The sequence below is a fragment of the Crocodylus siamensis genome, chromosome 7 (assembly GCF_052110815.1).
Source record: "Crocodylus siamensis isolate JL-2025a chromosome 7, ASM5211081v1, whole genome shotgun sequence".
NCBI lineage: Eukaryota > Metazoa > Chordata > Crocodylia > Crocodylidae > Crocodylus > Crocodylus siamensis.
The window spans coordinates 9,393,896-9,682,253 of NC_143401.1; the positions used below are offsets into that span (position 1 = coordinate 9,393,896).

At 45.6% G+C, this 288,358-nt stretch overlaps 4 protein-coding genes across 8 annotated transcripts; 2 read left to right on the forward strand and 2 right to left on the reverse strand.

The window, feature by feature from the left end:
* Positions 1-5,027: 5,027 nt before the first annotated feature.
* Positions 5,028-32,242, forward strand: ZMPSTE24 (zinc metallopeptidase STE24). Its single transcript, XM_090057833.1, has 10 exons — positions 5,028-5,223; positions 8,436-8,582; positions 11,709-11,795; positions 14,701-14,817; positions 15,216-15,368; positions 17,458-17,599; positions 19,304-19,467; positions 22,259-22,363; positions 24,229-24,372; positions 25,754-32,242. Exons 1-10 carry the CDS (start codon positions 5,101-5,103, stop codon positions 25,976-25,978), a joined length of 1,407 nt encoding a protein of 468 aa, XP_089913959.1. The 5' UTR covers positions 5,028-5,100; the 3' UTR covers positions 25,979-32,242.
* A 4,236-nt stretch (positions 32,243-36,478) lies between these two features.
* KDM1A (lysine demethylase 1A) lies at positions 36,479-89,623 on the forward strand. Of its 2 annotated transcripts, XM_090058383.1 has the most exons (20): positions 36,479-36,833; positions 42,831-42,996; positions 59,720-59,779; positions 64,170-64,303; positions 65,961-66,039; positions 66,804-66,896; positions 69,388-69,494; positions 72,803-72,884; positions 73,700-73,794; positions 74,498-74,640; positions 74,757-74,847; positions 76,286-76,420; positions 79,262-79,335; positions 81,685-81,796; positions 82,173-82,305; positions 84,192-84,379; positions 84,794-84,908; positions 86,778-86,905; positions 87,350-87,496; positions 88,940-89,623. In XM_090058383.1, the coding sequence occupies exons 1-20, from the start codon at positions 36,537-36,539 to the stop codon at positions 89,123-89,125; spliced, it is 2,565 nt and encodes an 854-aa protein (XP_089914509.1). In that variant the 5' UTR covers positions 36,479-36,536; the 3' UTR covers positions 89,126-89,623. The 2 variants fall into 2 exon arrangements, with proteins under 2 accessions (XP_089914509.1, XP_089914510.1); XM_090058384.1 differs by lacking the exon at positions 59,720-59,779.
* A 5,705-nt stretch (positions 89,624-95,328) lies between these two features.
* On the reverse strand, positions 95,329-174,460 carry LUZP1 (leucine zipper protein 1). Of its 3 annotated transcripts, XM_090058382.1 has the most exons (4): positions 173,354-173,793; positions 123,482-126,763; positions 105,485-105,646; positions 95,329-101,518 (listed from the first exon to the last, which is right to left on the reverse strand). In XM_090058382.1, exons 2-4 carry the CDS (start codon positions 126,656-126,658, stop codon positions 101,480-101,482), a joined length of 3,378 nt encoding a protein of 1,125 aa, XP_089914508.1. In that variant the 5' UTR covers positions 126,659-126,763; positions 173,354-173,793; the 3' UTR covers positions 95,329-101,479. The 3 variants fall into 3 exon arrangements, with proteins under 3 accessions (XP_089914508.1, XP_089914507.1, XP_089914506.1); XM_090058381.1 differs by lacking the exons at positions 95,329-101,518; positions 173,354-173,793 and adding an exon at positions 173,858-174,460 and having other exon boundaries at positions 101,525-105,646; XM_090058380.1 differs by lacking the exon at positions 95,329-101,518 and having other exon boundaries at positions 101,525-105,646; positions 173,354-173,795.
* Positions 174,461-186,007: 11,547 nt separating this feature from the next.
* On the reverse strand, positions 186,008-210,380 carry HTR1D (5-hydroxytryptamine receptor 1D). 2 transcript variants are annotated; one of them, XM_090057094.1, is made up of 2 exons: positions 210,329-210,380; positions 186,008-188,498 (listed from the first exon to the last, which is right to left on the reverse strand). In XM_090057094.1, exon 2 carries the CDS (start codon positions 187,874-187,876, stop codon positions 186,743-186,745), a length of 1,134 nt encoding a protein of 377 aa, XP_089913220.1. In that variant the 5' UTR covers positions 187,877-188,498; positions 210,329-210,380; the 3' UTR covers positions 186,008-186,742. The 2 variants fall into 2 exon arrangements, with proteins under 2 accessions (XP_089913220.1, XP_089913219.1); XM_090057093.1 differs by lacking the exon at positions 210,329-210,380 and adding an exon at positions 208,152-209,563.
* Positions 210,381-288,358: the final 77,978 nt, after the last annotated feature.

Genomic DNA, 288,358 nt, shown 5'->3' on the forward strand with positions numbered 1-288,358 from the left:
ACACTGCAGGAAGCACAGAAGACTCTGCCTCCATCTGCTTGCAAGGTCTCTGCAGAATATTGTCTTGCAAGGTTGAGTGCTGAAACATATTTGATTGCCTTGGAGGATTTCTTAGCTTTCATCCCTGTTCTTTCTCAGGTGGGAGCATGCATGCTGTAGCAGCAGCAGCATGTGCTTGTGAGCGCTTCAAAAGCCAGCACTAAAACCCTCCCACTTGCCCGACTGGCTTGGATGTGGCTCCTGAACTGAACTGTCAGGAGCTCAGCAGCTGATTTGCTCCCTCTTCCCCCCCATCTCCCTCTCTCTCTGCTTCAGGATGCCAGGGCTTCCCATCCTTTTCGTTCTGGCAGCTTTTTTTTTGCATTCCCTTTCTCCCCCTCCCCTAAATGAGCCTGCATGTTTTTGGAGTCAGTACTTTTTCACAGAGCCTCACTGAAATCAAGGTTTCTATGAAAATCATATAACTGTGACTTTGGTAGGTTCCCAAGTACATGTTGCTAATGAACAAAAGAACATAGGTACTTTTTTTCAAGTTCTCCCAAATAGCAAGAGACTTTCTTTTCAAGTACAGCAGGATGCTCAAACCCTGGCCTGCAGGTGAAATCTAGCCTGTGCAGCATAGCATCCAGCCCATGAGGCTCCCTATGGGTCAGAAAATTAGATGGCGGAGAACTAATACCACCGCTTGCCCCACTGCCAAATTTTCAAGCCTTATGTGGCTTGATAAGCCATAAGCTGGATCTGGGCCACTGCTGTTACTACTGGCAAACCAGGACCACTGCTGCTGCTAGTCAGATCAGCGCTGAGCCAGGCAGGTCTGCTGCCATGTGGCTGGATCAGGCCCTAGTTGTGCCCACTCCTGGTGGGTGGTGTGAATCGAGGTGAGCGCCCTGGGTCCTATACTTTGTGGGGCCTCACAGACAGTGCCGTACAGGCCCCGCCACTGTGTACCATCAGCTCCACACTCCTGCTGCTCACCACCTCCCCTATCCCCCCCAACTCTGGCTGCCTGCCACACCCCTAGGAATGGCTCTGCCCCCCTCATGCACCAGTTTAGGCCCACCAGGTGGATGTGGTGTGTGGGTGGAGCTGGCACTGTCTGTCTGGCTTGCAGAGAAAAAAGCTTGGGGCATCCCTGCTTTATAGGACTTTGACTAGGAAGGAAGTATTCTGAAGAAACAATGTACTAAGCGTGGTTGACTGGAGGATGGTTGTTCAAGAGTCTAGCTGCATGCCTGCCTGTCAGCGGCTGATGCCATATTCTATTTCCAAAAGTTAAATAGCAACAGTACATTTATGGAACAACTTTTAACTCTTCTTTGTCCACCAGCCTGAGTTAATGAGTGTTATGTGCAGGATTTTTCTGTGCTAAGTATGTATAATGATTATTTTTAGAATTTCTGAGGGTTTGGTTTCTGGAACATTAAATGTCCAGCAGGCATCTTCCATTTGAAGCATTTATAACATTGATTTTCTTCCAACATATTACAGATCTGTCATGCTGTACTCAAGCAAGATCCAATTGTCTGTGGCAGGTGCACAATAGCACTTTAGTTTTACTAGTCAGAACTTTTTATATCAGTAAACATTCAAGGTCCTATGACTGTAAGTTATCTATGCATCTGTAACAGCTGCTAATGTATCTTTGATGTGAAGTATCACTCCCCTGACCCATTCTGTCCTTACAGAGCAAGTTTTTAACCATTGATTTAATGTTGCAGCCATATGCTCCATCTCATCAAGTTTGTCATAGCAATCCTTTAATTTCTTTTTTCCATGTGCATTTTCAGCTCCTAGTTGATGCTCCTAGCAAAAGCATAGAGACCGTTCAAAACATGTTTTTCATGTGCCCCTTAGTGCTTAGATTCATCATGTGGCTGGCACCCTGAAACTAGTTTACATATTTGAGTGCCTGTACCATGAATGCGCTGTTACCACGTTCCTCGTTCAAGGTAGGTGGAAAGCCCTCCTGCCACCTTAGTTAATCTGCCACCCAGGAGACTTGTTTCCCTACAGCTAAGATGGAAGCCATCAGAATCATATAGTACCCTTTCTCCATAGCAGGTATTCCAACATCTCATAAAATTAGAACCTGGTCCTTATGCTACTTAACCAGCACTTTACTCCCAGTATTTTCTGCTTCCTTCCTGAAAGCACGGTGGGCTTCTGAGAAGATAATCTAGCTATTCATCTCTTGTTCAGTTCCTTAATCGCCACACAAGCAGTCTCTTCAGTTAACCTCAGAATCTTATTAGATTCCCTTCCTCTTGCGCTTCCGAGGGAATGTCCTGTCCACTCGTAGTATGGAAGCCTGTCGTTTTTTTCCGTTTTGTGGATACTCTGTTTATTCTGTCTGCATTCTGATCAACTGAAGCTGAGCAGCAGTTCACCTCTCTCCAATATGGGGCGGGGCGGAGAGTCAGCCCATCTGAACTCACTCCCACCCCCCACACTGTGATTTAGGGGAGAGGGGGGGACTGACTCCCCAAACCCAGTGAAAGTCAAAACAGCACTGAAACAGCCTTTAAGTTTTGACAGAAGGGAACAGAACAGCTGTTTCAAATCAAAATGAAATTTGAAACAGAACGCTGTTCCACTGAACCGTCAAAACTGAAGGTGAAACGGAACAGTGCCGTTTTGTGCAGCCCTAGTGGGCAGTACACAATAGGATGCAGTTCAACAGGGACAAGTGCAGTGCTGCATGTAGGGCACAGAAATATCCAGCACACCTAGTGGCTGGGAAGTGACCTTTTCAGCAACACAGAGGCGGAAAGGATCTCGGAGTCATAGTGGACTCCAAGACGAACATAAGTCGTCAGTGTGATGAAATCATCGGCAAAGCTAACCGCACTTTGTCATGCATGAGTGGATGAATGACAGATAGATCCAAGGAGGTGATACTTACTCTCTGTGTGGCACTGGTCAGACCACAGTTGGAGTACTGTGTCCAGTTTTGGGTGTTGTACTTCAAGAAGGATGTTGATAGACTTGAGAGGGTCCAGAGGAGGCCACTCATATGGTTAGGGGCTTACAGGACAAGCCCTATGAGGAGAAACTGAGGGACCTGGACCTCTTCAGCCTCCGCAAGAGAAGGCTGAGAGGTGATCTTGTGGCTGCCTACAAATGTATTAGGGGAACGCAGCAAGGGATCCAAGATGCTTTGTTCACCAGGGCGCCTCTTGGGGTAACAAGGAACAATGGTCAGAAACTGACAGAGAGCAGATTTAGGCTAGATATCAGGAAAAACTTCTTCATGGTAAGAGTGGCCAAAATCTGGAATGGGCTTCCGAGGGAGGTGGTGCTCTCCCCTGCCTTGGGGGTCTTTAAGAGAAGGCTGGATAGGCATCTGGCTGGGGTCATCTGACCCAGCACTCTTTCCTGCCTAGGCAGGGGGTTGGACTTGATCTGTTGAGGTCCCTTCTGACCCTAGCATCTATGAACTCTATGAATATGCTTTGGATCTCCTTTCTTCCAGCTGGCTTTCAGGCTGTTTTCATCAGATGTCTCCCTTAGCATCTTAATGTGACTTGACACTTCCAGCAGAGAAAATAATAAATATCCTTTAAGGTTCTCCTGCCTATGGTGACAACAAATTTCCATGCTTTGTTTCTTTGTCCACTCTTATCACTTGACTATTGTCTCCCTCTGCCAGATGAGCAGAGGGATTGTATTGATCAGATCTGAGTATCTGATCAGAATAGTTGGGGGAAGATATTGGGTGAGCTGTTGGATGCAAAGTGCCATTTCTCCAATCTAGAAGCACAGTTTCCAGACCTGAAGAAGGGCACTTTGTGTCCAATACCATACCACAAAAGGCTTGCTTATTGTAGCTCTGATCCAGGGAACATTCAACCCCCTCCCCCAAGCCTCTAGGGCCTGTAACTGCTTTACTTTAGCAGCCTGTCTCCTCCTATCTCATGCAATCTCCTTCCACTTTAGTGCATCTGTCTTCCAGATCAGTTTTTCCATTACCCTGCCTTGATCTCTTTTGAGGTCTGATACCCTCCAGCTCAGCTTCTAAAATCTGCCTCCCACCCTACTACAATCTAGAAACTTGTTCGCTCCTTCGTGGTGCTGCTTAGCCAGCATTTAAGTCCCTTAGAAACCACAAGGTTTTGCACTGAGTTTGGGGGCAGCTTAAGTCAAGGCTTTGCAGTGATATGCGGAAGGAGTATGGCACATGGAAGCCAATGGGAGGGGCCCGGTGTGGGGAAGGTGGTGGGGGCACGGGGTGGAAGCAGTGTAGGTAAGGGGTTTTGCTACAAGCAGGGCCGGGGGGAACAAACAGAGACAAGGGCTTTGTGGTAGCACAAGGGGGAGCTGGGCCCAGGAACAACTTTCCCGAGACAGGTTAGAAACTGGGCACCGCCATGCTTTAGCAGCAGGGTTTGGCCACAGAAGCATTAATGGTTGCACTAGGCAGGTAACACCTGGCTCCAGGCTGGGCATGGGGCAGCATTGCCAGGTCTCAAATACAAAATGATCATAGTGGAAGCTCAAAATTAATCACATTTACTGAAAAACTATACTACACTGAAAAAATATGTCCTCTATATGCAAATAAGTAATCTTATTTACTTTATATAGCTCATCGGTGACCCACATCTCACATTGGGGAGAGTTGCAAAGCTGAAGCATTTCTTTATTTGGAGGCAAGTGTCAGGAAAGAGCCCTGGCAGCAGGTACAGAAGTTGGTTAAGACTTCCTGAGTTCTGGGGGTTGTAAAACCCACCCCCACACTTGGGTTTTCCATATACATATGCTGCATCAATTATCTGCCTTAAGCAATTTTACATATACTGCATCAATTACCTGCCTCAAAAACGACCGTGCGTTTTGAACCCTGTGCCTAGCATTGAATGTAAAGTTGCAGTGATCCTACGAACACGGTCACAATCGTGCCGTGGCGCGGGGAAGCGTTTGGATGCAACACCCCCCCGGAAGTGGGGCGAGGACGGGGAGCCGGTTCGCAATGACACGGGCCGGAAGTGGTGGCTGTGGCGCTAAGGCTGACGCGGGGTCGAGCGAGTGCGGCCGGACTGGTGTGAGGGGTGCACCGCGGGCGGAAGCCGGAAGCGGCGCCGGCTGCGCGGGTAAGCCATGGCGCTGCCGTTGCCGTGGGAGCTGTGGGCCGAGCTGCCGGTGGAGAAGCGGATCTTCTGCTCCGTGCTGCTCTTCTCCTGGGCCGTCTACCTGTGGGAGGCCTTCCTGGCGCACCGGCAGGTCAGTGAGGGCCCGGGCCCGGGGGGGCGGCGGCGGCGGGACTCGCTCCTTCGGCCTCACGTGCCTTCTCCTGCCAAGCCTGGGGGCGGCCCGGGCCGCTCGTCCGCGCCGAGGGAGCTGCGTGGTGCAGCCCAGTCTCGTTGGGCTCCCCTCCAACCGCCAGCAGGGCCCCGCCGGCACTTGGAAGTGCTGCGGAGCCTGCTGGAAACCCCACTCCACTGCCGGGAGAGGCGGAGCCCAGCTCTCCTCCCTGGGACGCTCCACTGTTGTCACGTGGCTTTTTAAAAAATTCAAATATGAGGGTAATGAGTCACACTCACGTGTGGCCTTTATTGCAGTTCATCAGCCGCCCTTCTTGTTTCTGGCCTGGCTGGAGCATCAGTCGGTATATATGTAGCAGACATACTGGGGGTACAAAGGCCATGTGCAGGTAGCCTCAGACTTGAAAACCGCATCAAGTCCAAACGTCATGAGTTGGGACCAGTTTTCCCACAGGAGCAGCGTTACGAACGGGAGATTGGTTCCTTTAAGATGCTGGATGCAGCAGCCTGCAGCTGGTGTGTCTGGTTGTGTTGTGGGGGAAGTGGAGGGGGAAGGGAAGGTGCAAGGGGGGGCAGATCAGCGCTCCCCATGGTGAGGGAGGGACTGTAGTAAGAAGTGCTGCCCAGCCAGGGCCGGGCAGGCACAAGGAGGTAGAGGCAAAGATTCCTGCTGCAGCGAGCTGCTTGTGTGACTTCTCCACCGGCAGTTCATGCCGTTGCTCTTGCTGCTGGTGCAGGAGGACATGGGGAGGCTTGTGCCTTCAATCTGTGTGGGGTGGGGCGGGGCAGGAGGGCTAGGCTGCACTGGGCTACACTCCAGGCAGATGGCAAATTTTCAGGTGGCTGCAGCCTCCCTGTGCCCCCTCTCCGCAGGCACACAACCCTCCCCATGACCTGCCGCTGCCTGCCCAGCTAGGGCAGGACAGGCATGAAGTGGAGCTGCTGTGCTGCCTGCAGAAAAGCGGCCCCCACCTCCCCACAGCTTTGTCCAGTGCCCAGTCTGGCCTGGTTGGGCAGGCAGCAGCAGTGCATTGCAGGAGGGTGAGCAGGCAGCGGAGCGGGGGCCATGGGGAGGCTGCAGCCACCTGAAAACTTGCCATCCTCCCAGTGAAGACACTGCTGCTTGACCATGCAGCCCAGTGAAGCCCATCCTGCCTGCCCAGGGCCAATCCTGGGGGCAGTGAATTAGTGTGGCTACCCTGGGCCCTGCGTTTTGAGGGGCCCTGTGGAGCTGGGCAGAGCAGCTGAGGCGACTCCATGCTGCCACTACTTGCTTCACATCCGGGCATTTGCTTCCCATTCACCCCCCTGCTACAAATGGCAGTGGCAGCTTCTTCAGGTCTGGGGCACGTGGGTTCAGAACAGGGACAGTGCCCCACACTCTGCTTGGGTCAGCTCTGCGCCCACCTCACCCCACACAGATCCGAAGGCACATGCCCTGCCAGACCAGCAGTGAGAACAGCAGCACGAATCGCTGTTTGAGCAGCCACACAAGCAGCTCGCAGCAGCAGGAGCCTCCGCCCCACCTCTCCTTGCGCCCACCCGGCCTCAGCTGGGAATTTGCCACATAAGTGAAATGAAAGCCTGGTTTATGATATTTGAGCAAGCCATGCCCACACTTGCCCTGCCCCTGTAAGAGCCCTGTGAGCCAGATGGCTCCTTGGGGCAAACCAGGCCTGTGGGCTGCATCCTTGATACCCCTGCCTGCTCCATATTAATAGACTTTAGAAGTGGCCTTAAAAAAGGTTTCAGAGGATGTGTGTGTGTGTATGTGTGTGTGTGTGTGTGTGGGTAGTGGTGGTTGTTTGCTTGTTGAGTTTCCCCCGCCTCTGGGAAGCTAGTATTTGACATCAGATGTAGCAAGCAAGTATTTCTGGTAGGTCCCATAGGGATTTTTTATTACACTTAATGCTACTTCAGTATCTTTAGCCAATGATAAGGAAGAAAATATAAAGTCTTTGGCAGCACAGTTGAAGAAGCTGCATATATTGCCAGTGTAGTAGGTAACAGGATTCAAGCTTTGATCCCTGTAATGTCTCTTCCTTATTTATTATCTGGCAAACAATCTCAAAACCAAAAAGCACATAAAATGAAAAACTCTGAGGAGTGTTATCTTGTCATTTCCATTTGATCCACTCTGATCCATCTCCCCCCTTTAAAATTCTTCTCAGAGCAACCACCTAACAATTCCCTGTTGTCCCTTGCCAGCTCTGGTACCTTTGCTTTGTTGTTGTTATAAAGACGGTTCATTTTTTTTGTACTCATCTGTATTGTTTGGGAATGTGACCTTCTTCGAGCCTTAAGTGTTTTATTAAGGCCACATGCCTTCTTTGTTCCTTGATGAATGACATGGCAAGTCATACGTGAAGACTGGGGGACCATATTGTGGAAAGCATGACTTTGATTCCAAAATGTGACTCACTGGCTGAACATGCATACCAGCTGGAAGTGGTTGAAAGAGAACATCATAAGTAAGGGACTATTAAGGTGAAAGCAGAAAGCATTGTTGTTGCTGATGGCATTAGCAAGCCTTTTACTAGGCACTGTCTTCAGTTCTAGTTTTCACGCTTGCACGAAAGTTTGGTAGGAGCTGCCTGTCACTTGTCTCTAGGGAGGTATGCAGTGAAAGACAGGACAGTTGAGGTCTCCTTAGCCTAGTAGACAACTGTAAACATACTTGTGTTCTTATAGATTCAAATACATCATTAAAGAACGGGGGGGAAATTCTGTTTCCCATAAGTGAAATGAAAGCCCTGGTTTATGATATTTGAGCCATACTTCTGCACTTGACGTTCTCAGCAAAGTCATTGGGAGTCCCACACGTGCATCAGAAGGGAAAATTAAAATTCCCTTTGATTGGCATTCTACATTGTTACAGTTCCAGAACTCATGTTCTGGACTGGAAGCTATTTCTGTGATATTTATAGAAAATTATTTTTGTGTATATTTTTAAAGGCTAGGAATGAATATAAACACATCTGTCAGTTCTTGGTCTGAAATTGCATTTGTGGTTTGATGGAGAATTAGTCAGTCAAGAACAGACTGTTACCTTGATAGACTTACATGATGACCTGTGCATAAAAGTGTTCTGGATTTTGCAATTTGACTATTGAAATACAAGTAAATAATCTGATATAAAATTTTATTAAGTCATCTCCCTTGCTATTTCAGAGGAGGGTGTACAGAACAACAACCCATGTACCATGGGAATTAGGACAGATTATGGATTCGGAAACATTTGAGAAATCTCGTCTGTATCAATTGGATAAAAGTACTTTCAGTTTTTGGTCAGGACTGTATTCGGAGGTGGAAGGCACTGTAAGTACCTGAACTGCTTTCAGATTTATACAATGCTTATCTTTGTAACTTGTATATGAATATAAAACATCTGACTTTTAATGTTACTATGGAGTTCTAGGGCCAGTGCTCTCACCAATTCAGTATAGAAGTGCAGCATTTAGCTAAAATTGAGAAATTTTACTATAACTCTATTATTACTAGCTGTCTTGCTGTATTAAACGCAACTTGTTTAGCCAACACAAAAATGGTCACACCATCCTCCTCTTCACAACCCACCCCCTGCCGCCAAATACGAAGACACCCATAACCGCAATCTACTTATTTATGCGTTACCTCCCGTATTTCCCTCCTAGAAGGTAGAATACAAACAGAAACATATTTTGACCAAGTAGTAATGCATTATCAATGGAGCTTGCAAGTTTGCTAGGCTTGTTCTGTGCCTCACCTTCCTGCGCCCCTCCACACCAGCAGTATGTGTGCATTTGTATTGAATTTTTACTTTAAAAAACACAAGGCATGCAAAGGTTGATTATACAGTTTTAACTGTCCTCTTCCAGGTATAACTTAAGTTAGGCCTGTAATTACATTATTACATATCGTTTCTTAAATAAAATAATATGTAGCATCTTAAAGTGTTATAGTGGAGAAAAAAGTGAATTTTGTGACAATAAAACTGCACAGTAAAATGTAATCAATGAACTGTGACTTATAAGGAAGTATACATTGTCAGTTGCCATATTAAATTAGCTGTATAAAAATAGCTTAATATTTATGTATAATTGTGCCTGCTTGATATCACTTACTGCATTTCCATTATGTTATGTCATTTAAAATATCCCTTTGTAATATTATCTTAGGTTTTTACATTTTTATGTCTTTGTGGAGGTGGGGAAGGGTTATTTTTAGGTTAGGTTAACTTAAAGATAGAAAGGTAATCATGTTAGAAGATAGTTGCATCCAGTGTTTTGGGACATTTATTGTTTGAGATCTTTAAGAATAAGTTGCATAAACATTTCATAATTATATAAAACTAAATGTGAAATAAAATATTGTTAAACTATATTGCTGTAAATTACTCTGTACAGAGATTCTTTTGAAAAATATTATTTTACGTGTGCAAAAATAATATTTTTACCTGTTGCCCTCTAGAAGTGTGGCTCCCAAAGTAACAACTAAATTATATTATAAATCTGTTATTAAAATAATAGCGTAAAACATTTATTTTTATAAGGATGCAGAAATAATTATAAAACAAGATGGGAAATAGTGTTCTTGTGAAACCGTGTAGCATCAAAGACTTTTGCAATACACTATAGAACATAAGGTAACACAGTTAATTTCTTGATTTCTCCATTTTGAATGTTTTACATGAATTTTATGGCAAATTTTGGAGCATGGCTACCCAGAGGCTGTGGATTCTCCATCCTTAGAGGATTTTAAGACCCAGAGAGACAAGCTCTCAGCTGGAATGATCTAGTTGGGGATGGTCCTGCTTTGAGCAGGTGGTTGGACTAGATGTGACCTCCTGAGGTCCCTTCCAACCCTCATTTTCTGTGGTTCTGTGAATTGTGTGACCTATATGTTTATAGTTCTTGGTATATACTGATGTTCATGAGTATCTCTGACGTTTTTGGTAAAATGAGACTTGTACTACTTTTCTCTTGTCATGCAACAGTGAATAGTGGTATTATTAATGGACAGATAGTATCATGGTACCACTCCCAAAAAACCAAAAAAGCGAATAAGTTCTGCAAACTGATATAGATATCAAGTGCTCAAACAGCCACTCTCTGGTTTTCATAGCGATATACATAGGATTGGAAAGAACATTGTGGATCATTGAATCTAGTCCCCTGTTATCTTAAGCAAATAAATAATATCATTAATCCCCTTCATAAACTTTTAAAGTTGGAAATTAGGGCTTGCAGATCTAAAGCCAAGGGTCTCATTTGGAGCTTGCCAATGAGATTGTGAATTTGTGTTCAGAAGGATGCTAGCTTGTTTTGCTCTTTCAGTGCTCTGAACAAGGGGTGGATGTTGCCAGCTCATTTGGATGCTATGAACCCCTTCAAAAGTGCCTTTGTGTTTAGCTATCTCATGCCCTTGAAATAGGGAGTTAGGCACTGTTTCATTGGGAACACTGACAGCCACGGAGAACTGCCTCAGCCTGCAGTTCTGTTCACAGCCTATGTGATTTTGTAGCACCTTTTCTTCCTCTTCAGGTTTCACAGCCAGGGCCAGCCCTGCAAAGTTCTGCTTTGGTTCATAATTATTCAGACTTTTCTTGTGCCTTTTTTGCCTATCCCAGTACTCTCTGCTGGATCTGCCCCTCACCTAGTGCTGGGGGTGATGAGACTAGAAGTTCTCTGCTATCACTAGCCCTGTTTATTACCTTTTCTTTGGTACATTCTTTTCTGTGTAGTTCTCTCTTCTATATGGCCTCCAGAAGGCTGCTGGCTGTGGTGCTTCCCTAACCTTGCCCTCTAGATTGGAAAAACCATGGTGCAAGGGTTTAAGATTTGGGTTTGAAATTACTGCACTCAGATGTTCAAATCCCAGATCAAAATCAGTTGATGTGGGAGAAATTGAGCATTGTACAGTTTGACTTGAGTCTTTCAGAGGAGGTATAAATTATGGGAGATCTCCAAGGCTTGCCCCTTTTTGTTTGCTCCTGTATGTTTTGGATAACCTGCTCTCAGGATGCAAAAGGGTCTTGAAGATGGACAATTCTGTGATCTCCCAGCAGGATAATGCAATAATGGCATTCATTTGAACCTTAAGGGGTCTGACTCCAGAATCCTTTTAGGACAGGAGATTATATTGGGTGGATGTTGTTTCAAGCTTTATTCTAATAATCCTTGAGAATCTAAAAAGTTAGAAGCTGAACTATCCGGCCAAAATGTTTCAGATGAGATGACCTAATTGGGACCCATATTTGCGATCTGAATTTTAAGAAGTGTAGAGTACACAACCTCCCTCCCCCCACACACACATACTAAAGTCAGATTGCAGAGCCTCAGAAAACCAGTTGTGACTATAAGACTTTTCCAAGTTGCCTTTAAAATACTTACCTGGTCAACATGATTTTGTACTCTGAGATAATACCTGCTTTTATATTGTGTTTCTATGTATTTGCTCTTATAGTTGATTCTCCTCTGTGGAGGAATTCCTTTCCTTTGGAATGTGTCTGAAAAAATATCTGGTCGTGCTGGGTTTGGACCTGAATATGAGGTAGGCAACTGTGCTCTTGAAAACAATGGGTTGTGAAACTATGGGTGCTTAAAAAAATAAGTTGATCCTGTTCTCATTTACTTTAATAAAAGCAGGATTGGGGGGTCCAGTGATTGTGTGATAAAAGTACTAGATATTTCTTCTGAGGATTGATGACAAGATGAAATCTCAGTTTGTTATCTAAAATCCAACCTAGTGTCTTACAGAGGAGAGAATTGTCGTCCACCATGTCTTTGATGTCTAAAGTCAACTAAGCTGGTGCTGTCAGTTTTTTCTATGGCACCCTTTTGCAGTCTCAGAATGGACACAGGAAGGCCTTCAAAAACAGAAAAATTCTGAAAATATGTATATTAAGCTTGAAAACATTGTCTTCCTTCAGGGTCTTGCCTTTGAATTTTAACATGGCAGTCACTTGCCATGGTGATTACATATCCCAACATCGTTCTTCCATAGTTCTAGGATTCCTTCTGCTAAAATCTACCTTTTGTTGAATAGCCCTAGGTATAGGGCTGAGTTAACACCAGCAAAGTTGGTAGAAAGATTCTGGTGACTTCTGTGGACTATGGTTCAGGCTGGTAATTAAGTTCTACTTCATTTTGAGTCATTCAGTAAGAACTTACTTGTGTGGTATACAGTGAGTGGAGAACTGGCTTAGACCCTCCTTTGCCTCTGAAAGAGACCATGTTAATATTATTGAGACTGAATGTAAGAATTGCTATACAGGATTAAACAACGATTTTATCTAATCCGTTATCCATGCTGACAGTAAACAGCACCAGCTACTTTAGGGGAAGGGGTAGGATACTTGCAGCTATGGGATAACCAGTCAAAAAAGAGAACTTTTTCCCTAACCCCGCTTAGACATTAACACCTGCCTTGTTACAAGAAGCAGCATATTTCTTTTTGGTCACTGCCTGCTAAAGACTGAATGACTGATGTTCCATTCAGTTTTGAGTCAGGCCTACTTCCTCCTCCTTTCATCTAGAGAAGGATTTGGCAGTCTTTGGCTGGGTCAGAGCCTTTGACCTGGCCCTCTGTCATGGGCCACAACTCTGAACATGCCAGAGCACTCAAGCCACCTATGTTTACCCTCCCCACAAGTGCTTGGCCACTCTGCATCAAGGGTAAACACAGGCACAGGAGAGCAGCAGAGAGGAGAGTGCTGTGAAGGATACAGGTGGCTTGGCACAGCTGTATTTTGCCTGATCCCCTGGGCCACGTCAGACCTTTGTAGGCTTGGAGTCAACTTCTTTGCAGGCTGGATGTGGTCCATGGGCTGTAGGTTGCTGACTCCTGATCTAAAGGAGCTGAATCCTTTCCTTTCAGCAGTAGAAAGAGATGGCCTTCAAGAACATTGGAGGAAGAGTTGTCATTCTTCTTTCCCAAGGAGACTGGCACTCATCTTGACTTAAGGAACGCTCATTGCCACAAGGCAAATCCCTTCAGATTCCTCAGGTTCTTTATGGGACACAAGTAATTCAAGTACAGAAAATGCTCCTTTAGCCTATGTGTAGATATAAGGTTCTTCAGAGGATGCCTCACTGCCTGCTACAGATGCTAGGGCATGTGTCACTGTACCTAGATGACTAGTTGGAAAGCCCAGGTTACAACAGGACCAGGGAAAAGCTGTATTCAAAATCTGTAAGCTGCTGAACACAAATATGAATCATTTAAGAGAAATGTGCTTTGGCCCTTACCAGCAGATCTCATTTTTGAGGGCACTGTTTGGGTTGGTCTGAGCTTGAACAATATGCTGTGCTTTCAGTAAACCCCTACCTACTCTCAGAGCACACTGGTCACTGTTTCCTAAGGGCCCTGCTACATGTTCAAGTTAAAGCTGGATAGAAACCAGCTATAGAGTTGCACATTTTCAAGCACTAACATTTGTAGCTGGTTGGCTCTTTCCATAGCTGGATAATCATTTTCATGGTGTGATAATTACTTAGTGTGTGTTGCTGGTCTAAATTTATTGCATGGTTAACCATTTAAATGCATAACATGTGTGATGTAGCAGGGGCCTATGACTCATGGGTCTTATGGTATCTTTAACCTGTCACTTTTATGCCTGCTTGTTTATTAGATCTGTGGTGCACAACCTTTTGTCCCTGTGAGCTGGATAAGTGGTGCAAGGCCAGACTGAGGGTTGAATCCTTCGGGTGTGATGGTCTTTGGCTCTGATACAGTGTAGGGCTGGTGTGCAGGGTTAGCTTATCAGTGCAGGTTAGCTTATCAGTGCAATAGGGCCCTTAGGATCTAGTTGCTGCCCAGCCCCAGGCACCACAGTGGTCCAGTGCAGGGGTCTGTGTCATTAGGCCTGCAGGGCTCCCCACAGGTCCAGAACTTTGGTGCCAGGGAAGCAGCAGTAACATTAATTGCCACAGCTCTAGAAGCCAGATTTCCAGACCCGTGGGGAGCATTTTGGGCTGATGGTGCAGCCCCTTTCAGTTTCAGTCTACAGGCCAGAGCTTGAGCACCATTGTATTAGATCATACTAGCACTGGGTTGCTCAGTGACATAACTCTGATGTAGATAAACTTCCACAGATATCTTGCTATCCCTCCACAAGTCCTGTGCCATCTTTCTAGGAAGGGGAATCCAAGGTCATAGTTCTCAGCAAAAGTGCCCCTTACCCTTTCTGTCCTCACAGCCATGATAAATGCTTCCCCCACCAGGTCCTCTCCAAATTTACATATCTCTAAGAGGCCTTCCAGTGGTACAAAAAATAAATAATAATTGCCTTATATTTAGCTTGCATTTCTCTCTGTCTTTAACAACTAGCCAGTTCCATTTACACTATTTCCATTACATCCACTATGGGTGGTAAGAGCAGTATTACTATTGGTAGTAAGAGGAATAACACTGATGTAGAAGATTTACAAGTAGGAATTCTCTTTCTTGCATTTAGATTGTTCAGTCATTGGTGTTTTTGCTGCTTGCTACGCTCTTCAGTGCAGTGACGGGCCTACCATGGAGTCTGTATAATACATTCGTTATAGAGGAAAAACATGGCTTCAATCAGCAGGTATTGTAGAATATACTTGTATTGAAATAACTCTCTTGAACACTACCAAATCAGTTTTAGTGATGTTGTAGGCATGATGGTCAAGGAAATATGCAAGAGCTGAGGATTTTTGTGGGTGGTACCTTTTACTGGAGCCAACTACATGGTTGGGATAGACTATAAAAACAACCTTTCTGCATTGCATCAGTATTTTACTGAAAATGCCAGGTGGACAGATCTGTAACTGCCTTGGTTTGGGACCTGGAGATTCCTTCTGCCTGATCTCAGAGTATTTCCCATTATGTATTGATGCAATCTACTTATAGCCTATGGTAGTTTCTGAACATGAGGCAGCCATCCAATTCGTTAACTTGCTGTAGTACAGTAATACTTACAATATGAATATCCTTTCTTTACAGACACTGGGATTCTTTTTTAAGGATGCCATCAAGAAGTTTGTTGTGACACAGTGTATTCTATTACCGGTGACATCTCTTCTGCTTTACATTATTAAAATAGGGGGAGACTACTTCTTCATTTATGCCTGGCTTTTCACATTGGTTGTTTCTTTGGTGAGTGTGGAGATACATTTTTTTGTCTTTCAAATCCTAGTTTCTTTGCAGAATACAGTACACAGAAGAAACATTCAAAACTCTCAATCTTTATTATAATGCAGTTGTGTATCAGTTGAATTTTTTTTTTTTTTTTAACATTTTGGTTTAGAAAGTAAGGCAGTTTAATTCTCCAGTTTATACATCCAGATGTTGCATTTGCTGTGTCATCCACCACATAAACTCCTAGGAAACTAGGATTTAGAGTACAGTTGGCTTTTATCATGACTGTTAAGTTCAAGTTTTCCAGGACGCATTTCTTGTGTCTTATCATAAGTGTGATCTCTGTTCTTTGCTCCTAGATGCATGACCTTGCATTTGGCTATATCAAAGCCCAAGTAATTCTAATGATTTTTTTTCTAGATCACTGCTCAAGTTATTGAATAGCAAAGCTTAGTGATTTTTTTTTTGAGGGGTATAGTTGTTAAAAAATGCAAATTCATTGAAATAAGTTTTTCATAAAAATACTAAAGCATTTTGATAAGGCATTAAGTGAGAAGGATTTATGAGTCTAATGGGATTTCTAAAGTGGCCTACTCCAGCCGAGAGCAGAGTGGTTGAGGTATTTGTTCCAGAATATGAGAAAGGTAGGCCAGTGGGCTGTTGGCTCTTTTGGGGTGGGTTTCTTGTGTGTTTGTGCGGATGTCAGAATATCTCATTTTTATTCCGATGCAAATTGAAAACAAATTTGGGGGCTATGAAGTTTTATATAAATAAGTAAATTAAATGGCTACCATCTTTGTGCCTTTAAACACCATTGCCTGTTGAGTTGTTCGTACTGATCTCTTTCTGAATGGTTAGTTAATTTAGAACCCATTATTAGGTGAATAATTCAAATGGTTCCCCTCTGTGTTTACTGCTGTGCAATTACAGAAACTGAATTTCAGTATTCATTGCTTTGTGGGCAGGCAAAGTCCAGCCCATTGGCCAGATCAGGCCTGCAGCAGACTCCATTTCCCAGCGGCCCCTACGCGCATTTCTGCAGCCAGTTTCCATGGAGACATCTGGAGACTGGGTGGGGCCAGGGTTTCCATGGAGACTGGCCCCAGCAGTACTGGCAGGGAGCTGCTCTGGGGCTGGGATCTTGCAGCAGTGACTGGAGCTGGGGCAGAGCTGCGATTTGCTGCCCATACACCCCAGGTGGGTGGGGCGTGGAATTACTTATGAATTACTTATATTTGGTTTCTCTCTAACCTACTTTTAAAGATTTCTGGGAATGGAGATATTACAACTATTCTCGGTAGCTTGTTCCAATGTTTGACAACCCACATAGTCAGAAAGCTGCTTCTAATCTCTAGCCAAAATTCTCCTGATAACCCCTTGATAACAAACCTTAAATGATGCGAGGGTATGTAGCCTGTTTAAAAAAAAAAAAAAGAGGGTATATTCCAGTTTTAATCAAGTTTCACAAGTTGGGTTGTGATGCCCTCTTCCTCCTCCCCCCACCACTACTGCAAGGCAGGCAGGGGGACTCTGTGTGGTGCTGGAGGGGGACTCTTCCCCTTCCTCATCCCTTGCTGCGGGGAGGGGGGCTCTGTGGTGATACCCAGCCCCAGAGAGGGATTCTTCCTCCTCCTCCCCCACCCCCTCACCACAGAGTCCTGCAGCTGCCTACCACAGGGGCTCACTGTAGACACGCAAGCTCCCACTGTGCCTCCGAGCCAGCCTGGGTAGCCTGCTGCCTGGCTAGCCATCGCCTGCATGTGCCAGGCCAGGTTGCGCTCATGGAGGGGGCTCAGCTCCCCTGTCACCGAGTGGCAGCCGCTGGGGCCTAGGTTGGCTCTGCGATGCAGCTGCTTCAGCCTGGGCAATGGGGGCAGGGTCCTCACCAGTGGCTGCGGCTCAGCAACAGCCGGCCCCCTCACCCAGGCTAGGCCAAGCCAGGCAGCTCCGCACAGCACGCCCCCCTCCCCACCCTCACGTGTATTAGAAGAACTAAATGTAGAAATATTCTCAAATTTTAAGATTTAATTTTGCTAATGAGCAACTGCAATTTAGTTCACCCAGGATTTTTCTGTGCCTTGTTTTAACACCTGTGTTTGCTTTGTAGGTCCTTGTTACAATCTATGCGGACTACATCGCCCCTTTGTTTGATAAATTCATTCCACTTCCTGAGGGAGAGCTCAAACAAGAAATTGAAGTCATGGCAAAGAGTATTGACTTCCCTTTGACTAAGGTCTATGTTGTAGAAGGTGAGGCTCTTAAGTTGTTATTTGGAGGCCACAGATAGCTAACCTTTTTAAATATTCTTTTAGCAGTTCATTCAACAGAACAAACTGGTACATTCTGTCCAGGCACGTGGGATCCCTTTTCTATGAGATTGCTGTCAACATCCTTGAAGGTGTATTATAACACTTTGTACCTTAGTGACAATTTAAATATAGTCCAGTAATATGATTGTACATTCTTGATTCGGTTTTCTTATATGTAAGCATTATCATGATCTTGCCCACCATTATTTAAGAAATAATTGGCAGAGCCAGGAATAAAACCAGGTCTCCTAGGTCTCACTTTAGGACCTTAAACAAGAAAGTATACCGTGTTCTTTAGAGGTGCACTGATGCATCAATCCGACTCAGATCAGTACTGATGCAAAGAAAATTTGGTGTATCGGATACCAGCGCCATGGAGCTGATAATTTGGCTGATAAATGCCTGTGCTGCACACAGCTGCAGCACAGCATGTAGGCAGCAAAGAGCATGGCCCAGCAGCATGGAGAGCTGCCTCCAGCTGGTCAGTCCATTGTGGTGGGAAGGAAGGGGCTGGGGTGGGGTGCAGATCAATACTCCCCTGCAATGTGGGAGAGGGCTGCCCATCTGGGGGGGAGGGGTATGGTGGGGGACAGCTCCTGCTGCTGCTTGCACCCTGGGAGGGCAAGCAGGGGTGGGGGGGAGGGGCCGATTGCCCCTGGATCCACATGGGCCGGGGGTGGGGGCTGCTGCATGCAGCCCTGCTCAATGCCCTGCCTCCACCCATGAGCTGGGAAGAGCCAGAGCTGCACCAGGCAGCTGGCGGCAGTGCTGAGAGTGGAATGGTGGTGAAATTTGGGGTGGCTGCAGTCCCCTTGCAGTGCTGTTGGTGCCCACTTTGAGTCCCACCACCACCGAGAAGAGCCGCACGGAGCACCAGCTCCAGCCGGCAGCTGCAGCCTGCCTGCTCTGCACAGATCCAGGGTACATGCTTCCCTCCCACCCTGTGCCTTCCCAAGGTGCAAGCAGCAGTGGGAGCCACCCTGCACAACAAGCCGCAGCACTGTCTTGGGTTCCCCCTCACCTGCCCCACTGGACAGTGCCTGCCCCTTCCCCCCCTTACCATGGGGGGCATTGATCTGCCCAGCCCCCCACCCATGCCCCTTCACTCCCCCCGATTGGTATAATTAACTCTGCTTATAATGTTCTTTGATATAGTGCCAACTTAGTAACTAATCAAAAGCCTGCTGTGGGAGTCTTTCCACCGAACTCATAGTGCTTTGGACCAGCTTTTATGGGTGGCGTTAGTATTGTAGTTCCAAATGGTACGAAAAGTTACTCCACGTAATAATGAAATACAGGTGTTTTTTAACAGGTTTTTTTCCCCCAAAATATACCAAGGATTTAGTCTTTAGTAAGTACTTTCCAACAAAAAGGAAAATATTTATTTGCATTGTCCAGCAGAAAAAAATGTCTTAAATAATTGTCTTGGAATTGACAAAGAATGAAGGAGGCAGGTTCAGAGCAAAAGGAGGGTTATAAGTTATCCAGCGAGAGAGTTCTTCTGTGTTCTGCGTATGCAATCTAACTTTTGCAATGAATCCATGCCAGTTTATGTAATGAGAGGACTCCCCTGAGAGGTCTAGTGAATAGGAGGTAGCACAAAGTGTTTTGACCCTTGTTTTTAATGTAAATTTCCTCCACTAGGCTCGAAGCGCTCTTCCCATAGCAATGCTTATTTTTATGGCTTCTTCAAGAATAAGCGGATAGTGCTGTTTGACACCCTTCTAGAAGATTACTCTGCACTGAACAAAGAACCATCAGAAGGAAGTGAAGATGCTGAAGATGAAGAGACAAAGTCCAAAGTTAAAGTGAGCTTAATTTTTATTCCCTTTTCATGTTGTTTTTCATAATTCCCCAGAGAACTCTCCCTTTTGTCTTTTGCATGTTTTATTATAGGTCTGAATAAACTTTAAAAACAAAACCAGAATTGCACTTAAAACAAAACCAGATGATTTAATTACAGAAGCATCTTTGAAATAACGGGTTTGCTGGGGTTGTGCATGGGTATGACACCAGCAAGTCAAGCACCTTATCCTGAGATTCCTAATAACCCCTTGAGAACTCTGTTGGTGTTTTTCTACCTCTCGAGGTTCTGAATGGTATGATTCTATGCCATTTCTTCCTTCAGTAAGCCCAAGTTCATCACCTGTTTTCCGCTGGAGGCCTCAAAACCTGCTTTTTTCCCTTTCCAACGTCTTTTCTTGGCAATCAGTGCCATAGTCTTCCTGTCTAAAGTCTTCAGGGACTGGGAAAGAGATTCCTCATTTCAATTCAGGAAGAACTTCCCTGTGCCTGTCCCATTACAGTTTAGCTGTGGGACAGGAAGCAAACCTGTTCTGTCTGACTAAAGCCTGAATTTATTATCATGGTGCCCTGTAACCAGTGGGGTCCCTCAAGGCTCTGTCCTGGGACCCATACTGTTCAACGTCTTCATTAATGATGTGGACATTGGAGTTAGGAGTGGACTGGCCAAGTTTGCTGATGACACCAAACTTTGGGGCAAAGCATCCACGCCAGAAGATAGGCAGGTGATCCAGGCTGACCTGGACAAGCTCAGCAAATGGGCAGACAAGAACCTCATGGTGTTTAACACCGAAAAATGCAAGGTTCTCCACCTTGGGAGGAAAAACCTGCAGCACCCTTATAGGCTCGGCAGTGCTACGTTGGTTAGCACTACAGAAGAAAAAGACTTGGGGGTCATCATTGACCACAAGATGAACATGAGCCTGCAATGCGATGCTGCGGCTAGTAAAGCGACCAAAATGCTGGCGTGCATCCATAGATGCTTCTCGAGCAAATCCCGGGACGTCATTCTCCCCTTGTACTCGGCCTTGGTGAGGCCGCAGCTGAAGTACTGCGTCCAGTTTTGGGCTCCACAATTCAAAAAGGATGTGGAGAAGCTTGAGAGAGTCCAGAGGAGAGCCACGCGCATGATCAGAGGTCAGGAAAACAGATCTTACGATGACAGGCTGAGAGCCATGGGACTCTTTAGCCTGGAAAAGCACAGGCTCAGGGGTGATCTGATGGCCACCTATAAGTTTATCAGGGGTGACCACCAGTATCTGGGGGAACGTCTGTTCACCAGAGTGCCCCAAGGGATGACGAGGTCAAACGGTCACAAACTCCTGCAAGACCATTTCAGGCTGGACATAAGGAAGAATTTCTTTACTGTCCGAGCCCCCAAGGTCTGGAACAGTCTGCCAGCGGAGGTGGTTCAAGCACCTACATTGAACACCTTCAAGAGTAAATTGGATGCTTATCTTGCTGGGATCCTATGACCCCAGCTAACTTCCTGCCCTTTGGGCAGGGGGCTGGACTCGATGATCTCCCGAGGTCCCTTCCAGCCCTAATGTCTATGAAATCTATGAAATTAAACCCATTTGAAATAAAATGGCGGGTTTCACTTAACCCTGGATTTACCTATTATAAAGGTTTTCGGGAATTCACTCAGACTTGGACTTAGCATCTTGCAAATGATGTTTTTCAATTAAGCTTGCCTCTTCTGCAAAAACAGCATAAAGGAGAAAGCTGGGTCAGCGAAACAGACCTTTCGCTTATCTGAAAAATAGCTCTCCCTTGGTCTCTCCCCTTTCCATGGAGCTCCCAGGGCGAGGTGGCCCATTGCTCATTACCCTGCTTCCTTTGAGGAAACAGCCCCTGGCTTCCACTTTGTTTTTTCTTTGCCTCAAGACCAAAATTTTGATCTTATTGGACCATGTCTGAGCTGGAAAGCTAATGGTGAAAGTGTTTAACAACACAGATATTTCCCAAATTTTCTTTTCACCAACAGAAGGAAAGGACTAAAAATCTCTCAAAGTAGGAAAATCAGTTTATTGATTAGTACTTTCAGAGATAAGCAAATTGATTTTCCCATTAGGGAATTTAGAAGAATTCTGCCTATGATTGGTTTACACACGCTCGTGCACACGCAAATCACTATCTAGACCAGGGGTTGGTAACTTTTTATGAATGCAGATCACTGCTTAGAACCCATCCGATGCTGTCTGTGGGCTCTACCTCTGCTGCCACACCAGGTGCGTTTAGTGGATGCCTTCCTAATGGAGCTTCTTGGCTTATGTGCTACACCAACACCAAGTGGAATCAGCACGGCTGTGGTGGGAATCAACAGATTTGGTGTTGAGGATGTCAGTAAAGAGCCCTCAGCACAGAGCAAAGGGAGCTGGGACAGTAGCAGGTAGCTTGGGAATGCAGAACATGGCCCCTCTAAATTGAACTTCTGGGGCTTGTTCATTTTTTCTCTAAGTGTCACCAATTCTCTATCTTCTACCTGCCTCCCACCACAGGCTGGATCCAGGTTCTGCATGGGTTGAATCTGGGTCCAGTTGCTGTGGTTTGCCAACCCCTCATCTATATAACATTGTTCTAAAGCTTCTAAGTACAACAGAGTTATGCATTGTAGATGGCCGTATGAATCTATATAAAAAAAGAGATAAAATCAGACTATTAACTTTTTTGTTTTCCTCTGTCGCTAGGAGGAAAATAACCTCACTTTGGGATGGGAAAAGCAAATTAACAGTTAAGATACTCTAGATAATGGTGATACTAAGATTTTTTTCTCCCTTTTTTTGCTGTATGCAGAATAAGAAGCAAGGTTGTAAAAATGAAGAGGTTTTGGCTGTGCTTGGCCATGAACTGGGTCACTGGAAGCTAGGTCACACCATAAAAAATATCGTCATCAGCCAGGTAAATACTCGAGGAGTGTCTTTGAGTATCATCTTAATTATTGTATTTTGTAATGCAGAATTGTCTTACTACTTCTTGCGTGTCAGACTTATTCATTATGCTTGTTAATCATGCTGTCAACTGCAAAATGGCCATCTCTCAGGCAGAAGCCTTGGGAGTGCTGTGGGCCATTCAGCTCTGTCGGTTTTTTGTCTGGTTTGGGAGGGGGTATTGCAGCTCCTTGACCACCTTGGTTCTCCATTCCTTCTCTACTCCCTGAATTTTGGGGCAAAGATTTTGGCTCTGAAATTACCTCAGCCGTTTTCTTGAGTTGCTCTAGTTTGCATCCACACCAGCCTGGCTGACTTGAAAACAACCAGCTGCTTTAAGTCATTTCTAACATATTCTGCCACTTCAGAATAATTAGGCCAGCTTCTATCTAGGCTGTCATCTAGTAGATGACCTTATTTGTGAAGACTGAAGTAGAAAAAAAAGGCAAATACTTCAGCTTTCTCTGCATCATTATTGGACTGCATGCTGCATTCAGTTAGGGACTTACACTGTCTCTGGTCTTCCTCTTACTTGTGACTTGTATGCTTTCTTGTTTTGTTCTGTTTATAGTTTCATGGTTTCATAGTTTCTAGGGTCGGAAGGGACCTGAGCAGATCATCTAGTCCGACCCCCTGCCATGGCAGGAAAGAATACTGGGGTCAAACGACCCCAGCAAGATGTTCATCTAACCTCCTCTTAAAAACCCCCAGGGTAGGAGCCTGCACCACCTCTCTTGGAAGTTGGTTCCAGATCCTAGCCGCCCTGACCGTGAAGTAGCGCTTCCTGATATCTAGCCTAAACCTGCCCTTTGCCAGCTTGTGACCGTTATTCCTGGTCACTCCTGGCAGTGCACAGGGGAATAGTGTCAAAAGCGCTCTGGAAGTCCAGGAAGACTATATCCACTGCTACCCCTGCATCTAACGATCTGGTGCTCTGATCGTAAAAGGCCACCAGGTTGGTCTGACAGGACCTGCCACTGATGAACCCGTGTTGGTTGCCCCTAAGCATGCAGTCCCCTGCTGGCCCCTCCTGGATGTGTGCCAGCATAATTTTCTCAAACAGCTTGCCTAGGATCGAGGTAAGACTAACCGGCCTATAGTTTCCCGGGTCCTCCTTCCTGCCTTTTTTGAAGATGGAAACCACGTTGGCCCTCTTCCAGTCCTTCAGTACCTCACCAGAGCACCACCAGTGCTCGTAAAGCCGTGCCAGGGGACTTGCAATGACCTCGGCCAGTTCCTTTAGAACTCTAGGGTGGAGATCATGTGGACCGGCTGACTGAATACATCCAACCCCTCCAGAAGCTCCCTAACTAAATCCTCGCTAACCCGTGGCCCAGGTGTGCCTCCCCTGGGGCCCGAGGGGGGCCCAGCAGGGAGGTGGCTGTTCCGGTCCCTACTTAGGAAGACGGAGGCAAAGAAATCGTTAAACATGTTAGCTTTGCCGTCCAGTGTTTAATCTGTGACCTGACCCTCCTGATTTCTTTCTACTTGCCCATACAATTTTTTTATAGTCCACCCGAGTAATATGGCAGTTTCCATTTTTTGTAAGACTCCTTTTTGCTTAATGGACACTAACTTTATAATTATGTTGTAGAGCTACAACATGAAAGCTGGAAAGTCAAGGACTTGAGAATTGGGAAATTCAGTTAAGATTGACTGCAGTCTTAAGTCAGCCACTTTGTATGCATTATAAGAGGTTTTTAATTGCCTAATGACATGCTTTTTCCCCCAAAAAATACATTTATTTCAGATTATAACTGTAACGTAAGAATTTTAATCAATAATTGTATGCTAAACTAAAAGACCCATTTTAATGGGAATATTGTTTCTTTCTAGATGAACTCCTTTCTCTGTTTCTTCTTGTTTGCTGTATTAATTGGACGGAAGGAACTCTTTGCTGCATTTGGTTTCTATGAGACCCAACCTACCCTGATAGGCCTGATGATTATCTTCCAGTTCATTTTTTCACCTTATAATGAGGTAAATAACAACTTTTATGAAAAATAATCTCTTTAAAAGAGAGAGAGTTGAATATCAGACTGCTTAGGTAGTAACTTAATCATTTTTCCTGGTATTATTATTACAAGGAATTGTTTGGAATTTCTGGTGGCAGTATTATGTAAGCACTTCACCTTAATTGTTATGGTTAGTGGTCTGGAAATCCTATTATAATTTACTGCAACAATCTCTGAGTGGTGTGAGTAGGCAAGATCATAACACAAAAATATAGGTTATTTATTTATGTGTTAGATTTATATGCGGCCCTTTCCAGCAAAAGCTCACAGTGGTTTACAGTAAGAAACAGCACATAAAAGAGCAAATGAAATATTAAAGTAAAAAATGAAATATGATTCAGTTCAAGAAAGGCAGGCAGATAATGCATTTTAGAAACAGTTTCAGGCCATGATTGTATCCTGCACTATAACCTCTATTTTGCTGTAGAAATCATTTTAAAACTATGTAAAAATCAAATAATAAAAGGCCATTTTAAAACAGCTTCCTGGAGGAGTGTCAGTAGAATGTATTGAGAATCATTGAATTTATGACACATGACACAACTGCTGTTTTTCTGATTTTAGTTTTTTAAAACATGGAGGCTTCCATGCAAAAGTGTTTTATAAAATATATTTTAGGTTTGATTTTTTTTTTTTTTGTTAGTCTCATCTCTTGTGGTTTGTAGGAATGATATTCCAGCCTAATTAACACAAGAAATGACTGCATGAACAAATAATCATGACATGAGGTATATACCTTGGCTTTCTAACATTGGTAAGCTATGTCATGGTAACGGCTCATGTACATGCTTTTACCAAGCAGTAACGGTGACGTAGCTCATGTTAAGTGAAGTGTAAGCTACCTTCCAGTTTACTGTTGAGGGAGGAACATGGTTGGACAGGGACAATGAAGTAGCTGAAATACTATAAGTCCACACCCTAACTAGCCTTAACAGTAGCTTGTTTGCATGTCCAAACCAAAAACAGTTTCAGTGGAAAAGGTAGGGAAACACTTTTGCTTTTTTGATTTTTTGCTATGCCAGAGTGTCCTGTCCCCAGAGTATGCTTTGACCTCCGAGCTTCCACCCTCCATGTCATGGAGCTCAGTTGCTTTCCTCCTGAATTTTTTGTTGCAAGGAGTTACCTTTTCCTCTTGGACTATGCTCCTAAAGCTCAGTTAATTTCATGGTCTGTAAGAAAAAGAACCCAAGGTGGTGGTTGTTCTGAAGAAGTTGCAAGGTTCTGTCAATGCTCTCGGGCTTGATTGCTGACAGATTGCATGTTCTTACCAGATGACTTTCCAGCCCTCTAAGAAAATTGCAGATTGCTGAGATTTTATGTCATTTTGATATATTTTCCCCCCACAGGTTCTCTCCTTCTGTTTGACTGTACTAAGCCGCCGATTTGAATTTCAAGCAGATGCATTTGCCAAGGAGCTTGGGAAGGCTGAAGACCTGTATTCTGCTTTGATCAAACTAAACAAAGATAATTTAGGATTCCCTGTTTCTGATTGGATATTTTCAATGTGGCATTATTCCCATCCTCCTCTGTTAGAAAGACTTCAAGCCTTGAAGGACTCAAAGCAAGACTAACTGGAATCATGATTGGTTCAGAGACGGTGCTTCCAGCTCAGAAACAAAATTCAGAGCTGCTTGGGGTTTGTTTGGGTTTTTGTATTAGTATTTTTTCCAATTTAAGTGCGCCATTACCAGTAGTACCATGTCCTTGTCTTGAATGTAGTTACTCCCTGAAATGGTTATTAAATTTAAGTGAATTTTAAAAGAAAATAACCTGTGGGTCTGATTTTGGAGAATGGACTTATCTGAAGGCCTTTCTCCACGAAATGTGATTTTTGGATTGTAGAGCAGACTTTGGGGAAATTAACACTCATTGCTCCTGAAGTGCCCACCTCTTAAGATTGTGCAAAGCTTGAATGTGGCTTTTGATCCTTTCACAGTATCTTTTGGTAAACCCAGCTGTAGCTTTCCACCCAGCTGTAGCTTTCCTCCCAAGTCAACGCGAATGGCGGTGCCTCAGTCCTGTACTAGCTGTTGTCAGGGAAGATGAATTGGGTGATTTGACTTCTGCGAAAATAGTTTACCCTAGCCAATCACTGTTCAAATGTTTAAACAAGTGAGCAAGTTGGAATGAAGATGTGAGCTCTTTTCCCTGGATTAAGATCCGTGTCTTCAGTGGATGAAAATGCTACTTTCAGAGATGTAATAAAACTGCCTCCTTCGCTGAATGGGAAATTGAAATGAATTCCAGCTGCAAAAATGTGTGATCTTGTTCTCAATAAAATCATCACTCGTGCACCGTAACCAGCAGACTGGTAGCAGGGCTCTGAGTCAAGCTCCAAGGACTGCTCATTCCCCTTCCTAGTCTGTGGACCATTGAAGTGTTAATAGAGAAGCACCAGTGAGATCTATAGAAGAGGAGCAGAGTGAGGGAAAGTTGCCAACTTCTTGCCCTTCCCTTACCTTTTGTAAAAAAAAACAACAGAAGCAACAGCTTTACATTCATTAGCCCTTGTATTTCCTTCTCACACTCCCATAATTTCCTCATCAGCTACACAAGTAAGACATACAAGAGGGCAGTTCACCCATTCCAGAGAAAAGGGAGTTAGCAGGTGCATGTAGGACCAAATTTGGAAAAAAAGTGGCAGAGCTGCCCACTGCTAGAGCATCAGCAGAGATCTGAAAATGATGGTTTAGGCAAGTGGCTGAAGGGGTATGTGTGATGGAGGGACAGTTTCAGGATGTGTAAAAGCCCAATGTGGATCTTTGAGAGTTCTTGCTCCCCTCGCCCCCCAGCCCTGATGGAACATTGGACAATGTATTATTTCTCAGTATAGTTGTATCATGTAAAAGACAACCAGGCTGCAATATCCAGAATACACACTGTGGTATTATTTACTTCAGTGAATTGGATGTGCCTAACATAGGTTTAAATGGAGTGAAGAAGAATCAAGTGGCTAATCCAGAAATGACATTGTACAAAGCAGTCACCTGCTTTTCCAAATGAAATGTTTGTGAAATCGGGGAATTCTCTTGCCACCTGTTGTAATTTCTTTTTTCTAATTTAAACTACTTGCTGAGAGAGAAAAGGGGGAAATGTTTCCAATTAACTAAAACCAGGACTTGTGTGTGAAGTTCCACATGTGCAAATCAAAATTGAACACCGTAAATGCTCTATATAAAAGTATTGTTTGTCTCTACCAGATTCAGTAGATGTGGTAACTTGTTTGGCATATTCTCAAAAGTACAAACAGCTCCATGGTAAGTGAGAAAACTGACTTGAAGGAGCAAATTCTGATGCTGTTGTGTGCCTGATCTCTCAGTTGGTTCTAGCTGCTGTTTTGCTATAAAAAAAAAATGTGTTTGTGTCTTTGAATATGTCATGCTTCTCTTCAGCACACAATACATTTATTTTTTAAGCAAGGAAGTTAAACTAAGTTTAAGAATGGTGTGTGTTGTGATTAATATGTTTTAACTTTTTAACATTGCGTTTTTTTCTTCACTTGCTTTGAGGTTTTTAGTTTCTGTGATGATTGTTTTGGTTCAATGAAAAAAAAGCATTTAAAGCCCAAACAAGAAGTGTAATGTGTTAAACTTGAAAATTACACTGGTAAAGCAGACTTTGGTACTGAAACAATATTCTGGGTGGCTTTCTTGCTAACAGAACCCTGGCTTTATTCACAGGATGCTTTTGCACTAAGTATAAGTCGAGTGAGAAGCTAAAGCTATGTCCGCAGAACATGACAGCACTCTTGTAATGTTATTGTTTTAGTTCTTGTAATGTTCTTTTGGTTTTAAATGCCTTGTTTTGTGTTTTGTGCTTGTGAAGCAACATGATGCTAGTGTTGTGCATTAGTCTCATGTTGAGTTAAATGACCACAATAACTGTGTTGTCCTCAAGAAAGCTGGTCATGAAAATTGCCTTTTTACTTTTGCAGCGTTAATGTAGTTAAATGGATTGCGAATGCAAAAGTGGTGTCAGAGAACATCAGCCTGTTGCTCCTAAAAAGGAGGCAAAGTGCTTGGATGAAAAATCTGTAAGGACTAAATTCTCCAGATCAGTGAATTAAATCACTTGTGCATAGAATATCCATGGCTTGTGCAGATGTGCAGCCTTAAGTGCATATAGCAAAAAAGGAGAAGGTGTTTTTCCACTCCCCATTTTTTTAACCTCTTGCAGTTATACAGCCAAATATTTAAGACCTTACATGTTCAAAAACATCTCATCCATGTAAATAACTAGTCTGGGTATGTTGTAGCTATAGCTTAAATAAATTAGTCATTAGTTTAACATGTGGAAAGCCTGACTAAGGTCTCTGGTACCTTAGTTTTATCAATAGAACTGGAATTCTCCTGACATGTTTGTGCATGTCCACACACACAGTGGCTGAAAACTAGAAATAAATATTGTCAAATGAAGCAGATCAGCTGTGCCCAGCTGGTCCACTTCGTTGGACAAAACGCATGTTATCCACTGTCGTGCAGCATTAATGGGTGGGATAATGGGCAACATGTTCTCTTGGGGTTTGAGGGGCCCTATCCTGCACATCCTGGGAATTCCTGTGCAGCATCAGGTCCCTTAAGCCCTGGGAGTACCTGGGCAGTTTGTCCCTCTGGGGCTTTCTTCAGGCAGGAAACCCTGACTTTCTCCAGTTGGGGAGATGTACTCCAGAGATTCCTGGGGACAAGTCTCTGAGAGAGGGGAAGGCTGGCAAGCACTCCCAGGGCTTCATGGGCCCAATCCTGAATGGGAATTCCTGGGATGCACAGGATCAGGCTCCTGAAGCACCTGCCCAGGGTGACTGGGGAATGCAGACAGCTCCAGGCTGCCCTGGCTCTCGCTTCACAAAGCAAATGGATGTCTACTGCTAAATAGCAAAAAATGGATACTACTTTTGTCACAACCACAAATGTTTGGCATTTGTGATGCAACAAGGGGCATAGATGTCTGTTCACTTGGTGGCGAAAGGAGATGCCTATTCCCCCCCCCAAACAAACCTTAATGTCTGTGTCAGTGGACTAACACCACCTCTGCAAGCAATAATAAACCCTAAGCCAACAATGTAAAGCTAGTGTTGGATTCAGCTTTGCTTCTGTCAGTCAAAGCAGTCCTTTAGCACCAATCCTATACTGCTTTTTGGTAGTTGCTCTGGCAAGTTTTGGACTCTGTTGCCTGCTACCAAGAAGCCTGCTCTACCCTATTTTAAGCTCTCAGTTTATTTTGGACACAGCCTCTTTTTCTGTTCAGATATATTTAGAGTGGACAAAGATGGCTTTTGTGCAAAGGGAGATATGTCCCAAGGCCACAATGCTCCAGGGTGAAAGGAGCAGGAAGGAGGTACTGGTCCTTCTCCCCTTTCAGGAAAAGGCTGCAAAAGCCCAACTCTGCAGAAATTGTAAGAACACAGATGTGTACGAAGCAGTCGCAGAAATGGGCAAGCCAAGGGGTACAGGTATGGTGAGAAACAATGCCAGGCCAAGGTGAGGGATCTCTGGTAGATGTACTAAGGGGTGATCCTGCGGGGCAGTAAGTTTGGATGCACCATAGTAACTTTCCCTTCTTATAAGGACCTCTGTGCCATTTTTGGTGATCTCCCCAGCACCCTGGTTGTCCTTCTGGAAGCCTTGCAGGAGCTTGAAGAATCTTCCAAGGTCCATGGCAAGAAGGACAGATGTGAGGGCAGACTGCACCTTGTCATGCATCCATAGATGCATCATGAGCAGGTTCAAGGAGGTGATCCTCCCCTTCTGCGACACTGGTCAGGCCGCAGCTGGAGTACTGCGTCCAGTTCAGGGTCCCGCACTTCAAGAGGGATGTGGCCAACACGGAGAGGGTCCAGAGGAGGGCCACTCACATGATCTGGGGGCACCAAGGCCAGCCCTACGAGGAGAGGCTAAGGGACCTGAACCTGTTCAGCCTCCACAAGAGAAGGCTGAGAGGGGATCTGGTGGCTGCCTGTAAACTTGCCGAGGGAGACCAGCAGGCAATGGGAGAGTCCCTGTTCCCCCAAGCACTACCGGGAGTAATAAGGAGCAATGGCCATAAGTTGAAAGAGAGTAGGTTCAGGCTGGACATCAGGAGGTGCTACTTCACGGTCAGGGCGGCTAGGAGCTGGAATTAACTTCCAAGCGAAGTGTTGCTCACTCCTACCTTTGGGGTCTTCAAAAGGAAGGCTAGACAATCACCTAGCCAGGGCCATTTGGGCACAGCATCCTTTCCTGCCATGGCAGGGGGTCGGACTTGATGATCTGCTCAGGTCCCTTCCGACCCTACCAACTATGAAACTATAACCCTGAACTTCTGTTGGACGACCCAACAGGAGCCCATTCCAATGGACAGCATAGTGAAGGGATCTCTGGTGATGGGAGCAGTCTTTCTTTCCCTTAGTATGTGCTTTCCTTCTCAGCATGTCACCTGCTGTTTTGAAAACAGTATGCTTCCCTACATGCAGAGAACAAAGGGATGCTGGGCAGTAAAGTGCCAGTTTTTCTAATGAAGACCTGCCAGGCAGACAAGAGTAAAGCTTTAGAGATCTCAGCTCTGTATAGCACCCACTAATGTTTCAGTTGTGCAGCACTACATTTGTTCAGAAAACATGGCTAGTATGCAGCTTAGAATCCAGGTCAGCGCATCACTGGGTATGGAAAATGGCTTGCAGGCACACTGCATGATCTGGTGGGCCTGGCCCCAGACACTTCCCTCGTGTGCTGTGCCGAGGGAGATCCAGTGCTCAATTCCAACCTGTGGCTAGGCGGTCTGGCCAGTTTGCAGAGAGTCTTGCTTCCTTGCACCTGGGACAGCAGCAAGAAAGTGATCTAGGAGGGAACTGCTTTATTCTTTGCTTGAGGTTTGCTTGAGACTCTTGTCTGCAGCAGGTGCTTTCTCTGAGTCTTGGTCATTTGTTAGTGAAATACCAGCCAAACCCCCAAGGGACTGCAGCGATCATTTTTTATCTGGTCTTGGCAGCCCTTTGTGTGCTCTCCCACATGCCCTCCTCCCCACTCTGACTTGTACATCCTCTTGAACTTTTATGGGCCATACAAGACTCACGGTGCCAGCAGCCACTGTGAATGCTTCTAACAGTAGCTTCCCACTCATTCTTCATTCGCTTTGTCTCTTTGAACTTTGTAGCAGAAATTATTCCAGTTCTTTCTTCCTATGTGCCGCTTTAGTAAATCTAACAAGCCCCACCAGCCTCTTCGGCCCTTAAGAGGGACACATTCAATGGCGGCAGCCAGGTTGGCTGAAATAAGGGAATGCTCTTCAGTGGGGATATAAGTGAAGCATGGATGATGTTGAGTGACAGTGGGCCAAAAATGAAAGGACAATTTGTTTAGGAAAGCAATGGGAGAGGAAGACATTTGAGAATAAATTGAAGCTCCAAAAAGAGAAGGTAGAGATGGTGTGGGAAACAGGTAAGCATTGTGGCCAGAGGCCTGCACCTATCTACTCCATTTTCACCATTTCATGGTGTGGAAAATCCATTTACAAGGAGTCAGACACCACCACATCCCACGTGCAAAACAGCACCACCCTCTTCCCATGCACCTACTATTTGGCACCCACAGAGAACAAGGAGAGCTGAGTTTGTACACACAAGCACTTGCATGATGTACTAACACGCATGTTGCACTTCTTTTGCCTCCTTCACCAGTGTGTTTGCTTTTCCTTATGTTTACAATATTAATAGGTGTTTTGCCATGTCCAGTGTTTTTTTGGCAGGTTTTTTTTTTGTGATTTGGTTCTACATTTGCCTGATCTGTCTGGTCTCGCTGAATTGTAGCACTGGGCTTCTGTAACTTTCTACTTCTAATAAATGTGTTGGTTCAAGAATTTCATTCTGAGCTCTCCAAATTTGTAGTCCCATACATGCAAAGGCGGAGAAGCACCAGGTCCCTCCATCTTTGACTAGATAATCCTACCTTTTGCAAAAAAATATACCTAATTCAAGATACAGCCCTAAAGTGCTCTCTTAAGGCCGCCTTCAGCCAAAAAGCATCTCAATGGGCTTTAGTAGCTGAGATTACCTCTGGCTGTTCAAAGTCAGTGCATACTCTGTTCACCTTCTTTTGCCACCCTTGTGGCAGGAGCTCTTCTTTAGTCTTGCAAGTGTTGTTTCACTGTGTTGTGTTGCAACTAGGGGTGCACCGATTGAGATTTTGGGGTTTGAGACCGATGGCCAATTTTTTTTTTAAGGTTCTATGTTGGCCAATAGCAATCTGATTCTGATATGCAGTCGGGCAGCTCAGAAACCAGCATCTGACTGGTAAGTCTGGTGTGGGGGGTCAGAAGGGGGCCCCCATGGTGAGGGAGGGAATGGGGCAGAAGCAGATGCTGCCCAGCCAGGCAGGGCAAAGCATGGGATGGAGCTGTGAGCAGCTTGTCTGGGAGGTGTGGGGGGTAGCGGCTCCTGCCACTGCACACACCCTAGGAGGACAAGTGCCCCCAGATCTGCACATGGGGCAAGGCAGGCTGCCATTGCAGGCTAGGGCCAGGGCAGCACTGAGCTCTTCTGGTGCGGGGCTGGGCTGCACTGGAGCAGGCAGTGGTGGCACTGGGAGGGGACTATGGTGGGGCTGTAGCCACCCCAAAATTTGCTATAGCCTCCCATTGGCACTGTCACCTGCCCCGAGCACGGCCTGGCCCAACACTCCCACTGGGAAGAGCCCAGCCCCAGCCTGCAGTGGCAGCCTGCCCCATACACAGACCCAGGGGCACCGCCCCCATGCCCTCCTAGTATGTGCGCAGTGGCAGGAGCTGACGATGCCCTCCCCCCACCGGACAAGCCGCTTGCAGCTCCGTCCCGTGCCCTGTCCTGGCTGAGCACAGCACCTGCTCCAGCACCACTCCCTCCCTCACCACAGGGGCCTCGATCTGCCCCCGACGCCCCTTCCCTCCTCACACAACAGACTTACCAGCCAATGTTGCTCTCCAAGCCACCGAGCCGTGTTCCTAGTTGCATGCATGTGCAGCTGGGCACATGCACGGGGCATTTTTGGCCACATCAGGCAAAAAAAGCTGATTTCCAATACTGTCAATTTTCCCTCTATCAGTGCTGATCTGATATGGGACCAATGTATCGGTGCACTGCTAGCTGCAACATAGCCATGAAGATATTTGGCTTGCTGGAGTTGAGTCATGAGACCTCTCCAGTGCATTTCAAATGGTCAGAGGTTTGCACACGCTGCCAAGCCTATAAGTATGCTGTGGGTCCGTCCCTCCCCATCCTCCCCTCCCTCCCCCCCAAGGTGTAGTATCTTGCATTTTTTCGTATTGAACATCATCACTGATCAGGTTTCCATCTGCCCACTTACTAAGCTTATCCATGTCAGCCTGGATCACTAGCCTATCCTCAGGTGTGGATGCTATGCCCCAAAGTTTAGTGTCATTGGCAAACTTGGCCAGTGTGCTTCTGACACCAATCATTTATAAAGATGTTAAAGAGAACTGGTCCAAGGACAGAGCCTTGGGGGACATCACTGGTCACGGAGCCCCAGGATGATTTGCTTCTATCAACCACTACTCTCTGGGTCTAACCTCGGAGCCAATTTCCCAGCCACCAGACTGTGATGTAGCTGAAGGCATAGTTGTCCAATTTTTCTATGAGGAGACCATGAGACACCAGATCAAGGGCTGTTTTTAAAGTCCAGAGATATGATGTCAATCTCTTCTCCCTTGTCCAGGTGATAGGTCACCTGGTCATAAAGGGAGATGATCTTGGTCAGGAAAAACCTACCCATGACAAACCCATGCTGGCTGTCCCTCAGGATGCTACCCTCAGCCAGCTTATCCAGAAGGGTCTCCTTGATAATTTTCTCCAGAATCTTACCGGAGATTTAGGTCAAGCTGATTGGCCTGTAATTCTTGGGATCTACTTTCTGCCCTTTCTTGAAAATGGGTACCACATTGGCCTTCTTCCTGTCTTCAGGTACTTCACCTGAGCACCATGAGTTTTCATATATTTTTGCCAATAGTGGGCTATAACAACTGCCAGCTCCTTGAGTACTCTAGGGTATAATCTGTCAGGACCAGCTGACTTGAAGATGTCCAGCCTCTCAAGGTGTTCCTTTACAAGGTCTACACCAATGCTGGGTATAAACACATCCTGCAAGGTAGGACAGTCCCTTTGGGTTGATGAAAGATGGATGCGAAGTACCCATTAGGCAGGTTGGCTTTTTCCTGGGAGTCGGTTATCAGTTGTCCCATTTGGTCCACAAGGGGTCCAATGTTACCCTTGCTTTTTTCCATCTCCCTACATCTCTGAAAAAGGACTTTTTGTTATCCTTGATATGTGAAGCCAGATGGAGTTTGGTTGCAGCCTTGGCTTTCCTGGTCCGTTCCCTGCCGGCACGGTCCAGCACTAAGTACTCCTCCTCAGGTTATTCCAGCCTTCCACCCTTTATAAGTCTCTCGTTTTAGGTGTAGGAGGTCCTCAAGTTCCCTGCTGAGCCAAGGTGGCTGCTGTGCCCTTTTGCCACCCTTCCTCTGAGGTGGGATGGACAACTGTGCTGTCAGGATTGCTCCCTTGAGGAACAACCACTCCTCTTCCTGCCGAATCGTGGTCCCTTAGGGCCTCAGAAACGAGCCTCCTGAGCTTGTCAAACTCACCTTTCCTAAAGTCAAGGACTTCTGCATTGCTGACTGACTTGCCAGCTTTGTGATGGATAGTAAAGGTGATCAGCTCATGGAAAGCTGGGTGACAGTGACCATCTATTCTTAGGTCACTGACTAGGTCATCCCCTTTGGCCAGTACCAGGTCCAGCAACGCTTTACCTCTTGTTGGCCCATAGACTTCTTGAGTCAGGTAGAGCTCATCCATGCACATGAGAGAGCTTTGCGACCAATCAGATTTGACTGAGTGCTCTTCCCATGAGATGTCTGGGTAGTTAAAGTCTCCCATGACAACCATGCACCAAGAGTGTGCAGCCTCAGCCAGTTCCCTGGGGAATTCCTGGTCCAGGTCTTGTTTCAGGTTAGGTCTGTAGTAGACTCCTACCATGGTGCCCCGTGTGCCACATTCCCCATGTATTTTAACCCAGAGGGACCCCACTCGTCCTCCCTGAGTGCAAATGTCAATTTACAGGGACATGTAACTTCCCTCGACATAGAAAGCTGCACCCACACCCCTTTTATCTGCATGATTTCTCCTTAGCCATTTATACCCATGGCCCAGTCGTAGGTGGAGTCCCACCAGGTCTCTGTTATCCCTATGAGATTGTAGTCTTCCTTGCTTAGAATTTAGCAGTGTACATTGCCAAAGAGCCACAGTCGTACGTAATGATGCGACGTGATGGCTCTAGAAGCTGGTCGCCGTGGGCTCGTGCAGTGATTCAAGGAGACGCACGTTCACTTTTCAAGAGCTGCATGTGGCCCCAGAGCTGCTGGTTGGCCATCCCTGCTTTAAACTGTCCAGCGTAAGAGCCCCATATGATAAACAATCCACAAAAATGGATTTTCATGAAATTTGAAGAGGAATTATTATTTCTGCACAAATTTATGAACCCAATATGAAAAATATCTGTGGAGCCATAGAGGGGCAGATTTGGGTCATATTAGAATGAAAATGTCCAGTGTTTTTTTATTATTATTATTTAGAGGCTCCTCATAGTGTGAGGCCCTAAACTGGAGCTTAAGTGGCTTAAGTCTAAATCTGGCACAGCCTGCTCTAGAACCTGCCCTGGACTCTGCCAGCTGGTTCTAGACCCCAACCCAATTCTAGGAGCTGCCCAAGAACCCCAGGGGAGGTGCCCTAGAGCCCCTGGCTGCTCTATGCCCCCGCACTAGAAACCCTGTCTGCTCTATGCCCCCACTCTAGAACCCCCGACTCTGCTCTACCCCTGCTCTAAAACCCCAGTTTCTTAAAGCCTGACCTGCTCTAGACCCCCAGCAGCCCTACACCCCCTGCTCTAGACCCCGGGCTGCTCTACGCCCCCCGCGCTCTAGAACCCAGCGCCTCCGAGGGCGGCGCCCTGCTCTAGAACACGGGGGAAAGGGGGCGGAGGCGACGCGGTCCCGCCCCGCGCTCGTCACGTGCGTGGTGCGCGGGGTGACGTGACGTGACGTGACGCGGCGGGGCAGGGCGGGGCGGCGCTGGCTCCTTTGTCCGGGCGGCGCGGGGCGCGGGCGCGGGCGATGCTGTCAGGGGGCAAGAAGGCCGCGGAGGCGGCGGCGGGCGGCGCGGAGAGCGGTCCCGAGGCGCCGGCGCCGCCGGCCGCGCTGCCGGGGGCGCTGGGCGGCGGGGCGGAGGGCGGCGCGGCGGGCGCCGGCGGCCTGGAACGGACGCCCCGCAAGAAGGAGCCGCCGCGGGCCTCGCCGCCGGGCCTGGCCGAGTCGCCGGCCGGGGGGGGCGGCTCTGCGCCGGGCGCCGAGACCACGGGCATCGCCGAGACCCCCGAGGGCCGCCGCACGAGCCGCCGCAAGCGCGCCAAGGTGGGCGCGGGCCGGGCCGGGGCCCCCCACCTCCCCCCGGGGCCTGCCGCAGCTGCTGCCTCAGGCCTGGGGGGGGGGGGGTGCACGCACCCTACTTTCTCATGACGTGCACACACATAAAACATGAGAGAGGGTGTGCGCACATGCATGTGCGTGTTTATGTGTGTGTATTGACAGACATATCTATAGGTAAGATATACATATATAGACAGAGCGATAGAGATAGATCATATGAGAGAGTGTTTGTACGTGTGTGTACACAGGCATGACAAAGTAGGGTGTGTGTGGCATAAGAAAGCAGTGGGTTGCATGAGTTTAGCGTGCACTTTCATGACCCAAAATTCGTGCTGTTGGATCTTTATTCATACATCCCAGAGTGCGGCCTTTGGAGAGCCTTGTAGCTTTGCAAATCGCCTTTCTTCAGTGAATAAAACCATGCGACGACCACCCCTTGGACTGGAGCAAATCCAGAAGTGAGGTTAGGAATCGCTCTGTGGTTAGAGAAGGAAAAGGTTGGGGTAGAAACTCAGAAGCTTGTTGCCTTGGGGAGAGGGGCTGGGGAAATGAATTAGTTCATGGGTTGGGACATTTAGCTGTCAGTGATTGGTTGATGGGGTGAAGTTCCTGTTTAAGAGTTTTCCTGGCTTTCCAAAATCTCAAAGTTTGACTCCACAATGCCTGAATCTCTTTTTTGTCTCAGGGGTGTGAACAAATGACTTTTCAAGAAAAAGCTCAACATGCTCATCCTCTGATCCGAGAGAGAGACAACGGGCTGTGTGTGGGCTGTTGCTCCCCTGCCTTACCTGTGGCATATTAGGGTGTTGTGCCTTGTGGTTGCGTGTCAGGGGTGACTGTAGTTTTACTAATAGGTTAGACATGGATTTCTGTAGGTGGCTTGGATGGTGATGATCCTGCCTTGAGTCCCTGCTTGAGGACTGGACTAGATGAACTCTAGGGTTGCTTTCAACCTTGCATTTCTGTGGTTCTGTGAATGCTTATAGGGAATTATCCCCAGTAACAGGGGCATCTTACATGTGTGAGAGGGGAACAGGACTTTGGTCCATCTGCCTTTTGGTTTGGAGCCCAAACGGAGCGTATTTTTGCTGTGGCGGTGCTTTTTTGTGTCTATTCTACACACAGGCTAATAAGACTGACTAGTGTGAGCGTGTTTGAGGATCAGTTTCGCGGCACTGGAGTTAACAATAAATCACCCAGCGTCCTAGCTGGGCACATCTATCATGAGTCACATGAGGCTTGGAGTAGTGTTGTAGCAATGATGGTCCTGGAAATATCACCAAAACAGCCCTTGTTCCTGGCATATCTTCTGTTGGGGCAACTATATAATTGGGAAGGTTTTAGACATGCTCTGGGCTGGCCCAGGTTTAAAGAAGGGGGCCTTGTGCCTGAAAAGCTCGTCTAACATCTTTCCCAACTGTACAGTTGTTCCAGATAAATCATCAACCTCTCCCCCTTGCAAAACCTTGCTTGTGTGAGTCACAAGTCAGATGTCAGTAAAGTTGCATAGTGCACTTTAGTACAATGGTGCTGACTTGTATGGGAACCTGTATTGCGGCTTGTGACTTTCTGGCAGTTGAAGTAAATGGAAATTCTTGATATGGATCAAGTCTGCCATCCAGTCCTAAATCCAGGATAACAGTTTGTGGGTCCTAGCAAAGGACTGTTTGGACAGTGTTGTAAATATTCTTTTTACTTGTCACTAAATGCTGTGAAATGCCAAAGAAAGCAGACTGTCTAGTGACTTAAGTTGAGTCCTTGTGATGGATGACCTTCAAATAATAGAGTTTGTGCAGCACTTCCCTTTAGAATTGAACTTAAGCCAGTGCGTGATGATAACAGGTGTGTCCTGCGTAGAGACTTCATATACCCAGAACGTGCTGTTTGAAGAAGTTACCCCAGAGAATGATGCTGAAAGGTGGCATAAGCTAGTAAGATGATCCTCCAGCATAGGAGTCTACCACTTGAACAAAAAACTATTTTTCTTGTTCTTCTGGTACCCAGCTGATTATTATAGCATGGGCATCCGTGTCCAGACTTCAGATGACCTGTAGTCAGGCATGACCTGTATATCCAACCACCAGTATCTCTAGTAGAAATGGACCAAGTTCAGGAGAAGCCATCATGATTCTAGTAAACCTGTACTGACAGAGAGAAATCTACAGTTCTCACCCTTGTTGAAGAATTGATTAGTATGTTGAATCTATTTGCATGTCTGACATCAGAGGATTATTTAGCCGGCCCCTCTCCTAGTCGAAATCATCTTTTTCACAGCATGGACTGGAACTGTAGAGACCAGGAGTATAGTGGCTCTGAGCAAGTATCTAAAAAGACATTCCAGGTTCAAGTTGCCTTTCCTTCATCTCAAAAAGAACATAGCCCAATCAAAGTTTTTTACAATATTAACGTAAAAATCTTGTATTCACAGTTATATAAGACAATGAATGTCAACTTTTTATGACGCTAGAAATTCTTAGATTCCTCTGAAGAAGCTGACATTTATATCTTTGTAAATGGAAGACTTGCAGTATGGTACAGATAGCGAGGTCTACAGGTAAATCTCCTTATTTGTTTAGCTAAGGTTTCTCTTGCTTCATATACAGCTTGAGTAGAAGTTGATGCATTTTAAAGCTCCCTGCATTATGGTATACTTGCGTAGATCTGATATAACAAATGAAATTACCTTTTAAGTCATCATCTGCACACTTTAGATTTTTATGTGCAAAGTTATACCTGTGTTTACAATGATTTCTACTCAGTAAGCTGTCTTTGGTGACTGATTCACCTTGTATCAGATTTTATAGGGATGAAACGATGCTTATAGTGGTATCCTAAATTCAGTGTTCTCTTTTTTTAATGTTAATTTTGTATCACTGCATCTGAGCAAAAAGGTGGTTAAACATCCTGTCAAAATTTATTTGCATGGTTGCATACCCCTACCATTAAAGTCCTCTTCTCAACATGATTGTCAAAGACTTCTTTGAAGAGTCTTCCAGGTGTTATTCACTGACATAGTTACAAAGTGCTCATTTTTTCTCTTCAGGTATTTCTGTAAGCAAAGCCTTTCAACATCCAAGAATGGGTATCTTTACATGTTATATATTAATTGAATACAAGCTACTTTAAAAAAAATATCTCCTAGTTCTTAACTTGCCCAGCTGAATTTGGGGCTTTTGTTTTCTGAGACTCTCTCTCATTGCAGGTTTCTAATAAATTTGTTAGCTTTAGAAAAAAGTCATGTGCTATAACGTTATATTATCTTCACACTCTAAAGCAGTGGTTTTCAACCTCGTTAGACTTGGGGCACGCCTATTATATTCAAGGCACCCCTTGGAAAATGCCAGCTCATAGCTTTCACTTGTTTCTTGACTATGGAAAAATAATAGTTATTCTGTTGCAAAGAAATTGGGAAGATCATAGTGGGTCTGATGTGTTTCTGACGCTATGGATTCCTGTTTGAAATCTGCTAATATCATGGGGCATCCCATAGTGCCCTTACAAGGATCTTTCAGCACCCTAGTTCAGAATCACTGAAGAAATGGAAAACACTTCTGAAAAGGTCTACAGGTGTCTAGCACATGTAATGACATTTGTACTCAGCTACCATTGTCTCACTGAGGACCAAAAGTTTCCAGGAAGTCAATTATCTTCTGCTATACTATGAGATGCAATGGAGAGGGTTTTCAGAGGCTACTGAATGGAAGACTAACAATGATTTCTTAAACTGGTTTTTCATGGGTGACTTTGATCACAGTTAAAATGTTCAATCTTGGAGATCAAGAAGAGGAACGATAAAGTGGTAATTGCAAAAAATCAAGTTGAGCAAGACCTTGAAAAAGGGTATTAAAGCAAATAGCAAAAGCTTTTTTCAATTGTATATAAAAAAGAGGACAAGGGAAAAAGTGAAGCCAGTGAGAATGGGGTGTAGATTAACAATCTAAGCAAAGCTCAAAAACTAAGTGAAAACTTCAGATCTGATCACAGTAAAAGTCATGATGTTGATCATAAAGACAAGGAAAGAAAAGATAATCTTGGATAATACAAGCCACAGAACATTAAAACAGAGTACAAAGAGTTCATTGCAGGTTGGGATGGAAATCCTGGTGTCTCCAGAAGTTGGCATGTGAAATTTCAGATCAGGCAACTGGAATTTTTAATAAACTTATTGGTTTGGAGATGGTACGTATGTTTAACAAATGAAGATATTGATGAGGACAATGACAGGCCTGGTAATCTAGACTTCAGTAGTAATTAGTGTTTTAGAACACACTGTAAAGGAAGAAAATTATGCATGGAAGCAAATGGAAAATGGGATAAAATTCAGCTTGGATTTGCTAGAAGTTTATCATGTCAAACTAATCTGATACCCAGAGCTGACCAGAGCAGGGTGTGGGGTCTGGGACAAATCAGCCCATGCAGGGCCCTGCCCCTGCCCCTGCTCCTACTCTGATCGCACAGGCCCTGGACCCGAAGAAGCTGCAGTGGAGGGGGTGGGTAATGAGCAGCTGGACTTGAAGCTGCTGCTCCACCCAGCTCTGTGCCGCCACTTCTGCCCTCTGCGGGCCCCCCACAAAGCATGGGGCCGGGAGTGGTTGCCCCAATTTTCCCCCTGCCTCAGGGACGGCCTTGCTGATACCTATCTTTGAGATGATTGATTTTATAGACAAGGGTGATGGTGCAGTAGCTCTCACAGTGAAGAAATATACTGTGCCACGTGGGAAATTATTGGTGAGGCTGAAGAAGATAAGGATTAGTAGAGAAATGTTAAGGCAGGACTGGGGACATGGCAACGAGTGAATTGAAAGGGGAGGCATGGGGCTGGAGGGGGAAAGTAATAGTGGACTTGGTCCACCCAAGGATTGATCTTGGGACTGATCTGTAATATTTTAATGACCTGGGTATAAAAAGTAGGAGTGTTTTGAAGAAACTTGCTGATGTTTGAGAGGGGCAGAGAACAATGCACAGGAGGCTCAAAATATCATACAGCAAGAACTAGATGACCTTAAACTGCAGTAACAGAAATGAGATGGAATTCAGTTGTACGAAAGGCAGGGCTGTGCATTTATGCACTAATAGCAAGAAATTGTTCGGTAAGGGGCCTTGGTAGGGGACAGAACAGGAAGTAACTAGCTTAAATTGCAATCAAGGAGACTAGAAAGAGCTTCTTTACCAAGAAAGTAGTTCAGTGCTAGAACTGTTATTTAGAAAGGTTATGGAAGCTTTTTAAAAGTAGTTAAGCAAACTTTTGTCTGGGATGGCTTGAGCAGGGTGGGAGGAGGGATCTTGCCTTCGGTGGGGAGTTGGGGTAGATGCCATTTTGGGGTTGCTTGCAGCTCTGTTTTCTTTGTTCCAAGTTGGGAGTTCAAAGGTTGGAAATAAGTGAGGAAGAGAAGGGCATGTGTTGTTCACAGAATGATTGAGCTGCCAGTGTGATGCAGCCCTAAAAAGGCAAATGTGATCTATCAGTTGGTGCATTTGCAATAGAGATAAGGCAGTATAACTGCTGTATTAAAGGCACTGCAAAATAATGTGGAAATACTGTATGATTCTAGTTTATCATTCAGGAAAGTTAGATCATTCATTCTAACTGGAATGCATGTGCAGAACAATTGATTATAAGGTAACTGATAGGCTAGTCTGTCACTTCAGAGGAGACTAAAAAAGTTTGGATATACTTGCTTTCTATAGATACATTACAGAAGTAAATATTAGGCAGGGAGAAAAGTAATTTAAGTTATAGGATAAAATTGGTACAAGTACTAAAGCATATAGAATGGGCATAAGTAAATTAAAGCTTGAAATTAGAATGCCCTTGACCTTTAAAGGTTGTGGAGTCTTCATAACTGGTAGCAGGGGGCTGGGCTTGGTGATCCAGTGGGTCCTCTCCTGTACCAACAACTTCCTTGTTTGCAACACACATTTTAGTAGCAGAGCATGTTGCCTGGTTCAGGATTAGTTATCCTGTGATTGTGCTGCTTGCAGGTCGAGTACAGGGAGATGGATGAAAGTCTTGCAAACCTCTCTGAAGATGAATATTACTCTGAGGAGGAAAGAAATGCTAAAGCTGAGAAAGAAAAAAAGCTGCCGCCACCACCACCACCACCACCTCCAGAGGAAGAGAATGAGAGTGAGCCAGAAGAGCCATCTGGTGAGTGAAGAGAACTCTTGACAGGGTAGCAATTACACTGTCAGTCGTTCAGAAGTGGCATCATGACCTTGAGGTTCAGATCAGGTTGGATAGAGGAGTTTGCCCTGTGAAACTGTCTTTGGTTCATATGTAGAAAGAGGCTAAAGAAATGCACAAGAATAGCTTAATATAAGACTAGAAGCAAGTAGTTGTGGGTGCAATAAAATTGCAAACTGAAAAGAATCTTAACACTAGGATATTTTCTATCCTAACAGGCTTGCCTGTATAAAAAAAATCTCTGCTAAAATAGCTGCTGTTTCCTGTAGCACTTAGACTGGCTCATATGCAGATGTCTACTTTGTCTTCAGTGGGAAAAGATGCCAGGAATTATTGGGTGAATTTTATGACCTGTACTGTATAAGAGGCCAGACTATTTTAATAGTGGTTCCTAATGCCTTACTTGTGACTCTGTTTTCTTATCTCTGGCCCACTTTAGGAAGCAAAAATTGGGATAGGTGTACACTTCAGTTTTGTATTTGTGAGAGTATGTAGTTGCTTTATGTACCCTCTGTCATTCTGAACTCTCAGAAAATTGCTCTATAGCCTTTTCTATTTTTTGTGGTGGTATTGGTATTCTACATGATTCGCATCCCTTGTCTATGCACCAGAGCAATTTTGTGTTGCTATATATAACTTCAGAAAACTTGCATGGGCTCCACGTACAGAAGAGATAATGGCCTTAGATGTGTAGTTGCTCTTGGTTTTAAATTTCAGCTTTGTTTTACTTTACTTTATATCATGGCAGTTAATTGCTAGGACAAAAAATACTTTGTTTCCCACTTGTATTGCTCTTAATCTGCTTCCCTTTGGACAGGACTGAGCATGTGTACCAGTGAGGTTTCAATTTAACATTTTCAGTTTGACACTAGTTTGCTGGAGAATATTGGCTTTCGACATTTACTGAAGCTGTAGGTATAATTTTGTGTGCCTCGTCTAGCAGAGCCTGAACCCTGAAAACTTTCTTTTGTGTCATTAGAACGTGCCCATTCTTGATGCATGATACAAGAATTTTTTACCCTCATATTATATGTAAGTTACTGGTGAAGAGTTTTAAAATGACAGAGCCCTTGCTTCTTTCATTAGAGCCAATCTCTGCCAAAAGTGATGCTTTAAAATGAGTATTTAAGCCGCTACCTTGAGCACAGTGCATGGATATATTAAATTAATACATTTCACATGGTTGATTGTTATTCTTGGACACGTGGCTTAGATGTATATGGCTTGTGGATACTTTTGGGGCAACAACTAGAGTAGTACTCACAATTTTCATATAATACAGAACCAAGAACACTGAAAGTTGTCAGTTAAACTGAGATAAACCCACCTATAGATAAATCTCTTAAGTGAATTAAATGCTGGGCTCTTGGCATTGTATTCTGCCAAGATCTGTCCATCATGTTTTAAAAATGCTGGATTCTAGGCTGTTTTGTCCTTCCTCCTTTATCAAACTTCTGCAGTATGAAAGAAAAAGACATGCTGTGCATATGAAAAATGGCTGTTTGTAATTTGAAGGGTTCTTTCCAAATTTTGGGCTTTGTCTTCTCTTAAATTTCTGAAATAAGCCATACACTGGTGAGCGCATATCCCTTTCTCTGTTTGCTGAAGTATAGCCATCAGATCGGAAGCTAATCTGTAATTGATCTGTTAGGCTAGACTTAAATTTTCATCCAAGCAATTTTACCAGCAGAAGCACAAGCTCCACTTCATGTTCTACTAATGTTTTTTCAATATAGAGGCACCCCATGACAATGAATTTTGCCTCTCACCTGATTCTTTTTATTGAAAATATGAATTTCAAAATTAAATTAGGAATGTTGTAAAAACTAGCAGCGGTGCTGATGGAAATTACAGCACTCTGAGGGTAAGATTGCACATCTAAACTCAGACAAGGGAAGCTAATTTCTGCATTGCTATAAACTTGGCTATATTGGGTGCCCTGCATTTTATCTTGCTTAAAAATATTTTAAGTTGTCAACACTGCATGTAGCATGGAAGAGACTAGAAAATATGAGAGATGTGAAGTTGGTGAGTTTGTTGCAAAGAAGTTTGAATTTTTTTTATAATTCTTAGACCCTAACAATTGTTTTTGTTTAATAATGGAGACTACTTTGCATTCTTAGCTCCTGTGCAGTAGCAGCTGTTCTTTTGAATCTACCTTCCCATGAACAAAGTCAGCTAATATTCTCCATCAAATAATAACACAACTTACAAGGTAGCAAAAATTTGTGTCTTCTGGGTTGATTTGGATATGCTGAACAAGGAGACTTTTTGAAGGTTCTGATTGTCTAGCCTGGTATAGCACTCCAGAGTTGCACGGTTTACTAGACAAGACTTAGTGTTGCAAAAGAGCTTTCAGGGGTATATTATTAATATATTTTAAAATTTATTTGAATTATGAAATATGAAGTTTAATGTTAAGTTCCCTCCAGAGTAGGGAAACCTGTTCTGTCTTCCTTTCCAGTTAGAAAGAACCCTCTAGGACACCACTTCCCTCCTTCCACTCCAGTTATTGCTCTTTAATTAAATTTAAGTTCATGGCTACCAACGTCTCCTTATAAATTAAGCAGCTAGCCTCTCTCCTAAGAATTTTTTAATGCATTCACCAACTTGTATTTTAATACTACTATGCCATTTTCTGAAGCCATTCCTGTAGCCCCATCCTTTTGTGTAATTTTCTTCCGTCCTTGGTTTGTGATTAGCAGTGCTATTTCTTACTGGACCAAGGTTAACCTCATGCCTCCTCAGAAATCAGTGAATTGATATGCTAACACCAACTTATCATGGGAGCCCTCTGTTTCATTTGATTTATCTCCTTTTAAAATTTAGCCCTAAGGTTTAGTCATCTTGTACTACTATTCCACTGCCTTTACTTTGAAGCATTGGGGGACTGGTACCTTTGCTGGTATTTCTCTGGTGTTGAATGGTAACAAAATTAAGTGGATTTTTTATCTTTTGACTTTCTCCTAACTACAGTTCAGTGTCAGGTGTGTAATTACAGTCTGACCAATAGTACTACAAACATACAGGATAAAACATCAGCTTGGATATGTGGCTTTACATGCAAGACCCCTTATGATGAAGTTTTACAGTTGGTTGCTATGAAGTACTATCCATCCACACTGTAGGTTAGTCTGGCCAATCATATTTGATGCTTGGTAAATTGCACTGTGTATGATGCAGGGGAAGCCAGCTTATCTGTCTCATTGGCAGTGGCAATGGCTAGTCTGCATACTGGAAGTGTTGAGTAGATGGATGGATGTAAAAAGTACTTTCAGTTCTTCCTTAGAGTGTTTTTAATTGCTACTTTATCAATAGCCTATAGGTGCATAATCTCTGATTTTGCTGGAGCTGATGCTATTATACTGCTGTACCAGTAGGTTTTCATGAGGAGGGATCCCAGTGTCTTCCTCATCCATGATTCTCTGGAGTCTTTTGAGGACTGTGGAGATTTATGGGTATTTGGTCCTTAGGTTTCTGGCCTGTGTTTCCCAAGATTGTCAGGAAGGTTAGTTAGTTAAGTGTCCATAGCATGTGTAGGGGGAGCAGAGGCCAGATTTCTTTCATTTAATCTCCTCAGTCATTGGGTGTGAGCCTCATGCATGCTGTCAGCCTCATAGCAGATAGTTCTGACCTTGCTTGAACATGCCTGTCAACTCATGTGCTGCAGCTAGGGAGTCATGACCCTGGTGTTGGAAAAGCACTTACTAGAGCTGTGTTCCATGTTGGATGAGTCCACGGGCAAAATGCCAAAGGAGGAAGATATAAGAGAGTCCATGGAGGGTGGCCTTCTCTGAGATTGCTTGCAGGCTGTTTACTGTGACTTCTGGGTCAGAGACATGGGAGTGAACTGGTGAGAGCAGATGATGCTGAGGACCTGGAATAACTAGCAGCGGCAGCAAAATGTCTGACTGGCCAGGTAGACAAGACATTCACTGAGATCTGTGCTAAACTGGTCCAGTGGCAGAACTCTAACATGAGGCCCATGAGCAGGTGAGAATAGACGCATGGAAACTTTAGGCTTTGATTGGTGACAAAACAAAGGTTTTCGCTTCAATACAGCCAAATTTATGGCTGGATCAGCCATCTGGAAGGTATTTTGCACCATCCAGAGGGTGTTGTTGTGAAGCTTTAACTTTGCATTGCTGTATTTCTGTGTATGAGGCTTTTGAATTGGGTTAGGGTTGCATGCACATCTCTATCCTGTGCCCAGCATGTCATGGCACAAAATACCTTAATTGCAAGTCTTACTTTTCCATTTGCTGCATAGTATGGTAGACAAGCAGGGAGATTCACACATTTGACTAGCAGGTGATCAGGAAGGGTCCTGGACACTAGGGTCTTCTAAAACTCTTACTCTGGGATCTAGCCTATCTTTTCCTCCCATGGCTTGTGAAGCCACCAGGGGTGCATCCAGATAAGTGCAGACATTTGTTTCCCTGGGGACAAGTAGCAGCAGGCCTTGTGCCACTGCTACTTGTCCCCGGGGAACACCCATGTGCTCTGGCACGCACCAGGTTACCCCGGGTAGGGCAGGGGAGGCTGGGGCCAGCCACTTTCCTGGCTCCAGAAGCCTTACCTGGGGTTCTGGGGGCCTCCGGGAGCCAGAGTGTGGCTCCGGCTTGCTAGGCTCCAGTTTTGGGCAACTTACACTGCCGCCACATGTGCCACCCTGCTTTTTTTTTTTGGCATGCACTTTTTTGACTGGGATCTCTCAGGGTCAAGCCCCCTCCCCTTCCCGCACACTGCAACATAGTAGCATGGGGAATGCCTGCATGTGCAGTGTTTTCCATGTCCATACTTGTCTGGTTACGCCCCAGGATGCCAGAAAGGTGTTCAAATGGCAGATGTTTAGCCAGTAAATGACAGTTACATCTTTGGGCACCTCGAGGGCTGATGGGGGGCACTGAATTCCCCATGTATTTGGGGGGAGGGTTGTTGGGTTTGTTTGTTTTTTAACTTTGTACAACATAGGCAAGGACAAATCCTTCCTGGAAGTCTTTTTAGTGGAAGAACAGAGGCTTGGCAGTTGCTATCATGCCCCAGCGACTGAGCCTTTTACAATCCACAGCCATCAGGCTGTGAGGGAAGCCCTGGGAAACCATGTTCATTGGTGTCAGGCTGTGGAGTTAGGAGGATACCTGTGTGAATTCAAGATTAAATTCACAGATGACTTTGTTCTAACCAAAAAAAAAAATTTTATTTAATAAACGTGGAAACAAATGAATGTGCAGTACTGTATTGTCAAAGGGTCTAGTAAAAGGTAGGAGGCAGTTTCTTAACTCTATATGGGGAGGAGTGCGCTGAAAGTGGGCATCTGGCTTTGTCCGGCAAGGCCCAAGTTCACTGCACACCAGTGGATGGGGAAGGGTCTTTGAAAGTTGTGACAGGGCAGTATCCTTCTGTGTGCAGAGAGGTTGAACATGCTAGAGTCAGACACCCTGCTACTTGCCTTGGGTAAGAACTGGCAGCGCCCTGTGAGATTCACGTTCTGTCTCTCCATCCTTTCGTTCCTTAATTAGTTCTTTCCTGCACCAGGAAAAGTTGTCTCAGGTCTCTGGGGTGAGCATTGATTTGGGATTTTGGGGCATCTCCATAACCTGTCTTGCCATGCTGACAGCCTCCCTGCTGGCATTGTTTTGACATGTTTAGAAAATTGCTGAATGCCTGGCCTGGGCTATTCCCTTCCTGGTCAAGTCAGCACAGTGGTCTTGACAGTGTGCCTGCATGGTGTTCCATGCTTCTGCAGCCACTGCTGTCTTTGCAGACTGCTAGAACCGCCAGCATCTCTTTCTTACTTTTTCCTCTGTTTCAGTCTTGCTGCCCACTGAGCTCCTGTCTCAGCTGGTGACCCTAGGGATTACAACAGCAGTAAGAACAGCACTAAGTGCAGGTGTCAGCCTCCAAGACTGAAATTAGCAACGCATCATTTGTTCAATTGATGTGACTTGATAATTCATCAACTCCCTTCAGGTTTTCGTATGCTGTCTCACTTTGGTCAGGCTCCTGAGATTCTGGGTGGAATCTGTATCAGGTTGTCATGCCCCTTTCCCCCTCCTTCCTCCCTGCTCCCTCCTTGCACTTGGGATGTGTTGGGCCCTTGAGGTGTGGCATCTACTTGTAAAGGGTGCCTCTTACTTGAACTTATAATACTTGCCCCCATAGTTTTTAGTTAATGTAACAGTGATTTGGGGAACCCACCTTAGCACCTACCTCTTGATGCTCCCAATCTTCTTTTGCATTCCTGTAGGCTTCCCCCTCCAGGATGTAACTCTTCACTGTATGCAAGCAACAGAACAAATGTTTCCTGTTTATTGCTTTGCCTTCACTATTCTGCAGCATGAGAAAAATGGTCCTGCCAGAGGACCTCAAGCAATACCAGGGATGCATCAGTTATGGGGGTGTCCAGAAGAAGCTTGGATTTCTGGTTGGCTTCAGCCAGAGAGCAGAAATCTCTCAGAAAATTGAGCACCTTGCCCCTGAAGCCTGGGCACTAATAAGGTCAATGATAGACTCCTGGAATAAGCCAGCTTTTCTGCTGTGCTAAGTGAATATGAGGCTTGTTTTGGAGGTGGGAATGAGGAGGAGGAATGCTTTGTATGCCCTTCAGCTGTGCCCCTGTTGACATCAAGTTGGAGTGTTGTAGTTGTGATGGTTCAGGAGAAGTACTAAAGGCAAAGATTTCGTTACCGTGTGGTTGGTCCAGTAACAGATACAGAAAGCCTTTGCCACTCCCAGGTTGAAAGAAATTTCTTGCTGTCACAAACTTCCTGCTGTTTATTACCTACTGAAGCCCTTCTTGCTTGTGCCTTGCTCGAAAGCAACTGACTACTTTGTCTGGTCTGTTTACAAATCTTACCCATAGTATCAGCAGCATATGCCCGGTTCTGCCTGGCAGCCACTGCGTGCACACCTGCACAAAAGCATTGTGTGCTCCTTTCCCAGTCTGTTCATAATGCCATTAGCATTTTTCCTGGTTAAGTGCATTGTTTGCATTTCCAAGGAGACCACAGGTTATATTCTGAAGACTGCTGTTATGAGGGATTTGTAAAAGATTACAGTTCTGCAGTGCATTTATTAAGTCTTAAGCTTGTCTGGCTTTGTTCTGCTTTTAGTTGTGCTCTGCTGGTGTGGTTGGGGGAAGGGAAAGAAACTGTTTTATGCTTGTATATAAAGGAGGGAAGACTTGCAGGGCACTATCCTGCTTCGAGCTGGAGGGAACCAGACCATTGATCTTGTGCATGGCTCTTTGTTTTCTTCTCAAGATGTATGGTAGTGTTTTGTTTTGGGGAGTGGGAGTGAGAATCTGGGATACTAAACCATTCCATCACATCTAGGTGTCCAGAGAGGTATTTCATAGATTTCATACACATTAGGGCTGGAAGGGACCTGTAAGATCTTCAGGTCCAGCCCCCTGGCCAATGGGCAGGAAGTTAGCTAGGATCAAAAAATGCCAGCAAGATAAGCATGCAAATGTTTTTTGAAAGTGTCCAGAGCAGGTGCTTGCACTTCTTCTGCAGGAGGTCTGTTTGGACAGTAAAGAAAGTTTTTCCTTATGTCCAGTCTAAAATGGTCTTGCAGGAGTTTGTGACCGTTGGACCTTGTCATCCCCTAGGGTACTCTGGTGAACAGACATTCCCCCAGTTCCTGATGCACACCCCTTATGTACTTATAGGCTGCCACCATGTCACCCCTGAGCCTGCGCTTCTCCAGGCTGAAGAGTCCCATAGCTCGCAGCCTTTCTTCATAAGGCCTGTTCTCTTGCCCTCTGATCATGCGCGTGGCTCTCCTCTGGACTCTTGCAAGCTTCTCCATGTCCTTCCTAAATGTTGGATGCAGTACTCCAGCTGCGGCCTCACCAAGGCCAAGTACAGCAGGAGAATGACATCCAGGGTCTTGCTTGAGATGCATTGGTAGATGCAAACCTAAGCTGAGTGCAGTAGATGCAGCAAATAGGCTTCTTTACCCTTTTCCTCCAAACCAGCTGACTGAACCTGACATTGAAATCCTGAAACAGATTTCTGGGATCTACTTTCCTCCTCCCTCCCCCACCCTTCCGGTTTCTAAATTCTCCAGGCTGGTCACCAGGAACCCTTTCCCCCCGCTTTGCCCAGCCTTTGGGCTCACCCTCTTTGGAGTGCTATAAAACCAGAGATCTGCAAATACACATTTGCAGGTGTTGCCATGCAGACCTTATTGAAGAGGGAGAGACATGCACTCACCTTGGCTTGTCTCCCTCCCCCAAAGAAAAAACTCTATGAGCCCCCTACCAGAGGACTCCCAAAATTTCATTTACCAGATCAGCCCCACCATCTTACAGGTTAATATCCACTAGCTGTGTCATCAGCATTGCACATGCTGAGCCTAGTATGTAGCAAGCTTTTGGGTATCTGTGGCTTGCTGGATGGGTGGGGTCAACAATGCTGACAGCTTCAGAGTATTACTACTGGCAGGGCTGACTCATGTCCCAATGTCTAGGAATTCCCTCCAGGCCAGTAATTAGGGCTTTTTTGTTCCTTATTACTGCTCTCCTCCTCTACCTTTAGATGTGGGGTCAGCAACCCCCGGCACGTGTGCCAGCATGGCATGCAAGGCCATTTTGCTCAGCACGTCACCACCAGCCCGGGCTCTAAGCAGCTGCTGCCAGCCATGGAGCCCAGGCTGCTCCCAGTTGGCGGCTGGGAGGCTGCAAGCCCTGGGCTTTGTGGCTGGCAGCAGCTACACAGAGCCTGGGCTCGCTGCAGCCAGGAGGCTGCAAACAGCTGCTCCAGGCTCCGAAGCCCTGGCATCAGCTCCGTACTGCTGGCAGGTGGACACGTGCCTCGGAGCAGGCGGTGGGGATGAGGCCTGAGGCAGCACAAGCCTGGCCTCTCCCCCACTGTCCGGTGTCCCGGTGCCTCTCTGGAGCCCGGTGCAGCTGCTTGTAGCCTGCCTGCTGCAGCTACCCAGAGCCCAGGCCAGATACAAATAGCTGGTCCGGGCTCCAGAACCCCAGTATCAGCCCTGTACTGGCAGTGACTGCACGCGTGCCTCAGAGCAGACAGTGGGGCAGGGGCCAGGGTTGCACTGCCTCAGGCCACTCCCCTACTGTCAACTGAGGCGCGTGTGCACCCACTGGTATAGAGCTGATGCCTGGGCCCTGGAGCAGGGGCCACACTGGCCACCTTCCGGTGTGGGGGCTGGGCTGAGAGGCTTCGGCCCTTCCAGGGCTGCCACCGCTGCCCACTCGCCCCACACAGCTGAGCCCATCCCACGCCCAGCCACACTACCAGGAGGAGGCTGGCACTGCCCCGGCTGGGAGCGCCATACCTCTTCAGGGTGGGTGGGCAGTGGTGGTGCTGGGAGGGGTGGCTATTTTGGGGGGCTAACATGAATTTTAGGGTGGCTATATCTTCCCCAAAGCCCCCCTTAGAGCTGCCTCTGCTGACGGCTGGGGCCTCAGTGGGCTGCAATGCAGCCCAGGGGTGAGCTCCCCGGGAAAGCACAGGGGCTGCAGTGGGCCCAGGGCATTGCTGGGTTGGACTTTGTCCTGTGGCCCAGCAGCCTGGCTCTGTGTGTGTCTGGTTCTCTGTGTCTTTGTGCACACATGCACACGTGTCTGGTTCTGGGGGGCGGGTGTGCATGTGTCTGTTCTGTGTGTTTTTGCATGTGTCTGGTTCTCTGTATTTGCACATGTGTAGTTCTGTGTGCGTCTGGCTCTCTGTGCATGTGTGTCTTGTTCTCTTTCTCTTCTCTCCTTTTCTCCTCTTCTTTTTTCTTTCTCTTCTTTGTTTCCTTTCTCTGTCCCTCTTTCTCTTTTTCTCTCTCCTTTTTCTCTTCTTTCTCTCTCATCACATCATGCCTAACAAAAAAAAAAATACACAACAACAAAGGTAGTATATGAAGTTTTATTTATTGTCCCCAGTTTTCAAATTTTTAGAAAACTTTTTTTTTAACAGTAAAAACAAGGGGCAACATTTATGACTATTAACTATATTAATATGCAGCACACCTTGCCATGTATACCCGACCTGTTTTTTTTTCCTTTGGCATGCTGGTACTCTGGCACTGTACAAAGTAGATATTGCAGTTTTTTGGCACTCTGGCCAAAAACGTTGCCTACCTCTGGGGCCTTGGATCAACTGCTCAGTTAAGGCCACCTAGTGCCCTTTTTCTGGGAGGGGGATCTGAGCAGTTTAAATCTCTGGCAGACATGTAACCCATAATTTTCAGCCATTGCTTCCAAGGCTTTCATCTTAATTTAGTGGCTTAATAGTCATTGCTTCTAAGACTTTCCTCTCTAATGGCCATAAAGATTAGGGGTGATTTCTAATACAGATCCTATCCTGACTCTGATTATTTTCCACAGTGTTTTTGTAGTCTAATTTCTACCTGTCCAGAGGGGTAGCTTATAAGGAATGTGATATTTTTATTCTTTTTCATAATTACCAAGATTGTTTGAGCATCTATCCTACAAAAGCGAATACCATATCAGAATTTATTAACTAGGGGCATTTCTCACTTGGAGAACTCCTGCTCTACCAACCTTTCTGCTGAGTTAGTGTCCAAAGGAGCTTCCTGCCTTCCACTTCTTGGTGAAGAAGTTACGATTGGAAATTACTGCTTGTCTTGCTGTGCAAGTGGAGAGACCCAAAACACTCAATTTGCAGCCTGGAACAGGGTCTGTAAGGTCTCTCCTACTGCAAAGCATCTTTCTCTTTCCTGGGCTCCAGGTTGTTATAGTCATAGGTCGTGCAGTGTTGAATGTATTCTCTTGTTGATATACTCCTAGCCACCATCCAACACCTGCGCTGCATGTTCCATAGTCCATTTGCCCCAACTGTTGTGACATTACTCAATTGAGTTCTACTCTACAATATTCAGGGACCATTCAGAGCCTGCCTGCCGTCCAGGATTCACTGACTTGCGTCATAGTTTTAACTGTGTCATCCTGGTATGAGCTACAGCTTCTAGCAGCTTTCTTCAGTGGAACTAATATCTTGTTAGTGGTTTGTGGCAGAATGCATGCAGTTCCATCTGTGAAATTATGCTACTGGCACTACCATCTGTTCTCTTTTTTTGAAGCAGCCTTTCTGCCACTTTATTTGCTTTAGTATTCTGAGTTTTCCCTTTTTAGGGAGTTTAACTTTTCTATGTAAATTACTTCTTGTTTTTACTCAGCCAGATGAGATGATAAATGATAAAGTACATGACAAATTGATAAAGCCAGAACTTTTTCTCCTCTTTCATTAATGCAGTCATAGCATTAAGGAATCGGAGACCAGTGTGATTCAGAATAAATTTAATATTTTGTCAGCTGGTTGCAGCTTAGTTGTATACTGTGCTGGGTAGGATATTTTGTCAGCCCACATCCGTACCAGTTTTGAGGTCCACTAAACCTAAAATTATCTAGGAGGACACACTTATAAACCAGCACTGCCAAGCAGCAAGCATTCACATGTGCCTCACCTGGAATAGTCCTAGTCTACAAAGTAAGTCTTCCTGAGCTACTCTTCCAGCTTCCAGTAAGCGGGCTTTTCACTAGGGCATGGGGCATTAATAGCACAATGTTTCCATTCTACTTTCCTGCAAATTAACTGTGTAAAACAAAGTAAATGATACATCATCACTTTAAAACAACAGCAACTCATAACTCATGAATAACCTTTGCATAAAATTGAGGAGTCAAAAATGTATGCATGCTTTTATATTTTAAAGACCATTTTTGTTAACTTGCGGAAAATACAGCTGATTGTGATTGATGATTGTGATCTAACAATAGTAACAGTACTAATATTTTCAATTTATAAGTATATTTAACATCATTATGTCCATAACATTGATGTTTGTTGCAACCAATTACAAAGTAAACCAGTTACGTAACTATTATCATGTTCTAGCTGTCATGTATCACATGACATACAATATATGTATAGAGCAAAAATAATAAAGAAGATCCGCATGGTCCCAACTGTTATACCAAATGAAGTAATTTTTCCCCTTCTTTTGCAGGAGCCCTAAAAAATGGAGAAATTGAGGCGAAGTTAGGTTAAAGAGAAAACTATTTAAAACCTATCTTGACATGCATGATTTTAAGAGCATTTCTTAGGTAGGGCCTTAGTTCATTGCATTAATGAGATTCAAGATTATTCTTGGATTCTTAAAGGTTAATGAAGGCTGGTAGTTTTGTATTACTAGCCAACCATTATTTAGTCCACTAACAGGCAAAGGTTTGCCAAGATGCATATGTTAAGTTTCCATTTTTGTTTATACTTCTGCCTTTCAGGTTTTTTTGCAGGTTGTAAGTTTTAAGACAACGGAATGTATCTAGCTTCAGCTGTAAATTCCTTGCTTGCTGTTAAATTTAACCCCTTTTTAACTTGCAGGTCTGCTTAACCAAACTTTGTTGACTTCCCCTGAAAAATCCTTCCAGTACCATTTTCATGTGGCCCCTGAGGACGGACTTATGAGCGTTCTTTTTTTTAATACTCTGATCCCCGTATGTCTAAAAAGGTTTTCTTGAGTTCCCCTGTGGTAGCAATACCAGTGGTACCTCTGCCTGTCTAGAGTTATGGGGAATTTGTTACATGGTAGGTTGTGGCTTGTTTTCCCTCGCCTCTTTCCCCACCATTATACAAATTCTTCTCCTCCCCATATAAAGGGATGAAAGTGTTCACAGGTTGTACAGCATCAACTTCTTTAAGCTTTTTAGCCTTTTTACCAATTCTCCCCATTGGGATCTGTTCATAGTCATCATTTAGGGAAAATTTGTCTTATCCTTATTGGCTAAATCATTTATCTGCAGCACAGCACAAATCATGCCTATCCTTAAACTCAGTTGCTTTCTCTCTCTCTCTCTCTCTTTTCACCCTCCTTGAAACTAATAACTACCGTAATATGGGCTCTTAAAGTAGCTTTTAAATCTTTCTGGGTCCCCCGGAATTTTTTGTTTTTAGAATCACTGGAGCAGTTTCTGCCTCTGCATTTTTCTCCTTTCCTCATTTAATTCTTCCATAGTCATACCATCAAGTAATTTCTGGGCTTTTAGTATTGTAGGTTCCACTCATTCAGCTTAGATACCTCATCCTTCTATTTGTCCTTCTACTTCTAACACTCCTTTTTAAAGTGTTCTGCTTAGTGTTTTTAAAATCAGACTACGCATGTGCATGTTTTGCTCACATGCTGCTTTTATGGTTTGATCCTTCATTTTGTTATTGTTTAGGACTGTTTTCTTAAAATGCCTCTTTCGCTTTCTTCTAAAGCTCTTTTTCCTGAAACCTGTTGGGCTTCTAAACTTTCTCCTTGTTACAATATATGGTAGAGATAGTAAGACATGTTAGTCTGAAGTCAAATAGAAGGCAGGGACATTAGTCATATAGGCCGTTTATAGACTTTACGTTTTTCTAGGTTTGATCCTGACTACAACTGTTACTATACATATGTGGACGTCTGTAGTCTGAATGAAAATTATCTATAAATCCAAATTAAGTAATCTTCGGTGAATGAGGATTAAAGTTAATGTAGACTAGGGCAGCCCACACTAGTCAATTTAAGCTGTATTAATTAACCTGTATACATGGCAGGTATCTAAGGGCTTGCTGTTGCTTGCGCTCACCACCAGATGTAGCACGTGAGTACAGTTTTGTGGCCCTGAGTGGTGTTTTTCCTAGTGGTGTCTTCCGGCCTCTGCCGTCTCTGCTGCAGAAGTACAGAAATGCACAAAGACCTCCCTGGTGGTCAGTGATCGTCTGTTAACCCTTCATTCAAACTGAAATTTGATTTGGACTGTGTGATGCAAAACAGTTAACGCTGTTTAGAAAACGGTGAGCATGTCTACAAATGGCCCATATGATTGTCCCTCTGACCACTATTTAGGTATGGCAATCTGTTCCCAGTCCTACCTGGTCAGTCCTCCTATACTGTCTTTAGAGTACCTTACAGTTGTTCTTACATTGCAACCCCTGTCCTGGTTAGTATCAGCTGCTTTTGGGGTGTGTTACCTCTAAATCATATGGTCATATCCAAGGATGCTAATTGTTGACCGTGATTTTCTGCAAACTGTTGCATGTTGACTGTTACCATCAAATATGGCAAGGGATTTAAGGATGACCCCTGAACTTGTTAAAGCCCTTTTTATCAATAGCAGTGCACATGCACGTAAACTTCTAAATACAAACAAGTAGTACAGTTACTGCTGAAATATGAGTATTACCAGTGCTACAGGGGAGAGCCAGGAATAGTCTTTTTGTTCTTGTTTTTTTTTTGCGGCCCTTTTCATAGTTGTTGGCATCTTTTGTTTTTACTCTGCTAAATCTCCATTTATGTAGTCCAGGATCTTTAGAGGTAGTAGAGCAGGCTTTGGATCTTTCCCCTACTCGGTCAATTTAATCATTTTTTTTTTTTCTTTGAGATTCTGAGCAGCCAGTATGAACTGGTTCGCCGGTGGTCTTAGAAGGTGTTAATTAAACAAGATTTCTGTCTGCTGTTAAAATGCCTTTCCTGGAAGGAAGCATCTCTTATCTCCTTCTCTATCTGTCCTGGCACAGACTTGTGAATGCTTATTTCCTTTTCTTATCCTATGTTCTTCATTGTCACGCAGGCAAAATTGAAAAGATCATTTTAACACTTCAGCCTTTTTTTTCTTTTTTGGTCTACACTTGATTCAGGCTTCTTTTTATGAGTTACCACTACCTAGCAACACACAAGTAGAGTCATAGTTTGTTGATTATCAGTATAGTTAAAGTTATAGTGTGCACACTTGTATGTCATGTACAATTTAGATTTTCTGTAAAGGATACAGTATTAGCAATCTGTGTAAATGTTTAGGCCTAAAATTCTGTAGGAGACCTTTGTGCTTGCTTAGCTTGCAGCCCTCCCCAGCAACCCCTTTTTAGGTAAATTTAGTATGAAGTGCAACAGTTGGAAATCAAGGAAATGAATTTCTCTTAACAGTAGCCCACTTGCATAGCACAAAATATCACTCCTCCACCATGGATAAATTTAAAATGGGGATCTGCAACGCCACATGCAGCATGTATATTAGTACTGTTATTTGGGAGTGGACTGGCACCATCTCTGGAGGAAACAGAGATAACTAATACTTTTCCTGGGCATCTCCTTCTTGGGTCATGCATGTCAAGTGCGCTAAAGCAGCTTCTGTGAGATTCTTTGGCGTGTTATTTCTCAAATTGTTAGTTTACATTTCTTTGATTTGTCTGTTTCCTGCTGTCTAATTTTATTTTCCTTGTGAACTTGGGAGTTCTAAGCACATGAGTAGTATGCGAAAGGATACAAATATCTTTCATTTTACTATTAAGAGATTAGATTTGGAGTGGGAATTGCATTCTTAATTGAACTAGGATTAAAAAGCTAATTTAATAACTTCAAATTGTATCCTAGCTACAGCAAAAAGACCCATCAAACCCTAACAAAGAATTTGAACCATTATGAACCTCTGACTGAGGATGTCAGAGCAGTCTGATTGAGGATGTCACCTTGAACCCTCAGGACCTAGGAAAAGGCTGCTGTCCCATCCAGCTACCTTGAGCCCTGTAACTCTGGTCCACTCGATACATGAGATGTTTGCACTGAAGGAGGAGTTGCTTGGTCTGCTGGGTGTCAGGACATTCCCTTGAAACACTCTGCTTTGAAGGAGCCTTGACATGGGTCTAGACTTCCAAATAGTGTTGAAGTGTTTCCAAAGCATCCCACTATTTCCTGGGTTTATTTGGGCTGAGAAGATAGCAACATCTAATCATAGAAACACATCTCCTCTGAGCTAACCTCTGATATAGTTTCTCCTCCGAAGGTTAGTGATGAAGTAGGTGACACCTCCCAGCTTGTTCCTGTGTGCATTATAGATGCACTTTCCCTGTTCTTAGGTTTACTCAGTTTACAAATAATATTTCAGTCCAGGCAGGTCTATTGTATAGAACCTGTTGGCAGGCTGGGGTAATTTTAGACCCTTTTATATCTCTCAGCTGGATGTTTTGCATTTCCTCATGCCTCCAGCTTGGAATATATTGAAACTGTTCAGTAAATAAATGCCTTACAGCACGGGGGTTATAGATGTCCATGTTCATGATCTGTGCATCATCAGTATTGAAGCATTCAACTTCAAAGGTTGTCTTGGTGTTCTGATGAATTGTAGGTGAACCAGGGGCAGTGAAGCAGATAATGTTGTCCTGAACCTTTCATAGGATTCACGGTTCTTCTCCCAAGGTTCGAGGAAAGGTTGGCGGAAGAGAAGGAAGAGGCTTTACAGAACGGTTCACACTGTCCTCTTTCAGTTAGGGAACTGCAGGAATATCCAGAGCAAGATTGTCCCAGCGTTTGCAGCTTCAGACCCAGAGGTTCTGGCTGTATCCATCCACCCAATCTTCAGACTGGTAGTAAGACTTGTAATCTTATTATTCCACTCCCAGCTGTTAATAAAGCTGATAATAAGTATTTAGCCATCAGGAATACTACATGCTATGTACTTCTAAGTTTCCCCACAAGAACCTGATGTAAAAGGCTTCAGTAACGAGGAGAAAGCTGTAGAAGACTAGAGTTTGGTGCCCCGGATAGATTCCAGAAGATAAATTTCTCAGAAAATGGTTTTAGTTGGTGAAGCTTAATACTTGAATCGCCAGCTGCTGGGCCTTTATGTCCATTATGATTTAACTTATGGAGTAAGGTCCCTGAGTTCTCCTCTTTCCTTCCACAGGGCAAGCAGGAGGACTTCAAGACGACAATTCTGGAGGGTTTGGAGACGGCCAAGCATCAGGTGAGGGTGGCGTTTGATGCTTGCCACTTAGTAGCAAGAGCCGCCAAGTTAGGGATTGATGCTTGCAAGTGCGCATGGGTGTGGGTGTCCAGATCCTAGCAAGATGTTCAGGAGAAGTTTATACTCACCTGTTGAGAAAGGGAGGGATCTTTTCAAAATGCAATTGAAGGCTATAGCATCTAAGGAAACAGAAACTAAAGCTACACCGAAATCCCTCAGGCCGATCTCTCAGCCCTCCACTCCTCTCCATGTTTGGAGGAGTTCAAATGTGAGAACTGGTATTTCTTGCCTAGCTGGCTTTTACCCATTAGACTGGTATCGAGAGCCCCAGGCTTAGGAACTCTGGGTCCTTTTTGAAGAAGCTTGTAGATTTTTGAGAGGATTGAATTCCTGAGCAGTGTCCTGGTGTTTAGCCCTGAAGACTTACCTTACTAGGTAGATTAGCTTTCTTTTTTAAGAGACTTGGGTCATAAATTATATCTAATAGATGATCCAAATTATTGAGATCTGGGGTGTACATTAAAATTGATTCTTAAGTACTTTCACAGTGCTACCAAAACAGTAGCAGTAACCAAAATGGCCATCTTCCTGCCACTTTGTCTGTGCTATCTGAAGAGTGAGAGATTTAATTTAATGAAAGGAGTTATGGGTTCTAAGAACCATTCTGGACTTTGAAGAAGTAAACCTCTTTGAAGGAAACAGAATTCAGGATATCATCCCAGGAATGCATCATCACCATACTTAAATGAAGGAGTCTGGTTACATTTTGGACATCAGTACCAGTACATACTGAGTTGCCTTTAAATATTACAGACTTCAGGCTGACAGAAAGGACACAGCCCTTTTTTTCATTTTTAAATACATTTTCAAATTTGATATTGCATCAGTAGTGAGCCATTTCTAGGGATGTGCTTTACCCACTTGGATTAGTGGAGCGACTGCTAATTAATTCTTGGAAGGTGTTGAGAGCAAAATAATTTGCCCTCAAATGAAAAATTCCTCCAGTGCTCTGAAAAGGCCCCAGAAAGACTTTGAAATGGGGCAGCATGTAACAGAATCTTTTGGCATGAGTCGTATGAGAAAGAAGACTACTAAGCCATGAGCTAGATTGAATCCTTAAGAATTGTTGATAGTTGGAATAGGGAGCTGGCAAATCTGTGTGTGTATGTGTGTGCAAGAGAGAGAGAAAGAACAGGAGAATCTCTAAATGCATCCTTGCGGCAATCAAAGAGGTTGCCTGTCTTCTATGCAAGATAATGTGTATTGAACAGTGGGTTGAGACTCCTTCCATCCCTTGTTCAGATTCCTTTTAGAAACCATAGTTCCTGAAATGGTGAATGCTAAATGATTTCACCTACCTGAAAGCAATCTCATATGTGGGGGTTTTTTTGCAAAGAATCTGCTTAGAAAGGCTTTAGTTTTAAATGAGGTCTTCTGATTGAGCCATATTGAAACATCTTATATTTGCCTGTCAACTGTATTATACATCTATTTCATACTAGTTCCCAGGTCCTCTCTCTTAGTATCTGCTGAATCTAAACAGTCTGTTTGGACCATACCTCCAGACCTTTTATGGGAATGGAAGGTGCTTTCCCCATGGTTCTTTCTGGCCGCAGGAGTTCTGGCTGTTAGGATTCATAAAATACAAACGTTGAGTAAGCTACTTTCTAGTTTACCAAGGAACATGGGGCTTGGCTTATCTCCAAATTCTTTCCAAGTTTTATTGGGAGTTTTTTAGTACTTGTTTGGCCAGTAGGTTTGTTTCAGTGTGGCTTTTTCTTTTCTTTTCACAAAAAAGCTCCAGAAGGTCCAGAAAGGCTCATAAAACAGTCTAGTTCAGCTTTTGCTTTTTTTTTTTTTTTTTTTAATTTTTTTAAAATTCTGCTTGGTTGGCCTGTCTGAGAATTGCTTTATTGCTTTTTTTTTTTGTTTTTGTTTTTGTTTTTGTTTAACTCTTACTTGATATCAAGGGCACTTTTATTTTTGTTAGTTATACTAAAAGTACTGTAGAGAATTTGTATCTTGAGCTTGCAGCTGACAGTATTTGTTAGTGTAGCTGTGTGTTTTTTGCATACATGGTTATTCACACATTGAAGCTCAGTCTTAGTTCAGAGGTTGGCAACCTTTCACCTCTGGCAACCCAGCCTGAGCAGCAGGCTGCAAATCTCTGCCCCCTGGAATGCCCAAGGACATTGGGGATGGGCAGATTCTGCAGTGAGGGTCAACACGGGTGCAAGAGAGCGCAAGGGAGGGCTGTGGGCAGATGGGTGGCATGACACAGCTTTGTGCCACCAATCCCCCAAGCTGGATCAGACCTTCATGATCTGGCCCAATGATTATAAGATGCTGACCCCTGTCGTAGATCAATGGAAAAGAGCTATAGATTAGACAATGCCTTGGGCAACCAGTCTTGGGGAGTGACATTATACTCTCTGTAACAGAAAGTTACTTTATGGCTTAATAGATGTTGCAGTCAGGAAATTGGATATTTGGCATAACTTTGCCTATTCTTCATTTGTTTTATTCCCAGATAACCGTCTAGATCCACACGGACAGTTTTTTGGGTTTGGGTTTTTTTGGTTTGTTTGTTTTTTTACATCCTAAGTTGTTTTCACCTTAGTTGTCCCTGTAGGCAGTCTACTGATAATTGGTTATCTTTTCACATAAATCAATATCTGTCCCATAATAGTTGTTTTTAAACTGCTTCTAATTATCTTCAGTTTTGTGATATAAGACTGCTCAAAACTTAGTGGTATGCCATAAGAATAATTTTACTAGGGCTGTACAGAGAAGATAATCCCTCTGTCTTCCTTTCAGATAATGCCCGACATTTTATACAGTTGTCTTTTTCCATAATACACTAGAAGCTTACATTTCATTTGATGCTTACTGTCACCTTGTGGGTGCTGATAGTAGTTCCAGCATCAATACTTACTCATTTTTCTTTTATTATATGTATGTGGCACTTATTCTTTGAATATGTTGGCATGTTTTGTTTTTTCCCAGGTTGAATCTCCTCTTTTCTTACCCAAGTTTCTTACCTACTTAGGTTATATTCCATATCAAAATCTAAAGATTTTTATACTCGTCTCACTTGGGTTCACATCTACGTGTACTTGTTTTGCTTTTTGTCATAGTCAGATGCACGTTTCAAGTGAAATCCAGCTATGCTCCTTATGCAGAGACATCTTTGTGTACTATTATTTGTGCATAGCTAGTTTGCATTCTACCAAACTTGAGAGAGATCATCTGGATATTTTTTATAATTCTCTTCTCCCCCCAAGTTGATTTTCATCTGTTCTAAGCATATTAAATGTGCAAGTGTCTTTGAAGAGTCTTCCCATATTGAGAATTGGATCCTAATTTGTCCAGTCTTTTAGGTTTTAACTTAGAGTTCCTGAAGAAGCGATAGAAAGACTTTCCTTTTATTTCACTCAGGAAAATACAACAAAGACATTTGTAGAGAACCACATTTTACCACTGCTTATGCTGTGGCTGTGTGGATTAGATTAAAGGAACAGATGGTATATGGATTTTTCTAGATTTAGGAGAAAAAAGCCAAGGTTAAATCGGGCTTAATGTAGGTAAAACCTGTGAAGTTAGAGAAAAGGTGACAGGAAGCTATACACTGTCCTTAAGCCAAGAGAACTGTAAGCCTAGGAGGAGCACCCAAACATTTGTAAAGCTTGAATATTTGGTGGAAGAAATTGGAAACCATATACTCAAAATGACTAAATCAGTTGTTTCTTTTAAACACTTCATTTTTTTTCTTTTTCTTTTTCTTTTTTTTTGTGCTTAATTTTTTTAGATGCTTTTTTCCTTCTGCTGTAGTTCTTGCACACAGTAGAGCTCAATTCACATTTGTAATTCAAACTCCTGACACAGGATTAAGTGGGGTACGTGATAGCGGCTTTTAATTTTTGACAGGGTGCCATAAAGAGGAGGGAAAACAGTTCTCTTTTGCCATAGGGGCCAGGATGCAAAGCAGTGATTTTAAGGTACAACCGAGTAGATTTTCATAAGACCACAGGAAAAATTTCCTTACTGTTAGCAGAGTAAAGCAGTGGAATAGACTGTCCAGGGAAGTCATAGAATTTCCTTCTTTGGAAGTTCTCAAGAGGAGTCTGGATGAGGATTTGTCTGGGTGGGATCATCTAGGAATAGACTTCCTGCATTCGTACTGGGATTTGGAGGTCTCGTCCAATTCTATGACTAATTGAGAGACCGCTGGCTTGCAGAAATAAGTAAAAGGAACTGGTGAATATGTGAGATGCAATCATCTGGCACATGCTAGGATATTTGTATGCAGCGTACCTTAGTAGAAAGGGGCGCCTTTGTACATACTGGTTACTTTTGCATTACTTGTAGACAATCTTTCTTTTTATTGTAGGTGTGGAAGGGGCAGCTTTCCAGAGCAGACTTCCACATGATCGTATGACATCTCAAGAAGCTGCCTGTTTCCCAGACATAATCAGTGGCCCACAGCAGACTCAGAAGGTGTTTTTATATATCAGAAACCGCACAGTAAGTGTCAAGTTGTTGGGAAAACTGATGAGAAGTATAAGAATTTCTTATCTAATAACTTCCTGAGAGTGACTCCCACGTCTGGTAGTTACAATCTGATGGTGGTTTGATAAGTTAGTGGTCTTGTTCCATTTCAGAAACCCCATCACACTGGTCATTAAACTAGTTTTTATCTAGCTCTGGGTTGAGGCAATGTAGGGTAATCCTTAACTGGTGTTGCCTTTGAATTGTAGATGCCATGAATGCTCTAAAGTTTGATGCAGTTCTATTGCTAGATTTTTTGGGGGGGGTTTTAACTTCTAGAAAATGTTATTTAGTGTAGAAACTTTATTCAATCTCAAGCTAAAATTGAGTTTCTTAATGAGGCTTGAAAAATACCATTGAATGCTGTTGCTTGAGAACGATAAAACATTTTTCACTTTTTTGGAAAAAAAGGGCTTATGCATTCCCAACTGAAGCACCTTTGCAACCTGGAAAGTCTGAAAAGCGAGTCATCCCAAGAATTGTTCCTTAGACCTCCTGAGTTCCAAAAATGTCCTCTTCCCCTTGTTGAGTCTGCTTCTCTGTTACCCTACATTTTGGGTATTTTAGTCTCTCTCATTAGGTAAAGTGGGTGGGGAGGATTTTGCCCCTTTATACCCATGTAAAAGGCTGCAGATGGTATAGAGCAACATGCTTAGAGCCTTGGGGCACAAGCTTTCCAACAGCCTGTAATTCTTTAGGCTTTTAAGTCTTGCACAAATGAGGGCACTAAGACAATGTGTGTTAAGTTTTATTTAATAGACTTTTCTAGCAGCACAGAGGTTTTGTGGCAACACTGGGAATAGAACTCTATGGGTAGGGCCTGATTCGCCAGGGAGAAATGCCTTCAGAAAATGCATGAGAGAGGTAAAGAACAGGCTCTCTCAGACAATTGGTATATAAATGGGGCTAATAGCAAGACAAAACCCACAAGGTTGCTATGTAGTCTGCAGCACAGTCCTTTTTGAAGGATCCTTCTGAGCATATAGTAATCAACTCCTCTTGTTGCAGTGGCAGGGGACTGAAAGTGCTGCCCTCTCTTCTGCTTGTTATAGGGTTAGAAGCATGTTAGTATTTTAGCTGTTGTGTAGCTGTATGTAAAGACATGACGTGGTAATTAGGGGGATTCTTGGGGTAAATGATTGCTTGTAAATGCAGGGGACTGGACTCAATAACCCAGGAGGTCCATTCTGACCTCTGTTCCTCTATTGCAGCCTATTAGATAGGTAATACCTCTAGCTTGTATGGGGAAACTACTTGGGAAGAACACTTAAGTCGGAAATCCAAACACCAGAACTTAGGAAATGCTGAAAGTAACTGATTTTTTTTTTTTCCGTGCACGAACAAGCTCAGTTAAGATTGCATGGTATTCTGATATGTCCATTTAGTAACCTTAAAGTGTATGCTGGGGGCATCATTTTCTCTTTATTTCGGTTGGCGTGTAAAAATAAATCAGTGAATTCTGCTGTCTAAGAAAAATGAAAAAGGATAGCTTAGAAATGTTTCAGTAAAGGGTGAGCTTTTTGATTTATAAATTGAAACTCAGTTGCAGTGTTTTATAAGGTCAAGGTGTACTTTCAGCCTGTGAATCTCTCCATGTAAACATATCACATATACTGGTTTTGTTTAAATACAGTTACAGCTTTGGTTGGACAACCCAAAGATTCAGCTGACATTTGAAGCAACTCTCCAACAATTAGAAGCACCTTATAACAGTAAGTCAACTCTTTCTTGATACAAGCTCAGGATTTTTGTTGTTTACTTTTTTCCCCTGCATTGCTGTTGCTCGTCAATCTTGCTGATTTGGTAGGGAGTTGGGGTTGCGTACTCATGGCATGTGTGAGTGATTTGTTATTTTTTGTAAGGCTGAGCTTCATCCTTTGAGTAATGAGTTCTCTTATATATTTACTAGTTTCTAATACAAATCCTGTAAATTATTAAAAGGACATATTACTGTCATCTTACTGGTCTCAGAGGTCATTTTTATACATGCATGTGCTGCACTACTGGGCGTTTTGAAAAGCACCTGGTGCTGCAACGTATGCAGCTGTATAAGTGGTGAAATGTGTGTCAGCACACAGAAAATGGCAGTGGTCCACTTTTAAACTAAAATACATCAAAGGTGTTTTAGTTCTAAAGCGGGCCGCCGCCATTTCCTTTGTGCTGACTTGCCTCTCACACTTGTACAACTACAAGCGACAGCTTGGCGTGCGTAAGCTCATATGCAGAGCAGACTCAAATTGAGTCTGCTCAGACATGCCATATTGTTGATGCGTTGCAGCGTGAAAAAGTACATGTATAAATGCCCAAAGCGTTTCCTATCCTGCCATTAATCTGCGTGGAACATGGTGACCATTTTCAGACTGGGACTGTTATACTCCAAATATTCCTCTCACAAAGCAGTCCCATATGAGTGTGCAAGTATGAATTGTTTGTACAAAGTAATTGCATACATAATTTAATGTTTTTTATTCTGCAGGTGACACCGTGCTAGTTCACAGAGTACACAGCTATCTGGAGCGGCATGGTCTGATCAACTTCGGCATCTACAAAAGGGTAAAGCCCCTTCCAAGTAAGCAGCTCGTAAACTTATTGCAGATTAAATAATTATGTTTTCCTGGGATTTAAATCACATTTTGGGCTTTATTTTTTTATATCTGGGTAACAAAGGCACTTTGTTTAATGGCTGATTTGGTTCTCAAATTTTCCTTTTTTGGGTAAATAAAATGTAGTTCCAGGAAAATTGCTTGAAAAATTTGAAGGTATTTTGTGTATTTGAATTCCTTTGTCACTCCTCATCATGAGTGCTTCCTGTCTATATTCATTTAATACAAGATGGGAAGATTTTACATGCTGAATTTTTTTCTTACTTTCTTTTTTTGGCGGCTTTACATATCGAGTGTTATACACACTTGCAATGTGCTTAACTCAAATGAAGTAACTAATAAATGACCATTTTGTTGTGCAAAAACAATATATTTTCCTTGCTTAATAAACAGATTGAGGTAAAACCTTTTTTTTTCAAATTTTATACAGATGTTAGTTGTGATAAGTGAAAAAAACAACAAAAATTTCCTTTGAATGATTGTTCATGTGTACTTTCCACTGTGAGATGTGCATGTGCTTCACACATTTTGAGATCAAAGCCTTTGCTTAGCAGTATTCATCTGGTGTGCTGGAGCCGTGCTTCGCCTTGTGCTTTGCATGCCTTCTGCTTTTCATTTCCCCTCGACCATTACCTGGCTCAAGATGGAGTGTTCCTGATGTCCTTGGAGGTTGCAGTTTTTTGCCTCAAAGACAGATTTCTATCTGTTTAAGTATGGCTCTTTGACAGATTTTCTTTGGAAGCATGCCAGCTATCATTTTTGCATTCATTCTCCAGAGCCAAAGAAAAGACAGTTTCCCTAAGGCCAAATAGCCTTTTCCAACATGCTTGTTGACCCGCTAGTCCCTAAGCCTGAAGCCTCCTTCCAGTATAAACTGTGGTCTAGCTTTCTGGTCTTCATCTTTGATCCTTCAGGAACTGTTTGGGTCCAGATTGCCACAGACTAGTGCGTCCTGAATACATCATCTGGGTACACTTTCTGCCTAATCACAATCCTTGTTCTATGTCCTCTTTGGTAACCTCTCTTCTAGACCATGATTTGAGGCAGTTTCCATGAAAAGCAGCGTTCCCTGTGATTTTTGGCAGAATTTCCAGGAGAAAAAAAAATACTGAAAATTAAAATGCTAGCTTGCTAGTGGGAGCCAGCAGTATTCACAACCACTGGCACATGCAGGGAGCCAAGATGATGGTTGCCCCCTCCTCTCTTTGATGCTGATTGACTGAGTGGGCTGCCTGTCATGTAGCCTTGCCCTTCTCTACCAATCAGCATCAAGGAGCAGAACCACATGAATGGCAGCCCTCTCAGCCAATCAGTGGTGTGTGGCGGGGCTGCCATCCTTGGCCAGTCATCAGCTTGGGGGGGGTCTTGTTGCAAAAAAACATGAAAACGGCAACGGTGATCATTGCACAAAATCTCCTGCCTGCTGCCTTGATTTATTACTGATATTTAAAGCAGTGCATTCTGTGTATACAAACCCTTAGACCATGCCCCTGTCTCCTGAGTTTGAGGATTGTGCTCTAAGGCTTGTTTGCAATTTTTCCATTTTTTCCCCTTGCAGTGTTTTATTTAGCATTTTAATAACAGTTCAGTGACAGCATGAAAGTTTCCACAGTTGACAATCGGTAAATGATTGGTTGGTGGGGTGGGTAGTATTGTAGAAATTTAGCTCCCCCAACACTACCTCAGAACATTATAAATCTTAGCGTACGCTTTATTAAGGAGCAGACTTAATCACATTCATGCAAGGCCAGATGGTCAAGTACTTGTGGAGCATTTGGCCTTTCGTGAACGTGCAGTGTAGAAGCCCTGTTCATGTAGCTGCTGTTAACTTTCTCCATGGTTTATCTGAAATTCCCAGTTAACTTCTGCTGCTTACTGAGGGTGCAGACATATGATGCATGCTACATAGTAAATTGGCTTTACTGTGTAATGAAAGTGGGAGTGGACACATGAAGCACAATTCTGTTACATAATAAATCACATGTTCTGGGTAAAATTGCGCCTTGAAAAAACAGGAAGTGAGGGCAGTGTAGTGCAGGAATGCTACTATCTAGAATGTATAGTGTCTGCTGCCATGATCAATTTTATTTTTTCCCAGTATCTGTTTGCTCAACACAGACTGGCTTCTCTGCAACCTAGGATGCTGGCAGGTGTAGGTGTAATAGTGCCTACTGCAGACAGGTAGCTTGGAAGAGCTGATCATGTATCCCCTCTTTAATACAGAGTAAATTTATTAGAGTGAAATCTGAGGCAAATTACTCAGTAACAATCACTTTGGGTATACCTGCGTTCCAAGTGCTGAGTATTACATAGTTACAAGAATGTTATACCTAGCAATTAAGAAATTAAAGTAGCAGATTTCTTACTTGAGAACTTCAGGGCTCTATTTGAATTTAGACTCTTGGGCCTGTAACAATGCGTGTTTGCCCTTTTTAATTTTTGCTTTCTTCTCTCTAGCCAAGAAGACTGGAAAAGTGATTATTATAGGATCTGGAGTGTCTGGCTTGGCAGCTGCTCGTCAGTTGCAGAGCTTTGGGATGGATGTCACCGTTCTGGAAGCCAGGGTATGGACTTGCTGTTCAAAGAGAATTCAGTTAAATTTAGCCAGTAACCAGAACTAATTACACATTTATATGGGGAGCACCCTGAAGGAACTGTTAAAACCATATGAATGGCCAATGGTGATCTAGATGGGCTGGCATGTGGCTAGATTCCCTTTACCTCAGAAGCAGGAATATATATATTTTTTTCCACTTAGGCCGTCAGCCCCTGCCTCTTAAGGTTATGCTGCTGCCATTCTTCTGGCCTTTTGTAGCAGGGCTACAGCCTATGCTGTCTTCTGTTTGACCAGGCACAAGAATATGATTAGGAAAGTCCTTAACAGCTTCCCCCTTTCTCCATGGTCATGAGAGGCAAGTCTTTGGCAGTTGGATGCATTTTTTCATTAAAAGAGTTTTGTCTCAGAGCCCAGTGACTCTGGACATCTTGTTTTATTCCTTTGTTTTCCAGCAATCTGTATAGAATAAAACAGTTACATGCTGTGGTTATATAGAACTATCAGGCCAATACTAAAAGTCCCATACTGTGAAAAGAGAGAGTTTATGCTATGGTGAAGAAAATTTAGTCTTCCATGTAACTTTAGCTAGATAAGCTTGGGTTAGGATGGCTTTCTCTCAGAAAGAAAACCCTGGATCCAGCAATTTGGTCATATCCTTTGTGAAATTCAGCTTAAGTGAGCCAGTTTCATTCTTGCTTCAGTAAAAGGTAGTTCTGTGCCACCAGACCCAGGTATGTGGAATGAGCATGTTCTACTTCCCTTCATTTTGTCTAAGCTGCCAATACTTTCATTTCCCTCTCCCACTGAGGTTGGACCACAAAAAACGATGGATTTTGTGAAAGTCATCCCTGGTTACCAGTGGTGAACCTGTGTTCATATCCTTCCCTTCTTCAGGGACCTTTTTTGGTGTAAGGCTTGGCCTTTTACCTGAGCCCATTATGTGCCATTTTAACAGCATGGAGTGTGACAATTATTTTCACATGGTAAGACTGTCTAATATGCACTTACGCTTAATCTGCACTCAAGCCAGCTGGTTTGATGCGTTTCCTGTTAGTTTGAACTTCAGTCTGATGGTGCTTCGTAGGAACACATCTCACTCACTGAACCAAAAACTCCATCTAACACCATCCTCTCATCCTTTTAAATTCAGATTTTTTGCCCTCACCACTTTGCTTGGAAGTCCATTCTAAAATTAATTTGTCTGATATAGTAAAATCCCTGTTATCCAGCATTCTGCTAGCTGGAATACTCTATTAACCAGCACCACACCGTCGCTATCCATTACCCTGTGCCGCTGCGGTGTGCGATCAATGCGCACCACTTCTGCGTGCAACCACCCTGCCCTGCTACTGCTGCCACTGTGTGCAGCCCCCTTTCCCCCAGTCCGGAAATTTTAGATATCCTGTATTTTTACATAACCAGCACCCAGCATTCCCCAGTCTTGCCAGATAACGGAGATTTTACTATTGTTAGAAATCTTTTTTTCCCCCCTACTTTTCTGTCTTTTCTGAACATGGAACTGGCCAAGATCAAACAAAAACATGTTCAATTAGTAGCCATTTCTTTGTTATATGTTCATCTCTTCTTGCTGGTTCTTGCTACTTCATTGATGAATAGCCCTTACGGTCATTTGAAAACATTTAAAATCCTGTTAATGCAACTGATGGAATTTTACTCAGTGATTCATTCACGTATTCCAATTTGTGAACCAGGGTGCATCTCTTTAAAAAAGAGAGAGATGGATATGATTCATAAAACCATAAATTCCTGCTAATAAAAAGCAAACCCTGATAAATGTTATAAGTTGATTTCACTCACTGCACATATTAAATCTTTTTTCCAGTTTAAACTTTGACTTCTGGCTTTCAGCTGTTGCCTCTTGTTATGCCTTTGCTAGGTTAATGCCCGTAAGTAGGTATTTAACATTATCAAATAATCTCTTAAACGTTTATGCTAAGCTTAATGCACTGAGCTCTTTAGACCATGAATCACTTCCTTGTAGTTTATCTGAAGTTTGTCCAATTTTAACAGCAGAAGTACTGTTATCTTACTTAATATTTCATGTTTTTATGTATTCAAGGATAATGTTCTTGTCACTTTCCCACTGGGATGTCCTCTTCACTTGACTTACAATAACTCATGAGTCTCTCTTGAGTCACATTCTCCAAACTGTTCTCCAGTTCTGGGTGACCACCATTTTCCCCCCACCCCCAACATGAATGGTTTTGCAGTTGGATTTTGTCCAGTTTTACTTTATCAGTGATCTGTCTTTATTATCCACTATCCTTTGCTATCTGCAGGTTATCACTAGTAACTACATATTTTCTTCCAAATCACTGATTAAATATTGCAGACGTTTATTTACAGGAATGTACTGGATTTGGTATGGGGATGGTTTGCAACTCAAATTTGTGAAGAATTAAGCAGCTCTCTGCTGCTTGCTGTGGTGTTTACTTCAAAGGGTGCTGCTTCTCTGATCAGTGGGAGTAGAGCCAGATCCCTGTGCGTCTGACTGGGAAGGTGGTGTCCTTTGCCCAAAAAGTCTGATTAGGCAGCTGGGAGACCTCTGGTCCAGCACACATTTTTGTTGTGGTGATCTACACCTCAGCTAGTTCACATATCATCAGTGGGCTTAGGGATCCAACTCTCTGAAGTATCAGGTCTACTATAGTCATCTTTTTATATTGATAGTTATCTCACCTATGAGATGACCTATTAATAGATATAAAATTTGTTTATTTTTAGTGGTTAAAGCCCTTTGTGGGGGGGTAAAAGTGCTTTAACCATTGAAAATAAGACCAATTTTGTATCTATTAATAGGTCCTCTCATAATTATCTGTGCAGAAAACTGCTGTGGTATGCATGTGTAGACACACATGCATTTGCACACAATATTTTATTTTGTGTATAATATCTTTTGGTTGTACCAGCTTCATTCTGAAACATAACCTTTAAAATAGCAATTTAGTTCTTGAAATTTGAAATGGGAGTCTAGCCCAATCCACATCATTGGAGGATTGTTCTTTTCTGTATTGTGTTCTAGTCTAGATGCATGTTTGCCCTATGCCCATAAAATTTTTTTTTTTTAATGAGATTGAGATGCTTGTTTTCATAAACTCATGACTGGGTTAAGAACTTGTGAGTTCATATAATGAAGACTTGCTCAGAAACTTACAGTAGAGCTTCACTGTAGCTGTGATAGCCCTCTTTGTACTTTGGCTTTTCAGAATAATGATTTTCAGAGCAGTTTTGTTGTTACGGTATCTTATCACTTATCTGAACTGAATAAAAATAGCTGATTATATATTTTAACAGGATCGTGTAGGAGGAAGAGTTGCTACATTTCGCAAAGGCAATTATGTTGCTGATCTAGGAGCCATGGTGGTAACAGGTCTGGGTGAGTTTTTCTAATTTTAAAAAATAAAAGAATGAACAAACAAACACATGATGATGAAGGATAGTGATGATGCCCTGATGAAGGATAAGTAGTCTTCATTGTAGTTGGAGTCAATTCACTGGAAATGTAGATGTGATCTAGATAGAAGACTTTTTTTCTTTTTCTGATCTCATTCTGTTCAGACTCTTAAATCATGTTGACCAGTGCTTGCTTGACCCATAGGTTTTCAGCAATGTGGTATTCACAGCACCAGGAAACAAAGTGTGAATCTGAGGTTGATAGAGAGCAAGTGACGTTGCTTGTAGTACATTATAATTGGTCAGTATTTTTGATCCAGAGCCAGAAAATAGTAACTACCAAAATCGTTGTGGTGGTTTGAATTGTTCATTTGTTCTAGTTCTGGGATTTGTTTCTCTTCTCGGCACACTGACTAAATGTACCAAGTTTTCTGCCATATAACCAACTGTATTATAAGCTGTAACTTCCCTCTGTCCTTCAGGGTTTTTTTGCACTGCTCTTTAATCTCTGCATCCCTGAGACCATCAACTTGCAAGTCTGCCCTGCTTGTTGCTGCCATCTCAGAGATGATTTTTTTCCTTGTCAGGTTTTCCTACCTGTAGTTCTTCCCTTGAATGCTAGGAAGAGGTGCCATGAGAAAATCTTCTCAACATTTAAATGTTTTTACTTCTTTATTGAAAGACATTCTGCTTTAATATAAAGGTGCATTGGATTTGTTATTGGCTTTGGAATTTGGTTTTGTGAACAGCTTTTTACTTTTTGCATTCATACTGGATCTAACACCAGACCTTTTCCAGGAGGGAATCCAATGGCTGTGGTCAGCAAACAAGTGAACATGGAACTGGCCAAGATCAAACAAAAATGTCCACTTTATGAAGCTAATGGACAAGCTGTAAGTCTCTAGACATTTTTCCCCTTGGAATTTTTTTAAAGGGATTGTCACTTTTGGCCTGAGGAGTCCAAATGACCTTGTTACCACAAAAGGCAGGGATGGTAAGATAGGGGAAATATAATAGTTGAACTCTTATGTGGGTGGAAAGGAGGAAGGAGAGTAGTCCCACTGGAGACTATTTTCAGGAAGCTTCAGTGGGTTGATTGAATCTCACAAATGAGGATGAACAGTAGCTCATCCTGCAGAGCTGGCATTATCTGTTCTGAAAAGTGTGACACAGTTGATCGATCATACCTCTCCTCATCTTAGCCATGTGTGTAGCCCACAAAAACTTTCAAACAAAGTATCACCCTAGATCAAGATAGTAATGTCTTTGTGAACATTAGCATGTGGATCTGCTCCCTGCCTTATTTATTGCTAGGTAGCACTGATGACTTGAAGAGAAGGTATTGAGGCAGCTGGTTTTATTTTGATTAAGCCTATGTAGTAATGATACTGACTCAACAATAGAAGATAAAATCGAAGTAGCATTGCTCTGACTTTTTTTTAGGATTTCAGTTCTAACAAACCTAGTTGCATACCTGCTAGGTTCCACCTTAACGCTTTCATAATTTGGAGCTTTAGTGCACTCTGCTTTTTTTTTTTTTTTTTTTTTTTTTTTTAACTCTGCAAAGACAAATCCATTACCTTTTTTGACTTTTAGGTTCCTAAAGAGAAAGATGAAATGGTGGAACAGGAGTTCAATCGGTTACTTGAAGCCACCTCCTATCTCAGTCATCAGTTGGACTTCAATGTTCTTAATAACAAGCCTGTCTCCTTAGGTCAGGCTTTGGAGGTTGTCATACAGTAGGTGTCCTTACTCTTCACTGATAGAGATTCTAACTCAGATGGGATGGCTATTTTCTTCTGGTAATACTGGGATTTTCCAGTGAGAGTCATTGATTTCTATTTCTGTTTTCCAGATTGCAAGAGAAGCATGTGAAGGATGAACAGATTGAACACTGGAAGAAAATAGTAAAAACTCAGGAGGAGTTAAAAGATCTTCTTAACAAGGTCAGGTCTTATCCCTTCCTGGTGTACATGAATCAAATATTATTCGCGTCCTTTTCTTAACTTTTGGTAGTGCCTTCCTAAGAACTTTCAGGAAAAACTAGTATCAGGAATTGCCCTTAATAATTGTATTTAAATTGTCTGGGGGCGGGGGGTGGAAACTGGATTTGAAACATAAAATTACCAGAACTATTCTGTTCTATTTTAAAGTGATATTGGCTCACATTGACACTCAGTATTGTGGCAGGCAAGGCCTGGGAAAACTACTGTTCTCTTGTTGAGCAGGGGCTTTCCAAACATTTGAGAGAGACTTTTAGTTCCCACTTCTCTTCCACCCCCTCAGCCCTGCTCCCTGTTACTGGGTTCTTTCAGACAAGTAAACAATGTTTAGAAGAAGTGGCTACTTGATATAGCTGTATTGGAAAGCAAGCTGGCATGAGTGATTCTTCAAGAGCAGGGGCAGGCAATTATTTCGGGTAGAGGGCTGCTTAACGGGGTTTGGTGAGCTTTCCAGGGCTGCATGGGTAGCCCTGCCCCTCAACAGTTGCCCCACCCCCTGGTGGGGCAGAATTCCTTGGGATCAGAAGTCCCACCCCTAACCTTTGCCACCAGCAGTCCCTCCCCTTGTCCTCTGGAAATACTCCTTTTGGGAGGGGGCTTGCCATTTTAGAACCAGAGAAAAACCGAATCGTACACTAAAAGTCAAACTTTTACTACAACGTAGTTTAATTTTATTACAAAAAGTATTATTGCCATGACTTGTGTTTGCATACTGTATGTAGAGGGGATTGCATAACTACTCAAAAATAAATTCTTAGTCTTGTATATTGTGTGTGAGGATGGTTGGGGGGGGCTTGTGAAGGGCTGTGGCTCTGTGGGGGGGCATAGGGTATGTAGCGGGGGGTTGTGGGGACAGGGTGTGTGTTTGTGGGGTGTGGGGGAGGGTGGAGGGGTATGGGGACTGCTGCAGTCCCCCCCGTGGTGCAGCAGCAGGTGGGGCACTCAGGGCGCTCATGCCCGATACTGGTGTCTGGCAGTGTGGCATCGGCCAACACTGCACATCGCAGCGAGTGGAGGCTCTTCCTCCCGTGAAGCTGGGAATGAGGCACAGTAGGGTATGTTGGGGGGGTGGGGGGGGGGGAGGGGGGTGTATGCATGGATGGCTTGCTCCCATGCTCATGGACAGAAGGGCTGGGTGGGAGGCAGTTCATTGGGGGGCACCGCAGGGCTGGATGAAAGTGCCTGGCAGGTCAGGTCTGGCCTGTGGGCCGTATTTTGCTGCCCCTGTTCAAGTGGGATTTCAATGGAGTAAAGATTTCATATCTTCCTTAACAGAAAGGAAGTGTCAGCAATATCCCGAGATGCAGCTGTTATGAAGTGAATTTTCATTTGTACATTAAATGACATGAAAGATTTTCCCCCTTCCCCTGCCCAACTTTAGATGGTGAATTTAAAAGAGAAGATTAGAGAGCTCCATCAACAGTACAAGGAGGCATCTGAAGTAAAACCACCTCGGGATATTACTGCGGAGTTCCTTGTGAAGAGCAAGCACAGAGATCTCACTGCACTTTGCAAGGTACAGGATGCCAGAACTAAATAGCTTTCTGCCCACAAACTACTTCTCCCTACAAGCTGAACAAGCAACTGATTTTATTTTATTTTGTTTTCAAATTATGCTTTGAAATATACATACCTATGGTGATGTTGGGTTAGAGCCTTCTGCAAAGTAGTAATAGAAGAGCCTCAGCCCTAGGGGTGTGCGAAGCAGGCCCTATTTGATTGGGATTGGGCATTTGGCCCAAATCAGGGACCGATTTAGATTTGTTGATTCGGATCACTGTCCCTGATTCGATTCGGCCAAATCCGAATCTGAAGATTTGATGCTGATTCAGATGTAGCAGTAATTTGGACATGGGCACAGTTTAAATGTTTTCTCTACACACCCTGAGGTAGCAGGCACAGCTTGTGATGCTGGGGCGCATGGAGCATCCCACAGGAGTGGGGGGCAGTGGGGGCTCCACATGCTCAGCAGCGAACCCAGAAGTGGACCAGAAGTACTTCCAGTCCACTTCTGGGTCTGCCGGGGAGTATGCTGGGGGCCCCCTGTGCTTCCCCAGCTTGGCAGTCAAGCATGGGGGGGACCCCAGGTGTCCCCCCACTTCCCCCCGACCCAGAAGGCACCGGTCACCAAGCTGGGCATGGGGTGCCCCCCAGCATGCTCCTTGATGGACCTTCAAGTGAACTGGAAGTGCTTCTGGTCCACTTCCAAGTCTGCTGCCAAGCACGCTGGGGAGCCCCCCATGCTTCTGTAGGACACTCCGTGCACCCCAGCAGTGCAGCATTCACGATCCCCTGTTGCCTAGAGGTATGTAGAAAAGCATTTAAAGCTGTCTCTATGTCCGAATCTTTCCAAATCTCTCCGAATCAATTTGGAGGGTTCCAGTTTGATTTGGAGTGATTAAAGGGTCCTCTGATTTCGATTCAGAGAATCGGGCCAAATCTCCACTGAGTTGAATCCGGGGCCGAAGCTTCGCACAGCCCTAATGGGCACCCTCTCCTCACTTCAGGATCTGGAATTTCAGGCTGTGGGGACAGACATAGTAAATAGGGGTGTGCAAAGCGGGCAGTATTTGATACGGATTCGACCCGATTCAGGGGGTAATGATTCGATTTGCTGATTCGGATCAGTCCCAGTTTGATTCAGCCAAATCTGAAGCTTCAATTCTTATTCGGAGAATCAGCGAATTGGGCATAGACACAACTTTATATGTTTTTTCTACATATCTCAAGGTACCAGGCGCAGCTTGTGAACGCTGTGATGCTGGGGCGGATGGAGCATCCCATGGGAGTGTGGGGAGGGTCCCCTGCATGCTTGGTAGTGGACCCCCCCAGCTCAGCAGTCACCCATGGGGGGACCCCCAAGTGCCCCCCAGACCCAGGGGGCACCAGTTGCCGAGCCGGGGGTGTGTGGGGTCCTCCACACACTCTCCGGCAGACCTGGAAGTGGTTTGGGTCTATTTCCAGGTCCACTGCTGAGCATGTGGAGGACTCCCCACGCTCCTGTGGGATGCTCCATCCACCCCAGCATCTCGCTCTTCACAAGCCACGCCTGGTACCTCAAGGTACATGGAAAAAACATGTAAAGCTGAGTCTATAGCCGAATTGTCGAATCTCTCCAAATCTATTCAGAGGCTTCCAATTCGATTCGGAGAGATTAATGGGTCTCCTGATTTGATTTGGAGATTTGGCTGCTGAATCTCCTTGAAATTGAATCAGCGACTGAAGCTTCGCATAGCCTTAATAGCAAAGCATTGAGCTAAGAGCTTTTTGTGATATCTTTTCTTAGACCAGCTGGATAGTTGGGAAGAGGTATCAGATAGGCTTTGGGGCACAAAATGTCATTATTAGTTTAGATTACAGTTCAGCTTTGGCACTGGATCATACTACTAGACGATGAGATGATTTTCTGGAAAAAGTATGGTTTTATGGAGAGGTGCCTATCCTGTGATTGAACAACGTATATGAAACTTGTGGTTATGAAGACATCATCTGCCCCCAACAGAGCTCTGTTTATGGCAACTTTGTTCTTCAGTTGGATGAGTAGTTTCTTTTGATAGTGCTTTTGGTGTTACCTGCTTGGGTTGGTTGCCTTGATTCCTAGACCCAATTCTGTTCCTTGGCAGAATCCAAAGGCTCCTGAAGTCATCTACTTCTCATATCTAATCACTCGAGTCCTTCTGGCTCTTTGTTTTATGATTCTACAGGTTCTCCAACAGAGACTGTTTACTAATATGCTAGGAGGCTAGCACTATATTATTTGGTTAAAGTACTTCCCATGCAAAATTGTCCAGTTCCAATAGCTAGGAGAACCGTATACTATCTCACTCCACAAAGTCTGAAAGAGAATCTCTGACATTCTCTGATTTTTATTTATGGGTTTTGGGGTTTTTTTGATTGTTTGATATGCTGACATTCCAGGAATGTAAACATTTCTATATTGGTCTGTGTGTTTTGCTGCATAAATGGGTATTGCAGATGTGAAACATCCCTTTTAGTCTTTCTGCTGGCTTCATTAGGAATTGGCTCAAACCTTATTCTGATTAATGTTTTAAGGTCCTATATTATAAGTAATAATGGGCAGTACTATAATATAAAATTTTAATAAATTTTAATTTTCCCAACTTGGGAGTTTTAAAATTTTTTTTTATGTTACGTTAAAATATAGTGGGGGGTTTTTGGTTCAGTTTTATGCGTGGGATAACATACCCAGAACATACCTCTGTCATTGAGCTATTGCGAAAGTGACCTTTTGTAATGCAACAAGTTTACAGTATAAATTTCAGTTATTGCTTGTTATCATACTTGGAAGAAAAAATCGTGACTAATATCTGTTCTGGATCTGCCTAATTTTTTTTAGGAGTATGATGAATTAGCTGAAACGCAGGGCAAGCTGGAAGAGAAACTCCAAGAACTTGAGGCTAATCCACCAAGGTAAAAAAACAAAAACTCAGCTGGTGGGGGGATGGGTAATTTTGGTTTTACTAGATTGAGAAGATTCAGGAAAGATGGTAACTTTCATTTAGGTTGCACCTTTTTGGCAAAAATACTATTTAGTGGTCTTGTATTATACTTTGTTAGCTGGATGCAGTTGCATGATGGTTGAGTGTCCTCAGTTTCAGAAAATCAGCCAATTTTACCGGTGACTTATAAAACATTAGAAGCTTTTCTCTAGAGGGGGGGCCAATTGATATGGCTACCTCAGCTGTAACTAGTGGCCTGACTTAAACCTTGGAATAAAAATCCTTGAAATACCCATTAACGAAAATTTCCAAATATTGGTACATGTGGATATTTTTTGGCATCACGCTGTACAGATTCCTCAGTTTTTCTCCTAAAACGCTACAAATTATAAAAGTGCCTCTTGAATTGTGTATAAAAGCTGGATGTAGTATCCAGCAACAGTCACAAGTCCAAGGTGCATATGTAATATAACTGCATTCATCCTACTTGATATCTTCTTCATGTATCCCTTTTGATTATCCACTGTGAGCCTGCATCTCTATCTCCTTTTCCTTCCAGTATCACTATTTCCTAGGATAATCCCCCACATGGTAAACATGGCCTTTATTCTTTGTAGATTATATATTACTACTACTTTGGGCCATATTAAGCAAACAGTATGCGATATGGGTCTAATTTACCCACTGGTTTGGATTGCTCTTGCATCAGTTACCCATTCTTTTCATTCTTTTCTACTTCTCTAGTCTTTTGTCATTTGCAAACTTTTATCAGTAGTTTTAATTAAGTTTTCTTTGGGTTGTTTAAATAGTATAGGACCAAGAGCCAATCCCTGCCGAGCCCATCTAGTGCATCTGCTCAATGATGATTTCGTTTATGGTCACATTTTGAAGCGCTGAACAGACAGAGAAATGAAAGAACTTAGGCTCCGGTCCTTAAAGTTGCTGTTCATGTACATAAGTCTTCAGCAATGGCAAGCACCTAAAAACCTTTGAGCATCTGGATCTTACCTTCTATGGTCCTGAATTAAAACTGTTTCATATCTCATATGTATTTTGTATATGAAGACTTTTTATATCACTGCAGATAAGTAAAATGAACTAAAATAACTTACTTTTCTCCTATAGAAGCTGAAAAATATTGAGTGCAGTCTGAATGGAATTGCAACTCTTCTTTAAATAGCAGACCTCTCTTGTTGTTCTTTATAGGACTAAGGTCCTAAGTATGTGTTTGGAGAAGCATATATGTTTGCACACAGAGATACAGACTGTATTGGTAGATTGGCTAGGCTGCAGTACTGCAGAAGGACCTGGGGGTCACAGTGGACCATAAGCTGAATGTGAATGAATGGTGTGCACCTGAGAACTGTTCTAAAAGCTTTTATTTTTAAGATTTTAGGCAAAACCTTTCAATTGTGAACAAATTTTTATTGCCGTTAATCTCATAACTTACGTTGTTCTGGATCTGCTCTGTAAAGAGGAGAGAAGGAATAATCAGGATGCGAAGGGAGTTAGAAGGAGGCAGACCCGCCCCTTAATGGTGCAACAGAAAGGAATAAAACACAAATCAGGACCAGGAACACTAAAACGTTGCAAGCTTTAATTGTGTGGAAATGATATGCTGTTGTTATAGGACATGATCCAGGTTATTAGGCTTCTGAAAATGTGCATGTTTTCCCTCAATAGGTTTGAATTTTAGTTTAGATTTAAATATGAACATTATCTGTACTTCCAGTTCTTAGTTTAGTATCCCTGTGTTAGTAATTTCAGATAAATATGATTTATAGTCTCTATCTTTTCCTCCATTTCCAAGTATTTTGCCTGGGAATACAAAGAAGTTTATAGCTTTAGTTTGAAAACATATTGTAGACAAATAGTTCCAAAAATGTTTGGATCAATGCACCCTGTTCTCTCTTTGAAAAATATATTATCGACAACTACGCACCTTTATCAGATGTACAATTTAAAACATTAGAAAGATGCACAGGATCTTGAACCATTTTTAGTGTGTACAAAAGTTAGTTTGGCTGTTGTTCCTAGACTGGAATTAAAGTAATGTGTGTAACTATTTATCACAGAGGGAATGTCTGCTGTGGCTGCAGTTTTAACTGAAGATTTATTATATTTTTTTTGTCTACTCTTACATTGGTTAAATAGCTTGATATTCATCCTTGTTTCACCATACTTATTTCCAGAAGTGCTGCTTTCAGGTAGAAAGTCAGGATCGTTGGAAATAGGATCCACCTGCATCCTTTGAGAGAAAAATGTTTGCAGAATTTCAGTCACTACAAAGTAAAACTTTCTCTTACTTTTTGTTTTCTAGTGATGTGTATCTATCCTCAAGGGACAGGCAGATACTTGACTGGCATTTTGCTAATCTAGAATTTGCTAATGCAACACCTCTGTCTACACTCTCACTGAAGCACTGGGACCAGGTAGCCAATTCATAAGTTCTGTTTCTGTGTGATATGAGTCATTTCTAAGTTTTAAATATGATGCACCTCAGCTTTATCCCTTCACCTCTTTTCCAGCATGTTTTTTGAGAATTACAGAGGTCTGTACATTTTTATTGATGGTGTTTCATACAGCTCAATTAATATACACGTGGGCTTTACGTAGTTAATATTTTTTTATTCGCTGTAGGGAAATAGTCCATACTGATTTTTACCTGTTCATATAATTAATTAGGTACATCACTTTTACCTGAAAAAGTTCTGGTATTTATTCCAAACGGGTTACTGTGCCCATTAATTTATCCCTTCTTGGATTGATATGACTTGGTTATAATTACTTTTTATATTTTCATTTCAGGATGATGACTTTGAATTCACAGGCAGTCATTTGACTGTGAGGAATGGATATTCTTGTGTGCCTGTAGCCTTAGCAGAAGGGTTGGACATTAAGTTAAACACAGCAGTTCGACAGGTTCGCTACACAGCTTCAGGTAAACGAAACCTAACCTCAGAAATTGCTCCGCAGAGTAACATTATCATCTGACAGTTGCTAGGTAACAGGTTTCATGTGCTTTTTGCACTGAGTACAGTCACCCAGAAAAGCAATGCCTGGTAAGATCATCTGATGATCTCACCATCATACATCCTAACCTTGAAGCCAGGTTAAAGAAGGGTTAGCACAAATGCTTATTTGTGCTCCAGAGGCTTCAAGGATATTATTCCTGTATCTCTGGATCTGGGGTGCCTTTGGGGCTGATGGAACAAGTAATGGAGGAAAGGAGCCCAAAGTTTGCACTGGTGCAGAATCAGTGCTACTTCTTTGTCAAGATGGACAGTGTCTAATCCGTCTTTATCAGTATTCTGTTCCTTGAGGGAGGGCGAATCCTGTAGTTTCAAAGTCTTTGATATGGCAGTTGTATTAAATGATCTGTGAAAACCCATCTGTGTGTAGCTTTTGGATCATCTTCCAAATGGATACATTCTCTTGATGAAACTCCTTGGCCTGCTCTAGTTCTTTGGGGATGCTCTTAGGAGATTTGCTTTTCGTGTGGATTGTTTGCCCTTTTGATCAGTGTGGCCCTTCTGGTAACTACAGTCACCTGCATTTTACTGCTTGAAGGTGTTAGTTGATTGCAAAAAACTGGTACCTGTCAACTCTTCTACTAGAAATAAGATCTCTTCATCTAACCCATTTCTACCTTGTGAGCCTTAAGCCATCATCAGTGTTCTCGGCTGGTATTAATGATTGTGTGTCAAATACCAGTTGGAAAGGACATGATGATGCAGCGCAGTTTACCAAGCGTAAAGTTGGCCCATTATGTTCTACGTGTTAGACCCAATGGGACAAGAAGAGAGTCAGTCTAATGTGTCATTAAAAAACTGTTTAGTTTAGTTTGGGATTGTAGACGCTAAAATGACTTGCTTATCTTGTTATGTCATGGTGTTGCTATACCCTAAAATTGGGGTTGTTTGGATTCTTTAACGGAACAGTTTTTAAAATTAAAGTTTAATTGACTTTCTTGGATTTAAAATGCATGGTTTTGAGCCATCTCTATAATGCATTTTGCCTTGAATTACTGATTTTGCTACAACCTTAATGCTCTCTTTCCAAAGCTTGTGTTTGGAAATAGAATGGCACCACAGTGTATCTGGGAGAAAAAGCATGACAGGATCATTCAGTGTTTGTATAGCATCCAGCACAAAGGAATCTTGACCCAAGGCTGAAGCTGATGAGTGCTGCAATAATACAAAAAATGACTAATTAAGGAGAAAAAAATAGAAGAATCTTGTGATTTCCTTCAGAGCTCAGTATAAGTTACCATGAAAACATTTTCATAGGAAGAGATGGCAACCAGAAAGCAAGCTAATTGGAGAGAATTAAAGGAAACCAGGATAGCTGTATTCTGGAAGCTTCTTGTCTGAATATTTTGGCAAGCTAATGCTGTTCTCCTGCATTTTGCATTGTCCAATCAACACAAAAAGTTAGTGAAATATCTTCCTGTGTCATGGTGCTACACAAGCTATTCCCTGCCTTCAGTTTCCTTTGGCTTCCTGTCACCTTTTCTAGTAAGATGAAACAAGTTTGCCTGGACTGGCAAACTCTGGGGCAAAGAATTTCATGAAGAGTATTTGCATAGTGTCAGTAGGCACGGTCCTGGAGGGTATTACCAGCATTCTAATTTTGGTCAATGAGGTTATGTTGTGAATTCAAGTACTTAAAAGTTAAAATAATGGTGGAGTTGATGTTGTCTATGCAGCCTGTTCTGGTTCCCGTTAAGGGTCTGCATTATGTTTTTCTTCATTGCAAGATCATACACTGTTTCTCTCACAGGACTAGTAAGTGAATGAACCTCTATTTTTCCCCCTCCTTTTCCAGGATGTGAAGTGATAGCCGTGAACACCCGCTCTACTAGTCAGACTTTTATTTATAAATGTGATGCTGTCCTGTGCACTCTTCCCTTGGGAGTGCTGAAACAACAGCCACCTGCTGTACAGTTTGTGCCTCCTCTTCCTGAGTGGAAAACGTCTGCAGTGCAGAGGATGGGATTTGGCAACCTGAACAAGGTGACTTGGCACAGAAGGAGGAAACGCAAGAGTACAATAAACAGGTTCTGAAAAGTGTTGCATTAGGGAGAAACAGTCTACTTCCATTTCCTTTTCTTCCTAGGTCCTTACTCAGAGAAATATGCAGAGAGCTATTTGAACAAAGAACTGAAATAAGGAGCTCTCCATACCCCATCCCAGCTAGTGTGTGGTAGTGGTGGACTGTTCTACAATTGCCATGTTTTAGCAGTGGATGAACTAACCTGTCTATGTAGTGAATTTTCAGACTGCCTTGGGGTGCTTCCATATGACACGCAGTGTATACAAAGTGTTTTGTAAAAGCTGAGTTTTAAATTCCCTGCTGAAATTTGTGTAGAGGATACTTGCATTCTGTTATGAGTCTTCCTAATGCTTGAGCCTTCACCTTATTTCTAGGTGGTGTTGTGTTTTGACCGTGTCTTCTGGGATCCAAGTGTCAATTTGTTCGGACATGTAGGCAGCACTACTGCCAGCAGAGGAGAACTTTTCCTTTTCTGGAATCTCTACAAAGGTAACTATGTTGGCTGTTAAGTTTTATCATGTTCACTTCTACACAGGAGCAGAACTTGAAAGTATCACTTTATAAATGCTACTTTCTTATCTGTCAATTACAGAAGATTGCTATTTCCATGTTATAAATGAGCAGTCTCCAGTAGAAAGGAGCAGTGACTTGCCAACAGTCACAAGTCAGGAACAGAGCTGGATATAGAATACAGGTCAACCGAATCCTTCCTTCCTTTTAAATCTAGACACCAGAACAGGACATATTTTGCATAGCTTTAGTGAAACTGATAGAGGTTGAATCACTGCTGTAATCCTTCCCAATATTTCCATTTATACATAAAGGATCACGTTAGCTCTTTTTGTCATAGCATTGCTCTAGAAGCTTAGCTGTTGAATTGCTTTTTCTCTATGGCCATTAGTTTTGGAGTCGCTTCTTTTTAGGACACAGTTCTACATTTTGTATTTTACTGTACTAATAAAATTGAGCTCCAGTACACTGATGATGCTGTAATGTACTGTCACTTGGAAGCAGACCTTCACGCAATTGTCAGCATTTTTACCAAGGCCTGCAAGAAAATGGGACTTGTGCTTAGCGTTCAGAAAACTAAGGTCCTCCACCAACAAGCTCTTAATGAGCAATCCCCAGCTCCTGTAATTCAGATTCACAGTGAGATTCTTGAGAGTGTTCCATATTTCCTGTACCTCAGAAGCCATTTCTCGTGGAAGCCGTCTCTCGTCATTGTAATGATGCCAAAATAAATCCAGCGTCACCTCAAATGTGCAAGTGCAGCCTTCAGACACCTGAGGAAATAGGTGTTGAAAGATCACGACATCTGATCTGAAACCAAGATCATGGTTTATCAAGCAGTTGTGATCCCCACTTTACTGTATGGAGCTGAGACATGGATAACATACAGGAGACACTTCAAGTTGTTGAAGTGCCATCAACGCTGCCTGTGAACAACCCTTCAAATCAAGTGGGAAGACAGATGCACCAACATTAGCATCCTCTCGCAAACGGACACCACGAGCATCGAGGCAATGATCATCCCAAATGAACTTTTCAGCACTGACCACATCATCTGGATGTCTGGCTTCAGAAGTCTGGAGTAAGTTTTATTCTCCAAGCTCAGTCAAGGCCTATGCTCTGGAGGAGGGGCAGAGAAAGCACTTCAAGGATGTCCTTACCGCCTGCTTGAAAAGATGTAACATTGATAAAATCATGGGAGACTATCACCCAGGACTGCCTTGAATGGAGGAAGAATCTGCTGCAAGGATCTCAGTGCTTTGAAACCTTATGATGACAACAGGAAACAGAAAAGCGGGAGCGGCAGAAACAGCATGTTGCAGACCGAAATGAGAATCCAGAGCCACCACCTGGCACAGAAACACGTGCTTGAGTTGCAGCAGACTCTGCCGGCCCTGAATTGGTCTTGTCAGCCATGTTTGGATCTACAGATAAGGCAGTCACGGAAGACTACTGTCCTCCACTGTGAAGAAGACTTAATAAAAGACTCTTGGACCTAGCTTACCAAGTAATTACAGAATGCTTTGTCTATCTGTCATCCTCAAATTTTATCAAGTATTTTCCAGCCTAATGCTATTCCTTGTGAAATCCTAATAGAAACATCCTTATTTGATCAGTCCTACTGAACAGATAATACATGATGATTTTAGTAATCCAATCCTGCAAACTGCCCCAACTGAGAAGTGTCCGTAAAGTGTCCATTTTTATTCAAACTTTTTTCTTTTTTCAAGTGAAGTATTTGCCTTATGATGATATACATTACTGAATTAACGCTCTACTACCCCTTCCCAATACTACTGTATTATTACCAATATGTTGCGTATTGATGCCTTGTTCTTTTCTCCTTAGCTCCAATTCTTTTAGCATTAGTGGCTGGAGAAGCAGCTGGAATCATGGAAAACATCAGTGATGACGTCATTGTTGGACGCTGTCTGGCAATTCTGAAAGGCATATTTGGCAGTAGTGCTGTCCCACAGGTAGTATGCCTATCCATATCCTTCTTTGCTTTTTTAAAACATCAGTCTGTATTAAGCGGTAACATTATCTGTCTGAGTGTGGTGCTTACACCATGGTTGTCATGATGCTTTGCCTCCAAGGAATCCAAGAGTGCCAGCTCTTGTTGTATCAAATTAATTTAGGGAATGCACCTATCAAAGCAATGGTAGTCCTGCGAAATGACAGGGAGACTAGGGCTCATGCCTATCTATAGTGGAGTGTACTTATGAACAACATATTTCAAAAAACTGCATTTCCTTCCATTTAATTTCTTTTTATTTGTGAGTATTTCTTAATGTAGAGAAAATAAACAACTCTTAGGGGGTCTCATGCTTTTCCCCCCCCCCTTCGTAATCTGCTGTTCATAAATTTGGTATCATAAATTATTTCAGTGTCATCTGTAATGGAACTTTTTCTTGTTTCAGCCCAAAGAGACTGTGGTGTCCCGCTGGCGTGCTGACCCATGGGCCCGAGGGTCCTATTCCTATGTAGCAGCTGGATCTTCTGGAAATGATTATGATTTGATGGCTCAGCCAATTACTCCTGGTCCAGCCATTCCAGGTGCTCCCCAGGTGAGGCTGTAAAAATTCTATTAGGATTGACTTGCATGAGATTATAAGAGACTATGCTTTTTAAAAGGTATTTGGGCAATGGGAGTATTAAATCATTATCTCCAGATAATGCCTAGAACTGGTTGGAAAATGGAATTTGTCCCACAGGAAATCCCAGCACCTAAAAACATCTTTTTGTTCCAAATTGCAACAAACATTGAAAATTTCAGACTTTATTCTTGAAAGAGACTTTGACTCAGAAATGCCAAGATATTTCATTTTGATAATGTAAAAATAGGTTTAGCATTTTACTGTGTTTTTTTATATAGTAAATATAAGTCTAAATGGAATATCTTAGTGAAATGATTGGAATTGATTTGTTTCAATAATTTCTTCTGTTGCAGACTTCAGCAAAACTGCATAAACCTCCATTTTGACTGGGAAATACTGTCAAAATATTTTGCTGTTTGATTCTGTTAACACTATTACAGTATAAAACAGGGGATTTGTGTTTCCAAATCTTCCATTTAAACAGAAGTCTCTGACTGATCCTGTAAAGCACTGATTCTCAACCAAGGTGCTATGAATTCCTTTTAAGGGTACTGCTCAATATTAGCACTGTTAAATGTGCCGACAACATACATTTCAAGTGGGAAGTCAGTGTCAAAAACATTCTTACCTGTTTTGTTGTTTCTGAGTTCTTTGCAACAGAAGATTAGTTCTGTTATTTGTTTCTGTGGTCATATCTGTACAGTGAGGAAGCATATGCAGTACTGTTGTTTGAAAATATTCTCCTATGGACCTAACCTGAATGGGGGGGAAAATGCTATTTATGACAGGGGTCAGCAACATTTTTGGGCAAACTGCCAAAAACACCCGCAACCTCAACTTGTGAGATGTTGGCGGGTCAGGGGTGCATGTTGGGGGAGCTGCAAAGGGGCTTATCCTTGTTGTGGCAGCACAGCCCCAGCACCTTCCCTGCCGTCCGTGTCGAGGTGCATGTGCCAAACAAAATGCCTTTGCGTGCCATACTCTGGCACCTGGGCTGGGGGTTGCCTACCCCTGGTTTATGATATTATAGAAATGTTCGAACAGCTTTTCAAAATGGCATTCTCTGTTCCCTCTCCTGCCCAATTTTTGGCTCTAAAAGTTTTCAGTAATAATCTTTCTCTTTGAACTCGTGCCCAGCTATCTCGAACTAGCAAGAAAGTTTTCCCATACTGAGAGACACATTTTGAGAGTGTTTGTGGGTTTGAAGATGCATGAGGATTTCTCTTTGGGGAAATGGTGTTTGTTGCAGGAAAGCTTAAAACTTCTGATAGGTAGAGATAATAAATTGTGCCTTAAACAGCCTCTAGCTATATAGAGATGTTTATTTTAAGCTGGTTCTGCAGGGGGGAAAAAAGTATTTCTGGAAAAACCTGTACAAATTTTAACACAATGTGTTTTCTTTTTCCTTCCTAGCCAATTCCTCGCCTGTTCTTTGCAGGAGAACATACCATTCGTAACTACCCTGCAACTGTCCATGGCGCTCTTCTGAGTGGACTGAGAGAAGCAGGTCGCATTGCAGACCAGTTTCTTGGGGCAATGTATACTTTGCCTCGGCAAGCTACACCTGGGGTGCCCACGCAACAGGCTGCTAGCATGTAAGGAAGATTGCAAGCTGCCAGGATACGAGAGCAATGAGATCATAGGTGCGTTTGTGGTGGTGTTGTTTCTGGGACCAAGATATCTTTGTAGTCTGTAGCAGTAGACACTGAAAGGACTGAGCCAGAAGCCACTTTAAGGGCGTCACCTTTCCCCTTCCCTCCTCATGGCCCACTTGGAAGAGACACCTATTCTCTTCACTTATTCACAGATCCCATTCTCCCTCTTTGCCCCAGTGCTTATGTCTACAGAGCCTCTTACTGCCAAGCCAGTCAGGAATTCCTGTGACTGCAAATCCATTTGGAAATTAGGTCCTGGGTCTGTATAGGTATTTCTTTTAGCACAAGAGGAACTTACCCAAGTGTTTGCAAGTCAAGAATTGCAGAAAAGGTTTAGACTCTCAAGCAGCCAGTTACTCTCTGTAACAACCAGTGTAGAATTTGTCTTTATGTGGATTTTTTTGTGTATTTTGTTTTGGAAAAAAAAATATTTTTGATCAAGTTTCATTTCTTTTTCTTTTTCATTTGAGAATGAAATTAGTGCATCTGTTTCTTCACCAGTAACAGCAGCGCTTCAAATAACACTGATCACAACACCCTTCCCAAATAGCTCTTCAGCCACTGCATAATCATTGGACAGTCTGTAGGAAGGAGATTGGGATTCATACAAAAGTCTCTGTGGCTATATGGACCTTTCTTGATAGTCCACAGAGCACCATTTTGAGAATCACATTTTAACAGAAATACCAAACTAGTTCATGATATATAGAAACAATATGATGCTCCTGGATATATGTTGAGTATTTGATAATGGATTCAACTTAACTGAAGTGCAAGTCGTTTGAATAGGAGCAGTAGCAGACTTGACCACTGTCCAGGGAAGTAGAAATTAAGATAATATAATTACAAGAAGTGTCTAATGAAGAGGGCTTGTTATAAGGATTGTCCTTTTTACTCCAATTACTACCCTGGAAAAAATGTGAACAGAGTATGTGTGAATCTCAGGTAGGTCTGAGAAATGATGAATGGAGCTAAAGCAGTAATAATCATAGTGGGAACAGTATTCAGTGAGAATGTGTTTGAAAAATTTCAGCACTCGCTGTCTCTGTCCTGGAGAAATCTAGACCCTGGTAACTCACTCTTAAAGAATACCTTCCCAGCAGCCTCCCTACCCTGATGGGTATCTGGGGTAACTAATCTCAAATCACTTTGTATAAGTGCATCTTAAATACTGGAAGCTCATTGCAAGACCATGCACACACAAGTACTGGCCTGATGTGCACATTTGTGACAAGGGAATTGCAACCTTCTGTAGCTTCACCTTTGAAATGGTCCCAAGGAGAAATCATTGTAGCACTCTGACCTTGAGGTGGCAGTGTTACGGCTAATTATGCATCAGTACAAACTTTCGTGTATCTTGCTGGACATGGATAGAAAAGCACTCCGTTGGCCACGACAACTGCCAGGGCACCCAGGAGCAGCCCTGGATCTAACACCCAAAAATTACATTTGTGTTATACATATAGTATGCCCACTGCTTGTGTAAGTTCTGCCCCCCTTGCTGGCAGCCAGTGACCAGGTCTCTGTCTTGTTTTTGTCCCACAGCTTATTCAGTTCCAGTGTAATGGATAGCTTTTAGCAGTTAAAATTTAGCCTATTGTGTACAATCCTCCCAATGTCAACCATGCAGAGTAGTTGTGCTATGATGGAAACAGTTTTCTTTGCTTCTGTGTTGCCTTGGGTTGGACTGGGTAGGGTTAGCCCTTTGCTGTCTGTGCTCCAGCAAACTCCCTTCTCGCTCGGTGTGTCACAGGTCATCTGCAGACCTTGTTGACCTCTGAAGACAAAGGTGGTAGACAGTATTTAGGGAAGATAAAACAGTTGGGTAGTAAAAATCAAAACATAATCCTGCCAAGCTCTTAATGGAATCACCCATCAGAACATCCACTCAGCAACTTGCTGGTAGAGATTGGCTTCTGAAAATCAGCCCGTCTTCATAAGTTGCTTCTGCCATCAAGACGGATGCAGCTGGATCCCAACCAGAGGGGAAAATGGTCAGGTTATGACAGAGAAGTAATAGCCATCCCTCGTTTGAATCTGAGCCCCTGGTTTGACTAGCAGATCCAGAGTGTGTGCATCCCCATGAGTCAGAGCCTGCCACCATCTCGGCAGTGCCAGGGTAGTTGTGGCAGAAAAAAATATTAATGGGGTGATGTAAAAAAGTTGTGATCTCTGTAGATGGTGAAGTAGTGCGACACTCCATCTGGGCTCCAGTGCTACTGCAATAAAGAACGTGATCTTTTTAGGAGTTTCTGCTCAATGGGGCATCCTATATACTAAAATCTGTCTTCTCCTCCCAGGACATGTGTGAGGATGGGGCATTTGTGTTTAATTGTGGTTTAGAGAACTGCGTATATATGAGGGAATAGTGACTAATCTCTGTTGCCATTTGTTTCATACTAAACTATATCTCAGTTGGAATCAGGTGCACTCACAATAGTGCTACAACGCTATCCAGCATCTCACAGATGCAATCAAGGGCTACCTCATTTAAGTAAAAAATGGTTGGTATTCATTTTTCCTTTCTGCTACAGTGAGTTTTAATCTCATGTTTGCTGGCTCCGGTTCTATGCTACTTCCACAGTAGTTGAATGGTGATGGCATTGAATAAAATTTTCTTACATGGTGAGTTTGCCAGAAACTTTCTTGTAAAGCACCAGTGTGACATTAATAAGATCCAAAGTGGTGTTTTTAGTGGACAGGAAAGAAACAGAAAGGTAAAGAAATCAGTCAGACTGCAGATTGCTTTGTGAATTACAGACAGAATTCTTTAAGGTCAAAGTACTTGCTTCCAAATGCCATCTACTTTCACTTTCTCCCCTTAATGCGAAATTCCCCTGCAGTCTTGTTGACACGGTCTTATTTTCATCACTGCCAGAGTTGGGGCCATATTAAGGAAAGGTGAGAGAGCACTGTGCAAATATAATCATAGAGCAGCCCTGTGCAAAAGGTTTCTGAGAACCATGGAAACCAAGACAAATCTATTCTGGCAGAGAGGTGGGGCTTTGAAATGGGGATGTTTTATCTGTGCTCACCTGGTCGGAAGTAGTAGGTTAGCTCGGGCTAATTCTGCAGCGGACACATTCTCTTGAAGGAAAGCTTCAAATGAACACTGTTCTCTGATGACCGTTTCATTTGATCTCTGTGTAGGTTTGCGAGGTAACAGATTAGCCATGCAAGATGCCACCCTCCCTGTTAGCAGACTTGGTGAGGAGGGTGTTGCTGTGAACAGAATGAGCTGAGGTGCAAAGAATCGGAGGGGAATACTTCAAAAAGCTTGCCTGCCAGGGCTAGGAGGCTGGGTAATGAGAAGAACTCGAAAGTCTCATTAAGGAGGAAGGTAGGGATGCAACTGCAGTTTGAGGCTGCCTTAACAGGAGCATTGTATGCAAGGCAGGCGGTGATAGTACTGCTATCCTCAGTACTACTGTACTCGGCAGTGGTTAGACTTCAGTTAGTATCATGTGCTGTTCTGGGCCCTGCAATTTAAGATGGGTGTGGAGAAACTGGAGAGGATCCAGAAGTGAGTGACAAAGCTGATAAAGAGGCTGAAATGCAAGCTGAGAGGAATGGTTGAGAGAGAGAGGTGCATTTAGCTTGGTGAAAAGGCGATTAAGTGGGTATATAACAGGCTTTTCAAACATTTGAACAGCTGCTGTAAAGAAGAGGAAAGAACAACTCTTCTTCCTTGTCACAGAGGACAGAACACAAAGCAGTGGGTTTAAACTGCATTCAAGCAGATTTTGATTATATAGCAGAAAAACCTTTTTACTGTCCAAGCACTAGGACAGTGGAGCAGGCTACCCGGGGGAGTTGTTGAATGTCCTTTGGAGGCCTTCAAGAAAAGGCTGGATAGACATTTAGGATGGTACAAGAATAGCACATTTTGCATTCGTGCGGGGGCTTGAGCTAGGTGACCCTGGAGGTCCTTTGCAAAACTATGATTTCGATTCATAGGATTTGAAATCTGAAATAGGCTCTTTAGGAAGGATTGCTCATGTGGGAGTTTGTTAACACTGAAAAGACTAGTTATTTAAGGGCACAGGCAAACTATCAAATTTGAGAGAGCTAACAGGAGAAAAGGTTACCACAGAACACCTTGTGTCTGGTAATTGTGCACTTCCAATTTCTCTCTGGTGAGTGAAAGGTAAACCAGAGCAATATAGGGCTGATTTTTCACTACCTGCGTAACTGTAGGTACACAAGTTGCTGGATATCCGCTCACCTATTGTAGGTCCTTGCCCTTAAAACACTTTTCAGTTTGATTGCTTGTTTATACCCTTACATTATTGGTAACGTAGAACATAGGCCCTTGGAAATATGTAGATCACTGTACAAATGGAGTCTATGTGTTGGAGGTCTCTTGCAAATAGCCAGCTCCGAGTGGGGAACAGGATAAATTGCATTTTGAGCGCTGTTGTAATACTTCTTTCATTCTGGGGACTTGAGTTGAGGGTCATATCCTGGGGTCGCGTGCAACCAGTAACAATATCATTAGTTTACAAAATGTATAATTTTCCATATGGAAAGTTACTACAAGACAAGGTAACTCGGATCTTTTTATAAAGGAAAAAGATGTATTCATGATTCTGACGACGTCGGTTGCTTAAAAGCATTAATTCTGGACAAACACAAGGTAGAACACCAGGTTAGTATTTTATTATTTGCAGACTGATTTCCCAAAGATGAGATGTTTACAAGAGGTAATATTTAGGACGAAAACCTTAAAGAGATAATAATTAAAATTGCTTGCTCTTGAAGAAGAGTTCATTTGATAGATGAAGCCGCAAAACCTACCCGTTAGCAGCATTTTTCTTCTTTTTTTTTTTTTTAAGTTGATATGTTATGAATGGGGTGAGTGGGGGTGGGGAACAGTGGTTAGCAGTCTGTGTTTGAAGCTACGAAGTGGATTGCTAGCAGAGGGAAATCAGTACCCAGTAAGACAGAGGAAACAGAGTTCACCTCTTAGGCACAGATATAATCCAAACAATGGGATAGGTCTGTTACAGAATGAAAGTACTAAAAAGTGCTGGTGATGCAAAACCTGTAGTAGTTTATAGTTTTGTTTTGTATTTGAAGGGAAGCGAGATGACTTTTTTGGGCCATCCTTATGTGATACCCTCCAGTTGTTAGTAGCAGGAAAGGATGTTCTGTGTTTCAAATCCATAGGCCTCTAGCATTTGGCTGGCAAAAGCTGAAAGGTGTCGAGGGTCTTTAGATACTGATAGGATGGGGGTAGGGGGGTTGTGCATGCCAGTGGCTTCTAAATGTTGGGCGTAGGCAATTAAAGGATTATTTAGGGTACCTCATTTGGCTTTGTGACTCTGACCCCACAATCTAGGCCCTACCTACAGAATGGGAGACCCTACCCTGGAGGCATTGACTCAGAAGGGTTTAGGGATTATACTAGACATGCATTTCAACATCAGTATGATGCCCTGACAAAAAGAGTTCACAGTTTTGGGTGTGTAAAATCAGCAGTGGTGAGGACAGGAAGGGGAGATGATTTTACCTCTGTAAATAGCATTGTTGAGATTGATACTGGAATTTTGTATCTATTTCTTTTGACTTGAGTGTTCAAGGAGGTAGCCTGGCCCTGGTCTGTCGGAGTTCTTCAGAAGTGGATGGGCCTATTAAGTGCTTGGGAATGTCTGGGTCATCGAGCGCACTCTTCAAAGGCACATGTATGAGCAACGGGCTTTACTCTTGGCCTCCTGCCTAGTCAGCCTCCTGGGGCTGTCTGTATTACTGCATCTCTCAGTACATCTTGGCTGGACTAGGCAGTCCTATGCATAAATGTCTTTCCTGGGAGACCCACCCCCCCAACCCATTTTCAAATGTCCATGCATGCTAAGGGTTGTGGTGAGGCAGTTAAGTGTGCATTACCTGAAGTTGTCTCCATATATTCAACTTTATTATTGATCTAGGCATAGGAGTAGGGCTTGAGACTTGCCTTCATCATATATTCAGCCAGACAGTAGTACAGTCATTGGCTAATGAGTACAAACAGTGCCTAATTCAGTGCTCTGAGCACCTTGGATGAGGCCATATTAACTTCCAGTATAATTAAACTAAACACCTGTTGAGTCCAGAGACTAGGGCAAGAGATCTGCTACATCCTCAAATAACACACACCCCACAGACATGTACAAAGGGATAGTTTTATTGGTTACATACTGCAGAGCTGACAGCGTTCAAGTCAGGAGATACATGCAGACAGACAGTTTACTTTTGCCATGCAGATTAGGAGCACTGTAACGATGGGAGAGCACCATTTGTATCCAGTGTATGGGCAGCTTGGGGAGGAAAGAGTAGGTTTCCCCTACTAAACATGCTTAGATAGGGAGCTCTTTGTTTGGGTCAGGGACTGTTCTGGTAGCTCTCGTGGTTTATCTAGAGCAGAGTTTGGTTTAGGGGCACAGGAAATCCTAGAACCTCAGAATTATCTTGAATTGGACTTGCAGTAAAAGGAAGGTGTGTAAGTAAATGAAGCTAAGAGACTTGTTTATTATCTGCCTGTACGCGGTGGCTGGACACAGCTCCTCCAGCCCAATCAAGTATCTGCAAATACAAAAAATATACTTTTGTTTCTTAAAAATACATTCCACTCAATCTGGAGTGCTTAAGTGCTGAATGGCAGGAAAGCAGAGGGGCCTTCCTAATGCAGACAGCTGCACTACATGCTGGAGAACCAAGGAAGGCTTAGATGATCCCTTTGGTCCTTGATGCAGGGACCCTGCAGACCCCTGTAAAGCAGCATCTTCACACTTTACCTTCTCTAGGGTAATACAGCGGAGGCTGAAACTGGAGTAGTAAGTGGTCTTTTCTCTGTTGGTGCACGTGGGGGCTGAATGTGGGGTTTACTATAGTAAAGGTGGCACCAGTGTGTAGTTTTCTTCATTTGGATATACCGGGGGGGGGGGGGGGGTGTCAATTATGCATACAAACTTGTGGAAATCACTGTAGAAACTTATCCCATGCTCTGTGTTTCCCTCTTCTCTAATGAGACGTTCTGCAGCACCAGAGACCACCTCTCTTGGTTGTCAAATGCACTGCAAACTGAGAGTTTTTGGTGCTGAGATACTGTGGCAGGGACTGATGTGGACATTGTGAATATGGACCATTTGTCCAAGCTGTTGAAGGAGGACCACATCCTGCTCACTGTTTCCCAGGGTTACTCCAGTTTCACTTTCAAAGATGAGGGAAGCTGAAGAGGGCAGCTTCTGAATCCTGTAGTCCAACTGTCCTGCTTTAGGTACCAGACCTGGGCATTCATGGCAGGACAAACGTTCCCCAGGTAAGTACTAGTTTTGCAAAAAGGTTGGAAGGCATTGTCTATGTACAAAGGACCCAGTCTGTCTTCAAGTGTTTTTCTTGGGAGAAGAGACAAAGCAGTTACATGCTCCCACAATCAGCACATACATTTACAGCTTTGGAGTTATCTGAATGTCTCATGCACAGATTCTCAGCATTATCAAATCTATGGAAACCCCGTCATATTTATATCCTAGAATTACAAACGTAATTTCCCCTATGATGACAATATTTACAAATATACTCTATTTTACAGCTGTTCTAAAAAGTGTGCAATTTGAGTAAAATACAGTATATTTCCTGAAATCCTTAATATTAGTTTAATAATACAATCAGCTCCTATTGCACTCAGGGTCAGGGGTCATGGCCCCTTTAGGATTTTTAGGAGGGTTTATCTGGGATGTAATCTCACATGTGTTAATAAGATAACCCACAGCCTACCATTGAAGATGGATATCAACATTCATTATTTACAACCAGTGAATGGTAATGATAGTGTTGCTGTATAATAGGAATCCAGAGCATGTGCTGTAACATAGCCAGAATAACCGAAGGCAAGGTCATTCCTGCTCATCTCTTCCAGTGCCAAGACAGCCGCAAAGCCAGTGTGGGCTTCTGCAGGTTTCTTTTGTGGGAAGCCCCTGCCCTGTTTGGGGAGGACATCAGTACTCTTGGTCCTCCCAGGTGTATAGCTGAAAGGCTGCTGATGCTGGCTATGAACAGGTTCCAGTAACGACTGTGCCACTATTTCGAGTAACAAAGAGGCTCACTGCATTTGCTCTGGGGGCTTGCACTGTTTTACTGCCTAACGTCAGATATGTTTGCGGTGTGCCGGGAGGCTGTCGGGCCTGGGCGATGATGATAAGCTTGTGTGAGGCTACAGGGCAGACCTGTACACAAGCAGAGCCTGGTGACTACAAAGTCCAAGCTTCCCCAGTAAGGAATGAAACGAATTCTCTTGGGAAGAGCTGTGCTACTGGCATACTAGGCTCAGACTGCTGGAAAGGAAGAAAGGAGTGAAAAGAGCCAGGGAGCCTGTGCCTGGGTATTTGGCCCTAAACAGGAAGACGTGGAATGACAGTTCAGGGGCTCTGCTCAGTGCCACAAGTACAGACCCAGCCCATCCCAATGACCTGCTAGTAGGTGAAAGCCACTCAGTAGCTAGGGGACCGATTCCACTCCTTTCCTGTGGGAATGGCAGCATAGCAGAAGGCTGGATCTTCAAAGGGATGCGAGTATTTCTGTGTTCAGGGACCATCCCCTAGGTGTCTTAGCAGCCAACTATTGGATGCCTGAACCCAAAGTTAAACTCCAGGCTCCCCATAAAATATGCAAGAGGTAGGTGCCTAAGGAAGCGATCCTTAGAAATACACTGTGGGGTCTGCAGGTATCTAACTTTGTCTTCAGCCGGAAGCACCAGGCACCACATTTCTGTGGCCAAACAAGTGCCAGCCCTGCTCAGGCTCCTCAGCCAGGAGCCCCTCCTGAAATCACGAGTCAGCTGCTTAGGAAGCGCATGTTCATTTCTTGATGTAACACTAAAAAATACAGATACCCAGCTAGTCTTCACTGGGCATACACGGACAGCCAGGTTCATATTCCTCCTTGCCTGATTTGATTAAACCCGAGTTTGCCATGTCACAGGGAAGTACCCGAAGGCCCAGCCCATGTAGCATCCTGAGCTGAGGAACCCATACTTGTATATTCATGGAGTGAGCTACAGGCTCATCCAGGACATGGGAGATGAGGGTTCAACTCGCTACTGTCATACATCTTTACTTCCTTTTCTGGCTGTGTTTTGGGCAAGTGCTATACTGTCCTTCCAGCTTTCGGTACCCTGCAGTTTGTCATGCTTGGAGCATTTGGATGGCATTGGGTCCCACTGGCAAGATAGAGCGGGAATAATCACAGAACTGGAAGGCACCTGTAAGATCATCAAGTCCGGTCCCCTGCCGTGGGCAGGAAGTTACTGGGCTCAGATGAGCTCAACAAGGTACCTGTCCAGCCCCACCTTGAACACCTCCGAGGAGGGTGACCGCACCACCTCTGCTGGGAGTGTCCCCCAGATTCTGGTGACCCTTACAGAGAAAAAGTCCTTTCTTACATCTAGCCTGCATTTACTCTCTTTTAGCTTATGCCCATTGGTCCTCATCCTCCCTTGAAATGCCTTCCTGAAGAGCTGCTCCCCTAGATCCTGGTGTTCACCTCTGACATACTTGTAGGCCGCTATCAAGTCACCTAACATTGAAATATACTGTCTTCGGCTTCTGCTAATGCTCTACACAGCCTTTGTTGTGCAGCATCAACACATAGAAAGCATTGCCTAGGCCACCAAAAATATAGACGCTTTTGGGGGTTAGGCACCAGCCAGATGGGGAGAACATCAATGGCATGTACAAAGATGGAATCGGACATTGAAAGGTGCCCAACAGGCTTTGATGATCTGGCCCTGAGCATTTAGAGTAGGAACACCCAGCAGCTGTTGCATCAAACAGGGAAGGTCCTGCCTGCAGAGAGAGATGGGTCAGGAGCTCCAACGTGGCTCATAGCCTAGTAAGGTTACTCAGCTGCTGCAGATGGCACCACTGCTGATGTTAAAATAATTCCTTACAGTCAAGCCACAACTATGTAGCTGGGAGTCAAGAGCCCAGAACCTACCACGTGGGACCTGCCAAGTAAGAGCTGTGTCAGGCTATGAGAGCCCATCCACATTAGCTCTGTGGAAGTGGGGTGAGATACAAGGGGATGCAATCTTACTGGTAAGCAGTAGGCAAACTGCAGGAGGTGAAGGAGGTAGTCGAACAGCTGCTGGTCCCTATGGCAGCCAGGCCTGTGTCTGAGCACTAAACTGCCCCATGTGCCAAGCTTTACTATTCATTTCATCCAGGAGGAGCGCACACAAACTGCAGAGGATTCCTCAGCCTGGCGAAGGGTTTTTCAATCCAAAAGCTTGCTAAAAATTTTTTTCCAACTATTTAAGTTGGTTTAATAAATGATACCAGTTTCACCCAAATAACCTTGTCTGCCTATGTCCTTAGACCAACACGGCTAGAACCTGCACCCCTGTCACAGGAAAGCCTTAAGTTACTTAGCCAGAAGTTTGTAGCAGCTCACCCCCCCCCCGCCCAGCCCTGGCCATGATGACTTGAGGCTCAGACCCCTTTTGAAAGCAGGCCCTGCCATCCTTATTGGGCCAGGCTGAACAGGGGCAAGAAGACAAGCGTGCCTTCTCCACTACGGTGCTAAGGAGAAACTCATCAGGAACGTTCCTGTGCTGGGTGAGCGGCGACAGTCCCGGACATGTCAGGCTGTGGGCTCAGAGGAAAACTAAACCATATCTGGCTGCCACCAGGCCAAGCTACTCCATGTCTCCTAGGACAGTGCATGGCAATTAGGTGGATCCAAAAGGGATGGGTTTTGTCCTATTCTTACTTCCCTGCTGTGTCTTGATACCCTGAGGCTGCAGGACCCTCAAGTGACCTTCTACAGGGGCAGCAGCTATGCCTGACAGGCAAAAAGTGTTGGGACAGGAATGGGGGGTACGTGGATGGGGAGGAGGAGTAGCTCTCCTGTTCCCATAGGCCAACCTATGATTCCCTATCTATCACTTTCCCCAAAACGAGCAGAACCAGCCTGCACTGCTGCAGGTAACAGGGCTTTGCAGGAGAAGTTTGCTCCTTGTTGCGCTGGCAGCTTTGCACAGGCCCCACCATTAGCACAGTCCTGGAGGAAGTCTGTCTTGACCGGGCTTTGATGGACTTTGTGCTCCTACCCCCGACCAGTGCAGTGGATTCCCTTCTTCTTCCCTGGCCCGCTGAAGACATAGACCACAGAGAGCCATGGGAGAGGGGTTGTAAGGGGGGGTGCAGGTTTGCCCCAGAGCAGCCTGAGCATTATGGATCCAAGTTAAGCACAGGATTCAGCTCCGCTGTGCATTTCACTCACCTTTTTGAAGGGAAAAAAAAAAAAAAAAAAACCTTTATGGGAGGGGTGGTGAGCAGAGTTGTGTAGCCCCCTGAGGGTAGGATGTTAAATGCAGTGTTCAGGAGCTGAAGCTGGGAGGCAGAACTGGTGACTCTTGGGGGTGGGAGAACACAGACCTCTGGCCAAAAGGCACCCAGGTCCAACCCAGCATAACATTGCATTGGTATGAGTATTGCTGTCTTGTTTGGCTCAAACAAATGGTCCCATATTGTAAAACCAGGCCAATGAAATGTGGATCTTGAGTTATGCAGTGACTGTCGCAGCAGGTGCAGGAGGGATCAGGAAGAAGCTACTTTTAAGCAATATTCTTCTTGCTCCTGCCCAGCACAGCAGTTTACAACGTTTGAGTGATGTGATCTGGGGAAAAGTGTTTCCTTCTAAATATCAATTAAGAGGACTGGGAGTTCACATGCTTTTCTGGTGCAAGGTCTGACTGTAGCCCAGTCTCATGTCTTGGCTTCACTGTACTCTGTCCTTGGAGAGGTGGAGCAACAGCAAAGGCAGATCACAAATAATGCAAACGCCAACTCTTGCACACCTGGAGGAAGCCGAGATTTGTAGAAATCCAGATGTGTTGCGCTGCTGTGAAGAGCAGCTACACTGTGGTTGCTGGGGTGGTTCTGGCATCTTTTTCTAAATAAAAGTGGTTAAGGAGGGTTTGCTTGAGTTCCTGCAAGTACCACAGCTTGGTGTAGAAGCAATGGTTATTCACCCAAAAGGGTTTCCCTATGGAGACAGGGCTGTAGTCCCACAGAGACAATTCCAGTCTTGGGCACAGAGACAAAGTGGGATTCCCCTGAGTGAAGTCTCTGTAGCATCCTCCCTGGCAGCAGAGGAAATTTCGCTGGTAAAACTTCTGTCCCGCACAAATCACATTAGAAAACAGGTTCCAGGCTCACTGTGAGGAGTCTACAGGCCAGGAATGACATCCATGCAGCTGGTAACATCCTGTTTCTCGTCCCACGAAATGGAGTGGTTGTTTGGTGGAAAGAAATGAAGTTCATCTCCTAGAGGTCATCCGGCAGGAGCGAGAAATACCCTACAAGAGAGAACCCCAGTGTCACCGACTGGGCAGGTCAGAGGGCTACCTCCTCCCACCCCAAGCAAAAGCATGCACAAACATCACAGCCAAAACCACTGCATTTTCTCAGTCCTTTCCATTCCCCTCTCAGGGAAATGAAAATGTCTCAGCCTATGCACTAGCCAGAGGAGCTGGGGGGGTGCAGGCAAGTCAGATTTGACAGTTGGAAAACTGCTGTGGCCTACTGAAACAAGCCATTTCTGTGTGTGCCCAAGGAATGCGTCGGCACCAACACGGGGATGCGGCAGAGCCCACAGCAGTACGTGGGCAGCCGGCCTGCATGCCAACCGAGCGTTTCCATTACCACTTGCCTGACAGTGAGGGCACGTGTTGGCCTGCAGAGCTGCAGGGGCCGGTTGTGAGGCATGGGATGAAAAGGACCCAGTGTCCCCTTTGGGCCCTACGCTGAGCTTGTGGCACTGGCAGGTACAAAACATTTTTGCTTAAAGACTGGTCGAATCAGATGGAAACAGTGACCGTGCCATTTGAGACGTGTGTTTCGGAGTAAAATCAAAAGCGTGTTTAATTTGCCAACAACGTGCGCTGATTGAGCATGCTCGTGACGGACATTTTACGCTCCGCGTGTCTAAGTGCTCATGCAGCTGCGTGCTGCAGGGACAAAAGCCGAGCGTCAGACAGTTCACCACTTTACCCGTGTCTAGCCAGCGAACTCAAGCTTGGTCAGGAGGTGCTCGGTCAGACCTGGGGAAATCCCATGGCAGCTTGCTGAGCAGGGAGCAACGTGCCATAAGAAAACCCTCAGCAGCTGCAGCTCCCGACACCAACAAAAACTGTTTGGCAGAATTCAAAGATAAATGCACCCCCAACCAAAGAGAAACGAGTGCCAGCAGCCCCAGCCTGCCAGACTAAACCGTTTGGACGGTTCAGTGCGACTGAAAACACAGGCCTCAAAAGGGCCTGTGCAGCCTCTACATTCGCAGGTAATCATCCGGGTTTTCCATTCGTCACAGAAAAATGTGGTAAAACCTGGATTTTCTCATTTTAAGCAGCGAAGCCCAGATTTTCTCCTTTAAAGGAGAAAAATGCAGGGAATGGTGGGTTTCCCCTTGCAGGCTGGCAGAGCTGCAGCCTGCCAGGGGCTGGGGGGAGTGGGAGGAGGGTGGCCAGGCAGGGGGTGCCATGTGCGTGTGCACATGTACACACGCACATGGACGCCAGGCAGCCTGCAGAGCAGCTCCTGCAGATAAGTCTGGCAGCGGGGGAAGGGGGTCCTAGCTTAGCTGTGGCAACATCCTAATGCCACAGAGGCACGTGGGGGGAAGAAAAGCCCCCAGAAACCAGTAACATTGATGAGGTGAAAAAAAAAATTCTTCCTTGCCCCAGTGGCAGCCAGCCTGAGGTGTGTGCGTGCATACACGTGCACACATGCACACACACACCATCTTCACCTTCCATCCCTTGCATAAACTTAGCCAGTCCAATCTTAAACTAACGCAGGGTTTTCACCCCTTGCATGACTTTGCTTGAAAGACCATTCAGACGTCACTCCTCTGGCTAGCGCTCTTCTTCTAACCCAACCCTGCTCCCGCCCCTGCCGCAACAGCTCATCAAAACTACCTAAGTGGCCCTCCAGCCCAAATCACAGCCTGCCTCTGACATACACTATTATAAATGGAGTCTCACAAATGCCTTGGTGCAATGATACTGGGATCGTCTCACCTATACTGAATATACTTTACTTAATGCATCCTAATATGGCATTAAACTTTTTCACAGCTGTATCATACTGGCAAGCTAATGGTCATCCTTTGATCAACCAGTCACCAAGGTCACTCTCTTCCTCGGATGTCACCAGGCCATGTATGCCTAACTTATTTATAAAATCCTTGTTATTGGTTACTTAAGTGCATGACTGCACACTTTATACTATTAAACTTCATTCAATATCCTATGCTTAATATCACAAGGATTAGCTAAATCTTTTTGTATAATAATCCTCTTCTCCAAACACTAGTTTAGCGTCATCTGCAGATTTCATGAGGACACATCTAACCCCAGTACCAACGTCATCATTAATAAATGTTAATCCTTAAGCCAATCTGTGAGGAACAGCACTGGGACCTGTTCTCCAAAGGAATGGACGGTAAGATAAATAAAAAACTGGCTGAATCATCAGGCTCAACGGGTAGTAATCAATGACTTGATGTCTAGTTGGCAGCTGGTATCAAGTGGAGTCCCCAGGGGTTGGTCCCCTGGGGCTGGTTTTGTTCAATCTCTTCATTAACGATATGGAAGATGGGATGGAGTGAACCCTCAGCAAGTTTGTGGACGACACCAAGATGGGAGGAACAGTAAATATGGCTGAAGGGTAGGGCTAGGATTCAGAGTGACCTAGACAAATTGGAGGAGTGGAAGGGACCTCAGGAGGCCCCTGCTCAAGGCAGGACTATCCCCAGATATATCATCCCAGCCAAGGCTTTGTCTAGCAGGGTCTTAAAAAGCTCCAAGGATGGAGCTTCCACCACTTCTCTGGGTAACCTGCTCCAGTGTTTTACTACCCGCTCAATGAGAAAGTTCGTCCTAATATCCAACCTAAACTTCCCTTGCGGTAGCTTGAGCTCATTGCTCCTTGTTCTGTCATCTGCCACCACTGAGAACAGTCCAGCGCCATCTTCTTCGGAACCACAATTCAAACAGCTGAAGGATGCAATTAAATCCCCTCTCTGTCGTTTCTTTCACGAACTAAAGCGTGGCTCCCTCAGCCTCTCCTAACTCATGTTCCCCAGCCTCCTAACCATAGTTGCTGCCCTCCACTGGACTCTCTCCAATCTGTCCACATCATTTCTAAAGCCAAACAACAATGAACGCACACTGAAAATATATCAAAGACAAGAACACCCAACTATGTGTGGGGGCACACCTCTCGGAGGACAATCACTCCCTCTCCAATCTCTCGTTCTAATCCTCAAAGGGAATTTACAAAACACTTTTCATAGACAAGCCTACAGACTTCACTTCATAAACCCACAGAATACTAAAAATCAGGGACTCAATATAGACACTGGTTTTATGACACATGACAACCTGCCTAACATCTGATTCACCAGGTACTTACCTGCCTGACCTGACCTCTTACACTCTCCTTCCCCCTCCACCTTTTTATCTCTTCCCTCTCCTACTTTTCTGCCCTTTGTCTCCCTGATTTCCTACTATCACCGGCTTCTTTGAGAGCCTCTTTCTTAACCTGTATTATCTCTGTGATGTTTCCCTCTGGCCTTCCCCTGCCCCCAGCTTTCTTCGCCTCCCTTCCTTTATTCTCCTTTCTGCTTATTCATAGTTTCACTACATCCTCTCACACTTTAAGCTTCTCTCATGCCTGTTTTCCTGATCTCTATTTTCTTTTCACTGACATCCTCTTTTCCACCTTGTATTCTATCACTGTAGTATCTCCCTTTAGCCTTGTTTTCCCCTGTTCCCTTCCCCCTCCCCTCACTTCTTTACCTCTCTGCTTTACCTTTTGTCTTTCCAAATCCTACCTATTTAACATTCTCACTGAGATCCTGCCACACGTTTAGCTTCTCTCATTCCTTGGAGTCTCAGACCAGCAGAGACTCCCTATGCCTGAAGCAGGGTGACTGCACCCGAAAGCTTGCTAAGAAATTTTCCAACTACTCGGTTTAATAAAAAATATCACAGCTACTCAGTAGTAGAAGGTGAAATTCTACCATTTAAAATCAGAAATAAAATGCATGTTTTACAAAGGTGAGGATAACTGATCACTGAAACAACTTACCAATGGTTGTGATGGATTCTTCATTTCATATTAAGACTTTTTTTTTTTTTAACTATGCCATAGGTCAAACAAGAATTGATCCAAGGCCTGTGTTACACAGACCATCAGACTGGCTGGCCTTCTGATCTATTTATTGAATTTTCTTCAGAGCAGCCTTTGGCTTCACCTACCTGTTCCTCTGTCTTACTGCCTGTCTGTGCTTGAAGATCCGCATCCTGTTGCAGATCTGTCTTGGAAGCTGGCCGTCTCCCTGGAGCATCAGCTTGAGACAGCTGCTCAGATGACCCATATTGTTTTCCTCTGGAACTGCGTATAAGATCTTTATTCTCCTCCTGTGCAACAAGAGTAAAAGCGGTGAGGAATCATGTGCAGTCATTCCAGTGACAAAGGCATTCACTTGGGAAGAGTGGAGATCTGGGTCCTGCTTTCTGCTCCAAGGGCTGTCTCGATAATATTATACATTCATTAGATAAAATACAGAGATCTCAGCTGTGTTCCAGCTACTGAACTAGGGAATCACATTTACTCCCCTGGGTATTGAACCCAGGTTTCCTGCACACGAGGTGAGTGGCCTACCCATTGAATATTGTGTTGTATCCATAGCCATTGTTTTATACACGTTCATTCCCATGGGGGTGTAGGCCAAATGGGCGTACATGCCCAGCGCATACCCAGTGGATCAGGATCATCATTGGACTTGGCAGAAGAATGCTGAGTTTGTGAATCACAACTGAACTTACATGCAAGCTAGGGCCATACTGCTCAGCCCTGACAACGTGGCAGCAGGTCTGGACACGCAAAGAAGCAGAACTTGATGTGCTTGGGAACCCACGGGCCTAAGGAATTCAGGACTTTTGGACTCAGGCCGTGTCTACACGAGATGCTTACTGCGCAGTGGCATCGCATGGCACGAACTGTGATGGGACGCTATTGTGCAGTAGTAATGAGCACTGTGCAGTCAGCGTCACCAGGAAGCCATGCAGGAATGCTACTGAGAAGTAACATCGATTACTGCGCCATCATTTAGTACTTGAGTATGCAAGTAACAACTGCGCAGTCAGTGTCTCACGTAGATGTGGCCGTAGACACCTAAATCCTGCCTTGTCCCACTTCTGGCACCTAAGTGCTTTTGTGAATCTGGACCCTGGTATTTCATTTTCTGAGGTGACCAACACCTTAAGCTCCAGTTAGCCGTAAATGAAAGCTTAGCAGAGTTTAACACATGAAAATATGGTCCTCAGCTACTTAAACCAGGAAGGCAGGATATTTAAAAAAAATACACCTGTGTAATGCAGCAGATTATATGCTGCTGCTGGAAGTAACATCTGTCTTTTCCAGACATTGTGGTTGTGTTTGTTATAACCATTGTGACATGTGAATGAAACTTTTTTTCATAACACCTTGCCGTTTTGGGAATTAATTCTCTGACTGGGGGCTCTTGTTTTTTCCAGTGAGTTGTTCTCAACAGCTTTCAATAAGAGTAGTAACACCAGCCTCAAGAGATGAAAAATCAGGGGAATACAAAAAATTGTGCCTTTGGGGATGTTTGGTGATTTAACATCCCCAATTTCTCTACTAATGGTGCGATCACAGAAGGTTGAAAAGTCTACTTTTGTTGTACGTAGAAATACATACTTCACACACTTCTTTTTGGCTGCTCAAACGGAGGTTCCACTTACACAGAGGAACTGCTATTCGTTTCCTATTACTGCCTTGACTCTCTCCCACCTTATTTTCCAACCTGACCCCAATTTTCTCCTACATTACTAGGGCTATAAAATGCAGCTGTAAATTAATATCTGAGACACAACACACTCCTATGTATCAAGTTTTCCTATTGCATTTCAGTAAAGATTAATGTGAGCTGCAGATCTTTACACATTAGAATTTCTTTATATCAACCAGTCTGCCAACTGCTGGAAAAATCCTACCCCCCCCTTCCCCCCCAGCAGACATTTCTAATCAGGAGCCCTTAAGCAATAACTATTAAAAAATAGACAATTTTCTCATGGTCAAAAACTTTCAATGTATTCTGCTTTCTGTTCATAATGTTGATCAGCTACAAAAACATACCAATATTTGTATCTCTAGCTACACACATTTAAGACTTATAATAGTTTAATTTTTGTTTTTAAATCTCATTTTGATCATAATTAGTTGATCAAAAAGCTAGGGAAAAAAATCAATGATCCTTTTGTCCTGCTGGCCCAGGACTTCTCCTCAGCCCAGAACCTAGCAGGACCTTTGTCCTGTTCTTCGCTTCCTACCATCCGAGTCCTCTGTTTGCTACTAGTGAGATAAAGCCAATCGAGGCCTCGCCGGCAAGAACCATCACCCTGTGGACCCTGCAAACACTTCTTTCCACATGTCCGGTCCTGAAAAGTGCAGTAATGGCCAAACGTCTGATATTGTTGGGCAAATTCCTCCTGTAGGTGCCAAAATGTGAGGACTTACATTAAACTGGTGAGATGAAAATAATAGGAAGCTACTTTTTTTTTTTTTTATTATTATTATGACTATTCTGACTTCAAAATCCCAGAAATATTCCCACAGGACTTTGTGTTAATAAATAGTCAGTTATTTTGACTACTTGTATTTCAAGTACAATCTCACAACTGTCACGAGTGCCTCATGCATTGATTTCTATATTTCTCATTGTTCAATCCCTATATTTTTTTATCCTGAGAAATATGAGGCACCATATTTAAATAATACTGTAAAGGTTGCTTGTCTCACTCTAAACAGACTTCCTTATTTTGCATGTCAAATGCCATTCCTTCCGAATATCCAACTCTTTCCCTTGCCATATAATATAATGCCCATTTTTTTGTCATAAAAGCTGTCTGAAAAAAACAACACATTATATAAGGGGGTGTGTGTGTATATTTGCACATATTTTATTATATATAATAATGTATATTGCATATTTTTATATATTGTTTTATATTTATACTTTTATTTGTGTGTGCGCATGTGTGTGTGTATGTGTGTAATAGTTTATATTTGTTTCCTAATGAAACCTAAGCTATCATAGCTATCAGAATTAGCTCTCTGTATACAGCAACCATTCTAGCAAGTTGAGAAACACAAGGTATAACTATATGCCATTGAGAGGCAGGTAAAGTATCTCTCCATGACCTAGCTCAGGTACCAGAAGCAATACAGCTATGTTAGCTTGGCACTCCACCAAGGTTAATCAGCCCTGCTGAAATGCAGGACGTATTATCCCAAGCACAATGCTGCACTACTGCAGTCATTCAGATTCCCTACCTAGCCTGAGTAGCTTTGCACAGTAAGTTGCTGCACCACTCCATATAAATATGCTTACAAGCCCAGATGCTATTTTACTACTAAGGTACCCACGTTGTACTTAAGTGATTAAGTCACTAACTGTGATCCATCCTGAGGAAGCAACTAACCCATTTTTTGCCAGCAGCCTGAAGTTTAGGGAACTTCCCCAGGAAATGGGAGAGCTGGATGCTAGTTCCCTTCACTCAGAAGGGGCTTGAACATATACCTTCCACTTCCCCAGGAAGTATCCTACCCATCAGGCCACAGTTTAGGTAGGGCTGAGGGCACACTCCATTTGGCTGGTTGAGGCTGGACCACTGAGCAGGAGGAATGAAGGATTCCTGGTATTAGGACAGCAAGCAACATGCATACAGCCTGGGTGCAGCCCAGTGAGCGGGGTACTCTCCTAAGGGGCAGGGAGTCCTGGCTTCTGCTCCCAATGCTTCTGCTCCCTAATACTACAAAGGCACATACAGAAAAAGAAGGATGGAGAAGGGATTTTCAATTTGTTTCCAAGCTGTGTCACAAATCTGTAATAATGTTTTCACTGATTACATCCTCCTGCTCAGCACTTACACTCACTGAGCGGTAAGCAGTAAATGGTCACTGGATAAAATGCTACTAATACCATCAAGCCAAGGGTCCACCTAAGGCTAACCTGGTTATAGCACACAAGTGTTAGTAACCTGTGTCCCCACAGCTCCACAGCCTGCGGCATGACGCCAGAGTTGGGCTTGAACTCACATCTCAGGAGATGTAATTAGCCACACCCCCACCTCATCCTTTTTGATGTGTAAAGGCCATTTTCTCTTGAATGATTTCAGCATGCAGCTCTTAAGGCACTAGCTATATAATCTCACCAGCACAAGCTGTCCTGGTAGCAATGCCTGGGGCTGCCTGGCCAGTGCAAGCCGCTGAAGAAAATATTTTTAAATGTAAGTAGGTGGAAAGCCCACCCCAGGCAAAGCAAGGACCTGAAAGAAACAAGTCTGGGAAAACTGGCTTCCACGCACCCTGCCCTTGCATATGCCCTCCTCCCATTCAGCTGATCCACACAACCTTGGATGATTTTAATAATTTTATAATGAAGTTTTAAAAACATCTCTCTCTCCCCTCCCTCCACCTTCCCAGTGAACATTTTATTTTATACAAAATGGAACAGCTTCAACAGGAGAGACTGCAAGTGCACCACTGCAGCATATGCTAGCACCCACAGCATAGGGCAGTCCGTCTCAGTCAGGGTGCTATAACACTCTGGGGTGCTAAGAGACACTTTTAAGGATGCCATGGGATGCTATGTAATGCTACGTGTGATTCACAGATAAATCACAAAGATTTCCAATAGGGACCCACCATGCCAATGCCATTGTGACCTGCTGTGGGCTTTCTGAGTTCTTTGCAACAGAACTGCTTTATTATTTTTCCCACTGTCAAAAAACAAGTGAAAGCTAAGGTTTTCCGAGGAGGAAGCTGGAGTCTAATGAGAGATGCCTTGAGTCTAAGCACCACTGGATTAGAAACTGTGTAAAGTAAGGATTCAAATCCTGGCTCTGTATTAGATCAAGGCAGGTTTTGAAGCTGAGGCTCTCACACTCAGAGGGGCAGTGTTCTCCCCACTGGTCTATGGGGCTAGGCTGGCAGCAGTGCCACCTCCCTCTGGCTGTATGTAGGGTGAGGTGGGCAGCCAGGCTTAGCTGGCTAAATCCATGAGCGTCCCTGGCTTTGAAACCTGAGCAGGCTCCGGCTCCCCCCTGCATACCAGAGTTTAGTATCAAGCACTCTGAGAAGGGAAACTTAAACCACACGTTCTTCCTGACATGTCTTCTGGTTAAATCAGCGGGTGAAATGCCTACTAGACTGCCCCCCCTCCCCTACATGCGAGACAGATGCCAAGGGGAAGGGGCACTATGCACATCCCTGTGAGGCTTATGTAGAAGATAGGCACTGAGCATCTTGGTTACAGTTCAGTTTTGTGCATGACTTAAGGCAGTAATTTAGGGATCAATGGGGTTTTCAGGGAGGAAGCATAGGCATTTCCAGGCTTGGGGGGGGAGGGGGGGCATCTACATTTGGGATATAGATACGGAAAGTGGCAGTGTCCCTGGGTTTTTTTTAATTTTTTTTTTTGTAAAAGCATTTTCTGCTTAGATTAGCGTCCTCTCCTCCCAGCATTCCCTTTTCCATGTGGGTCAGCAGCTCCCTATTTTGGGGCTCAAGACTACTTCAGGACTTATGATCCCTAACAAATCCACTTTGCATGCCCACTCAACTCTTCCAAGTGCATTTGGTGGTATTCCCCCCACCCTGCCAAGCTCCCCCCACAAACAGCTATTCATGAACCCTGACTGAATCACCTCAATATCTGCACTCTTACATGCACTCGTTGCCAGAAGAAAGGTAATACTGAAAAATGGAATGGGCGATCATCTGTCTTGTTGAGCCAAGAAAAGCTGAAGAGTATCCAATGCTTTTCCAAGCTTCAACTGTCTTAACAGGTGCCATGCCTCCACTGGCATTGGCCAATACCTTTCAAGCTCACTAATTATTAGGGAAAAAAATCCATGGTGCTCTAGTATGCACAGACGTTTGGAAATAACTAGTTACACATTAACACATGGTGAATTAGCACAAGTGTTTTATGTGCAATTCAATAAGACTCTGATGGGGCTTCAGGGCATTGACCTATGGGATCATAGTGATGATCTGTCCCACTGACTACTTATCCAATTTCACAATATCTAATTTTCCTCTCCCTGAATACTAAAATCAGGTGTGCCATTTTGTACATCTGTTGTAACCTTCTCTGCCAAGCTCTTAATTTTTAAGCTCTTCTGATCAGCCCAGCCAGCATCAAGGCCAGAAGGCTGTTTTCTTAAGTACTCAGATGCCGTTTATTCCTCAAGAGCCCTCTTTCTGTAAATGCCTCCTAATGGTTGGTTGTAAGAGGCAAGGATTTTTGTGGGTGATATCTTTTATTGGACTAGCTGCATAGCTGGGAGAGACTTAGAGACGAGCTTTCAGGCACAAACTGCCCTTCCTCAAGTCTGTGAAAGCAGCAGACACACCTTGAACTAAGTAGCAGCTAGAACAATGGCCTGTGTAAAATTCCCTATGTAAATAGAAAGAGTCTCCTTAGAGGAATGGAGCAGGGCTGTAAAACAGGACAAAACAGACATCGCCGTGAGTAGCTAACAGACAAGAGGAATGCAGTAGAAAGGATAACCTGATAAGTGGAAGAGCAAGGCCATTCAAGAAGGAAGAAGGCTGTTATCATTTATGGAGTACAGAGAGATTAGCAGGGATAGCAGGTAGATTACAATGAGCCATTAAGTCAATGTCTGTGTTTAGTCCCTGGTTTTTAGTGTCCGCTGAGCCTATGAACATTTCTTTCCAGGCCTGTCTTCTGAAGGCATTTTGTAAAATTCCCTTGAGCACAAGGATGGTGAGGTCAGAAGGGGAGTGGTTGTTCTGTGAAATGTATTCTTTTTCCTGCCCGTCTTTGCCTGTTTCTATCCTTAATCTTTTTTCCTGCGATCACTCATCCTGGTGTGTAGTTTTTGTCTACATGGTTTTCATAAGGCCATGGTGAGATGAGATATGCCCCATTCTAGGGCAGACGTGTAGGATCCATGGATTTTGATGGTCTTGCTCTTGGGGCAGCTGACTGTTGTGGCAATGGAAATGGGTTGGCAGCGTTGTGTCCAATTTGGTGTTTGTTGATCAGCAGGGAGCTTACTTCTCATGAGAAGCTGTGCAAGGTTGGGGGGTTGTGTGACAGTCAAGGTGGGTTGGGGGCCTGAACTATTTCTCTCACCGTCTGATCCTTTTCTTTTACAGGCTGTAATGGTCTGATGTTCCTTATTGGTTCGAGTATGGGATGGTAGGTGACAACCAAGAGCATGCAGTCAGGTGGAGAAAGGGGGTTCTTTTTGCATTGCAGTAGGTTATTGGGGGTAGTAATTTGGGTGCCGTTTTTATAAGATATGGCTCATTTCTCTGCTGCAGTGTCCTTGCTGGGGAAAGGTAGTTTTCAGGCTGGTGTCATAAGTATGACCCTCAAAGCAGACGTGGTGGTACCTGAGGACCTGCCTGTAGATTGCAACATTTGTGGTATGCTTGGGATGACTGCTGGGTTTGTGAACATAACTGCGGGGGTTCATGGGGGGGAGTTGTATGTAGTGATTTGTAGGTTGCCATCCCACACATGGATCAGTGTATCTAGGTAGCTGATGTTCATGCAGGAGTATTCCAGAGAGAATCTGAGCACAGGACAGTAGCCGTTGAACCTGTTGTGGAAGTCAACGAGCAAGTCCAGGTATTCAGTCCAGATGATGAGAGCATCTATGTAACCCAGTTACAGTGCATGTTTGGTGGTGCAGATAACTAACATTTAAAAAAGCCTCCTTTATATCACCAGTCCCTGAACCATCTGTGGATCTTCACTAACCTTCTGTGCTCCTTCTCAAGGGAATAGAAGAATATCGGTGAAGTTCATCTGAGCCTCTGCTTCCTTGAACAGATTTTCCAGCTTAGCGTAGTCATCGTTGATCTGTTACAAAATCTCTACTCCTTGATCTTCTATTTTTTCTTCTACCTACAGATCATCCTATCCTCTTCTTTCACAGTCTTCTGTGTTTTCTCCCTCTTTCTCCTTGGACTCCAGTCCCTATCTATCTTAACTGTCTCTGTTTCTCTCCTTTTGAGGCTAGCTATCTTTTTTCTTGCCATAGTATCCTGTTTCTACATACTTCTCCCCTAAGTTCTCCATACAACCGTTCCTTAAATCTATTTCTTTTCCTCTTGCTAGTCAATTCCTTCACTTATTTCTGATCATGGTCATGGCCTCCCCCAAGCAGCCTGCTCTCCTAATCATCTTGTTAAGCAGGTATCTGCCTATCTTCATTTGTATATACAGCCTCTTCTCTCTTCTCCTTCTTCATAGCCTCAAATTCCTTTCTGAACACCAGCATTGTCTGCCTCTATAGACCTCAAATTTCATCTGTGAACTCAAAAGGCAACACTTCATGCCTGCCTAGCTTTCCTCAAAGACTTACTCACTGATGGCATCCATCCTGCAGCTTCTGCGTCCAGTCACACTAGTAGAAAAATGTCTTCCTTTCTCTTCCACAGCTGCTTCAGTGACCGTTCTCACATTCCCTTGCTTTTCCTTGGTTTTAAGTGTGTCCCCCACCACCCAAACCTTGCTGTCCCCATTTGCTGGTTCCACCGATTGCTTGGTTCTTGCTTGGCACTGGCCGCTTGCTCTCTACAGCTGTCTGTGGAAGTCAGCCTTGCCCTTTGTTTAGCCTCAGCTGTGATCAAGGGGAAAAATCAATCCCTCAGCTGTTCACCTGCAAGTCCTCTGTACTACTTACAACATGCTGTCTCTAAACAGACCCCACAAATTACAAACTGCAATCAAAAACCCCCCACTAAGGCACAGATACCAGGGTTCACTGTCCCCTAATAAATAAGGAACAGTCCATTCCTAGCATCAGATGAGGAAGATTGTCGTCTACAAAAGCCCTTGCCCCTCTGAACCAGTCAGTCTCTAAAGTGGCATCCTGCCCTGCCTGCTGCCTCACTTTAGACTAACACAGCCAACGGCCAGGGACAATTTCCAGACAAATTCCCTAGCTGGCTGCCCAACACTTAAGTCCCAAATGAAGCTTCCTTCTCAGACCAAAGCTAGAGCCTGGGATGGATTTACTTCACTGGAAAAGCAGCAAGACCCTCAGGGAGTTTTTGCTAATGCCAGAAGGATGTAGTTATGCAAGTCGCATTGATGTCACTAGATTTAATGTGACCTGCAGCCTTAGGGGCTTTGGAAAGCCTCCCACTCATTCACAGTTCTGCATATCACACACTTTATTCTCTCCTTTTGCTTTGTCTTTCTGGATCACAGATCTGCTACCCCCAACACTGACACTGATGAAGATACCACACTTCTATGATTTGAATCCTGTACATCGCCTTTCCATCTGTTGTTAGCTGCTCCCCACATAGTTCAAAGCTTTCAGGCACTGCCCTGCTCTGGGGTGCCGGCCCAACAAGGCTGTGAGTTTGCTGGTGGCTGACAAGGATCTCCTCTCCTCTACCTTTCAGCTTTGCTCTCATTTGGTTGCCAGCCCCAACCCTTGCTCCTGCTGGGAAAGTGGATGGTTAATGATTAGAACAGCTCTCAAGAGTGAGCAAAAAATGGCTCATCTCTGAAAATGGCTCCATGATCAGAAGTCTCATGAGCGGTGAGGCCACACTCCCCATAGTCTCTCTGCTTTCTAGATGCCTTTTAAGATGTCTTGTACTTGTCATTCTTCTGCTTTGTATGTTACTCTATTCTCTTACTGTAAACCGTCCTAAGCCTTTGTTGGGAAAGGTGGCACATAAATTGAACTGAATTGATTAATTAAAGGAAGTTTCAAATCATTGATGGTGGCATTGACTCTATGTAAATCCTGGCTTTATTATTCCACTGGCTCATTTGGTTTTGGAGGGGTTGCTGGGTGATTTGTCTGTATTAGTACAAACTGATTTCCATGTACTTATGTTTATTCTTCCAGAGAATGCAAAAAACCCCAAAAATTTGCCTTGTGGTGTATTGTTGCTCTCTCAAGAAGCTGTTTCTGAAGAGCAGGGGCTCTTTACAGCTGATTATTTCTACTGGGGGTTTGCCATTGCTCTTCTCAAGGGATTCAGAAGGTTTTGTTGTCATCTGTTTCTCTAGGCAGATGAAGTGAAGGAGTCTTGGCTGCAGGTTTTCCTGGAGTCTTGCATGCTTTCTTAAAGAAAGTGTCCAAGTAAGTTTGGACAGATGTTCTCCAGGGAGATGAGCGACGCAGCGAACTTGTTCACTGGCCTGGCATTGCGTTGGATCAAGCATCGTAAAGTCAAAACTGACATCAGGAAGTCGAAACAGGGTTTATTTATAATTTACAAACGTCGTTAAGTGCCGTTCACCGTAACTCAAAATATCTTAAGTCGAGGACTGCCTGTACTTGTAATCTGAGCAGCTCAAGACTTTCTGGCTGTAACCACCAGAGGGAGCGATCTAGCCCATGCTGTCCGCAGTTAGATAGTTTGCGGCTGTCTGTACCACAGGTATTGGTCCCACAGATCAGTGCTTCCCATGGCGCTTGCACTGAGGAGGCTGCAGTCCAAAAGCCTTTCACTTTCTTGCATGTGTGATACTTATTTACATCACAAGTGAAGCTTCCTGTAGTTCAGGTTATGGATTACCATTGCATGCAGAATGACCCTGCACCTCCATGAGTGATTTCAGTGCACATCCCAGGCTAAGAATCTCAGGCATCCTGCTAGATGCATGCTGATGCAAGATGCAGTGGAAACCTGGTGCAGAGAAATGGCAGGGAGTGGCAGCAACTCCAGGCCTTCCTAGATTCCTCCCTTGCTGTATAGATCAGGGTGAGACAACGTGAACAATTCTGGAAAGGAAGGGAAGGAGGAGGCACGTGTGTACTCTTTCCCCCTTCACAAGCAACAACCTTCTTCCCACCCCTTCCTGGTGGTGGGATCTGTACACACATTGTGTGGTGTAGCAGGGACCAGGGGCTGGGATAAGGAGAAAGAGAAGAAGGACTGGGGAAATATATTCCCTCTGTTAGCCAGCAGAAGGGGTTGGGGAATGACTGGTTTGTGTGTTGAATCATGAAATGCACAGGTCCGTGTTAAGTTCAAAAACCAGGAAATACAACACAGATGTTGTTTTTAAAAAGTGTAATCTTTAAGCCAATGTCATGATTCTGGGTGTAAGGCTACCTCATTAATTCTGAGCTCGCAGATTTGGTAACGATGTTGCCCTGAACCACTGGCCTACCTAAAGGTCCAACATCTCGTGCTCTGCTGAGGTTAAAGATGGGTGCTACCTACCAACGAGAAGCAGAGTTATAGGCCAACCATGGCAGGCTCCCCATCAACCGGGGCAGGCAATTATTTTAGGCAGAGGGCTTACTTGGTTTCAGCAAGCTATCGAGGGCTGCAAAACATGCAGCCCAGGGCAGATTAATATTAATTTTCTAAATTTGTTAGCGGCCCTGCGGGCTGGATAGAATGGCCTGGCGGGCCGCATCCGGCCCCGGGCTGCATTTTGCCCACCCCTGCTATATATAGATCTTCAGGCCAAAAAACCCTGGAAAACTGCAAATGTTAGCTATTTTAGGTAATTTTCTAAGATTTCTCAAACGTATAATTTCCAATATTGCCAATTCCTGTAATTAAATTGCAAGTCTGGCATCATTTGCAATTTTTCTCAAAGACCCTGCTCCAGTAGTTTTATTATTGCATGAGAATCTCAACTCTCATTAAAAAAAAAGTTTCCATGTAACCAAGAGGGTTGGAAAGTCTCACACACAAACCAGTCATGATTTTCTGGGGCCTAAAAGGAATCAGAGAAAATTAGGCTTGGAAGGGACCTCAGGAGGTCACATCTAGTCTAACCTCTTGCTCAAAGCAAGACCAGTCCAGACAAGGCTTTGTTTTGCTGGGTCTTCAAAACCAGGACTATGCAAAATTTCACCGAGTGTTTTGTTTTGAAGCTGTTTTGACTCATTTCAAGCTTGAAACAGCAAAACTGAAATGAAACGAAACATTTTGAAACGTTTTCAGTGCCCTCATTTCATTTCAAAGCCATTTCAAAGCATTTTTAAGTTTCAAAACCTCCTCCGGTGGTAGGAGGCAGGGGACAGCCAGGGCTGCGCTCCGACCGGCTCTGCCAGCCCCTTGGAGCTCAACCTGCCCTCCCTGTGCTGCCAGACCCCTCCCGGGGACACAGGCCCCCTTAGCTGCGTGCCGGACGACAGGAGGCTGCCGCTGCCGGCAAGTACCACGAGGTGTGCTTTGAAGAGTCTGAGGTGCAGTTTCCCAGAAACCCCTGCACCTATCTCCTTGAAACTTGGCAGGCTTCATGCCCTCAGAAGAGGCTATCAACCCTGCAATTTGCATCTGAATCAGGCAAGCAATGACAAAGTTTTAAGCATTTTCATGATTCCCCCATTATAGCCTATGGGCAAAATGGCGAAACACATCAAAACAGTGAAACAAAATGGAACAGAGCTTCGAAATGAAACGAAACAAAACAACAAAATGAAATACTGTCCCTTCAAAACGATGGTGTTTTGCACAGCCCTATTAAAAATCTCCGAGGATGGAGACTCCACCACCTCTCTGGGTAACCTGTACCAGTGCTTTACTACCCTCCTAATATCTAACCTAAACTTCCTTTGCTGCAACTTGAGACCATTGCTCCTTGTTCTGTCATCTGTCTCCACTGAGGACAGTGCAGCTTCATCCACCTTGTAACCATCCGTCAGGTAGCTGAAGGCTGCTATTAAATCCCCTCTGAGTCTTCTCTTCTGTAGACTAAATAAGCCCCGTTCCCCCAGTCTCTCCTCATCAGTCATGTCCCCCAGCCCCTGAACCATTTTTGCTGCTCTTACTGGACTCTCTCCAATTTGTCCAAATCCCTTCTGTAACGGGGGCCCAAAACTGAACACAGTACTCCAGATGTGGCCTCTCCAGTGCTGAACAGAGGGGAATAATCACTTCCCTTGATCTGCTGTCAAATCATGATCTTGACATTGGCTGTATGGATTAGTTTCCTATGCCTGAACAGTCGGCATCCAGCTATTAAGGGGACATGTGCAATATAGAGATTACTCAAGTATGTGAAGTAGGGAAAAGCTTCACTGGGCTATGCTCTGGCATCCACATATTATGTGTGGTTCCAAATGGAAACAAATAAATCTTTTATTCTCAGGTATCCTTTATTTGTCTGTGTCCACATCTCTCGTCTCTGGGCCCTTGCTGCTCGTAGTTTCACTTTGTCTTTCCCTCTCCAGGACAACCTCATGTGTCCCCACTTTTGAGTTAAAACATCTACACTTCTTAAGTAACAGCTGAGAGGCTTCCAAGCTTGTCTACATTATGAGCCTTTCCCAGCAGACAGCCATTGCCATATAGAAGCTGCCAGACTACATCCCTGTATGTGCAACTTCAGAAAGATCTGCATGGCTACACTACAACAGGGTGCCGGCAGGGTAAGTAATGCCCTTGGAAAGCACAGGCTGTTAAAAGGTTGCCAGAAGAAAGCATAGGCATATCTGCACATACTTCCTGGTAATTTCCTAGTGATTCCAAAGAGTTGCCAATATACAAGGAAGCAGGTACTGGAGTCTCATGAGGCAAACATGGACTGTAGGACCATTCTGCCAATTGCAGCATCAGCCCTTGAGGTTTCTGTGATAGTATTCATGCTTTGTGCAGGTATGGATGGAGCTCCAGGTGCCTGCCCTGCAGGCATCACCTCTGGGAACATCATGCGGGGATGCTACAACTAGCCCAGCTCTAGTGGAATCCACCTATATCCTGGATGGCAGGTCCACCTGAGTGGTCTCAAAGTCTTATGCAGTTCAAGATCCAATTAGGCAACTGATGGCCAATGTCTTGGCTATCAAGACAAAGAGGTCTAGAGATGTTATAAATGGCTTAAAAGTAAAGGCTAAGGCTCTCTTCATTTCTAGTGAATGGAAAGTCTCTGCCCCTGAGGAATGAGGCTTTGAAACGAACACTGGAAAACGGATCTAAAATCCCAAAGGAAAGTCATTAACAACTTTGTGCAGGGAGTTTGGGTGAACCCCCAGGGACACTATCAGAAGAAAAAAAGTGGTATTAGGAGGTTCTGACTGAGGGTTTGGATCTCATCCTCCTTGCCAATGTAATTGCAATTAGGAAGATTACTTTCAAGGAAAGATGCAGAAGGGAACATGTTACCATAGTCTCAAGTGGTGCTCTCTGCAATGTGAGGACCAGCGTAAGGTTGTGCTTTCAGACCAAAAGATACTCTATCTTTGGTACAGTAGATTTGGCTGGGTTGATGTTCCTCATCTTACACTAGGACAAAAACCTAGGTCATCTCACTAAGTAAGTAAATCTGGGTAGAGTCCTTTCTGTTGTGGATGAAAAGCTCTCTGACCTGGGTTGAACACCCTAGCTGTACCCAAGAAAGCCATCCAGCACTCGGGCTGCGAGGTGAAAGATCCCCCTCTGCTCTGTGTTAGCAAGTCTTGGACCAAAGGCAGCCTCATAGGATCCCTCACCAACAGCAATATCAAACCCAACTCATCCATGTGGGGTTACTGGTATCACCTGGGCCCTGCACATAAGCCTTATGAAGGCTCATGGGAGCAGAGGTGTGGGAATAAATACTTACAGGAGGTTCTTCAGCTATTCTTCATAAATGAATCCCAGAGAGAGCCTGGGCTAAAACCTCCATCCCAGAGCAAACCAACAGGCACTTCTTGTTGGTCTTGATTACTAAAACGTCTTTGGACAGAGGGCCCCATTTTGCAAATTTATCCCTGAGTACCAAGTTCTTGAACTCCTGCTCATGATGTAGGGAGGTGATTCTGCTTGGGCAATCTGCTACAGTGTTTTGAAGATCTGACAGGCACATGGCAGACAGGCGAACTCGATGACTTACCCACCAACAATAAAATAGTTTCTCTGTGTAGATGGGGCACCACCCTGGCTGTTGATGTAAAAACAACGTAGTGTATTGTCTATCATAATCTGGACGAGAGCTCTTGATGCAATGGAGGAAAGCTTTACAGGCTCTCTGCACTGCCCTCAGTTTTAGCATGTTAATATTCAGTCTCATTTTGTCCAGAGACCAGAAGTACCGAATTTGAAGGCTCCCTGAGTGAGCCTTTCACTGGAGAGGAAGAGACTGAGCACCTGGGCCTGAAGTCTTCTGAGATGAAGCCTGGCATGTGGCATCATGAATGAGCCATAGGCCTGACCAGAGATAGGCAAACACTTGCTTTCGTCTGTTGTAGTCCGGTGTTGCATGATCAGCAAGATAAACTCAGTTAGGCCATGACAGCAGTGCTGTGAAAGGTAAGCTCTGGCTGACACCGAGTTCAAGTAGGCTACAATGAACCTGATGGTCTGAGCAAGAGCCAGGTTTAACTCTTGATAGTCAATGAGGAGTTCCAGAGATTGGAAAAGGCTCATCATAGTGTGGATTTTTTAAAAATCTAATTGGACCAAAAAGCCTTTAGTAACCAGGTAGGTATAAACAGGAATCTGCCACTTGTAAGACACCTTAGTGAAGACTTGGAGTTGTTGGCAAACTAAACAGCAGATCCCTGTGCTGGTAGAGGTCTTGGTCCGCTATAAATCAGAGATTCTTTCCCCTGCACTGCCAGAAGTCAAGATAAGCAAATCAGTCTTCCTGACACAATGGGGGAATAATGGCCACTAGGGAAACCAGCTGGAGTGTGAAGATGTGTTGCGCTTTCTTAGTTCAAAGACTGGTCTCCAATCTCCCTTTCTCTTTAGAACTGGGAAATAACTAGAACCCTTTCCCCCTCAAAGACAGGGGGATTAGTCCCACAGTCCCTACCATCAGCAGGAATTGGACCTCTTCCCAGAGCAGACTCTGAAGAGAAGTCCTTCAAAGGTGCCGGGGAAGGGAGGGTGTGAGAAAATTGCAATTAAAACTGAACGGATGAACTACTGGGGACCACATCCAGGCCCCGTTACTCCAAGGAGATACGGGCCCATGGCAGGTACAAATGGGCCAATGTTGGTTTTGGAAGAGCAGGAAGGTGGCACAAAGTTTTCATCTTCTGAACCCACCATCGAATTCCCTGTTTCAGGGGAGAAAATCTGTAAGAGGAGGAGTAAGAGGCAGTGGAGTGCTTTTGTGGCACCTCTGCCACTTTCTAGGGGTTCCCTTGGTGGGAGACCAAGGGACAGTGACACAGACTGTTGCTGGGACAGTAGCAAAGGTATGGGACTGAATGCTTCCTAAGACTCCAGCTAGTAGGAAAAATGGCTCTGCCTCTAGCCAGGCAGCAAGGATTAATGGAAAAGTAGGTCTTGTACACTTTTTACCCCCTTGCCACAAGGGCATAAGGAGGTGAAGCTAAGGTGTACTCTTCAAACTGCTAAGGCAAAAAAGTGTCTGATCCAAGCACAAGGTGAGACATACCCACAAGTGAGAATATGGATGCTGGCAATTACCAGAAGAAAAACCCTTCCTTCTCACAACCATCCAGCACGGTTTGAGCTCTTCCATGCTACTTTGGGCATCTGCACGTGATTGAAAGTGTGGGCAGAAATTAATATGAGCTTTCCCTGCTGTTTGTTCAGTTTAGATCCTATGTAATAAGCAGCTACAGTGAGTAGAGCAGCAATTAAAATACGGTAATTATTTAGTATGGTAGGCAGGGACACTCCCTAGAAAATGAATAATGTTTTTAACTATGTCAGATTTCTCAAGCTTTCTTAGTGAACAGCACATTTGAACAGAGAAAATGCTGTAGGGTTTTCCCTCACATGAGTGCTGGTTTGGGACAGCTCTCCTCCCACAACAGCCAAATACCATCTTTCAAAGCACCAAAGAGAGATGGCTAGGAAAGTAGTCAGTGTGCTTTTAGAGCCAAATCCTAATACACATCTAAGAAGCATGTAAACAGCATTTAGAGGTCTAAATTACTACAGGACAAATCCTATTTCTCCTTGACATGTCTAAGTGATTCTTACATAGCTGCACAACTGCAATTATCCGGCACGTATGCACAGTGTTGGATTCTGTTTCCACCTGTGATGCAACAGGATTGGCCTACGTGCTTATCTGCTGGAAGCAATGTGGTAGCAAAAGGCACTCCCACTTCTTAACTCAATAACCGAGTAGCTATGCCATTTCCCTTGTAAACAGGCAACTCAGGTGCTTGACTTAGGGGAGAATTTGAACTGGTACCTTTGTACTTCCTAGCAAAGTGCTCTAGCCACCAGGCTAAAGCTGAGCCACTGCTGAGCCTGCTCTCCAGCCTTCCCCCTGAAGCTGTCCCACTGTCCCTTGCATTTACTATTAATTGGCTAAATTGATAAAAAGCAGTGGGTCTGTTCCTACCCCATTTGGAGAAGGGGCTGGGGCTGGAGGCTTGTTCCTTTCAAGGGCAGCACTGAGCAATTCTCACTGAACACCCTCTTATATCCTCCTAGCCCCTGTACCTCCCCTCTTGGTTGCCCAGTGGGCCAAGTTCAAGAGAAAGGCTGGAGAGTGCACTGGGCAATGCTTAGTCAGTGGCTCTAGTTACAGCACTGTGGGCTGGTAAGTAGAAGATGAAGCAAAACCCCTCTGGATGAGAGTGCCTAAACCCTGGGTCTCTAGGTTCCCGGGCAAGTGGCCAAGCCACTAAGCTAAAAGGTAGGAGGGCTGCCTTCTCTAAACATCCACTGGTTGTGGCTTTTTCTGCAATGAAACTTTCAGGACTTCCCCGATGAAGAATGCCTCATAATCTAAAGCTTGTCTACCTTGATCCCAACCATGCAAGAGGTTCAATACAAAGATATCACCCAAAAAAGTCCTCGCCCTTCACATAAATCCTGGACTATCATGGCTGCATCACTCCAACACTACCTGGACTTGCACCGAAATTCCGCTGGTTCCGCGGTGATTTTTTTCCACCCTGAAACCTAGGCAGCCAAACTGCAGCCTACTGAGCATGCTCAGTGGGGAAGTGCAGAGTGTAGCTCTGTGGAATCAAAATTGCATATATCCACCAACGTTTTTAGTTGTACGTCTGTGTCAATGCCATTTAGGCACATCAAGGTGGAATACATGCAAGCTTTCCGAGCTGCCGTTGAATTTGTCAATTGTGGGTGTCAAATTTTAGATACTCATCTAAAAATCAATGAGAGCCATGGATAGAGCATATCTGAACATCAAAACCATAAAACGGTTCACATCAAGCACCCTAGAGTGAGTTAGTGGGCACTCTGGAAATGTGTTAAGCAGGTGACAGAAAACGGAAGACGGTTGCAGGCAGGGAAGACAGGAAACAAGCCCTTACCGGTAATGCAGTAGGACTCCATGCTGTCATGGGATCAGTGATGTAGCTCCTGTGCGTGAGCAGCTCGGATGCACTTAAGCTACTTTTGGTCCTTCTAGAGCCTAACTCCGGAGTGCTCCAAGAATTACTAGTGGCGCTGGCCCTTCTCGAGTTCTGCTCAAATGAGTTTATCCTTTCGTTGGTCCCTTCCGTTTGAGAGAGGTCTGACGATGACTTGATTGTATTTGTAATAGTGGAAGTTATTCTCTTTTCCACTTTGGTTGGAGAGTCCTCAAAAGAATGGATGCCCTGCCTCGTCCTCCAGGCACTTCTCACAGTGACGTGCTTTGACTCTGGTGAAAGAGTTTCTAATGACCGGTGACTCTTCCAGCTGACTGTCTCGGCTGGTGGCTCGCTGTTGTTCTTCTCAATGGATTCAGAAGATCTTATCATAATGCTGCTTCTCGAAACGAGCGTTTCGGCTTTGTTTCTCAGAGCCGAGTCCCCCGTTCTGTCCGCCTCACATAATTTCAAAGCGATGTCGCTCTTACTGAGTGAGATCTCAAAAGGTGTGCTGATGTTATTTGTCACCGATGGCAGCTCGCTTGGAGCAACCCTAATATTGCTAGTAGAAGTATGTCTTTCCTTTGTTGCCTCATTTGTGGTGGCTTTTGGAGCGGCCAGCTCAGAGGGGAAGATGGTGATGCTACTTGTCATTTTATTTGTCACAGTTTTAAAGACAGGTTTCTGTTTTTCAGAGATTGTTTCAGCCCCAGCCCCTCCCATTACTTCTTTCATGTCCTTTTCAATGATTGCAGGCTTAATAACAGCTTTGGATCTCAGGGCTTCTCTAGGGCTGAATGACCTTCTGGATTTTGAACCGAGGCTGGTGGCATCTGAAGGTATTTTGATGGGTTTAGTGGATTCTTCTTCATTTCCAGTACTGTTATCATTTTCAAAGATAGATGGTCTAAATACTCGTCTGGAGCTCGGAAATTCTCGGGAATTAGGTCTTTTTCTTGGCTCTAGTTCTGACTGGCTGCTAGCTTTCATACTTTTGCCTATCTCCTCATTTGGATAAAGTTTCTCATCGCTTGTTGGTTTAACGGCTTTGGATCTCAAGGAGTCTGATTTCAGACCGATATTTGTGAGATCACTTATTGAGGCTGCGCTCTGGTCCGTTTCTTCTTTGTCCAGAGCTGTGAGATTCTGTATAATATCTTCCTGGCTTTTGGAGTTGTGCGAGTGCCTCATGAGAACTGAAGGCTTTGCATTTTCAAGTAAAGCGTCTGCAAATTCTTTTTCCTGGGAGCTGATTGTCCTTTTAGATTTCCCTTCCAAGTGCGGCCTGTGAGACAAAGCAGCGGGCACTGCTGCTTCTGCTTTCGAGCTACTGGGTTCATCTGCTGGCAGTTGGGGAGAAAGATGGCATCTACGTGAAAAACCTGTTCCATTGGGTGGTGCATGGTTACTTTTGGTAAAAACCGTCTCCACACAGTGATCAGATGTCTCCAACTGAGTTATTTTAATTTTTTCTGCCAAAAACACAGATGCTTCTCCTTTGTTGGGTTTTTCATTGAGCACATCAGAAGTACTGTGGCAAATATCGCTACCTGTTTGAGACAGTTTTTCAACCTTAGTCTTCAGCCCACTTTCATTCCCAGGTTTAGAAGACATCCTCCAAGCTTTCTGCTCATGCGCAGCAGGGGGGTATCGACTCAAGACAGAGGGCTGCTCTCTTGATTTCTTCCCTTCGCTTTGTGGAACATCTTTCTGCGTGGAGAAGTAGGTAGCAATTGTTGATCTGTCTTGTTGATCCACTCTTTTTGTTTCGGCGACCGCAGTGTCCAATAGAGCAGATTTACTAGATGCCTTTGTTGCTCTCATGCTGATTAAACTGGGACTGGAAACTTGCTTGCTGCTTTGCAAATAATTGTTATTATTGAAAGAGAAGTCCCTGTTCCGTGTCCTCTCACGTCTATGCTGCGGCGAAAGCTCCCGTGACTTGTGTTTTGCAACTGATAGCTCAGCTGGGATACCTCTGCATTTAGATTTGTCGTGTCGGACTCTGCCAGGGAAGCTTGTATCTTCATTTTCCACCTCACCGTTCTCCAGGTCTTTCTGTTTTTTGATTTGCATTTTAATTTCTTCTAATTGGTCAATTAAGAGCTTGTTTTTATTCTGTTCGCTCAGATAACTGTCTTGAAGGTCATTATTTTTGGCTTTCATTTTTTTAAGTTCCTCTTCTAAAGATTCAAAATGTTTAATTTGAGTTTTTAATTTCTCAATTTCTTGGTTCAGGTCCTTCACTTTATTGTCCTCTTGATTTTTATTCTTTTGATTTTCTGATTTATTCCGGGTTTCATTTTCAACATGCTTTCGGTAATCTAAGCTTCCCTTTCTTCTGGCTTCTTTGGAAGCCAATGAAGAAGTCAAGTCATCTTCAATTCTCAGGTCATTTCTATCCAGAAGACTGTTTGATGACCTTTCTAGCAAATTTGATGCATTTCTAGTTTGATCAGCTCTGTTTAGCTTGTTATTTTGTTCAAGCTTTTGCGTTAGTTCTTGAATTATTTTCTCATTCTGCTTTTCTCTTTCATTAAAGTGTTTTCTTTCGTTAACAAAGCTCAGGGCTAAAGATTTCAGTTTTTCTAACTCACTTACTAAACTCTGTTCAGTTTTATCTAACCTATCTTCAGAGGTTTCAAGTTCTTTTACTTTCACCCTAAACATTTCCAGTTCTGTAGAGATTTTTTTGGTCAAGTTCTTTTCTTCATTGAGACTCAAGCACAGCTGAGTACAGTCATTCTTACTCCTGCCAAAAGCTTCCTCTAGTTTTTCCAGCTCTGCCATTCGCTTCTGAAGTCGTTCAATTTCTGATTTAAGCTCACGGGTGAGACTTTCCTCCTCTTCTAGTTTTGCTTTCATCAGCCGACAGAGCTCTTCAGCTTTCTTGATTTCTTCATCCTTGCCTTCAATTTTCAGCACTCTTTTTCTCAGTGCTTCAACATCAGCCAACATGCTAGAATTGCTGCCTTCTACCTGGATAACTTTGTCCTGGAGATCCAGAATCTCATCCTCAGCTTTCTGGAGATTTTTCGTTGCTTCCTCTAGTTCATCAAGACGACGGCCAAGACTCTGCAACTTGAAGCGTAGATGGCGATTAGAAGTTTCCTTGTAGCCTGTAAATTCAGCCATCTTTACTCTTTGATCTTATTGGATTCAGTTTCTCCCAGTTGGGATCAAGGGAGCGATTTTAGAATTTTACTTTCCTACAGCTCCTTTGATGGAGGCGATCTGAGCCTGAAAAAAGAAATCATAAAATGAGTACAAGGGCTGCCAAGATTTTGGGGGCTGTTTTTTGCATAATCCTTCCTTGAATTAAACATATTGCCAGTCATTATTGTTAAGGACGTTAGAAAAGATCAACAATCAATTTAATCCAATTGATTTAGTTTGTATACTGTCCCCAGTGCTAGCCCACCACCGATGGGAGAAAAATAGGAAGACCCTCCTAGGCTGAGTGAGACAGGGAATGCATTTGTATCCACTGAATGACCCTCCAAGATTGTTTGAAGGAATGTATGGATGTATCTGCATGTGCATGGACACGTGTAGGCAGGCCCATCCATGTGCAAGTCCCTGTGTGTGGGTGGTCAATTCAACATATGTGCAAGATGCAGATTCCTACACAAAACTACCCATTAGAAGACATTCTGCTTCAAAGGAATATACAAATCTTAGCAAGGCTCTTGCAAGCTATAAAGCAGTGGCTCCCAACCTTTTTTAGACTCAAGGCACCCCTCAAAAGATGGTAACTCTTAGCTTTCATTCACTTCTTGACTGTAGAAAAATAACAGAGCAATTCTTCTGTGGGCACAACACGTCTGAGTGTTTCTGACACCATGGATTCCTGTTTGAAATTGCAGGACTTATCTTGTGAATCACGTGTAGGTGTTTGCACATTTAGCAGTACTAATATTACGTGGTACCCTTAAAAGCACCCTGGCTGAGAATTACTGGTATAGAGCCAGCAATCATAAACTAGACGCAGAAGTAAGATCCTGAGAGGCAATTCAGGTATCTAAAGCAGAACTTAAGTGACTGTAGGGGGAGAATTCAACTATCATTTGAGCACTTAAACAACATTTTTTCCAACTGTACAAGAGGCTTTTTGGCACTTATACATAATTTGTGATGCTGTTACCCTTTATTACCTGTGCAGGATAGACATGTAAGTGTACATGTGTATTCAGAGCATTCACAGCAGGCCAGGCATGGGCCGAGCAGCTACCCATGCCCCCATGTACAACATGCACAGGCCCCTAATCCTGGCCAGAGAGAACTCCATGATAAAAGGATAATTAGGAAAATTCCTGTGGCTCCCAGGCCGCAGGAATGCACCACAGCCTTGAAGGGCGTCCCAGCTGGGAGCTCATGGCTGGGAGAGCCAGCCCACTGATGGGGACTCCTAGGCCCAGGGGCGCACTAGTCACATGTTCAATTGAGGGCACAATGGGAACCAGCCACAAAATTATACATATTTTGTGTAATAACTTTGTGACTTATTCCCTGTGTTTTTGTGCCATTAACTGCATGAACATGTGGCTGGTTACTACTTAAGACGGGATTAACTGGTTAATCACATCTTAAGTGTAATGTTGCCAGGGGCCCTAGAGACCAGACTAGTCCACTTATTAGAAATCTCAGTGGATTTAAGCATCTAAATGCAATTTTAATCCATCCTGTTCAAATCCCTGAAAATCCATTAATGTGGCTACTTTTGCTACAAACCATAATCTGTCTCTTAAGACTGAGTCATAAAGAAGCAGCAATGGGGAGGAGGAACCATCCACCTACTGTATTTACTGCTGAGCAGGGTGGAATGGTATCATACTTAAGCACCTATGTCCACCTGGATGCCTAATAGGTGAACAGAATCTGGGCCCTAGGGGCACATCCAGATGTGCGTGGACATTTGGTTCCCTGGGGACAAGTAGCAGTGGTGCACATTGTGACGCTGCTACTTGACCCTAGGGAACGCCCATGCCACACGCACTTTGGCACGTGGCAAGTTGCTCTGGGTGGGGATGGGGAGGCTGGGCAAACTTACCCCAGGGCCTCCCAGGGCTGCCACTGCAGCATTTCTGCTGCACAGAGCCTGGCCATGAGCCGCAGCACAGCTCCAGGTGGCCCAGCTCCACTTTTCAGCAGCGTGCGCTGGCTGAGCATCGGTTGCAACCATGTTTTTCCCCCCATGGTTTGTTCTGACCCCTGGATATCGAGGGGTCAAAAAAAATGGAGGGGAAAAAACCTGGCACAGTGCATCCTTGGGCAGCATGCCCTTGCAGCATGGAGAACAGCAGACTGTGTGATATGTTGTGTTGCAAATGTGTTTGCAGCACCACATACCACACAACTACGCTTGTCTGGACACACTATAGGGCTGGATCCAGGTGTGCAGGCATGTGCAGTTTGTGGTGCCACAAACCTCTTTGCAGTGCCATAAAGTGCACACCTGGCATGTCAAAACGTGCCTCATGCTGCATATTTGCAGCACAGGGGCAAAATTTGCTATCAGAAAATCCTGGTAGCAAAAAAAACTGGTGCAGAAAAAAGTGGTGAGGTGCACAGTCCTCTCACATGCGCTGGCAGACAAAGGCTGGGTCCTTCCACTGCTTTAGTTGTCCCCTGGCTTCTCCAGCATGGGGGGAGCTGGGAGGAAAGGGGAACCTGCAGTTTCTCTGAAGAGGGGCATTGTGCCCCGCATCAAACTGCACATGCAGGAGCATGCACAGCAAAAAATCCCGCTACAATTTTTGTTGCAGCAAGCACGTCTCTTCACAAGGTGATGTTCCCTAGGTGTCTAAACTTAGGTGTCTGCATGGCTGGAGAAGCCAAGCGACTCACACTTGCCTAAGTCTGTTGTGATCTAGATAACGTGGCACCTAAACACTGACCTGTGAGGTCAACTCTGAGCATGGCAAAGGCACTCTGGCAGCACTGAGTTTTGTACAAAGGCATAGCCATGGCTGCTTTTATATGAGAGCAGTGGAAGTGCTTGCTCTTTGTGTGATCAACAGCCCAGTGGTAAGACCTCTCAGGGAAAATGGAAGTTGGGTTCCAAGCTCTCTTCAGCTATAGGGGATTCAAACCCACATCTCCACTGCACAGGAGCATGCTATGACCACAGGCGATAGGGCAGTCTGAAGGGGCACCCTCCTTTAGAGGATGCTGAATCACAGGGCAGCCTCCATAGCCTAGTAGTTCTGGCACTCTTCTGAGACTGCCTAATTGCACAAAGAGTTGTGGAAGCTGCAACCAAAACACAGATCTTCCCTTTTCACCTGGTGCCCTAATCACCAGGCTTCTTGCCTGTTTTCTGACCCCATGACTTTTGCATTTGCAATTGTCTAATAGCCTGGCTGTTTCAAAGGTCAGCAGATGACACATCCCCCACTCCAGATTATCCTACAGTTCAGTGGTTTGGATAGCCTTCGGAGAAGTAGGAGATGCAGCCTGGATTGTCTCAGGCTAAGGACAGCCTAGAATTTAGGTCTCCCAAATCCTGGGTGAATGCTCTAACCACTAGCCTATTATAAAGCACAGGTACTACTACTGCCTATTAGATACCTATCTGCAGAGGAGCACTTGGCATCCTGGATCCCAAGTAAATGAGGCATAAAAATATATGGCCCTAAGTTAGGGACTTGAGCTCCAAAGAGGATGATAGCGTGATGCACCCCAGTTCCTACTGGTTATCCATGTGTTGCTCCCTGCTCAGTTTGGGATTCATGAAATCATCCTACGGAGACAGAATTAATTGTAGAGGCAGCCTTGGGCCCAGTCCAGTTTCTTTGAATCACCCTCCTTTTTAGGGTGCTTAATTTTTAGCTATTGTGACCCTTGAGTGCCTCTTCTAGATCTCACCCAAAGCACATGAAGAGAAGAACAGTGCAACCAATGTGATACAGGAGAAACTACAATGGGACTTCTTAAACCAGCATTCAAAATTCAGGGCAGACATTTCTTCAGTTTATCAGGAATCCTACAATTCATTATGAAAATGCAATGCTTGAGTAGCATGCCTGGCCCTTGGAGAAAGACAAGGTGCTAGAGATGGCAATGCTTTGCAAAGCATCCTTTTGTAGATGAGGGGCTGACAAAGAGAGGTTACCCTCAAACGCAGGATGCAGCCCTATGTAGATAGGTCTATGAATGCCTGTGTAGGTAGGCATCTCTCTGCTGTCTTGAGGGGTAAACCCTAAATGGAATGAAAGCCCTATCCTGGGCAATGCATTGCAAAGCATCGTATATGTCTCTGGCCAGCAAATATCCTTTGACAACACCTACATAGTCTGCAGTGATAAACTCTGCCCCCTAAGCCAGAAGCATAACAGGGCAGTTCTGTGCCCAGGGCAGCAGCAGTGCACAGAGCAGCAGTGCCTCCTGGCTGGCATTTCTCCACTCCCCCTGCTTAGTTACACTGCTGTTCTGAGCACTCAGTGCCTTTGCATACAGTGTACGGCAAATCAGGAGGTCCTGAATCCCTCCTAAACCTGTCGAATAGTATCTGTGTGAATTGAAATCCTTACCAAATCCACCGTGTAAATGGGAAGGAAGATAGACCCAAGGTGAAAAAGAGGACAGTTTCTTATAGCCCATGTGAGTGGCTTGACGTGCCACAGCTGTACCTTGGGAAGACCTTCCTGGTTAGGATTTTCTAAATTTTCAACGGCCAGGAAATAGGAAAACTAAACATCCCAAGATGTGCCCTCATTCACACTGTAACCGAATGATCTGCAAAACTGCTGGCTGGCATGAGGGGCGTCTTGCCATCTACTGGGAACAGGAAACAAATGCAGAACAAGTCAGCCTGGAGCCATGGCATCCGTGATCCCCCTTCCTTCCTCTTCATATCAGTAGAAAGACTCAAAATCTTCCCCCTGGAGTATTAGAGGAGGATGTTTGAAAGCAGAAGGCAAACTCCCACCCTTCAAATGGAGCCTACATAATATGGGCAGTCTCTCTAAAACAGAGGTGTCAAACATACAGTCCACAAGCTGAATCCAGACAGAGCCCCGCCATCCTTCCCCCAGTGCTGCTCCTGGGTCTGATCACAGCCACACAGGGCATGACACAGGGTCAATCCGTGGTCCAGATCAGGCCCACAGACTCCCTCTGGGTCTCCTTTCCTCCTCTCCCTCTCCTAGCACACCTAGTCCAGTGCCTGCTCTAGTTGGTCTGGGACCCACACTGCGTGCATCACAGGTGCTGGACTGGCAGAAGTAGGTGCTGCATGCGGTGCCACCCTGGAGCTGCCAGGCCAGGTGCCATGTGCAACAAGGCTGCTGCCACGGCCAGACGGTGCTATATGCAGTGCCTGTTCCGGCCTCACTGGGATCCGTGCCTCACACAGCATGGGTCCCACACCAGTTGGAGCAGCTGCCATATCAGGTATACTTGGGAATGGAGGGGTGCCTGTGGGCTCAATCAGCCCACGGCCTGGTCCCATGCCACTCATTCAGCCCACAGGGCTGGATGAATTTAACACCCATGCTCTAAAGGTGACTTTTGTCAGACCTGGAAAGCCTGGATGCAGCCTCCTGGGAACCTAACGCCAGCTTATTCTCTAACTTGAATTGTTTTTTTTTACCTTCTTAGTAAAAAGAGAGATGCCAGCTCCTCTGCTGCAAAACTCACACAGGCTGAAAGCCCAGGAGAGGGGCACTCAACCGCTTGCTCTCATCTCTGGTACTTTCAGTAAAAACCACTCTTTAAATGGACAGTCAAGCTCTAGAGACCCCTGCTCCCCTCCAAAGTGTGTGCACTTCTGTGACCTGCAAGCGGGTTGGGCATGAAAGAAAAGGGTTGCCTGGTCTGAGAGACCAGAAGTTGCTTGTGTGTGCAGCGTGCGACACGGATATTGTAACGCAACATCCAGGTGGCCAGTGGGCCTTTGTACGTGTGCACAGCTGCATTTTTTGTAACGGGTTGAGGTTTTCTTTGTGGAGTGATACTCAGAGTGTAGATATATACAACCTCATATATATATATTTTTTTTTTACAAAAAAAAAAAAAGAATTCTGTGGAATTCTTTTAAGTGCCAGTGCTTCTTTTTTTAGTTTTGAAAGCAACTGCAGGCCCAGCCAGGCAGCTCAGACGCAGATGCCAAGCAGTGAATATGGGAAATGTGTAAGTGCTTCCTCTGTCGGCAGGAGAGCAGCAAGAAGAATGCTTCATACCAGCCCTTTCCACGCAACGAGTGAGACGGGGGTGCCGTTCAAAGGACCTGGAAGCCCCCTCCTCCTGTTGCATCAGCCCCTCCGTACTGCGGGCCTCATGGCAGCCTCCAGCTAAACAAACGGGAGAAGTGTAGAGGGGCTAACACAAAAAGCGTGGGCGGGGGGGGCACGTCAACTCCTTCCACCCAGCCTGGCTGTGCTGCAGCGGAGGGGCCTGGCCTGCAGAATTCCTGCTGGAGCTCCCTGCAGAGGAAGCACTTACGAGTTTCCTATTTCAGGGAGCCAAGAAGGGAAGAGCAGGATGTGGGGAGGAGACAGTGTTGCTAGAGGAGACTGCAGTGCCCTGACACGAAGACTTTGATTGGAGTTGACTCATTTCCTGTAGGGCAGAGGGGAGCTCAGTGCAAACACAGCCACCTGCGGAGTGCTCCCAGGCTTGCGAGAGCCTCCTTGGGAAGGGGCCTTTCCCAGGGTGGGGCTTCCACAGTAGGTTTCTGCTGCTGCACACACATGCGCCGAGAGACTGAAAGGAACAGTAGGAAACAAGATAATGGACCAGACTTGAAGTCATCTTATGACACACAGGAGTCTCTGCCCAAGCCAGACACCTTCAGTTCAGGCCCAGTCCTGTGTCGCTGTGCGTGTGACCTACCGATCGCTGCAGCTGGAATTCACACTGTGTCACCCTGACTATTGCCTGAGAAAGCTGATCATGCAGCTCAGCAAGAGCGACTGGGGCCTAGGCCAGGAGCAGGAGAGAAACCGTGCTGCACCAAGCAGGTGCTAGAGCCAGTCCGGGTGATCAGCTGCACAGGACGCACTGTGCTTGCCTGGCACAGGGTCACTCGCACACTGGCTCTTTGGGATGGGATGCTACTCAGCTCAGGCTGGTTATCATGGGAGAGGCCTCTTGCATTTCTGGCTGCAGATTCACAATTTCTGGTGCAGACAGTGTGGCCTTTCAGGCAGTTCTACATCAGTCAGGGTCAGCTTTGCAGCCTGCCTGTCTTTCTGTTCGAAAAAGTGTTGGATGCACGGGGCCATTGCTACTGGTGCAGCCAATGCACCTCCTGGAAGAGCAAACTTCTCCCTTCCACCTGCTTTCCAAAAGGCTAAAGCAAGGGGAGGCTGGAAGGCTGCTCTTACCCTCTCTGCTCTCCCTCCATACCCTTCGCATAGCCCTGCAGCATTAGGTTAAATCTAGCTTTAAATAGGAGCCCACACCAGATGTGCTCCTTTACCTGAGACATAACAGAACTGACTCTTAATAGGACCATGATATTGGCCCTGGAAGCCAAAAACCACATGTTCAGCCATGTGAGCAATGGAGCCAGAAAGATCAGTAGCACAAGGCATGGGGCTGTAGAAAGACGATGGTGGATGGCTCAGTCAAACACTCCTTTCTAAAACACATGGCTGGGGCCATAGCGCCGAGCAGCAAGGCAGGCTTGACTGTGTCTCCATCAAATTCCCCCTTGAGGAAGCGGTGAGTAGAGCATGGAACAGTGAGGGATACGGGAACACATCTCTGGGGAAGGGAACTGCTCTGGCTGAGGATATCAAACAGAGGCAGTCCTCAACTTAGCGTTTCAAGTTACGTTTTGCACTTACAACATTTATAAATTGACACCCTGTTTCAAATTTCTGACGCCAGTTTTGACTTTACAACGCTTGATCCAACACTACACCACACCAGCAAACAACTTCGCTGCATCGCCCATCTCCCTGGAGAACATCTGTCTAAACTTCCTTGGACACTTTCTTTAAGAAAGCAGACAAAACTCCAGAAAAACCTAGAGCCAAGACTCCTGAGGAGACTCCAGCCAGGAGCCCTTCAAAAAGTCCAGCAAAGTCACCTCAAAGAAGTCCTTCCAAATCAATACAATTTCTATTTACAATGTAGCTATAATACTCATCTATAATTAATCAAGTACGAAATTCTGGGGTATTTTTGGTGAAAATAGCATATCAGACCTTGGTTCAGGAACCAATCCCCCATTTATAGCACTGTTTCTTATGAGAAAATAGGTCCCGAGTGATAACGTTTCGACTTAAGATGTGGTTTTCAGGAACCAGTTGTGTCGTAAGTCCGAGGACTGCCTGTACCACTTATTTTCTTCTCTGGACCTTCTTTCCAAATGATTTCCGCAAGCCCAGTCTGAATTAAGGGCGTTTCAAAAACTTGTAGCTCATATCAGCCACTTCAGCAGAAGGGACAAATCTGGGGAGGTCTAAAATGATACCCAGTTCTGCATCCCCAAGGGCTCTTGGACCCAGCTCCCACACAGTCAAGGGAACAAAACTGTCGAGCTAACTCCCACTCCGGGCTCTCCAGCACCATTCCCTTCAGTCATGGAAATCAAGGGCTGAGTGGAGTCTCAGAAAAGATACCAGGGATGAAACACTACAATCACTGGTTGTGAAAGCAAGGGAGAGCCCGGGATTCTTCCGAGATCCTGTAATGAATGCAGCAGCAACAGCCCCTCCGACAGAGAATCTAGGAACAAACAGGAACGAGTGCGACTCCATGGAGGAGGTCATCTTCTGCCAAGACAAAAGAGTAATCTCCAGAACGGGTGCTCTTCCCAAGAAACCTCCTAAAGTCTGGAGAAGCGGGGCTATATAGGAGGAAGCAGATTAGCTGTCTTTGCATCCTGCTTCCTCTCCCCCTGCTCCGCACCATGTAGGTCTCCTCATTCTACTGCTCCCAAGCCCCTTGACTGGCCAAAACCTTCCACAGCATGTAGCTGGGGATACTTGCAGCTTTGATATCCTTCATCACCTTGCCCAGGGCTTACGCACAGCTAGGGGAGGCAGTGGCAAAGGCTGCGTTTGCTCAAGATCAGTACTCTTGTCCCATGGCACTCTCAGCTTGAATACACTGGCCACTCCTGACACCCATCCCACAGACACAGAGACATTATGCCACACACTGCTCAACACAACTGATGAGCAATGCTGGACACCCACCCACACCAGCTGTCAACACACAACTCCAGGATGCCTCCACAGGCACGTCCTGACCTACTCGGAGCTGCTCTATCCAGGTTGCACAGTGACCGTGGCATCCAGAGTATCCCAGGAGGGCTGGCATTACAGCACTGTCGTCTGATGGACTGACCTCTTTCTAGTCTCTTTTCTCAAACAGCCTAATTGACAGGCGGCTTTGACTTCCTCTTTCCCAAAGGCGGAGGTCCTGCATGTGGTCAGTAGTGGCAACTTGCTTCCTGTAGCACTGCCAAGGTTAGATACTTTGGGCTTCCAAAGCCTGTTACCCCAAAACGACCCCCAAAGCACTAGCCTCAACACATTTTCCCAGGGTCTGAGTCTCTGTCCTTGCACACACTATCCCTACAGAGGTGAAGCATGTTTCCTCCAAAACTCTGTGGCATATTCTAGCTACGCAGTAACTGTTCAGTTTGTTCTGAGAAACCAGATTAAGATTACTTATAAAATCTCAATGGGATAGATGAGGGATCACACTGGAGGCAATGACAGCATCTGTAAAGATCACCAAAAAAGAGGGTTGTATAGGATCATTTGATCCAACCCCCTGCACAAATTCAGGGATGCCACTCAAATCCTTCCTGAGCAAAGCTCACCCAACCTCTTCTTGAAATCTCCAATGAAGATTCCACAATTTCTCTCTTTTCTTCCACCACTTTACTAGTAAAAAAAAGAGGTCTCTTGATATCTACTCTAAACCTACTTTGCTGTAACTTAAAGCCATTGCTTCACTTTGTAGCCATGGAAGCAACAGAAGCTGTTCTCCCTTTTCTTTATGGTAGCCCTTCAGATAGGCAAAGACCATTCCCCCCTTATCTTCTCCGAGTGAGGTGTGCCTAGTTCCCTCAGCTCTGTATGGCTCAGCACCCAATTCCAGACTGTCCCTAGAATCTGCACATCCTTCTTAAAATCTACCCAATACTCCAGATGAGGTGTAACCAACACCAAGAGGAGCAGCATGATCCCTTCCTGTATTTTATACCCAACATATCCCGGCCTGAATTAGGACTGTCATGATTCAGCTGACTTCCCAAGGACTGTGAGAGGTTCAGATGAGACTAAGGACTTTAGCTGGGATGCTGAAGAGCTGTATTTGGTTCGTGAAACCACCGACTTAACTGCAAAGTTCTGCTGTATGACCAGCACAGGCCATAAGGTCTGCAGGAGCTTTGGGGACTTCTTTTGTCAACTCGCTGTGGTCCACGTGTGCAGGGAATCCGGCAAAATGTTTTAAACAGCTCTCAAGTACCATTCACTAGACCTGTGTACAGTAGCTAGTATTCGCTTTGGGTTTGGTCAGTTCGGGGGACAGTGATTCAATTCGGCTATTCGAATCACTGTCCCAAATCGATTTGGCTGAACCTCCGAAACAGCTGGGCCCATCCTCTGCCTGCTCTCCCAGCCCGGCAATGGCTGCCTTGCCGGCCCCAGCTCCTGGCTCCTGGGGGAAAAAAAAGAGCCCCGACTCAGCGGGTGCTGCTGGGCAGGGGCGGCAATCCCCACTGTCCCATGCTGCATGGGGGGGCTGTTCCACGAGCCCCCTGACCCCCCCCACTATCCCAACCTCCCCCTCCCCCCTATGGCTGCCCTGCCCACCCCAGCTCTGACCCCATAAGGAAAAAAATGGGGTCCTGCTGGTGGGGGGTGATCCCTACTGCCCCACACCACATGGGAGGCTCTACACAAGCCCCCCAAAGCCCCCAAGGCTGCCCCAGGAGTGGTGAGTCCAGGGTTTTTCTCAGTATTTATTTTCTTAAAGGGCCAGAGCTGGGGCGGGCAGGACAGCCATGGAGGGGACGGGGGAAAGAGGGGAGTGTCAGGGGGCTCAAGGCAGAGCCCCCCATGCAGAGCGGGGCAGTGGGGGCAGCAGGGATTGCCCCCCACCCAGCAGCACCTAGTGAGTGGGGGCTTTTTTTTAAAGCACTGGGAGCTGGGGCAGGTGGGGCAGCTGTGGTGGAGCTGGGGGAGTGGAAGGGATGGGGGGGCCCTACTTACCAGCATGGAGTTCGGCTCCAGCTCCCTTCTGCAGCCACCGGGGACTGCCCGAATCATCGAAGCTCTCCAAATCTTTTCTGAAGATTCAGAGAGCTTCGAATTGTTTCGGACCTTTTTACTGGTCCCCTGATTCGATTCAGGTTCAGAGATTCAGCCACCGGATCGGGTTGAATCTCCTCCGAATCCAGTTACCACCTGAAGCTTCACCAGCCCTACCATTCACACTAAAAGTTTTCTCAATTTTGCTCATAATTATTTACAGCTCTTGAAACTGGTCCTTTTAAAGCATCAAGTATACAGATTTCCCTCACAACCATGGGGGTTAGGTTCCTCAAAGTTCCCACAGTTGGCAAAACCAGCAAGGCTGGGGGGGCTGGGGGGGAATGAGAGGCACAAGCAGGGTCAGGAGGGCCGTGGGGGGTATTTGCTGACTGTACACCCCCACCCTGCTCTGAAGTGTGCATGCTCAAAACCATGGTTGGCAAAACCATGGTTGGCGAGGAAAACCTGTATATGCTTCAAACTGTGATTCTCTCCTGTTCGCATATGCAAAATAAAAAAGAAGTCATGGTTAGATACACCTAGGCACACAATGTTTAAATTGGAAATCTGATCATCTTTACGCAGCCAAATGCAATCTAATCTAGAATTGCTCCGTGTTGAATGCAATACTTTCTGTATTAGAAAATTGTCATTTTGAAATTTAGAAGCTTCTGGGATGTTTTGCTACCAGAAGCATGAGATCTCTGGCATATATCCCCAGACTGAAATCCCCCAGGATACCAAATCTCTTTCTCCGCATCCCAGGTGCTTAAGGGGTGACAGGTCCTCATTTCTGAACTGGTACAGACCCCAACGACTACTTGCTGTTCCTAGTTACAGGAGTTCCCCCTGCATGTTTAAACAGACACAGCTCGGGCACATCCTGAGGCCTCTCCGGCATCCAAGACAGGAACAATGCAAACGGTCACATATTTCCATATTCCCATTATGTCTCAGAAGCACATTTTATACTTTACCCACTTGGTTTATCTTCTTTTCTCATGCATGGATATCTGATCTGGAAAAGTGCTAGTGCTAGTGGAAGTGTGAGACCTCAGTAATGATGACATCGCCTTTTACTGCACCTTTCATCATAAAAAGGAAAGGGCCTTTTTCATTCATTAAGCCTCAGAGTGCTCAAAACCTTGACATGGAGGAGAATTACTAGCCACTACGGGGCAAAGCATTTGGTCGTTCAATTCCCCTTCCTCTCTTTCAGGATGTTTTTAGTGATTTTAAGGTCTCAGAAGAACAGCACTGACCATGTGTATGCGGCACAGCACGAGTCTCTTGATCAGGAAACCATGAGGAGGCAAGTAGTTAAAACATCATCAAACTTGCTATTGCAAAGTCAGGCTGGACTCAAACCTTAAGAAAAAAACCAAACACCCTACCAACTAGTAAAAGGGGTTTAATTCAACAGTAAGATAGCACATGTAAATGAGGAAATGTGAAACCTTAACCGACTACTCTCCTTTGCCCTACTGTGCAATGCTCAAATTTTGCAACATCACACCCTTTCCTATTTCTCCTGTAGCATCAGTTTATGAACATCTGTGCTCATGTGTTCCATGGCTGTCCTTTACTAAATATGCTGCAAAGGGAAAAAGTTAACATGTGGCATTCAAACCTAGCAGTGCCTGACTTCTGCCTGTTTTACAGTTCACCTGGAACATTAATAGGAGGTTTTCACTTGATTTCTTAGGAGGTCGGCATTGTTCATGTTTTTCCATGGTGAAGTCTGAGTGATATCCAACAATGCCAGAATCATCTTCACCATGCAGGGGCAGAGGAACTGCTAGCCTGGCTCGCAGAAGGGGTCCAGCTACCCCAGCCTTGTTCCTGATGGTGACCAGCACCAGAATAAGGAGCATGGATCCTTTAGTGCAGGGGTAAGCAACATGTCCTGGCAGTGGGCCAGAAGGACCCACCTAAGATCACGGGTGGGCAGGACTGTACTAGGACCCACCTGCAGCTGGCGCTTCTCCCCATAGCATCCCAGGGAGAGTGCTCGCAACCAAAGCCCCAAGTCACCAAGCGGGTGGGCTGTATCCAATGGCTCTGCAGGCCATAGCTTGCCCATGTCTGCTTCAGAAACTATTAGAGAATGACCTGACCACAAAGCAAGGCTCTGCTTAAATCTCTGTGGTTTGTTAGTGGCTGGTTTCTGCTCTGAAGCAGTGTTTCATAACCTTTCTAAAGATGGTCTGGGACTTTCCAAGTCTTTCTGTGGATGCTCTCATTAGCCACATTCTTGTGGACAAGGCAAACAATGAAAGCAAGTGCACCCAGCACCCAAAGCAAACACAGCAAGAATTCTTTCTCTCTCTGGTTTCACTCTGAACAGTGACCCTACAATAGAAAGCTAAGGATTTTTGGAGAGAAGGGATTTTGAAAGAGATGGTACTTCTTACAGCAGGTGCCCAGACACTTCACAATAGTTGAGGAACCAGCAGTAAGAAAACAGAAGCAAGCGAGCAAGCAAATTTGACATTTATTTTTATTTAACTTGGGCCTCCTGAAAGCTTTCTCCCCAGCACCTGTGGGACACATCCAAATGATAGGATCTGCTGGGGCTGGTCCCTTATCAGAAACTCAGAATCAGTTTAAAAAATATACAGTTCACAGTGGAGAGAGGTAAGTAGATTCGGTGGGGACACGTCTGTTTAATCTGAATAAAAAGGGGTGACATTTTGGCCCCACAGCAGTCACGGGAGATACTGTCACTGACTTCAGCAGGGTCAGAATTTTCTCCCGGGGGTTTTAGGGATGTACCAGTTACAAAGGGCTCCTGCATACCTTCACAGGCAAAATGCGACAGTTCAGAACAAGCCAAATAACCTGAAAAGGATTTGGACGGTGACAAAAAGTGCGGGGCTCTGGACACAAGAGCAAATGAGACAAGAGCTGAAAATAACCACAGCGACCACCGCATTGAAGGAGAAAAGCAAAGACACCGCAGAGCCGGGGGCTGATGTGAGAGCATGCAGCAGGCTTTGCAGATACAGAAGTGACTTTGGTACGTCACTGGCTCACTCTGGTTCTGAGCAGTATCTACAAGGCAACGCTTTGAATCCTTGGTCATGGCATTATAGGGAACCTTTCACAAAACAATGTTGGGGGAGGGCAGGGAGGGGGGACTGGCAGAGCCAACCTGATGACAAAGAGAGCAGAAAGCGATGCCCAGAAGGCAAGATTTAGCTGGTCCTCAGAATCAGGGAAACAAAACTGCTACTCTGCCATGCCCTGCACAGAAGCTGCTGTGTACAAAAACCAACATCCGCAGAAGTCACTGTCTGTCCCCTGCTCTCCCCTGTGTGCAAAGATGGCTTACTAATATCAGGGCAGAGTATTAGGCCATGACATCCATTCCTTCGTCTCCAGCAGTGACCAATGCATGATGCTATTCCTCAGCTGCTGAGCAATGCTGTGATGGGGGCAGGATATTTATCTCCTGAGCTGTGCAGCCAACACTAGAGCAGGATACCTTATTTTGGTGTATTTCTGATCATACTGTAGACTCTTCCTTTATGGATCTCTCTGTCCCACACAGCTGTGACCTCTGGCAGGCGGTTCTGCAACCTCTGCACACTGAATAAAATCTGCTTTTTTTTAAATACGTTCTAAATCTGCTCCACATTTGCATATAGTGACACTTGTATGTGTGTTAAAGGACTGCAAGAATACAATATTAGTTTACATTGCAAATGAATCCTAGCTTTTCAAATCGCAGAGTGAGAATGCGACCTGACAACCCTACGCTGCTGTAGCACCATCTTAGATGCCATCTCAGGACCATTTCAAGTTTAGTGTTTTTTGGTTGGGTTTGGGGGTTTTTTAACGTGAGATTTTCAAAACTGAACCAAACCCAAAAATAAAGCCACCCTTCTCCTTTAAAATGTCCTGTATTGTTCTGTGTAACCCTTCTCAACACCCCACAACCCACAAGCTGACTTCATCGTGACACTTGCTTTCACCATGCCCTGAGTAGGAATTTTCCTACTCCAAAAGCATTAAAACTGTTTGCATCTGCCCATATCACTATGCAGCAGCCACCAGCAGCCGCCCCCACAGATATCTCAGCCTGTGATAAGAGCAGTTCTAACAGGAATTGCCTTTGTGGCATTTTCATTAACATCAAGGGCAGCTGTATTTGCTCTAACTAGTCCCTCTTCACCTTTCTCCCCTCTCTCTTTCCATCATCCCAGGCTCGCTTCTCTCCATTTTCCAGATACTCCTCTTATCTCCAAAAGTCCCTGCTATGGTGAGAGCTCTCCCATTCCTGACCCACCGTCCACATTACCACGTCATCCTCCCATTCATGCTCATCCTCTTGGCCTCTACCCCTGCTGACGTGCTCGGGCACATCTCCCCTCGTCTCACTCCCATCCTGGATGTTGTGACAGTGACACCAGGTTCCTGTTCCTCTCGATGCTTTTAGCTTTTTCACTCCCTTTCCCCCACTCTTTCACACTTCCAGCGTTCATTTCCACCCAAAGCACTGGACTTTGTGCTGCCTCCTGGGCCAAGCTGAAGTCCACCATGCTAGGCAGCTGACAAGCATCACACACAACCATCTCAGTGCCACACATGGACCAGAGTATCCAACCACATAATACAAAGGGAACTGCTGGGGCATGAGGCAAGGAAGTGCAATGGCCTAGCTTTGACTCTACAATGTATCTGGGGGCTCAGCTACCATCCAGCAGCACCTACAGATCTACAAAGGATACAACTGTTAGCGTTACTCAGGCACTCACAGCTTTGCTCAAGATGCAGCATGTTCAAAATCAGAAGATGTTTAATATGAACCCTCAAGTTCCTTGGGTCTCCTGGCACCCCTTGGTGTACGGACACAGAGCAGCCAAATGTGGATGCAACTTGGGTGATGTGTATTTCCAGGGCTCCCCCTGCAACATGACATTTCCTCACTTGTCCTGGAACAGTTGTTATAGGAACGCCTCACCAATATCTCTGCAGAAGGTTTTCCAGCATGTCCATTTAGCTCTTGTGACTAAAGCCTTTTCTTTGCCTTTCCTGACTCCTCAAAATGGCCTTATCCAACTTAGAGTTGCCCAAGATGCTGAATGTAACCTCAGAGAAAATGGGAACTCCTCACCATAAATTATCCCAGCAACCAAGTCATGGGCCCACTGCAGGCCAGGTGCTCTGTTCTCCTGATTTCAGACTGTGGGAGACCTGGAACAAGGGACTGTAAGTGGTGAAAAGCACATTTCACCTCTTTTCAGCTTATTTTATGCAAATAGGAGAGACCATAGGGCATCTTTACACATGCTCCGGGTGTGGGACTGGGGGGGGGGCACTTTAAAGCTCCAAGAATGGAGACGGGGGTGCTTTAACTAAGCTTCTTCGACGAGCTTCAATTAAAGCGTCCCCATTGCCATTCGGAATCGCAAGGACACTAAATACATGAGACACAGAAGCTGCTGGAGCGTGCCAATTAGCACGATTAATCGAGTCTGCTCCGATGCAGTGTAATTACAGTTTATCAGGGCAACATCCCAGCAGTGCACATCTACAGACACCCATAGTTACTGGCTCCATAACAGGTTACTGTGGCTGCTGGAGTTACTTAACTATTCTCTGCCTTGGAAAAAAAACACAAGGCAAGCAGGTAGCTGGGCTACTGCCCTAACACCAGGTGAGTACCTGCAGCATCACAGCGCAGAAATCCAGCATGGACACAATCAGCAAATCCATGGCAAAGCCCAAAGGCTAGGACACATCAAAACTTTGCAGAAGGAAATCCACTGAACTCAGAAGCAGCTGCACAGAAAACCACAATGCATGTCTGTATTGTTACCTGGAAGCCAAAGCAGAGGTTTGCCAGAATGGGCCCATGCCAGGGGAAGGAGCAGGCAGCCAGCCCTGGAAACCACTGCCATAAGAATTGCAGCTTCTTGTTCAGTCTCCTTAGCACAGACCCCTGGGGGCCCTCGTCACCCCACCCCTCAATTCCAGCCACTGTCACTGTTCAGAGCGATGGCAGAATCATGAGAAAGGTGCTTGCGGCTGACACCTTGTGCACAACCGAGGCTCGGGGGTGAGAATTTCTGCCTGTAGTTGTTAGTTTTGGTTTTCTGGGTGTAGCAGGCTGGTTTCCCCCAAAGTTAATAAAATTCATTTTGGAATACATCTGAATTTTTGTTAGTTCTCTTAAATAAAGCAGGGCTCTAAAGCTTGCTGTTACTACTAAAGTAACTCTGAAAGTCATAACACCACACAGCAATTCAGCTGTGTCTTGCTCTGAATGCCCAAGCTCTGGGAGACACTCCACCTCCTGAAATGTGCCAAGACCCTCGACCTCCTGTGTTTGAACACCTACCTACAATTATTCAAGGAAGTTACTCTCTTTTTGTTGTCAATGGCTATGTTGATGTCCTGAGACATCTGAAGGTACAGTCTACCAGCAGGATTTCTCACTCTCCAGTATACTAGGAGACTAATATGAGAACTCATCTTGGCTCTCCACTTCAGTAAACTGGAATTTATCGTGATTCACACTGAAAGCAGACTTGCCCCGGAGGCGTTGGACATCCCTTAGATGTGGATATTCTAGTTTCTATAATTAGGACATGCTGAAGATGGAAGAAGTGATGCAAGGCACAGCATCCACATGTGAGCCTATCGGGATGAGTATCTATAAGCACTGCCACGCTGTGATTTCAGGGAGTGTCAAAAAACCCCATCATGGTACTACTAAAACAGTGGTTCCCAACCTTTTTTGCTATAACCCACTGCCAGGAGTGGAGTGCGGTGGGGCGGGGGAGCTCCCGGCACGCGGCGCGGCTCGTCTTTTGTGCGCAGCACCGGCACTGCCCCCACAACCTTCATTCAGGTCATGACCCAAGGTTGGGAACCACTGTATTAAAACTACCTTACCTCTGCCCTACTGTGACACCAAGTGGAGAAAAATGAATGCCTTTAAAGATCAGCTTAATCTTGCCCAAGATTGTGCCTTCGTCTTCATTGCCTGGTGACTGTATATATCATCAGAGCGACAGCTGTTTGGGGGCCTTAACTGTGCAGTTAATTTAAGATCTGTATTTCTTTTAAAGTGTAACCTGAATTTCCTGGGTTTGTGCTTGCTGTTGGAATAATTACACCACCCTAATACTACGAAGGGTAAGCAGGCCCAGCCGGCTGGAGGAATTCTCCTAAGAGGCTGCTAACAAATTGAAAACAAATTGAAAAATACCCCCAGTGCTGGCTGGTAAATGGAAATGCAGCTGCCTTTTGAGGTGCTGCTGTTAATTGCTGAAAAAGAAAAGACCGGGGAAGGCTGCTCCAAGGGGAAATCCCTAACACCGAGTGCTGATTCAGAGACTTAAAGGCTAGGAGAGATCATTATGGTCATCTAGTATAGCCTAGAGCAGAGGTTCCCAAACTTTTTCTTATTGCATACTCCTACCAGCACACCTTTTATATTTTAAAGCCTTAAATACTAATTATTATGATGAAAATTAAATCCACCATTAAACAAATTCTTCTGCATGCCTCCCAGAGATAGCCTGCATACCCCCCAGGGGTACATGTACCACAGTTTGGAAATCCCTGGCCTAGAGGACAGGCCAGCGAACCTCACCCAGTGAATCCTGCATCAACTCCGTAACTACAGCATCGCCATTAGATAGACATGCAGTCATGATTTAAAGTCTCCAAATGATAACGTATCCATGCTATCTCTAGTAAATGGTTAATCACTCACACAAGGAAGAAAATCTGCATCCTGTTTCTAGTACAATTTTGCCTGGCTTTAGCTTCCACCCACTGGATCTTTGCTTATGACCCTAAAGCAGTGGTTCTCATCCCTTTGAGACTCAAGGCACCCCTTGCCATAATTTTTCTGAATGCAACAGCACCCCATTTCAAAACAGACCATATTTATTACAATGCATGAAAAATAACGAGGCTGGAAACACATCTTAGATAATTTTTCACTAAAAGCAACACACTCAGGTTTGGAATAATGCTCATTTCTGTGCCAAGTAAAACCCACAGCTAGACAGCTTTTGTTGTACTGTCTCAGTTTACCTACATTCAGTCTCACTTTAAACACCCAGGCGTGCTTCAGAGTCATCCGTGGAATGGCTGCCAAGGGCTGTGCTCCCTTTTCAGGAACAAGCAGAAGGTGCAGTCTGCTGCTCAGCCAAAAGCTGCTGTGAATTCAGCAGTGCCTGTCACTGAGTCAAGTCGAGCTTTCGGCTAAGCAGGAAAGGGAGGGAAATGAATGCTGACAAGTAGATTCTGTACCTGCTCAAAGCAGCCAGAGTACAGCCATGATTGGAAAAATCTTTTCATTCCCCTTTCCAAAAAAAAAAAAAGGAAGGTACCTATGTTATTTTCCTGCATACCACATGCCCACAAATATGGTAATTAAAAAATCTAAGTCTTATTAATCACAACACAATACAAAGACAATTCACATAAGTGGAGGCTTGGTACTAATATAAACCAGTGGCAGGACATGGTACTTTGAGAAGAGCCGAGCTTAGCCAACCAGTCCTCAGTGGGTTGTCTGAAGATGTCAAAGCAACTCACTGGTGCTACTGCCTTCACTCACCAAAGTGGGAAATGCCTCCTCTTAGCTTTCACTCATTTTTTTAATTATGGAAAAAAACCTAGAGCAATTCTGTTGCAAAGAACTCAGGAAGCCCACAGCAGACCAGAATATTTTTGACCCTCTGAATTCCTATTTAAAATCTCTGGGTTTATCTTGTTAATCATGTGTAGGTGCTATGTAACAGTGCTAAAATTGCATGGCACCCCATGTACCCTTTAAAGGATCTCACAGCACCCCAGAGTGCCACGGTACGGTTAAAAGAAACCCCATGCACCCTAAAAGGATCTCACAGCACCCCAGAGTGCCACGGTACCTGGTTAAAAGAAACCACTGTTCTACAGAGTAGGCTACTGATGGCCTCTTTCATTAGGCCTAATGCAAAGCTAATACCGTCCCCTTTCTCAATATTCCTCGCTTATATCCACAGCCAGCTATGTTATGAGTCACAGGCAAAATCCATGTTCAGATGGTTTTCATCATAACCCCTAAAATCCCATTCCTAGACATAGTCCTCCCAGCTGTTAAGTGTGACCTACATTTTTTAGTTTTTAGCTATATGATCTTACATTTAGGTGTTGTCACATGTTACATACTGTTCCAATGGACTTAACTCACTGAACCTGCTGTCCAGCTTAAGAAAAACACCAAATTGTGCATACAAAGAGGATTTTACAATAGAAAAGGCCTATAAGGGTATCGACAGATTAAAACTCTATAGTGCTTTAAGTGGCATAGCAGAATTACAAAAAAATGAGCAAGCATAAAATGCAGTGCTAGTGTTACAAATCAACCTGAACCATGGCAAAAATGACCCTGGATGAAACAGGTATAATGCTAAAGTGTTTCAATGTGCAGTACTGCATGTTACATTTGTTCTTCCCACCAAAATACAACACGGAGTTAATCAGCCCACCGGCTTCCCATAATGCTTTGCTTCCCACTCCCCACTTTCCCAAGGTGACCTGTCTGTGACTAACTCCCAAGTCTACTGTCCCGGGGTCACAGACCCTGCCCTGCACATGACCTCGCATTTTAGAAGTTAGGCACAAAGGCATATTGTGCTTGCCCTTCTCTGGACTATTGCTCCACAAGTTTGGCTCGCCCCACCACATGTCCAGCACTGCTAGGGAACGTCTGTGCAATGATCCATCAAAGGGTGATGAGAGGAGATCCTGGCTCTCCTCTCCATGTGCAGCAAAGAGAGAACATGCCAGGCCCTGAAAAACAACGCTATTATGAACAGATTGCAGCAGAAATGACAGTTCCTGGGCATACCTGGAGCTGACATCAGCATCAGGCCACAGCAAAGGTCTGAAAGCGTGGTACTTGTGCATTTACTACAGGGAGCGCTCGAGGCTCTTTCATAGTTTCATAGTTTCTAGGGTCAGAAGGGACCTGAGCAGATCATCTAGTCTGACCCCCTGCCATGGCAGGAAAGAGTACTGGGGTCAAACGACCCCAGCAAGATGTTCATCTAACCTCCTCTTAGAAACCCCCAAGGTAGGAGCCTGCACCACTTCTCTTGGAAGTTGGTTCCAGACCCTAGCTGCCCTGACCATAAAGTAGCGCCTCCTAATATCTAACCTAAACCTACCCTCTGCCAGCTTGTGACCATTATTCCTGGTCACTCCTGGCGGTGCTTAGGGGAACAGGGACTCCCCCAATGCCTGCTGATCCCCCCTGACTAGTTTATAACAGGCCACAAGATCCCCCCTCAGCCTTCTCTTTTGGAGGCTGAACAGGTTCAGGTCCCGTAGCCTGTCCTCATAGGTCCTGCCCTGTTGTCCCCTGATCATACGAGTGGCCTCCTCTGGACCCTCTCCATGCTGTCGACACCCCTCTTGAAGTGTGGTGCCCAGAACTGGACGCAGTACTCCAGTGCCGCATAGCGGGGGAGGATCACCTCTTTGGACCTGCTCGAGGTGCATCTGTGGATGCATGCCAAGGTGCGGCTGGCCTTCCTAACTGCCTCCCCACACTGCTGGCCCATGTTCATCTTGGAGTCAATGATGACCCCAAGATCCTTTTCCGCCTCCGTGCTGACAAGAGGGGAGTTCCCTAACCTGTAGGGATGGTGCCGGTTGTTCCTCCCGAGGTGCATCACCTCGCACTTGTCTGTGTTGAAACTCATCCTATTCTCGTCCGCCCACCCTTGTAACCTGTCTAGGTCTGATTGTAGCCTGTTGCATCCTTCCAGTGTGCCCGCGTCCCCCCACATCTTAGTGTCATCAGCAAATTTGAACAGGGCGCTTTTTACCCCCTCGTCCAAATCACTGATGAAGATGTTGAACCCCACTGCCCACGTCCTTCCAGGTTGAGAAGGACCCATCCACTACCACCCTCTGGGTGCGGCCCTCCAGCCAGTTGGTGACCCATTTGACTGTGTGGGTGTCTACACCACAGCCCCCCAGTTTCTTAATGAGAACGGGGTGAGAGACAGTGTCAAAAGCCTTCCGGAAGTCCAGGAAGACTATATCCACTGCTACCCCTGCATCTAATGATCTGGTGATCTGATCGTAAAAGGCCACCAAGTTGGTCTGACATGACCTGCCACTGATGAACTCATGTTGGTTGCCCCTAAGCATGCAGTCCCCTGCTGGCCCCTCCTGGATGTGTGCCAGCATAATTTTCTCAAACAGCTTGCCTAGGATCGAGGTAAGACTAACCAGCCTATAGTTTCCCGGGTCCTCCTTCCTGCCTTTTTTGAAGATGGGAACCACGTTGGCCCTCTTCCAGTCCTCCGGTACCTCACCAGAGCACCATGAGTGCTCGTAAAGCCATGCCAGGGGACTTGCAATGACCTCAGCCAGTTCCTTTAGAACTCTAGGGTGGAGATCATGCGGACCGGCTGACTTGAATACATCCAACCCCACCAGAAGCTCCCTAACTAAATCCTCACTAACCCGTGGCCCAGGTGTGCCTCCCCCAGGGCCCGAGGGGGGCCCAGCAGGGAGGTGGCTGTTCTGGTCCCTGCTTAGGAAAACGGAGGCAAAGAAATCGTTAAACATGTTAGCTTTGCCGTCCGGTGTGACGACCAAATTTCCCAACGCGTCCTGCAAGGGCCCCACATTACCCGGGACCTTCTTTTTACCCCCTATGTATTTAAAAAAGGACTTCTTATTGTCCTTAATCTGGGAAGCTAGTCCCAGTTACATCTCTGCCTTGGCCTTCCTAACTAACCCCCCTATATCCCCGAGCAACTACAGAATAGTCCTCCCTGGTGATGACCCCTTCTTTCCATTGGGTGTAAGCCTGCTTTTTAGCAAGGAGACATTCCCAGATGCTTTTGGTGAGCCATGGAGGCTTGTGTGCTCTCCTGCTCCCTTTGATCCTCATTGGAATTACCTTCCTTTGGGCTTGGAGGATCGTCTCCTTAAGGAGCGACCACTCTCCTTGGACACCTGGCTCCCCTCCCCTCCCCTCCGGGACCTCAGCACTTCTCCAACTATCCTCCTTAGTTCGTTGAAGTTTGCACGCCTAAAATCTTTGCGGGGTTAAACTCCACTGAGCCCAGAGACATTCAACAACAGGGAAATCACAGTCCAGAAGAGGCTCCAACCCAAACTGGATTTCAGGACTGCCCAAGCCCCAGTTCAGGACCACCAAAAAGATATACCAGCTCTTGAGACAGGACAGCTGGGATGGTACCAACAATGTGGGGGAACAACCTACCGTCCTGCCATCATCCTCTCAAGGCCCAGGGCCCACCTATCTGGAAGAAATCTTTGAACAGCCAGATAGTGGCCCTGGAACCTGCTCACGCATTCTCTGGTGGCATTACCAACACTGCCTTCCTTCCCACCCTGCCTGTCTTCAGATGGTCACAGGTGCCAGGATGTTTATTATGCAGCAGCCCAAGGCAGGTCTGCAGTGCCTGCAGACGTGCATTTGCAAATTCATAGTTTCAGGGTACTTGGAGTAGAAAGGCAGAGCCGGTAGGTGAGGGAGACAGCAGTGGCATCCCTGAATGTGGGGCCTTCAAGGACATGGAAGTAGGGGGAAGCACTGTCATCTCTTGGGCCATCAGAAGAGCAGACTGCTGACACAACCTTTTGCATCTGCTGGTTGGGGCTTGACTGTCAATTTTAGCTGTAGGCCAATATAACTTCTCCAGGGCCATCTTCCTCCCCCCAGTGTAGAGCTTTCAGTTCATACAGGAAGGGCACATCCTCAAATGGTGGAGGCCTTCAAAACTGAACCGACTGTCTGGAGCACCAGGGTTTGGGTGATAAATAAGTCCCCCCTCCGAAAATTCAGGGTGAGTCTAATTGAGAAGAGCCCTCTTAAGGAAGAACTCACACCCTGGGACCACCAAAGACACCCTGAGTGCCTGGGAGCAATAGGTGGAGATCCCCATCCCAGAGCCTCAGGGCAGGTATACATAATCATCCTGGAGTTTATAACATCATCAGGTCACACAAGTTCATTATATATTGGCTTTTCAGGGTCATTTTATCCAATAACTCTTTACTCACACATGCATTACTTACACAGATGTAAATCTGGAGTAATGCAGTTCTAAGGATCTGCCCCAATGGGATCTGCCCCAATGAATTTTCATCAGTGCATGCATCTGGATCACCCAGTGGACAAGCTGCTCATCAATAATTAGCAGGCCTACTCCACTTCAATGTGTGGCGAGAGGTGTCACAGGAGAAGAGCGATTTCATGTGAAGAGAGTCAACTGGCATTCTCTAAGGTAGGGTGGGCTAGTGACAGAGCTGGAGGTTGACTACTGGGCACACAGGCTTTCTTTTTCTGAAAGGAAAGTCAGAGACCTTGAAGATTATTCCTAACAAACCACCAGGTTTTCTTTTCCTCTCCCATATACATGCACACGCTCCTTCCGCTTAAGAACTTTGAGTAACATCTTCCAACAGGTCTTTCCTGCACAAAGTGCTGAAATAAGGATTCTCATAAGATGGCTTTCCAAATAGGACAGTATATTCCCGCCCTAATGGCAGCGTGTTGCAAGCAGGTGGAGCAGCACATGGTGATGTCTGCTCTCTGCTCCCAATCGCTAAGTCGTTTACCCCAACAACTCTGTAATGCAAAACGCAGAAACAGAACTGGAAGCAAGGGCTCCCTGCACCCTTGCTAGGGCAATGCCCACCCCCAGGGGCCACAGTCAGTCTCCCCTTTGCTTGTTCCTTTGGCCATAGGACTCTTGCCCATTTGGCAGCCCAACTGTTTCGTTTCAACAAAAAGATGCTTCTAGCTGCACTTAGCCCATAGCCTGCTGATTAGGGTGCGGTTCTGTAATGTATGAAACCAGAGTTCAAATTCCCCTCAGGGAGGGATGGTGAGAGAGGAGAGCTTAGAGTACAGGTCACCCATGTCCCAAGCAGGTGTCTTCACTGCTGTGAAAAAGGTGGGTTAGACCATGAAGCGGTGCCAAACAGGTGCTGGTCATGGATGTTTGCTGGCTACAGTTTTAGGGACACTGCACAGCCAAACAGAATTAGAGCAGAGCATAAATGGAGTTGGACATCTTGATGGCTACTGAATCTCTTTTAGGCACATGGAGCAGGATCAAAATATAGCCACTTAGAAATGTAGACTCTTTAGTGAAGTCTACCAGACTTCAGGCCATTACATGTGGTGTAGCGGAAGGCACAAACTGACATTAAAATGATATTCAGTCCACTTAATGATAAAAGAGAATTGTGCCCTAAATCTTATGCTGGCAGGTCAGAAAGGTGCCATCTGGAGAACTGCCTGTTCAGAGAAAAACCACAAACAAATAATGCTCTGATCACTGGACTCAGCAATGAAATTACACACGTTTGCAGCTGTTTTATGCAGGTACAAGGAGACCCTTATGATGTGTGGAGCCCCATAAAAAAGATGGCCTTAGTTCACAGACAGAAAATGGAAGGCAGTGTTAGTGTAGTAAACACGAGCCATAGTCATGGACCAGAATCCCACTGTGCTAGAGATCCTAAGGAGAGGGAGCAACAGAAAAAATATAGTCCCTACCCCCCATGAAAGCTGAGCATCTAAGAGCGAGTTACTGTTCTCCCCAGTAATCAGACTCTGTTTCGGAAGAACTGAGGATCCATGTGTTAGGGCAGAGAGAATACCGAGGAGGGAATAGCAGATCCCTAGAACTAGGAAACATTCTGATCTCGTATCATGTGCCCACACTGTAACTTGTGCAGCTTGGTAACAAATTACACACAAATAATTTAACAGTCTGGTTTGCATATTTGCCAATAATTTGCATATAACTCCATCCTCTAAAAAGGTGTAGTGTTTTGCAGACCCAATGATTGAGGCTTTCTGATTTATCTACAGTGCTGCAGCAGGATAAGCTTCCAACACACACAGCCCTGCTAGAAAGTCTAAACCTTGGAAAAGGGGCTCAGAAAGATGGTCCATGCTATCCTCAGCCTTCCCACTGAGTTTGCTAATAAAATACAAACAGTGAGAATAACTGTGATACAGGAGCCACATCTTAGATCCAATACATTAATCAAACATTCATCAGATAGGAACAACGTTTAATCCTGCTAAACTGGGTAAGATTTAAACTGGTCACTTAGGTCAAATGGTAACTGATTATGTACTTAAGGGAAAAGTAGTGAACATGAAGTATCTTGACATTGGTAGGACTTCTGATGGTGTTCCACATGACATCTCAAAGTTTGCTATGGAAAAGAGGTCCAGATGAAATCACTACAAAGGTAGCTGGACAACTGGTCAAAACATGCATGCAGAACAAATGATCAATGGTCTGGTATCAAATTGTGGGGGGAGGGGGAAGGGGGAAAGATATTTCTAGTGGGTCTAGCTTGACATGTTATTTGCACTGTAGAGAATACAGTTATAAAATCTATGGGTGACTCCAGATTAAGAAACATTGTAAGCAATGAGTGAGCAAAAAATTCAAATCAAAAGGATGATTATAGCAGGCCCAGGCCCTAGGGTGGCTGTGATGCACCCTGGTGGCCACATAGATCCTGCCCCTACTCCGGCTCCCTGGGTCTCCTTCCTTTTCACTCGCCTGCCATACCTTGATGTATTTAGTTGGTTGGTGAAAAGGGAGGCTGCCCTAGGGCAGGGTTTCCCAACCAGTGTGCCACAGCACATTGGTAAGCCATCAGGCATGTTCAGGTGTGCCGCAGCATCCTATTCGGCTGGAACCACACCCCCTGCCTGTTGCTGCTGCAGACAGAGACAGATGGGGAGTGTGGCTCCAGCCCAAAATGCTGTTCATGTTGGTGTTTGGCTGACTGTACCCCCACTTCCCTCCCCTCCCCACTCTGCATCTGGTGTGCTACGGTACTTTTTTATTTAGGTAAGTGGGCAAAAAAAGTTTAGAAAACACTGCCTGAGGGTCCCAGAGTGAGTCTCTTGTTTGTCCTCTAGTCAGCAGGTCCCTCCCAGATCCCACTGTCTCAATCCTGCCCCTCAAGTATGGGCTGAGCCCTGCAAGCCTGTTTGGGCTCAGGGCACCTGTTGCCTAGAGGGCCATTCGTGGCCTCCCTTCTCCCACATCCATACCTTGCAGATGTTATTGGTTAATCACTCTCAGGCAAGGCCTCCTTAGCCCTTTACTCCTTTGCTGGGGACTCAGCTTTCCTGGCTTCCATCCCTCTACTCTCACTGGTCTTGTTGCCTAGGACCACTGCACTGGACCTGGCTTTTGGGTTCCAGTCCTTTGTCTTGCACTATTGGGCACTGGGCCCCACTTGACCCTGCTTCCACCCTGCTCTGGAACTGCTGGGACCTCCTTCATCCCTCAAAAGTCCCAACCCAGTCCACCAGTCTAAACTTCAGTGAAAACATGAGCATGCTGGGTATAACTAATGACTCTAAGCCAACTGGCTGTATAACAAACTTCTCCCCTGCATCATATTCCTCTGCAAGCCTTCAGCATCTTACTTGCATTCCCCAGACAGCCCAGGAGTCAGCCATGGACTCTCCAGCAGACTTCCTAACCAGGAGCTCTTCTCCCTGCAGCTTGCAGGGCCAGACTGCCTGCCCCCATTCAAGCCCTGGGCTTATATACCTCCTAAGCCCTGCCCCTTCTGATCAAGTAACTCCCCATCCACCCACAGGGGTTTCTCATTAGGGCCTGATGGCTGGTTTGCAATGCAGCTTATAAAGGCTGCTCTAGCAGCACCATTGCTGCCCAAGCTCGGTTCTGCCCTACTGTCCTACTGCACTCATTGCCTCTGGCCCCTGGCTGCCTACTCTCTTGCATCCAGCTCATCCTGGGCAGTGTTGTGTCCTCCCACACACCCCTGCCCCCCACCTGAAGAACTCCTTGCTGCTGCTTTCTCCTTAAAGTACCAGGATCCCCTGGCTCCTTGTTACACAGATCTACAATAGAAGACAAGTACAAAGTACAGCATTGAGGGAAAACGATTCAGATGCACAAACACAAAGTGGAGAATAACTAGCTATGCAACTGAATTGCAGCCTGGGAGTTATAGTAGATCACAAAGTAAGCATGAGTCAATGATGTAATGTTGTTGCAAAACAGGTAAATCTCACTCTGGAGTGTATTAACAGGAGTGTTGCTTGAAGACCCAGGAAATAATTATTCTTTCTCCATTTGGCTCTGGTGAGGTCTCATCTGGAATACAGTGACCAGCTTTGACCACCCTGCTTTAAGACACAAACAACTCGGACAGCATCCATAGGAAAGCAACAAGAATGATACGATATCATGATACAGGACCTAAGAGAAAAGTTTGAAAGAATCAGATTTGTTTAGTCTACAGAAGAGAAGATGGAGGGTAAAACATGATGATCTTCTAATATGTGTAAGGTTGTTCTTAAGACAGTGATCAACTAGTCTTCTTCTCATCCACTAGCAAGGGAACAAGAAGTAGTCAGCTTCATTTTCAGTAAAGAAGATTTTAGGTTAGACGTAAGGAAAAACCTCTACCCAACTGTAAGGATAGCCACAGGAAACCTAGGGAGGTTAATGGGACCTCCTGCACTGAGAATTTAAGTAGAGATTGGAAAAACATCTGGTAGGGATGGTCTGGTATACTTGGTCCTGCCTCAATAGGAAACTGGACTGTATGACTTGTTGAGGTCCGTTCCAGATGCACATTTCAGTGAAAGGCTCATTAGCAACACTAAGAGGCAGCTGACATCCAGACACGTCTAAAAGTTAAGTGTCACAGTTTAAGAATGAGGCTACTTTCTGGAAAGGTACATTTATTAAAACCAAGGAGTCTTTTGGTTTTTACTTATTTATTTTTTAAAGCTCACAGGCAAAAATCTCCCACATGCTCAGTCTCCGTCATGCAAACACTATAATATGGACCTCAATCTGGTCTGAAGGGACAGTTCTCATTAACAAACAGTGAAACACTAAATATAAAAGAGGAGGACACACTGGAACAGAGCATCCAAATCACTTCGAAAGAGAAGAGAACTGTGGGCTATCCTGGAGGAGGAGCTGCCACTGGGTAGCACACCTGGTTTGTGAACTGGGCAGACAAGGTTCTTTGAGTAAATCCAATATATTTTATTAGACCAACTCAAAAAGCTTGCCAAGAAGAATTTTTCCAACTTTTGGGCCCAAAAGCTCGAACGCTTCCTAAGGAGAATTTTTCCAACTATGTGAGTTGGTCTAATAAAAAAATATTGGATTTATCCAAAGAACCTTGTCTGCCCATGTCCTTAGACCAACACGGCTACACCCTACCCCCATTTGTGAGCTAGCACTAAGTATCAGCACGGATATAAAGACACCTGGGAAGTCCTCCTGGCTCCACAAGCAGAGCAGTGCTACGTGGTCAGGGATAGCACGAGGTGGATAACATTACCCGTGGTTTGTGCTCTTTGCAGACACCTTGGATCTGAAAGCATAAGCCAGCCGAGCTAATGAACAATGCTCATTAGCACGGCATCCAGAGCAAATTTCAAAGCCTCCTTTATATGATCTAGCCACTAGAGAAGACAGAGACTCCACACTGTGTTCAAGTGGTTTGGAAAAGCATGGCTTGGCTCATTTTTCCAAAAAGCAGAGTGGCTATGACTTGGCTCAGTTACGCTAAAAATCTAGCTTCTGTTCCCAGATTTGTCTACCACAATTCAAACTCTCAGCAGTAAAATTGCCAAAGTATAACTGCCTCACCTAAGACAGCTGGCTTGGGTAGGACATAGATACATTTAGAAAAGTGAGAAGAAGAGCTGGGTTTGTACCTTCCTTGGAGGAAGACCAAGGAAAACATAGGTCCCTTCTTGAATGCAAATGGCAGTCTAATAATGGACAACGGAAAGAAGACTGAAATTAAAAAGTAATTAAATCATTCTTCACAAATAAGGTTAACAACCAGATAACAAGCAGTTGGTAGGAGATGAGCAGTCTACAGAAGTGGAAAAACAGGTTAAGGATTATTAGAGAAGCTGGATACTTTCATGACAGCAGGGCTGGACAAGATGCACCCTCAAGTACTCAAAGAATTGGCTGAAACAATATCAGAGCCACTGGTTACCATCTCATTTCCTTCTGTGATAAGGGGATACTGTGTTGACACTGTTTCCCATAATATTCTTGTCAGTAAGCTAAGGAAATACAGGCTAGATGAAAATGGCATCCATGGTGCTCAAAGAGTAGACATCAACAGCTTGATGTCGAATTGGCAGAAAGCAACAAGTGGAGTTTCCCAGGGGTCTGTGCGGCATCTGGTACCGCTTACTGTCAGCACTGAATGGTTTGGAGAATGGAAGCAAAGTTACTGGTGGACCCGGAAGGTAAATAGTTATTGGTGACCTGCCCTTGGTTACCCATATGAATCTGAGTTGCAATATAGATACGACAGAAATAAAAAATATATGAAGTACAAGGAGCAACAGCTCGGTGCATATAAGAAATGCAAAGCAGTGATTCAGTGATGGGGCGCCTCAGATCTCAGGGGAGACCAAATTAATGAGCCCAGTGCAGGTCTGTGCCTTCAGAATGGCACAAAATGCTGATAAAAGCATTTTCAAGGCTGCTGGGCAATGCAGTTTACCTAAAGGAAACTGAAAATAGTTCAGCAGTGTAAAAAACACTTGGTGAGATTTTAAAGCAGGTAAATGTAAAGTGATTTAAACAAAGACTTCGCTTCTAAGACCACATTTTTGTATGTTTTTACAGCTTTGTCCCTTTACTATATGACTGACATTTTGACTTCCCTGTTCTCTGAGCTGCTGGTAGATGCCACGTTGCTGGCATTAGCTATTTAGAAACCCTTACATATCTGTGAGACTCCAAGAATTAAAGGTTGCATACCTCTATGGGATAAAGAAGCAGGATGCATCGCCCAAACTGGCACAGTACCACTGCATCTAAATCTTGCTGCTCTCCAGCAGCCCCCAAAAGAAATGCCTGACAGAAAAATGACAAAACCCATGGTATATGATCCCAGTGAAGACAATACCAAAAACCGCAGATAAACACAAGAGGTAAAAGGGAAAGGCCCCGCATACTACCTGCACTAATTGCATAGAAGCATTTCGAACAAATAGTCTGATAATATACATTAGAGACTATCAGAATTGCACATGCTATAGTTTAGCTGTATAGAGACAATGGCAGGTGACTTAATTATCGTAATTATGGGAAAGGTCTAATCAAACTACTGAGTTTTTGCACATATGAGTTAGACGGGGGAAAGTAGTAGTTCATGGACTGGTACCAAACTAATGGTCCAGGTACAGAGACAGGAATCCTGGGAACCAGAGCTTTTCTAGACTATTCAATCTTGTTTAACTGACCCTTTCCCAAGACAACTAAAGAACCAATTCAGTCTGGGGCTCTGAACCAACTTAATGCATGCTCCATCCCTTTTTTTTACCTCCCCTCTGCAATAGAGATGTTTGGTCCTCAACACTTACAAGATAGGCTGGATTGCTCTCTGCTGTGTGCTGACCACAGAGAGAAGGCAGAAAAAAAGAAACCTTTGCACTTCGGGTGGTTACCATGGTACCACAATTCTGCCTATGAGAAAGCGCCCCTCTTGCCAAACGTGTGTGATGTTTGCAAATGCTGTTTACCAACTAAGCTAGTGACGTCCCCTATAGTGACCACCAAGCCTCTGGAATGTGGCCGGGAGCCACATGTCATGGCTGCATAAATTTATAAGGTGCTACACACATCCAAGTTAAGAAGAAAATGACAAACCAGCCATAAAAATGCTGTATGTATAATTTAGAATACGTTTATGGTGGTTGATTTGCATGGCACCATAAAACTGAATCTGCGGCAGGGCTGGAGCTGACAATCAACTGATTATTGACTTTGGCCCCAGGACCACACTGGGGCCAGTTCAAGACCCTGGTACAGTTCTTTGGCCAGAGCTGACAGTTAACTAATTGTCAGCTCCAGCCCCTGCCCTGCAGGCACCCGGCTGTCAATGTGCCAGTGCAGGGGGAGCCTGGGATCATGGTCTGGGAAGTAGGAAGGGCATGACTGGGAGCAGATCCCCACTTGCAAAATCATGCTTCCTGCCATGCGTGTGGCATAGCACCATAAGAGGCATAATTGTTGGGACTGGGAATCAGATCCCACAGTGTCTTTAAATGAATGCGTGCCACAGGCCTAAGACTGGTCTTGGGTTTCGGACTAGAAAGGTGTTGCAGTAGTCCCACCATTCTGTTTTATTCACAGCCAAACTAATCTACCACTTTCTACCAAATCCAATTAGGGAAGAGAAGACGTCCAAAGCTATACCAAGGCCTAGCTCATCTCACAGAATGGATATTCTTCTCTCTTATGAGATGAGAGATGAAAATATCTCCTCCCTCACCTCTGGCCTCCATACCTAGCACTACACTCCCTCCTAATCAAGCTCACTTAGACTGCCATTACTGAGTGCCCCTCCATGCTTCTTTAGGACACAGGAACAGCACCTGAAAGGTTTCTAAGGTGCTCTTTTCTGCTTAATGTACTATGAGAAAATGAGTTCCTGCCTATCCTGGAAGGCTCGGTGGAGAACTGGATCGTTGCTGGTTAATGACAAAAGAGTCACAAAATGAAGCGCAAATGACAGATTCATGGGGATTTTTATCTAGACTTTTTAAAAATTAACTCAAATGCTCTGAAATCCCTAGGGAGAAAAAAACAGTCTGTTAAAATTCAACATCTTTACCACTTCACTTAAGGGCTGAAAGAGATTACAGGCTGCATTTCAGACATGCCCAGCAAGTCCTCCAAGAGGAATGCCTGGACCTACCAACCCTAAAGGTAAAGCAAAGAAACCAAACACCACCAAAAATCCTTACAGTGCATAAGGGTAAAGGAAAAAGGACCAATTTAAATTTTTCCTTTGCAGATCACTTTTAAAACCCATTCTCTATTTTATTCTATCACTGAAAGAAATGGGACTTTCACGTATAAGAACAGCAACACAAAACAAATGGAAATCCAAGCAGCAAAGAGCTTTTACCCCCAGGCCCCATGGAAAAATGTGCCTCCAAAAGGCAAAGTCACTTCCAATGTATACCATTGCCTTCCACAGCCCATCTTTCCCACCATGACCTTTCATTGCTTAGCCAACATGAAAAACACTGTCCTTTACTGGTGAGGAGGACTCAGCTGCAAACTGATACGAGTTCAGCAACATTTCAGAATCGCAGACTTCACTCGCAGCAGCATTTAACCAGTTTTTTTGCAATGGTGCTGAACTGTGTCCCAAATCCTATTTCCTGCCTAGGTATCCAAGGGCTGTCAAAAGACCAGGTCTTCCCACATGCTTGACACTTTGTGCCTCTACAGGGATTTTAGATCTTTCTTCCACCCGTGTAATAAGACTTGCCAACATGCTCAGAAGGAATCCACTATGACCACTACTAACTCCTCCTATGCTGTGTTAAAACCTACTCCCATCCAGCCTTTAGCGCAGTTGCTTAGCAGGGGTCAGCAACCTACAACCCGTGGATCAGGCCCAGCCCATAAAAAGATCAGGCCCAGCCCAGGGCAGCTTGGGAGGTTGGCAGCTCACTGTGACCCTGGCAGCAGAAGGGGTCCTACTGTCTACCTAACTCCATCTATTCCCTCCACAGCATCTGCTGCCCAGAACCACCTTACTCTGTCTCTACAACACCACTGAATTTAACGCTTGCCATTGCCACTGGCTACTTGAATCGGTGGCGAAGGTTAGCACAGGTGGCTATGAGCACTCCAGGGGGCAGAGATTTGTAGACTGCAGCAGGGTTCTGGGTTGCAAGCGGCACCAAAAGGTTGCTGTGCCCTGGCCTGGTGGTCAGGACACGCTAGGCACTTCAGTGGGAAAATGAATCAGGCCACCGAGGCTGCACAAGTTACTGATCCCGTCTATGCAGAAAAGGGTGTTAGCAAGTACTAGCCTATAAGCACTTTGGGCCATGGTCTGCATCTTTACCTCTGCCGACAGATCACCACGCATGTCTGTGCTGTGACAAGGATAGCAACAGGACTCCAAGATCCTTTTCTGCCTCCGTGCTGATGAGAGGGGAGTTCCCCAGCCTGTAGGTATGGTGCTGGTTCTTCCTCCCCAGGTGCAACGCACCCAGTTTGAACTGGGTTCAAACCAAAGATAAGATGACAAGAGGTAAGTAGTGGCTCAGAAGCTGTCACAGACCAGCGTGTCTCAGAAAGGGAAGAGCACTCCATAAAGGACCAGCTGAAGGACATGGAGGGTTAACATAACTTGGACCACAAGTTTTGGAGGAAATCAGTCAGCCATTTGAAACTCCTCTGGCACAAAGCTGGAGTTAGTTTAGGTTACAGCAGCATGCCGGGACTCAACTGCATTGGTAACACTGTTCGCCTGCCACAGACTAGAACTGCACACTTGATCACAACCAGGAATGCTCCCCGCACGCTTGTGTCCTGGCAGTGTCTCGCACTGGAATTTCAAGAAATACTCAGTCGGAGCTCGGCTTTAAAACAGGGCACTTTTATCAACCAGACCATGAATCAGGCCCTGAACCTCTTTCAGGATAGTTATGATTACAGAACCCCAAGAAGCTGTACCAGTTCATATCGTATCACAGCATATCCAGCCAAGCCCAAACTCTTTGCTGTGCCGAGAGAGAGAGACTCATTCAGGCTATTGCTTTAGATCCTGAGCAAGAGACAGGCAAGATGAGGCATGACCAGGAAATCAGGAAGCCATGCCTTGCTGTAAAGAGGGTGGGTGGAGTATCTGCTGTTCCTGCTTAGAACAGACACTGACTCACCGCTATGCAACACACCAACCAAACACCCCTTGTGACTTCATCTGAGCTAGGTGGACCACATAAACTGTACGTTGTCCAACAACTACCCATGCAGATAAAACAAAACCAACTTGCTAGCAGACAGCAGGCAACCCTCGAATCCCTGACATTCAAGCACTACCTGCTCTCAGGACCTCTGTCCCTTGGCTGCTAGCACCAGACACACTAATAATGAGTTGTGAACTTCCTTACAGCATCAGATCTACTTTTAAAGAAACAGTCTGGGTTCCTGTGCCAGCATCTTGTTTGCTCGCTGACAACTAAAAGTCAGCGAGGATTTGTGCTCCAATGCGCCTCAGTCACTTTTTAAAATGTGACATACGCTCCCTATGTAATTAAAAATATATTTGAAAATTTTCCTGAGTAATTTTTTAAATGCAATTTCCCAGAGTATTTTCAAGGATAAAACAAAATACAAACCTGCACTAATGCATCATGCAGTGAGATCGAAGTCGATTTCTTGGAATTAGACAACTACTGCAAAGGGGGGCCATTCATATAATTGCACTATTAACCGATTCCTGAGCTCACCCCTTCTTGTAGTATCATGCACCTGAATCTCAGCTTTCATGTTTTAAAACCATAGTCCCAGCCCTGCCACTTCCTTGTGACTAGCACATATGAGAAAGGGGTCGAATACGGTTCCTGAACAGCACCGTGGGAACCAGGCCACCCGGGGAACGGAATGACGGTGACTTTCTACGACCAGATCATAAGATCCTTGGACACAGGTGTCGCAGTGGACGTAGTCTTTCTGGACTTTAGGAAGGCCTTCAACACTGTCTCTCACCCCATTCTCATTAAAAAATTAGGAGATTGTGGTGTCAATGCCTACATAGTCAGATGGGTCGCAAATTGGCTGGAGGGCTGCGCATGGACAGTGGTGGTGGATGAGTCATTTTCGACCTGGAGGGATGTGGGCACTGGGGTCCCCCAGGGCTCAGTCCTCAGGTCCGCACTGTTCAACATCTTCATCAGTCATTTGGACGAGGGGGTAAAAAGCACCTTGTTCAAATTCGTGGATGATACTAAGATGTGGGGAGAAGTGGGTACGGTACAAGGGAGGGACAGGTTACAGGGGTAGGCATATGAGAACAAGATGGGATTCAATACTGACAAGTGCAAGGCATTGCACCTGGGGAGGAAGAACCAGCACCATACCTACAGGCTGGGGAACTCCCCTCTCATCAGCACGGAGGCAGAAAAGGATCTTGGAGTCATTATAGACTCCGAGATGAACATGGGCTGGCAGTGTGGGGATGCAGTCAGGAAGGCCAACCGTACCTTGTCATGTATCCACAGATAAATCACAAGCGGGTCCACGGAGGTGATCCTCCCCCTCTATGCAACACTGGTCAGGCCACAGCTGGAGTACTGCGCCCAGTTCTGGGCGCCGCATTTCAGGAGGGATGTGGACAACATGGAGAGGGTCCAGAGGAGGCCACTCACATGATCCGGGTGCAACAAGGCAGGCCCTACAAGGAGAGGCTATGGGACCTGGACCTGTTCAGCCTCCAAAAGAGAAGGCTGAGAGGGGATCTGGTGACTGTCTATAAACTGGCCAAGGGAGACCAGCAGGCAATGGGAGAGTCCCTGTTCTCCTGAGCACTACTGGGAGTAACAAGGAAGAGCAGCCATAAGTTGACTGAGAGTAGATTCAGGCTAGATATCAGGAGGCACTATTTCACGGTCAGGGCGGCTAGGAGCTGGAACCAACTTCCAAGGGAAGTGGTGCTCACTCCTACCCTGGGGGACTTCAAAAGGAGGCTAGATAGACACCTTGCCGGGGTCATTTGACCCCAGCGCTCTTTCCTGCCTATGGCAGGGGGTCAGACTTGATGACTTGCTCAGGTCCCTTCTAACCCTATCAACTATGAAACTATGAAAACTATGGCCATCCTCAATGAAAATACCAGGTAAAAAGAATCACTGATTGGCTTCAACCTAAATAGTCTGTTCAGCTCTCAGCTGCGGGTGTTTGCACAGGGCTGGGAAGGCATTGCCCACACATAGTGCACATAACCATGAAGCAGAATTTCCTAACTGTGGAGTAGAATTGGGACCCAGCACACTGGAGTGCATGGCCTTGAATACAAGGCCAACAAGCACGCACTTCACCGGATACATCTTCCCAGACAAACTAAGAAGGAGCCGGAAGCAGACCAGATATCTCATCCCAGCCACAATTACAAGGTCTGGGATATGAACTAAGGAGATGGAACAGAATCTGTTACCTAAAGAAGAAAAGGCTAAAGGGCTACCTGGCAGTCCGTTGTCTTCAGGCAGGAACCCAATTCATCTCCCATCCTTCAGTAGAAGGATTCCCATCAACTTGGATAAGTGCTGGATGCAGGAGAGCAGCCAGGATTCCTCTTTCTAAAGCCCTTCAGCTTGAGAAGCCCCAGGGCATCCTGGCATGTAAAAGCAAAGAGATTTGACCTTAAGAGGTGGCTACATGATGACTCACTCAAGGAGAGACAGCTCAAGAGTAAGGGCTGCCCAGGGGTCTGGAGTATTCAGCCGCCTCCTTTATGAGTGGGCATTGAATTGCTGATTCACATGGCATTTTGCTTTTTGGGCTCTCCGAAGAGGAAGGAAGGATCTTTCATAGGAAGGAAACACTGGCTCTGGCACGCTAAGACTGAACCAAATCATTTCTCCCACTCCTCTGTTCCTTCCCAGAAGAAGGGAAAACAGTGAGAAACCTTGTCATTTGGTCAAAATGGTGTTAATGGTAAAAGTATCAAGTCAACCAACATGCGTGTTTGCATCTGCCAACTCCATGGAAGCCCCAGTGCACAACCTGTGTGACTTAGGGACTGCCCACTTGTATTGCAAAATAAAAAGCAGAGTGGGGCAGCTTGCAGCCACAGATATTTCCCAGAGGAAAAATACCTGGTCACATTAGCTTGGTTACACAAGGGGTCCTTTCTCAGTCACCATTTAGCCAAGTTGGGTGGATGTATTTCATGTATATGGCTGCCTTTCATCCTAGGCCAGCCCCAATGACCCCATACTCCTCTTAGTTATTTTTCCTGACCTTCCCCTAATTAGTCTACACATTTCATGCAGAGGGGCTCAGGCCACATGGCAGCTATATGCTCTCCTGCATGGCACAGAAGGGTGGCATCCCCTGCACCAGGAAGTCAAAGCTGCATTTGCATTGTTACAGATATTCTGTGTTGAGCTCATGTCTGGTTTCCTGCTCTTTCACTCCTGGTGATGTTTCTACAGTGCCTGGCATAATGTGGCCTCATTCTTGGTTGCTTCATAGTGTCGCAGGCACTGCTGCAATAAATATGATATGCATTGTCTCCCCATCCACCTGCCAGAGCCCCTTCCATTTGGTGACAACCTCAGGGACACGGGGAGTGGGCTAAAGCCATAGCAGTGCTGCCAATCAGCTGGGAGCTGAGAAGGAGAGAGATCTCCAGAGCTAGCATCCCAGGTTCACGGAAGAGTAGCCCTGCACCTCTACTAGATGAACAGCTTCTGGCAGACAAACCTGGGGAGAAATCCTATTTCACAGCATGCACCTAAACGGCAGTTACCCAGCTGCAGAGGTGCCATTTTTAGCACTTAAACAGGCTGTGATTCAATTCTGAAAGCAATGCGGATGCACAAGGATTCGTGTGCCCCCTGACCATGTTCGGCAGGGCTGCCCTGTGATTGGGAAGGTACATGATGCTGTGTGCTCAAGTCCACATGTAAGGCCAGGTAATTCCCCAAACCTTAGCGGTGCAGAAACCTATGGCAAAGATGTACCACACTCCTACCTTTCAGGCCAGCAGCTAGGGCAGGGGTGGGCAAAATGCGGCCCATGGGCCAGCTGCAGCCCGCCAGGCTATTCTATCCTGCCTGCAGGGCCCCTAAAACATTTAGAAAATTAATATTTATCCACCCATGGCTGCCTGTCATGTGGCCCTCGATGGCTTGCCAAAACTCAGTAAGTGGCCCTCTGCCCAAAATAATTGCCCGCCCCTGAGCTAGAGCATTCGCTCAAGAAACAGATAAGTCCCCTCACCCAGAGGCGGTTTGAATCCATATCTACTTGACTTCTTAGCACAGCACTTTATAACCAACAGGCCAGAGGTTAGACATTATGCAGTGTCTTTTCCAGTCCTCCCCATGAAGCTGACCCCCTGGAAAACAACAAGACAGAACAAGACGGTGCAATCCAAATCCATGTGCAAATCTCAAAAATGGCACTTCCACAGCTGCTACTTAAGCACATAACGCTGAAGGAGAACCGTGCCCCCGCTGCATGTCATGGACAGACCGAGCACCCACAGTTTAAAAGGATAACATTTCTCCTCTCTACTTTTGGCCTGCCCCGTTAGCAGTTCTTGCAGCTTCCCACAACAGCACTGATCTGACTCCTGGTCTCTTCCCTCTATCCATTTTAAGGATGATTTCTTCAGTTATATACAAATCAGGTTTTACTGCAGACAACCTCATGCTTGAGCATCTGCCTACTGCAAAAGCTACATAAATGCAATATGAAAACTGAGAATGCAAATGCAGAAGAGATCAATGCATCTTAAAGCCAAACTTCCTGCAGAAACCTTAACACATCTCACATCACACTATTTTGGGGTATTCTCCAAGTTCAATAGCAAGAATAATACTCCAAAATATTGCCATGAACACAACAAGGCCAACCTGACAATGCCACAGGAGCTTTCACATTAGACATTCTTGGCTGCTGCATGCTTTTCAGTCTTAATGCTGCATTAAATACAGTTATTTAGCATCAAAGTAAAGCAGAATAGCCCGACAGAAACAGATATATTTCCAAATGATTCACTACCTGGGAACGAATGCTCTTTCAATTCTGCTCCAGATCCTAGCTCAAGAATCTTCTTTTCCCTCTGGTATGTTTTACTGAGGTATCACATGTAACAACAAGCTCCTGAAGCAGTTTCATCAGATTTTCCCTTTAAGGTAACCCACTGCACTCCCACATGAGCCACAGGGACCTCAAAGAGACCAGCTGAAAAGTGCTGCAATGCAATCAGATGATCAGCTCAGGCTTTGAGCCTCTGCAGTCTCCTCAGTTTCTAAACTGTATTTTCCTACGATTCTCAAAATAACCAGATGGGGAAGCAACTGTCTTGTTCCTCGGTTTTAAGATGCAGGCCGTGTGCAAAAGCAATTTGCACTGTGAAGAGTTAATGTCAAAATAAAGCAGGACATGTCTTGCTGCAGCATGTAATGAACATGGAGCACTGCAGCAAAATCTGCCGTGCACAATTCCAAGATGTTCTGCGGGATGCAGTGCAGAGGAGCTGCAAACACCACGACGCACAAAGCTACGCTGTGCCAAGCTCACGACAGACATCTTTCAGCAATTCTGGTGCGTGTGAATGGTAGGGATTATATAAAGGGGGAAAGCAGTCAAACACAACTGAAAAATAAACTACGTTGATCTCTCTTCTTAGAGGCCTATGATTCATTTTCATTGACCTTATGATGAAGGTAGAAGTATTTCCAATGAACAACAATCCTAATGCTTAAAAAATGATTTAAGAAGTCATTATAAATGATAGAAAACACTGACCCAGCTGGTCAAGGTCCTAAGTCCTGAGCCCTACAGTAAAGTTAAGAAGGCGCTGCCGTCCTAAATCTCGCAATTTAAGTGATTATTCTGAAAGGCAAAACAATAAGCATCTTTTTCCACTGAAGGAGTTTTCCTCTTGCTTGTATAAAATAGAAAGGTTGGAAGTGTAAAGTTGCCATCGCAGGATGCGGCTTGCCCTCCATGAGGGCTAGGTGACTCGTAAGTTCGATGCTAATTGAGGTGTGATGGCTTGTGCAATGCAGGGAATCAAGCTACAGGATCAGAAATCTGTGATGGGGTGGGGGGAAGGAGGGGTGTGGAAAGAGCTAGATAAATTTAAAGCAATAAATGGATGCATAGGTATCATAGATTAAAATCTATGCATCATAGATTAAAAACCACTAAAGCCCAAACTTTTCCCTTCCAGTGACAAGGGGCATGAAAGAGGGAGGTGCAAATTCGGCAGCCTTGCTTCCACTTTCCTTAGCATACTTTGGGTAAGAACTGGTACACTTGGAGCCCTTCCAAAAGGGCAGCACCTGGTACATTCTCACTGTTACAGGTGGACAAGCCAGGAATGATATAAACACAGCAAAACCACTCCAGCTTTAACAGGGCTTCAACCCCCTGAAATGGTTTTGCAACACTTGTATGGATACATGTGGACAAGTCCAGAACAATTGGAACAGACCAGCTGCTTCCCTTTTGAAACAGCTCCAAAGGCACAATGTGTCCATCTCCTTACAAGGCTCTCTGCAAAGACAGGGGTGGATACAGAAGGTTGGGTGCTTCTGCCTCAAAAGTTATACTGATGGGATGGACATTAGTATGCAGCCCACTTGCAGAGGGGTAAGAAGTGGTACAGGGAAACGTGCAGGTCAGTGCTGCAAAGGGTGAAGAGTGACAGGATAGAGAGGCATCAACTCTTCATATCTTAAAGGTTTACAGTCATGACCAAAGTGTGCAAGTACAAAGATATATATCCCCATGCCTGGTGTTTTTACACACCAAATCTCTGATCTGTTCCATGTTGGATGGCGCAGACCCTGCCCCCCGACAGAACAACCCAAAAGAGACCCTGCGAAATGAATGCACCAAACGGGGGGGGGGGGGGGGGGGGGGGGGGGAAGCTTTGGACCGAATACGCATTTCACAGGACAAGTGGTAGTCAGCAAGGTAGATTTCAACCCTGGGAGACTTTACACAAAAATACAACTCCTCTTCTGATGCAGCTTACTCTGTTCCAGAACAGGGATAAAGAGCAGCAATACAAGCCCTAGTTCAGTGGTTCTCAACCTTTTTAGACTTGAGGCACTCCTCAAGAAATCTGAGGCATCCCTTGGAAATTGCCAGCTCCTAGTTTTCACTCTTGTTGATTACAGAAAAATACTAGAACAATTTTTGTTGCAAAGAACTCAGAAAGACCACAACAGCTCAGACAGGTTTTAATGCTCTGGGTTTCTATTTGAAATCTCTAAGCTTACCTTATTTGCACACCTAACAGTGCTAACATTGTGTGGCACCCCACAGCACCCCTGAAAGGATCTCAAGGATGCCAGCATGCCACAATACCCCGGTTGAAAATTGCTGCCATAAATTATGGCACTTTATCTGGCCTACACTGAAGGCTTGCACTGCTCCAGCTACCAAAGTGGCTGCAATCTCCAGTATAAACAAGGCCAAAAATGCAGCATGCTTGTCTACACTGCTTCTAACCACTGTCGGAAGCACTGCCACGAAAGCATGCCTCATTTACTCATACATTACAACAAACGTCAGGGGGGGAAAAAAAAGACGTGTACCTCCTGTTTGTCATGCACAGGGCGCACCCACACATGAGCTTTACTGCAGAGCTGACTAATTAGCTCTGCAGTAAAGCATCGTCACTATTAGGCCACAGTAAACTAATCAACTCCACTGGAGGACAGAACTGCCCGACACAAGTACTGCCCGACACAAGTACTACCCTACCGCGTAGTGTGCCGTGACGCACATGTAGGTGGTGGCTGGGGTACAAGGGGTGGCTAACCCAGCACTGAAGCACCCTTGTGCCCCAGCTAGCCCCTCCGCAGCACACTGAGCCGGGATGGAGCAGTTCAGATCCCCCGGGCTCCCCACCAGCCAGGGCTGTGCCGCCCCAGCTCAACATGCTGTAGTCCCAGGTGCATGTATAAATGCCAGGCCCAGGAACAATAAACTCCAGCACAAACTGCCAGAGTTTACTACTTCAAATTAATAGCACATGTAGATGCTCCCACCCAGTGCTATTCTTTGGCACTCAGTCTCAGGCATGCTTACTGGCATATGCCAACTACATTTCATTTTTTTGGCATTGGGAGTCCACTGAATGGGAGTGAGTGGGTGCCTCTACATGCTAACAGGAGACATTCACATGTAGGCTCCTAAATATGCATTCTGATTGACAAACCTTCTAGAAATCCTCAGGTGCAATGAGAAACTTCAGCTGCGCAGCACCGCTAGAAATTAAGACCCATCAGTAAGTGCCTCATTCCAGAGAACTAACTTTGGGTTATGTTTTTCACCAAACTGAATCAGTGGCCAAGTCACCTCTAGAAACCCGAGTCCAGATTCCCAGCCCTCTGCTCTCTAGAGCTAGATCAAATTCTGGTTTTGCATGTAAATTAATTTCTGTAAAATTTAAAATCTTTAGGAAACAGAACCTGCCAGAAACAAAAAGCAAAGGTCTAGCTGGGGAAGAGAGACAGAGAAAATGAAATACCTTTAGCTCCCAAGGACCACCTATGACTGACTCACGGGAACTCTTAATAAATATGGTGAAGTAGGAAGAAACAGAAAGCAACTGAATGAAGTCTGTTGCAAACAAAGAAAATAAAATGTAGTGCTATAATTATGTTGGAAAGCCAGGCACTTGGAATATACACCCTGCTTAAAAATGGGGGAGGAGAGGGCACGATTGATACGGCAAGTGCAGATCGATGGTACAACACACTCATTTAGACTACGGCAGTAAGCGAACTCCTTCCACAGCACTTTCAAACTTGTTAAGTGTAAGAAGCTGCCTTATGTGTCCTATGATATATCTACTAGTACTTGTAATAAAGGATAACAGAAATGGCTTGAAAAAATACTTTTTCTAGGCCAGATCAATTGCTGAATAAGAGATGAATAGTTTCTGAATATTTTCTCATTTTGTGGATAGGCTCGGTTATGCAAATTTCATGTTTTGATGCGATTACGTACAAAATAACAAATGTATCCCATTTCCAAAGCAACAGCACTCTCAAGTGAAAAGGAATGAATTTAGAGGACTCAGACCCAGCGTTATAGGATGTGTTTACAGAGAAAAATATCAAGTCAGAAACCACATTAAGCAAATGCTTTTGAACTAACAACGTTACACACTGACTTCACAGATAGCGCTGATAAGAGTGTATTGTGCTAAAAATTATTTTCAAGCAACAGTTAAACTTTTGGATTAGCCATTTGTTTTTGCCTACAATAGATACTAAGTTAACATCCTTTTGGTTAAAAGGTAGTACATTTTCTAACAAGCGATCCTTTTCCACAATGGAGAGAGAGGTAGAGAGGTTATGACACAGAACAACTTGCTAACACTTTTAAGGCTAGCTTCTAGATCCCAAACCTCAAGACATGTGGCTCCAAGGTAGAGGGAAGAGCAAATGCAGTGTATAGGCCCAGCAGCAAGCTCTACAGATGAAGGGCTCCTAAACCTGGCATGTGGCTATTACTGGCGACAAGGACAGTCAGTCCAGTGTCCTCAATCTGCCCCTTTGGGGCCAGGATCTGCTGCTCACCTTCACTTCGATTTCCCACTGGCCTCCCGGATTTGAAGCCTGTCCAAAGAAGTACGGCAGCCTCAACTGCGATCTTGTTTTCTAACCTCTCCTCCTCTCGCTCTTCCTTGCTCCTTAAGGAAGGCTTGGCCCTTCCACTCCTTGAACCAGCAGTAATCGATAGCTCGGGTAGCAAAGAGGACTTTCCTAACACCTGACCTCTTTTACTGAGGACATAACCCACGGGAATTCTGCAGGGAACGAACGGCCTGTCACAAAGAAGAAATTCAGCTTTTTAATGAACTGGCAAATAACTCCAGTATATTATAAAAATTCAGATGATTTGATTATTAGCTAATCAAAAAAACACATGAATTTTTATATGATACAAGGACTGAAAAATGCTCCTTTGCTCCCAATTATAATAAATATATAATTATGGGTAATTATATCTGTACATCTTCCCTGGGCCTCAAATGCTGGAGACAACTCCAGAGCTGCAGAATAGTTCAGATAACTGATGGTCTTGTTTTAAGCATCTTTAACATTAACTTCTTTTACTAGATATGCCTCCATGAACACAGAATCCTCATGCAATTTTTTTAGATATTAGTGATGGCAGCTCTAACTATTAACTATTATATCGAGTGATTTTTTTTTCCCCCTCAAGGAGGGAGAAATTAACTGGTACTCATACTTTCCTGTTAAAATCTCAGTCTTCCAAGACTAATTCTAATTTAATTATTGGCTTAATTAGTTTCAAGATTTCAGATTTGGCTTTAAAAAAGAAAGAAAGCGTTGCAACTGTAGAGAATTGCCAACATATTTATATCCCCACGGCGAGGACATAAGCACGAAAATTCAAACACTGGCAAGCAGCACTTGGGAATTGCTGGCAATGATGAACACAGTATCCCAGGAGGTGTAAAGAGAAACAAGAAAGGGAAAAAGAGAATTGGAACGGTGTTTGCAATATTGAATGGTAGACTTCTGGAAAGATTTCGGGATGAGGAAGAGAACAAACCCTCAAATGGGCTCAAAGTGATCCCAAAGCTGGGGGAAAAAAGAAAAGAAATGTGAGTGGAATAAGTATTATTTTATACAGGTTTCCCTTGCTTTATGCGGGTTCTGTATGTGCGAATTCACTCTTATGCGATGACCCTTTTTATACCAAAAATGCCATATATGCAAGGTGAATTCACTCTTACAGGATCGGTGTGGTGGAAGCCCGCAGTCAGCTGCTTTGTGCGGTGTGTGGTGGCAGTGACATGCACCAAACTATGGTCTCCTGTGCAGATCTGTGCTCCTCATTCACTGTCTGTGACATGTTTCTGTGGTCGCCACCCCCATGGTGGCAGTGCCCTGTGCTTGTGTGCACTGTCCGCTGTTGGCGAGTCCCAAAAGTGTCTTGTAAAAGTGGTCGAAATAGGTCTGTGGGTCGGTACAGTCGAGGTCTTGGCCTATTTGTTACACGGCGGGGTGACACATAGGGGTGCACGTGGGTACGCACACACCCGAGCATGGCAGCGAACCCCCTGCAAAAAGCCCGCTCGCCGACACCGCTGGCGGCGTGTGCGGGCAGTCCGCGATCCCCGCTGGTCGCCACTGGCTGCAGGCGATTGCCAACCATCGGTTGGCGCTCGCCACCTGCCCTTCCCACCGCCAGCGGCGGGAGCTCCCCCGCTGCCAGGGGCACAAGTCGGTCGTGTTACACGGTAAAGCATCCGTCCCCTTTGCACGAATCCAAGTTACGCGCCGCTCTCCAGGCCCGCACGTACCGCGAGGGAAACCTGTGCTAACGGAAGAGTGTGCAAGCTGAGGAACAAGGGACAGACGAGGACAGAGCTACGCAGAGCAAGGACCTACACCAGCAACAAATAAAACAGGGCTATCACTTACCAACTTACGCCCGACTGAGACTAGCAGGGGGGGACGCGGAGCTTGCGCCCCAGCCAGGCCCACGAGGCAACTAAACTAAACTAAACTCAAGTAAGTGTAAGGGAAACCGGGGCCGCCTCGCCTCACCTCAGCGCCGAAGTGTGGGGCTTCGAGGAACCCGCCCTCCCTCACGGCGCCCCGCGCTGCCCGGCTCCCGCCCAGCGCCCCGGGGCCGCGCCGCGCCTCACAGCGCCTCAGCGCGCCAGCCGCCCGGGGGAGCCGGGCCGGGCCGGGCCGAGGGCGGGGAGCGGGTCTCCCGGCGCGGCGGGGCCGCTCCAACCGCCTCCTGCAAAATGGTTTCGTTCCGGGACGAGCTGGGAGCAGACCCAGCCGCCGCCGCGCTGCCCCGAAGGGGAGGCGGGTCCCGGCGATTGTTTCGGGAAACGCTCCGCTCCTTCCAGCGTGCCCGCGGGCGAAGCCACGTCCCCGGCGGGAGCCCCCCGGGGGGCGGCATGCCCCGGCCCGCGCACAAAGCGGCCCCTCCCGCCTCGCCTCGCCTCCCCGCCCCGTCCCGTCCCGTCCCGGGCAGACACTTGCCGGAGGCTGGAGGCCGCGGGCTGCGGGGCCGGGCCGGGCCGAGCCGGGTCGGGTCTCCCGGCCGCTCCGCCGCGACAATGAGAGGCGGAGCCGGGCCCTGACGTCAGGGGAGGCGCAGGAAGCGGCCCCGCGGGCTCCCCCCGGACTCCTCCCAAGTCCCGGGACCCCGCCGCGCCGCGCCGAGCGGTGGAAACCCCCTCCTGCCGCCTGGCCCGGGACGAGCTGGCACTTGCCCAAGGGAGCAGGGAAAACCGCCGCAGCGGGGAGAGGAAGCCTGGCCCTGGCGCAGGGAAGGGGAGGACGAGGCCTCCAGACCCCTTTCCTGAGCCCTCCCCCGGCCGGTCCCGCAGTCCGAGCCAAGACGAAGTGTCCGAGCTCCGCAGCCTGGGACGCAGACCGCGGGGTCACTGTCCAGAGACTCCCGAAGGTCCAGATCGCCCGGACCAAAACAGCAAACCGTGTCACTGCGGCGTTTTCAGTGCTTGCCACCCGTCCATTCGCTACCTTCGGCGGCAAAGGTCTTGTGGGCCCTCTGCTCCTCCTGGAGCTGGGGGTTTCCCGTAGTCCGCGGATGGCAAACCCGCTCCTTCTGCGCCTGCCACTGCCCTCCGGAGACCCTTTCGTTCGGGGCCTGCCGTCACGGCCCACCCAGCCTGGCGGCCCTGTCATTGATTTCCCTGGTTTCTCAAGCTCTTCATACAGATTTCCACCCCATGTCCATCAGGCATGTCTGCACATTACTGCCTGCTTCTGACTCAGGGAGGGCAGACAAAGCACACACTTTCTGACATGGCTCATTATCCCCAATCATTGTTGTGCCCCCTGCTTCTTGGGGCAGGTGTTTGGTAATGGCCTCAGTCTTACCATCCTGCATGCTTTGTTACCTACGCTCCCAGGCATGCTGTTTTGAGAGCAAGTAAATGAGGCATCCTATACCACAGCCTTTTAGGATTTATATGGGTAAATCTATTTTGGCCTCCTGGAGACTGGAAGCTAATATTGATCATCCTGATTTCTTTGCCAACCAGGTGCTTAGTCATTGAGCATCTCTGCCTGGCCAGGAGGGTAGCAGGGTTGAAGCCCACTCCCTGCGTTTCAGAAGCTCTCAGTTAGTTTCACCATTGTGTTCTGAGGGAACATGCAGTAAATGCACTTCATACCGCTGTGAAAGAGGTTGGTTTGACAGCCTGGGAGATGCATGGAGTTCAACGCAGACAAGTGCAGGGTGCTGCATCTAGGGAGAAGGAACTGGCAACACGCCTATAGGCTGGGGAACACCCTCCTCAACAACACGGTGGCAGAAAGGGATTTTGGAGTCATTGCTGACTCCAGGAAGGTCATGAGCTGCCAGTGCAAGGAAGCAGTCAGTAAGTCTAACCGCACCTTGTCGTGCATCTACAGATACAGTACAAGCAGGTCCAGGGAGGTGATTCTTCCCCTCTATGCGGCACTGGTCAGGCCGCAGTTGGAGTACTGGGTCCAGTTCTGGGCACCGCACTTCAAGAGGGGTGCAGCTAGCATTGAGAGGAGGGCCACTCGCATGGTTGGGGGGCAGCCGAGCAGGCCCTAAGAAGATAGACAAAAGGGTCTGAACCTATTCAGCCTCCACAAGAAAAGACTGAGGGGATCTGGTGGCCATCTATAAACTCACCAGGGGGGACCAGCGGAAAATAGGTGAGGCTCTGTTGCCCTGGGCACCACCTGGGATAACAAGGAATAATGGCCACAAATTGATTGAGAGCAGGTTCAGGCTTGATATCAGAAGACATTACTTTATAGTTGGGGCTGCCAGACTCTGGAATGGGCTCCCAAGGGAGGTGGTGCTCTCCCCTACCTTTGGGTCTTCAAGAGGAGGTTGGATAGATATCTGGCTGAGGTATTATGATCCCAGCACCCGTTCCTGCCCAGGGTGGGGGGTTGGACTTGATGATCTGTTCAGATCCCTTCTGACCCTAGAAACTATGAAACTATGACCAAGGGCAGATCCAGGCATGAAGGCGTGGTTGCTTCCCCCTTGGCTATCCCATGCACATGCAGTGAACGCTGAGCTCACTACTTGGTCACTGCAGGCTCCTGCTGGAGGGGTTTTGTTTGTTTTTGTAAAAAAAACACACACACACACACACACACACACACACACACACACACACGCAGTCCTTGACTTACAACATGTCGCGTTACATTTTGCACCAACATTTATAAATTGACGCCCTGTTTTAACTTTCTGACGTCAGTTTTGACTTTACAACGCTTGATCTGACGCTAGACCTTGCCAGTGAACAAGTTCGCTCCGTCGCCTGTCTCTCTGGAGAACATCTATCCAAACTTCCTTGGACACTGCCTTTAAGAAAGCTAGCAGACTCCAGAAAAACCTGCAGCCAAGACTCCTGAGAAGACTCCAGCCAAGAACCCTTCACAAAGTCCAGCCAAGAGCCCTTCAAAAAGTTCAGCAAAGTCACCTCAAAAAAGTCCTTCGAAATCAATACGATTGCTATTTACAATAGAAATACATTAACGTGGCTATATTACTCATCTATAATTGATTGAGTACAAAATTCTGGGATATTTTTGGTGAAAATAGGGTATCGGGCCTTGGTTCAGGAACCGATCCTCCATTTATAACTTTGTTTCTTATGAGAAAATTGGTTCCGAGTTACAACGTTTCAACTTAAGACGCGGTTTTCAGGAACCGATTGTGTTGCAAGTCTGAGGACTGCCTGAATATAAAACTTTACCGCCAACACTCTGCCAGGCGGTCCTTGTGGTTTACTTGGCAGATCAGAGCACGCATTGACACTTTCATGCAGCTCCTGTGCCCAGGGGGTGAGCACCAGTGCTGTACTCAGCATTAGAACTGCCTCCGTTTTTTAACGAATTCCTCACCTTTGGTGAATTTTCTATTTTGCCTTTCTGTATTCTTCACTCTAGCACACAGTTTGTCAGTGTACAGCCCATACTGGTTTTTGCTGCATCATTGCTTTTGTAGATTTTTTTCAATATTTTGATTAGAATAGAGAGGTGCCTTAGTTTCATTCCGTATAAAGTTATAGCTCTTTCTAAAGGCAGGGACAGCATACTGGCAGGAAAAGCATTTCATACTGCTGCTCAATCTGAAACGCATTTTCTTTGCTGTTGGACTAGGAAAGAGTTGTTCAAAAACAATATATCTCAGAATATGTGGTCCCTTTTGGGAGTATGTAAATCATTGGCCTCTAGATTTAAAATACAAAAATGTGTTTTTGAGCTAATTTCAGACATCTGCATGATATTTTACCAAAGTACAGCATGCTAGACTATTCACATCATAATGTTCCAGTGAAACAACATGGGCCATAATACAATATTATATCAACGTAACAGTATTTTGTCACATGTCCTTAGCATAAGTTTTAATAGAATATGGTATTTTTGTCTCAGTAACATATTAGTATAAAGAGAAATTGCCAGATTTTACAATTAAATTTCAAGCTCACAAGAAGATATAAAATAAGCCAAATATCCGTGGTACCTGTAGCTAAAATTAAGAGGTCTCTCAAGGACATCAGCTGGGGTAGACACTGGCCTCCATAAAACCTTAATATTGCACCAGCGTGCATGTGTGGAGGTACAGGGAGCATGTCAGACTCCGCAGCATACGCATGTTCAGCACTGACTTGGTTAACTCTCTGGTGCAGGCTAGTGTTTTTAAAGACTCAGTATACATTTTGAGTCTTAAGTGAAGAAAGACTCTGGACATAGCATCAACTCTTGGAACCCATCTAACTCTCCAGAAATAGTCCAGTATAGGACTATAAATCAGACATCTAGAGCTATTCCCAAACAAAGAGCACTTGATATAGCATTACTGGGAGTCTTGCCCTGGTTTAAAAAAAAGTGAGGAAGTAAGATGAATGAATGAATGGAACGGGGGGGGAGGGGGCTGCTTGTTTTGTTTTTTTTCCAGCTTCTGTCCAATGCACAAATGACACTGGTTTGTTGAAGAGTTTGAGGAGGCGGGCATGGATGCAGGAGTGCATTCCACATCTGGCCTGGATTTGCTTTATTCCAAATGCATCTTGCATGTGAGGTAAACAATGCTGTATATTTACAGCATATACATTACACACATCCCCCAAGCTCTTGTTCAGCTCAGCAGGACGGATCCTACCCAATTTCATACAAGTGCAGTGATGCAAGTGGACATGGTGAACTTGGGTTCTCAAGAACTGCAAGATGACTAATGGTACATTAGTTTAAAGCATGCCCAATGTCAAAAAAAAGTGTCCCAGGAAAGCAACAAACATGACTGGAACCTGAAAAGATTTCAATATGAGGAGACGGTGAAAAAACAGTCACTTCTATTCTTAAGTTCTGGTATTCTGATAATGGAGCCTGACTTTTAGCATCACAGCCTCTCCCTTGTTAAAACAGGCTGGAAAGGATTGCAAGTCATGGGGCTGGAAGAGCCAATGGGAAAATGACTCAGTGAGGCGAGCCCTGGGCTCTGGCCCCTGCTCTCAATGCATTTTTGCATTAAATTGTCATTGGATAACATGCAAATGAGTGCTGAATAGACATTTCTTAAATATGGGTAAAAAGACTGTACACAGTTTCCAGGTGATGTCTTTTTAGTCCTTTGTGCAACAGCAACATATGCATTTCTAGAGGAGATGCATTTTCTGAGACATCCTTGAGTGCCTCTGCCTTTTTCTTGGCTGCAAGGTATTGGCAGTCTATAATAGTTTCATAGTTTCATAGTAGCTAGAGTCGGAAGGGACCTAGGTAGATCATCTAGTCCGACCCCCTGCCTTAGCAGGAAAGAGCACCGGGGTCAGATGACCCCGGCAAGGTGCTCATCTAACTTCCTTTTAAAAATCCCCAGGCTAGGAGCCTGCACCACTTCCCCTGGAAGCTGGTTCCAGGCCCTAGCCGCCCTGACTGTGAAGTAGCGCCTCCTAATATCTAATCTAAACTTACCCTCCGCCAGTTTGTGACCGTTATTCCTGGTCACTCCTGGCAGCGCACGGGGGAACAGGGACTCCCCCAATACCTGCTGATCCCCCCTGACCAGTTTGTAGCAGGCCACAAGGTCCCCCCTTAACCTTCTCTTGTGGAGGCTAAACAGGTTCAGGTCCCGTAGCCTCTCCTCATAAGGCCTGCCCTGCTGACCCCTGATCATACGAGTGGCCCTCCTCTGAACTCTTTCCATATTGTCCACGTCCCTCTTGAAGTGTGGCGCCCAGAACTGGACGCAGTACTCCAGCTGCGGCCTGACCAGTGCCGCATAGAGGGGGAGGATCACCTCCCTGGACCTGCTCGAGATGCATCTGTGGATGCATGACAGGGTACGGTTGGCCTTCTTGACTGCCTCCCCACACTGCCGGCCCATGTTCATCATGGAGTCAATGACGACTCCAAGATCCTTTTCCGTCTCCGTGCTGGCAAGAGGGGAGTTCCCCAACCTGTAAGTGTGGTGCCGGTTCTTCCTCCCCATGTGCAACACCTTGCACTTATCAGTGTTAAACCCCATCCTATTCTCATCCGCCCACCGTTGCAACCTGTCAAGGTCAGCTTGTAGCCTATTGCACCCTTCTAGTGCACCCACATCCCCCCACATCTTAGTGTCATCAGCAAACTTGAACAGGGTGCTTTCTACCCCCTCATCCAAGTCACTGATGAAGATGTTGAACAGTGCGGGCCCGAGGACCGAGCCCTGCGGAACCCCACTGCCCACGTCCTTCCAGGTCGAGAAGAACCCATCCACTACCACCCTCTGGGTGCGGCCCTCCAACCAGTTGGCGACCCATTTGACCGTGTGGGCATCGACACCACAGTCTCCCAGCTTTTTGATGAGGACAGGGTGAGAGACAGTGTCGAAAGCCTTCCGGAAGTCCAAAAAGACTACATCCACAGCAACCCCTGCGTCTAATGATTTGGTGACCTGATCGTAAAAGGCCACCAGGTTGGTCTGACAAGACCTGCCACTGATGAACCCATGTTGGTTGCCCCTAAGCATGCATTCCCCCGCAAGGCCCTCCTGGATGTGTGCCAGGATAATTTTTTCAAAGAGCTTACCCGGGATTGAGGTAAGACTAACTGGCCTGTAATTTCCCGGGTCCTCTTTTTTTCCCTTTTTGAAGATAGGGACCACATTGGCCCTCTTCCAGTCCTCCGGCACCTCGCCAGAGCACCACGAGTGCTCATAGAGCCGCGCCAGGGGTCCCGCAATGACCTCGGCCAGTTCCTGTAGAACCCTAGGGTGAAGATCGTCCGGACCAGCAGACTTGAACACGTCCAGCCTCTCCAGAAGTACCCTAACTCCTCGCTAACCCCTGGCCCAGGCGTGTCTCTCTCGGTAATCATTCAGCGATCACCAAGGGGAATTGTTTGGTTACAAATAAAGCCATTGCTGTAACCTCAATGCTATGTAGGGCTTTTGAATAAATTGGGAAAGAGGGACAAATTGAAAACGTGGAGGAGCTAAGTGGAATGCAATTCTGATATATGGAACGAAGATGTGCCAGACTAACTTGATGCCTCTCTCCAGTAGTATAACTGATTTTCTAGGTAAAAGGATATGCAGATCTCATCTTTCTCTGGGCTTCAGTAAAGCATTTGATACAGTAGTACATGGGAAATTGTTAGTGAAGTTGGAGGACATAGAGATCAGGAGAACTGCAAGCTGTGCAAGGAATTTCTTAAAGGGGAGCTGACAATGAATAGGGTTGAAAGGGGAAGAACGGGTAGAAGAAGGTTACAAGTGGAGTTTCTCCAGGATCAGTCTGGGGATCAATCTTGTTTAACAATATCCTTAACGACCTTGGTACAAATAGTAGGAGACTGCTGATGAAATATGCTGACACCACAGAGATCAGAGACTTTGTCAATACAGAGGAAAATAAGGAAATTGTGCAGGAAGCCTTGAATAACCTTGAGAACTTGAGTAATGAAAATGGGATGGGATTCAACAACACAAAATGCAAGGCTGTACAGTTGGGGATTAATAACAAAATCTTCCATGATACAATGGAAATTTACCTGTTAGAAACAACCAAGGAGGGTAACTTGGCCGTATTAGCTAAGCACAAGATAGTGAATAACTATGAAGTGCCATTGTTATACAGCCATGAAAAAGAAACACAATCCTAGGATGTGTCAGAAGATGTATTTCCTGCAGAAGCCGCAAAGCATTAATGCCATTATGCACGGCATGGATGAGACATCTGGAAACTGTGTATAGCTCCAGTTATCCCTGTTTATGAACACTAAAAATCCAGCTGGAACAGGTACAGAAAAGGGTAACTAGGGTGATAAAGGGAATGAAAAGATTAGAAACATTTGGCTTATTTAGCCTGGTGAAACCATGATTGAAAGATGATATAATTGCACTCAGTCCAGACATTTGGGGAGATGAAATGAGGTTCAGAATGGCCACCTGATTTAAACTAAGTTTGTCTTGGTGTCGACCTTGCACACAGACCCAGTCTCAGTGACCAGCGATCAGTCTATGTCTGTACCTGTACAGAAGTTCCATGCGCACAAACTGGTTTAAAAATTGCAGAGCTGTTTACAATAAACCTGGATCTATGTAGTCTCACCTGCAGGTCATGACTGTTACATCTCCCCCCAGCCCTCAGCAGACCCCCGATCCCCTCCAGCCTGCCGGACCCCCAACTCCCCAGCTAGCCCCACCATCCTGACTTACCTGATATTAGGCAGCCATTTTGAATTGAGTTCACCTCCTTCTAATGCCCCCAAATATCTGTGCTTAACTTATAAATATAGAACGGGGCGGGGGGTGAATTCCAAAGAGGAAAATAGATTTAAGTTAAAGGACAATACTGTCACAAGACCCAATGGGTGTAAGTTGGCTGCTAATACATGTAAGATGGAAATTAGAATGTGTTTTCTACCGTCAGAAGTGAGATCCTAGAACAGCCTCCCTATCGGGGAAAGAAATCCAACTGCATTTAAAAGTGGGGCTTGGCAAGTTTATAAAAATGACTGTAGGGTGTTAGTACCTGCAGTAGCAGGGAACCTGAACTTGATAGCCCAGCACATGTCATTTAGCCCTGAGATCCTTTACTGCAACTTGCCTTTCATGGACCACACAGACAGCAAGGCTCCTTGTGTATTCTGTGCTCACATTGAGGCCAGTTGCAGTGAGGGCGCACTGAAAATTGTGCTGTGTTCCCCCAAGAAATGCTATTGCTTGTACATGTTTTTTGTGTATTTACTGGTAATTTTATAAGGTATGACCTGACACCAGCGCAAAATTGCATAGTCAAGGATGAATGACTTGCACCCAGAAACAAACTAGTATCAGAGGATACAGAGGTACTATGTAGAGGAGCAGATAAATACCACATTGCATCAGAGAGGAAACTCTGATACAGTTAAGGCTGAAGAGTTTCTTACTGTTTTAAGAGACTACTGGAAGCTTCAAAACCCACACACTGACTCACATGCTTCTGAAACTTGTGCTTCTTCGCAGGAAATGCAGGATAGGGTTAGTGGTCCAAGTACGGAGTCACTGGAGTATGAGGTCTCAGTGTCTGATTTCCCAGTGCTCCCAGAATTAATGCATTACAAAACTAGCCAATTCTTCTAAAGCTTTTGTGCTTGCTGTATAGGCCTGAAGACTGGTTTCAATTCTCCCCAGATTGATCTCACTCACTTGGGTTTGATTTCAGCCAATGCATGTGATCCACTGCTCTGCTGGGAAAACAGTATTCAAAAAGTGAGTAACTGAAGGTAAAGTTTAGACCTGTAGGTTAGCTCAAGCTAAACTGATTTTCCAAAAGACAACATAGATGGAATATAAGCATTAGCAATTGCTAACTCTTACCCTGCTCTATGTATTTCTTCCTGTTGGTATTTCTGGAGTGAGCATCTATCTTTGAATCCTTGGAGAAGCACCGTACAAGAGGTGGGGTGTTTTTTGTGGGTTTGGGGGGGGGGTTGGGGGGGATGTTAATAGCTTGAAGAAGCTTGCGATCCATTTCAACAAGTACTTTTTCACCATAAATGTACTGATGAAACTGAGTCAAGTCAAATACTCTTACTAGTATTTCTTTTTGTGTTTGGGCATGGTTCTGCTGGCAGAGCTTTAGATGCATAAAAACAGGAGCTCCTTTCTGCAACATCTTCCAACCTCTGATGCTCTGAGTTTCTTATTAAATACAGGCTTCCCGCTACATGACCTTGCTGTCATTCCATCTGACCACCTTGCCCAAGCATCCTATTGTCACCCCTGCCAGCATCTCTGCTGAGTGACCATCCCTCTTTAGCTCTCATCCTCAGGTCCAGGCACCCGAAGGGAATGTGTGCCTAACTGACCACAGAAACAGCTGGAGAGTAGCAGCACACTAGGTCCTTCCTCTTTCATCCAGCACATCAGTATGTGGCCAGTGGTCCACACACTCAAACATAGCCAGCTCCAGCTCCAGCTCCAGCTCTGTGTTGATTCCAGGTTGAGAGGGGAATCCAAAGGTGAGGTGCCACTGAAGCCAAAGATAGGTGAAGGGACATGCAGAAGCAGCTCCGGGGTTATTCTGCCATTGCAGGGGTGCAGCTGCACCACAGGACACCTGGGAAGGGAGTGCTAATAGACCCTATTGCGGTCTGCTGTACGGGGGAGGAGAGGTGTAACAGCTCACACCCCAGGAGGACCCAGGCTTCCTGCATTCACTGGCCCACCCTACTCAGCCCTTCCCGCCAGGTGTCCCCAATTATCTTAACTCTCACACCCTTATTTTACTCAGTGTGCACGTCACTGGAGGAGCATCTAGTCAACTGAGTCCTTGGTTTTGCTGGATACCCTGGTATGCTGTATTCCTACCTTGGATCTTCTTCAGCCTGATAAGTCTTCTGGTTCTTTGTTCCTGAGGCCAAGCCCTTCCTTTTGAAGCTCCAGAACCTTTCTGAACAGGCCCAGCACTCAGGTGGCCTTTCTTGCAGCATATTAGGCCTCTCTCCATTTCCCCAGTCAGTTCCCCTGCGTCTCTCCTCTTACTTCAGCTACAGCAGCAGTTCCCAAACTCTGCCAGATTGTGCACCACCAATTAAAAATGATACAACCTTAAGTACCACCAGCCATTTTTTCAGTTCAACTTTAAGTACCACCAGCAAGTGTCTGTCATATAAAGCAATTATAATACATCTGTTAATGTGCACCACTGACAGGTTGTCTGCCTATCACAGATGGGGAACCACTGAGCTACAGCTCTTGCCTTGTCTCAAGCCTGAGCTCTTCTGCTTTCCTTGATGCTGGGGTCCGTCCTTTATATTGCTCTCAGGGATGTAGCATCCAGCCTGCCTGGTTTCTCCCCAAAGGGCCCTGTCCCTTTTTCCTTGTTAAGGTGGGGGGGAACTGAAGGGGTCCAGTTAGAGGGGTATGACTCTGTGTTTAGGCCAATAGCCAAGTGGATTTGTACCACCTCTATTCAGCCCACTCCACACACTGGTTAAGCTGACAGGAGGAGCTGACTGGGCACTTTGGGAAGGGAGATGGGGCACTTTCTGGACATACAGGCTGCTGGTTGGTGGACTCTACAAACAGTATCAGGCCATTCACTAATGGGCAATTTATCACTCTGTTGTCTTTCTCCCTGAAGGGGTTAATAGGGCCCATCCTACTCCTTACCTTCTAGTTGACAAGCCAAGAGCAGCTCCTGTCCCAACACCCATTACTCACCCACAGTCAATGGTTGTCCCAGCAGGTGCCCAGGAGGATCCCTGTAGGGAATGTCTCACTGTCCCAGTGCCCTCTATCGGGTGATGCCACTCTGATGGCTTCTCAGCCCCCATTGCAGGCCCCCTAACCACACACTATCTACAGCACCCCCCATCACTTGACTGCTAGGAGCACATCTGATTGCGCCAATGGAGAAAGGACATGCCTTAACCTGGGGCTGGGGTCCTTTCTGCTATTTAACCGATGACTTTCTAGATAAATGTGTAAAACGTCCTGGCAGCAAAGACTGGAATCCACCTCTGCTTTTCAAGAGATCAGCCTTCCTCATTGGGCTTCTGAGCTAGGCTCTTGTTTGCTTGCTCTCCTTCTGGCCCCATTAATCTTGCACTCTTGGTAGCCCTGGTCCGGCTTGAACAGAAGGGATGGAGGATGCCTCCCCTACTAATTAAACCTTATTACATTCAATACCAATAAATGTAAAGTACTCCACCTCAGGGAAAAAAACCCACACCAGGCTTATAGGCTCGGCAGTGCTACACTTGCCAGCGCCACGGCTGAAAGAGACTTGGGGGTCATGGTTGACCACAAGATGAACATGAGCCACCAATGCGATGTCGCAGCTGGTAAAGCAAACAAAACTCTGGCTTGCATCCATAGATGCTTCTCAGGTAAATCTCAGGATGTCATCCTCCCCTTGTACTTTGCCTTGGTGAGGCCGCAGCTGGAGTACTGCATCCAGTTTTGGGCTCCACAATTCAAGAAGGATGTTGAGAGCTTGAGAAAGTCCAGAGGAGAGCCACACGCATGATCAGAGAGCAAGAGAATAGGTCTTATGAAAAGAGGCTGAGAGCCACGGGACTCTTCAGCCTGGAAAAGCACAGGCTAAGGGGGGACCTGGTGGCTGCTTGCAAGTACAGAAGGGGTGTGCATCAGGATCTGGGAGAACGTCTGCTCACCAGAGCACCCCAAGGAAAAACAAGGATCAATGGTCATAAACTCTTCCAAGACCATTTTAGGCTGGACATAAGAAACAAATTCTTTACTGCCTGAGCCCCCAAGACCTGGAATAGACTCCCTCCAGCAGTGGTGCAGGCACCTACTCTGGACTCATTCAAGAAATGTTTGGATGCTTATCTTGCTGGGATCCTTTGATCCTCACTGACTTCCTGCCCCTGGGGCAGGGGGTTCGACTTGATGATCTTCAAGGTTCCTTCCAGCCCTAACGTCCATGGAATCTATAATCTTTAGCCTGGTGATTCAGGCACTCTCCTGGAAAGTGAGAGCTATGGGTTTGGATCTTCTCAGGCCTTGAACCAGGATTCTGACTTCCTGTGTGAGTGATCTTACCACTAGATTATTAGGCAAAAGGCAGGCACCGCCATGACACTCAAGAGTGAATATGGAGTGCTGTGTTTTGCACTGAACTCAGTGCTCTTTTGAGGGTGAGTTAGGTGCTCTGGTTCTGGTAAGGTACTATTGTTCAGGATCTCCAGAAGACAGACATACCGAATGTGAAGCCCTAAGTCAAATATCAAACTCATTAGAAGGACTGGTACCCCTGTACCTAGCATTTCCTATTGATCACCTCCCTGCTCAGTGCTTGGGCTCTGTGACTCCTCCACTGACTGTATAAGGATCTTGGTGTCCAGCCCTGCTGATTAGGATTGTCCTTCTGGAGTGAGGTGCATTTCAAGGCTGAAGTAGAGGCACCTATGGAAATACCTTGGAATTGGCTTCAAGCAACTCTTCCCTTTACAAAGGAAGTCTGTGGCAAACCTGTGAACTGAATCTAGACTTCCTGAATTATATTCCAAGGTCTCAGCTGCAACACATCCCACCCCTCCTATGTACTGACATCCCAAGAATCGTATTGTGATTTCAGCTTGTGAGGGCAAAACCCAAACAACAAAGTAAGATGCACATCATTTAAAATAATTTCTCATGCTATTTATTTTGCAGGATTTCTGCACCTTCTGTTTCATTAAGGATAAAATGTATAAAAATAAATTTCAAATAATGCGTTCTGCTTTTTATAATTCCCCAAATATGGAGCCCTCAAAGCCGGTGATCAAAATAAATGAAAGAAGGATCCTCATAGCTCATTTGCCCATCTCCCGCTCAGTGTCCCACAACACTATGAATAACTGTCCAGAAAATAGTTACTGGTTCTATTGTTTTCCAGGGGCTGTACCAGGGAACATTTAATTTGGTGACATTTTATAAAGCTAATGCACATGCCCCATCTCAGTAGAAACACTCCTTGACTGAACACTCCTTGACTGAACTACATTGCAGAATTTCTGCCAATTATATGCAAAAAAACATGCCAAATTCTTATAGACAAATACACTATCCTACTCTCACTGGATTCCACAGCCAAGACAGAATGGGGCAACTCTTGTTCCATCAGCACAGGGCATGCAGCTTTCCTCTTCATTTCATCCCGCGTGTTACAAATCCTCCTCTCTGTGCTGATCTTACAGAAGCATATGATTACTGAAGACACCAGAAACAATTTCTACAAAAAAGATATATAATTCCAGATGGAAAATAAATACAAAATGATTGGCAACAAGTCTTCAGTTACATGCACAACACGCAGTTAGCCACAGGCACACCAATTACCAGTCCAAAGCAGTACCAGAATAAGAACAGACAGCCTCCAACTGAGCTGCAGGATTGCATGGGCTCAATGATGAGTGAGAGGTCCAACACTAAGAACATTTTCTAAACTGTATTAGCTTCTGGAAGGCATGTTTGAAGTCTTCATTAAAAGCTGTGTATATGACTGGATTGATCAGTGAGTTAAAGTAACCTAACCATGTGAAAAAGTCTAGTAGGATGGGATGAAACCAGCAAGCATCGTCACAGATGGGCAGGACTAGGCTTACAACAAAGAACGGCAACCAGCAGAAAATAAAAGCTCCCAGGATAATTCCCAGTGTTTTTGTGGCTTTCCTTTCTCTTGAAGCCGAAATTCTTTTCCTTTCCAGGACACTATCTGTAAGTTTGATTTTCACGTGATTGATAAATATTGGGGAGCCCCCTGAGTGAGAATGCCCCTCAGTAAGGCTAGAATTAATGGAGCAGAAAGAAGACCCAGTAGAACCAGTAATCAGCTGGGCAGTGGTAAAGCGTTTCCCGTATAACGACGGTGGCTTCAGAATCCTGGAGCGAGCTGCCACATAGATTCTCCCGTACAGTATAACGAGGAGCACAGTTGGGATATAGAAGGCTCCACAGGTCGAGTAGATGGTGTAGGAAATCTGATCTGTGTTCACAGAACATGATGCCATTTCTTCATGAGCTTTGGCTTGTCTCCAGAAGAGTGGTGGCATAGAAATACAAATAGAGATCACCCAGACCACAGCTATCATAAAGGCTGCTCGGCTGGCCGTTCGGCGTTTGGCGTACTCCAAAGCATCTGTGATGGCCCAGTATCTGTCTAATGCAATAACACAGAGGTGCAGAATTGAGGCTGTGCAGCAGGTAATGTCTGAGGATAACCAGATATCACACATAACTTGGCCAAAGGTCCACGTACGGCTGACAGTGTAAGCAATACTGATTGGCATTACTAAGATAGATACCAAGAGATCTGTCAGTGCCAAGGAACCAATGAGATAATTTGCAGGTGTATGGAGCTTTCTAGTGAGAAAAATTGTGATAATTACAAAGGTGTTTGAAAGAATGGTTGCCAGAGTTATAATAGACAGAACAACTGCCAGAGAGATCTTCAGCCCTAGAAGTAGCCTCTCGTCCAAAGCCACCGGTATTTCAGTGGAGTTCAGCGACTTGTTTGCTGTGCTCTGGAGGGAGAGCTCTGCTGAGTAGTTAAACTGACTCATTTTCTGCTCTTTCTGATGTTCCCTGTACAATTTAATCCTTCTAGAGAAGCAAAGATTGTTGCTTAATTTCTCCTGCAATACAATTTGTCAGCCTAGGACAGCAGTACCGGAGAGATACCAACCTCTAGGAAGCAGGAGTCCAGGCAGTACCCGAGATATTTTTCTCATCTAGGTCCCCTAAGCCATTTCATCATGTCTTTTGTAAGTCCATTTAGAACAGTAAATTCTAATGTAATCACCCAGATACGATTTCAGCCATATATTTGCATGTATGGTAAGATTGCTTATGTAGCTGATGACCAATCATTCCTTAATTTTTTTTCACAATTGTATTTGCTTCTTTGGACAGAAATCCAGAAAGGCTTGTTAGCCTTTCCTTATCATATGTGAAGAGTTCGGTTTTCATGGGCTTCTCCAGATCATATTTGCTTTTTCTGAAACACATGTTTAATCTTCAGATGCTGGATTTGACTGGAATGATTAATAGAGTCCAGTCACGATGACCTGGAGACCACAGCATGTCCAGTTACTGAACTGTTTAAGAATGAGCAGATGGTAAATGGCTGCAATGAGTGGAGTCATTATTCTTCCAGTTGAGGAAGGATATAGCTGGTTGTGAAATCTAGAGAAAGAGAAGGAGAGTGTTAGCTTGGAAAAATAAAATAGACAACATGGAAAACAACAGTGATCAGTATCCGTCCAATCCCTATGGGCACTAATGATGCCCCGAGGTTCTTCCTATGTATTTCTTATTTTCTTTATATTTAGTAAGTGACTCTCTGAACATCTGTAATTGTCAAAGAGCAACAGAACAGCTCTCATTCAGAATCATCACACGTCCTTCCCTCCAACAACCTAAGCTCTGTCGACCTCTGTCCTCTTGAAAGAGCCGAGAAAATATGGGGCCTTTTCATGAAGGGTAATGAGCATGGATTCAAGCAGCCACAATGGAAAGCAACTACTTTCTTAAACCAAGCAGCACAAACATCTCCTCTGCTTGCAAATGGTGCAGCTTCGTTGTGGTACTGCCTGCCCCGAAACACCTACAAGAATATGGACCGCGTTTAGATTTCCATCCCCAGCACACTGCACAAATCATCTGTTTCATCTGCAAGCACAGCAACTTTACTTTCAACAACCATCATTTCCACTATAGCTCTGGGCACAAAAATGGTCCTCTAATGTGCCAACCTCTTCATGAGCCACTTGGAAGAAGAATTTTTAGCAAACTGTGCCATCAAGCCTGCGCTATGCCAGTGCTACATAGATGGTATTTTCATTCTTTAGACTCAACACCTGGCTTTGCTTACTTCTTCTACCACAGATTCAACACACACTGCTCTTCTATCAGATTCTTTCTGGAATACTCCTACATGCACAACAGCTTTCTAGATACCACAGTACATATCTGGGATGGCACCTACAAGCCACTATATACATAAAACCCATGGATTACTATGCCTAGGCCCACAAAACCAGGAAACACTCCAGACACCCCATGAAAGCTGTAATCTATATACAGACTCTCAGACATCACTGCATCTGATCCAAGGAGTCTACCACCTCGCCAACCTAGAAACTGCCTTTACCTAGCAAGGATACTCCAACAGAGAAAGAGACTGCATCTATGAATAAGCCACCCAAATACCCCACAATAATTTACTACTACAATACAAAAGAAACCATTTAACTGACTACACCCGCCCCGGTCATTACATACCATCCGACACCAGAACCTACAAGAAGGACCATCAAGCAACTGCAGACAATAACTGAAAAAGATCAGACATTGGGAGAAATACTCCACGGCCCTGCTTGCCCTCTTCTCTGATTCACAGGCACACACTCATGGTCTTCACACGACTACCTAACGTGACCCAACTAATCATTAAAAGCAAACTCCTTTCTGATCAACAGACACCAAGTGGGCACAACCCTACCTCAACAATAAATGCAAAACCTGCCAACATGTCTTCACTGCCACCACAATCAATGTCTTCCATCATGAAACCAGATCACACATGTTTATCCCAGAAGGTAATATGTATCTCTTCCAATAAGCCAAATACCCTCGTGGAAACGACATGGGTGCAACTACAAAATCTGTGCACCAGAATGCACTTTCACAGAAAAAAATATAAAGGACAGAAACCCCCGAAAGCCAGTGGGAGCACACGTTTCATAGAACAGCCACTCCCTTTCTGCCCCCTCAGTCCTCATGCTCAGCGGAAATCCACAGAACACTTTCAGAAGACAGGCCTGAGAACAGAAAGTCATAAGCTTCATAATAAATCTGGACTTAACACAGACAGTGGCTTTATGACTCATTACAGTCTAGCAACTCCTTGTGTTAATCGCTCTGCACTCCACAGACAGTAACAACCTCCTCCTAGAACGGTCTTGCTCGACTAAACCAGCCTGCCTACTTTACTGTAATACTTCTGTCTTACAAACACTCCTGATAATATCTCTTCACTCTTAGTTTACAACCCCCCTCCCTTCCTTGAAGCAGACTGTTTGCTTTTCCATGGAGTTAAAAATGGACCTATTTTCTATTATTTAGTTTAGCCTGTGTCTGACTAAAGCGTCAAAGAGTCTGAAAGTTCGTCTAACATCTCTCCCAACTATACAGTTGATCCAGTAAAAGACATCACACAAAACCTGGTAGTGAAGCATTTATCAAACAGCTGAAACAGAAGCCATTTAGGATCACAGCCAATGCCATACTTTCCAGTGAAAAACCATGAGAGGCAGAGAGTGGTATACCAACATATCCTAAAGAGAAGCCTGAAGTCTTTGGAAACCTAAGAGAGGCAAGGATTTTTTGTGATATCTTTTATTGAACTAATTATATATAGTTGGGAGAGAAACGTGGTAAGCTTTTGAGCAAAAGCACACTCCTTCACGTCACTTCTTTCCAAAACTCATACCAGACTGTTCCTGGCTCAGAGATGTAACAAAAAAAACAACTCCCCAAAAGGGAAGGTTTCTGCATGCCTGCTGTAGGTCCCATTTTTAAGAAAATGGAGCCAGGAGTCAATCTAAAAGAATTTTTCAATGTACTGACGCTATGGAATTGCCTTTTTCAGAAACTGAGAAACATGCTAAGGTATATTTACCTGAATGCTGTGCTATTCACACAGTCACAGAAGGCCCTATAACAAAAGCAGATTAGAAACATTACTTACACAATGTTCGACGAGCTTTAGTTAAAGCGCCCCCACCACCATTCTGATGTGCAGGGACACTGAATACACATGACACTGAGGCTGTTGAAGTGTGCTAATTAGCACGCTTCAGCAGATACGACTGATCAAGTCTGCTCTGACACATGTTAATTAGAAGGCGCTGGGCACATGTGTAGGTTCTCCCATGGGCACTAGATTAATCCTATGTCTGATGTGATCAGCTGTGTGAGCTGATCCTGGGCTCCTCCTGCACTGGCAAATAGGACATGATTAGGGTCTGACCTGCGATCCCAACATTGTGCATCCTGGCATGCACATGTGGCATCACAGGAAGCACAGTTGTTGGGATTGTAGATCAGATCCCATTGGGCCTTTAACTGCACACTTTTCAGTGGCCTTAGGAGCCTAAGAATCTGGTCTTTGGCCTCATAAAGATATATAGCTACCTAAACACCTGGGTTTTTAACTTCCAGTTAAATTTTGAACATTTTGCCAATCATCTTTTTTTCTCCTAAAGATGTTCAAGCTGTCAAATTCTATACTTCTCATTAAGCAGTACTATTTTTAAGTGGGGACAGTGCCCTCTAAAATATGTAATGTTGTAGTATAAAAATATGCAAACAGACTAGCAGCTCTTATCCATCCTGATCAGACTAGTTGCATCCATCAGAACACTAGCAAGAATCATGCTAGGGAGTTAATTCAATATTATTAATCACCTTCTAAAGAACAAAGGAAGTCCAATTCTTGGTGTGAATCAGTCATAGAGAACATCCCATGGGACTTGTTTTTGTTCTATATCTTCTGCCTTTAAGTTGACCCTCATTATGCTATGTGACTAAAACTATATTACCAACAACCTATGAATTATGTGATGACTAACAGTCCACAGGCCACAGCTGATTTATGCAGAGGGAATGAGTCATCCCTCCACATATGTAACAAACATATGGCTATAGCCTTTCAATCGCAAACTAAATACACTGAAAAGCCAATGCAAAGGCATGTTCTTGCTCAACCACCATTTACTGTTCCATGGAAGAGTCACAGGGTGATGGTCTCAGGAGGTAAGGCTGGATGGCCACAGCAGTTTCTCAAACGTGGGATGCTTCCCCACCCTGGGAGGGCTTGAAAGTTTCCTACCAGGGGATGTGCGAATCATGGCAGCACTTCCCTTGCCACCAATTCTCACATGCCCCCTTCTTCAGTGACTGCTAATTCCACCCCGCCCCCCGTGGCGATGGTGGGGAGGGAGTCAGCAGAGGTTGAAGAACGGGGGGAGGAGGGGGGTACGAGAAAGCCTGACTTTCCGAAGGTGGGACATAAACCTGCAAGGCTGAGGAAACACAATGTTACAGTACCCTTTATGCCCTTTAAAGCTATAGCCCTGGTCTAGCCAGCTACCAAGGAGCCAGCAAACTGGGGCTGCAAACAGGGTAAGCAGTTTACAGGCAGATCCCTGGGAGCAAGGGGAAGAGAAGCCAGACACAGTCAGCATGGATTCACCAAGGGTAAGTCAAGCCTGACCACCCTGATTGCCTTCTATGATAAGATAACTGGCTCTGTGGACGCGGGGAGACTAGTGAACACGGCATAACTTGATTTTAGGAAGGCTTTTGATGCAGTCTCTCATCACATTCTCGCAGACAAACTAAAGGGCTGGATGAATGGACTGTAAGGTAGACAGAAAACTGGCTGAAGCATCAGGCTCAGAGGGTAGTAATCAATGGCTCAATGTCTAGTTGGCAGCTGTGGAGTCACCCAGGGGTCAGTCCCAGGGGCAGTTTTTTTCAATGTTTTCATAAATGACTAGGGAAGATGGCATAGAGTGCACCCTCAGCAAGTCTGCAGATGACACCAACCTGGGCAGAGTAGTAGATATGCTGGAGAGTAGGGCTAGGATTCAGAGCGCCCTAGAAAAATTGGAGGATTGGGCCAAAAGAAATTGCATGAGGTTCAACAAGGACAACTGCAAAATCCTGCACTTAGGATGGAACAATCCCATGCACCAGTAGAGACTGGGGACTGACTGGCTGGGCAGTAGCTCTGCAGAAAAGGATCTGGGGGTTACAGTGGACAATAAGCTGAATGTGAGCCAACACTGTGCCCTTTATGCCAAGAAGGCTAACGGCATACTGGGCTGCCTTGTTAGGTGTGTTGCCAGCACGTCAAGGGAAGTGATTATTCCCCTCTATTCTGCACTGGTGAGGGCATACCTGGAGTACTGTGTTTAGTTTTGGGGCCCCCACTACAGAAAGGATGTGGACAAATTGGAGAAAGTCCAGTGGAGGGCACCAAAAATGGTTCGGGGGCTTGGGGACATGACTGATGAGGAGAGGCTGAGGGGACTGGGCTTATTTAGTTTGGAGAAGAGATGACTGAAATGGGGTTTTGATAGCCTTTAACTACGTAAAGGAAGGTTTGAAAGAGAATAGAGCTAAATTGTTCTTAGTGGTGGCAGATAACAGAATAAGGAGCAATGGTTTCAAGCCGCAGCAAGGGAAGTTTAGGTTAAATATTAGAAAAAGATTTTCTCACTAGGGCTAGGGACAGACATCCAAAAAGCCTGAGCCTGAATGGATTAAATCTTTGCAGGTTAGTCTAACCTGGCTAGGCTAAATCAGTTTGTAACCATACAGACATCCCAGGCATACAGGGACATGCCTGCAGTGGCTCAGGGTAGAAGCCTGGGGGTGGTAGAGCAGCCTTCCCTTCCCTTCGACAGCGCTGAGCTGAGGGGGATGTGGCTAGGCCCCAGCAGGATTAGGGAGGGGTTCCCCCCTCTCCTTGATAACAGAGCATTTATCAGCTCCGTTATTGGCATTTATCACCCCATCAGAAAACAAACATCCTCTCATTAGTTCAAGCTCTTCTTAAACACAGAAGGAGTGAAGAGACATTACCAGCTAAGCTGTTGATTAGCTCCAAAAAGGCCTAAGTCAACACTGCTGTCTGCCATAGCATGGATTATACCAGCATGTGGTCTGCTACCAAATGCTGAGGTGTCTGTGTAAGGCAGAGGGGACAAGGGATCCCTGCTTAGCAGGGAGTGATGAGGGGTGGGGGAGAGCAGGAGGAAGCCAGGCAGGCACTGCTGTGCCTGCAAGTCACTGCCGGAGCTGCAACCAGGAAGCAGAGGGGTGGGGCCAGTCCGGCTGTGGAGCAGAGAGCCCTGCCCAGCCCAGAGAGCATGCCGGGATGCTAGGGAAGTCTGATTTAAGTTAAACCAGCAAGGAGTCTGGGACAGACATTGCATAGACTGGCATGACCCAAATCAGTTAAGTATGATACTACATTCAACTAGGTTTATCTCAAACCGGTTTCAGTCATTTTCAAACCAGTTTATGTGCACTGAACATGAACGACGTGTGCCCCCAAAGGCTGGGGGGGCATGGTGACTTCCCACAGGCAGAGGCAGCACAGGCATGGAGGCGGTGAGCAGAGAGCTCCCACAGGTGGCCATGGCAGTGCCAGAGCAAGGTGGGGGGGTGAGCGCCGATTGGCAATCGGCGACCACCCGCAGATGCCGCCGAAGGTGTTGGAGGTGAGGGGGAGGGGCGAGTGGTGACCGCCTGCAGGCATTAGCAGTACTTCCTTCAGGGGGTGCATCGCCAATCTCAGGGGGTGCACGTGCACCTGCGTGTACCCCCTATGCGTTGCCAATGACACTGAACATCTCTTCTGTTACAGGTTTAAACTAGTTTCTGATCACTTAAACTGGTTTATGTGTAATATCTGTCCCTATCCTAGGAGGGTAATAAAACACTGGAACAGGTTGCCCAGAGAGGTGGTGGAATCTCCATACTTGGAGGTTTTCAAGACCCAGCTACACAAAGCTTTGGCTGGGATAATCTAGTTGGGGAGGGTCCTGCTTTGAGCAAGGCATTGGGAGTTTGGACAAGATGACTTCCAGAGATCCCTTCAATCCTAATTTTCTATGATTCTATGGTCCTGCAATGCCTTACACACTTACTTAACTTTATGCTCTGTTAATAGTGCACTCCTTCTCAGGGGTGTAGGTTGTAGCCATGTTGGTCTAAGGACATAGGCATACAAGGTTCTTCAGGTAAATCTGATCTCTTTCATTTGAGTTGGTTTAATAAAAGAGATCAGATTTACCAAAAGAACCTTGTCTCCATTTCAGTGGAACTATTCAGAGTGCATTAAGCTAAATATGTGCAAAAACTTCTGTATGATCTGGCCTTTGAGTCTGTAAAAACAATATCTCTCTGTAAACGATGTGCCTAGCATCCTTTCTTTAAAGGACCTACTGCCCTTCAATTTATGAATACTCCACTGATACTGTAAAGAAAATTACCTGCAGAGTCCAAGTTAAGATCAGCACATCAAGATTTAAAGGCTTTAGTAATCATTTAGTTAACTTGTATTTTCCCAAGGCTTTTACATTGTTTACAATGCTTACCTACTTTTATTTCCATTAAGAAAAGTCCTTAGACAAAGCCAAATTTATTCCTTTGGAAAACCAAATCAAACCAAACAAATTAGTTTAAGCAAATAGAAGTTATCTAAGGGAAAAAGAAAACATGCATTTAATAAAGTCAAATATAAGATAAATACAAATACATACATGCACATATTCAAGGAAAAAAGAAAATATTTACAGAATGGAGCACTGTATCCTGGAAAGCAAAGACTGTATATAGGATTTATGGTAATGGGAAGTAACAAACTGAACATGAGCTCCTGGCACTATTCTGTGCCTCAGAGGGCTAATTTGATGTCTGGTGTATAAACTGGGGAGTACCAAGTAGGAGGAACAATGCTATCCACAGCATTTAGTGCACCAATATCTGAGTATTATATCCATTCTTTGTGTACACACATTAAAAAGATGTTGAGAAACTGGAGAAGGCTGTGTGCGGTTGATTTGAGATCTGCAAAATCTGACTGAGAGGAAGACACATAAGGAACTCAGTCTTTTCAGTTTATCAAAATGAAGATGAAAAGGTTGTTTGATTGCGATCTATGTGTACATCTTTGGGGAGAAGATGCCAGACAGTAGGAGGTCTTTTCATTTAGCAAAGACAGAACAAAACCCAATGGCTGAAAGTTTAAACTAGATGAATTCAAACTGGTAAGAAGAAATATATTTAATAGTAAGAGTGTTAAGCCACTGGAACAGCTGGATAAGGAGAATTCTATACAATAAGACCAGGCATAGACTTCATAGACCTTTGGGCTGGAAGGGACCCTGGAGGATCACTGAGTCCAGCCCCATGCCCCAGGGGCAGGAAGTCAGCAGGAAAAGCTCAAAGTTCAAAGTGGGTGCTTGAACCACCTCCGGCGGCAGTCTATTCCAAACCTTGGGGGCTCGGACAGTGAAGAAGTTCTTTCTTATGTCCAGCCTGAACCGGTCACAGTGGAGTTTGTGACCATTTGATCTTGTCATCCCTTGGGGTGCTCTGGTGAACAGACATTCCCCCAGATCCTGATGAGTACCCCGATATACCTATAGGTGACCACCAGATCACCCCTGAGCCTATGCTTTTCCAGGCTGAATAGCCCCATGGCTCTCAGCATCTCATCATAAGGTCTGTTTTCCTGACCTCTGATCATGCACGTGGCTCTCCTCCACACCCTCTCAAGCGTCTCCACATCTCTTTCAAATTGTGGAACCCAAAACTGGATGCAGTACTCCAGCTACGGCCTCACCAACGCCAAGTACAATGGGAGAAAGACGTCCCGGGATCTGCTTGAAAAGCATCTATGGATGCAAGCCAGTGTTGTGCTCGCTTTACTAGCTGCAGCATCACATTGAAAGCTCATGTTCATCTTGTGGTCAATAATGACCCCCAAGTCCCTTTCATCTGTAGTGCTAACCAGCATAGCACTGCCTAGCCTATAAGCATGGTGCAGGTTTTTCCTCCCAAGGTGGAGAACCTTTCATTTTTCGGTGTTGAATACCATCAGGTTCTCGTCCACCCATTTCATGAGCCTGTCAAGATCCATCTGGATCACCCTCCTGTCCTCAGGTGTGGATGCTTTACCCCAGAATTTGGTGTTGTTGACAAACTTGGCCAGTCCACTTCTGACACTAATGTCCACTTCATCGATGAAGATGTTAAACAGTATAGGCCCTAGGATAGAGCCTTGGGGGACCCCACTGGTCACAGCACACCACAGTGATTGGCTCCCATTGACTACCACCCTCTGGGTCCTACCACGGAGCCAATTCTCTAGCCAGTGGATCGTGGAGAGGTCGAGGCTGCAGTTAGCCAGTTTAGCCAAGAGGTGATCGTGGGATACCAGATCAAAGGCTTTTTTAAAGTCGAGGTATACGACGTCAATCTTTTCCCCCTTGTCCAGGTGATAGGTCACCTGGTCATAAAGGGAAATGAGGTTGGGCAGGCAAGACCTACCTGCAACAAACCCATGCTGGGTATCCCTCAGGATATTGCCATCAGCTAGTCTGTTAAGGATGGCCTCTTTGATAATCTTTTCCAGGACCTTCCCCAGGATAGAGGTCAGGCTGATGGGCCTATAGTTAGCTGGATCTACTCTCCTCCATTTCTTGGAGATAGGCATGACATTGGCCCTCTTCCAATCATCGGGCATTTCACCAGAGCGCCAAGAGCTCTCGAAGATCTGTGCCAGGGACTGAGCTATGATGCTTGCCAGCTTCCTGAGTACCCTGGGGTGTAGCCCATCAGGGCAGGCTAACTTGAAGGTATCCAGCCTGTCGAGGTGTTCCTTCATGAGGTCAGCTTCAATGGAGGGCAAGGAACCTCCCTCACCCAGGCCTCCCTGACCCACAGTGGGCAGGGCCGTCCCATGGGACTGGTGAAAAACTGACTCAAAGTACCCGTTTAGCAAGTTCACTTTTTCCTGGGCATCAGTTGTCAGTTGTCCCATCTGGTTTAGCAGGGGTCCAATGCTGCCTTTGTTTTCCTCCGGCTCCCCACATATCTAAAAAAGGACTTTTTATTTTCCTTGATACTTGTAGCTAGCTGGAGTTCCATCACAGCCTTGGCTTTCCTGGTTTGCTCTCTGCAGGTCTGGACCAGAGCAGAGTATTCCTCCTTGGTGGTGGTTCCAGTCCTCCATCCTTTGTAAGTTTTCCCTTTAAGATGCAGGAGGTCCGCCAGTTCCCTGGAGAGCCAAGGAGGCTGCTGTGCCCTTTTGCTGCCTTTCCACTACAACGGGATGAACCTTGCTTGCACGTCCAGGATTGCTCCCTTGAGGAGCAACCACTTGTCCTGTACTCCCCCCTCCATTGGGTTGTGGCCTTTTAGGGCCTCTCTGACAAGCCTCCTCAGCTTGTCAAAGCCAGCTTTCCTGGAGTCGAGGACTTCTGTATTACTGACTGACTTGCCAGCTTTGCAGCAGATGGTGAAGGTGATCAACTCATGGTCGCTGTCACCCAGCTTCCCTTTGATCGTTAGGTCACTAATTGGGTCATCTCCGGTTGCCAGTACAAGGTCAAGCAGCGCTTTACTTCTTGTCAGCCCGTAGACTTCCTGCATCAGATAGAGCTCGTCCACATGTGAGAGAAAGCTTTGCGACCGCTCGGATTTGGCTGAGCGCTCCTCCCACGAGATGTCTGGGTAGTTAAAGTCTCCCATGACAACCATACACTGGGATCGTGTGGCCTCAGCCAATTCTTTGGTGAACTCCTTGTCAAGGTCTTGACTCTGGGGAGGGGGTCTGTAGTAGACCCCCACCATAGTATCCCCTTTACTGTGTTCCCCATAGATTTTAACCCAGAAGGTCTCAAGTTGCATCACTTTCCAAAAAGATGATCTGGTTCAAAATTACTTGGCTGTATGGGCACACCACTGGTTATGACATATCACTCCTCCCTTGCACCTATATGGAAAATCCTCAAACAATTGCAACCCGTACTAGAAGACCACCTAATTCTTAAAGAGATCTTCTTTGAACCACCCATCCTAGCCTTCAAACAAGCACCAAACCTTGCTAACCTCATCACCAGAAGCAAACTTTCTACAGCCCAAATGGATCCAGACCATGCCATGACAAGAAATATACAACCTGCCAACACATCTCCCCACCCCCACAATTACTGCACCCCACAACAGAACCATCACCATTCCTGCATCTTACAACTACACCTCCAGAAATGTAACATATCTCATCCAATGCACCAAATGGCCTGACTGCAAATACATAGGAGAGACCAAATTACAACTGTCCACCAGAACGAACGCACACCGGACATCTATCAGACAGGAATACCCAATTACCGGTGGGGGCACATTTCTCACAAGAAAACCACTGTCTCTCCAATCTCTCAGTTCTAATCCTCAAGTGGGATTTACAAAACACTTTTCACAGAGGAGCCTACAAACTTTGTTTCATCAACCTCTTGGATACAAAAAATCATGGACTAAATATAGACATTGGATTTATTTCACATTATAAACCTGCCTGACACCTGACTCCCCAGGTACCTCTCCACTATTTACCAGCTACATTAATTCCCCTTCCCCGCCCACCCCCCACCCTGTCTCTCACCCACTGACTCTTCAATTTACATCTTCACAGACTGCCTTTCTTGCATGCAGCCCAGCCCAGCGTCTGGCTTCTTTACTATTCATTCCATCCAGGAAGAGCACACACCAACTGCAGATGCTTCCTCAGCCTGATGAAGGGTATTTATACCCAAAAGCTTACTAAAAACAATTTTTCCAACTATTTGAGTTGGTCTAAGAAATGATATCAGATTTACCCAAAGAACCTTGTCTGATCTCTATGGATCAAGTATCCAGGTTGTAGCCATATTGGCCTAGAGGAAAAAGCAATCAGGACTACAGACCAACATGGCTACAATCTGGATACCTGACACCTGGAAGATATCAAATTTTAGCTGATTTTTTAAAACAGAATCTTCATATTTTCCCAAGGAAGAAGCAGTTTTGACCACCTGAAACCTGAGATACTGCTCCTGCCTTTGTTCAAGGTAATTTGCTTCATCACCGAGCCTCACAAGAGCTGACAGACACCTTACCAGCTAAGAACTGCCTGCCCAGAGGAGTTGACTTCCATCTGTTGACTCCTCTGTGAAACTTTCATTTCTACCCCATGGGACTTCTACAATCTTTTCTCCAATGCCTGATGAAGAGTGTTTGTGCTCAAAAGCTTGCTATTAAAGAATTTTTTTGCAAAAATCTTCGTGGTCTAATAAAAGATTTTTATTAGATATTTTTATTAGATATCCCCTTTACCATGAGCCCTGGTTGCTTTTGGCCCTATGGGGTAACTTGCAAATCAGTCCCGCCTCCACAAGAGTCACTGGGTAAAGTTCTCTAGCCCAGATTACTCTAGATGTCAGACTAAACCAGTGATTCTCAACCACGGGGGCACCTTGAAATCCTTTCCAGGGAGCCACGGGGTGTCACGCAATACTAGCGCTGTGTGGTGTGCAAACATGATTTACAAGATAAACCCAGAGATTTCAAATAGGAATCCACAGTATTAAAAACCTCCTGACACGTTGCAGTCTTTCTGAGTTCTCTGCTACAGAACAATTACTCTATTATAATTTTCCAAGAGGTGCCTTGAAGTTAATAAGGGTGAGAACCACTGGACTAAATGATTGAAATGATTGTCTTGCACTGCCATCTTGTGGACTCTGCAGGTACAAGACTGAAAATAAGCTATAGATTAGGACATGGAGACATTTTAGCTGTAAAATGGTCAATCTAGTTCGCTACTTTACGCTATTGATGCCCTTTGTGTAGAATAAGATGCGCATTTGGAAAGAGCGCTCCCACCACACTGCTGACACCGGTATCAATCACACAGACAGTGCTTTGAACTAGCCATTACAGCTGTATTTTACCAGGTAAGTGATACAGTAATTTTATCTGCTGTCGTTGCAGATACGCTCCTATGCATGGTGGGAAGGTGATGAATGCCAAAGGGATGCGAGTGCATCCTGACAGCTTACAGAAAGCAAGGAAATAATGAAGAAATACAAAATGAAAAACTTGGGCACAAATTCTGAGCAAAAGCAGCCACAAAAGAGGAACAGGAAAGAAGGATGTTAAAACCGGCCCAGAGGAATGTGTTTACTTTACAACTCTGAATGAAGAGAGGCTGTGTCTAGTCGTGGACAGGAGCGGGAAACAGAAATATCTGTGAATGGAGGAAAATGATTCATGTTGCCTTTTTGAAAAAATTAATAACTAGAGTTACTACTTCATAAGAAAATGCATTTTCCTATTCTCAGACAACTCCCTGCGTGGGAGTGCTGGTTGTCCAGTTGTGTTGAGGTACTTGGAACTGGATTTTTAATAGTATTCGAGGCATGTAAAATGAATGCACTCTGAATATCCCGCTATGAGCCTGTCTGCCTTTTTAGCTCCCCATGCCCCTCTGGCTCAGTGATCGACCATGGGGGGACCCCCCCCAGACCCAGGAGGCACCAGCTGCAGAGCGAAGGAGGCATGGGGGGGCCCCCTACATGCCCCCTGGCAGACCCTGAAGTGGACCAAAAGTGCTTCTGGTTCACTTCTGGGTCTGCTGCTAAGCACGCTGGGGAGCCCCCGTGCTCCTGTGGGATGCTCCATGCGCCCCAGCATGGCAGCACTCATGAACCGCCTGCTACTTAGAGGTATATAGAAAAAACATATAAAACTGTCCCTACGTCTGAATCTTTCCGAATCTCTCTGAATCAATTCAGAGGGTTTCGATTCGATTCGATTCAGAGAGATTAAATGGTCCTCTGATTCGATTTGGATTTGGAGATTCGGCCACCAAATCAGGCCAAATCTCTGCCAAATCAAATCAGGGACTGACGCTTCGCACAGCTACTGTCAATCACATATACTTTATGGTACAAGCAATTAATAAACGACAGTTTCACATCTGGATGTAAAGCCCAAGTATATTGAGTTGGCAAGGATAAGTCAGCTCATACGGAAGGAGTAACAATCACTGCACGCAATCTAGACAAATGGAAATCCCCAGGGTATTGACATGTCAGCCTTGGAGATGAAAGGTCAAGGCACATTGCCATAGGCAGTTGGCAGGTCCATAATTATGTGGTCTGCCCTGTGAACAGGACTCTTGATCAAAGATTCTTCTTGTGTAAATATTCATGAATGACATTCACCTATCAATGTGCTTTAAAAAAGCATGTTAGTATCATTACCCCATTTTACAGCTGAGGAAACTGAGGTACATGAAGGGAAACTGAGGGACAGCCTAAGGTCACCCTGCAGGCCAGCAGCAGAGCTAAGACTTAAAACCAGTCTCTTGAGTCACACACTGATGCTCTATGCACACTGTAGTGCCTCCTCTCATGAACCTACAATATTTTGAGGTGTTTATGGAATATCATGCATGGGTCCCCAAATTAGATTTACTGATAGAGTGTTCCATGGCTATAAACAGCTGAAGATAAACTATGTTTAATTTTGTTATTTGTTTGTTTGCATGACTTTGATATGGATGTCAAAGAGGGTGGATGAGATCTCAGTTGGGATAAAGGCCAAGCACGCCTGAAGGATCAAAGTCCAAATGGTTGGGAAAAGTAAATATTTAAATTTTACATTTGCAGAGTTATGTGTATCAGGTGCTTGAGGCATCAAGGCCTGACCTTAGCAGAGGAATTGCTTTTTAAGAGAAAATGATCTTTTACCCAAATAGTATTTGATTAGAACTGGAAGACTGGACTAATAAACTTCATGTCTGAAACGATGATTCCTAATATTCCTCCAATCATAAACGGCCCAGTAAAGATGCTTAATTGACCAAATGGATTTACTGCAACAAGTGGGTGTCCCGGGGCCAGTTGAGTCATTGGCCCGCCCACTTGTCTCTGGGCTAACCGCCTACTTACCTCTCCTGCCATGCCTTTGATGATACTAATTGGAAGATGTTAAACCAGGTAGCAGGCTGCCCATTTACTTGTCCTGATGCCAAGGGCCTATGTACACAGCTCTGAACCTCCTCTTATACAGTATCCCATGCCTCGTCGACAGCATCCATGGCCTAACACCTGGCCTAAGTTTACATGACCTAACATCCAGCCTATAATCCAGTGTCCCCACACAAGGATTCTCATTTCCATGCCCTCACACTGGGACCCTCACTCCAGTGCTTCAGATCGCGACTGTCACTCCCATGCCCTCATAAGGGAGCTTGCAATCTCTGTGTCCTGACATTGGGACTCTCAATCCCCGTGTCCTCATACTGGACTCTCAATCACCCCCACTCAGTGTTCCCAGCCCCTCCCCTTGTCACAGGCTCCCTGCCTGACTTGGGACAACTCTTGGTCCCCTCATGCCCTGCCAAACACTGAGCCTCAATCCCCTTGCCTGACACTGGGCCTCATCCCACCTCCCTGGAGCCTCACACCCAGCTCCCTTAGTGTGCCTCAGGCTTCACTGTGGACCTGGGCTGTCTCTGGCCCCTTCACATGACCAGGACCCCAGCAGAGGCTCCACACAGTAACCTGGACCCTTGCTTTGTTCTCAGGGTGTGCCTTCCCCTCCATGGGGTAACCTGCAAGGCAGTGGCTTTCTGGTGCCCCATACTCACCCTTCACTGGGGAGGCACAGGTGTGGCATTTCCTGGAGACTGCCCCACCACAGCAGCCTCACCACACTATCCAGCCCCAGCAAGGTGTAGTTTTAGGTCATGCCCCAGAATCAAGAGCCTCCACTTTCCCCATAGTTCCTGCCCTGTCCCTCCAAGATGTTACGTAAGTAGGTGATATTCTCCTCTCTGTTGCTAGCAGCAAACTACTGGCTCCACTGCTCAGGTCCTGCTTTTATCACAAACAGCTGGGCCCTGTTCCCAATCAGGCAGTTGCGCCTGATTGGGAGTGCAGCCACCTGCAGGCTGCTCTGCTGCTTGCCTATGTTCCTGTGAGTAACACAGCACAACTTGTGCTCTGATACATATACAATAGGGGGAAGGTTACATGCCTCATATTTGACCTCCAAAATTCTATAGCATAGGGGCATCAAACGTATAACCGCAGGCCAGATCCACCCTATGGAGCTGTTTCTTCTAGCCGACTGGGCTCCTGATGTGTCACAGAATTTGGGGGCAGTACCAATGAGCAGTGCCCGCTACAGAATCCAGGGCTATGGTGCCCCATTGGGTATGGACATTGACAGCAGAGGGGTGAGCTAGGACTGCCAACCTAGTCTTGCAGCTCCTCACCCCATGGCTGTTTGGCATACTGCCTCCACCTCTGGCTCTATCACTGCTGCTTGTGCCACCTCTGGTGCTGCTTGCTCTGTCACTGGGTATGCCACCAGGTCTGGATCCAGTTCACAAGGAGCCACACAGTCTGGATCTGGTCCAAGGTGTGGGTTTGAGTTTGATACCCCTGTTATAGAAGAATGGAATTAAGCAGATAAGGACAAGTACTTAAGCCTGATCATGTAAGTCAATGTCTGTTTTTAGTTTTACTGGGCACAGAAAAAAACCTTTAAGCCTTCAGCTAGTGGGCTGAATAGAAGCTTGGGTTTAAGATGCAGGGTAAAATCAAATTATATCATTCTGATATTTTCTTTTGTTTATTCTTGCATTTCTCTCTGCATGTCAACATATGGTTACTGATTGCTTATGCTTGTTCTTGTTTTTTATAATAAACCTTTTACAACATACTTATTGTGAGTGACAACTGCACTTTAAGAACATTTGACCATACAGATGGGCCACGTGCAAGGAAGATGTGATCTATCTTTTCTAAGCGCATGACTGAACATGGGTGCAGTTCTAGCTGGCAGAATCCCCTATGCTAAGCGCTGGCAAGACCTAGGGGAGGCAGTCTGGAAGGTGACCTTTGGAGAATCTCAGTCTGTTTTCAGGGGTCAAGCAGCTTATGGGAGATGGGCTTGGGGCTAAAGGGCACCCCTGAAGGTGTGAAAAACCCCTGGAGTGTGTCTCAAAGATGCACCTGATCACATCTGAGGCCAGGGTATGTCACACCTCCTAAGGGAGCCTCACCTCAATGGGTTAATGGACTGCACTAACACATTGCACAGTGATAAACAGCTAAACTTGCAAATAGATCTAGTCTCATGGACTTGGGAAGATCCTGAACACAGAAAAGCAGTTGGTATCTGGACAGCAAAATGCTGACAGCCTGACCAAAGAGTGATCAGAGAAAGGGATTGCTTTCAAGGCATGAATATAATTCAACTTGCTTTTACCTCTGTAGCTAGGATGACAAAAAAATGCCATATCTAGTCCGGAGAAGCACTAATGAAAAATGTCAATCTAGATTTTAGCAATTGAAATTACCATTGTCTGGGCAATTTTATGCCATTTCCATGAAAAAGAAAACCTGTTATGTCTCAGGGACGCTGCTGGCAATTAGGCTAAGTACAGACTGTCAAAAAGCCCAAGGCTGAATCAATTCAATTTTTGCTGGTTAGTTTAAGCTACACAGATTGAACCGATAAGCAAGTGAACAGACATTCACTTCTGATTTTGGAAATGCAGCCACATCCCTGCAGTGGCCAAGGCCAGAAGCTGGGGGGTACTAGAGTATGCCTCCATGCTGGGCTGGAGCAAACAGCTTGGGCTTAGGCTAGCCAGCCCATCCCACAAGGGGGAGGATTGTAGGGGAGGTGTAAAGCATCCTGCGATGCTGGAGGACTGTAAGTTAACTTGAATCTGGAGGGGATCTGGGATAGACCTTCAATAAACTGATTTAACTTAAATCAGTTAAGTCTAATACTACATCCATACAGGTTTATCTTAGGATGCAGACAGAAATGTAGCTAGCAGCTGCAACTCAGAGCAATTTTTGCAAATTGTTCTGAGTTAAGATGTTACCCCAAACCAAACAGAAGTTCACTGTTGCGGGGAGGGGGGAATCAGCCAGGTTCCTATAGCAAGGGCCAGGGCTCTCTGCCAGTGCTCACTGGTTTCAGAATGGGAAAGGGGAAAGTCAGCAGACGGAGCTCATTCTCGGGGCTCCTTAGCTAGTACTGAAGGGTGATGTGGGTGAACTGGAAACCCCCCTCCCCCACCTCAAGAGGGCTCCAATACATCTGCCCCGTCCTCCGGGGGGGATGAACCCCCATCCTTTCCCCCTCCCATTCTGAAAACACTGATAGGCTGGGAGCTCTGTAGGCACAAGTTACAAAAAAGACACTACACTTTGAAATGCCTTTATCTGATACCTCATGCAATGAAGGATTAGATTTTCACCCAATCTGAGGCTGTTCACAGCCATGCACTTGTGTTTGGTCACAGGTATAAACTGCTTTCTGTGGCCAGATCAAGCAAAAATTGTCATTTCTGTCTGCACCTAAACTAGTCTTGGCTGTATTGAAAGCAGTTTACGTGCACTGAACTTCTGTTGCGTTACAGGTTGGAACCAGTTTCTGATCACTTATACCGGCTTATGTGTAATTTCTGTCCCTAGCCTTAAGGACTGTGCCTGAAAACCAGCCCTGCCAACCTCTAAACTTAGTCAAGAGGAGTGCCAAGGAATCCTGTTTAAGGTTGTTGTGGCACCATCACCTTGCAGAGGTCAAAGGAAGGGGAAAAGCAACAAGAGCTGACGGTAGTGACAGCCTCCCTCCCCTCCTAGGTAGCCCGGATTTATCCCACTGTCCATCCAACATCCTAATGGAGGCAGGGTTGTGTGAAAAACAACTGAGCATCTGAATGAAGACAGGTTCACTGAGGATGCAAAGCTTTGTTTGTGATCATTAACTTGTCAGATGTTTAACCTGAGCAGGGATACCGTTTCTCCTCCTGTATGTACCCGCCTCCCCGCCCCCACCCATTTCTGGGGGGCACAAAGGCCTTTTGGCCATGACTCATGTTAAAGGTGTCCGTGCTAGACTGTTAACACTTCCTCCATTTTAGTAACACCTCAGCTCTGATCTAGACAAGACCAAGGGGGCTGCACTGATGATACGAATTTTGTTCCTTCCTGATTATTGTCAAAATAAGTGCACTTCATCATGGGGTTTTTTTTAACCAAGAAGCTTTTTTTTCAGTGACTTGTCTGCTTCAGAATTGGACAAACATTTTCATGAAAAATGTCTGAATCACTAAAAGGCATCCCTTTTTATGCTGAAATTTAAAAACATGTTTTGATTTATCTGACATGAAAATAAAAGATTCCATTTGCTCTGAATCAAACAGTTTTACATTTTAGCTTTTTCATTTCCCCCTTCCTCTCCCTCTTTTGCCTCTCCTCTCATAGGAGAAACAGAAGAGAAAAGGAAAGGGAAAACAAACAAAAAACATTTGTGGTTTTTTTATTAAGGCTGTTAAGAAAATCTAACTGAAATTCTTTTTTTTTTTTAATTTTAGCAAAAATAGATAAAGATCCCCAAAGAATTTTAAAAATGAAATTTGTTTTGTTTACAGCAAAAGGTTCCCTGGAAAGTAATTGCCTTTTTATTAAACAAGCTCCAATTATTAACCAAATTCTCATACCTGGGGAAGACCACGCATTTAGCTCCTTGAAAAGATTAAGGGTGACTTGATCGTAGGCTACAAGACCACACAATCTATTTATCTACAATTCATACACTCTGTGCGATAACTGAAATTTGTACAAGGCAGCCTAAGTTAGGGTTGGGAGTCCAGCCCAGATCTCAAAGCTACCATTACCAAACCAGGGCTGTTTACGGTTGTCAAACATACAGCCTTTGGGCTGGATGCAGTCTGCAGGGTTTTCCGCAAGGCTGGAAATTTGGCAGCAAGGCAAGCAAGCAGCAGCAGCATTAACCCTACTGGCAGCCAGAGGTGTTGCGTCAGCGGGTCCAGCACTGGGGGTTTTAACCTCACCATCACTCTCTCTGCCACTCAGATTCCCTGTTGTGTTCACAATTCTGCAGCCGTAACAGTATCAACCTCCTGGGTACTGACCCTGTCAATACAGTGGCTTAAGCAGGCATGTGGGTTAACACTGCTACCTTTTACCCCATCACCCAATGTCTTAGGCCACAACCTATTTTATCAGATTCTAGAAACAGACTGCCCGTCTCACGGGTGCCACCCTGCCCTACTTTCTGCTCTTCTTATATCTCTTCTAGCCTGCAGACACAGGGTTCCCAGGTATTTTATCTCTGCTCTTCCCTTTATTCGCCTGAACTCCTGTCAGGTGTTCTCACCTTGATAATGTTCCTGCCCTGGGTGCAGAAGGCGAGGGCATGGGTTTTAACCTGGTGCAGCAACTGGAGAACCCGAGACAGAACAGCCATCACCATTGTGCTTATTCCAAACTCAGTGACAAAGGTGAAATGTCATATTTTCCTCAGTTTTGGAATACCATCCCCGTGGCTTCTACCAAATCTGGCACAAGCTTGGAGATGCTAGATGTTTTGCTCTGCTTCTTCTTGCCTGGGGACTCTGTTCTCATCTTGGGCTGGTGGGAGGTTGGGGGCAAAGCCACAGGGAACTAGTTCATTTTTGCATGCAGGGCAGTGATGGAAAACTGGAGAAAAACAGGAAAAAAGGAGATCCCATGTCCACCTCTGCAGGAAGTCCTTGTTTTGGAGAACGTTGCCCTGTGTGTCACCAAGAGGCAGAAATAGTGCTTTATTCTGAAAGGACATGGACCAACAAGATACTCAGCAATATCATGCACCAGACTGACTTCCCTCAGAGGAGCAACAATGTTTGAACAGCCGACCCCTGCACTACACAGTGTTTATTCTTGACTGCTTTAGTAACAAGTGCAGTACCACTCCTCAGAAGAGCTGACAATGCTGCGAATCAGATCATAAGTAATTGTGTGCCTTACTTTCTTGCCATTAAGATGTGCCTTGCGTTGAGCAATATATCTCAGATAAAAAAAGGATGCTGACGGCCCAGGAATGGCTCAAGCTGTGAAGCAATGCAAGTTATATTTTGAGCTCTCCTTCTGTGCCTGCCATTTCAAGAAGCATGCTTGCAGCACCAGGCATTTGCTTTTTAACAGGTCCACCAACTTGAGGGGGACTGGCGTTAATTGAGAGGGAGAAGATAATAGATATTTCAAAGAAATGAATGCCGTACAACTTAGGTTTTTCTGGGGTGTCCGCCTTTTTGAAGCAAAAGGTTTGCAGGAAGGAGCAATAAGAGATTATCAGGCTCAGAAAGGCACTTAACTAATCTCCAGTCAAAACTGTGGTACCCATTGTTTTCTGGAACAAAAAAAAATATGTTTTTTAAAGAGTATTGTGATACAATGCACAGGACTTACTACCAGAGCTCGCCCCTCCAGTACTGTTATGATAGGTTTCTACCTGGCTTTCAGAAAGTCTCTTTCCCTTGCAGTCAACCTCAGGCTCTTGAGTGGGAAAGATCCTGGCATCCTGGCGAAATCTCCATTTCCACAATTTCATGGATGCCTTTGGCATGGTCTGCAACATGGCATGGTTATGGCAAAAAATCAGGTCTGGTTCCCAACCAGAGGGAAGGTGCTGGAGTGCTGCAGAGGTCGAATGGTACCACGTCCCTAGCAGCTTTACAATTCTGCTGAAACTCTTTTTCTTTGCTGCAGCACTGCAACTTTTCCAGGGAGGGATCCCTCTCCAGCGTTCACTCGTACTATGATACATGCACACAGCATCCTGCAAGCCAGCAGCCGCTGCTGCTAAGACACGAGTGTGCTATCTTCTCTCTCCGATCTCAAAAAAACCCTTGCTTTTTTTTGTTGCTCGGGTCCCCACAGAGGTCTGAGGCAACTCCAGCACTGAGAAGCGGGTCCGATTCCAGGCACGTGCGACTGTACCGGTGTGTTCCTGGCTGTGGAAAGCGAGACCCCGTCACAGCCTCAAGAGCAAGGGAGAGCTACCACTACAGGGACAGGCTGCCCGGGTGTGAAACACGGGTGCCTCCAGACCACCACGTCCTGAAAGGAAGTTTGTCCACTTCCAACGTGGGAAGGCCCACCTGGCAAAGAGTTGCCAGATCCTTCCCCGCCAAAAAGAGGCAAGACAAGAGACCATTTTTGGACGCCCCCACAAAACCAATCACATCCTTGTGCACGGCAGGCCCGGACTCACCGAAACCCCACAGGCCAGCTCCTAAGACACTTGACCCTGGGGCTCGGACTGCCCAGGTCACTTCAGAGCCGGATTTTCCGAGCTGCCCTTGCCCCCGGGGACCGGGTCTCCGCCCGCCCGCACACGCTGGAGGCCGCGCAGCATCAGCTTCGGGCCGGGAAAAGTTGGGAGGCGCGGGCGGGCCGGCCCGGCCCCGGGGGATGGAGCAGCGGGGCACGGTGCAAGCAGGTCCCGCATCGCAGCGGGGACTCCAGCCCGCGGCTCAACCTCCTCCTTCCCCCGCAGCCCCGAGGACTCACCGCGGTCCCGCCGCCGCCCGCAGTCCGGAGCCGACCGCTCAGCCCCGCGCCGCCGCCTCACGGCACACTGACGGCTCCCGCCCCGGCCGCGCCCGCCGCCTCACGGCACACTGACGGCTCCCGCCCCGGCCGCGCCCGCCGCCTCACGGCACACTGACGGCTCCCACCTCGGCCGCGCCCGCCGCCTCACGGCACACTGACGGCTCCCACCTCGGCCGCGCCGCCCCGCCCCCGCCCGGTCCTGGCGGGCTCCGCCGGGCTGCCCCCGGCCCGCGCCACCGGGGGCTGCTGCTGCTCCCCGCTTGCAGCCTCTCTCAGCCCCTCGCCTCCAAGAGTCCCTTCGTGGCTCCGGCCGGGCTGCCCGCTTCTTCCACCGCGCCTGGTGGCACCTGCACGGCAGGCCCCGGGGGAAACAAAACCTGCCCGGCGCTCGCTTTAAACCTACCAGTTTCCTCTGGCGACCCCGGGTTCTCGTCTTGTCGATAATACGTCTCGACCCACTTCCTCTTCGCCCTTCGGTACTGCGTGACCCTACCGGGTCCCTCCTCAGCATCTCTGCTCTGACCCGAACAGGCCTAGCCTCTTTAGCCTCTCCCCAGGGATCAGCCTGTTGCCCTCCTCAGGGCCCTTCTCTAGCTCCTCTGTCTCCTTTTCCAGGTTGGATCCAGCCTAATGTATGCAGGGCTCACATCAGAGCTGTTCTGGTTTTTCCCATCGTCCTGGAGTTCCCCGACAGAACAAGAGAAGCAGCCGCCTTCCCCACCTCGATGCTCCAGCGTCTTGGTTTTAAGCTAAAATGTGGCCGGACCTCCAAGCCAGACAGGTTTTTGCTGCACTGGTCCTCAGCAGGAAGCAGGTTTCTAAGGTGCAGCACTACTATCAGGGCAACACCTTGATACAAACACTAAGTCAGTGCTGTCGCTGGCTCTTGCTGGTTTTTAAAGGTGATTTGAGCCTGTACAGCAGAGACTGACTCCTGATGGTGCAAGAAGTTATGATGTTCACTGATTTTGTTAGGCAAAGACCCTGTAGCAAGGTGGGAGTGCGCTAAACTGAAGGCTCAGTGGGTGCGCCTACACCAGCCACTTTACTACACGGTAGCCTCATCTGAGCAGGAAACCATCACCAATTAACAAACTACTGTGCAGTAAACCAGTCTACTGTGCGGTTAGCTAGTTCCCGTAAATACAGGTACTAAAGTAATTGCGCAGTAGATAGTGTGCAGTAGGGCTTGTGTAGACGTGGACTGGGAGCATTTGCTCCCGGTAAGCCACACCAGCAAGGGGCCCGGTCCTGGAGTTGGGAGACAATCAAGGCAGGGACCAGGTCCCCCTCTGCCCTCCCCATCCTGGGGCTGTCGGGCTCCTGGCTCCCCACAGGAGCAGCGCCAGGACTGGGGAGCTACCAGTGGGGCCCGCTCAGCCAGGAGCTCTCCCACTGGTAGGGCAGCTAGCAGCAAGCCCCCAGCTCCCAAATCCTCTCCCAAAGCAAAGAGGGCAAACAAAAAGGCTTGTAGAGCGTTTCTGAGCCTTGTGCTAGCTGTTGTTTCAGTTGGGTAATTTTCATTTTTACTATATATGCACCAAGGTTTTTGAATATCTGAGGCGTGTAATATAAAGACAGATCTTGTTTGTTACGTACTGGTATTTGGCTAGGCTGCCTCTTGCAGTAGGCAGGGTGAGACACTGTTTTTCATTTAGGCAGTGGAATATGGAGGCTTTGAATAAAAATTCGGCAGGACCCAGCCATTATCCAACCCCTGCTCCTTGTCAGTGCTCTGCTCTTTATCTGAGCCTAGATGCAGGTCCCTGACTTGGCATATGATCCTGCAGAGGACCTAGTTAGTGCAGCTGGAGAGGATTTGCCTCCTTGAGCCCAACAGCTTTTCACTCTGCAGGGCTCCTTTTCAGGGGATCATGTTTCTGAAAATGGAACATAGTTAGTTCTGCCCTGCCTTCCAGCTGCAAGTGAAAAGCACAGCAGAAGAGCAGCTCTGCCTATACCACAGAATCAGGCTCCCCTCTGAGGAAGTGTTTGGTGCTAATCTCATTCAGAATAAAAAAGGAAACAGTGGGTTTCCAAACGACACTTTCAGAAGGCAAGAGTCCCATGTAAAAAAATGCTTCCTAATGTTGCATATCACCTCCAGGCTGCCAGAGGACTCATCACGATGTATCATTTCCAATTCAGAGCCCACCTGAACTCCTCAGAGGCAGTCAGGAGGAGACAGCATAGCTCACAATACCTTTTCTTTGCAAGTCTGGAGCAGATGCTTCTTGGTTTATTTTCTTTCCAAATAAGGTGGGCGTGACTGTGGGTGAAAACGCATTTTAAAAAGTGTGAACAAAGAGACTGAAAATTGTATGTCTCTTGCTTGGGGAATAAAATCTCCTCTTCAAGGTATTGGGTGTCTCATGGGATCCCTAACTTGTTACAGAGCATTGCATAGGGCAGTTCATATCTGAGCTGTATGTGTGCTCGCTTTCAAATATCTGCAAGCTCAGCCACCCATGTGAGAGGAACGGGGGACTGACCTGCAGCAGTCCTCTCCCCATAGAGAGAATAGATATGCAAGCTGAGCTTCCCTCTTACCTGCCGGGTCACAGGAGACATGTTGGCACTGTAGGAAAACCATGCACTGGGACTGCACCTCTTCTGCCATTAACCCAGGAGTCCAGGGCTGTCAAACTGGTACTTTTCACAAGTAATAATTTCACACAAAAATGTTTCACAGAAAAATGAAAAAGAAAAGGAATATTAAGGCATCTTCCCTCTCCTTCCAGCTTGGACTGTCAAGGCACCAGTCACTGCTAAGCTTACCCCAGAGTTGGTGTTTTTATTTAATTTCCTGGTCCCAAAGAATCATTTTGCAAACAACGATGCAAAGATCTTATTTTAAATGTGTTTTCTGTGTTCCTGCAGAGCATATATAACAGCCATTTCTGCCTGCGTCCAAAGATAAGCATATGAATGTGCATCAGTAAGGCAGCCTAATAAAAGACATTACCAAACAAATATTCCTTCTTGCATATTCCCTGAATTGCTACAGCAACACTCCAGAAGCAAGGACTCCCAGCCAGGTGGGGATGGATGATACTAAGAGAAGAGATGGCTTTTCTGCTGCATCATGTATCACAAGCAAACAGGAGTTTGGTGCATCTCCTTCTTGACTCCACTTGCCCCACATGGCCCAATTCCTCTTTTGTGGAGCATAATAACTGAGATAACCAGGGCAGGGCAGGAATGGAGCTGGTCAGGATTTTTCCAGCCAAACAGGTTTTCATCAGGACATGTCAGTTCATCAACAAAAAACTTTTCAGGGGACACATATACTAGTTTTGACATGCAGGGACAAAAACTAGAGAAAGAGTGAAATCCTTACCTGCTACAAAATAGCCCTGTTAGGTAGTGTGTTCGCTGGCCATATCAGAGATGTTGTCATTCTTCCATGTCCTAAGTGGATGTTCTAAGTAACCATTGGGCTCTTCTGGAGTGGGGATGTGTTTCTTTTTCTTTTGATTTCTCACTTCAAAATTCCATCCTGACGCAGAACAGAAAAAAACTGAAATCTCAAGAACTTGCCAAAATAGAAAAGTGTTTTTTTATCCAACTTGAGTCAAAAACAAGGTATTAGGACAAAAGGTTTGCAGCAGCAACGGGTGCAGGAAAGAAGTGAGGAGTCATCACTATACAGCTCAGTGGTGTGAGCAGAGGGTTGCAAACCTAGAAATCCTCCATTCTGGCCCCAGCTCTATTGTTAATTTATCCTGGAGGCAGTTAGCTTCACAGTGTCACAGTTCCCTCATTTGTAACACATACTTACTTACCTCTCAGGGTTGTAAAGATGAATTAATTACAATGCTCAAAAGTGGCTGGAATGGGTGTCCTTGTCTTCACATCTCCAAACTAGATTAGCATGTAGATAATATAGGCAGTAGGTAATGCAGGAAATAGCTTCCCAGGGCTGTGTATGAAAACACACACGGCACCTGCCAGGCTGTTTCTGGTTTAAGTGAGGATATCCATCTTCTCTGGTAATGAATGCCAACACTACTCACAAAAGTTAAAATAAAGATCCCTGTAATTGTGCGCTCCTTTTACAATCTGTGCTCCAGAATAGCAGGTTACTGTCACAGGCATGTCAGCTATTGACAAAGTGGGTTCACACAAACAGAAACAGCAACGGCAACAGGAGGAGCAAGAGATGAAGAAATGCAAAAGAACACACACTAAATAAGGGAACTCATCCCTGAATTCACCTCTTCAGAACAAGAAGGGAAGTGATACTAGAGGCAGGAAGGCCCTGAACAGTAACACAAAAAACACCTCTCTCTCTACCCCCTTGGAGTGCTTCCCTGTGTTTGCCCAAGCCAGATCTGTTGGCTCCTGCAATAGAAGCAGTGCATATGCTTTTACCCTGTAATCCTGCCAATCCACACAGAAAAGAGCCAGCTGGATCTGATTCCTGCTCGCAAAACGACATCATTACTAAGTGATATGTGGAGTCCCACTAAAGACAAGCATCATGCAGGTGGACAGGGAAGAGGTTCTGGTAACTGTATCTGAGACTGAAAGAACCCAGCGAGGCAACTTCAAGCTTAAATAAAAAAGCATCTGTCCACCACTAACCGAATCAGAAATCAATGAAGGGATGCTTGAAAGGGAAAAGGCAGCTCTGTTCTGAAGCAGGTCTGCAGGCTGTGTGCATGCTAGCACTTGAAGCGGAAGCAAGAGAGCTGCATTCATGCAGTGCTTAATGCAGGCACTACTTCCTAGCTGAGTTTCTTGGCCAGTGTGGAGTGCTGCATGGATGATGTGCTTCCACACCCCCCCACAATGTGCCAGATCTAAGTACAGCACTGCCTTGTGTCATATAGACATATCCCTAGACTACAGACACCAAGGGCTAAATCTTATTTCTCCTATACATGCCCAAGTGGTGCTTACATAGCCATAAAAGTGTGATTTAGGGCACTTATGTAGCTTTTAGATTTTGTTTCTACATGTGAAAGAACAGGATGGCTCAGGTATGTACCTACCAGCTGGAACTAAGGTGGTGATATCTCCCACTTCTCAGCGGAGCAGTTAGGTAACTTCCTGGGGCGAGGGACACGGGTTCAAGGCCCTCTACCCAGAGCAGGTTTGAACATGCGTCTTCCATTTTTTGTGGCAAGATGGTCTAAGCATGAGGCCATGGGCTAGATAAGTCAGTCATTTTCAACCTGGGTGCTGGGTCACTCTGGGATGCCATGAGGTCCTTTGAAGGATGCCCCAAGGTAAAAGGAGATAAGCAAATAAGGACAGGCTCAGGCTTGTCCCTGCCTGGCCATTCTCCCACCCCCACTGCCTGACCCCTCTGCAAGGATGTAGCACTGTAATAAATACGTTTTTGAAATGAGGTGCAGCTCAATTCACAAAAGTTATGGAGGGGGCCTTTGAGTTTAATGAATAATGCCCTGAGTCTACCAAGTGCTCCCTTGAGCCTAGAGAGGCTAAGAACCACTAGGCTAGATATTGAAAAGTGTGCTCTCCTGTCCTCCTCTTGAAGCTGCTCCACTGGCCGTGTGGGGGCAGGAGAGGAGAACAAGCCAAAGTGGGGTGGCTCAGTGAAATGGGCACAACTCTGGAAAAGAAGAGGCCACCTGGCCCACAATGATACAGAAACTGTCCCCTTGTAATAATATTTATACATTTTGACCTATGCATCTTAAAGACATGGTGCAGGGAAGTGTTGAGGACAAGGACCAGAACCCAGGATGCCCTCCCTTTCAGGCTGGTGTCCATCTCCCTTAAACACCTTCCCTTAACCTTGCTTTTCTCCTAACCCCATATATTTTTCCCTCTTTGATGTCCAGAGGTCTGGTGAGTACTTTTAAACCACCTTGCAATGGCCTGAGGGTCAGTGCTCCTCTACCTAGAAGGAAGCGATGTAAGTTCAAACGTCCTTTTGATGTGGACTAGTACCTGGCTTTCCTGTTCTCTGGAAGTTCAGTCTCCTGGCCTCAAGCACTTATGCACCTCCTCAGGAGCCTATGTTGTCAGAGGGCAGCCTTCTCAGCATGCTCAGAAGGGAAGGACAGGGGAAGTGGGGCTACGTAGGTGCAAACAGAATCTTAAAACTTTGCAAAAGTGCCAAGAATTGTACTCACAGGGCTTTGTGATTGCCATCTAGAAACATAGAGATGAAACACGACTTAGCCCCAACCCTGGAGGTCCCTTGTGTCTTTCTTACTGAGCAATGCACTGAAAATCACTCGGGGTTTTCTGTGGAGATATTATCAGACCTTTACAGACATACACAGTCTGGAAATCCTCAGCTTTTGATCTTCCCTCTCAGGTAAGAGCAATGGAAAAACCCACTCAAAAGATGACCTTAGTGACCAGGAGGGATCAGCAGCGACATAAAATACACCTTCCTCTGCTTTACAACAGGGTCCTTCATTCCATAAGAAAATAACACTGAAAAACACCCAATGGCAAAATAAAGCAATCTAGCATTTAGTACAAAAAAACTGCATTCAGGAATGCTATTGAATTTGTCAAAGTCAGGTACTCTGAAGTTAGGAACATAGTAATCCCCAGCGCTTTACAGAATCCATAGATCTCAAAACACTTTTACAAAGGAGGTCAGCATCGTTACCCCTCATTTCATAGCTGGGAAAACTTCTTTGGTTTATGAGTCACTTTGGGAAACTTTTCACTTTGGGATATAAAATGCTTTTGTCATTTGAAAAGAGCATTCTCAAAATGATAAGTTCTTACTTTGTGCCCCCAAAGACTTGTAAGAATAAGCCTGAGTTTGCAGCATGGAAAAGCTGAGATCCACTGCTGAGAGCATGGAAGCAGAACAGATTTGGCTGTCCTGTTCATATCCCATGCTCCAGCAGACCAAAGCACCAGATGTGGACACAATTGGGTGTTTACGACCAATGATGGTTTTTAACTTGACATGTTAAGAGTTTTTAGGGGTTTAGGTGTTTAATTATAGGTTTCATTTCTGAAATTTGGCAAAGATGTTTTTCTCTGAACGTCATAAATTCACATACTGTACAATGGAAAGTGACAAAAACTTAAATTAAGTGCAACAAATGTGTTAAAATGCTATTTGTATTTACTGTGCTTTTTGAAAGTCCCTGGGTTTATAGCATTTAGGCATGAATCCACAGAACATTTATTTCTCCATTCCTGGCCTCCATGGGAGTCTGGGTACACAAAGTGCGTGGGCTATGCTCTACATGGGCTCTTTTTAAAGCAGCTTGTGGCACATCTAAGAGTTTTCCCAAACAAGCTGTTTTGGGGGCAAAATATGTGGCAAAAACTTGCTAGTTGCTATCAGGCTGTTTCTGGCTGAAGGGCCAAAGTGCAAATTTCTATTTTGCTGCTAAGGCATGCAGGTTTTTGGGGGTCTCCATCATTCAGACCTCTCAAATCATATGTGACTAAGCTGTTTCTACTACACATCAGAAATGATTCAATAGTACCCCAGAAAGAATCAATATCTGTTTGTGGTCTGCTGTGATTGCAGCTTCTTCATCACAGATGTATAGAAATGCTACACAAACCCTCTTCCTCCTCCAACCCTCTTCCCCCAAAAAACTATGGATAACTACAATTGGTAACTATTTGACACTGAATGGTAGCAAAAGTGCCTGCCTTTGCTTGGTAGTTAAGACATCTTCTCAGGACATGAGAGATCCAAGTTCTAACTCCACCCCTATCCAACAGGGCAGCAAACTACCCACTGAAAGTATCTTGCAGTTGAACCCAAGGCACTGGGCAGCCACAAGGGAAAGCTCCCTGGGGACAGAAGGATCATCACCATCAGCAATCCCTTGCAGTCCAGGATGATTGTCTTCCACAACTGCTTTCTCTGTGGGTCTGAAGATGGCTGACAAGGTCAAATAGGGATCAGCCGATTCTACTGCAACTCGGGCATGTGTTTCCAAGCAGCACAGGTAGCTTGGGATGCTTGGTTCAGTCTGCAACACACTTTTTCTGCTACTTCCACTTTTCCAGCTCCTGTTGTTGTCATAAGGTTTCAGAATCCTGAGATTCCTGCAGCACTCTTTCTCCATTTGGGGCAGTCCTGGGCAATAGGTGAATGTCTATGAAATCTATGAGTTGATGTTGATGTTGCACTTTTTCAAGCTGGCTTTGAGGACATCCTTGAAGTGCTTTCTCTGTCCTCCTCTTGAACGTACACCTTGACTGAGCTGGGAGAATAAAACCTGCTTCAGAAATCTGGAGTTGGACATCCAGATGATGTGGTCGGCTCAGTAAAGTTGATGTTGGATGATCATCACTTCGATGATAATGGTGTTTGCCTGTGAGAGGTCACTAATGTTGGTGCATCTGTCTTCCCACTGGATTAAAAGGATCTTCTACAGGCAGCATTGATGGTACTTCTCCAGCGACCTGAGGTGTCTCCTGCACACTGTCCACACCTCAGCTCCACACAATAAGGCAGGGGTCATGACTGCTTGATAAACCACAAGCTTGGTTTCAAAGCTGATGTCACAAGCTTCAAATGCCTGTTTCCTCAGGCATCCAAAGGCTGTATTTGCACATTTAAGTCTATGTTGGATTTCTTTGTCAATGGCAGCCTTTTGCAAGAGACAGCTTCTGAGGTATGGGTAATACTTAACGTTCTCCAGCCTCGCTGTAAATCTGAATTATGGCAGCTGAAGACTGCTCATTAAGAGCTTGTTATGGAGGACCTTAATCTTCTGAAGTGTCAAGCCCCATTTTCTTGTATGCCTTGGTAAAGACATTGATGATTGCCTGAAGGTCTGCTTTTGAGTGACCACGCACTACAGCATCACCAGCATATGGGAGCTTGATGATGGTGATAGGAGAGGTTTTGGTTTTGGTTCAGAGTTGGCTGAGATTAAATGGCTTACCTTCAATTTTGGCAGTTTATCTCCACTCTGACTGGAAGTGTGTTGGTGTTCAGATATAGCATCACAGTAAGGAATATCAAGAAGAGTGTTGAAACAATGACATGGCCTTGCCTAACTCCTGTCTTAACCTCAAAGGAATCTGTGTTCGATCCGTTACTGAGAACCACCATTTGCATACCGTAATGGAGAAGGCAAAGAATGGTGGTGAATTTCAGTGGGCCTCCATATTTTAGAAGGGACCTCCACAGTGCTTCTCGATTGACAGAGGCAAAGGCTTTTGTGAGATCATAGAAGGCTACGTAGAGAGGTTTATGTTTTTCCCAGCATTTTTCCTGCAACTGGTGAGCTGTGACTATCATGTCAGTTGTGCTTCTTGATGCCCTGGACCCACACTGAGATCTTGGGAAGAGCTCTTCAGCAAGTGGAAAGAGACAGTTTATGAAGGTTCTCACAATGATCTTTCCTGTGGTGAACAGCAAGACAATCCCTCTGTAATTTCCACAGTTGGTCCCATCTCCTTTCTTGAAGACTGTCAAGATCATGGCATCCCTGGGGTCATCTAGGATTTCCTTATTATTCCAAATCCTTAAGGTGAGGGCATGGAGCTGTGATGTAAGCCCCTCTACCCCCTGCTTGAAGATTTCAGCAGGGACTCCATCTGCTCCATATACCTTGTCATTTTTCATCTGCTTGATGGCTTTCTTACCTCATCAAGGATTGGAAGGATTCCGAGATCATCTCTGATAGGGTGTTGCAGGATGGAATTGACAACACTCTTGTCAACAAGAGTCTCGATTGAGAAGGTCTTCAAAATGCTTCTTCTAACAGGTGTTGTTGGCTCCCCTTTCCTTGATCAGGTCTCCATCTTCCTTAGTTCTCAAGGAGATTGGTTCCTGAGTGTTTAAACTGTTGATGGTTTTGGTGGCACTGAAAAAAACTGTGCGTATTGTGGATGTCAGTGAGAAGTTGAATCTCTTTTGCTTTGTCTTGACATGGCTTGTTGATGATTCAATTTCTTTTCCTTGGAGTTGGCATTATTCTGCCAAGCACAAAAGGCCTTGTGCTTGTGGTCAATCAACTCTTGGATTTCCTTGTCATTCTCATCAAACCAGTCATGATGCTTCCTGGTAGAGAACCCAAGTGCCTCTTTGCAGGCACTGATTATGTCGGATTTGAAAGCACCCCAAGCACTGCCGACATTCTCCCATTGTTGTTGATTGGAATTTGCTAGTTTTTCATGGAGGTGCTGGTGGAAGAGGTCTCACTTGATTGGGTCCTTGAGTCCTTCAATGTTGATCTTCCATCAGTATTGCTTCTGCTGCAGCTGTCATTTGGGAACCACTGAGTGACATACCTGAGTGGATGAGTCAGTGATCAGTCCAGCAATCATCAACTGCTAGCATAGCTTGAGTATTATAGACATGTTTGCAATCCTGGGCATGAACAATGGCATAGCCAATTGAGTGCCAATGCTTAGATTGTGGATGTTGCCATGATACCTTGTGCCTGTATTTCTGTAAAAACAGCGTATTGATGACAGTGAATCCATGTTCTTCTGCATGTTTGGTCCAGAGAAGGATGCTGTTGGGGTTAACCTTTTCCACTCCTTCCTTGCTAATGGGTCTGTTGCAGAGGTTTGAGTCCCTTCTGACTCTGGCCTTGAAATTGCCAAACAGAACAAGTCTGTCTTCCTCTGGAACAAGCGTTGCCAACCCATGGCTATGAAACCATATGTGGCTCTTCAGAAGTTAATATACGTTGCCTTGAATCTTTGTACGAGCACACGGTGACCAGCTTCCATAGCCATTACGCCACGTGACGTGATGTGACTGCTCAAAGCAAGCACATTACTCAGTTTGGACACAGCAGTTTGGACTCTGGAGCCGTGGGTTGGCCACCCCTGCTCTGGAATATCAGAAAGGACTTGGTCAAGGTTGGCATGCAATTCCTCCTTGGCTTCATTGGCAACATCAAGAGTTGGGGCATACATGCCAATGACAATGGCATATCGGCTTCCTGCCAGTTTGAGATGGAAAGAAAGATAACAAGCAAAAGAAAGCCTGACTTCAGCTCTGAGGTGAGCACTGCCCTATTGCAGAAGGAACAAGTCCTTGCTTTCAATGTTGTTTGTGCATTTTTCGTTACATAATCGCTGGGGAAAACTGAATGAACAGCACTGGGGACACAGAGCAGGTCTTCACCTGAAGCTTCACCTGCTTGAAATCCCCAACTGCTAGTACTGGAACAATGCTCATTCTTTACCATCCATAAACCCTCCTTATGGCAGTTCTCATCACAGTCCCTAACAGGAAGGAGTATGTGCCTATGCTTGAAGAGAAAAATAAAAGCTCTGGGGGATCAGTAGCAGCAAATCTCATGATTTTGCCCTTTGCTTTTAGTATGTGCAATATTCAGCCTTTCCCAGTCCTCTTGTTACTGTCCCACCCTTGTCAATTTTTTCCTGAAATCACACTTCTCCTGTGACCCTTCTCACTACACACCCAGCTTACAAGGAGTGTGGAACAGGAACACTAAAGTTTAAGCATCCACTTGTTCCAGATCACCAGGGATCCTGCTCTTCTCGGTTTTAAAATCCCAAATTATCTGATAAAAATCCCAAATTCTCTGACTAAAACCCCAAAATCCACATTTTTCTACAATTAAAATGAAACCCAGTATATGTGTGTGTGTGTGTGTGTGTGTGTTTTATTGATATATTTACAATATTACAGCAGTTTAGAAGCCTACCAGTGCCTCAGATCATTACAATAAAATAAATGGTAAATACACATATATTTTGGCATTTGATTTTGGGGTTCTTTATCATGGAAAAACTTTTTGTTTACCAGGACAGGGGTCCAGCTGCAGCTGCCCCTCCCTTCCCCCACTGCTCTGTGGCACTGAACAGCCCTGCTATGCTGGTGCCCTGCCCCTGCCATTGCCCCTCACTTCCAAGCTCCAACCCCCTCAGTCATGCCAGTGCCCCTCACTCCTGACCCACAGCCCTCTGCCTGGCCCTGCTCCCAATCCACAGTCCCCTGGCCCTGCCAGTGCCCCTCATCCCTGACCCACATCCCACTGGCCTTGCCCAGTGCCCCTCACTCCCAACCTGCTGCCTCCAGGCCCCAGCAGGTAAGGAAGGGGGTGGGTGTGTGGGGAAGGGAGGGTGTGGGCACAGGCAACATGGGGGAGCACAGGTGACAGGTGGGCACATGCCCCCCTAGCTCTCTGCACTCACAGCAAGGTGTAGGGCTACAGTCGGGCCAAATCCACCTCTGTGGTCCAGGGAGTGGGAGGGAATGTCTTTCTGCCATGGTGAGGAGTGGCAGTGGTGGTGGCATGGAGTTTTGCCCCCCACTGCTTCTGGGCGGCCAGGGGGCACCTCACCCTGGCGGGCAGGCCTGCACAGCACTCCCTCCTGCACCAGGTCCAGCCCACTGGGCTGTGGAGGTGGCTCCTGCCCCCTTTTATTAAAATGCATTGTAGAAGAGTGCCATGATTTACTAGGACATGATTCCAAATACACCTCCCTGCCTGTGATGCATTTGGTACTACAGAGACGTGGGGTAAAACGCATAAAGAGCTGTTGGTGCAGGGGCCAGAAATCGGGAATCCATCTTTCCTAAGGCAGGGCCCTTCCTGGGTCACAGATTTATGCCCGCTTCAGGAGAAGGGCAGAGGGAGCTTCAGGAGGAGGGTCCTGTGTAACGCTAGTTGATGGCTACTCAAGGAAATGCGGGTTCAGATCCCTGCTGGGTGAGGGAGAGGTCTTTTGCCCCCTGTGCAAGTGCCCTAACTGCTAGGTTCTTGGGCTAAAAGGGCCTTCCTCAGTCTTACTTTTGGCAGGTCCTTCTAGCAACAAAGTAGCTGCATGCATGCCATTTAGGCATGAAGGCAAAAATGGAATACTTCATTGTGTTTCCCCTGTGTTTTTGTTGGCATAGCTATGTTTGTCAAGGATGGGAGAAAACATCACACGGCTGATTGATGCAGCTATGCCAAGAAACACTTTAAATCTAGATCAGACCAAAGGTTTCATAAGTCACTGCAGTATCTGCAATGACTTCTTCACAAATCAGAAAAAGGAGTCACTCATGATGTCTAAAATACTTGGTCAGTCATGGAGCAGGTCAGGCAAGGGCTTATGTAGGGTAGGAAATAAGGTTTATATTTTAACAACCCACTGATGTTTGGATTATTGAAGAATAAAATTTCTGCACAATAACAGTAATATCTACCATTGAATGGTGTCAAGTTATATTTGCCTGGCACTGAATGTTATTACAGATAACACATGCCAATTCTGTTCACACATTCAATTTATATGATGAAAGGGACCAACAGAGACAGATCTCTCCAGAAAGGAGAAAATGCTTCCACTTCATACTGTACAGCCAGTTCCTTTTTAATTTCAAATGCCACCATTGCAGTGCCTGGCTCCTGTGTGCTAGCAAGGATTTGAAAAGAGTGCTGTTTGGACCACTTCTAAGAGTAAAAGCATCTCAGTTTTTAATTTCCTCCCTGGCTTGCTCCTCTTCTCTAAATACTTTGCAGAAACTAAAAAAAAACAGAATGTATTTACCCTATTAAAACACCACTGAATATACTTCAAGACACAGAATTTTAACTAAAAGATTAAATTATTGATAAAGCAGCCAGTGCAGAGTAGATGTTAACCTCACTGACTTTAATTTCCGTAGAACTGGGAACATAGCAGTCAAGGAGGTGGAGTGAATGCAAGAAAAAAACACAGCAGGAAATACATGGGAAAGGATAAGGTTATATGAATGGTAGAAAACGATGATATCTTTCTACAGACTGGTGAATCATGTCAATACAAAGATGCCATAAACTGAAGAACCAGGAAAAAATTTCAAATGTTTTCACTTGTTTCACTTTGTATTTATAAAGTATGGGTTAAAAATGGAAGGGGATAAAGCACCAGAAAGAAGAAATATATTTTTGCTTGGCAGTGATTCTCAATGAGGGTGACATGAGAGCCTTAAGTGTGCCATGCAATATTAGTACTGTTAGGTCTGCAAACACCTACACATGGTTCACAAGATACACCCAGAGATTTGAGGTAGCAGGAAGGACTGAGAGAGGAGGTAAGACGCCAATAATAGTGGGAGAGATTACATAGAGAATGTGGAGTTTTCAAGTCACCAGGGTCAGACAGGGCACATATATATATAGTGGGTTTCCTGAGAGTACTCCAGGAATTGGCTGAGGTAATTTCAGAGCCATTGGTTTTTATCTTTGAGAACTCATAGATTGGGTGAAGTCCTGGGTGACTGGAAAAGGGGAAATGTCATGCCCATCTTTAAGAAAGGGAAAAAGGAGGATCTGGGGAATTACAGACCAGTCAATCTGATCTTGATACTTGGAAAGATCATGAAGCAGATCCTCAAGGAATCTATTCCTAAGCACCTGGAAGAGAAGAAGGTGATCAAGAATTCCCAACAAAGATTCATCAAGAGCAAGTCATGTCTAACCAGCCTGATTCCTTCTGTAAGGTGACAGGCTCTGTGGATGGGGATAGAACAGTGGATATGATATATCTTAATTTTAGTAAAGCTTTTGACACAGTCTCCCATGACATTCTGATTAGTAAATTAAAGAAATACGGCCTAGATGAAGCTACTGTAAGGTGGATATATAAATGGTTAGATCATTGTGCTCAGCAACAGTCATCAAAGGCTTGATGTCTAACTAGGAGGAGGTATTAAGTGGGGTTCCCCAGGTATCTGTCCTGAGTCTGGTACTGTTTAATATTTTCATTAATGATTTGGAAGATGACATTGAGTATACACTTAGCAAACCTATAGATTACGCCAAGTTGGGTGGAGTGGCAGGTATGAAGAAATCCCCTCTCCCTCTCTCTGCCCCTTACTTGGGTCATTCCAGGTGACCCCTCTGTTTCTTTGGTTTCTTCTTGGTTCAGGCTAGTCAATCAGGTGACCTGGCCAGATAAATTCCTAGGGGGAAGAAGCATCTTCTTCCTCCAGCGGGCATTTTGAACGCAGCAAGAAAATACCCCAGGCTCCTAAGTAAAAAACCTGGAAACTAGCCAGGAGTTTGGAATTATGTTTAGGCCAGTCGTGTCTTAAAAGGAGCACTGAGTCCAAAACTGTATAAGACTCACATATCTATGTTTGCTCAAAGTGTATTCTGACATCCTCGTTCTAACTCCCCACCACCACCCCGATCAATAAAGGTATTGGGTTACAGCATGCCTTTTTGAGCTATTGTGGGTAGAGAGAGAGGAAGCCTTTCGCTCCCAGCTTGGCCAGCAAAGTTTGTCTTCTTTATTTTCCCTCAGTTACCTGATACTATCTTTGGATGCTTTGGGCTGAAAAAGGCACCCAGAAATATTACTATGGGCAAAGCACCCCCAAGGTTTGCAGGGTCTCTGTGCCCCAGGCTGCACAGAGCCTTACCAGAGACCAGTGCCCAGGTGGTGGCAATGTTACCCCAGGCTTGCAGGTATTCTCCAGGAAGTGGGACAGCTGGCTGTAGGCTCCCTAAGGGAGACTCCTGGAGCATGGTTTTGGGCCTGGCAGAGTGAGGTGGGTGGCTCTGTGTCAGGCAAGGCTGGTGAACTCAGACTGGTGGGGCAGATGGAGTGGCACACGGAGGTGGGGGGGGAAGGACACGGTTTGCAGCCAGCCAGGAATGGGATGGGGTTTGCAGCCAGGTGGGAATGGGGGGTTTGCAGCCTCCACACTCCTGGCCGGAGTGCCCAGCCAGCTGCAAACCACCCCCCCCACCCCCTCCCCGCTCCCAGCCAGCTGCAACCCCCCCCCCCACTCCCTTATGACACTCCACCCGCCCCACCAGTCTGAGTTCACCAGCCGTGCCTGCTGTGCATAGTAGTACCCCCTTGGGATTAGGATCCAGAATGTCCTGAATAAATTCAAGAAATGGTCCAAAATCAACTGAATGAAATTCAATAATGATCAGAGTAAAGGAACAATTACATGCACAAATGCAGACTGGGGAATGCCTGGCTACGCTGTAGTACTGCAGAAAAGGATTTATGGGTTATACCAGACCATAAGCTGAATATGAACCAGCAATGACTCTTGTTGCAAGAAAAGTCAATAGAGTACTGGCTATATTTATAGGAGTGTCAATTGCAAGTTAGTGGAAGTGATTTCTCTACTCTGATGAAGCATTATGTCCATTTTTGGGGACCACACTTCAAGAAGAACATGAACAAAGAGTCCATCAGAGAGCAAGATGAATGATTAGAGGTCTGGGAAACATGACTTAAGGCAAGACTAAAAGAACTGTGATTATTTAGTCTGGAGAAGAAAAGACTGAGAGGAGATAAGAGTCTCCAACAGTGCTTACATGGAAGACGGGGAAAGACTATTTTTTTGTGTCTGCAGGGGGCAGGACAAGAAGTAATCATCTTAAATTACAGCAAAGGAAATTTAGATCGAGTGTTAGGAAGAAGTTTCTTATCATGAGGGTGGTCAGGTATTGAAACAGGCTACATAGAGAAGTTCTGCCATCTCATAAGAACATATGAATGGCCATTTACATTACATTGCAATCTCCACCCTTAGAAGGCTTTAAGAACTGGTTAGACAGAGATGATCCTGCCTTGGGGAGGGGATTTCACTGGATGATCTCCTGAGGTCCCTTCTAGACCTACTTTTCTATTACTCTCGTGGCCATTTCACCACTTCTTTCCATGGGGGAAGATTCCACAGCTGACAGTAAAGTTCACTGCCTGGGAATGTTTCCTGCTATATTGACATAACTATCCTCTTCCTTAGTTTCACCCCATGATTCTCTTTTTTATATCACTTTAAAATAGCCTGGTTTAGTCCTCTTCCTCCTGGGTATTTCTACTACCCTTGAAGTATTTGTTTTCAAGTCCCTGCTTGGCAGCCCACTAGCAGCAGATGGCACCTTGAAAATGTAGTGTTTACATTCCCAGAATCTAATATATGACAAAATATGTGTCAGCTGTAGGAGGAGGGAGTCAGTACTTAGGTACAGCTTTGAAAATGGAATCGCCCCATTTTGATCATGGTGGTTATTATTCTCTGCTGGCATGACACAGGCCATGTCTACACTGACTCATGAATGAGACCAGGGCAGCTGAAGAGGCAACAGTCCATTCCCTTGCCCTTGCTCTGCAAGCACCCAGTCCTGGCAACTAGGCAGTAGAGACAGTCTGAAAGCAGTAACAGGTACATATGTGGGACTGGACAAGCCATCAGGCCTCATTACCAGACTTGAGACCACATGGAATAGGAGGAAGGGGGCAGGGTTTATTTCCTTGGTGGCATCTTGGACTCAGCAGTGAAGTAGGAAATACACGGCTATGATGTCCCTGCTTAAATGCTCATCACTGTATCACTGTATGGTCATATATTGATACAGTGATGAGCATTTGTGCCTCTTTTTGTTTTTGCTGGATATCCTTACTTATGGGAGATCCCACCTATATATATGGCGTGCGCGCGCGCACACACACACACACACACACACACACAAAAACAGAAATGAGGGAAAAGTCCCTTCTATTTACAAGTGAGGAAAGAGAACATGCAAGCTAGACAAAGGTTTAAAATACAATCCCAGAGCTACTGGGTAGGATTGAAAAGCCAAGGTTTAACACGGGATTATTAGCAAGTAACAAATGAGCAAGTAACAATGACACAAGTAACAAATGAGAAGGAGAAAGATTTAGGATTGGAATGACATAAATTATTTTCTGATGTTACCACCATCTGCAAACTGGTTTTGCTCTCACAGCTTTGCAGTGCTGTCCCTGGGCTGGGAAGAGCAGTGATGATAGAGAGGATGATGTTTTATTTATGTTACAGTGGTGCCTGGAGGCCAGACCCATTTGTGCTCACTGCTCTACAAATACATTAACTGCAGTACTTGCCTAGAGTCTTACAGCAAAAACACCTGATTTGGGGTTCTGCCTGCCCCATTTGCTGCCTTTCTTTCCTGGACATAGGTGTTGACTTCATGGCTAGGATTCACAGCCTGAAACCCGTTCCAGCTTTGACCACCAAAGTCATCCATTCATGTACAAGTGACTGGCTCACTCTTTAAAGGCACAACTACTGATAATGACACCCACTTTTTGCACAACAGATTCTTGGTGCAATCACTCCCCCAGAAGTGGGAGACACAGTTGCTATGTCTTCTTCAGCATGAAGGGATTCAAATTCATAAATCTATCATTAGGGCCTCTCAATCTCTCCTATTAAAATAGGTCACTGTACTGCCAAGAATGCAAGAGAACAAGTAAGAGGGAGCCTGACACTACATCCCAACGAGGAATGGAGAAAATGGGATACTCTTCCCTGCTACCAGGATTATTGCTAACCTGAGTATAGCTGAAAATTTGGCTCCAAACAGACATTGAGGGTTGGACTAGATGAACCTGAAGGTCTCTTCCAACTGATTCCATGGTCATATTTTAATTTGAGTGGCTACACACCACTGACAACAAAGCGCACAAGTGGGTGGCACAAGGGATGAATAAACCAATGAAGAAGCACTGCTGTTGTGAATGACAGAAACCTGAAACAGTAAGAGCACTCCCTAGTCCAGAGTATGGGAACAATTCTTTCACCCCAGCCATGTAAATAAGTAAACCAACCAAAACAAGATGCTGTGGGAACTAGGGGTGTGCAAAGCAGGCCCTATTCAGTTCGGATTCAGCCTGAATCAGGAAAAGTGATTCGATTAGTTGATTCAGATTACTGTCCCTGACTTGATTCAGCAAAATCTGAATGTGAAGATTTGATGTTGATTTGGACAATCAGCGATTCAAACATAGACACAGCTTTAAAAGTTTTTTCTACATGCCTTGAGGTAGCAGGCCTGGCTTGTGATTGCTGCAGTGCTGGGGCGCATGGAGCACCCCACAGGAGTACAGCGGGCGTGCTTGGTGGTGAACCCAGAAGTGGACCGGAAGGGCTATGTCATGGTATCCTTCCTTGACCTCAGTGGAGCTGTCCACCGGAAGTACTTCCGGTCCACTTCCAGGTCTGCTGGAGAGCACGCTGGGGGTCCCCTCCACTCAGCAATCAGCCACAGGGGGACGCCGGGTGCGCCCCCAGACTCAGGAGGCACCAGTCACCAAGCTGGGGGGGTGGGCAGGGGGCCCTTGCACACTCACCAGTGGACCCAGAAGTGGACCGCACGTGCTTCTGGTCCACTTCTGGGCCTGCTGCCGAGCACGCTGGGGGCTCCCCCGCACTTCTGTGGGATGCTCCATTTGCCCCAGCACCACAGCATTCACGAGCCACCTGGTACCTGGAGGTATGTAGAAAAAACATTGAAAGCTGTGTTTATGTTTGAATCTCTAAATCTTTCCAGATCGCTCCGAATCGATCCTTACCTACAAGGTCCTCTGATTCGATTTGGATTCAGAGATTCAGCCACCAAATCGAGCCAAATCTCCACTGAATTGAATCAGGGACCGAAACTTCGCACAGCCCTAGTGGGAATCCCTGCATTCTCTCAGAAAAACATAGCTAGCTCTCTGAGATATCCTCATACAGCCTGCCTTCCAAATCATCTGTCAGTTGTCACCTACGTCTAAACTAGAGGCAGGCAATTATTTCAGGTGGAGGGCCACTTACTGAGTTTTGGCAAGCCATCGAGAGCCACACGACAGGCAGCCAGGGGCAGATGAATATTAATTTTCTAAATTTTTTAGGGGCCCCACGGGCCAGATAGAATGGCCTGGTGGACCGCATCCAGCTCGCGGGCTGCATTTTGCCCACCCCTGCTCTAGACCCTCTCCAACTTCTTCACATCCTTCCTAAAATGAGGAGACTCACAGCAGTGGAAGGGAGGGCATACCCAGGAAAATACATAAGTGCTATTTAACTGGCTAAAGCGGGGAGCTAGATTTGGCTTCTTGTTTCAGAGAAAGAGGCTTTCTCACTGAGGTGCACTGCAGGCCAGGAGACAGAGGAACAAGCGGAGGGCTCTCTGCTAGGGTATCCTTCCTCAACCTCAGTGGAGCTGTCTACCCGAAGCAGTGCCACCTCAGGCTTGGGAAGAGCAGGGCAACACGATCTGACCTGGTGTGAGGGGAGGGTATGGAAAACAAAAAGGAAAATATGTTAATATTTATCTCCTTCGACACAGTTTTCTCCATACGACAGCCAAAGATAACACGTCTTGGGCTGACGCTCAGATACGAGGCTGCGGTAACTCTACTACATAAGAGATGCATCCTGCTGCTCCAGGTGCTGGTTCATTTAAATGTTACTGACTAAATATTTTTATTCATGATTACAAGCGATACTCTTGTGCCTGTTATTTTCTGTCACTCTTTTGCATTACAGACCATGCCATAATTAAGTAGGTGAATGGAAACCCAACGGAAAATACAGAACGTGGAGAAACAATACACTTTGATTTTATTTACAAAACCGCTATGTCTGTCAACTCTGCCTATGTCCCTAATGATGTGTTTTGACAAGTGAAATTCAAATATTCAAAGCGGTGCACCATTGAAATTCAGAGAAGTGCCTGTTCAGCTGCTCTTGATGTAAACAGCTGCAGCGTGTCTTGTGCGAGCTGAAGCCGCCGTTCGGGGGGCCAGCGGCTCAGGCCCTTGAGCCACGGACAAAGAAGCGTCCGCCCTGCGGCCCCCAGCAAATGCAGAAGTAAGGGAATCTCACATCTGCTGATTTCACTGAGCACCAGGGACTCTGGACCCTTCTTTTAAACAAATGAATAAATTGATTAATATGAGATTCTCCTTGTCCTTTATTCCTCTTTGAGAGGACTAATCTTCCAAAAGAAGTTCCATCAGTTTTATTTAGCTCATGGCGTTTCCTTGGAATTTCCCATTTGGGTGGCAGGGAAAGTGTTGGTTTCTTTGTGGAAGAAGATGAGATTCCCCTAGGAACAGCTTCATTAATTCGGTGGTCCTGCTGGATCAGGAGTCATTACCTCCCCAAAGTGCAGATTTTGGAAGGTCAGGAATGCTGTTGACATTGAGCTCAAAGGGGAGAACACAAGAGGAAGGTGGAGGACTGAGGACATTCGAACAGAGGTGACTAATGGACAAATCTTTAGGCTGCAGAAACAATACTGAAATTTTAATTCTACAGATTAACCATTCAATTTAATTCTGTGGTGAAGCAGGGGAATAGAAACAAGAAAGAGTCACTTTTGGTCTGTGGGGGAGGCTGGAGAAACTGGTCTTGGCTTTTAGTATGTGCGCAGCCAGGGGAGAATAGCAATTCCTCAGTTTCCCTCTTTGAACACAGAGTTTATATTCCTGCTTACGCTGTCAAAACACATCCTAGAATTTCACTGGGTTTTATTCAGCACTTGCTATTTCTGCAGGTTTGTACAATGTATGTATCTGACCAACTTACATTCTCCTCCAAGTCAAAAACGTGAGGAAATATTGGTTCTATTATTCAACCCCAGGGACCTCGGGGCCTTCAAAGAAAATCGCACTGTGTTGATTTCTCTAATATTTCTGATTTAACAAGAGACCAGTTTTTCCTACTATCTGCTCCTTCTCCTCTACAAAGAACTCACAGAAGGTTTCTGGGCCTTTCTTGGGAGAGATCAGATAGGGGGAAAAGATCAAAGGAAAAATGGGGGGGTGGCCTCAGTACCTTTACATGTTTAGCCACACTGGGTGTGTCTACACAAGATGCTTTAGTCCAAAGTAGCATAGTTTACTGTACAGTAAGCATGTGCATTTATACATGCACATGTTTACTGCGCATTAAACCTTGCTAATCATGAATAAATTTGCTACCTGCAAATGCAAGCAGCAAATTCACTTGCAATTACTAACTGTGCGGTAGTGCTCATGTAGACACTTGACCAGGAGCAAATCTGCTCCCACTCAGCCAGCCAGAAGGGAGCAGGAGATTGCTCCCTGCCCCCAGGAGATGCCTGCTGCTGAGGCAGGCTCCACCACTGGAGCATGGGTGAGGACTACGTGCCCCTGTCTGGCAGCAGGGAGCTCCAAGCTCCCTTGCTCCAAGATCATGATCGGTGAGTGGGGGCTGGGGTATCCTTATCTCCCAGGCCCTGCTTTGCCATTGTGATTGGGAAGGAGGGGGCTGGCATATCTTATCCTTATCTCCCAGTGCCAGCACCACAACTGCAGAGCTGGTGCTGGGAGCTCCCTGCTGGTGGGGGCTGGGGACCCTGTTCCCCACACAGCTCCATGATCATGGAGCTGAGCAGGGAATGGGCTCTCCAGCCCCCACCCCACGATCACTGAGTGGGGGCTGGGAATCGTCCTGGTCAGGGGCAGGTCCCAGCCCTGTACCCCAATTGGGCAATTAAGGTGTGAGGGTTGGAAAGATCTGAGGGGGCGGGGCAGGTCCCAACCCCCGCCCTGATTCACTGGTGGGGAGCTAGGAGTGAGCCGTCGGCTGGCTGCTAGTTGCCCCACCAGCAGATCTGGACAGGGGGCTAGGACCTACCCTACCCTGCAGCTCTTTCCAAGTCCTCTGCCCTGGTCGGGGATCTGGGGCTAGGAGCTCCCTGCTGCTGGGGCACAGGGGCATTGTGCCCTCTCTGGCAGCCAGCAACCCTCCGGGGGCCAGAAGCTATGTCCCAGCCCTGGCCCAGGATGCGAGAGCAGTTTGCTGTCATTAGTAACACATCTGCTCCCGCTTCCCTACATGTGTAAATGCTTACCCAGGAACATCTCCTTGCAAGTAGTTTACTCATGAGTAAACTGCTGCTGGGTCTAATGCATGTGTAGACACACCCACTGAGTCTGAACTCTGATCTTGTAATACCTTTGTCCTGTTACTGAAATTTCACAATCGTGGGGAAGAAATGGCAGGAAACATTGGTGATTCTTTAAGTGAGATAATAGAACTACTGCTATAGCAAAAACAGAACCCAGCCTCCCAGGTCCTGAGCAAATTAGGCATGAGGCACTTGGGCAGCTAAGTGCAATCCATTTATGCTCCATTGCTTATGTGTCTACACTGTAAAGGTTATAGAGGGTAACAGAATAATAAACTATACATAAGTCCCAAAAGACCACTTGTGCAGCTGGAAGCCTGGCATTTAAGTGCACAAAAGATAACAGAATGCTGCCCCTAGTGTAATTCTGGGGTTCCTGGGGTAGGGACAGACTGGATTGCTTTTCCTAATTTAATTTAAGTACTTAAAATCGGCTCAAGTCTCCTTTAGGCATCTCTGAGACCAAACTGGATTGCTCTCTAACATCCTAGAACTGCTTAATGTTACTTAATTAGTTCAAAAGGCAGAAATTAGTGCTAATATTTAGAGTTAAATGTTCCACAAGGGCCTCATGGAAAATAGCATATGATCATGTACTAAAAGACAGCAGTGTAATGCATGAACTTCTTTCATTTTAGCATTGTTTAACTTTTGAGGACTTGATTTTGCAAACCTCCTGTTTTTTTTAAATTCACAGCAAAATGCCAAGGGGAATGACCCAGTATAGAGAATTTTTGAGAAGACTACCATTTTGGTTTGTAGCCTAGAGAACTAATGCATGATTATTCGAAGAACTTATTCTATTTCTGTGCTGTTAGGAAAACATCCTGATTTACCGAAATTACACAAGATAAGAACTGGTTTTAAATATTCATGATTTCAAACAATAAACCAATTTCATGACTAAAGTCATGATCCAACAAGTTTCCATGTAAGCCCACTGCCTGCAGACACATACAGAAAATGACCAAAACACAGGAATAAAATAAAATGGAACAATTTGTTACTACCATTGGTGGATTGGAAAGGATGTTTTTCTGATATCTCTTATTGGATCAACTGCAATATTTTATATATTGTTTATGTTCCCTGGACCACCGTGGCTATATTACCACCCTAACCCTACTACTCCATTGGATTACCCAATGAACTGTTTGGGAAAAAAACCCACAACAGGTCAAATAGGACAAAGTGATTACAGGTAATCACTGATATACATTTTATAAAACAATGTGTACTTAACCTATCCAGCCTCAACTCTTGGGTATTATCTTATTTTTTACCCTAATTTCCTTTTCACAATTCTGTTTATTCCAGGAAAAAGTGTATTAACTAATAGAAAGTAAATATGTGAGTGGCACGTGATTTTTCCCTCACCTCAGCCTGAATTAAGTAGATCCCTACCTATGAGGTATATTACACACTGTCATACTATCTGCATAAAATACTATAAAACCCTGCAAAAATGCAAGGAAAGGAACATGCATGAAAAGGAATTTTACAACTGGAAGAGAGATACATATATACATACATACATACGTGTGTGTATACAATATAATACTTGTAATATGTGTGTATATCTCACACACATTATAAGTGTGTGCATGCACACATGCGCATACGTGCTTTCTTAGGTCCTGAGAAATAATTAATTTGGGCCTCAATTCCTTAAATTGGTACTGAACCCACAGGTAGTAACCAATTTGTCTATGGCCATTTTGTGTCAATGGAAAAAAAAAATAGATTTTGATAGATGTGCTCCTACTGTGGAAGTAAACTAAAAGACTGTTCCTGGGATGCCTCCTTGAGTATATGCATGACTATTGCAGGCTGTTGCTACCAGCAGGTATCACAAAGTAGGTTTCATCCATTGCCTTTTAGTGATAGGTGTAGGGTTTTACTTCAAGAGGCATGAGATGGAGCAAAAACTTCTTAAGAATGCAAAAAAAAAGGGCCACCTAATCCTTCAGGGCACCTTGCAAAACAACAGCAAATCATATTTTTAAAACCCACAGTCCTCAAAGAGCATCCGGGTGGTTCAGACAGCTGCTTCTAATGCTATTGTGAAGCACCTGTCAGTTTGCAAGTAGTGACATTTCCTCCTACTTCTTCTCCCATCTTGAGCACTTAAATGCAAAAGCCTATAGAGATCTTAAAAGACCTTCCCTGGCTCCTGCAGTGCTTTGAATCTCAAACAGGCAGTGCCTTAGCTTTAGTTTGATCAACCTGTGGAAAAGACAAACATGTGGAAAGCCAACAAAGAATCAGGATAATAGAAGGAACCTGGGAACTGGCCCAGGGAGATTGGGGTAGCAGAGCTACAATTGAGGGGAGGAAATTCAGGCCAAATACACAGGAATGTGTGTCAAATTTGGGAGAGGAAATGCAGCCTGAAGTAGAAAGGTGCAACCAATCAGCACCGGCTTTGAGCACAAGCACATCTTAATTAGTAGTTAATGCTGCACTGCAGAACAATGGGTGCCTGTGCACAGCACAAGGTTTAATCGTCATTAAATTAAATAGGTTTATAAAATTTAAACTTGTTTATTTTGGAGCACTGTATCAGTGTTTGCACGCACTAGGTTTTTGAACGGATTAAGACCAGTCCCTAACCAGGAGAGTGGGATGGTCCAGCACTGCCCCCCAGCCCAGGGCCTCCACCTTGTGCCCATGCCCTGTCACACAGCTGTGGAAGTAGGGAGCTGGCAAAAAAGTGGAAGCAATTCGAAAGCAAAAGCAAGTCAAAGAGATGAACTACAAAAAAGTTGCAGCACCATCTGGTGGACAAAGAGGCTCATTACACCTCTTTGAGTGCCTCTGTGTTTGCATGCAATGAATCCATGGACACAACGCTTCAATTTGCAGCTGGCCAAACTAAACTATGCCCGAGGAGTTTTACTTTAATGCACCAGAAAGACTTTTAAAGCATCTGGAAAACCCGCTCGTGCAAACAGTCACACTGTTGCAATAAAAGAAAGGGGAAAAAACCTTGTGGCACTTGTCCCAGTCAGCTTTCTCATTAGCTTCCTCATGTGGTTGCTTGTGAAATTATTAGGAGACACCATAGGGTAAATTTTAGGCAGGTAACTTCTAGCAGTGTCTGTACAAAACTGCCACTGTTCATCTTGTGCCACAGGAGGGATGGTCCCAAGCCCACCCCTCCTCTTGTTCACGTGTATCAAACCTAGATACATTTGAGTGAAGACACTCTGGATGTCCCCCTGCAGCTGCTCTGGAGATTTCAGTGTCTGGCATGTGCGGGAGCAAGTAAAGGCAGATGTCCCCAGACTTCACCGTCACATTTCTGGATGTGATGCGTATGGCCCAGAGCAGGTGAGCAGCCCTGTTGGGACATCCTGAGAATGCAGTATAACCTGAGGCCTCCCCTGTCCACAGAGATAGCTAGGGGTTCTTCCTTTTCTCTTGTCTCCCAAAACTGAAGTCCCCTAACAAATTGCATGAAAAAAAGAAAAATGGAAACAGTGCTCTGTTTCACTTGTCTTTGTTTCCTACTCTTGAGGAGATAAAGAACTTTCACACTGACTTCAGTTTAGTCAGGAAGCCTGTCATTACTATTCATGGTTTTCTCTTGAGGGGCAATGCTTGCTCTGCTGTGATTTAAATTCATCCTTGCTTTTATTGTTAAGGTCACAGTCATTGACGGATGTAGTGTGCTATACTATCCTGTTTTCTAGTTTACTTTAGCCTGACACATGGGGTCTAAAAAATGCTGAATTTAACATACAGACTTTATTGACTTTTCCTTGTTAAGTTTATGCAGTAATCAAACTGTACAGGTCTATTAATTACAATAAAAGAAATATATGGAGGCCAAAAAGCTGCCATCTGCAAAGCCATAAAACTTTAATGAGTGTCTTATCTACCCCAGCTGAGACATCTGCAACAGAAGCTGACAAGTATGTTAATGCAGCATCATTAATGCCATAAGATGTGGCAGTGTATCTGGAAACTCAGTCTGAAGTGCACCATGTTAATCTAACTCAGAGCACACTATATGATGTTATCATTTTTCAGTCAAAGAACTGTAGCAGATTAGCAATGCACTACGGATGAGAGTCTTGACCTCTGAAAGAATGGGCAAAGCCCTCTCACATTTTTTAGAGGGAGCACGATGGTAATAGATTACAGATGGGTAGAACAACGTATCACCTTCCATCGGAGGCTCCCTAAATACAGTACAGATTTGAGAGACTGCATCATTCAATACTCACTTTATAGAAACAAAGAAAAGACTGAATTACAGCTGTTCAAAAAATGGCCCCAGTTCACTGGAATTTGGGGATTTTTTAAATGTCAGATTTGGTTCAAATCTGACTCTATTTCTGATCACCTGCAATTTAAGTGACATATCAAATCATTAGGGTTGTTGGTTATACCTGCATTTTGCATATTGGCTTCTATTCTACCCAGGAGAGCCCACAAATACCGCCAGACTCTCCCTATGCCTGAAGAAGGGTGGTTGTGCCTGAAAGCTTGCAAAGAACAATTTTTACAACTATTTTGTTGGTCTAATAAGATATCACATCTACCCAAAGAGCCTTGTATGCCTATTATCCAATCATTGGCATAGGATAGATGAGAATGCAGCCAAGTACTTAGATCCATGCCTTAAATAAAGGATCAGACCATTCAAGCTCCTCTGAAACAAATTTAAAGGACATTTCTGAAACAGTTTTACCCATGCAGTACTGACACAAAAGCATACACAAATATACTGAGCATGCACATCATGCTGGGCACTGGCAGGTATGCAATTACATATGCACGTCCAATGTATGCATCTAAGTCACAAAATTGAAGCTGGGCAAAAAACTATGACTAGCAGGTGTGTTAGAAGCCAAAGAAGATCATTTTTCCTCTACCTGCAAGAGCCATCCATCATTCAAGTTGTCCAACAGAGGCAGTAGGAGTCCAAGTGGAGAACCTACCTTCCTCCCTGCATCTTGAAGGTCAGGGATAAGAAGCAGTGTTTTGGGATCTCTTGGACAGGTGGGGGCTATGAGTATTATAAGGGCCTGCTCCTATGTCACTTTGTGCAGCACTTGTGGGATTTGAGTGGTAGGGACTGCAAAAAACAGGCTCCTCAACCAGTGAATTGTGCATATGTTGAAGAGGGAACAGATAAAACAGTATGTCGCCCTAGGTTCTTAACACATGCAAAAGACAATTTTTTGGTTCCAGAAAGTTAAGGCTGTAACTATGGGGTCATAGTTTCATAGTTGGTAGGGTTGGAAGGGAACTGAGCAGATCATCAAGTCCAACCCCCTGCCCTGGGCAGGGTCATCTATCTTGGGTCCTGTTCGGACCAATAAGAAGGAATTGGTTGCAAGTGTGAGGGGGACAGGAAGATTATGAGAAAGTGACCACAATATGATTGAGTTAATGATTCTAAGAAAAAGCAGGCACGAGATTATCAGAACAAAGATACTGGACTTCAAAAGGGGAGATTTCATTCTACTCAGAGAAGTAGTAGGTAAGGTCCCATGGAAAGGTATACTGAAGATAAAGACATCCAGAAAGGACCTAAAGGACAGTTTTGGAGACTCAACAAAAAGCTATTCAAACACAGTAGAAAAATGTAACCAACTGCAGGAGACCAATGTGACTCTGCAAAGGGATGAACAGTTACCTCAAAATCAAAATTGAAGTATACCGTCAGTGGAAAGAAGAGCGAGTCGCCACAGAAGTATAGCAAGGAAGACCAAAAATGCACAGAGACAAAAATCAGGAAAGCAAAGGTCAAAAAATGACACAACTGGCCAGGATTGTGAAATGCAATATAAAATGATTCTATAACTATCATTCAGAAGAGGAAGACTAAGGAAACTGTGGGCCCATTACTCATTAGTGAAGGTGATCTAGTAACAGAAAATGTCAAGATGACAGAGCTGTTCAATGACTGCTTTGCCTCAGTCTTCCCAACAAAAACATCCTGAGAGCAAAGAGCTAACCAAATTAATACAAAGAAAGGCTGCATGTCGAAAGTAAAGAGCACATCAGACTTCTGAAGAAATGTGAATGAATTTAGGCTGGCAGAGCCTGACCATATGCAGCCCAGGGTGCTGAAGAACCTGGACTCTCAGAGCTACTGGCAACAATACTTGTTAAGCCCTGTGTGACAGGTGAGGCCCCAGAGGCTTTGAGATGGCCTAACAGATCGCCCATCTTTAAAAAGGTCACCAGTGGAGCAAACTCATCAAACGATCAGTTTGTAAACACCTGGAGGAGACGGGGGCGATCACAAGCAGCCAATATGGATTTGTTAAGAATAAATCATGCCAAGCCAACTTTATTTCCTTCTCTGACAGAGTAACTATTCTGGATGTGAGGAATGCAGTGGACATAAGACACTGGGACTTTGCTAAGGCTTTTGATACAGTCCCACTTGACTTTCTCATATAAGTGACCTAAAGACACATGGGATAGATCTAATTATTGTTAGATATGTAACCGACTGAATAACTGCAAGTAAAGAATAACTATAAAATACGCTGTATGCCTATGTCTGAATGGCAGGAGTTTCTATGTAGGGTTCCACATGGGCGTGTTTTGACCCAATGTTGTTTAACACTTTTATTAATGGATGAGAGCTTCCTGGTTAGGCTTGCAGATGACACAAAACTAGGAAGGCTGGCAAGTACTTTGAAGATAAAATGAAAATTAAAAAGGGTTTTAATAGATCAGAGAACGGGGCACTAGATAACAGAATTAAATTCACTGAGGACTTGTGAGGTGCTACATGTAGGAAAGACAAACCACATGCATGAATACAGCCTGGGAGATGATTGGCTTGGCATTGCTGAGAAGGATCTTGGTATATTGCTGACTCAACACGAGCTAGCAATGTGACTTAACCCCCCCCAACACCCAATGCAATATTGGGACACGTTAACAGGAAGATAGCATGGAAAACTTTACCCTGCACTGATTAAGCCTCAGCTAGAGTACTGGGTGCAGTTCTGGGTGCTGCAATTTACGAAAAATATGAAGAAAGAACAGAGGCTCCAGAGATGGCTGACAAAGCTGATTCAGGGGTACACGATGGCTCTGCATGAGCTCCCCAAAACCCCAAGGCCACTGCAGGAGCTGGCGAGTCCTGGGGTTTATTTCAGGGGTTTTTTTTTCTCAAAGAGTCAGAGCTGGGGTGGGTGGGGCAGCCATGCGGGGGCTGGGGGTGTCAGGGGCTCATGGCAGAGCCCCCTGGGGCAGTGGAGGGGCAGCAGGGATTGCCCCCTGCTAGGCAGCACCCGGTGAGTTGGTGCTTTTTCTTAAACAACTGGAGACCCTCTGGGTTAAAATCCATGGGGAACACAGCACAGGGGACACAACGGTGGGAGTCTACTACAGACCTCCCACCCAAAGTCCTGAGCTTGACCAGGAGTTCGCCCGGGAGCTGGCTGAGGCTGCATGCTCCAGGATCATGGCTGTCATGGGTGACTTCAATTACCCGGACATCTCGTGGGAGGATCACTCAGCAAAATCCGAGCTGTTGCAAAGCTTCCTCTTGTGTATGGATGACTTCTGCCTGACTCAAGAAGTCTATGGGCCAACGAGAGGCAAAGTGCTGCTCGACCTGGTACTGGCTACTGGGGATGACCTAATCGGTGACCTAGTGATCGATGGGAAGCTGGGTGACAGTGACCACGAGCTGATCACCTTCACCATCTGCCGTAAAGCTGGCAAGTCAGTCAGCAATGCGGAAGTCCTTGACTTCAGAAAAGCCGACTTGGACAAGCTCAGGAGGCTTGTCAGTCAGGCCCTAAGGGACCACGACCCCAGGGGGAGGGGAGTTCAGGAAGAGTGGTTGCTCCTCAAGGGAGCGATTCTCAATGCACAAGCTAAGTCTATTCCATCCCAGAGGAAAGGCAGTAAGAGTGCACAGCAGCGCCCCCCAGCTCTCCAGGGACCTAGCAGACCTCCTGAGGCTAAAAAAAAAAGGCCTACAAAGGATGGAAGATAGGATTCACCTCCAAGGAGGATTATTCTGCACTGGTTCGGTCCTGCAGGGAGCAAACCAGGAAAGCCAAGGCTGCAACTGAACTCCAGCTAGCTTCAAGCATCAAGGACAATAAAAAGTCCTTTTTCAGATATGTGGGGAGCTGGAGGAAAAGCAAGGGAAACATTGTACCCCTGCTGAACCAGATGGGGCAACTGACAACTGACGCCCAGGAAAAAGCCAACATATTAAATGGGTACTTTGCGTCGGTCTTTCATCAGTCCCATGGGATGCCCATGACCGGTACAGGACAGGGAGCTCCGGGTGAGGGAGATCCCCTGCCCTCCATTAATGCTGACCTCGTGAAGGAACATCTTGAGAAGCTGGATACCTTCTTCAAGTCAGCCAGTCCTGACAATCTACCAGGGTACTCAAGGAGCTGGCGAGCGTCATAGCCCAGCCTCTGGCACGGATCTTCGAGAACTCATGGTGCTCTGATGAAGTGCCCGAAGACTGGAAGAAGGCCAATGTGGTGCCTATCTTCAAGAAAGAGAGGAGAGTGGATCCAGCTAACTATAGGCCCATCAGCCTGACTTCTATCCCAGGGAAGATCTTAGAAAAGTTTATTAAAGAGGCCATCCTTAAAGGACTGGCCGACGCCAACATCCTAAGGGATAGCCAGCATGGGTTTGTTGCAGAAAGGTCTTGCTTGACCAATCTCATTTCCTTCTAAAACCAGGTGACTTATCACCTGGACAAGGGAAAAGAGATTGATGTCATATTTCTTGATTACAAAACAGCCTTCGATCTGGCATCCCATGATCACCTCTTGGCGAAACTGGCCAGTTGTGGCCTTGGGTCCACCATGATCTGCTGGCTGGGAAATTGTCTCCGTGGTCGGTCCCAGAGGGTAGTAATTGATGGCAGTCACTCATCGTGGTGCCCTGTGACCAGTGGGGTCCCTCAAGGCTCTGTCCTTGGACACATATTGTTCAACATCTTCATTAATGATGTGGACATTGGAGTCAGGAGTTCGCTGATGACACCAAACTTTGGGGCAAAGCATCCACACCAGAAGACAGGCGGGTGATCCAGGCTGATTTGGACAGGCTCAGCAAATGGGTGGACAGGAACCTGATGGTGTTTAACACTGAAAAATGCAAGGTTCTCCACCTTGGGAGGAAAAACCTGCAGCATCCTTATAGGCTCGGCAGTGCTACACTGGCTAGCACTACAGATGAAAGAGACTCGGGGGGTAATCATTGACCACAAGATGAACATGAGCCTGCAATGCGATGCTGCGGCTAGTAAAGTGACCATAACATTGGCTTGCATCCATAGATGCTTTTCAAGCAAATCCCAGGATGTCCTTCTCCCCCTGTAGTCGGCCTTGGTGAGGCTGCTGCTGGAGTATTGCATCCAGTTTTAGGCTCCACAATTCAAAAAGGATGTGGAGAAACTTGAGAGAGTCCAGAGAAGAGCCACACGCATGATCAGAGGTCAGGAAAGCAGACCTTACGATGATAGGCTGAGAGCCATGGGGCTCTTTAGCCTGGAAAAGTGCAGGCTCAGGGGTGATCTGATGGCCGCCTATAAGTTTATCAGGGGTGACCACCAGTATCTGGGGGAACATTTGTTCACCAGAGCGCCCCAAGGGATGATGAGGTCAAACAGTCATAAACTGCTACAAGACCATTTCAGGCTGGACATAAGGAAGAATTTCTTTACTGTCCGAGCCCCCAAGGTCTGGAACAGCCTGCCATCAGAGGTGGTTCAAGCATGTACACTGAACACCTTCATGAGCAAATTGGATGCTTATCTTGCTGGGATCCTATGACCCCAGCTGACTTCCTGCCCTTTGGGCAGGGGGCTGGACTCGATGATCTTCTGAGGTCCCTTCCAGCCCTAATGTCTATGAAATCTACGACAGCACCAGGAGCTGGGGCAGGCAGGGCAGCCATGGGGGGCTGGGGGAGTGGGCAGGGGTCGGGGGGGGCTGGGAGAGCAGGCAGAGGATGGGGCCTGGCAGGGGTCCCTCCATGGTTCTCTTCCCCCTCCTCCAGCCCCCCTCTCCCTACTTACCAGCTCCAAGTCCAGCTCCAGCTCCCTGCGGCAGCAGGCAGGGACTGCCTGAATCATCAAAGGTCTCTGAACCTTTTCCAAAGATTCAGAGAGCTTTGAATCGATTTGGACCTTTTTATAGATACTCTGATTCAATTAGAATTTAGAGATTCAGCCACCAAATTGGGCCAAATCTCCTCCAAATCGAATCAGCACCTGAAGCTTCATACAGCCCTATTGCTTGATGTCTCCTACATATTTTCCATGAGAGCACTTGGTGCTTTGATGGAGATATATATTGTGAAGATATCTCCATACTGGAGATATTGTTGGCAGGTTTTGCATATCTTGTCATGGCATGGTCTGAATCCATTCAGGGTGTTTTGGGCTGTAGGAAGTTGGCTTCTGTTGATGAGGTTAGCGAGGTTCAGTGCTTACTTGAATTTACAAACCACTTTTCACAGACAAGCCTATGAACTTCACTTCATCAACCTCCTAGGTACAGAAACTCATCGACTCAATATAGACATTGGATTTACAACACATTATAACCTGCTGGACATCTGACTCCCCAGGTACCTCTCCACTCTCACCTGCTACATTCCCCTTCCCTTCCACCCTCCATCTCTATTTTAACTGACTGGCTTTCTTGCCTGCATTGTGTGCCAGCCTCTGGCTTTTTTACTATTCCTTCCATCCAGGAAGAGCACGCGCACACACACACGCGTGCGCGCACACCCCACCCCCAACTGCAGGTGCTTCCTCAGCCTGACAAAGGGTTTTCAGCCCAAAAGCTTGCTAAGATATATTTCTCCAACTATTCAGTTGGTCTACTACAAGATATCAGATTGACCAAAAAGAACCTTATCTGCCAGTACCATGTCCTTAGATCAACACAGCTATAACCTACACCCCTAGCACCTATCTCCATGAAACTTGGCAGGCTTCATGGCCTTAGCAGGGGCTACCATGCCTTCTGCTCAACCCACTGCACCTTAACACACACATGGCATGAGTTTTGCTTGTCAGCACCTTGAGGTACTGTTTCCCAGAAACCTCTATACCTATCTCCTTGAAACATGACAGGCTCTGTGGCCTCAGCAGGGACTACCCTTCCTGCTGTTTTCATTCAAGTCAGGAAAGAAATGACAAAGTTATAGGCATTTTTGTGATTCCCCATTATAGCCTATGGGTAAAGCATTGCAATGCGTCAAAACAACAAAACAGCTTTGCTGAAACGAAACAGAACAGTACTTCAAAACAGCAAAACGAAACACTGTCCATTCAAAATGGCATAACGGAAGTCGAAACGGAACAGTGCTGTTTCATACAGCTCTACTGAGCAGTAGAGTTAGCCTCATCAAGCAGTAGAATTAGCCTCATCAGATCTGCTTGGTGTGGTATCAGTATCAGAGCGACTGTTCAGACATCTCCTCTCGAGGAATTGTGTGGGTGTGCGTGCACCATTTTTTTCACGAGTTCTTGGTAACCCTCTCTATCTCCTGAAGATTGGGTCACCAATTGTATCAAAGCTGCACCAGGAAGTATAGGTCCCTGGAACTGCCATGGAAGTGGAGGGTATGAGACACACTCACCGTTTTTAACTTCAAACGTGCATATATTCAGTTTAAGTCACTGGAGCTGGAGGTATGAACTCATACAGATGTAGTAAATTTTAAAGCTCAAAGGGATATTTATGATCAGCTAATCAGAGCTCCTCCCCAATACAAGTCAGAAAATTATCATCCAGAAATCTTTGCAATAAGATCAGCAGCTTCTGGAAGGAAGAAATTTAAAAAAAAAAAGGAATTGCAATTTAAGGATGCAAGGTGATAGAGCAGGGGTGGGCAATTATTTTGGCTGGAAGGCCACATAGGGAGTTTTAGCGAGCTGTCTCTGGCTGAGTCAGCACGCCCCCTCTTTCGCCACAGCTCACCAAAAGTCCCTAAGTGGCCCTGCACATGGCCAGGTGACTGGGATGGGGCTGTGCGTGGGGAGCAGCATCTGGGAGTGGGATGAGCAGGTAGGTGGGCCTAAGGCTATTGCTGGGATTGGGATCACAGGGCAGTGATAGCATGGGGCCAGAGCCGGGGCAGAGCCACAATCCACTGCCTCCACACCCCTGCAATGGACATTGGTTTCTTAGGCAGAGGCATGGGGGGAGTGGATCACGGCTCTGCCCCAGGCCCTGCCCCAGGCTGTCACTGCCCAGAAATCCTAGGGTTTCAATGGAGACTGGCCAGCTGTGATGGGACCATATGCAGAGGAGAGCTGCATCTTGGAGTGGGCTGGGTGGGCAGGGCTGGACCCGGGATCTTGGGGTGGTGCCAGCATGGGACCAAGGCCCAGGGCAGAGCTGCAATTAGCTCCCCACAAACCTCTGCCCATGGAACCCATGTCTGACAAGACCATGCAGGGAGTGGATCACAACTGTGTCCCAGGCCCTGGCCCCACACTGTCACTGCCCCAAGATCCTGATCCCCAGCCCTGGCTCTGCCGTCCATCTCACTCCCAGATGCAGTTCCCGCCCACCCGCATCCCCATCCCAGCCACCTGGCCACGCACCCTGAACACACAGGTCCCACCCCCCCGCAGTGAGTGCAGGGCGGACAGACTGCCCCCCCCGTCCCTGAGCCAGGTGGGGCCAAGAGACCCACTGCAGGCTGGATAAAATGCCTTGGTGGGCTGGATCTAGCCCGCAGACCATATTTTGCCCACCCCTGGATAGAGAATCCACCACATCTCTTGCCAATCTCTTCCATTTTCAGTCCTTGCCATTAAATATACAGGTTTCAAACTAACAAGACAAAGTACTTTTTATGAAATGTGTGGTTAACTTGTGGAATTCATTGCCATAGGAGATGGTAGAGGCAGATAGCAAGTTAAAAAAATGGACTAGACAAATCAATGGATGATAAATCTATTAATAGCTGCTGAACAGAACATTTGGCGATGTTTCCTTTGGCATTTCTAAACCAAAATAGTGGAAGCCAGGGAGGGTTTTGAACAGGGAATAGATCACTTTAGGTACGTGGTTTTCCATCTGTGCTCTACGGACCCCTGGGGTTCTGCAGACTATGCCTAAGGAGTCCACAAAAAATTACTATGATCAATCAAAATTATGTGAATACCCACACTTACAATTCAAAGGGATTGGCACCTTCATTTGAAATTTTGTAGGGGTCCAGAAATGAAAAAAGGTTGAAAACCATTGCTCTAGATCTTTTTGGTTCAGTGATCTCCCTCTGTAACATTCACTTTGGCCACTGTTGGAGACAGAACACAGGGCTAGATGGACCATTGGTCTGCCCCAGTATGGCAATTCTTACGTTGCAAAACATGTTTTATAACCAGTTGGGAAGTGTATGACTTCAGCTTCCAGTCATTGAGTCTTGTTTTGCCTTTGCCTGTTAGATTAAAAGACCCTGTGCATCAGCTCTCTTCTCTCTTTGTAGGTACTTAAAGACAAGTGATTAAATTACCTCTTAAAATGCATAGATTGTTAGTGGGACTTCAAAAACACTGAAGTTATTAAGGAAAACAAATCCCATTTATTTGGGTTCCCCTCTCAGGGATCCTTTGCTGCTCTGAAAATCCCTCTTTTTGTATTCTTTCTCCCTTCTGATGACTTTTCATCTCTGGGCATCATTGAGTGGTTTCCCATTTATTCTCAGTCAGCTGTCTTTTTCCAGAACACAAAACCATCAGTGCTTCTTCTATGAACCATCTCCACAGAGGGGCACAGAGACAAGACAGCGAGGTGTCTGTGAGAAAGGCTTGAGTTCCCCATGCAAGGCATGACTCCTCTTAACTAACCTTTGCTATCGCTGGGTCTCAGAGAAAGTCTCTGCATCCCTGCTGAGCGCTGGCTGGGGTTTGCTCTCCTGAACAGGCAGAGTTTGTGCCGTCAGTTCAGATGCGTTAAAGGGAAAGGATTCTCTTGGGGGACAGGGATACTATGCCATCAGGCATCAGCTGTAAACATCGTTGTCTGGTTCTGCAGAAAAATCCCTTCCTCGGAGGGACAATTAGCAAGGAAGTGTGAAACAGGCTGTTTTGTGTTATTTGACAATTAGAACTAGGCTGAGACCTAATGAGGCATGTAAACGAGACTGCTAGTAACTGCCAGATCTCCACTGCCTCAGACACAAAGCCAATAAGAACTAGTACTCCCAGGTGATAGAAACTTTACATTATTCATATCAACCTAGAGATATATTACATCTGCATTTCACTCTGTTTAATACATTTGCTTCCACTTCTGGGCAGGAGCAGCTGTTGATCTGTGTCCTCAATATATGCTTCTTTGCACTGTAGTTCAAAAAGTTGGAAGTCAGCATTTGCACACAGTGTCCAAGTGTAGCAGCAGAGGATGCAGAAACACATGGCAGTTTGAGTCAGATTGCACCTTAAAATGTAGTGCAATGGTCTAGTCATAATCACGGGCAGTAAACTGCCTAAGTCAGTACTGTGCACATAGGAAAAGAGAAGAGCTGTCAAAGATGGGACAAGAGTTGCAATTTTGCCTGCACTTACTCAGTGGCCATGTGAATGCTTGTATGCCCACAGTTCAGATGGAACAGGATTCAAAACTGGGCATAAGTGCCAAAAACAGCAGTTATGTGGCTGAATAAGTGCCATTTTGGCAAGCTAAGTGGACAGGAATCTGTCCCAGGTGGCTCCACTGACTGACTAGGGATCCTAGCCACCTTCAAGGGTCAATCTGAATTGGCTTTTTTGTAGGCAGTGGCCTATACCTAACTTCAAACAATTTGAATCTCCCCCTTCTGTTTTGCTATATTTTTCTTCCAACAATGTAATTTTATTACCTTCGAGAGGTCACGACCTCTTCCTCCTACAATTGACCCTTACCATAAGATCACAGCTGTTCTTTCCCTACCCTTGTCTTCACACAGCTACATTCAACAGATGTCATGCACTTCCTGTTGGATCCTAGAGCAAGTCTGTGTATTCTTGACAACCTCTGGTCTACTTGCCCTTCCCCACCCCCGCACGTCCTTCTGGAGCCAGCTGTGCTTCCCATGGCTGATATTCCAGTCCTGGGGACTATCCTACCAAGTCTGTAATTTTCTTTACATACCACTGTGACTTTGAATCATCCTGCACATACTCTTTGTATTCATGTATATGCAAAGATACATGATGCTTGCCTTTTTTCCTTCTGCATCCTTGCAAGCCATCTTATGACTGTCCAGAATTTAGCCCCTTCTCCTGGCCCTCATCCTTTAATCCTAACTGTGCATTGGCCAGTAGGGTTTTGTCACCACCTCCTATAGGGCCCAGTTTCAAGTTCTCCTTGCCATGTTAGCCAACCAATGAACAATTGGTTGAACAATGTGTAGCAAGGGGCAACTTGCACGGCAGTGCATGCAGTATCTTGATAAGGCTTGTGGTGTGCAACCAACTCTCTTTAGTATGTACAAGAACTTACATAAAACAATTTACAGGAAAAAGAGGTAACAGGTCATAACAACTGCCTTCGTACAGAGTCTGCAGTCAAGCCTTCTTGCAGTTCTGCCACACCTGGAAGTTACTGCTGGCCCCATCCAGACTGGCGCATGCGGGAGGGAGGGGGCACACTTGCTGGACACTACTTTTTAGGAGGACTTGCTCTATGTCACAGCAGGTACCATAAAAAATGCCTTTTGGTATTATCCAAGGTTCACAGAGGCTTCTGAAGTGTCCTGATTTGTACTTTTTGGAAGGCCAGAATTTCTGTATCGCACAGGTCAGGGATTCCACCTGTAGCTCTGCAGCAGGTCGGGGAGGGGGGGAAGATGTTGTCACTGATGGTACAGAGTCCAGCAGTTCACAGTAGAAATAGATCTTTTGGAAAGAAAGGCCGATTCTTGATGTGAGAGGTCCATGTGATAGACACCCCCATATCCCAAAAAGCTGGTCGAATGAACACGACCAAAGCTAGCTCTAGATCGCTCCCTGCACCTCTGGAGAGCAGGCTGCCCTGCTTCCATCTCTGCATATACTTGTCATAAGGCAGTTGCTGTGACAATGCAGTTTAGTCTAGGTTGAGGAAAGGCCAGCATGGTTTTCCTTGCTTCTTCCCCCTCTGCTCATCAAGGAAGTGCAAGACCATCTTACCTGTTGCCCTTACTGCTGTTAATCCTGAAGCCCAGACACTGAATTCTGCCTGCCAGAAGTAGCACAGCAGTGCTCCTACACCTGGCCTCTACACCTCTAGGGAAGCCGGCAGAGAGACGAAATAAATTTTCCTCTCCCCGACTGTTGAAGGGGATGCCTGGGGGTGCAGAACCCCTTCAACAGCAGTTTGGGGCCATGAGTATTGCGTCCTAGATCACTAGAACAGTAACCAATAAGCAGGAATGCTGTTTCAATTGCCTTTCAACCCAGGTCTTTATGGACCTTCCACACATCTCAGCCACTTATGAGAGCAATGGGACAAATTGAGCAGACATACCCCATGGCCACTCCGAGACAGGGCCAGAGTCCTTTAGTCCAGGGAAATACTGTGGGCATTGCTGCATCACTTCCAATGAGCCCACTGGCCCCTCTCCTAAGATTTAACGTGTTCTGCTTCCTTCTAACGTGCCAAGAGCATAACGTGAGGGGAACATATCTGAACATCAGCCCAGCAGCCATTTCCTTTCACATCGGGAACTGGTGTTTTAAAGTCCACATTGGCCAACATGACAGGCACCAAGCTAGAGTTCACCAGCTGTTGAAGGGAACAGGGGAGGGTTCTTTGAGCTCCTCTTACATTTGGGGTAAATTGAAATCTCCACGGCCAAAATGAAACGCACATTAGACTTTCAGTGAAATCACCAACAAATCTTAGTTTCCATGGGTCTCAAATGGTTCGACTCTAGCAGGGGGCAGAACAAATAAGCTAGGAAGAAACCCGGATTTTCAAAGGGAGCAGATTCCACAAGCTCTCCAGAGGGATCAGGTCAGGGGCCTCCTATAGATAAGAGTCTGGGCAACAGAGCTAGGGCTAGAGTTGGTCAGATTCCAGGAAAAGGAACCACAAATAAATGATTTTTCAACTGACAGGGGCAAGTAATGACTAATTATTCTGATTTATACAGTATGACTATAAGTCACAGAGCTGGGTGAAGAGTGGGAACAATTTATTCAGAAGCAACAGATGGGCCAGCTGATGGGGATAAGTTGTTAGCATGAGTTTTGGGAAATATTCAGGAAAATTATGTGACCAGCTAGTTCCACTGAAGTGTGTAGGTTGAGTTAAATCTTTGCCATAATCTGCTGAAAACGTGCCCCAGACCCCATGTTACTGGTTTGGCTCTCTCTACTCAGCTTCACATGGGTTTTCACAGGGTCAGCAGCTTTTCATTGTGGTAGCTCTAAACAGAAGCACTTTCTTTTCTTTTCTTTTCTTTTTTTTAAGTGCAGACTTGCCCTAGAGCTGGGGTACTCACTCAGTCTCTAGCCTGGTGGCCAGATCCAGCCCCCAGCACTCTTCACTCAGCCTACAGGGCTCCCCACAGGTCTGCAAGGGGCCCCAGGGCCTTAGCTCTACGTGCTAGGTCAGCTAGACAGGGTGGTGCAGAGCCTGATCCTGTCCTGGCATGGGGCCCCAGGACCCAACCCAGCCCAGACTGGCCCCCCATCACCAATCTGGCCCATGGGACCAAAAGGTTGAGACTGGCACCAGTGCAGACTAGCACCTTGGGCTCTGGAACAAAGCCTTCACAGTGACCAACCTCTTTCCATATTATGGACGTGTCTGGCATGGACCAAACCCCACTACAGAAAAAGGCACAATCCTGCCCAGGAAGTCTCCTGAAAGCTAAGCCACCTTCCCCTGGCTGCAAGAACCACTGCAGCCTGCCAGATCTCATGTGCAACAGGGATTGCTCCAATGCCTTCATTAGTTCAGGGCCAAAGAGATCCAGCTGCTTCTATATCTATTAAACCTCCTTATTTCAAAAGCATCTATTTATTACATTTCTGCAGAGCACTAGGGGCTTCTTTGCTTCTATATGTTTTACCAAAGCACTAACCCATCTTTAATTCATTCTAAAAAAATAACTTAAAAAATAAAAATCAACAAGGACATATTATCAGCTCACATGACATTCTCATAAGTCCACTAGAGAAATGTTGGCTGGATAAAATGATTAAAGTGGATACATAATTGGCTCAATAACCACAAGCAAAGAGTAACTGTAAATGGATCCATGTCAGAATGGCAAGAGGTTTTAAGTGGGGTTACCTGGGGGTCTGTCCTGGCTATGGAGTTATTTGACATGTTTATTAATCATTTGGAGACTGGACTAGAGGGCTTCTCGACTGAGTCAGCAGATGCCAAGAAAGGAAGGACTATAAACACTATAGAGGATAGGAGTAAATTCCAAAAGGATCTTGATAGATTGGAGAGCTGGGTTAGAGACACATGATGAAGTTCAAAGCAAATAAGTGTAAGGTGCTTCACCAAGGGAAGAACAAACAAATGCATAAGATAACTGGCTGGCTACCAGTGTTTCTGAAAAGGATCTGGGGGCTTTAATGTATCATAGACTTGACATGAATCAACAGAGGGATGCATTTGCAAAAAGTGAATGTGAATTTGGGGCTTAATCAAAAGTACTATTAGGTGGAAGCTATACGTTATGGTTAGACCAGGGGTGGGCAATTATTTATGCCCATAGGCCACATAAGCAGTTCTGGGGAGCGGCCACAAGCCAGTCAGCACCTCCTGCCCCACAACAGCCCAGAGCCCATGCACTCTGCGGCTCCTCCTCGCCACCACCAACAGTGCACAGCCCCAACCCCAACCCCAACCCACCCCATGCCTGCTCTGGACTCAGCCTGGCAAAGTGGACCAGCCTGAACCCACAAGCACAACCCAGACCCCGGGCTGCCCCGCTTCTGCTCCAGACTGCCTGACCACCTGAGCAGCAGCAGCAGCAGCTGGGCAGAAGCTGCTGCTGGGCCCAGGGGAAAAGTACCCCCCTCTCCCCCCAGCCACTTCTGGGCCCTTCTTGCTGCAGCTGCCTGGAGCCCATGCCCAGGCTATCTCACCGCTTCTACCACCATTGCTGCTGCCTCCAGGCCACCCAGCAGGGTAACAGTGACAGTGCAGAGGAGCCGCAGGGCAGCCTGGGCATGGGCTCTGGGCGGCTACAGCAAGAAGAGCCTGGAAGTGGCGAGGGGGGGTGGAGGGGCACTTTTCCCCCACACTGAGCAGTAGTTTCTGCCCATTCGCTGCTCAGCATGGGCAGGCAAGTCTGGAATAGGCAGGCCGTATTTTGCCCACCCCTGACTTAGACCATAATAAATCTGTGGAGTGTTGAGCAGTGGTAAAGGTAGAATGTGCTGTGAGCAGTTGCATGTTAAAGGTTGGTACCGTTTCATGCCTTCATAGCTCTGACTTGCCAGAGGGCTGGCGAGGAGAGGTGTAGCTAAGAGCAGTGCATCCTGGGATGCTGGAGGACTGAAAATTGCTCATTTTTATCTCTGTGGAGCAGACCGAAGTTACCCTAACGTAAGCTAGGTAGCACGGCCCAGAGATAACACTTGCCTGAAGTGGCATAACTTTGGGTGCAGATAGATGTTAGGGCCCCACTAACTCATGGCATTTTATATAAAGCGCCATGAGTTAGAATGCCTCCAACCCAACAGAAGTTCACCTGCTGGGTCAGTGGGCGGAGGGGCTAGAAGCAGCCTGCACCAGCCCAGGCCAGCACATGGGGGCACTCCAGCAGCCTCCCAGGAAGCTACAGAGACACCCTCAAAAGCCCCAACCCTTCCCCCCCAGCCAGCAGGAGAGACACTGTGGAGACTAAGATTTGTTAGTGATTTCACTGCCGACAGCCAGCTGGAGAGGAGTGGGTGGGAAATGGGGCTTCCCTCACTTCACTCCCCATCCTCCACCCCCACACCCAGCTACACTGGCTGGGGCACTGGGGGGAGCTGGGTCAGGCCTGTGAGGCTAGGGGCTCCTATTCTCTCCCTGTCCCCTTCAATTAAGACACTGCTCTCTCCGCCCCTCCCCAGCATGTGTATAGGCACCCCATGGTTTTACGATTCTACAAAGAGGGAAACAGAGATGTTATGTCTATACTGCACAGTCCATTTTAGCCATCACCAGGCTTTAGCTTTAAATACCCTCCTCATCTGAACAAAAAAAGAAGAAAACCTTTGGGTCAAACTGGAAGGTATTTAAGGCCCCAAAGTGACTCAGCCATGAGAGGATAAGGGATGAGGAGAGGCGAGAGTTCAGGCTGTATTTTAACTCAAGCGGCAGTGTGCCCTTTTAGCAGTGAGATTGCAGCCTAAGTCACTTCGGTTTTGATAGTTCTTTAGTCCTTTACTACATTTCCCCTTCTCTTCTTCCAGAGATGGTAGGAAAAGAATCCTAAGTTGCCTCAGCACAGACACATGACATAATAATCCCTTCCCTGATGTAAATCACCCTGATCCAACTGGAGAGGATCACACCCCAGGCCCCAGCTAGAAGTGATCAAGGCCTATGTCACTGGAGGTCTGGCTGATCCCTCTCAGGGATGGTCTCATTGCTGAGCCCTTTCAGGGTCCTGACCAAGCTGTCAGGAACTGCACGGTGCCCCTGCGTCTTCATGCTGGACTGTGGCTCTGACTGGCATCATTTACTTTGTACAGATTGATCTTAAAATGCTTGCAAGGTTCTGTTCTTACCTGTGCTTGCTCCGCTTGAGCAGAAGAGTTGACAATAGACACTGGCTTGAATCATGCACCCCATGGTGAGCTGACTTTGACTAATCACTGGACAATCAATGCAACACGTTCGATAAGGAACTTGAGAGCCAATCTGATCCATTTCCCTGGTATTCATGTCCCTCTGTAGTTACATCAATACAAGCCACAGCACGGGAATCAGACTCTGACCTGGATCTTTTAAAATTTCTCCTGTGACCTTGCATTAAACAGCACTTGCTTGATGGCAACAATGAGTGGTAACAATTGGAGGGTGCATCATGTAACCCGCAGCTCATCTGATGGGATGGCTTGAATAACCCAATGGGAGAAACAACATCACAAAAGCAGCTCTAAACCAAGTCTTTTGCCACTAGCAGACTGGAATTACTGGGTACATGCCAACACATATGTGCCTCCAGTGAGTAAGTACCAAGGTCTTCAGTTGTCAGTAAGTGATTTTTACATCTCAGGAGAAAGTAATGAGTACTCCCAGAAAGGCTCAGCTCCAATACTCATTTGAAGCTGGGGAGATAGGAATGGCAGAGCCTGCTTCAGAGACCCACCCGAGAGCCTCCAGAGACTGAGCAGAGTCTCTCTAGCTTGAGGCCTAGAGGAAAAAAGGCAATTCTGGGGGGCTAAGGAGCCAGGTGAGGGTACAGAGTAGCTGGTACAAGAGCTGCAGGGCCCAGCCTGCCCCAGCACCCTGCACTTAACACACCATAGAGCTTAACAGTGTAAGACCAACCCCATGAGGTCTTTCATTAAATGAATGGCAGCCCAAATCCCAAATCCTTGTCTCTTGCCTTCACTGCACTTCATGGCTGCCTGGTTATCATGTCCTGATCACTTCTTGATTAGAGATGCAGTGTTCAATTTCTGGCCTTCGGGCTGAATTTGGCCCACAGCATTGTCACCCAGCCCGAGGGGCTCCCCCACTGCCAAGTTTCTGGACCCATGCAGAGCCCTACAGGCTGGATGACATGGCCTGGCATGAGGGGGTCAGACTGGCATGGATCACTCTGAAGACTGACCCTACACTGACTCTCTGCTGATCAGGCCCACAGACAAGCCCCAGCCACAGGATCTGGCCCAGTGCTACTCATCCAGCTTGTGGGGCAGGAAAGTTGAGCACCACCAAAGTAGAGTCATCCAGCCTAAAAAGTCTCCATCTTGCAGAATCTGACCCAGAGGCACATGAAATGAGAGCACATCCAGAAAGCCTGAGACCTTCCAGACTCCAGCGGGCTTTAATTAAAATCCAGACATTTGAATGCTAAGTCGCAGCTCCTCTGAATGACCTGCATGCCTTACACTTAAGTACATGTAGGTGGCTAAACCTGGGTCTGAATTCAGAAGGACAAAATAGCAGAGAGCATAGCAAGAAACTAGAACCAACCAGGCACCATGCCCTCTGATGACAGAGCCCAGGAATGCCATTGGAGGCACAGTGCTGCTAGGAGGAAAGTATTCCAGGTGAGATTCATTATTTGGACACCTAAAATAATATATTCCCAATTTAAAAATGACTTAAAATAAGAAATAAATATGTTTAGAAGTGGTGAGAGTGCTCCCCTCCAAAAATAATGTGCAATAATATTTACTTGTGCCTAGCAGTGCCTAGTATTAAAAACTAATCACACCTTTATTTAGCATTTTTATCACTTAGCTATTCCTTCAACAGCTTACTAATTACTCAGTGTCATTAAGAAGAGCTAAACACAAAATGATGCAACTTGGTAGGTAATGTATTCCTAACGGAAAGCATGATTTGAGCAACCCATGAAAGAATAATAATAATAATACCATGAGCTTAGCTACACTTACAAAAGCATGGCCCTTACAAGCAAAGAAGTGGATATCAAGCGACATCACAGATCTATCTAATTCTGCCCCCAGATATACATCATTACTCTGGGCTCAATTCAGCTCAGTACAGAAAGCTGGAGCAGAACATCTGCACCATCCGAGTCCCACGCAGACTGTATTTTGAAGGCTTATGTGGGACAAAATGTCAAGCTGGCCCAGTGCCAGGAGTTAATTTCACTTCTTGTTCTTACCCAGCACAATGGAATGAATATTTAAATCACAACATCATACCCTTTCCTGGGACCCATGCACACACATGCAGCATAAGCAGTTTGATAAGAAAGGTGCATGACATTGTTGATATGCTGGCACATTAGGTGCATGTGTGGACCTGTTCTCAGGGCTGATTATTAATGAGCCTTAACACACAAAACAAACAAGCCCATGCACTTGTTTCTTTCTCCATCTTTAAAAACTTTTGAGGGTAGTAAAAAGGAGAATAAAATTGTATTTGGACCAGATTTAAGATAATATTGAGACTGTCATGACATTCTTGTGCACAGTAAGAAAAATGCATTATCATCTGTTTGATGCAAAATTTAGGTGGCCTTGAATTTTTTATCCCTGGTTTTTAAATGCTTGAGTTCAAGTTAAAGAGCTGACAAGTGTAAAACTAATGCTGTCATTCAGACATCTTAACTGGTTTTTCTACTTTTTTTAGTATGTTCTTTCTTTCTTCCAGGCAGTAAATGACAAGTCAGTGGAAGGATGTATGTATTACATTAAAAGTATTTAGTAGAACTGACAAAGCTAATCCACTTGTAACCATAGATCTGAATTTCCCTAGGACCTTTGAAACTGCTACGGAAAGATTTAGTGAAAAAGGACTGGTACAGGCAACAGCTCCACCCAGGGTCTTTGTCAGGCTCAGAAAAGCACTCGGCAGTGGAGAGTACCCAGCATGCTATTCCTGAGAACATCTATATTGGTAACTGGGAAAAAAAACAAAAAACAACCTGTTAGCAAGGCACACATGGTTATCCACATGGTCCTAGGTTATCCACACATGGACAGCAGCAATTTCATCTGTGTTAGCATCACTTTGCTTCTCCTGAAAACGGCCTGGTACAAGACAGCAAGATGTGCCTTGCTAAGACTGAGCAATCCTATGGCAATGCACATGAGCATGGCGTAGAAATAAGATCAATTAGGTACCAACTAGCTATGGATAAATTTAAATGGGAAGTTCAAAGATTTCCACTGGTCAGAGTCAAATTTTGGAACGGTTGTTTGAGCAACATTGAGGGGAGGGAGGCGGGAAAAGAGAACTTGATTCTCTTTAAAAACTGAACTAGACAACTTTATAGAAAAATGATATGATGGGACAGTAAGGTCCAGCTCAGCAGTCAGTGTGCATAATGCTAAGTCTTGTATTTGTAGCTCCCAGATCCTAAAGTAGAAAGTTCCCTCACCTATAAGCACCACATTCAGGAGGAGGTCAACAGTAAAGTCTCTACATGGGTAGCTGCCTTAAGATGTTTAGCCGGTATGACACGGGGTGCCAACTTTGAAGTGCTCGGAGCCACCCCACTTGCAGTGGTCTATGCCCTAGCAGAATACTGTGCTCCTATATGGTCCGGAAGTTGTCACACTAAAGAGCTCAACACTGTACTTAACAGTGTGCCTGAATCTTATAGTCTGTTTTCAAGAGCCAGTTCTAATACCTGATTTTCCCCCCCCGTTGGGGATTTGGGGAGGCACTTCTCTGCCCCTGGGATCTGTTGCTCAGAATTCTTTCCTCAAGGTGAGCCACCCCGTTCTTTCCAGAATGGAGCAGGGATGACTCTCTGCTTTCAAAGCACAGTTGGGAGGAAGAGTTGCTTAGAGCAGCGCTTTTCAAACTGTGTTCAAACCCTCGGGCTCTACAACAGGACACAGGAGTTTTGCAAAGAGATTAGGAGCAATGACAGAACAGGCTGGAGGTGGTGCACTGCCATTGCCAGGCTGGGTCACTGGGCTCCACAAAGGGGTAGGGGCTCCACAACAGAAACGACAGGAAAAGGCTCCATGATTTCAGGAAGTTTGAAAACCATTGCTTTACAGGTTAGAAAACTCACCCAGGATGTGAACCGTTGTGGGGATTGCATCAGTCTCCCTTCCTGTCACAGCTGCTTCACTGCGTGGAAGGGCATTCTAGGGCTAGAAAGAGAGTAAGAGGGATTCAGAGCCTGCAGCCTGGGGGTCAAGGTGCTTTCTGTTGAAGTATTTTATTCAATGATTGCTTCATTAAATAAATAAATAAATAAATAAATGCAGAAATTATCCTTGGAGCAGGAACCCAGATTTCCCCCATCTCCCCAACAGGGAAATGCTCGGTCACTGGCGGTGATCAGTCTCCTGGCTTAGCGTGCGGGAAGAACAGTTTTCAAAGGCCTGCAATCTGACCCACAATTCCACTTTGCAGGCTGGTATTCTCTCAATATTCCTCAGAGCCTATTTATCTTCCTTTGAATTTTTTCTGCACAATTCTCCTCCTGCTGTTAAAGGGAAGGGATGCAGAGGGATAAGTGTTCTGTATTAAAAATACATTAACCATAAGCTTCTATTTACATGGTGACCCACTTACAGAACTGTCACTTTTGACTCACTATTCCCATTGCCAAAAGAAATCATTTCAAAAGCTGATTTTTAGCCACCTTCCCTGGCAGGGTGAAGGACCACAAGCTAGCATTCTGCTGAATTTTCATTAGGAAAGAGAGACACAAGGTCATCCCCACATTCAGGGGACAATTTGCTGAAAGAAGCTTTAGTTTATAGTGCTCTGTACTGAACGGAAACTGATAACCCAATGATGCGCAGAACTGCAACACAAAGATCCCTGACACATGGCACATTTACACTGGTGTAATTTACATTGGCTTTGTCCACTGGTGTAAGTTGTACCAGGAATGTGCAGATGAGCAGCTCTTAATAAGCACAATTACCACCCCTTGCCTTTATACGGAAAGGGGACAGGTTTACCTGTAGTAATGATTCTCCATCAGGGTTCTGCAAGATCCCTTTAAGTGTGCTGCTCAATATTAGCATTGTTGGGTGTGTAAACACCACACAATTCACAAGAAAGCCAGGGATTTCAAATAGGAATCCATAGTACTAATAAGAGCATTCTGACCTGCTGTGACCTTTGAGTTATTTGCAACAGAAGAATTGCTCCATTTTCTTCCCCTCCGAATAATCAAGAAGCAAGTGACAGCTAAGATCTGGCATTTCCCCAAGTGCCTCAAGTCTAGCAAGGTTGAGAACCACTGGCCTATAGCATATGACTACTCGAAAAAAAAAAAAAAAAAAAAAAGCTGGAAGCACAACATGGACACTGGTGTAACTTACAGCAGGGCACTTTTACCACGACGTCTCTTGGGACAGTTCTGTAGTAGGAATTAGGCACCAGGCGACCCAGTGAGCAGGACACTGACTGGGGCTGATGGCAGGAACAGATTTTCAAGTCTGGGACAAAAAGTTCCACTTCAAGGAATTCTCAAGATCATGAGGACCCAGCCCATAAGTTTAGGACTGGCCCAGGACATTCAGGGTAGTCGGGTGCTTTATGTCACCCTCTTGACGTTAACTTCATTTTTTTGTACTCCACTGGGTAGACACTTCTGCTCTGGTTCAGAAGAGCAGCCTCTGCTTGGGTTGCAGAAAGGGTGCACAGCAGGGACTTTCAATACACCAAACTCCAGTGTCTGTAGTGAAGATAAAATGGGATTTCACTGTGTCCATGGCCTTCCTCCCCAAGCCATGGCTCAATTATTCCAGTGCAGTTTTTGCTTGGCAAATTTCCCTTTACTGATCCAAAGATCTTTACTGAACAATCTGAACCGTATGAAACGGGTCACTAGGGGACACAACTAGCTCCCCGTAGCATGTGTTGGGAGCATCTTTCCTGCCGACACAGTTTTTCTGGGCTTTTTTTCCAAGTCGTGTTTTTGGCCTTTGTGGGATACAGGAGTTAATTCAACTTTTCTGTATCTACTCTTCCCACTGGAACAAGAGTGATGCCAAAGTGGCAGCAATGACTATACAGAAGCTACTGGCGCATATACCAGTCACTCTAGTGCAGAGGTTCCCAAACTTTCTTATCGAGTACCCCTCTCCACACTAAGCAGCTGCCAACATATCCAGAATACATTTGCTATTTTAACCCCTTAAATGCCAATTATAACAAAAGTTAAATCTGCCATTACACAATTTCTCCTGTGTACCAGTTTGGGAACCCCTGCCGTTCAAATTAAAATACGATCATGTATTGGCCCACAGTACAATGTGTACATATAATAGTTTATATACAAGTCAGATTGTCTTCCAGTTTGTCTCTCCCTGCCCTCCCCAGGTTGTCAGTTCCCCCCTGTTTACACCTAGCCCTGAAGTTCCAAGTCACCTGCAGCTTTCAGTGTCAAGTTCTTAGCTGGTGAAAGTTGCCAGATGTGCTATTTTACCAGGCACCCTGACAAAAGTCACTATGTGTTGCCTAGTCTAGTTGCTGTTTAAAGAGAAAAGCTGAGTCAATTGTAATTTGCACACAAAAATACAGGCTGAAGAGTTGATAGTAACGGACTGTTGCATCTTGCAGACAAATGCAAAGCCAGATCCTGTGGCTAGAAGCTGAATCAAGACAAATTCAGAACAAACACCCCCTCACCCAACACCCCCTCTACAAGTGCTTAACAGTGGGGCTATTGGAACACTTGGGCATTGGGACCCCCGTTCCTCAGGATATGTAAGCTGAGGCTGAATGTCTGTTCCAAAAGGAGCTGATCTGACTCGGGAAAACATTATAGCCCAGAGCACAACTTCCAGGCAGAAGTTACTGGAAGTTGTGCTCTGGGCTCGTTGTACTGTGCAAGTTAAACTGGATGGCCACAATGGTCTTCTGTGGCTCAAGCCAAAAAAAGGTGTGCTGACTCTTAGACAAGAGCTTAAGGCCCCTAATTAGCACCTGCTACAATGCTGCTTAGCTATAGGTGCCTACAATTCTGCCACTGGTCATACACAGAAGCCTTGAAAGTGTCAAGGAGGTCAGTGCCTAGTACATGCCTGGTCCCCTTTGAGATTCCCCCACCTAGCTTTCCTGTGGGGCCAAATCCACAAGGCAGTCTCTGGGAATGCTACTGGCAAAATAGCAGGGAAAATGATGTTCTGAAAATCCTAGGTGGCAATATCAATAACAAGGAAGTTTGGGCCCTGTTCAGCAGCAGATATTTAGGTGCCCAAGGGCTTTTCCTGCCAACCCCTCCCCCCCAAAACCAAAACACTTAGGGTACTTTTACACATGCCCCAGGGTGGGGAGAGGGAGGGGCAGTGCTTCAATTAGAGCATCTCTGAGCACCACTCTAATTAAAGCACCACAGCGTCTCATGTATTAGTGTCCCCATGTGCTCCCTCTGCCATTTTTAAGCATAGGGACACTGATACTTGAGAAGTGGGAGGCTGCTGGAGGGAGTCCATTACCATGCTCCAGACTCAGTCAAGTCTGCTCTGATGCACTGTAGTTATAGCATGTTGGTGCAGCCTCCACATTTGTGTGCAGGCGTAAAGCTGACCACTGTACGTTGCATTTACAATTCTTTGGATAAAATTGATCAAGAACACTGGGAAAACTTCTACCCAACTGAGGCAAGGGCATAGAATAGGATTTAGAACAGGGGCAGGCAATTATTTTGGGCAGAGGGCCGCTTACCAAGTTTTGGCAAACTGTTGAGGGCCATTTCCCTCTCCAGCACAGGGAAGCATGAACTGACTCATGGTCCCAAGCCAGAAGCCTCTGCTAGGCAGAGGTTTCTGGTTGGGAGGACAAGGGTGGGCACAACTTGCTGCTGGGTCCTGTCACTAGCTTCCTCTGGGTCCTACTGTCCCTGGCTCCTGTCATTTTTGACAGACATCTAGGAGCAAATAAATATTAATTTTTTAAATTGGTAGGGGCCCTGCAGGCCAGATAGAATGGCCTGGTGGACTGGATCCAGCCCACCAGGGCTGTATTCGGCCCACCCAGGCTGTATTTTGCCCACCCCTGATTTAGAGGCTCCTGCCATTCAAGTCTGCAGCCATTTCACTGAGCCACAGCCTCCAAGCTACTCTTTCTCCTAGACCCACATATCTCCCTCTCTGGTTTGCCCAGTGGGGCCAGCTTCAAGGAGGAAATTTAAAGGGGTCTGGATAACACCTGACCACCAGGTGAAATAATAGAGCACCTTGCTGGGAAGTTCAAGATAAGGGATGCCTACAACCTGGGTTTCCTACTCTGTGGAAAGCGCTTTAGCATCTGCATTACTGAGCAAGAAGTCAGGAAGACCCACTTCCTCTGATGTCTAAAACCAAACAGAGTGCAGCCCTAGTGAGCATACTTAGTAGTTGTATGCACATTTATGGCTCCACACAACTATGATTAAATGCCATTTAGGGGTGTGAATGGAAGTAGGGGACTGAGGGTGAAATCCTATAAACAGTGTTTTCCCCCTTTCCTCACCTCAGTAAGCAGATTAGTCATAATTAATTACCTAATTTATCTGATGTACTAGAAAGTTTCTCCATTTGGAAGGCAATTAATAGTACTTACTTGCAATTAAATACTAAGCATCTCATTTGTAACAATTTTACTTAATCATCAGATCCATGTTTAATTACGGCAGTAAAGGACTGCTCCCCAGCCATTAGAATATCATTTTAATTATGCTGGAGTACATTAAAAGTTTTAAATATCTACATCAACAAGAAGATGCCAAACTCTTAGTCATCCATCTGGCCTGAAGAAAGCCACCAGCTCCCACACAACTCCATGCAGGGCTATCAACAGCATAGATTACCAACAACTGAGCTTTCCATCAACTGTGGCTCTTGTTAGAAATTGACCTCCTCTCCCGTCTCCTTTTAGAAGAGCAAATGTTTTCGATCCGTGCCTAGGCCCCATCAACTCCAAGCACAAAACACTTGTGCCAAAATCCCACTCCATGTGGATGTTAGACCCATTTAAAAAAAAAAGAGAAAAAATGACCCCCATCCACAAGCAGAGTTTGAAAAGTACTTTCAGGTCAACCCTGACTGTGCTAGAGAGGATTGTGTTTGTCAGGCAACAGTCATGCAGCAAGACCCATTGAGATCAAGTCTTTACAGGCGACTAAAAGTACATAGAGCTACTGATTTAATTGCTCATTCAGACTAGAGATATCATCATGACAAGCCCCAGGAAGTGGGGCTGATACAGGGAGCCTTTCAAGGTATGCAAACAAACATTCATTCGTGGCCTGCTGGACCATCAAGTCTACTCTGCGGGATTCTCAGGCTTATTTACTAAAGAAATCCTCCAACCCACCCCTTGTAACCCTCAGATACAACTATAAGGCACAATATGTAAAACACCAAGAACTCACCATAGGCAGAATCAGGAGAGACAGGATGTGACAGTACAGGTGCTGAGGACCTGGGGCTACTGCTGCTCCCTAGGAGTAACTCCTGCCTGCCCAACTAACTAAATGCCTAGGTCATTCACCTGCCACACCTCTGATATTGGTAACTGGGGTGTAAGCCCTCAGCCTGAGCTAAGAGCAACAACTTCAGGCATCTCTCCCTTCTTGCATCACATGACTCTTTCCCTGGGGCTCAGTGTCCTGCCTTTTTTGCAGACCCCTGTGCCACCCACAAAAGTCAGTCCAGGTGGCTCAAACTGAATCAGTCGCAACCAGCTGGCAGCCCCAAAGTAGTTCAGCTTCCAGCCCACAAAAACACATGCCCCCCTGGAATACTCTGGTTGCAATCACCCCTTACAGCTACCCCATGCCCCTCAGCTCAGGCTCCTGTTGCTGAGTTGTCTTGCTGTCTATTCAGTTCCTACACAAGCTTTCTTGCTCAGACTTACTCCAAGTCATCCTAAGCACGGCTGGGCTTTACCCAACTCTGGTCCTACCCAGTTAGTCTCTGGGACCCAGCTTTATCCCACAAGTGCTGCTCTCCCTTCCACTGCTAAGGACCTCCTGCTTATTTGGCTTATATGGCTCAGCAGGGGTGGAGTCTGCACTGTCTGCCTTAGAGGTGCAGCTCCCCTACCCCCTCTCTCTTTTTCTTAGTAATGGGGCTAGGGGCCTCCCATTACAGAACAGCATTGCCAGTCCTCTGCCACTGCAATGACAGTGAAGTACATGGCTAATATACATGCAGAAGATCATGTGGGAAAGGACCATACTTCAGGCTACAGAAAAAGGTGCATCCTGTACCCACCCCACCTTGTGTGCCCATCTGCCCTAAAAGAAAAATGACTCCATGACCACAAATTTGGCAATCAGTATGCGCTGGAGATGTATCCTCCCCACCCCACCCCCAAAAAAACCCTGAAAAATGAAACAACAACAACAAACAGCAGCATTTGTAAGGAGAAGGCTCCTTCCTCGCCCCATATTGGTGACCATCAAAATCCTTCAAGCGTGGAATTACTAGACACCTTCTACACCACAGAAGAGCTGCCTCTATACACCAACCTCAGGACCCCAAATACACAAATCAACAAATCACACATACTACTGGACCAGAACTCCTTGTCCTATCATACCATTTCTTCCATAAAGTTTTCCAATTCAGTTTTAAAGCAATCCAGATTCTTTGCCTTCATTACTTTGTTTGAAAGATCATTCCAAATCATCATTCCTCTGATAGCTAGAAATCTAGATCTAGCATCTTACATTTATCTGTGTTGAACTTCATCCGGCCGTCTCCCGCCCACGTCCCCGATCTGTCAAGATCCTTTGAAATCTACTCTTGTCCTCCGAAGGGTTTGCAGTTCTGATTGGCTTCTTGTCATTTGTAAACTTGATCAGGAAGCTCTTTATTCTGATAACCTGACAACCAAATCATTAATAAACATGTTGAATAGCACCAGATTCAGGACTGAACCCACTGGAAACCTTCTGTCATTCTGACATGGATTTATTTATAATAGCCCTTTGTTTGTAGTTATTGAGCCAATTATGTATATAGCAGTACTACTGTAATTTTATCCAGCCTACATATCTCCAGTTTACTTATGAGAATGTCATGTGGGGGTTTAACAGAAGTCTTATGACTTCCAAATACACGGTGTCCACTGCATTTTCTTCATCCGCCCAACTACTTATTTGTCAGCAAAGGAGATCAAGCTGCTAGTGATCAGTCTTTTCTTCTCCAGATTTCTATAAACCAACTCCCTTATAATTGTTACAGTAATTTCCTAGGTGTCGAAATCAGGCTGACCATTCTTTAATTCCTACTTAGAAACATCTTCAGCTAATTATCCTAGGACTCTTATTTTATTCATGTACCAATAATAGAATTTGAGAGGACAAAGAAAGAGACAAAGACGGTAACCGCCTTGTTCCGAGTTCAGAAGCGCCTAGGTACCTGCATCATCTCAGAATACGTAGGCCTGTGTGAAGCAACTAGTATTCACTTTGGATTTGGATTCGGCCGATCTGGGGGACAGCGATTCAATTCAGTGATGCGATTCACTGTCCCAAATCAATTCGGCTGAATCTCCAAATCTCTGGCAGCAGCTGAATCTCTGAATCACCCAGGCCCATCTCCCACCTGCTCCCCCAGCCCAGCAATGGCTGCTTTACCTGACCCAGCTCCCAGCACTTTGGGGAAAAAAAGCCCTGACTCACCAGGTGCTGCCAGGCAGGGGGGTGATCCCCACTGTCCCACACTGTGTGGGGGTCTGCACAAGCCCCCCAAAATCCTCCCTGTCGTCTCAGCTGCCCCCCCCCCCCCACACCATGGCTGCCCCATCCTTCCCACCTCTGGCCCTTTAAGGGAAAACCCCCCCACCCAGCAGGGTCAATCCCTGCTACCCCATGCCACATGGGGGGCTCTTCCACAATCCCCCCACAGCCCCACAGCTTCTGCAGGAGCAGTGGGTCCGGGGTTTTTCTCATTTTTTTTTCCTTAAAGGGCTGGAGCTGGGACAGGCAGGGCAGCCATGGGGGTGCTGGGACAGCAGGGCGGGGGGAAAGTCAAGGGGCTCATACAGAGCCCCCCATGCGGCACGGGGCAGTGGGGGGCAGCAGGAATCACCCCCCCCGCCCGGCAGTACCCAGTGAATCGGGGTGAGGTGGAGAGGGTTAAAGCTAGGGCAGGCAGGGCAGCCATAGGAGGGCTGGGGGAGCGGGTGGGGGATGGGGCCTGGCAGGGGTCCCCCCAAGGTCCCCTGCCCCCTCCTCAGCCCCCCCGCCCCCACCCACTTACCAGCTCCAAGTTGGGCTCCCGCTCCCTTCTGCAGCGGGCAGGGACTGTCTGAATCATCAAAGCTCTCCAAATCTTTTCCAAAGATTTGGAGAGCTTCAAATCAATTCAGACCTTTTTACTAGTCCCCTGATTCTATTCGGATTTGGCAACGGGATCGGGCCAAATCTCCTCCGAATCGAATCAGCACCCGTAGCTTCACACAGCCCTAATGAATAGTCCTGTTGATTCCACTGAGATTATGGATGTACTTAAAGGTATGCAGATGTTTAAGAGTCTCCCCGATTCAGGGCCTGGGGTCTCAGTACTACTTTATGCTCTGGGTGGCCATGGGGGCGGGGGTCTGTCTGTGCAGTGCGTGCTGCCACACTGGGGCTGCAGTCTGTACGCAACATACATCTTTGGTGGAACTAATTCCCATGCTGACTGAATTGATCATATTCATGCAAACAGTGACATAGTAATGATGTTGCTTGCAGCACTTAATTTGTTGAAAGTCTTTAATATGATTATAATTTTTTAGAAAAATCAAATATCTTTATTCCTAACAAGATGCTAAAGGGTTTGTAGCCCCTTATCTCTGCAGTTGAGGAATTTAACACACTTGGTTTGTATTAGAATATAAAACAAACTAAAGTCAATCTCAGAACCAAGATGTGCTAAACTATTAATTCCATCTATTAGAAGCTATTCTTTAGTACCTCATAAAACAGGCTGTTTAATCGCTTGAAATAGAATTTGCTAATTACTTCTGCAAGCATTTTGGAAAACTGAGGAATGTGAATGTTTCCATAAGACAGCAGCGTCCACATCTCCTGCATGGCAAACCACCTGCATTGCATTCCCATATATACTCATCAATATGAAACATATATTGATGAGTATATATATGGGAATGCAATGCAGGTGGTATGTAAGCATGTGTTTGATGCTTGAATGTGTTGCATGCATGCACACATACTACACAAAAATGCATGTGTGTGTAGATATATGGTGCAACTACGTTTATATGTGATCTAGCTAAGGTATGGTGTGTTGTAATAGAGAGAATTGTATGCATGTTTGCATGGTATATATGTGTGGGGCAGTGAGAGTATATTTTCTGGCCTGTGGAGCCTCTGTGGGGTCTGGCTGAGGTATGATATGATGTAGTGGTGTAGCAGGTTTGTAGCCATTTGGGTGGTTGTGCATTCCCTGCCTGGCTTAGGACCTAATGTAGCCCTCCCTCTTTCACTCACCCACCATGGCTTGGTCTTATTAGAGATAGTGAAAGGGAGCCTGCCCATGGGCTGTTAGAAAGAGCCTGAGTCTGTGCAAATCACTACGGGCCACTCCTGGACCTCCTTTGCCTCAGCTCAGCCTGAAAGCCCAATAGGCCCTTCTCAGCTTGACTATACTCCTGCAAGGCACCTGTGGCCTTAAAGGCAGATTGCATGGCCCCATTCCTCCCCTATACCATGCCCCAAGCCTCACAAGTGTTATTGTACTGTTATTCACTCTGTAGGGGTCCTGGTCTTATTAGCCTTCTCCCCCTATGCTATCACTGGACACTTTAGCCCAGGCTCATGGTACAGGACCTGGCTTCTAGACTCCAGCCTCCCTGCCTGCAGGTCCCAGACCCTCTTAGGCTCTGGCAGTGGTCCCTCTTGGACCTTTGACCCCAATCCTAGGCCAGTCAAGGGCACCCAGCTTCCCCAGCACTGGCAGTCTCTGTCTAAAGCCCCTCTTAGGTTACCAGCTCTCCAAGCAGGCTTTGAGCCTGCCTTAGCAGGGCTCGAGACTAAACCACCAGTAACTTTAAAACAAAATACCTACACCTTCTGACTGATGCCCAACTCTCTCTGGGCTTAACAAACTAGGGAACCCCTGCCTGCACAAGTCAGCCTTTTGTTTTGCCCCAGGCAGCTTTCACCTATTCCCAGACCTGCAGAATCACTTACCTAGTTTCACTAGGGCCTCAGAAACCCTGCTGCTCTGTTGCCGGGACCTCCTTTTCCTGGCTCCCAGGGCTAGACTACCTGAAGCCTTGGGTTTATATACCTCTAGTCCTGCCTCTACTAGTCAGTTGACTCTCCAGTTATCCCCCTCACCACCCAGGTGCCCTGCTACAAGTGGGTAGAATTGCTTGCATGGTGTGTGTATGTGTGAAGCAGCCAGTCTGGAGAGACTTGGGAGGGGAGCAGTATGGTTACAGAGAGTGCTCAGAGTGGGGAGGAAGGGTGACTTAGTAATGGGGATCAAGAGTCCACCTCAGATGGATACTGCTGCTTCCACTTAACTGAACCTGAAGCTGGAAATATGGCTTAATGTGCAAGGGAATTAGCTCTTACCTTAGTGGGAGCACTCAGTGCTGCCTTTGCTCAGCTTACAAGCCTAACTATACTGCAAGCCAGCATCAAGGCATATTTCAGAGCACACTACCTTGGTAAATTGGGACTGTGCAGCAGCTCAGCCTCTGTTAGGAGCCAAGAGCACATGGCAGCATCATGCATCCTCCCCTACTCCCCTGGTCTTAGAGAGCCATTGCCTCTCTTCCACCAAAGTAGCGTGTAATGCATGTGCTTCTAAAACTGCCACAAAGCGGCTGCTTCTTAAACACTCTTTGCAAGTCTCCCAGCAGAGGGAAATTAGTCATTTGTGCTTAGTAAAATTTCTGCTGCAAACACAAGCTTAAAATACTCTCTATTCTCCAAAATGATCCATTTCCTACTGGTAGCAACTTCAGAAGTCCTACAAGCAGTAACAAAGACAGCATGCCCTTTCCCAGGGAGAGCCAGTTGCAGAGAAAACAAACTAAAAAATGAGGAATAAAAATTCATGGGAAAATATTAAAAATCAGTTAATTTAAACCAGGGGTGTCAAACACATAGCCTGCAAGCTGGATCTGACTCATTGAGGTCATCTGGCACACAGGGCTTCCTATTGACTGGACCACTTACTGCTGTGGACCAGATACAGCCCACAGGTCTCATTGCCTCAGAGCCCCTGCAGTGGCAGTGTTAATCCTTGATGTTTCAGCATCACTCCGGGGGCTGGGGTGGCACAGGTGCTAAGGCACATGGTTGACAGCCCAGAGACTTCAAGATTGAGGCCGTAGCAGAAGCATTCATGGCAGATTCCAATGCAGCGGCACGTTCTGCTAAACACCTTGCCACGAGGATACGAAAAAGGAAAGGAAGCATAGCTCCAGAAGTCAAAGGAGTTAACATGGTATGCCTCCCCAGTACTCCTTGCCTCCCACTAAAATTAGGATTTTTAGTCACCCCTGTTGACTAACATCAACACTGTGGGAAAAGAGGGGGACACATGCAGAAGCATTAACTCAGGCTGGATCTGAAACAGTGATTCCAGGAATTGTGAGGATTAACTCTGCTGCCCCCACTCACAGGTCATCCAGGCCCATGGGACTCAACAAATTTATCACCCCCAGTTTAAACAGAATTGCAAAAGAAACAAGCCAGAGCTTCATAGCATCTCATACTGATCATTAGAGCTTTTCTGGGGAAATGGGAGCCAGCTGGAGCCCAAATTTGGATTGAAGCTCAAAGAAATGTGTTAATTCAATGTTGTTGTTTGTATTATAACAATCTCTGCTTGAAGGTGGGGCTGGCAGCAGAAACCTCATGCTACACAAGGGACTAGTATATACCCGAATCCTCCTGAGACATCCAGGAGCAAGAGGAACGTTCTAATGAATAATTTGTATGTGGAAGGCAAGGATTTCTTAGAGAAGTATCTTTTATTGGACCGACTGTGTAGTTGGGAGAAAGTTAGACAAGCTTTCCAATGCAAGATATTTCTTTCTAGCCTTCTGAGGTTTACCCCGAGCTGAGAGGCGCAAGAATTCAAATGCCATGGTTAGAGTTGCAGATGCAGCCTGAATCGCATCAAGCCCTGTACTTTCTCCCAAAGCATCTGTTCTCAGTGCTTATAGAGCTCAGCGAATTAGGGATTTTTCAGCTTCAGCAAAATGTAAAGAATAAGTTATTTCATTTGGGGTCTACCTCCAACATTTAGTTAAACCCAAAGGAAACTGATCAGTTCCCCTCAGATTATTTAATCCTATTGCCTAACTTCCTACATTTTGATTGATTTTTAAATAAAAAAATTAACCATTTGAGAGCCACAGTCAAAATGTTTTGTCCTGAAACTGTCAAAAATGAAACATTTTGACATTTCTGAAACAAAAGTGGCTACTCAGCAAGTGTCAAAATGAAATGCTCCCACATTTTCAAATGTTTTCTTCCTTTTTTCAGCTGAAACTATTTACAAAATGTGACCCAAATTTTGAAAAACTTTGGTCCCCCCCAGTGCCACTTTTCACCAAATTCACTGCTCACAGCTCTCTCTGACTCACGGGCTGCATTGTCAACAGCAGTGCAGTCACAGTTCAACTCCCCAGCAAGGCAGGGGATTGTGCTTGTACGGATCCCAATTTAATGGCAGTTTACAGGAAACTGAGAAGAGCTGAGTCTGAGATTTGGGATATTATTCCAACGTTTTGCATTTTCTCCTCTGTAGTAGCTGTCAGTGTTTGGTTCTTTTTTTTCTTGTAAAATATCCAGCTCCAGCCCAACGAAAGGCTACTCAGTTAGAGGGCCTGGGTTTTCAGAGGGAAGATGAGAAGAACTTTATCAAGCACTATCTTAGATCATAAATTATGTGGGGATTATGCTGTCATGGTCTGTGTCTGAGCCACACTTAGTACCAAGGATCCTGAGTCCATGACTGCTATTCATGGGTGCTGTCATCTGGCTCATCATCCCCAAAAGAAAGCTAGAGTTTTGGCCACATCAGAAGGAAATGGTTTTGCCCTGTAAATTGCCAGGTTTACTCAGATGACAAAAATGAATCTTCCTACAAATTTTGAAGACAATATACTGTGCTGCTTGGGAGTTACAAAGCTTATCCAGTGTTTAATATTTATTTTTGTCGTTCTTGCTTAAAACATCTTGTTGCTACTCCATCAAGTCTGTCATATTGCTACAGTTTCAAATAAACTCATTCATCAGCCCCATTTGACAAAAATCAGGCTGCAATTAATCAAAGTTATTGACAGTTGTCATATCTAATTGTGACAGCTCGTGCGAGGTGGCTCCATATATTCCCCTGTGGAAGCTATTTGGAGCTTTGCTTGTCAAAAATGCTCCTCCAGAGTTAATGAAGAGTCTTTATCTCAAGTAACAGTAGCATTTGGGGAGAGGAAATAGGATGCTGCCACTCCCAGCTACCTATTGTGGTTGATTTTGTAGCAATGAGTGAACTTCACCAGGAAAGGCTGGTGGGGTGGTGGGTCTACTGATTATAAATAAAATTGGCAACATTGTCTTTGGAAGATGCTTTCAAGCATTAGCAAAAGGTCACACAAAAAAATCTCAGAGAATTAATCAAAAACAGAATGGAAAATATTCTGAGCAGAAATTCTTGGCTAAAAGATCTTGCCACTCCACCCAGGGTCAGACTGATTGCCATATTTGGGGTTAGGAAGGAATTTTTCCCCATCATCAGACTCATATGGACTGCAGATGTTTTTGTCTTCCATGGTAATAGGGCATGTGGCCTCTTCCTCAGATCCCTTGAGTGTATTTTGGCAACCTATGCAGTGGCAGGATTCACAGATGTCATAGACGTTAGGGCTGGAAGGGACCTCAGAACATCATCAAGTCCAGCCCCCGCCCCAGGGCCAGGAAGGGTCATAGGATCCCAGCAAGATAAACATCCAAATTTCTCTTGAAGGTGTTTAAAATAGATGCTTGAACCACCTTCAGCAGCAGTCTACTCCAGACCTTATGACAACAGGCTGAGAGCCATGGGACTCTTCAGCCTGGAAAAGTGCAGGCTTGGGTGATCTGGTGGCTGCCTATAAGTTTACCAGGGGTGCTCACCAGGATCTGGGGGAACATTTGTTCACCAGAGCCCCCCAACAGATGAAAAGGTCGAACTGCCATAAACTCCTCCAAGACCATTTCAGGCTGGACATAAGCAAGAACTTCTTTACTGTCCAAGCCCCCAAGGTCTGGAATAGACTGCTGCTGGAGGTGGGTCAAGCACCTACATTGAACTCCTTCAAGGCACATTTGGATGTTTATCTTTCTGGGATCCTATGATCTCTGGTGGCTTCCTGCCCCTGGGGCAGAGACCTGGTCTCGTTGATCTTCCGAGGTCCCTTCCAGCCCTAATGTCTATGAAGTCTAAGTCTATGAAATCTATGAAACCAATTTGACTTCTTCTCCCAGGCTGCTGTCATTGTCACCAAAACATTTGGAGTCCCTGAGCATGAACCTGGCAAATTAAAGACTAGCTTAAATGTACTCTCACCACTTCTAAAATGCAGCTTTCTTTAAAGAAGCACTGGGGGAAACTGGCAGATTTCCCCCTCTCCTTGTTTTTCTCCCAATTTCATTCTTTCCTCTCCTTCTTCTGCTATCTCTTTACCTTCAGTGATGTGATACTCTTGCATCTGGATGGCTGAAGAAGGAAAGTCTCGCAAAGGGTTCCATCAGTTTCATTCATGAAGTTTTATATCAATTTACAGCAGTTTCTGGAAGCAATAAAGACATCCACTTGATAGCATTGGCAAAAAACCTGCTGTGCGCGAGCAGACTGCTTCTAAGCAGCTCAGTCATCACAGACATAAGTGAAACAGAAAAGGTTCAAGGAAGGGCAGCTGAAAGGACGCTACAGCCTGGATTAGATTTGTATAACGATGATGCACACTGTCACAGTCACTGCTGTTAGGCATGGCTCTATCTGCAAGGGATACGCACTTCCCCACTTCAGGGAACGAGCCAGGCGCTGGCTGACACTTCCCCTGAGGGTAGGTTACTGCTCACCAGTGCTCATCGCAGCGTTCCTGGCACCTGCCTCCGGAGCGGCTGGTTCTGGCCACTGCTGAAGACGTGGAAGTGCAGTACGTTGTTGTGCACTTCCCTCTGGCTTTGCCAGCACATGGGCAGGTCCCTCTTGCCACCACTGCATAGGCACGTGGTCTCCATCTCCGATTCCCGTAATAGTTATGCACACCTGGCACTTAGCCCTGGGTTTTCTGCTTTCCTGCTAAGACCCTACACTCTGAAAGAGCAGAGACCAGTGCTGCCTCCCTCTGCAGGGGTTGGGGACATCAGCTTTTCCTGAGCAAATGGGAGTTTGTCATGCAGAGTCCCTTGCCTTTCGGCAGGGCCTGCTGGATGCTGCTGCCCTGGAGAAGTCAGACTGGTTCTTCCAGAAAGAAATGTGAGGGATTTTAGCCATGGAGAGATCTGCTGGTTTACTGTAGCAGCAGGGGACCAAAAGAGGACATGACATATAGAAGCCTTTCTCTTCAAGGGATAAGAAGGATGTGGTTATGCTAAATAGGGGACTTGTCTATGGGAGGAGGTGAGAGTGTAGCTCCTGCTGGTCTCATCATGGGGGAGGTTGTACCCAGGTGAGATCCTTGGCTTTCTGGCACAAGTGTGCAAAAATGTGAAAAACAGCTATCTTTCTGTGGTTGCCTCATGAGTTTTTCTAATGCCTTCCATGTGCTTTACCTCACTCCCAGGAGCTCTCAGTCCAGATTTGGCCAGAATCCTGGATCCATTCATAGCACCCTGTGGCTCTGGAGTGCTGCAGATGGAAGTAATAATGAACTAACCCGCTCAGTGTGTGCTCAGGTTGCCGACAGAAAGGTTGGTGTATGAGAGGTGATGCTCCCCATCAGTCATTAGCATTCAAATCCATTCTTACAGCTGTAGGGAACTAAAAATCAGGAGTGAGAGAGGGCAGAAACTACTGCAGGATAGGGTGGTATGATTTCCCTTACTCCCCATTTGTATGACATTTACTCTCATCTTAGTCTTTGCCATAGCTTGCTGCCTTTTTGTTTTCCCTGATTGAGGGCTAGTAAAATATGGTAACAAAATTCCTTCACATATGCCACTCCACATTTTCCAGTGGAGGCATTACTCGTCTAGCTCTAAGTACAGACACTCAGACCTCATGAAATACTACTGAAGCAAAGTCCACTGAAAAGTAAATTCCTTGTCCAAGGATTTTATGTGAACTTTCATATGTTTTATAATGTTGATATATGTACTGTTATATGTAAAAAAAACAAATGCCCATTTGAATAGGTGCTCAGTAACTGCAGTGCAGATAGCAGCAGACTCCCTGCCTGTTCAACCTGATCCATTTAGTTTGGCAGAAATGTTCAACTACTTTATTTTTACCAGTGTTTTATAAACCAGGCTCTCTAGTACTTTGACCTTTGGCCAAATACACACTGATCTAAAAAGCCAGGAGATACAGTAGTGTCATTAAGTGACATTGGTGAGTCTATCTGTCTGCCACTGATAAATGTCCCAATCTCTGCCTCTTTCTCTCTGGCAGGTGGTTATGGTACTATATATAGTAAATGCATCTAATTCTGGTGGGGGTTGGGATTTGGAATTACAGGAGGAATCAGAGAAGAAAAGAGGGAGCTCATCTGTTCATTCAGGAGACCATTCCCCTCCCTTGCTGTCAGTGGATAAAGTGGCATATCTCCGTGCCTAGTCATGCTGCTGCTGCATTTTGATGCAGTATTTTTAAATACCATCCAGATGAAGACATTTGTAAAACATTATCAAAAAATCCCCTTGCTATTTCCCACTGGGTTGTAGTGATAATAAGAGAATGAAGCTAGGAACAAAGGGGCAGCTGTCAGGTGAAGATTTAACTGCTACCTGCAAATGAGGAAAGCAGTCTGTTACAATGCTTTCTAAATTTCTCTGGCTGCTAATGCAGCTCCCTACACAGGGATCCCTGCTCCTAGCTGTAGTATCATGACTCTCAAATTTAACTCTCTGGATAGCATCCTCTGCAATGATGCTCTACAAACAAAACTTTAGTGATCTGGCACCATGGAGAGGTCACTATGGAGAGTGAGCTCAGCATGGAGAATGGTCTCACCAACGAGGAATGACTATGGAGTGGTCAGATTGAATGTCCTACTTTGAAGAAATCCAAACATATTTCAGTGAGAAATGTACAGGTAGGGCACTAAGACCACCTTGACTACCTGTGCCTACCTACAAGACTGATCACAGGACTAGGCAGTATGGCTGCATGTGCTGGAGTACACCTCAGTACTTGTGGGTTAACCATGGTGGAGCTCCATGAGATCATCAACTTCCCCCAAGCCCTGGGTGCAATAGATGATATGCAAAGGAATAATTGCAAGCCACACTCTGACACATACTTTCATCCACAGGTATCATACATATGGCATGAACATGACGCTAATCAGCTATCCCTATCCTAAGTTCACCACCATCATAGCCAGATTTCCAGGGTCTACCCACAACTTCTGTGTCACCCCAATTGGCTCTACCCAGACAGACACCCGACTCCTGGGTAAGTCTCCATCTTTGCATAGACTATGCACACTTCATCATGTTAGTCTTCCCTTTCTGCCTCTACCCATCTCAGATATTGCCCTCAACACAGTACAGTGCCCGGTGCCTAGTAGCTGCACTCCTACCAAGAGTCCGTGTCTTTCTTGTTTCCAAACCGGCCAGAAGTACTCCCCAGCAGCTTACCCAGCCCAGCCACCCCCACAGAAGATACCAGTGTCTTAGTGACTGTCAGGTGGCAGACTGGAAGGCACTGAAAGCCATAGGGGCAGCTGAGGCCTCCAAGATTACCAATATACTTTAGAGCTCCTCTGCCCACCCATTTGTGCCGGAAGCCCAAACACACAAAGTTACCACTTGAATTACAGTAGTGCCCAGAGAGCTCAGCCAAGATTTAAGCCCCACTGTGCAGAGCATTGTACAGACAAGGGTAAGAGGCAACCCGTCTCCCAAAGGGCTTGCAGTAACTGAGAAAGGATAGAGATGAATGAGAGAGAAAGTGATTTTCTTCAGCATATACAGCAAGTCAACAGCAAAGAGAGGAACAGAAGTATATCTCCTAATGCCTAGTCAGATCCTCTGCTTGGTAGATAACACATCCTCTAAAAATCAACCCCCACCCCCACCTCCACACCCCACTCCTAGAATCAGGCCACATTATGAAACCAGGCTTTGTTTTTACCTAGTTAAAACCTAGTCTCTGCCTAGTTAAACCTAGTTTATATAGGGAGGGATGTTAAAAGGGGTTAATTCCCTCAGAGTCTTTGTGCCTTTGAACGTCTCCCCACAAAGCCTGAAGTCATCTACTAAAGACCTTTCCTTTTCAGAACTTACTTCCAATCTGCACTGCTGTTAGACTCTGCCACTCATAAAACAAGTGTCACACATTGTAAGGCTCTGCCCTGTAACTAGTGTACATGGTTAGGGACATATGTATATATATGAAAAAGCATAACCCTAGTGTAACTACAGGGGAAACGTGAATTTGAGAATGGTAAAGAAGAGTCTGGGTTCAGGATCCTGCACCTGACTATCATTTGAACGAAGGCTGAGAGTTAGTTTGCTAGCTGCTAGTTCATAATCACCCCACACAAAGATGGGAGATGGCAACACAGAGCATGTACCCATTGTCCATCCACACCCTTTCAGGTAAAAGCTGAACCAAACTGTCAAAGCAGGACACCCCCTACCCGACCCCTTTGCAGCTTGGGCAAAAGAAAAGAACCTGCCGATGAAAAAACTTATAGCCATCTTCTCTGCTAATGTACAAATATCCGCATTTAAAATAAAGGCAAAAATACAAACAAAATAAGAACAAATTCACCCCCCAAAGCAAACAGCTCCACAGTTGTTCACAGACTTACCCAACACGCAAGATTACCTCCTGGGAGCTAAAATGTCCCTAGAAGCTGCTAAGTCATGACACGTCCTTCCCTGCTCCTTGTAATGGAGTGAGAAATTATGAGGTAATTGGTCTCTCCATGTGACAAGAAGCAGGGGAGGTGGTGACTGGTAGTGAGGAAGCTCTAAGTGGTTTGTATTGACCAGCTGCCCATCACCATCTCCTGCCAGCTGAGCATTAGTGCCCTCCTTTGTGGTCTGTGGCTAGACCCTCCCCTTGCTTCATCAAGAGGAGATGGAATCGAGAGGGATGTGGTGCTGGAGCCCCATGACGTTCAGAGATTCATAGATGCTCAGGTCAGAAAGGACCTCAACAGATCATTGACCCCCTGCCTGGGCAGGAAAGAGTCCCAGGGTCAGCCGGATGCCTGTCCCGCCTTCTCTTAAAGACCCCTAAGGTAGGGGAGAGCACCACTTCCCTTGGAAGCCCATTCCAAATTTTGGCCACCCTTACCATGAAGAAGTTTTTCCTGATATCTACCCGAAATCTGCTCTCCCTCAGTCTGGTTTCACTCCAGATGAATCCTCTGGGACCTGGAGGCTGCAGAAGTTAAAGCGCTACAATGCTCTGACTGAACGGGGATGGTCTTTTGTGCCTGGCATCATCATGAGCAAGAAGAGTTACTGTTAGCTCCTTCCTAAACTATGAGGAGATGCTCAGGGGTGCAGAGAGACCCCGTGTAATGTCAGGGTGCACCATATTTAGCTTTGTCTGCGGATAGCTGCTTTATGCCCTAAAGCAGATGGCTTCTGTGAACCAGGTTTCTCCCTGCAGTCTTTCGTTTGCTGCTGACCTTGAAACCATGGCCCTGAGCAGGGGCTGCCTAGAGGCTGCAAAAAGGAAACACTCAGGTCCCATGCTGAAGCAGGGCAGAGCCCAGGTCTCCCACCTCCTGGGCAAGTGCTCTATCCACTAGGCTTTGACACATAAGCTACATGAAAGCAACCGCTGTGTATGGGTGTGGAAGTGACCTTGGCTGCAGCAATTGGTACTGAACTTGGTATACGGCAGGTGCAGAGGCATAGCAGGGCAGCTCCACACCCAGGGCAACCAGGGTGGACAGGGCAGCACCAGGCTGCAACGATACAAATCGAGGCAATGACATGAGCCACTGCTGCGGCGACAGCTATTTTTGCATCCCTCCCACCCCAGGAAGGTGGCGCCCGGGGCTGCTGCTCCAGTGGTCCCCCTCAGTTACGCTACCGGCCTGGTGCATGTGAAGCGCTGAACTGCTCTGGCTGCGAGGCTTCTACACATACATGGGCACCAAAGCTTTGGTACTCAGATCTCCTGGGAATCCAAACTATCGGGGCCAAGCGGCTTTTATGACATCTGGACAAGGGGTATTCTAGATTGGTGGAGCTGGTGCCATGTAAGGCACAGCAAGTCAAATCCAGACGCAGCACCTAGTTCACCCTTCTCTCCATCCATCATAGATGGGAAGGTTATCAAAAAACTGGATGGGTCACAGAACAAAGTGACTCCCATTTTTTGAAAACCTTCCCATCTGTGAGGGATGACGACAACTGAAATCAGGGTTGGGACCACCTGATTTTAGTCTACCTGGACCCCAACCTACTCCAACCTTTGATTTAGTTGTACCAATTTCAAAGTTTTGTGGGAATGTTGCCATTCAAGTCAACAGGGCCCGGATTTCACCTTCCCTCTCCCACCCCACCTCACCCCTTTTTTGTGTTAATCTCCGTATCTGAGACATTGCTTGGTCCCTCCTCAGACACTTTCCATGAAAAAATGTTAGCTCAATAACCCAGTATTTCACTGAAAACTAGCTCCACAAGAAACATTTTTGTTAGCTCTACTTGCACTTTTTCCAACTTGTGAGAGAGGCAACGAGGTGTTGCCTTAGCAAGAGCGTTTGTCTGGATTTTATATGGATTTAATAATCATATTGGATGTAACATTTATGAGAACAATTTTCATTGTTTAGTTTCAGCTTTAAAAGTGCTACATCTCTGAAACAGATTTGCTGTGCTTGCTGCCCTCTCTTTAACAGCTTCTGTATAAAAAAAAAGTGCATTGTAAAGGACTGTATATTTTTAAAAATCCCAGCATCATCCAGAAGTAGGCCTGAAAAGGACCTGAAGAGGTCATCTAGTCCAACCCCATGCCCAAGGCAAGATTATCTCTGTCTAAATCATCCTAGACAAATGTTTGTCTAACCTGCTCTTAAAAGCTTCCAAGGATGGAAAGTCCACAACCTCTCTAGGTATTGCTGGTACTTAAGCACTGTCCAAGTGACAAAGATATTTATAATATCCAAGGTTCGAATTACTGGGGAACTTGGAGAGGCTGAGTCCCCCCATAAGAGATGAGAGGTGTCCCCACCCCGGTGGGCCAGTCAGCACCCCTTCCCCCCCATGCCCCCACAACAGCTTGGAGCCCATGCACCACTGTGCACAGCCCCCTGGCTTGCCCCCCATCTTTCTAAGCACCCAGGTGGTGGCGGCAGCAGCTCCTCCCAGCTGCCATTGCCACTGGCCCTAACCCCGTGGTACTAGTGGGGACCCATGCAAATGGCTTCAATCCTGGCCAATTTTTTTTGCACACCCCTGAAGAGTCGAAATGTAATTCAAACCCTGATAATATCCAACCTAAATTTTTCCAGGTGCAATTTATGATGATTGCTCCTTCTCTGGTCCCCTCTGGACAGAGAGAATAGTCTATCCCCATCCTTCATGTAACCACGTTTCCTTCAGATAGCTGAATACTGTTATCAAATCCCCACCTTCATTCTCCTCCTCTCCAGACTAAATAATCCCAGTCCCAGTTCTTTCAGCCTTTCCTCATAAGCCATGTTTCCCAGACCTCTAATTATTTTTGGTGCTCTTTACTAGACTCTTTCTGATCTGCCCACACCTTTCTTGATGTGCAGTGCCTAAAACTTGACACAGTTTTCCAGGAGAGGCTAAACAGAACCAAAGGATCTCTTCCTTTGCCTTACAAGTGATATTTCTGTTAATATGGTCCAGTATGGTATTGGCATTTTTTTTGCAACAAGAGCACACTGTTGGCTCATATTCAGGTAATGATCCACTTTAATTCCCAGATCTTTCTCTGGGGTGCAACAGCCCTGCCAGCCATTCTCCAGTCTGTATTCGTAAATGTGATTGTTCTGGCCCACGTGCTGCACTTTACACTTTTCCTTATTGAATTTCATGCACTTACTTTCAAACCATGTCTCCAATTTATCCAGGTCATTCCAAATCCTAACCATACCCTCCAGGGAGTCTGCAACTCTGCCCTTGCGGAGGAGAGGATCAGTCCCTAGAGGCAGCTAAATGCTGCTCATATAGAAATGAAGATTATGCAGAGCAAAATACAATGCACCTCAAGGTACACATCAAGCTATGTGGCAGAAACAACTGAGAGACCTTTTCAGCCTCATTCCCGAGCCCGACCCAGGAGGCATCCAAGAGGGAAAGACTCATGAGGCCAGAAGAACAGCAAGCAAGACACAGCCTAACTCTGACTCTGGAGGGTAGAATGGATATTCTGGGTTCCCTTCCTTGGTCCTAAGGCTGGTTATGCATTTTACCCAATGAACCTTTTATGACAAAGGCATCATGCACACTGGCGCATATCTGGAGTCACGTTGTTGTAAGGAAGGGCCCTATTCTGGTTGATATTTTAATGAAAGGAGACAGGATCTAACTTAATGAATCTGCATCAGTGCAAGCAGGAGAGGCCTGCAGTGCACAGGGTGACCTGAAAGCAAGTGGATACACAATCTTTATTCAGCCCACTCTACCCTCTTAGTTCCTTGTTGGGGAGTAGCCTGTGGACTATACATAGAATAGGATGGCACAAAATTTTGAATGATACGTTTTAATACACTCCATACTACATTGGTTAGTTTAATGGAATGAATTGCCCATACCAGAAGCAGAAAAAATACTAGGTTATTCATGAAACAACCCAATGCAATGAATTACTGATATCAGAGTACAATATGCAATATTCACGTATTCAGCTCAAACGTGTGCTTCTTGTATATTTTATCAGCAATGCTCGGAAGTTTGTAACGACAAAATACAGATGGGTCACAAACGGCTGAACTGTGATGTGCTTTGAATTTGAATGGATTTTAGTGAGAAAAATCTGCACTCAAGCCTAGTTCTGAAACAGTGCTTTCAACGTGTTTGGCATCTGCTTTGGTGTCTGTTCACCCTAACTGGTTGGCACCATCTGCTTTCGCTCTTCAACTGTTGGAAGTACTCAGCACATCCTCAGAGGGATTCGCAGCTAGTCAGAGACATTCACAGCTAGTCAGAATCTGTGACGAAATCCAGTCACCCAAAAATATTTCAGCAAAACAACCTGAACAACTACACAACTATTTCATCATGATGATGGCCAGGTTCCTGGCTTTGGGTCAACTCAGAAAGACTTATGTGCCCACAACAGGATTTAGGTGGACTTTAGGGACACAGATCCGGAACTGATTCAAAACCCCCCTGTTCAATGTCTGTCCCACCATGGGGGCAACCTAAACTGCCTAAGTGCCTTCTTCAACCTGATAAAACCCTAGGTAGCGGATAAGGAACAAGCAAGAGAGCCCTGATGTAATGAAGCAGGGCATGGGTGCAGGGCTATAGGGGTAGGTAAACTAGGCACATACCTAGGGCCCTGAGCTGCCGGGGAGCCCGGTCCTTCCCTCCACCATGACACCACAAATGACCCCATCCACTTCCCTTTCCTTCCCTTCCCTTCCCCTCCAATGGCCTCACTGCAGCAGCTGCTTCCTAGCAGTGGTTTTGAGCCCCCATTCCTATGGGCAGCAGCACCAGGGTGGGGAGGGGGCTCTCGACCAGCCTAGGGCCCGTGAATTTGTTTGCCTAGGGTCCACTAAAGGGTTAATGTGGCCCTGCATGGGTGTTTGGGATACATCACCTGAGTCCCTAAGTCACAAGCCAGGAGTTCAGACACTAGGTTTAGGCAGGATGCAAGCTGGAGCAGACTAAACTCCAGGCAAAGGGTTTCTAGCCAGCACGCTACTGCTGCTGTTCTGCCATCCCTGGTGCAGGGGTCAGAGCTGCAGCTGCTGTGGGGAACGGGGTAGGAGGACAGGGACTGCTCAGGGCACAGTACTGACCAGCGACAACTCCAGCAAGTAGTGGATGGTAGAAGCATGTGAACAGCTCTACATGTTAATGTATTGCTTCAAAGAACCAGGGAGATTTTTGGCTTAACACCCCAAAACGCTTTAAGAGGTCTTGCTGCAGGACAACCTTAGGAAATCACGTTAAGTCTGTAAAAATGTTCTTAGGACAAGCTCTCAACTAGTCAGGATGCATTAGCTGCTCCTGAGCTGGCACCTGAGCAAACATTTCTATTGTAAAACAGAGAGCGAACTGTGCAGAAAGCATTTTAGAAGCAGATACTGAAAGTTTTCGGGTTCTTCTGACAACAGCTTCAGCTCAAAGAAGATCTGGTGTCCTCTCTGGCTCCTTGTCTTTTACTGTTTTTATGAAGACAAAGCTTTGGCTGAGGCACAGGGTGTTTTTTATTCTGTTAAACCGGCCTCGTTGAAGATCCGTGAGCCAACAGCATTCAATAAAGTAGTATCTGATTTTTCTAAGTAAGGAATGAACCTGCCTTTTCCTCCAGCAGGAAATGAAAAAGATCATTCCCAAGCAGGGAAAGTGAAGTCAAGATCATAAGTAAGATTGGGGGCAAAGTGAAATTGCGAGCGCCTATCCAGAGCGAGCAGCAGTGGCGGTGGGGAGCACGACATCACGCATTCACCAACAGGCTCCAGCCCCTGCGGATGTTCTGTAGGGAATGAAGGCAAAGGATCAAGGAAAGGAAGGTGCCAAGATGCAACCCACAAAAGAAACTATAACTAACCAGCTCAAAGGGAGGGAAGCTGAAAAAAAAGTGATTTCATCTGTGGAAGTGGGAAAGAGGTAAAAGGGGTGAGGCTGTGCATGAATGGAGGTGTGCAGTGAGCTGGAGAAGCGGCTGGTAGCAGTGAGATCATCCACCTCCATTGGTCAAAAGACCAAAAAAGATATGACAAGGCTCTGAGCAGGTAGAGGTGGAACTGGGCCAGGGTGAGCTGAAGAGGAGCAGATTAGGGAATGACTAGAGAGGTGTTTCGCTGCCAGTGTATGTTCCCTATTCTACCCGGTCACGTCACATCCCCTGGTCCCCCTCCAGAGTCTGTGGAGCACGGGGCTACAGGGCTCTGGGTGGATGCGTGCAGCCTGCCCCATGTGAGTGGTGGGGCAGCAGCTGTCTCTGTGATGTCTACAGAGTTGACTGTTCTTGCTGCATCAGCTGGCAAGGATGTCCACTACTTTTGCCTGTTTCCACTTAATTGACTTCCTTGCAGATGAAGCAGAAGAAGGTGGTGCTGATATTCTAGATGCAGATCACTGTTAACATGCTCCAAAAAGTACAAAAGTCCTTCAGGTGGAGCTCCAGTAAAATAAGAGCTGGTGTGCCTTCATGTCTGGTTGTACACAGCTTAGCCACTTAGGTGCCTCAGAAAGTAGGTGACATCCCCACAGATGCAGTCATCCAGACCCCAGACCAATACCTGCTCTGGTGAGCAGGCTCCAGTCCTTTTGAAGCTGCAGCTGTGTGGCCAAGTGGGAAAGAACAAAGGCAAGAAAGAGGAGTTTTGGATGCAACTCGCCCTACAACAGGATCCTTTCTCTATAGAGAGAGATCCCCACAGCCAGATAAACCGTCAACCCAACATCCCCTTCCTGGCATCAACAAATTATGGGGCATGGGATAGACACTGGGCTTCTCATGCTTCAACCAAGTCAGAATGGGAGTATGGTAACATCGGTGTGCTGCTGGGGACCCCTGCCATGCTGTGCTCATGCAAAACTTGGGCTGTGGGTAACTGGGGACATTGGTTCCCAGGGCTACTGAACCAGGACTTCACACCAGTATGATACGCATTTTTTAAAAACCAGCTTCTGTAAAGACCATGAATTTTGGCTGTAGCCATCAGCAAATATTCCTTTTCCATCTTTTCTGGCCCACTGCATCATTGCTCTGACACTTCCTAACCGATCAGGTCAGTAACCTTGGGTTATATAAGATACGACAGCAGAAATGATGGAGCTGGAGATGATGCATTTAGACAGGAAATAGGCATTTGTTGAAAACAGCAATTCAAACCCAGGGGTGCTGTGTGTTTGGGGGCTATGGAGCACTGAGGCTCATCCAACCAGGAGCACCTGGGTGCATGAGAGCTGCCTACAAATATCAGCAAGATCAATTTTGTCTGGATATCACAGAGTGCACAGCTGGTCCCTATTGCTTTGAAAAGTTATCCCAACTTTTAGGTGATGGAGGAAGTTGTAAATAAGGCCTATGGGACTGCTGTTACTGGAGAGATGCCAGGCTGACAGCACACACATTGCTGGTAAGGGAGGCTAAGGACACTCTAATCAACCCTGCTGTGACCCATGAGAGCTTTCTGTTCCACCAAAGGCCTCTACACCATTTTAAAGCAAAGCAGGAGGCTGACATGTTCATGGCCATCCACAACACTGGCAGGCTGGAGCCACAAGACATGGATGCATGAAGCCGGAGGGTATATAGACCAGGTACAACAGTGGTAAAAGAGATCAGCTGATCCCCAGACTGAGGCCAGCTACTGCCATGACACTTAAGCTACAATTTAAGTGGTCTCTAATTTAGGGCATCTCCACTTTGGGTGTCTGATTCCAGATTCAGGTGCCAGACTAGAGGCAGGAGTTTGCCAAATCCCTACAAACAGCATGAGCTGGCCTAACTGGGCCACTGAGCGAGCACTGAGGCAGCCGCATCCTAGTGGGGATGGCCTCATGTACTCTCCACCCTTGCACTCCTGATCATACACTCCTAATTCAGAAATCTGCCAGCGAGGCCACCCCCGGATTGTGTCCAGTGGCTGCCCTCAAGCATGTCTGAATGAGGTCTTGCGAATAGCCAGAGAGAGTCCCGCTGGAGCACCTTCACCAGTTCTTTCAGGTTTGGCCAGTCGGAGTGGCTGGGTGGGGCATTCTCACACATCCCGGATGGGACATATTGCCTCTATGGTGCAGATGTGCCCATTGTTTGTCCACCTGGGTTCTCTCTAGAAGTCCCAGGCTGGTGCCGTCCATGCCCACATACTCTGTTCAGGCTGTCCCATGTTCAAGAATGATGAATTCAAACTGGAAGAGATGCAGGGAAGAACTATAAAAGTGATCAAGAAACCTAATCTTATGATAAGAGATGCAAAGAGACTCTTTCCTTAAGGGGTCTGGTTTACAGAGAGCAGGTGATCGTAACTGAGCTTCCTAGCCTAGCTAGTGCAGCCATCTCAGACCTGTGTGTGATTACCACTCAGGAAAGAAAGTACTGGGACCTACCAGACCGTCTAGTCAGTTGTCCCTCAGGAAGCTGGGATTCAGGGTTGAACAGCCAAGTTGGGTTTTTTTGCATCCAATTCTGGGCTCCACACTTTAGATAGGATGATGTGGAGAAGCCTGAGAGAGTCCGGAGGAGAGCCACGTGCATGATTAGAGGCCAAGAGAACAGGTCCTACGAGGAAAGGCTGAGGGGCATGAAGACATGAAGGCTCAGGAGTGACTTGGTGGCAGCCTATAAGCATACAAGGGGTGTGCATCAGGAACTGGGAGAAGGTCTGTTCAGCAGGGCACCCCGAGGGAAGACAAGGTCTAACAGTCACAAATTGCTGGAAGACCATTTTAGACTAGACCCAAGGAAAAACTTCTTTACTGTCACAAATCTCCAGAGTCTGGAATAGATTCCCCCCAGAAGTGGTGCAACCACCTACTCTGGATACCTTTAAGAAATGCTTGGATGCTTATCTTGCTGGGGTGATCTGACCCCAGCTGACTTCCTGCCCCTTGGGTAGGGGGCTGGACCCAATGATCTTGCAAGGTCCCTTCCAGCCCCAATGTCTATGAAATCTGTAACACTTCATACAGAAAGCCCAAAATTCTCTCCTTTGCTTTTAGCCAGCAAACTCTTTGACTATCTCTTTCTTGTTATTTATTCATTTACATTTACAAAAATAAAGCTAAAAGCAGCCATCCATAAAATGCACTGCAGTTTGAGCTGAGCACATGGAGCATGCATAGCACAGAATAAAGCAAAAAGATGAGGGGCCAGAGGGACTTAGTCATGTACATGAGGATACAGTACCATAGCAACAAAGTTTGGTGCCTGGGGCAAAGCCTGCAGCGGCAGTTCACCCTCACCCTGTACACAGATCTGGGGGGCACATACCCCCCCATGCTTGCCTGGGAGTGCACACAGCAGCAGGAGTCACCCTCCTCCTGTCCCCGCGTCCCCCCAAATGAGCTGCTTGCAGCTCTGTCCTGTGTCCTGCCCTGGCTGGGCAGCACCTGTTGGCCCCGCATTGCTTTGGCGCCTGGGGCAGTCATCCTGCTTGTCCCTACTACCTTGCTGTGGTACTGTGAGGATACCATGATTGCCACACAGACAGTAACAATCTACCTGATCAAATAAGGAAAAGAAATGGAGGGCAAAGTCACAAGATGATCCTGAGAAGCTCCTCAACCAGTACAGCTAATCTCAGCCACAAGGTGTAGAATTGTTTCCCTGCAAAATCATGTGAGACTGATGAAGTTTTTAGACACCTAATTCACTCCATGGTATCTTATTCTGCCTTGCATATTAGCCTGAACTGCATGTACATTGCTACATGCTTCACCCTACACATTAACTTTGTCTCTGCTGTGCATGCCTGAAAGTGATTCAGTGCTGCCCAGAAGGCATCAAAGTCAATTTTCACCCTGAGAATTGAAGACAGGACAGCTGGGTTAAAAGATGTAAACCCGGATGATTAAATACATCATTATGCACCTGCAAGCACCTGGTCGTAGGTTAGGCCACCAGGAGAAGGCAGGAGCAGATGTGGAGTCCAAGCCACAGTCTGAGTCAGGGACCAAGTTACCAAAGCCAGACAGAAGTCCCAAAAGCCAGAGTCCAGAGGCAGATCCAGAAGCCAGAAAACCAAAGCACACCAAAATCCAGTGAGGCTCACCATAACAGACCAGAAAGCACCCGGGAGGCTGCTCTCCCCAGCAGCCAGTGGCCAAATGATTTGTCTCGGGGGGTGAGGCAGCCAGCCAGAACCTTTGGCAGGTTTGGCCAGCTGGGCCTTTAGTCTGGGTTGAGCTACCTGTTACGGCCCCCTGACAGCATCTCAGTATAGGCTGACTGTTTCAGACATGCTGGCCACCCGCTGTTCCAACACAATCAATAAAAATGCTGGATACTCAGCACTTCTGCAAACAAAGCCACTTATTTAGTTGCTTAAATGCAGATTTAAGGGCCAAATTTGAACAACTTAGCCTTAACCTCACTGCTTCAGTTCCCTCCTATATGAAATTATTCCAACATACCTAACAAGTGACCTGGGGATTAATTTTTCATATCTGTTAAATGCAACACACACCTTAAGTACTAAATACTATATGGAACTGCAAAAACTTGTTCATCATCTATGCATTTGTTTAGAAACTGAACGAATATTTACTCTGCTGCATAAATGTCAGGGCCATCAAGGTGACTCTGGTGTACACCTGTACTTTGTAAATACTATTCCTTGCATTTAAAGATGCTTCAGGGTGTGCTGTAAGAAGAGCACATCTGGCTTTCTGAACTCTTATTATTCTACAAAGATATTATACCTTGCAAGATGGTAATAGATAGCAAGCTATCCCCAATAAAATTTTAATGCTAATGTGCAATATACTCTATAGACAGACTGGTATTTCACTTACTCTCCAGACTGTTGGTCCATTCTTATTGTGCTTTCCCAGACTGATGCTATGTCCCCTCTCCTCCCAGTGTTCATGAGTAGCAAAATCTTATGTATTAAGGACCCCAAGTGGTGATATGTAGTTTTCTCAGATTTTCAGATGGGACTTTGGGCCAGTTTTGATTTATAGTTTTATGAGAAATCTCTAGGTTTTGAACTTCAGCCTTCTGCTGACAACACCATGCAGCAGGATTATGTTTCAGAAAGATACAAAGTGAAATGTTCATGTTTTTCATCTTCTGAGTGAAAATGAAATTTTGTATTATATACTCTTCATCATCAGCAATTCCTTGATTCAAGGATGATCTCTACCATGGCTCACTGTTAGACCTTGAGGTGACTTAAGAGTCCAGCCCTTGAGCTACAGATATATCTGCAGAAGTTGCAGGTTTTTCTGCAGGGGAGAGCTGGCCATAAGCCAGGATTGCTCTCCTTTTCCTTCCTCCACTCTGTTTTCTGCTTTGAAAGTGCTTACCTTGGAGTGGGCTGCTGCTTGTTTGAAGCTGGGGCACCATGGGAGTCAGTTAGCAGCCAGCTCCTCTCAGCTCTTGATGTCCTATATACTACATACTGTGCCATTGGACAAGTAATACAAAATTAAAAGCAACACCCCAAGGAGCTAGTTGCAAAAATTAATCAGTCAAGGGTCAGGAAACACTAAAAGTTCAGGTTTCAGTACTGGCTGGGCATCTGGATAGAGTGCTGAGAACACGCCCAGCTATGCACCACTTGGAACCTTAAACATCTGTTCCAGGTTGGGAAGACGAGGGGAAATCTTCCATTCAGCAGCATCTCATGTCCCCCACAGCAGAAGCAAATTAGGTATTTCCAATACCGACCATTCCTTTTGCACCGCAAAAGAAAATGCAGCTTTTCCAATACAGTGAGGCAGGAACAGCCAGCAGGATAATTTTACTGTCTGCTATAGAGAAATGGGATGATAGGCCTGCAGGCACTGGCACCCCTCTTTGGTCACTGGTAAGTCAGTAATCAGATGCATTGGCTCTGATACTACTGGAGTC

Excerpts from the sequence above, each read along its gene's own strand:
- ZMPSTE24 (XM_090057833.1), top strand. The coding sequence starts at position 5,101 with ATGGCGCTGCCGTTGCCGTGGGAGCTGTGGGCCGAGCTGCCGGTGGAG. Across the intron at positions 14,818-15,215 it reads AACATGGCTTCAATCAGCAG|ACACTGGGATTCTTTTTTAA; the intron begins GTATTGTAGAAT and ends CTTTCTTTACAG. Across the intron at positions 17,600-19,303 it reads TAAGGTCTATGTTGTAGAAG|GCTCGAAGCGCTCTTCCCAT; the intron begins GTGAGGCTCTTA and ends TTCCTCCACTAG.
- KDM1A (XM_090058383.1), top strand. The coding sequence starts at position 36,537 with ATGCTGTCAGGGGGCAAGAAGGCCGCGGAGGCGGCGGCGGGCGGCGCG. Across the intron at positions 73,795-74,497 it reads ATGAAGCTAATGGACAAGCT|GTTCCTAAAGAGAAAGATGA; the intron begins GTAAGTCTCTAG and ends TTTGACTTTTAG. Across the intron at positions 84,909-86,777 it reads TTTCTGGAATCTCTACAAAG|CTCCAATTCTTTTAGCATTA; the intron begins GTAACTATGTTG and ends TTTTCTCCTTAG.
- LUZP1 (XM_090058381.1), bottom strand. The coding sequence starts at position 126,658 with ATGGCTGAATTTACAGGCTACAAGGAAACTTCTAATCGCCATCTACGC. Across the intron at positions 105,647-123,481 it reads GGAGTCCTACTGCATTACCG|GAGGAGAATAAAGATCTTAT; the intron begins GTAAGGGCTTGT and ends CTTGTTGCACAG.
- HTR1D (XM_090057094.1), bottom strand. The coding sequence starts at position 187,876 with ATGAGTCAGTTTAACTACTCAGCAGAGCTCTCCCTCCAGAGCACAGCA.